A 288,358-nucleotide genomic window follows, 5' to 3' on the forward strand; every position below is an offset into this window, starting at 1 on the left:
CGCAGAACGCAGTGGTGCTTACTTATGAGTAGACATTTTTAGAATTGCACTATATGCTCTTTGTTCTACGCCCCCAAGAAAGTGCCCGTGGCAAACATTTCCCCCGTGTGTGGCACATTTTTAATGTCTCTCCTTTCCACGTGGAACTCAGACAGTTAATTGCAAGTGACTTACAACAGCTCCCTCGGGAGTGCATTTCCACAAGGGTGCGATGCTGTCGCAAGGACAAGAAAGGCACGCGATATGGACTATCGCGAGCAGGGCGATGCAAAGCTCCAGAGTCGCCTGCGCTTTAGCCCTCTCGGACCACAAACGGCAGTTCTTTTCCAGGTTGCTGTCCCGATTTTACGTCTAACTGAGCGTCTCTGAATCGTGATTGGTTTGTTTATCTTTGTGCATGTATTTCTAAATTTTGCAAAAAATAAAATCAATTGAAAAAGGACGACCCGACGCTCCTTCCTCCATTTCACGAGGAAAGCGCCAACTCCGGCTCTCCAAAAGCGCGCGCGACCCAGCCCTAGAAAGTTTGCATCAGCCTCGTCCGTCCCCAGGGCGCTGCAATCCTGTTGCCTGTATCCTCCGATGGGAGTCGCAGCTGGAACGATCCTCTTCCCTCTTCCCCCTCTCGGTGCGCCAAGCCAGCCACGCTCCGCCTTCCCGATTGTGCCTCGGCATGTGAGCGGAGGATCCCATTTCAGCGCCGCGCTCTTGCCCTCCGGCTGATGCTCAGGTGGCTCTCGGTGACCTCTTCCCCCCGCCCCTCCCCACGCGATCTGATCTCTCCCTCCCTCTCCCCAGAAACTCCTCCCCTCCCCTCTCCGGCTTCCTCCTCCCCGGACTTTCCAATGAGGTCACCAGCTGCTCGGTGGCTCCTCCCCTCCGCCTCCCCGGGCTGTCGCGGCCCGTGGCTCCGCCTCCGCTGTCGAGAGTCCGCTCCTCGCGTTCATTTCATTCCTCTTCTCATTCCGAACATTCTTAGCATCGCTCGCGCCGCACAAGCCCGTTTCGAAAGCCCAGCCCGCCCTGCCCGCCACCGGTCTGGGGGCAGTCACGAAGCACTGGCAAGGGCTTGCAATAATCCCGCAAGCCAACAAGCTTGTAGAGCCCAAACACACACACACACGCACACACATTAAGAGATTTCTCTCTCTTTTTCCAAATAACCACCACAACAATAATAATAGCAACAACAAGCAAAAAAAAAATTTTTTTAAAAATCACCTCCCCCCCAAAATTACCAAACAACACCAAGGCTTGGAAATTAAGCAAGCCAAGTCCCCAGGGGAAAGCTGGAAGAAGTTTGCAATTGAATTGCAAAAGGCTGGTGGTGTTTGCAAAGGTGGGGAGTGGAGTGGAGGTAAGTTTTGTGCGGGTCTGTGTCTGGCTGTTTGTTGGGGCGCGTGGGGGCTGGAGGGAGCTGGCTGCTTCCCTGCAGATTTCGCGTTGCTTTGTGTGGCAAGGAGAGGAGCGGGGGGGGGGGCTTGTCCTCTGTTATTTACTTGGGAGAATCATGCCGATCGTCCCTCTTTCGTTCCTTCACGACCCCCTCCTCCTCCTCCTCTCTTCTCAATCTCTGCAGGTGATCTGGGAAATGTGAGGGGGGGGGGGCAAAATAAAACGAAATCCGGAAAGTCGCCTTGGGAGGTGGAGGGAGTTGTTTCTGAGTGGAGTTTTGGCTGCTTTGGGGGGTTTTCAGGCAGAGCTGCAACAGGCGGCCGTTCCTCTCTCCCTCTCTCGCTCTGCTCCTTCTTGCTGTTGCTGCTTTCATTTAGTTGCCTGAGTCACTGCTTTGCAGCCTGGGGCGCGCGCGCGCGCTCGCGCCCTCAAACACACACACTCACTCTTTCGCGCGCGCACACACAGACAAATCTTTGGCATTTTTCACATTTTTCGCCAAGAAGGAATAAGTTGGGAGCAGATCAGGCCTTGCAAAGTAAATTGATCCTACCCCTCGAGTTTCTCTCCCTAGTGCCGAGCTTTGGAAAAGTGGCTGGATCTGAGATTTGGCTGGCTTTTTAGAGCTTTGAGTTTTTGCTTTTTGCTTTTCTCTCTCCCGCCCCTTCTTCCCTTTTTAATTTCTTTTCCCTCTTAAAGATGAAAGAAGGAATGTTCTCTTTTGCTGCTTCTTTGCTTTCTCCAGAGCTGCTGCTGCTGCTGCTGCCACTGCTGGTTAATTGCACATTCAAGTGGAAAATTTTCCGGAGTCAGCAGAAACATTGTATCCAAAAAAGACAAAGTCGCAGTTCCAACAAAACGCGGATATTGTCCCTGGAAAACTTCCTTTCGGTAGGAACCCTAGGATTATTTATTTCCCCTTAACCTTTTAAAGGGATCTTGCACATCCCCTCTTTACACATTAATGGAGCTGCTTCCCAGAGGGCAGAAAGTAGTCTTTGTTCACAGAATTCACACTTTCAAAGAAAGGAAGTCCACTTAGTCTTGGTGGGAAATTAGTTTATCACAATCCAAAACAAAACACAAGAAGGCACAGAGAGAGAGAGAGAGAGATACTGTGTTACTCCAACAGTAAAACTCAGATTCGAAGGGGTGTTGGGGTGGAAGGAAGCACACACAACCCTGGACTTGATTTAATAGATTTATTTAATGCTCATTGGTGTCACTGTATAAAAATATTTATGAAACAATGAAATACCAGCCACCTGTGTTTCTCAGGAGAGTCGTTAAACGATTAGAAGCAAGTATCTGTTTTTGATTTGGGGAAATGAAAAGTGACCTCAATAAATGTTTCAAAAGTTAGCGAGCAGGTATGTTCTTTATTTTCTCATTGTAAATGGCTGCTAGTGATGTAAAATATGGAAATCTTCTAAAACATTTCCTAGATCACACTTCATTTGCACGGGGTGGCTTTAAAATATTATACATGTAAATTCTGATTTAAGGTGGCCAATAAAAAAAAAAAGTAGCTCTGCTAAAACTCCTTATCAGGAGCACTTAGCATTTTATTCCCTTTGCTGATAAAAAAGGAAAGATAGCACCCTTAGCTGTAGTTTTCTGAGATACATACATATAAGTATCAAGCGTGGTTTTTTAAAAAAAATTAATGACTGCATTTTCTGAATTTAATATAGATTTTATATTGATGTGTAAATCTTATGGTAGCTTGAATTTGCTTAAAGGGAAGGATAATTATGTACAATGCAATGGGAACACAAATAGTAACTGGAGACATGCTCTTATATCATGCAACTTTTTTTGTTTTTTAATAAATCCTAAATTTGGAATGGCTGCCCTTGGGTACATAGTGTTTTGCCATCTCTATAAATAGTTGGGAAATACCACTGCAAGGACATTAGACTGTATTGATGGTGCATGCTAAGGAGATTTCAGATAATTCAGAGGGCAATGTTACATTGCCTTATTCCAGAGGCTGCCTCTATATATGCATGCGCCACATATTTTTCAAATGGAATGTTGGGAATTCATAACACTTCAAAAGGTGAACAGAAAGCTCTTCAGGCCTATCTGAATTTTAGAGCTGATTCAAGGGTATTATCTTTTTTTTATTTTAAGGAAATTCTGTTGGCAGTTAGACAAGCTTTCACAATTCTTTTTCTGTGCTGATTTGTTGACAATATAATTTATAGCTTGGAGGCACTAATTGCATTAAATATTTTAGATGCATCCAGGAAGATCAAATATCTGGTGTATTGATTAGCACCCTATTTTGACCATTGTAATGGCTTTTATGTTTTTCTTTATGCGGAATGACATTAAAGTATTAATGAGACAGTAGTGTACCTCATTGTTAAATTTGCCTAGTGTTCGCAAATAGTTTTAGATGCCTAGTGCTGCTGAAAATATGAAAAGTATGTTTGATACATGTTTGATATGCCTTCGTTTTGTATGCAGTACCAAAACCTGGAATGCGTCCACTAAACTTATCACAAGGAGGAGACTCGAGTGAAATGTTGGTTTTATGTGGGCTTTTTAGTTGAATCGTATCTGCTTTTAGGGAAGTTTAGTAAACAGTGGAAAAGAACAGTCCTAGCACAAGCGAGATCTGGGTCCTTAGTGAATTCCAGCTGGAAGGGTTTTGGTGTTTGAAGAATGTATGTGTGACTGGAAACCTACTTTAATACTTTGAAAGTCGACTTCTTTCTCTCTCTTGTTTGGATGATGATCTAGGTCTAGGAAGCAATCTAGGCTTTTTGTGGTGCTTTCCCTTGATAATGAAAGTTAAGCTCAGCTATTTTGAAGGCAGAAAGTCCCAAACTGTAGAAGATGTAATTCCAGAGATCAGCAACCCTACTTTAAAAATTCTCAGGCTTCAACACAGCAAAAGGGTACAATCGATATCCCAGTTATTCAATAACAATGAAGTGTTAAATGTGACTGCTTAAGTGTATAGGAGGGCCAGAATGCAAAGACCTCTTATGATGAGATCCTTGAAGGGTAAAAGTACCCTTTTTGTTTTGTAGCAAAATGTAGTTGTGAATCCATACCCTTTAGCAGTAAGATGGCTGTGTAGTCTGTACTTACTGTGAAAAAACCTGATTTGGGGCTCATTTCCATAATTCAGAGTTTTGCTTGGATTGTGTGTGACAGTAAGGAATAATCTCTTAAACTGTGTATTTCCCCCCCCCTCCCCAAAACACATACAAGATGCAGCATATGTGCTCACACTTTAAACCAGTGATCTTTCTAATATAATAATGCATTTTTTATTGCACTTGAAATAGTAGAACTTGCTGCCTAGTTTCCTAAATCTACTTCATTAGTTCAGGATTTAAAGATTTGTTGCATCAGGGCGCTCGTGCATGCGTAGTCATGTGATCAAAACTTTGCTGATTTAATACTTAATATGTTTATGTACATGAGATTGTTTTATACTGTGGTTTGTCGGGAAATGATATAACAGAAGAACGTAATTTACATCGTTGTTTTAACTAAAATATTTCCCTAAATATGTAATTGAAGTGTAAGCAATGCTTATATATTATCACCTGGTTATGCAACTTGGAAAACATTACACTGTCCATAAAGTACTACAGGGCACAAATTTGAACAGAAATTATTTCCTAGATTTTGTAGGTCCATTGATTTATAAAGAGATTTATGGCACTGTTACAGGAACAGCAAAGGGGGGGGGGGATGTTTCTTAAAGGGACACACACAGCAGATAAAGTCTCTTGGGCTTTTATTGGCATGTGTGTGTTGTTACAGATACAGTACTCAGTTATGCATTGAAACTGAATTATTGCTATTTACTATTTTGGAATGAAACCTTCTATGTGAGAGAGAATCTGAAAGTTTGGGTCTTGTATTGCTAGACTTGAAAACTCTTACTGGACTTGATACTTGGGAGTAGGTTGCATTCCAAACTCCACTTACCTGAGAGTAAGCCCCATCGAATTCAATAGGACTTACTTGTGAGTAGACATGGCTAGCATTGGGCAGTAAATGAGGTAACTAGGGAGAGGCATTAGCAGTGCCTTGTATGTTGATTTCAGTTTAAACTAACACTGTATACTGTGAAAATCACTAGCTGTGTTATGTTTAGAAATGTGACAATTGCACTACCGACAAAAGCATTAATGGTGCTAGTCCTTACTGAATCCTCATCTTTAGATATCAAGATCTCAATCCTGCTCTGGATCTGCAGGTCCTCCCATCCACTTAAAAAGTCTCATCTTGCCTGTTCACTGTGGTCCAGAGAGCATCACAACTCAAATGGAGCTATGTATTCAGATGTATGTGTGCATTAAGGAAATGTGCTTCTGTATGTGGAATCTCTATTTGATAGTGGGCAAAAGTATTAATAAATACTTTTAACAGCACCTTTTTTCATGAAGCTCCCTTGAGAGTCTTTCTTTTCTATTTTCTCCTGCCAATGCTTGGGGCAGACAAGGCGGAAGAGCAGTAAAATAACAACCAACTACCACTACTATTATTATTAGATTGTTGTATAACATGTCGTATGACGTGCAGAGTGGCATCAGTTTCCAGAGTAGTCTCATTCTTGTGCTTTTATGATTGTGGAGTTCATAATCTGGGATTATAATGAGTGCAACTTCCTGTGTTTTCGTGGCCCATACACACTCTGAGGCACTTGCGCTTCTGTAGCTGTGTATAATATCCCTACATGGATTGTGTAACATCCATAGCTTGTGATGCTGGACTGATGTAACCATTTGTGAAGCCTCATCCTGACACTGATTTGCAAATGCTGCAGGATTTAGGATAGGGCTACTAGAAACTCTTTTTTTTATTTTTAAACTTATTTCCCACCTACTTCGGGTGAACCCAAGGTCAGAAAGCAAACACAGTATTTAAAATATAAAACAAGCCAAACATTAAATCTCTCAATAAAATTTTATAATGCTGTTTGGAGTCTGAAGACTTAAAAGAGAGGAATATCTGGCCGTAGTGGTGTCATTAAATCCTCTTAATTTTCGTGGGAGAATTTAAGATTTCAGTTCTATATATAAAAATAGTAATCCTAGGGGTTAGAACAGGTCTACTCTTGAAGGTTACTGTCCCAAAGCTTAATGGCAAAAAAAGGCTTTAGGATCACAGACATACTTTATGGTGCATTTTATTTGTTGTTGTACCTTTTTCTTTGGAATTTTTTGCATGCTGAGAGGATTTTTTTTAAAAAAAAGCACCCTCCATATTGTAAGAGGGTACTTCCCTACTTTATAGCTTGAGATGATTGAGCAGAAAGTTATTTGTTTAAATAGTTTCATTAAACACATGGTGTGTTACACGGTTTAGCACAAGTAAAAAAAAGCCAGACCTCTGCTCCCAGGCACTTACAGTTGTGGGGGATACCACAGAGAGAAGGACAAAAATAATAACAAGGGATAAATATGGTCAACTGCAGCTATGTGTACTTAAGGTATTTTTAAAAATCAACAGAGGAAGGGGCCTAAGTGGCAAGGAAAAAACTTTTTGGAGAAGGTGGGTTTGAGGAACAATTTCAAACGGGGAGGGAAGAGAAGTGACTTGTGACAAACCAAATCTTCAGCATTCCCTTAAAATGATGGCAATATTTGCTTAAAGGCGGCCAAATGAAATCTGTAACATCTGTTACTATTCTTTTATTTCCTTGCCTTTTTCTTCTTTGCTTCTTTTGACAATGTGAGTGTTGTTTCTACGCCCTGTTTTACTGATCCAAGTTGCCTCCATAGAGTTCTAGCTTTCCCCATGTCTTTGATTTGTTCTAGCCATTGATACACAACTGCCTGATGGGTTTCCAAACTGATGCATAATTTTTGAGAGGAAAAAGCTGGTATCTCAAAAGTGCTATCGGGAGCAAAAGTTAAACATGGTTTTTAAAGCAATTACAATGCCACTGCTTGGGAATCTAAAACGATAATGGATGCTATTACTTTTATTGGGACATAAACTGAAAACTGCTGCTAATTATGGGAAATGTTAATTATGTGAGAACATATTGAACTTATATTCTGTGCAGCAAGATTTTTTTCTTCCAAAGTATGCATCAATTGCACTGCCTTTTTTATGTACACAGTCTTCTAATTATCATAATTCAGTGCAGTACTGTTTTTTTGGAAGGAGTTCAAGGTGCATTCTCAACTTAACATGAAAGGAATCCTAAAAGATAACCCAAAAATGTTATATATATTCAGTTCTATAGGAAAATACATTTTCAGATTTTATGTTTTTGACTTTTCATATTGCTACAGAGAGATCTATTAATTTATCTGTATTTGACTGTGTTGGGGTGTACTTCTCTCTTTCACGCCCCCCCCCCGGTACATTGCACTTAGTTTATTAGATTTCATTGTGAAAAAAATAACACAAAATCCAGATAATAACATTCAGTTAAACACCACAGGCCACTATTCTGGATATTAATATGTGTTTTGTCAATGTTTTTGAGATGCTTTTAGGAAAAACATAAGGGAACAGAAATAATTGCAGCATGAAAAAGGATCTGTATGATTCTGCAATGTAAACCAGATGTGAATCTGTCAGTTTTATAAAAGCCCAACTGTAAATCATTCTTATCTATCACTATTCACACCTTGCCTTTATGGCATTAGACAGGGTTGTAAATTCCAATTCAGCCTAGTGTTCAAAAGTTCTTGCACAAGAGGATAATAACTTCCATTTTGTTTAAACTTAAACGAACTGTTCACAGGATTTGTCTGTATTGTACAGAATCAAAGCATTAAGTTGGTTAATGTATTGGATTTCATGCTTAAAAGTGAAAAGTCATTTAAAAAAAATAAAAATCATGCATTTTCATTCTTCGCTACAGTGCACACTCACATTGCTGAAATGCAAAGAAACCCCCAGTGAAACAAAATGACTTCATTTGAGCCAGCACTTAAGAGCAGAATTCACTTCCACAGTGCTGAAATAAAAGAAGCCAAGTGTTTTAAATAGCCACTCCCCTAGGCCAGAGTGTTTTGAGAGAAGCTCATTGTCTAGCTTTGAGCTCTAGCAGTTTGTCTGCCTCTGTTAACTCTCCTAAACCAGACAGCTCGATTTCTAAAGTTGACATCTGGTTTACTCTTTGTTCACCTGTTTTTTTTTTATTAATGCAAATAGACATGCACGCCATTGCCCCAGAGCTCTTGGGGGGAGGGAATGCTGTTGACAGTTTGTCAAATAGTGCTTCCAGTAGAAGTCTGCAGTAGCCTATTGTTATGCTAGCAACAGGCAACAGAAGTTGTGGCACCATATGGCTAGTATATGCTTCAGATAAGCTATCTGCTAGTTTAGCTTATCAAGAGCATTTTGATATGCTTCGTGTTTGAATCACCAGCAGCTACAGGCTCCGCTCATTCAGGTGTCCAATATTCCTTTATCCAGTTATCCTTTCAGTGGAATCTCTCTCCCCCAACCCCCTTTTTTGCATGTTGCATATTACAAATATCTTGCAGCATAACTGTTTGCAAACTTTCTAGCCCTTTAGTTTTTATCGCAGATTCTCGCTGGTATTCCCGTCTACAGGCAAGTGGTCATGAAAATAAGAAATGGAAACTGTGGATTAGTTGTAGAGCTCAAAGAACACAGGGCATGGTCCAAAGCATTCTGGAATTCTTTCTGAATTTTTTGCAGTCCTTGAATTCTTTTGACTCTCATGACAGTGATGTGGTTTGTCTCAAGCCTTCATCCTTCTGGTGTTAGTGAGTGGATCGTATTCTTCAAAAACAATTCTGAGGTAAACATTTTGAAGGGTGCATCAATGTATCAAAGAGCAGGGTTTCGCACCAATGGTCCATCAGCTTCATTAAGGCAGCCTGCGAAATGTCTGTGGATTTGTAGCTGAAGTTGGGTGATGAATGGCAACATTCATATTGATTTTTAATTGTATATTTATTGATTCCTTTATTTCTTTTATTGTATTGCAATTTGAATTATATGGGATACAATAAAATACAAGATGTAAGAAATAAAAGAACCAATAAAATACAAGATGTAAGAAATAAAAGAACCAATAAAATACAATTAAATGTCATGCAGCCTCTAGCATAGGATATTCCAGTTCCTGCAACAGGTAGGAAAGTCATAAGTGGTCAGCCAAGACTCTCAGCAGTTTTCAGGTGGTTCATGGAAAAAGAAACAGTTTGGGTACCACTATTCTAGAGGGTAGCTTAGGTGCTAAACTGTCATATGGCTACCTACCAAACTTGGGAGTCGGATTTAAAACTTGTGATGCTTTCCCTAGGTCTAGCTTCATAATTTCTAAATGTTTGGTCATGATTTGCATTTGTAGTTTACTTTGCGTCTGTGGAAAGCATAATTTTTAAAAGCCCCTTTCACCTGAAAGTATGAAGATGCTGAGAGAGGTTTGCATCTGAGATATGTTGTGGCATCAGCTTCAGTGGTTTGCTTAGAGGCGGCCAGACGAGGAGTGTCTTTTCAGTGGCACTGTCTCCCCTCAGAACTGAGGCAGCTTCCTACATTTATGTATGCTGAAAATACATGGCTCTGAGGCCTTTTTGGCAGTGGCGCCCTTCCTGTGGAACTCCTCCCTCCAGATGTCAAGGAAACAAACAACTATCTGATTTTTAGAAGACATCAGAAGGCAGCTCTGTTTAGGGAGGTTTTTAAAAATTGTTCTTTTTATTATGCTTTTAGATATCTTGTAAGCTGCCCAGAGTAGCTGGGGAAACCCAGCCAGATGGGCAGGATCATCATCATCTTCATCATCATTATTTCTGGCCTTTATTTCCAGTTGGTTTCTTTTAACTATTTGCCTTTGACCCTAGTGGCTATTATTTTATTCTGAATTGGTTATGTTGTTGTGCTTCTGTTTTTTGCAGAGCACCTTGTTGTGTATGAAAGGTGGTATAGAAATATCTCAGTAAATAAAATATTTATTTAGGGCTGGAAAAGGAAGTTGCCCACTGCATAGGTCTGCAGCCTAAACAAACAGGCTAAATCAAATCAATGGGATGAATGTGATCTTCAAAAAATTCTTGAAAAAGAATATTTGCGTCATCTTATTTATTGATTTAGGGTTCAAATATGATTAATGCACTGTAAGAAAATCTAATACATCTTATCCTTAATTTTACCTTAATCTTATTTGATTTGGGTCTTTCAAAGAATACAGTAAATTCTCAGCAGACCCAGAATGTGGTAGAAGCTCCATCATTGCCTATTCTGTATTGTGTAGCAGAAAATATCAGTTGTAATAGTCTTTCATTCACATTCATTAAATGGCCTTGGGATAGAATCCTTCTATGTTGCCCTCTGACCCTGCGGAACATTCATTGCCTCAGGGGGCCTTTCCCTTGGCCCCTTCATCCTAACACTATTCTTGTTTAAAGTTATATACCCTCTTCTGTTTTCTTTGCTTAGCTTGTCTTATTCTACATGCTTTAGGGCATCTCTCTAAGAAGTGCCCTTGTTTAGTGCCACCATATTCTTTCTTTTCAGACCACCTTAACCACTGATTTCAAGTCCCGACATTTCTTCAGTATGCTTCACAGTGTTGATGATGACCAGGGCAGATTGGCAGTATTTTTGTTTAAGGATATGCACTAGGTCTCTGCCAGCTTAGGTCTCATTTTCTGAATAGTTTTAGCATATCTTGTGTATTCAATGAATTGGAGGAAACTGGGTCAGCTGCAGGCATGGTGTGTGCATGTGGCCATGGAAGAGTCTTATCTTCCTGAAAAAGCAACAAGCATTTTAAAACTAATTTTGGACTGTTATTTTAACTGAGAATAATTTGGGACTGGCAATGTCAGAAAGCATTTTAGAATGTTGGTGAGAAATATATTTTGTTTGGTCGTGATCGCTTTTAGGAATGCTCTTTGCTTTTGTTTTTCCATCCTGAAAGTAATTGGAAGGATAATTTCTATGTACCACTTGTATATTGACACCTCTTACTTTGCTGTTTTTGATCAGGTGGAGCTAAGGGGTTTCAGCATGGATTAGATGGTGGTATCAGGAGCAAGAGTTTGGATTTAGGTACTAGGGATGTTTTGGGACAAGGGATAGGCTCCACTTGAACAAGAAATGGAAACATGCTGCTGGTACTTACTGTCGAAAAGGTGACAGAACAGTTCAACTGGGAACACTAGCTGGAGTTGTGTGTGTGTGTGTGTGCACGCACGTGCGTGAGAGAGATGCAGATGTATAATGTGTAATGTGGAGAAAGTGGCTAGAGACTGTTTTCATTTTCTCATACTGGAACCTAAGGTCATCTAGTGAAGCCGAAGGGTGAGAGATTGAGGATAGACAAAACAAAACTTTATTGAACTCAAATTTGCTCTACATTGCTTCTTGATGTAGCAATGGCCGCCAACCAGGATGACTTTAAAAATGGGATTAGACAGATCCATAGAGGATAAGGATCCCAGTGACTACTAGTCATAATGATTGTATAGTATTTCCATGTCCCGAGTCAACATTCTCAAAGATAAGTCACCTGAAAGCAACAGAGGATGATGGTTTTTAGCCCTGTGTCCTGATTTTAAGCTTCTGATGATCATCTGCCCATCCTGGGAAACAGCATGCAAAATAACCTAAGCATTTGGTCCCATAAAGCAGGACACTTCTTATAGTCCTAAACATACTTGGATTATTTTCAGTAACTTTGCCCCTCCTTCAGCTACTGATCCTTTTCATACTTTCAGAATATACGGAAACAGTCCAGCCCTAGTCTCTTTGATTTCAGTGAGCCTTCCTTCCTAGCCTGTGTGTAGCATATAGACTTCTGCATAGCAAAAACATAACTAATACTATCTAGCACTGAAAGGACCTTACCTGGGGATAGAAGTGTGCCTGGTCATAAAGACTGGGAGTGTCACAGTTGCTTCATGCTGGGATGTGTGCAGGTTGTCCAGTTGAGAGATTGTGGCAGGCAAAGAACGGAATTGAGGTTTTGTATAGCCTGGGGGAATTGCAATGCTGGATCTCGCAGACCTTGGCTTCCCAATTAAGAGGTAGCCTGCAGTCGCCATTCCTTCTCCAGAGCAATTTTTCACTTCCTTGTTGTCAGGGAACTGCCATCAGTGTCCGAGGGAGAGAGCAAGCTCCGAAGGGATCCCAGAGAGCGTCCCGGGAGTGGGAGGGGCAGCCCATCTTCTGGGGGAGAGAATCAGCGTAGCTCCAGTGGAGAAGGGGGGGAGATGGGGGAATCGGCGAGGCGATCCCATGACTCCTTGCCGGGGACCAGCGGGGAGAGAAGGGGTCCTCCGCTGCCCACGCCCTCCTTGCGCAGAAGGCTTCTGTGCAGGGAGAGTAGGCAGAGACTGGGCGTCAAAGAACTTCTTTGCTGGAATAAGTTTAAGAAACGCCCACTGACAGATTCTGCCAGCGATTGAGATGGTCACGGGCGAGTGGCTGCCCGGACAGGAAAGGTTCACTCAGGCAACCCAGCCAGACGTTGGGACAAGCTTACGCACGAGCAACCCCTAGAACCATTACACTTGTCAACCTTGGCGCTGCAGAATATGCGATGCTTGTGAGCCACACCTCCAAATACTGGTGTGCCCAACCCCACCAGCCACATTTTCAGCAGAAGTATGTAGGGGCTTTACACACGCGCATCTGTATGTGTGTAGAAGACCAAACATGCTTCTGCTGAACATGTGGCAATTCAATGTTGAACATTGGGTGTTCAGGGGAAGTGGAAAATGGGATCAATCCAGTGGTAGCATCTCACATTAATGGAGCTCATGAAAGTGTTATTTTAGACAGCCCCATTTGCATCAGTGCCTCCAGGTTCTGGAAGATCCTTGGGCAAGACAACCTCTGCAGGCTCCTTTCCCTCAAAGAGTCGATCTACTTATTGCATAAGGTCCAGGGGGCTCTTGTCAGTTTGCCCCAGTGAGATGTGGGTCTTTGACAGATGCATGGCAATATTGTATTATCAACCACATTTCTTGCTAACTGGGGTTTCCATCTTCTGAATTTGAAACTTTAAATTTGAAGTAGGTTTGAAGCCCTGGTTCAGAGGTAATCAGTTAGCATGACCATAGTTAACATCAGTGCAGGGGTAACTAAATCACCATTATGGTCAACAAGAAATGAGGATAGTAATATCTACCGTGGAAGAGAATGAAGGAGTACATATTCTGGGGGAAGCCTATCAATTTTTGAACAAGGTTTGTAAGAAAGCAGCATTCCATCTTGCCCTTGGGCTGGCAAATCCCAGCAGCCATGCAGAGGGTCTAACTCAAACTGCCCTCCTACTGAAAGGAACTGACTACCACAGTATCTACCACTGTTTGGCAGATGTTTTAGAACTGTATGTATGGAAAACCTTCCATAAAGTACAAGCATTTCCCATTCCAAATGAGGCCCTAATAGCCTGCAAAGTATTATCATGATATGTGATAGGTCTGGAATATCAAGTAATACTCTGGCCTGTGAGATTTTTGGAGCAGACCAAAAGAAAAAGGGGAAAAAAACCTTTAAAAAAGGTATCAGCCTGCTTTTAATGGTTCTTCTGTACTGAGGCAAAGTACAGTATTGTAGGCTATTTATTTCTAGGCATGAAGTGCAGGGTGAAGAGCCTTCAATTCAGCTAGCTAGGCCTGTGTGCCCTGAGGTAAACTCTATTTCACAAAGGGAATTTTGATTATGGTCTGCTGCTCTGTAGCACAGTGGAGGCTTCAAGAGGCAAGTGGTAAATGCTACCAAAGAAAAAGCTGGATTGGAGCCACTGACGTCATCTAAGTAAATCTGCTGTAGGACTAAAGCCATAAAATGACTGCCAGCCACAGAGTGCACTTTGGCCTTTTCTTGTCAACTGTTTTACTTTTTTTTTTTTTTAAAGCATGCTACACTTTCTTTGTTTCTTTTTAAACACGCTGGTAAAACACGCATCCTAAAATCACGGGGCCTCCCACAACGGTTTTCCTTTTCCAGAGTTACTGTACTGTGGCATCTGAGCCTCCTTTTCAGAAATGGGAGGTGGTGGTGGGGGGGCTAGCCAGTATTTTTCCACAGATGAAAACTCACTTTTCCTTCTCAAACGTCGGCTTAGGTAGGCAGCCTGCAGTTTAGGTTACTATATATACCCTTCCCCCCACAACCAAAACATTTCAGACCTACAAAGTGGTGGCTAGTTATGAATTCCGTATTTGAGCTTGGAAACGTCTCTGCTTTCAAGAGTACAAGTTCCTGTACTCAGGCAGGTACTGTGTGTGCCAGCTTCTGCTTTCATGCTGATCAGCCGTGGAAATGGAACTTCTCCTAGTTGGTTTCCACTAGCTCAACCCCCATTAGTTACATGAATTCAACCCCCATTAGTTACATTAGTTACAATACACTAGTGGATTTTGTTGATTAAAATATGGATATCTGTTTCTAAGAGCCACAATAGCATATCCCACCTGTCATTTGTTTCTTGTAAGTCAGGATCGGTCTTGTCTTAGAAGCTTTCCCCCCCTCTCCTTTTTATGCTTTAAAAGCCTTTTATAATACAAAGGGAAATAAAACATTTTAAAAAGAAGTTGAAAGTGATGATGAGTTGTAATGTTTGGGGTCTCTTCCTCCCCCAGCCATAATACAGATTTGTTCTGCTTTAAGCCAGAAATTAAACCTCATCTAGGCTGGTTGTCAAGTTTTTTTAGTCTTGTGATTAGGCACATATTAAAATCAGTATCTTATCCATGAATCATTAGATGACTCAGTTCCTGAAACCACTACAAGCTTCTCAGTTCTTGGCTACATCCATAAGCAGGAAATCCAGACTTGAATAACTTCCTTTCCTAGTGCTGGCTATAACAGCGTTAGTGGTTAGTGTATGGTGCTTTTGTAAGCAATAGGAAGATGTACATCAGAGGAACAAAGGCACTTGACTCAATTTGCTGAAGCTGTTTATAATCTGTGGTCTTGATTTTGGATGTCTGGATACCTTGGCATATGCAAGAGTGAATCAGAGCTGCTATCTGGATTTTTCAACCGTAAACATTCAGGATGTAAAAATGAGTGACATGACATTCATGAACTCATGAACATACTTGCAGCTTTCCCCCAAACTGCTACATTCAGCCCCCCGCTTTGGTTTTTTCTTTTAATTAAAAAAAATTGGCAGCAAAGATACAGAAGTCAAGAATAGTGGCTGGAGAGAAGAGAGAAACCTTGGAAGAAGTAAAACAAAAGAAGTCATATTCTGCTTCCTCATCAACCTTCCTGGCTTGTCCCTTGCAATGAAAGCTGGTTGGTTCTACATAACCAAGGCCATTCTGACTACATAACCTGTTTCTGAATGTGAACCACAGTGTAGCGTATAGTGTTCAGTTTTAATTTTTACTGTTTAAATGGATGTTATTCAGCTGTGTTCATTATGTAAAGTCAAAATTAGCCCTAATTTTAATCCCTTGCACTGTCTGCAAAACGTACTTCTCTGATAGTATTGACTTAAACAGAAACAACAACCAAAAAAGCAATTAGCTTTCCCATTCTTTTTGCTGCTATTCCTATCCAACCTGAACATTTCTGTGCCAAAACAAATATGGCAGTATAATGGCTTTGAGATTGATTAGGGACCACACTTTGGCACCGTGCTTTGTGTATCGGCCTGATAGTTACCATAGAGAAATCTTAAAACAATGCACTGATTTGGAAATAGTTAAACTGCTGAAAATATATGGTGCTCTAAAGCAGAGCTGGCTAACCTGTGGCTGTCCAGATGCTTCTGGACTCAATCTCCATCACTCCCAGCCAGTCCAGTGATGGAGGAGGATGGAAAGAGGTGCTCTGAAACAGGTAAGAGGTAATAATAGCAAAGACTGGAAGTAGAGGCAAAATATGGCCACCTGTGGGTGGTAAAGCTGCAAGGTACATCTGCTAGGCATCATATTGGCTACTCCTGGTCTAAAGGCAGCAGGCTATTTTTAATAATATTATTTCCTTATTGGAGAAGTTACCGGTATGCCCCACCTTTCAAATTTTGAAATGGAAACTCTCACTGTGGATGTAGACTTATTTCTTTGGGGTAGTGGTGGTTTTTGTAGCTACTTGAGCGAAGCATTCTTCCAACGTTAATTCAGAGAAAAATGCGCATGCTAACCTATGGCATACAGGCAGGCCCCAAAGTCAAATGTTGCATTAGAGCTTGAAGGAGCAGCCACTGTTTTGTCACAGTTCTAATGAGACTTGTGTTGAACAATAAAATGTATAATCAAATAATATACAAATAACTCTGTTTCAGGTGCCATAAAGGATCATGTTATCCTGAAGATGCTTAATGAAAGATACTTAAAGTTAAAAAATTCAGAACTGTATTGTTGTTGAACCGAACCTATCTCCAGTTCTTAGTTTGCTGTAATTTGAGTCCTGTGCAATTTTGAATTGATAAATCTGGGACTTGGGTTTCCTAGCTGATTGAACAAAATATCCTAAATCTGACTTAAAAGCAGCTCAGTTCAGTGTTAGACCAAGAAGCAACTTATCACTATAATGTGGATTTTCAGGTAGGAATTAGAGGTCTGCGGCAGCAAATTATTCACTCCAGTCAGTGGCTAGTGATTGATTCATTAATTAGAATCAATTTAAATGGATTTGCAAGGCTCCTATAACAGCTTTTCTTATTAACAGCATCAAAGCAGTAAGGTGTTCAAATACGTTACCTTAAACAAAATATAACCAATCTATAAGACTTGTTTACTTACATTTGCATAAGCAGATCCTTCCTGTTGCACGCACATTTTATTTTTAGTGAGTCTTCCCCACCACCAAATATAGTCCTTTAATTTCTGTATGAATACATGCGTTTCACTCATGGAATTTTTTGAGATATTCTGAACCTACAGGAATTCAGTTTTAAGCCCTGTTCCTTGCCCAATGAGCATGGGACATCTTTTCCCGGTGGCACTGTGCACCATAGATTACAGCAAAATCCTGGGCAAGGCTTTGCCCAATATCTTCTCTGTGTGATGGGCTCACAGGAAAAAGCTGTTCCATGAGCCCTTGCTGAAGAGGGGAGGGGAAAGCCTACATAAGGCTGCTTCCCCTGGAACTCACAGCCATTTTGCTCTGAGAGGTTAGAGCCTTCACTGAGCAATTTTGGCTCTCTGGTTGACAGGGCTGGAAAGGAATTTTTCTCTCTCAACCCGATTGTCCCTTGGTTGGGGTTTTTCCGCCTTTCTCTCAGTGAAATTATGGCTTTCCTTTGTTACGCGGAAGAACATTGTATGAGGGCAGTAATGGCACTGGTCAGAATCAACATAGCATATGGGGGGCTCCATAAGGGGCCTGTGAGGAGAATTGACCACGGCAAACCCAAGTGTGGGTTCGGTATCTGCCTGGTTGGAATCTGTACCCTGGTCTCCCTCTGAGACCTTGCTTGCTTGGCTTTGCACCACAGCAAGGTTCAGCACTGGCCGACTCCCATGGAGCAGGTTTGGAGTGATCCAAACTCAACTGATCCTGGGACCCAATGTTTTGCCAACCCTTGCCAACCCTACTGCTGTCCTGATTTTATCCCATCACCGCTGTGCAGTCTGGTTATATTGCTGCTCTCATGGGTCACATAATGCGCCTGCCTGGGCAAAAATTACATGCACTCTCTTGAAAGGTGGTCTCAGTAGGGTTGGGCTGACATATACCCTCACCGAAGTTATACAGTAGTGTTGAGACTGTACCGCTCCAAAGTAGGGAGTAGCTCTCATTTTTTTACTACTGTTTCCTCTTCTCCAAAACACTCTTAACATCTCCTTAGTTATTCTGGGCTGTGTTTCCTCTGAATCATTTGCTCCAAATTCTTCAGGTCGGGCATTGTTTTCTTTATCGGAGAAGACTGAGGCAAAGAAGGCATTGAGGAGTTCAGCCCTTTCTGTGTCCCCTGTTTGCATTTCACCATCTTCTCCTCTGAGTGACAAGGATTCTATATTTTCTTCTTAACATGCTTGGTTTTTTTGTGAGATCAAAGCACTCACAATAGCTTACTCCAGCCTGAATTCTGAAGTGGTAACGTCCTAGGATAGCCATACCTGTAGCTACTGTAACTATGCAGATAAGCTCTAATGCCCAGTGATAGCAGCGAGTGGATTTTAGATGCAGGCATTTAGTGCTACTTAAATAAATATATTGAAAAAACTGTCTATCACAGAATTAGATGCACATCAACTTTAGTGAGCACAGAGGTTATGGCTTTAATATTAAATACCCATAATAATAGTCATGAATGGAGGAGGAAAGATTAAAAACTGAAAGTGGAATAGATTGATTATAATGGCTCTTCTGTGATTTTTGATAAGTAGAAACTGAGATGCGTTACTTCTTTCTTCTTTCTTTGGCGATCACTCTTAGCCGAGTAAGACTGTCTTCCATAAACACGGTTTTAACAATGACTTAAGAATGATTTAACAATGACATAAGTGACTGTGGAGGTCAATTCTGGATCCACACATCCTTCCACAGTGAGAACATTGGTTCCTGGGTGGGAGTTGATCATGGTGTGGATTTGCCAAGCATGCCTTCCTCTTATCACGTTTCTCCCTTGCGTTCTGAGTTCAAGTGTCTTCAAAGTCCATGACACCTTTGGTAAAGACTGTTCTCCAACTGGAACACTTGCAGGCCAGTGTTTCCCAGCTGTCGGTGTTTATACTACATTTTTTTAGATTTGCCTTGAGACAATCTTTAAACCTCTTTTGTTGACCACCAGCATTACGCTTTCCATTTTTAAGTTCGGCTTTGGAAGACGATCATCAGGCATCCGCACAACATGACCAGTTGATGTTGAAAAATCATTGCTTCAACACTGGTGATCTTTGCTTCATCCAGTACACTGATATTAGTTCGCCTGTCTTCCCAAGTGATGTGTAAAATTTTTCAGAGATACCCTTGATGGAATCTTTCGAGAAGTTGGAGATGGCGTTTGTAATGTCAAGTCCTTCTTTCTGGATCTCTGCGGTTTTACTACTGCCTCCTTCAAGCAGGCAGGGACCATCTCTGCTTGCATGGAGGCATTAATCACCTCCCTGGCCCAACTAGCTGTCCCCTTCCTCCTAGTTTTCATCAGCCAGGAGGGGCAAGGATCCGGTGCCCAGGTGGTCACCTTCACAAATCCAAGCACCTTGTTTACATCCTTGAGCCTTACTAAACTCATCCAACATAACAGGACCAGACAGTGCTCTGGGAACCTCTCAAGATTCGTCGGCAGTAATAGTGGAGTCAAGGTCCCAGTGGATGCAAATAATTTTCTCTGAATTTCAGTGTACAATAAACCATTTTTGTGTGAGCTGGATTGATCTTCTCAGCCAAAACGACAAAGAAATATGCCACAGTTTGTTTAGATGTCTTCTTTTGACTATTTGTTTTTTTTAAAATGTGACTGGCATAGCAGTTTTGCAACCTAAAAAATTAGCTATTACTAAATTACTTTATCTGAAACTCTAAAGCTATGTTGAGTTATTAATATATACATTTAATTGGCCTAGGGTTATTTGACCTTGTTCCTAGCTTTAAATTCCTTCTCTGTTTAACTAAAAGAGAAAACGAGGAGTCAATGCTATGAAGGTCCATTAATCCATTGGCTATTTTCTTGCAGAAAAGTCTTTAAAAAATAATGCCTCATCTTTTATATCATGTTTACAGGGTTTATTTTAATGTGTAAGATGCTATGTGGGTGTTTGTTCTATAAAACTTAGAACATTATCTTTAAATGATATAGAACATGGAAATGATATATTTAAAATGTGTCTACAGGTTGACATTTTAATAGCATTGCCCTGTTACTAATGAATTCCACCCCACAGTTTTAGGACACTATTTTAGGCTCCGTTCAGATGCTTTCCTAAGACGATTGTCCAGTTCCTACAGTCAAAGCATGGGCAGACATTTTCTCTTCCTGTATGCATGAAATACTAGGTTGTTTACTCTTTCACCTTTCCCTGAGGGGAAAGAATTGCACAAATTGGGTTTATGCAGAGATGAATGTCCACATGGACTGTCTGCACGACACATTAAGTTATGAGAGTAGTGGAGGGCATTGAAAACCCGAGGATGCTCCTTTACCACAAGAACAAGATGAGCAGCCAAGGTAAGCATTTGAACTGGGCCTTATTGTTGTTTATCTCAGGATGCAGCAGATCAGAAATGTGAATCAGCTAATTAAGTAAAACAGACTCTTGTTCACTATGGTCAATTCTGATGCTTACCTTGGCTGGAGATTCAGTTCCTGTGTTGGAGGAGCAGGCTTTCACACACTGCTCCCCCAAGCTCATAATGGATATCCACATGCGCAGCAGCCTGAATTATGCACATTTCCCTCTTTCAAACAGTACTGTGGATAAAAAGGAAATTGTGTCTGTGGTTGGAGCTGATTTCCACTGTAAGTCCACATCTGACATGTTCTTGAACTGCATAAAAAGTATATGTAAATGCATGAAGCGATAAGAATTTGCTTTTTTAAGATGGATACGAGGGCTTGTGCTGTTCAAGGTGTGGCAGAGAACTCTTTTGCATCCTTATTTCCTATTCTCACACCACAGTACCCTTGTCCTCCCACCCGACTCATTGCATGCTGTTTTATGATTTGACTGGGGTAGCCCATACAGACTTTTGGCCGACACTTTAACTGACATTAGAAAGTTGAGGTAATTTTACAGTGGTACCTTGGATTAAGAATTTAATTCCTTCTGGAGGTCCGTTCTTAACCTGAAACTGTTCTTAACCTGAGGTACCACTTTAGCTAATGGGGCCTTCCCATTGCTGCCACTCCGCTGCTGCACAATTTCTGTTCTCATCCTGAAGCAAAGTTCTTAACCCGAGGTACCATTTCTGGATTAGTGGAGTCTGAAGCGTCTGTAACCCGAATTACCACTGTATTCTGTTTAATATTTCAACTTCTGCATGTTTTAAAGTATGGTTGTGATTTTTTTCTTGATTTTACTGCTTTATCTTTTGTAGACCGCTTTGACGTTAGTTTACAATCAAGTGGTGTATAAGTTTTATGAGTAAAATGAATAGATAAATTAACATTTTTCAGGAAAGCAACAGCTTTATAATATTTCATACAATAATTACTTATAAACTGACGCTATACATCAGGTGTAGAGAATCTGACGTTGCGGACTACAACTCCCATCATCCATAGTCATTGGCTTCCTGGGCCTGATGGACGTTAATAGTTCAGCAACATCTGGAGGGCCAAAGGTTCTCCATGCTTTTTATGCATGTTTTCCCCTTGGAAAACCAGGAGATGCAGTCTTGTCTGATAAGTAAATATGGCTGCAAACATGCTTACAGTGGAGTTAGTTCAGTTGATCTTGGGATGTGTGTCTGGTGGTAGAAAATAGTATGTGTATATATGTACTTATTACATATAACTAGTGCAAAATTTAACTAGTGTTTGTCTATTCTGTCTTTATTGACTACTAATTCTTGACTTTGTAAGAGTGCTTTGGGTGGAGGGAACCATGTGTTTGTGTGTCAGAGGAGAAAGAAAAGAATATTTGTAAGAGTTATATAGGCATGGCGCAAGCCACTGAAACAGTAAGCATACCTAATGAGTCATATTTAGACATAGTGAAGCTGGCATTGGGAAGAACTGCAGCTGCTGGACTCAAGCAGGTGCAGTTGGGGGTGTTATAGGGAAATCTGAGACGGGAGATTGCTTGCTTTTTAGCATAGAGCTGAAAAAGCCTGGAAGCTGGCTTTTAAATGTTGGTTCTCTTCCCTCCACCGCCCTGCTTGCCTCTACATAAATTTAAGTCCCGCTCCCTCAACTCCCACCATCTGTAAAAAAGAAGATGATATCTATTAATCTGCTGTAGAGACCTGTGCAAATTCATGGGGTGATATACGAACCTCAGATACTTGGAGCAGTGTATTTCTTGGTATCTGTGTTGAAGGCAAAAAGCGCTGCTATGCTGAAACGCTGCAAATTTCACTCACTAAAGCCGTACAGTTAGCTAAAAGTTCACAGGGCTTGACATAACTGCTAGACTCAACTGGAACTGATTTTTAGTTCTAGGGTCATGTCCCCATGTGCCTTAAATATTAAAATCCCCTCTTATCAAAGGATGCTTACTTCTGGGATTCACAGACAGATAGGGAGTTGCAATAGTTGAGATCACCAGCCTTTTGGGGCCTGAGGGTATACTGGAAATTTAAAAACTGTCATGGTCTTCTCAAAACACCCATTCTTGAGTGGGCACTATTGAGTCGCTATTCAGACACCCCCCCCCCCGGCAAAATGCACAACATCTACATACACCCCAAAGCCGATAAAACACAGGCAAAAAAGTAGGCTACCACCTCAACCAAACAGCTCCTCTAACCTCAATCAGCCGGGGTGAGGGTTCCATGGGGCCCACAGATGTTGGAGTCATGGCCAGTAAGATTTCTGTGCTGCCTCTAGACTTGACTGAAAATTGTCCTCAAAGGCGTTTGGAGCAGGAAATAGCATTGTAGGCGCCTTTTGTTGAAACATGCTAACAGGACTGGTGGGAAGTGCACAACCTCCTGAATAACCCCAGCTAAAGAACTTTGTTGCCTTCATTTTTATGTTTTTGTGGATGCAGCTTTGATTAAGTAACAGAGTCAGAGCTAAGGCATATGGCTAGTCTAACCTGCACGAAGGTTGATCTTTCTACTGCCATCCTTACGGCTACCTTTTTTTGAGGGTAGGTGATGATGTCTGGAAGCAGATACTTTAAAAATCCTTGCATAATACGCTTCCCTTGAAGTACTTTTATATATTGAAGTTAGACGCACTTGTCGCAAAAGCTGGCACCAGGAGTCTGTTCAGCTCAGATGACCAGTATTCAATAATAATGTTTCCAGTGTTTGAGCCACCAATACAAAAACTGCTTGGGTAACTTTGTTTTGCTGGCAAAAATATTTTGTGCTTGTGTGTGTGAGAGAGAGACAGAGATCCAGGCAGCCCTTGTGTTCTTTGAACTGCCTCTCCTGTACTTTGCAGGAATTTAGCTATGACCACTATTGTCACAGAAGGGTCAGATGCTATCATATTTCTTTATTTATTTATCCACTGCATTTTTAAAAAATGGCCCTTCCTCTAAATTGAGTTCAGAGTGGTATACAACAAAAATAAAAAGAACAACAGATAGCTACCCTCAAAAACACACACACATTAGTAACTTTTTTAAAAAATAAAAAATACCCTCAGCAAATTAACAATTCTGTTATCGATGCTGCTTGTGGAAGTAATCTTCTGCTTCTAGATGAGTGGGTGATCAAATGCTGCCTGAATATCAGAAAGGAAGAGGATAAGCACACTTTCAAGATGAGGGGATTCCACAGTTTGGGTGCCCCTAGTTAGCCCCTGTGTCTTCACAAACTGGCGATGGATGCAGAGAGCAATGCTCAGGAGCTATATTGCCAGGCTATCTCCTTCCACTTGTGCACAGTTGCTTAGAAAGCTTTCCTCCTGTTGCTCACATTATTTATAGCAGTCAAAAATCAAGTACTCTGATTTATATATACACAAAATGTCTGTCATTATATTGCAAGTTCCCTGCATCTAGATATCCAGAAACATACAGTTGTACCTTGGATCCTGAATGCCTTGGTATTTGGACATTTGGCTCCGGTTTGTGAACGTTCTTTGGAAGCTGAACGTCCGATAGGGCTTCCACGGCTTCCGATTGGCTGCAGGAGCTTTCTGCAGTCAACCAGAAGCCACGCCTTGGTTTCTGAACGTTCTGGAAGTCGAACGGACTTCTGGAACGGATTCCATTCGACTTCCAAGGTACTACTGTAATGTGTGTTTATGTCTGAGCAGACGGTTGTTCCTCATTCAGCTGCATTTTATTCCATTACATTATTCCATTGCATTTCTAGCCCCCCTTTTTCTCTGAGGAGCTCAAGGCGGTGCACACTGTTTTCTTCCTCCCCATTTGACCCTCACAGCAACCCTGCAAGGTAGATTAGGCTGAGAGGTTGTGACTGGCCCAAAGTCACCCAGTGAGAACCAGTGTGGTGTAGTGGTTAAGAGCGGTAGTCTCGTAATCTGGTGAACCGGGTTCACGTCTCCACTCCTCCACATGCAGCTGCTGGGTGAACTTGGGCCAGTCACACTTCTCTGAAGTCTCTCAGCCCCACTCACCTCACAGAGTGTTTGTTGTGGGGGAGGAAGGGAAAGGAGAATGTTAGCCGCTTTGAGACTCCTTAAAGGGAGTGAAAGGCGGGATATCAAATCCAAACTCTTCTTCATCATCATCATCATCATCATCATCATAGTCAAGTAGTTGTGGTGGGATGTTGGGATGATGCCTGATGGTCCCAGCTCTTTGTTGCAACACCTGCACCAGGAACCTGTGGGTACTTGTACACATGTAGGCCCCTCTGCAAATATCCATTCCAATGTGGCGTGGGCCAAGTGCAATCCCATCCCTGTGTCTGTGTACATCTATACCTGGCTGGGGCAAAGGAACGAAAGAAGTCACCAGTGCAGGAGCAGGAGACCAGAGGTCCTCTAAGGTGCGCAGAAATATAATTTATTGAACCCCAGTGCATTTTGAATGTTCTTCATCAGGCTGCTTTCCGGTGTGCTCTGTTCAGAGTGATCCCACTATAAAAGGCACACACAATCACAGGGGAGGTTATGTTTTACTGATGGAGGTGGTATGTTCCTCAGTACCTGCTGCTGTGAATTGCTGTTGTACTCCAGCCTTGCTTGTCTACTGAGAGACCAGGACTCTGAACTCATTGGGCCTTTTGTCCTGAACAAGCAGAGCTGCTCTTCTTGTGAAGATGCCAACTTCCTTTCACCTTGCTTCAGAGGCTCTCCCCGCCCCGCTGCCTGAGTTACAGTGGGTGCTCTAGTCCAGTTTTTAGATTCTCTCCCCCCACGCCGGCACCCCATGGCTTGGAAATGCGTCGCCGGATTCTTGGGCTCCATGCCCTGTGTCAATGTAGGAGTGCCTGCGGGTGGACGCTTTATGTCAGGAACACTTTTTTTGCACCTTTAAAAATAGCATGTGTGCACGACAGCTGTAGGACTTTGTCGCTCAACTTGAAATAGTAATCTTAAACAGAGATATTACCATGCCCTCAATGAAAGCGATTGGCAGAAACTATTATTATCTTGTGTGCTGCTCCCTTGTAGGGAACAAATGCTTTGCAGCCTCATTCTCGTACAAATCCTTCTTTTTCTATCCAGATATTTCATAAAATACCTTGCGGAAGTTCTGTTTGTAAAGGTGGATATAGATTTAAGACACATAGCTGTAATTACCTATAACTTCTGTACAGTGGTACCTCAGGTTACATACGCTTCAGGTTACATACGCTTCAGGTTACAGACTCCGCTAACCCAGAAACAGTACCTCGGGTTAAGAATTTTGCTTCAGGATGAGAACAGAAATTGCATGGCGGCAGCAGGAAGCCCAATTAGGTAAAGTGGTGCTTCAGGTTAAGAACAGTTTCAGGTTAAGAACAGACTCCGGAACGAATTAAGTACGTAACCAGAGGTACTACTGTACTGTGAATTAGTGTTCCTGTAGTCATCACATTTGTTGATTTGATTTAATTTCTTTATGGATCTCCTTTCCACAACAAGCTGTGCTCAGACTACCTTACAACAAACATTCACTTTGCAAAATGAGAAGCGTTAGGGTGGGGTAAAGAAGCAAGTTTACAAAATGTATCAATCAATTCAGATAGCTGAATATGCATGCATTGTAAGGGGTTGGACTAGATGATCCTCAGGGTCCTTTCCAGCATTCTATGATTCTGTGAGATAGGTTGAAAATCAGTAATACAGCATACAGAATAAACACACAGGTAAAAAAAGCCAAGGAGCAAGGTAGTTATACCCATTTTACAGAGCGATGACTGAGGCTGAGAAGGATTGACTTGCCAAGGGCACCTGGAGAGTTTGTAGCTGGGCTGGGATTTGAATCTAACACTTCTTCAGTTGAAGACTGGCCTGCTGAAGTGCTTGCTAGCACCTGCAGAGTAAGAAATAAGGTTGAGGGGAAAAATCCTTGCCTTAGGCCACCCAGTGAGTTCAGGGGTGGGTTCTCAGTTCAGGTTATGGCTGGGCATCCTCTCTGCTGGATCTGTACAGTCGCTCAACCATTATCCTGCTGCAACTATTACCAGTAAATAGCACACAATTTCAATTAATTGACTTTTCTCCCCCAGTTCAATTTGTACAGTAGGATTCGGGGCTAAAAGGGAAAAGGGCATTGTTAGTGAATAGCTTTTAAATGACATCCTGCATAACCCCACCATTAAGACTTCAGGGAATATTTTCAGTTCTGTATCCATCTGTGTGTATACCTTGAACTACACTTTGAGATGGCGGAAACTTTATGTACATGGCGAGATTTGGAAAATTATTGTTAGTTCAATTAGTTCAGCTCCTCCCTCGGATAAGCACGTATTTTTTAACGGGGGGGGGGGGGGGAGAGAGAAATCACGGTAGTTACAGTTCAGTGTTTGTATGAAAGGCAATTTAGTTTTCTAGTAACAACATTTCCATGATGCTTTTATATAAAGGTCAGTGGTATGTAATTATGTGGTGGACCAGGGGCAGGTGCTGTGTAACAGCAATTGCTGCCTTACATGTTAAATGTAATAATTATGCTAAGGAGCTACTTTGAAAAATGTAGGAGAATATAATGCTTGTACAAAAAAATTTAATGTTGCACTTGTCATAACATCTAATTTAGTAATACGCATTAAGAGTAAACCAGTGTTTTAATTTTGCATTGGAATTTTTATGCCGTGGCTATTCAAGGAAAAGGCATTTTGTTGCAATGCTTTTGCATTAGTATGAATGCAACATTTTGCTGCGGCGTAATGGCCTGTATATTTATTGTACAGGCAGAGCTTGGGCATCATTTTTTGCTTATATGAAAAGATCCCCACTACTTGCTTCTAAAGAAGCATTTAACAGCTACTGTATCAGCAAAATAACAAATAAACAAATGGAGGACATTGTAAATTTGAGTCATTGAAGGGTTTCTTTTTTAAAGGAAAGTATGTAATGCAAAGTCGCTTGAGATTTCCCATTTATCAGATTTTGTATTATTTTTAAATAAATAAAAGCGGGTGGTGCTGTGGGTTAAACCACAGAGCCTAGGGCTTGCCAATCAGAAGATCGGCGGTTCGAATCCCTGCAGTGGGGTGAGCTCCCGTTGCTCGGTCCCTGCTCCTGCCAACCTAGCAGTTCGAAAGCATGTCAAAGTGCAAGTAGATAAATAGGTACCGCTCCGGCAGGAAGGTAAGCGGCGTTTCCGTGTGCTCTTCTGGTTCGCCAGAAGCAGCTTAGTCCTGCTGGCCACATGACCCTGAAGCTGTACGCCGGCTCCCTTGGCCAATAAAGTGAGATGAGCGCAACCCCAGAGTCGGCCACGACTGGACTTAATGGTCAACGGTCCCTTTACCTTTACCTTTATGTGATGCAAAGTCACTTGAGATTTCCCATTTATCAGATTTTGTATTATTTTTAAATAAATAAAAGCTGTGAGTGAAATCCAATCCAGTCGATGGATGTGATGGGAGTTGGTTTCTCTCCCCTCTTTTTGCAGCCCTCATGCCCCAGTCTGCTTAAGAGGGTTCCCCGCCCCGCAGAACTGGTTTCAGAGATGCAGGATGGAGGAGAGGAAAGGTTTGCTTGCGCAATCAGAAGTCTGTATTGCGCACTCAGGACACCACAACTAGATAGCGCCCTGTGAGGTGAAGGCTTTTTGAAAAGCAAACAAATGCTTTAATAACATGAGACAGTCATAATACAGACCCGACTCTTTTCATCTGCCGTTTTGCTGTGCTGCATTAAACCTGACCGCCCCCCCGCCCGCAAAAAAAACCTAATCAGGGAAAAATTGAAACAGACGTATTAATCTGTGAACAGGTTATAGCAAGAGGTATGGAATTTTCTCTTTTCACCCAGTTCACGTTTACTTGAGAGCTAAGTCCTCCTCATTGAGGTTTACTTCTGTGAACACACATAGGGTGGCAATGCCAGTGTGGCTGGGTAGGAGAGAACGTGTGAGAGTCTAGGATTTGTAAAATGTGGCGCAGGAACTCGAGATGGTTCTAAGAAGGAGCACAACACTGGCTCAAGGGGTGGCTTGCAACGCACATGCTTGCATCACGGGAAGTGTAACTGTTTACATCTCCTCTTTTCCGCAGCTGGAATGATACAATGTAGGATGGATGGCAATGAGGGGAGGGTATGTTTAAGCAGTCAGGTAAGAGATGGTAGTGACCTCAAGTCTGGAAATGAAATTCTGCACCTGGCTCACGTTATCTAATAAATTGTTAGTCTCTATTTCACTTTTTATATTGTAAACTGACTTGTCATCTTCACATGAAGGGCAGTATAGAAATGTAATGGATAACAACAACTATGGTCGCTACAAGCATCAAGGTCTGGTGCAAGGTGAGAGGAGCATTACTGCCAGGTATCTGGTAAAAGATTAAGAAATGGGTCCCCAAATGCCTCGGTGGGTTTTGGTTCTGTGAAGGCTGAAGTTACCTGCTCTAGGCAATTTGCATTTGTAGAAATACGTTGAGGGGAACACTCCTGGCAGCTCACATGGAGCTTAATGTTCAGTTTATTAAAACAATATATCTAAACCACCCTTCTTCCAGTGGATTCCAGAGAAGTGAACAATAGAGAAAACTTACTCGAAACAGCACGCGGATACAATGCACTAACATCCTTCACTGTACAGTGGTACCTCGGGTTACATACATTTCAGGTTACATACGCTACAGGTTACATACGCTTCAGGTTACAGACTCTGCTAACGTAGAAATATTACCTCGGGTTAGGAACTTTGCTTCAGGATGAGAACAGAAATCGTGCAGTGGTGGCACAACAGCAGCGGGAGGCCCCATTAGCTAAAGTGGTGCTTCAGGTTAAGAACAGTTTCAGGTTAAGAACGGACCTCTGGAATGAATTAAGTAATTAACCCGAGGTACCACTGTAATTTACAAGCTGAGGCTATAAAGGACAATGCAAACTAACAAAACAGGCTGATGCAACAGAAACCCTTTAAAATTCCAGGGCAAATGAAAAGGTCTTGACGAAAGAATCAGCTTCTCTAAATGCGAAACGAGGGTTCAACTGAGTTGGTGGGAGTGGCAAGCAGTCAGAAATGAGAAACCTGCCAGGTGATGGGCACTGTGACAGCGTGGCAGATGGTTCTCCCAAGTTACAGATGAAGTCAGGGTGCGATGGTGAAGAAGGAGAAAATGCAGGAGCCAAGTGGTGCGAGTGGAAGAGTAGCTGGGGAGTGGATCGGACAAATGGTAACTTGGAAAGATTTTATTTACTTAAAGAATTTATGCCACCCAGTAAAAAAAAAAAAAAAGCACTGGGCAAGTTTCAAACTTGACAGAGCTGGAAGCATTGTTGGAGGCCCGAAATGAAGGCAACAGACACAGGTTCAGCGAAAGAAAGCAATATCTCTGTCACCACCACCTCTTCATCTTCTGCTAATTTGGTGTAAATGGGATTCTTGTTATATTCAGCGCATCTTTGAATGTCACATGGGGTGGAGGAGGTTAGAGTCACTCAGAGGTTGCTGTGAGTGCAGAATGAGGATTTGTAGATCTCTCTTGCAGAAGGATAGTTTGCAGAGTGCACCCATCTTACCGCAGTGGAGGTATGTCTGCAATTCCACTTGGCTGCAGTACAGGAAATAAAAAAAGAAAAGGGAACTTTCTTCTCTTCCCCACAGCCTCATAGAGTGTCTGAAGTTGCTCGAAGAACACAGCATCTTATCTTTAAAAACTACACGAGATTCGGAGACGTAAGTGTGAGAGAGTGGATGTTTTTCAATTTACATGTGATCATCTATATTTTAGTTAACAGCCTTAATTCCATGCTGCCCTTTTAGCATATACCAGCTGAAAAATAAATAGAAATACATGCCCTATAACTTTTGTAAGAGTCAGTCTAAAAAGTTTTCTAAGTTTAAAATACATAAGTTTGCTTATTCAGCCATCTAAAAATTGTGCAAATATTTACGCAACATGAACTAGTAATAAAATTGTGATTTTTGGCTATTCAGCTATGGTTGAGTTAGGACTCTCACCTCAAACTGAGGATGTTTCCAAGAAATGCAGGACAGTAATGAACAGGATGGGAGATGGGGAGAAAGGAGTAGGGTTGTGACCAGGAAAGATTTAGGAGAGAGGACATTAGGGCTTAAATTGATATCTTATTACATATTCATATGTATATGGAATTATATTGAATCAGATGATAGTATATTCCGTAGAGCATAAAATCTAAATATTAAAATGCATTATTTAATTGAGATAAATTGGTATAGGTAATCAATTTGGGTAGTGAAATCAAAACTAAGAGTTACAAACTTGATCATTGTTTGGAATCTTTAGATAACTTGGCAGGAATTATTGATAAAAGAAGTTTAAATGTCTGTTGCTCAATTGTACCTGCTAATCAAAGAATTTGGGAGTCTGGGTTACAGTTTGCTCACAAATGTCATTCCAAAATCATCTTAATGGCTGCTACAGAAAGTTTTCAAAGGATCATAGTGCAGGCCGGTCAGAGGTAACAAAAATCTTGAGTTCCACCGTAGTATGACTTAAAAAAGAAGGAGGGCGTGTTAATCTGTGCTTGCAATTCTCAGATTTGATGGTATATTGACACTGAAAGTAAAGCGAAGGTTTTTCCTGCATAGATAGCTTGACAAAACAAAACACTCAATTTCACTCTGCGGCCTGGTGAACTGGACTTTCCACAGAAGAGAAGTGTTTACACTGCTATACATTTTCTTATCTGTGCATCTGAACTTTTTCTCATTTCTCCCGAAGAGAAACGAAAGAACTGACATGCTTCAATTTTCCTGTTAAGAGTGCCAGCCAATTCAGTTTAACTCAGGCACGTTTGTTAGAAACCGATGCTGCATTCCCTTTAAGGAGAAAATTGTGTCGATAGATCTAAACTATTATAACAAAAGGGTAATAAATACAATATTATTTTTTGAGAATGTGTAAAATCAAACTAAAGATTTGGTTTGGGGGGAAGAGAAAAAGATTGTAATTGTTACGCGAATCTTTTGCTTGGCATTTGGGCCACACCATTTATTTATTTTTCTTAAAATCAGAGCCTGTTGGTATATTTACATTTTAATAACAATTCAGTTTATGGGCATGGTATACATCAGGCAGAGTGCAGATGTGCTACACATAAGAAAAGCTTGCCTGATGGCACTTGTCCAAGATGACTTCAGTGCTTTGTTATCGGAAGCCATGCGTTTCTCTGGCAGACAACTCCTTTTAAAATGGGATTGCCTAGGTTGTGAAGCATGTTCATTGAAGAAAAAGCTCTACCAAAAGATTAACTAGGATCTGCTTCACACTTTGTGCAGCAATCATGTTTACTGTGGCAGTGCTGCTATTTCCCAAAGTAAACACACCCAGTGTGAAAGGCAGATGTGAATCTGCAAACATGTCGTGCAAGTGTAGTCAGGAGCCCTGTTTGACTCTGCCTCCTTCCACCACATGCACACTGACCTGCGGTGTGCAGCTTCTTTCATGCTTTTTGCCTTTACTGTGGGAAATGCTAGTTTGGCTGTGACAAACATGATTGCAGTGCGAAATGAATATCCTAGACTTAACACTTCTTACTATGTGAAGTCTCACTACATTTGGTAGTGCCTTCTCAGCAGTGGCTCCCCAGTTACAGAACTCAGTTTTAAAAGATTCAGATTACTCTAATTTGCCAGGAAAAAATCCCAGTTCACTGTTACGCCCCACCTCCAAATTCACTTTTAAAACTCTATAGGGACTTTGCAGTTTATTGAGGTGGCTCCTTTAACTTAGAATATAAATTTTGTTACGTTGCTGATTGCATGTATTGTTGTGCTTGATTGTTGATTTATTTTTCTGTGACATGATGCCTGCTGCTTTTATTGTGTTTCAGTATGGTATTTGTTGCTCGGGGCTCACGCATGAGGAGCAGCAGGGTGCAAATTAGAATTAATAATAATAATTGATTAATAATAAACAGATTTGTATATTTTTATAGATTTTGAGAAAAGATCTTATGTGACTTGAAATACATTGTACCTCTCAGGATTTTTTTTTATTAAAGATACTTCCAAACGCCTTTTGGGGTATTTCCTTTGGTTGATTTTTGTGTCACAATGAGTGTTTATAAATCAGACCAAATCAACTGACATCTAACTCTGTAATGAAGTGCCTTTTGGAAGACACCGTAAAAAAAAACCTGAGGGGAGAAAATTCCTCAAACTGTGGAGAAATGAGAAGATTGCGAAAATCATCTTAAGCCTGAGATGTACCAGCTTTTAAAAGTTTACTGAGAATTTTCTGCTGCACATCTTAGAAATGAGAGAAGGGAGATTATATCTTAACCAACTTGTTCCCTTGAAGTAGGGCATAGGTCTCCTTTCCCTTCAGTGCTTAAAAACTTAACAGAATTGCTGGATATTTTTGCTGTTAAATGATTGTACCTGTGTTATAACTGAAATACAGACGAGCCTTTGGCCTCCCGCCACCTCCCTTTTGCTTAAACTATGAAGCCACTAATTATCAGGAGTTCTGTTTTTCATCTAAACAAGGGAACTCTGGTTCCTAACTTTGAAACCAGCCAGGATGTCAAATTTTAAGTGTAGTTTAAACTTAGATTATTTATCTTAAACTTTGTTTTGACTTGTTCTGAAGCTGATAACCATAGTTTGGTGGTTTGGGCTAAACAGGAAACTGTGGTTAATTAGAAGCTTCTGGTTTAATCATGAAGTAAGAGGTTCCTGCTTACCTGAATGCTTAAGGCGAATCGTACAGATCCCTAGCTAGATAGAATTCACTTCTCAGGGCAGTTATTACAATGACACTAGTGCTAAAGGGATTGGCTGTGGCTCCTCATTGTGGAAACCTCAGGTAATGTGTGAAACAGCATATGCTTCCACCATAAAAAAAAAAAAAAGGAAACCAGATGAAAACATAACTGCCTGACCTCCTACTTTTGCAGGATTCATTGTGAATGAATGGTTTTCTTTGCCCAGCATGAATAACAGGTTTGCTTTCCTTATCGTTTGTTAATAGACTTTGATAACATTCCTGTTTCCTTTTCCTCCTTTGTCGTTGGAAGCTATCAACTGGGCAATAGGAATTTCATTGTAAATTGTGAGATTAGTTTCTGCTCATTTGTTACAGTGCTTCGTTTGTGGGGCATCTTGTGTGATGATGATTGGCTTCCAAATTTTTGAAGTTTGCAGAAGCCTTGCGTGGAACAGTATGGGGAATGTGACAACCATTTCCGAATGGGAGGGGGGAGCCAGTGCAGAAATACTGACCCATACATGTAACATTTGGGGGGTCCTCTAGATGGAAGGGTCTTACTAAATACTTCAAACATCTGGAACTTTTTGGGTAGCACAGCACTTCTCAGACTTTAGGACCTAATGTGGTCCAGATTGGTTGCACAATGAGGAACTGTCCACCGCTGGGTCTTTTTTCTTTCTTTCACTAGCCTGGCTTCACTACTGATGGTGCACTTTTAAAGAAACAGGCTCCCTTTATATAAATGTATGTGTCATGTTTAAATTTTATTGAAATACTCTCTCACATACACCAATATTAGTAATTAAAATGAAAAATAAAATGCAAAGTTATTCAGTATTGCAGATTTGGGGAAAGCAATTTGAACTTCACACATACACTAATAGGGTGCGGACTGGACATCTTGGAGCTGTGATGGGTAGGTCAATGAAAAGGTTGACGCAATGTGTGACAGGTGCAAAAGAGCCAAATTTGATTTTACGGATCCCATTAGAAAAGGAATTGAAGATAAAACTGCTAGTGTCATAATTTATTTATCTTTCTCCCCCCCCATGAGTACAGGCAGTGGTCATTTTGTGTGTCCAGTTGACACACGACCACTGAAATGCAGGTCATTTTGGACCCAGAAGAGGGCAGAATGGGGGAGGAACAGACCTACGCACGCTCTGCCAACGTGTGGGGGACAGGAACAGAACCCCCACACAAAATGGTTGCCGCCTCTCCCCTCTCCCTATACAAATTCGTGGTACGACCATTTGGCATGTAGATTTCTGGTCACCACACATCAAAAAGTCTATTTTAGAATGGAAAAAGTTGAGTTAAGTTAACAGATAAATTCTGTTTCAAGTACCGGGCTAGCATTTTGATTGGACGTCTTGTGGTTCTCTGTAGCTGAGAAACGGCATGGTTTCATTGGAACAAATTCCTTGGGCAACAGTTTTGCCTAGATTATATAAGGCCAGATTTGCTCTAAGTGAATTTCGATGAGCCAACTGTAAAGTGCCAATTCCATCCACATTTTGCTGGGAGTAATCTCACCAGGGCTTTCTTCTGAATAGGGGTGTGTAGAATCGCAGAGTGTGTAGGCAATTGTAAAGTAGGTTCTGCCTTAAAATTACAACATTTTGGTTGGAGGTTGTTAGCTGCAGCAGTACGGTTTTAGGGAAGCCTCTGAGGTTCGTAGATATCTTCTTAGGTTCCAATTATCTTGCTGGGTTCCAAAGCGTTGGCATGTAATTTATTGGTGGGACAAAATGACTGGCTTCTACATGCAACCATGGTAGCTAAACACTTAATGCTCCAGTACCAGAAAGAATGACCATCTCCTCTGTGCACTCCTTGGAGGACATGATTATGCTAGCTGCATGTCAAGAGCTTTTCAAAATGGAAGCAGGATGTGCCAGGCATATAGACCTCTTACCCTGATGTGTTTGCATAAAGTTGCCCCCCCCCCCGAAGGTGCTATGTAAATTGGGATAGCCAACTAAGAATTTTCCTTCTGCCCTTCTAAGCTCTTCCACGCCTGCCCACCCATGCACAATGATGGTTTGCTGTTGTTTTTCACCCCGTTTTTTCTGTGTAAGTGGTAAACAAACAAACAAAATGAATATAAAACCCAATCTGGTTTACTTTTTACCTTCAGAATGCGGGTACAAAGTATACCAAAGCTGAAGATGGAAGTGGCACCCCCAGTTATGAATGGCAATTGTTCATTTAAATTGGTGCTTTTTCATTAACAAACCAAAAGCTGGGCCAAATCATAGATTGCCACTTCCATTTCAGAAAAGCTAATCACTAAGATATGTGTCCTCATTCACATTTTGTAGCAGAGGTACAAACCATGTCCATTGATTCCGGGGAGTCTACTCTAAATCTGACTTAGTTGAGTTCAACCTGTTGTTTTAAATATGTAAATGTGCTCTTAAGTATACAATACATTATCGTGTGTGGAAACCTCATTTGTTTTATCTGATTTCTAGTTGATGTCATGAAACCTGTGATCCTTTGGGGGATGATATAGGTTGAAAATCTGAATGAATATTTAATAAAATAGAAGGTTAATTTTTACTTTGACTTTGGCAAGCTCAGTATAAACATGGTTTGGGAATGTTTGCTCTGTATGCCTCACAATAACTTTTTAACCAGCTTTTCTTCCTTATAAAGTAATTCATGATTGAAAGTTATTTTATCTGGGCATGCGGCTGCATTGATTCTCCAGTACTTATCTCTGTCATAATATTCATTTCCCTGTCCATGCAAAACACGGAGTTCCAAGAAAGAGCTTTGCTGAGGTGCATGACGTTGTTTGGCTGAATAACTCCATAAGTGGATTTCATACAAAACACACTTCCAAAATTTATAAAACCTTCTTAAATTAAGAAATTGAAGGGTTATGCTGTTGGTTTTGTGAACAGTTCATAGGCAGGCAAGCAGTAGATGTGAATAAACGCTTTCTCTTGCCAGATGGCATACAATATCCAACCTGAGTAGGCACTCCTTTAAAAAAAAAAAAAAAGGCCAACAGAAAAATCAGATTAGCTTTTGACTTTGGCTCCAGATGGTATACAGTATGGAACAGAATTGCGGATTATGTGACATAACTTTCACTCCTAGGTAACCTGGTTGACAAAGGCCATGTACTTTATAGCAATGAGGCCCTCTGGGATTCAGTGGATAGAGGAATTGCTCTTTCTATAGTGTGCATTTCTCCTTGACCCAGGAAATAGGTTTATGCTTCCAGCCAGCAGTGGCAGAAGAAATTGTTTCACTACTAAATTAAGCCTGGTTATGACTAACTGCAGCTTTGCAGCCTCAGAAAGACAAGGAACACATTTCTTCATATCAGCAAAAAACAATAAAATGTTTTGTTTTTGTTCAACTAAGCAGATTGTTGTTTTTAAAAAATATATGTGCAGCAGTAGCACAGCTTGAAGTAAGTGTACAACAGGGGAGGCCAGACTTCAGGTGTATGGGATTACTTTGATCTTTACTAGAATCCCAAGATGCCCTGGAGTCAGATATAAAAGAAATGCACTTATAATTAAAGAATTCTGCACAATAATTTGTTTTGAGTACCAGAACTGAACTGAGCTCATATGCTTTTCACTCAAAAAACAACTTCTTAGTAATCCCCCCAAGTGTGACACCCACAAACATTTTGTTGCTAAACAAATGGGAGTCAAAAATCTCTGTTGTCTACATTAAATCATTGAGAACCTATGTTACTACATAATCATTTGGAAAAAGGGGAGGTATTACAACATAGCATCGTGGACATCCTGTCTACTATACCACTTTATGGATTGTTATACAGAAACAGTTCCTTTGTCTATGGCAGGTATAAAAATGTGTATACAGTAATATATATGTTACTGTATATGTTACTAATGGATGCCTCGTCTAGTGTCCATTCTGGCGACCGTCCGCGGCAAACCCGGAAGTACTGGAATGGGTTACTTCCGGGTTTGGTGCATGCGCTGAAGTGCAAACTGCTCCACGCATGTGTGTGGTGCTTTGCCCTGCGTCCTTTTTGGTTAGCGGCCGGGGCTCCAGAGCGGATCCCAGCCGTAAAACAAGGTATGACTGTAGAGGATAAGCCCTTTCCCTGAATATTGGGCAGTGAACTGAGGTCCATTTTCATCTGTCCCTCTACAAAAAAAGAGATGCTACTAGAGAATTAACTGCTTTTGAATGATTGGTTAAAGATACACCGCACTTATGTGAAGGGACTCTATATTGTACAAAATTCTGATCAATGTCCTCCTTTGGGGCCCAGAGCCAAAAGTCATGGTGGGAAACTAATTGGGACATGTAGACGGATGACAATCAGCAACATGGTCTGAAGGCCAAGCCTCCATAGAGGTCTTTGTCAGCTCAAACTCACCTCATTTTGCAACAGCTTTCCCTAGTACAGCTTCACTGTGTTGGTGGGGCTACAGCATGTTTGGTACATATAGACAAATGTGGTGGGACTGCACAGAGATGGCTGAATTTTGGCATAAGGTTTCTGCTGAGCTCTTTATTACTTCATCTTTCCACCTAGCACTTTTGAAATCTGTATATGGAAACAGAATACAAATTGAGAAGCAAAGAACTCATTTCTTACAGGACTATCCCTATTAAATCCAAATGAGTTTCTTGTCACTAGTGTTGGTTCATCAAATCAAAGTTGCTCACAGGTGTTATCCACACAGGAGTTACCATATATTTCCATCTATAAGAAGCCCCCATGTATAAAATGCCCCCTATTTTGGGGGACTCTGATTTAAGAAAATGGGGGGGGGGGAGATGGCCCCCATGTATAAGACACCCCTAAATTTTGAACATTATTTTTTAGGAAAAAAACCTAGTCTTATACACAGAAAAATACGGTACGTGTTTTTTTCTGGGATTGTTGCCAGAATTTACCTGCAAAATGGCTTCCATCCCAAAGCGTCTCATCCTTTGCAAGCAGTTATCCCAAATGCGTGAAGATTACCCATCATATGAATGAAGGTAGAGATGCATCGAGGAGGAGGCATTTATGCTTAAATGCTTGGGCATGCATTTGTAGTAAAGAGCTTCAGGATCATAGGTATTTATTTATTTGGTGATTTATTCAGTTTCAGAGCTCATGGTGGGTTAATGATGTGTTAATCACAAAACAATATGGCCACTTTCTTGAGCCCCTGCTGCTGTTTATGGTCACGCAAATCTGCTGTGCACACCTCTCTTCTCTGAGCTAGTTCCAGAATGGTGGGAGCAGAAGGCAGGTTGCATGTATAACAAAATACAGCTAGATTTTTGTTCTGCATGTTTCTCTCTCTTTTAACTACTGCAGTCACATTACAGAATACACATTTAAATTATGCAGAGGCAAATTATTAGAGGCATATGTGGGTTTTTGCTGCTGAATCTTCCTTTTAACAGTAATCACTCAACAAAAGTATTGCACAGTCATCCCCTGGGGCAAGTGTTAACCCCATGAAAGAAAGGAGAGCTATGCTTACATATCAGACATTACATGCCTCATCTTAATGGGTTGTGGTTGGGTCACGTTGAAGATGGGAGTCATGTTGCTGTTGCCTCTTGTTTCTTTTTGTCAGGAAAGATAATTCGTGCCATTTTAAACTTCTATATGAATAGCTGGAGTGAGTATCTATATATTAACAACCAAACATAGAAGGGGTCGGCAGCAGGGAGGGGGTGAGCAGTTGGGTCAGTGGGGTGGGGATGCTGGTGGGGATGCCCTGAATTGCCTTCCCAAAATGTTGGAGGGTATGGATTGGGCTGCAAAGAGAACCAATGTAGTCAGCACTTCCTTACAGAGGACTAGTGGATATAACTGAGGATCGTTTGCAAAGGCAAACTTGGGTTTGTCACAATGGGTTGCATCCAACTAAGTTCTACTTAAAGTAGACCTACTGGATTGACTGGAACTAAGTTAGTAATGTCCATTATTTTCAACTGGTCTGCTCTGAGAAGAATTAACACTGGATAAAACCATGGCTGTAGTTCTATACTGTACACTCAACCACAGGTTTGCCAACAAGTATTTATTTTATTTTCAAAGCCTGGATGGTTGATTTCACATTTTATAGCTCTCCTTGTGTTCTTAAAAATACAAAAAATATGGTACTTCTTGGTCTTCAGTTGCATGCCGTAAAGCAGCTGTTCTGGACTACTGAAGAGTATATATGTAAAAATAACTTGGTAATAGTTATCAGTGTTCCAGGTTCAGGATAGCTTATTGCAGTAGTATCTAGTGCCATATTGCAGAAAACACATGACACACAGAGAGACTGGAAGTTCTGGTCCAACCTTCTGTCCTGCTGGTACACTTCTGGCCCTGCTTCTGTCATTCCTGCACAGTAGCTGCCGTTCACAGTGAAAAGCAAAGAGACACGTGCAAAGCACTTATTTTATCAATGCCTTTAAAATTAGTTTTTGAACCTTCCTTCTTCAATAAGTGATCCTGAGTTGGGAGTATAATAAAAAAAACAGCTCCATCAGTATTAAATAACAGGGCAGATAAAGCCCTTTGATGCACACATGCACAGCTAAGTCCCTGGATCAGGATCCGTGCCCAAATAATGTAATGTTGTTTTTCGATGCCACTCTGCGGCCGATGTACGACGAGCCAGGTCATCAATTACCCATTCCAGAGAATTTGTTTTATGGGCGCAATTTTATTATTGGCTTTGCGCTGTTCACAGTCTTAATTTTGGTAGCAACGGCTCTATTTCTGTTTGCTCGCAACCCCCTCCCCCAACCCTCTTATCATCCCTGACCACTGATTATGGAATTGGAATCCAGCTACACCTTGAGGTCCCCTCCCCCATCCCTGATTCAGGCAGCCAGTGCACACACCAATGCAGATGTGTAGGTAAGCTAACAAAAGTCTTATGTGGTAATAACTTTTGTGGATGTATATGCTTGAAGGACTTTCATACCCTGTTCATCAGCCAAAATAGACCCTGGAGTGGTTTGTACGGATCAGTCATAAGCCTCCTGCCCTGAGGCTTACCATGCAAAAGAAAGAACACGAAAGGAAAGAGGAGGAGGAATGCAAACTTGGGTGCTGGTTCTTCCTTCCTTCTTATAATTGCCAGCTGGAAATGAAAGCTGTTCAAGGAAATGAGAAGCTGAAAGATGCAGGTCTCTCAGCTGCACCAATGTAATGGCTCTGCTTCCCTTCCCTTCCTCCCTTTGCTACAGTCTGATGTAATAAATGCTGCTAGGGGATAGCTGATGGAAGGAGAGGGGAACTTGCATTCAATTGCTCTGCTATAGCAAGGGCAGCCTTATGCCTCAGGACATATATGGATATTTGTATATTAGAATATATAAGTATACCCATACCCACACATGCTATTTATCACATTGTGCTGTGTTTCTTGGAAATGAAACAACAAAAGGATCAGAACTGCTTTTTATTTAGCAGTGGTGGCTGAAATCTTAGTTGCGCTGAAGTGAAAGGCAAATATCTCATTGGCTTTAAAAAATAAATAAATCAGGATGCTAATCTCTGTGGTGATTGAAATTTTCCACAATTTATCTTTATTCACCCATAAGGGGGAATAAAGGAAAATTAATTCAATATGATGGAACACTTATTATCATTTTATGGCGATCTCTTTTGATTTTTAAATGAAAATTTATATTTTTTTAAAAAAATTGTGTGGCATATGAAGAGAGTACTTGGCATTTAGTTAAGTAATTGCCTGGGACTGGATTGCACAAGTTGTCTGCACAAAAGAAATCTTAGAAAGGTGCGTTGGAGGGTGTAAAATTAGCTTGTGGGCTAGTTGAGTCGAACTTGTTTTTCAGGTTGGTCCTGCATAGCTTTCTCATGCTAAAGACCTAGGAACATTCCAGAAGGAACATGCTGGATTGCAGTGTGCTCAGTTGTAAAGCAACCCCCCAGATCCAGGAATATTAGTGTAGATCTAAAATCTATTTTGCCATCACGAATGATGCGTACTTTGTTAGCTTTGAGAACCCCTTTTTCCCCTTTTTAAAAAAAATCAGTTTATGTATTCTTATCACTTAAAATCTCTTTACACCTAGTACATATGATTTGTTAAACTTTCAGAATTGTTCAGTGGTAGGTTTGGCATTTCTTTCAGTACCGTACTTGAAAAGTATTTTAATTGCAATTAACATGGTACATTTCATTGCTATAAGATGTAGGTACCAGAGGATTCACCTTGTATTTCTATCATTTGTAGTTGCCAAACAATGTTTATGTTCATAACAGGAGTGTTGATACTCTATTACAGTTTAATTTGTTAATGAAACAAGATGTTCCTGCTACACTTTGGCTGTTAGAGGCCAGGTGCAATTAATTTATTTGTCCTGACTGTGTGTAGGCGTATTCCAGCTAATGCCATTTAAGAGCTTTTATCTTTTATGTTCCTAATGAAGAGGGGCAGGTTTTCGGCAAGTAGAAAAGGATTTACTAATGAGTCATCTTCCCAGGACTGCACAGTTTTTTTTCTTGTAAGACAGAGAGAGCAAAAGTGCTGCAGTTTTGAGCTGGGCAAAAACTATTTTGGAATAACAACTTAATAGTGGAAGAGAGCTTGAAAAACTTGCTCAGCCTCTTGATTTCCTCCCTCAGGTTCCAATGATGATACACTTCGGCTGCTATGTCTAAACCCCGAATGGGTGGGGAAGTTAACTGTTTGTGGAGGGGAAAGTGCATTTGGCGCTAATATATTTCAAACAGCATAATGAAGTTGACACAGCTTATGGAGGCAAGCTTTCATCTGGTATCGTTTGTTACTTCTGTGAAGTCTTGGCAGTTCAGTTAATCCCCAGTCATGTTCCCAGGATTAGAGGAACTCATGTAACATCTTCTTTTTTCCACCCTTAATTTTTTTAACTTTTCTGCCACAGTTGTACAAATACACAGTAATTTTTAACTTTTTTTAAAAAAAAGAACATGTAGCACTTCTGTGCTACAGTTGTTTAAATAAACAGTGAAATCAATATAGAAAACTACAATAAATGCATTAAACTCACGTAGAGTGAAGTGAACTTGCTTCAGAGAAGCTGCTCATCCTCCAATCCCACGACCCTCCCACCACGATTCTTTAAACTTGGAAAGGGCTGTGTGCCTTCCTCATTTTTAAGGACTCATTGGGTAAAGCAGATGTGCACCTACATGGCATGCACCTCTGAATGTATAACCCCCATCAAGTTTGCAACATGTATTTAGATGGGAAGATGGGAAGCTAACTGCACATGAAAGCAGTGATTTGCAGCGAGGCAACCTCTTTAGTCAGATGCTTATTTGAATGTGCATCCTATTTACTCTGCTTGCAGTCTTTCTGAACCGTGAAGGAGCATAAGGTAAAGGTAAAAGTATCCCTGACTGTTAAGTCCAGTCGCGGACGACTCTGGGGTTGCGCGCTCATCTTGCTCTATAAGCCGAGGGAGCCGGCGTTTGTCCGCAGACAGTTTTTCCGGGTCACATGGCCAGCATGACTAAGCCGCTTCTGGCGAAACCAGAGCAGTGCACGGAAACACCGTTTACATTCCCGCCAGAGCGGTACCTATTTATCTACTTGCACTATGACATGCATTCGAACTGCTACGTGGGCAGGAGCAGGGACCGAACAACAGAACCGCCTACCTTCTGAGCCCTAGGCTCAGTGGTTTAGACCACAGCGCCACCCACGTCCCAGTGAAGGAGCATATCTTTTGGCAAATTTAGAGGCTCCTTGGGGATGATATTGGGCTTGGAGAATCCATGCTGATCCTCTAAGCAGTTTTCGCTTGCTGCCTGCCCAGGTTTGAAGAGAATGTCACTGTAGAAACATAGAATTGTAGAGTTGGAAGGGACCACCAGGGTCATCTCATCCCACCCCCTGCAATGCAGGAATCTTTTGCCCAGCCTGGGGCTCGAACCCACAACCCTGAGATCAAGAGTCTCATGCTCTACTGACTGAGCTATCCAATCATTGTTGCCAGTTGTCTGCATGCTCATGTTGTTTATACTTCAGATTATCCTAAAGTGATATGTGGGACATAAGAGGACAGACGCTTCCTTATGCTGTCCCACCATTGGTCCACTTAGCTGATTGACAGTGATGCTCTAAGACAAACTCGGCCCTCCAGATGTTTTGGGACTACAACTCCCATCATCCCTGACCACTGGTCCTGTTAGCTAGGGATGATGGGAGTTGTAGTCCCAAAACATCTGGAGGGCCGAGACTGCCTATGCCTGCTCTAAGAAATAAGGCAGAAGTGTCTCCCAGTACTGCTATACAGTATGAGTAACTGGAGATACCAGAGACTCAATCTTGGGACTTTCTGTATTCAAAAGTATGTGCTTTCCTACCGAAGTATTTCTGCCCACCTCTAACTAAATGGTGTGTAGCATATTCTACCTCTACAAGTGCTTACTTTTTGGTAGGGAACTTTTGCTAGCCTCCACCCCTTCCAGTATCGACACCATTCACCCACTCATTTACTCCCAAAGAATCCAGACATTTTTCTCTCTCAAACTGTTACATTTCCAGGGCCTACCCATTGTGCTCATCTCTTTTTCTTGTGGCCTTATGGAAGCTCCCTTTGGCTCAATATTGAATGCCCCCTGACTGTTTTTAGTTTGCTGTAATTATACACTGGTCAATGTACAGAGCAAGGCGACAAATATCCTTGACTACTCCAGAGTAAATAAAATATGTAGGGGAGAAAAAGGCCTTCGAAACATTTTGAGATAAAGACCATATTATGCATAAAATATTAATGCAACGCTGAACAGGTAATTCATATCCTGCCGGTTGCCATTTTGCAGCATATTTTGAAATGGTCAACAACAATGCAAAAAACCAACTGTGATTGATAATCACGTTTAGACTACCCCAACTGTAGATCTGGGATTAATCTTGTTGAAAATTGAAGGTCAGCAGTAAAGTCTGTGTAGTGCGTGCTTCAAAGGGAGCATTCAAGTGCTGTCTACTGTTATTATCCTTAAGAGGAATTTCAAAGTCTCCAGTCTAGGGTAGAGAACCGGGGGATTACATTTACAAGAACAAAGACATATGGCCAAGGCAGCAGCTTGTTTACGTTAAACAAAACTTACTTTAATTGGCTTTTCCACTGAATTGTCCTTTGGTAGAGATTACTAAATGTTGAGTCATGTTTATGTATGCTAAGTTTGATTTCTCACTTAGTAAAGATTTAATTGTATGACTTCTTTTTTTGGTGGGGGTGGGGAAGTCCCCAATAGCCTGAATCTATTTTGTCCAATATGATTAATATAGATGGATTTCTCCTATTTTGTTTAATATGGGTGCTTGAGCCTATTGCATGCACAGTGTGCCTCTGCGGAAGGATCCTCAGCAATCTGTGTTTGCCTTTCTCTCCCTTTGTCCCTTGCTTTTGGGTACCATGCCAGGCTCTTATGAGAAATGGGAGCTTGCGTTGCTTGACTGAGAGTAGGGGGGTGGGTAGGATTTGGTGGAAATGGGAGGTGTGCCCAGGCCTCTTCATAATGGCTTAGTGTGTGCTCACATAGCCCATGAGTCCATCATGGGCAGGCTCATGTTGGGCCATATGCCGATATCTGTTTGTAGGCACTATGTTTTTGTATCCTGGTCCCCACAATACTTTCTCCAAGAAGTTCAGAGTGCTGCTGTTTGCCCTGTGAGATGACATACTGTACCTAAGGTCACCAGTGATCTGAGCTGGATTTGTACTTGGATTTCTGATTTGTAACCTCAAATGTTTTAAAAAAGGTAAAAGGTAAACGACCACTGGGTGGTGAAGTCCAGTCAAAGGCGACTATGGGGGTTGCGGTGCTCATCTCGCTTTCAGGCCGAGGGAGCTGGCATTTGTCCACAGACAGCTTTCCAGCTCATGCGGCCAACATGACTAAACTGCTTCTGAAGCAACAGAGCACCGTGACGGAAACGCCGTTTACCTTCCCGCCGCAGTGGTACCTATTTATCTACTTGGACTGGTGTGCTTTTGAACTGCTAGGATGGCAGGAGCTAAGACAGAGCAACGGGAGTTCACCCCGTCCTGGGGATTTGAATCGCTGACCTTCTGATCAGCAAGCCCAAGAGGCTCAGTTGTTTAGACCACAGTTCCACCCGTATCCCTCAAATGTTATACAACGTGTGTGTGTGTGTGTGTGAGTGAGTGAGAGCATGCAAAAAGACCCCCTCCCTTAAAAACACCCAAAACCTCTGGAGCACATGTGGATGGCAGGGGGAGGAAAGGAAGTGGAAGTTCCATGGCTCAAGTTGAAGTCCTTGTCCTAATGGGTTGGTGTTACTGGATATAACCCTATATTGCTTTACAGTAAACTCTTCTGGGATTTTACTCAATGAACAGCAGTTTTAAAACAAAACAAAATACATGAAAAATAAACTTGGCATACATAGGCATGACTCAATTTTTGGACGGTGATGATATATATTTAAAAGTAAGGATATTTGCTATGCTCTCAACATTTTTACATTTTCTTTGGATGCGCAATCTTCCTGAGAGTGTTTTTCTGAAGAACAGCATTCTGTTGATGTTTTATGAGACAAAAAAAGAATTTCTGGAATTCAACACTTTGATAAAATCTCCAATAAACATGCCCCAAACCAGCTTTTTGTTGTACTATGCAATGTTTTGCAAAAAAAAATGTGAACCAGTGACACCTGTTAATCATTTTTTACAATATTGCTCAGTACTGAATACTTTACTGTGTGAGAATGCATTTTGTAGCAATTATTCACACACGTTATGAAGAAATAGAAAGTACAAGTTGGTTAATTAACATACCAGTCGTGAGACTTATTTCTGTGAGAGAGGGGACTTTCTCAGTGGTGGCACCCCAGTTGTGAGATGTTCTCCTATGGAAAATGCACCTGCTACCAACCTTGCTGTATCTTAAGGCCAGGCATTCATATAAAGTTTTTACTATGACTTTTAATTACACTTTTATCTGCTGGCTGTTTGTCATGTGTGTGTTTGATTGTTTAACTTTTTGTAAAACAGATTGAAATCCTTAATAAAAAAGAGTATATAAATGCTTTAAATAAATAAGTGATACTAGCCCCAGCTGTGCATGTGCAAGTATTTATTTGGTACACCATATTTGGCCACAGGTTCTGAGCACATATGAAGGCAGCAAAAGGCTCATATGTATGTGATCATCACAGCAATGACCTACACAAAGTGGTCAATAAATTTTGCTTTTGCTTATTATCCAAGACTTGTTCTTTGTTTCCTCCATGGAGAATAAAGTGGTTGCTGTCCATTCCTGTTGGGTGTTTGAAGAAATTATCAGTGAGAAGCTGCTAGTGCTTTTTACAGATAATTTTACAAAAGCTTGACTTGCAGAAGGGAAAGCATATTTTAGCTGGAGTTGCACACTAGAAGGGAAATGGGCACTCGCCTATAGCAAAGAAGCAAGCAGATTTATTGAACCTGCCTACGTATCACTTACAGATTACATGGAATGTGTGATACAGTTCTCAGATAGAGAAAGAGAGATAAGACATATTAGATCAACTTCTGTTAGCATAAGAGTAGGCAAACTAACAAAGTTATAAATTACTTCATCAGACAAAATGGAAAGACAACTATTGGCAGTAGTCTATAGAGGAGAGTGAGTTGTAAACATTATTTAGGCAGTAACCCAAGCTACACTTACCTGGGAGGAAGCCCACTTGAATTAAATAGGACTTATTGTGGAGTACAGATGGTTAGGATTGCACTGTTAGTAACTTCAGACAACTAGCCTGATATTGCAATTTTGTATTTTGTCAGCATAGGGTCGCAGCATGTTAAAATACCTTGTGTGCTTCAGGTTTCTGTTTGGCTTGCTGCTTGTAAAGTTTCCAAGCCCATATTTGAAAGGAGTTGGAAAGGTTATCTGTAGATAAATGCCTTATTATTATTATTATTATTATTATTATTATTATTATTATTATACCACCCTTCATCCTAGGATAACAGGGTGCTTTACAGTATGAAAACACAAGAATACATAACATAATAACCAACAAAACTATAAAATCCCCCACAGTTTAAATAATTACTTGCGTGTTTGAGTGGGCTATTACAAATATAACATCACAGATAATTTTCATGTTTCCTTACATCACCTCAAATCCATCAATTTTAAATGGCATTGTTTCCTGTCACAAAGCATAGAAAAATTAAAAGAATGTACATGCATATTTGAACCAGACCTAAGGCCCGGCAGGTTAGAGATGATGGCTTGGCTTACTATGCAAAATATTACTCCTAGGTAAGAGTACCATATTTTAATTTGAAACCACAGGAAAATCTCAGTTGTTGTTGTTTTTATAAAAAACCAGTATTATGAGTAGTAACTACAGCGTGAAAAACTGTGTGTGCATTTCCCTGTGCCCAGATAACAGCTGGCTCCAGTCCTCCACGCTTTGACATTCAGAGTGAGCTTACATTGTTCACAAGTTCAGGATTGGCAAATTTTGGCCACCTCAGCAGTAATGCCACCAGAAGTAAAAGAACAACAACAACAAAAACTGCCCGGTTCATTTTATTAGAGAGGCTAATCATTGGGCTAAATCATGTGTAAAATGATCAGGCAGCAGAGGCTATTTAGCACCTGCAAAGTTCCATGGTAAAGAATAGGGAATGAGAGGAGGTGGGTCTGCTGCCTAAGTGCCTCTTACTTCCCTCTCAAAAAAGCGTAGTCCCCTAAGCCATATGTTTTGTTTAGCATTGGCCTCTCTTCCCCAACACTGCTTGACTGCCAGCTTCCTGAAAGGCTCTGCACCAAATATATATATAGAGAGAAAGATGAGTATTCTTTCCTAGGGGGGAAAAAGGTTGTTTGTTGGAACTGACGTCGTTGGGTAAGACTCCCTCTAATGGGAGCAGTTCAGGGCTAGTTCCAAACGGCTTCACACATTATTCTTTCAGTGGAGTTTCTGCCAGGAGCCCAAACAATGTCAGCATCTCTCTGTGCAATTAGGCACCTGCTTCAAGCAGCGCCTGTCTTCATCCAGGTTGACTTTAACAACACCCAGGAAAGCCGCTGAAAATGAGACGGAGATTAAAATTTATTTATTTTTATACTGCCATATATCTGGGTGGTGTACACTGTTGAAACATAAAATGCCATTTAAAAAATAATTAAAATGTGGGTAATCATTGTGGCGATTGGCTAACGAGAAGTTGACGCAAGAGACTTCGTCAAGAGATGTCTGAAGGTCAAAAGCAAGGAGGCTTGTTGAGTCTCCACTGGAAGAGCATAGATAGGAGCAGTAGCGCTAAGTGTCTGACTTGGACTTGAGGCCAGTTGGGCCACTATAACAGTGGAATTAGAGGCCCAAGTGTCCTCTGGGGCTAGGAGTGTCTCATCTGATTCGCCAGCTATGGCTGTTCTTGGGCAGGGTTATCTTGCTCACTATGGTCCTTGCATTGGTAACCTTGAGGCTGGATTACTGTAATGCACTCTGTGTGGTACTGCCTTTGGGTCTGGTTTGAAAGCTCCAGTTGGCGCAGAATGTGGCAGCCGGACTGTGGGTGGGGGCATCTGGTTGAGAACATGTGACACTGTTGTTAAAGCAGTGCACTGGCTGCCCATCTACTACCGAGCAGGTTCAAGGTTCAAGCTTTGTAGCCCAGCTTGATCCCTGAAATTATTTACTGAGGAATATGGTTACTCCCCAAGTTGGTGAGGCTCATTTTACAACAATAAGAAACCCAGCCTTTTGCTTACAATGAGAGACCAAGTCTTTGGTGCCATCAGCCCAGTCCTGTGGAAAACTCTGCCAGTAGAGATTCAAAAAGCACTTTCTGTGTCAACTTTTTAGCTCCTGCTGAAAACTTTCCTATTCTGCCAGTCCTACACAGGCAATTAATACATATTTCCACAATGATTAATTACTGCCTGTTTTAAACTTTCCAATATAGTATTTATTGTATTTTAGATATTATTGCTGTAAACCACTTTGATTTTTTTAAAACAATACAGCAGTATAGAAATATTTTTTTATAAATAAATAAATAAGATGGTACAAGGCACTCCTTGGCAGCTAAAAAAGCCAATGCAATTCTGGGCTGCATCAATAGGAGTATAGCATCTAGATCAAGGGAAGTTATAGTGCCACTGTATTCTGCTCTGGTCAGACCTCACCTGGAGTACTGTGTCCAGTTCTGGGCACCACAGTTCAAGAAGGACACTGACAAACTAGAACGTGTACAGAGGAGGGCAACCAAAATGGTCAAAGGCCTGGAAACAATGCCTTATGAGGATCGGCTAAGGGAGCTGGGCATGTTTAGCCTGGAGAAGAGGAGGTTAAGGGGTGATATGATAGCCATGTTCAAATATATAAAAGGATGTCACATAGAGGAGGGAGAAAGGTTGTTTTCTGCTGCTCCAGAGAAGCGGACACGGAGCAATGGATACAAACTACAAGAAAGAAGATTCCACCTAAACATTAGGAAGAGCTTCCTGACAGTAAGAGCTGTTCGACAGTGGAATTTGCTGCCAAGGAGTGTGGTGGAGTCTCCTTCTTTGGAGGTCTTTAAGCAGAGGCTTGACAACCATATGTCAGGAGTGCTCTGATGGTGTTTCCTGCTTGGCAGGGGGTTGGACTCGATGACCCTTGTGGTCTCTTCCAACTCTATGATTCTATGATTCCTCACCATAGAGGTTTGAGGCACCAATGACAAAGTTGTATCCAGGAATACCTAATAACTGTGTACTTGCTTTTTTAGAGGGAGTGGTACTCCATCTACATCAGGCAACTAGTCTGTCTTTCAGACATGGGAACCACCTACCCACAGGGTCTCCATCCTCCTAGGGTTCAGACTCAGTTGGCTCTCATCCAGTCCGCCATTGCGTTAAGACCCTGGGGCGGAGCTTGCAGAGCCTCTCCTGATTCAGGTGTTATGGAGAAAAAGAGCTGTGCATGTTTAGCCTACTAATGACACTGTGCTACAAAACTCCTAAGGAATAGACCACAAACTTCAACAAGTGTGCCGTGATATCCACTACTTCAAAGATAGTTTATGTTATTGACTCCAGATATATTCTTTTCTGGGTAAAATGTGTAGTTATTTTTGTGGCATTCTTGGATCCTTAAAAAAACCAACCAATTTTATGTTTCTGTTAGACAATATTGAATTGAATTGAATTGACTTTATAAGGACATGCCTTATGGAACATTATCTTTCTTTTTTTTTACTTCCTATAGTAAATCAGGAGGATTTGATAGTGTCTCTGGGGATTTCATGCTCAAATAGTAAGAATAATCAATTCAGTAAGAATAGCATCTTCTTGGATAAAGATTTAATAAAGATCCTGCTTTAGTCTGCCATTGCAGGGGTCTACTAATGAGGTTTCTTAGAAACATCTGTTGATATGCAGTTATTCATATTTTAGACTGTGGAGATGAGAATAGTGAAAACAACTCAATTTGACTAGCCAACGTGTTGCTTAACACAATAAATTTAGGAAAGGTTTGCTGCATCTGCAAAGCTGGTAGAAGTTCCCTGCTGGCCCGGTTTGCACAATATTGCAAACCAAATTATGCCAGGACCACATGAATGTGGGGGCTTCTGGAGAGGCACAGCCATTTTGCTCCTTACCAGTCATTTTTGCCTTAGTGCCACACCTAGCAAAGCCATGGTTTGACTTAGTGTGTGGCTGTAACCCAGGTTCATTGGCATCAGCCGACGTTTGTTCTTGGCCACAGCTCATGGCCACTGAGGAGAGAGCTGAATCACAAGCCCGTGTTTAGATGGCCATCCTAAGCAAAACCTTGGCATAGCTCACTGTGGTGCAGGAGCAGAAATGACCTGGGGGAATACCAAAGCGACTGTGAGCACCTTTCTTTGAAACATCGCATTCATGCAGTCCCAGTAAGCCACTGGTGGGGAAATTCTGGCCGACAGACCTAATTAGGCCGGCCAGGTTCCCTGCCCCATGTTTGGCTTGCGAAGCCTTTAAGGCCCAGAAACTCCCACTTGCCCTGCAAGTGTAGTAAGCCATAATTCAAAGCCCTTTGTCGTGAGAACCAGGCCACTGTAATAAAACATATATATTCCACAAATAGAAGCAAGTATTCATCCTCTTTCTTTTCCTCAGTGGAATCCAGCAGTTGTTTGTGAATTAATTCCCCGTGTCCCAATTTTGTCAAGACTTGGTGGTAGTGAGGGAATGGCACTATCTCACTGCCATTCTCTATTACTGTTATTGTACATGTACGTGTCAGAGGAACAGAGAGATCTGTGTACTCTGGAAACTATGGGAGATGCATCGCTTTTCTATTGCATCACTTTTCTGTATTGCTCTCTGGACACTTGCCCACCCAATGTCTGATATGGAAGAAGGGACAAGTTTTGTCCCTATTGCAATGGTGTCCCCAAACATAGTGTTTTACTTAGAGTTAGGGTGGAAAGCTAAAGGTGCTTCCTGTTTCTTGGAGAGAGCAGGTTTCTCCACCCCAATGGTATTGCTGATTGAAGCCATTTCTTTTGTTCCACAAAAGTTAATGTGACTGAGCCTGTTCCATCTGGATAGGAGGACCTTCTGTTCCAATCATTGATAATGCTAGAGCGTGACAAAGAGTTGGAACCCAAGAAGGGTCTGTCTGTGTCTCTAGGTTTGTACTCTGGCAAGATCTGACTAACAATAAATGCACACTTGTTTGGGGCACCTTAACATCCTTGACAGTATACATTTCCAGAAGAATGCCAGGGCTTAAACTGGTTACTTTACTAAGTATGTTAATATTTTATCATACAATTAGTGCCTAAGTTGGAAAAGTCTAGACAGGTATAATATATTCACCAGATGGTTTCCTCTGTGTAAGGAAAAAAATTAAACTCCGCCACTATTTTTTTAAAAATCCAAATGCACCTATATGCAGACTTATACAGCTGCATTGGCCATGACTGATGAGAGTTGTAGTCCAGAACATCTGGATGATGCCAGATTGGCGAGGAGTGCAATATGCTTTTATAATTATTAACTATTGGCCTGAAAAGTTCAAGGAAGTCAAACTTCTGTATTGATTTATGAGCCAGGGTAATATATATTTTGGTGGGTTTATGTGTGTAGTTGGGACTTGATGGATGCATTTGAACACTAGTCAAGTTTGAATCTGCAACTCCTCAGAAACCCTATAATTAAGTTTAAAAGAACAGCTCCAGTGTGTTAGACTTCGTTTTCCACCCACCCCAATACTTGGTTCCTTTTACCTTATCCAGATTTATAGGCTTAAGGAAAGTGTGTTATGGTACCAATTTGCTGCAGATCTTTCCAATTTCCTGATAGATCAAAGAAAGTTTGTCAATAATTATTCTGCAGTCACTTGGTCCACAATACCCCTTCATAATATTTCTCTTCTTCTGCTTAGTTGTTTCTCTGCCACAAAAAGTGAACCTTCCTTGGTTACCCATTCTGATCCAGCTGCCTGGGAACTGAGATAGCTCTGCAGCATTCTTTCTGTGACAATAGTGCCGTAGGGAACACAAGAACCCAATTGGATCAGCCCTAGGGCCTTTGTAGGTCCAGCATTCTGTTTCCTTTGGTAGCCAATCAGATGCTTCTGGGAAGTCCACAAGCAGGACATGAGAGCAATAGCCCTCTCCTGCTGTTGTTCCTCAGTGGCCAGTATTCAGAGACATGCTGCTTCACCACTGTCATTATTTATATCCCATCTTTTTCCCTGACAGGGACTCAAGAAACAGCTTAAAACACCGTTTTTAATACTGGATTTTAAATTGTTTTAGTCTAACCTGGGCCTGATGGTGAAGGGCAGATAATAAAGTGAAATAATAACAATGATGATGATGATGATAAAAAGCCTTTCTTTTTGTGTGTGTGACCAGTCCATAATGATTTCACATATGGACTAAGTCTCATTGAAACCAAGTTGGACCTATTCCCATGTAAGCATGCATGAGACCAGACAATGTTTTATGACTTGGCATCGGATGCTAGTCACATGTGCAGTTCCTTGGGGCCACATCCCACATGATGTTTTTAGGTATACACTAAATGACGGTTCTTAAGAGCTCCTTAGAGAAGACCCAGAAATTAAATGGGTCTTAAGTGTGAAGGCTTGCAGTAGCCTCAGAGAATCCCATTAACTTGCCTTAGCCCTTATAGGAAATGTTTAGAGGCAGAAAATAATCTGCAGTTTGAACTTGCTTTAAAAGGTTTGCCTTTCCATAAGAATCTTGGGGATTTGAACCTGGAAGGCTTCAATTATTCTGAATGCACCAAGGCTCTCTGAAGACTCCCCCCCCCCCCAGCTGTACTCAATCATGATTTCTTTTTTGCCCTGCAGTAACGTGAAAGTTAGTTGGACTTGAGTGGATAGCATTGTCTTGCTGGATATATAGAAAGAAAGATATTGTGTGTTAAATAATAAAAAGCAGAGGCCTGGGATGTTTTTCAAAGCTTCCAAAAATAGTTTCAAATCCTGTGCCAAAGTTGCTTCAGCCAAAAACTCCATGAAAAAACACAACCAACTAATGGAGTTTGGATCTGCGTTTGCCTGTGAATGTTTGCATGCCTATTCAATCAGCAGAAGATGTAGGAGTTTGTTTCTTTTAAAGAGAAGATTGTTTGAAAAGGACAACGTCAGATGTTCCCAAGAGTCCATTAATAATCATTTATGTCACTAGCCCCACAGTGCTGCTGGGATTGGGTTTAGGTTGGCAGGTTCTGATGGGGGAAGAAAACCTGGGCTGGAGGAGGTGGGAATCTCCCCTTAACCCCTCCATGTCAGTCGCTTTGGAAGGGGGATCAAGGATGCTGGCTTCCTCCTCTGACCTTCCTGTGGCGCAAGAAGCCTCAGTGGAGGCTGGAGAAGGTTTTACTCTGGTGCCTGGGCAGAAGGTTGCAGTCTTGTCACCTAGAACCAGGCTTGATGGGAGCAGATGCACCCGCCCCTGCACCTCAATTTCCCCACAAGGCAGAAGAGTCTCATGAGTGAGCGCAGCTTAGTGGGAAGGGCAGGAAAGGTTGTTGGGACATAGAACCATAGAATTGTAGAGTTGGAAGGGACCCCAAGGGACAACCAGTCCAACCCCCTGCAATGCAGGAATCTCAACTGAAGCATCCATGGCAGATGGCCATCCAACCTCTGCTTAAAAACCTCCAAGGAAGGAGAGACTGCATCTTTGACATTTCCCTGAATTCTGTCTCCGGCTAACTGTGTCTGCTGCCGAACCTATTCTGTCACTTCCTGGAATAAACACCTCTATCATATTTCCAAGCAAAAGCCTCTGTCTCACTTTGTTAGACAGGAGCCAGGATGGTTATGTTGTAAAACTAGTTCACTTTACTGATTATTCCTCATTTTTACCAGCCCTGTCACCCACATCAACCTGCTTCTTAGGTGCAAGCATGTCAAGTGGGGTTCTTTTCTGATGGTTTATCTCATGGCATGCCTACAACGCAACCACATGAAAATAGCCTATTGCCTGAGGGCAAGACGGTCAGTTGCCCTGTGGTTGTGGGTCTTGTTACAAGAATGCTATGAGGCGATCCCTCAGGAAATAAGAAGAGCTGTGCTTGAACTAACCAAAGGGTCCATCTTGTTTCCCACAGTGGCCAACCAGGCACCATTTCCCACAAGCAGGCTGTGAAGGCGATAGTCCTCACCCACCGTTGCATCCTATCAGCTAGAACTCAGAGGCGTAATGGAGGCTGTGTTAAACGTAGCTACACTTAGCCTGTTTTATCTTGGCTGGTCTCTGAATGTAAGATTGTAGGTACACAGTGACCTTAGTCAGAAACAGTATTAGCATGTGGTTTAGTGCTACATGATGAGCTATAGGGTCATGCACTTTCGCTTCCCTCAATTTTTAATGGCAGTCCACCAACTCAGTTTGCTCTCTGTGTGTAGATAGATAGATATAGATATAGAGGACCCACACTATTATTTTGTTTATGATTTGTTTTAAACTGTTTCAATGTTTTATTTTAAATTGTAACCTGCCCTGGAATATTAGGGTGAAGGGAGGGTAATAAATCATCATCAGAGTCTTAGCTATGGTTTAAGAAAACCAACCAACTTCAAAACATGGTTTATGGTTCTGGTGTGTTTCCCTGAACCATAGCTAAGTTTAAATACAGTTTTGGGCCCTGAGGCAAAATCATAATGGATTGATAGCAGAAACAAAAGCCACACCAGAGGAGGGGAGCGTGGAATGCACAAACTTGAAGGGTCATGCATGCTAGATTAAAGTATAGTTTAATATTTTGGCTGAACCAGATCAGTATGCCATCATTTAAAAATTCCTTGTCATTATTAACGTCACATTTATTCTGATATCTAATTTTAAAAGCAGGCGAATAAAATGTTATTTTGTACAGTGTTTGTATTTTATCTGAAGAATTATTATATTTTATCTTATTTTATTACCCAGCCAAAGGTCCCAGAGAGGGTTACGACAATTTAAAATACATTTTAAAAACCCTACAATTTCAATTAAGGTACTCCTAGCACCTTAAAGATACAGTAGAAAACACTGAAATAATAATATACCTAGATGCGGCAAAGCCCATGGAATTGAAGGAACAGATCATCAATTCTAAATGGTAATTTATACAGTAGAAATAAGCTGGATTTTTAAAAATGTTTCATTTTTATGCAAGAAGCACCTGGTGTGGAAAATCAATTGAAACTCCCAATGGGGTCATAGACCAGGATATGAAGGCAAAATGGCTGGAAATAGCATTTCCTAACTTTTCTCTCTCTCCCCTGCCCAGTTTATATTAATAGTAGTTGATTGTAGAACTTGTGTTTCTAAGGTTAGGTTTGTGTGCCTGAGTTCATGGGTGAACTGATGAAAAATTCAGTTCAGTGTAATTCATTCAATTTTTGAATCACTTCACACATAAGGAGTCTAATACAAAATATATAAACAACAAAACAAATTAAAAGTGTTAATCTGCAAAAATCCCCCAACCGCGTAAAAAAGGCACTTCACCCACATAAGGGTGGACACCAAAAGGAAACGGCCAAAAGCCAGATTATTTGAGCTATTCAAATGCCAAAATGCCCATATTATTTCATATTGAAACCTAAGATTATAGTGAGTATACTGGATACTGGATATTATAGAACTAGTTCTATGAGAGTTACAAGAATTAATTGTGACAAATTCATAATATGTTGATAGTAAAGGGGCTGTATCAAGATACTTAGTTAGAAATCTCATGAGAGACAGAAAAGACCAGCAGAATTTTAGGGGCCTTGCAAAGTCTTTAAAGCAGGCCTGGGAAACTTCGTGATACAAATCACTCTCATCGTAACCATACTGAGCCAACTGTAAAAGCCTAAACTCCTTAAAAATCAAAAGGCAGCTTTCTGGGAGGAGGATGCTGAGATTAAGCATTTACTGGTCCATAGTGGATGCCAAATCATCAAGGTATAAAAAAAGGTTTTATTTTTTTAAAAATCACACACTTGAGTTTGTAAAATCAAATCCCTTTTCCCAGTAGTATGCTTGTACATATAACACATGTTTCCATTAAGAGTTCCAGTGCAGTATAGTGCTGTGGATTGGCACAGTAACTGCACAATCTCAAATAATAAGGAAGAGAGTACTGAATGGAAATAACTGATCATTGTATTGTAAAATTGGGTTTAAGCAAGGGTTGCAGTTTGCCTCCAATGTGGGAATAATTTTGGATATCAGTTTGATCTTAGGCCAGGTTTTTCATTGTCTGCTACTTTCAGTGGTAGCTGCAGATGTGCAAGAACGTGTTTTTTTTAAAAAAGGCCTACTTTTAAAGTGTGTGGGAGTGTGAAGTCTTAAACAGCGAACAAAAGATGTGTTCATAAAATAACATTCTAGCATCTGCTTAAGCAGCTGAGCAGTAGTAGTTGAGGGCCATTGAATATCATGGTTTTTCAATACACGCATGTGCATTTTGGGATAAAAATGAAGTGACTGAATGTAAGTTATGTATAAGACAACCAAAAGTATTTAAAAGGTCTCTCCACAAGACATATGATGGTATGGGCTTACAATATATCTGTTTCTCACAAAAATAATGGGAGGTAGAGCAATAGCAATATAGGAGTCCGCTTACTGGGTCATACCAATAATTGGACAGGGGGGTTGTTAAATTGTCCAGTATTCTCTGAGGCAGGGGCACTAATTACATACCCTGTCCTAGCCACATAGAAGGCATATTTAATGTTACAAACCTCATAAAGCAGATTCCCTTGGAAATCATGAAAAATATTAGAAATATATAATTTGAGATTTCTGACAACTGGATCCTGAAACATTAGGAAGAAAAAAAGAGGCTCTAAAAAGGTCATACAACTCATTTCTGTGTGCTGTGAGAGAAGATTCCTCTTACTTAGAAGCATCCATAGCGCTAAGAAAGAACATTCCGGAAATTTCTAGACTGTTTTGACTCACTCTCATTATACATAGGCAGTTCTTCTAAAGAGTCCTTGTAGTTTCTTGAGTGAAGGTCTCAGAACGATACTGCTCTGTGTCATGCCTTTGATTTACATTTGTTGCGGGATTACATTTAAATCTCCACAGTGCTAAACCATGGGTTAAACATGGGCATCACCAGTATGCAGGTGACATATAGCTCCCCATTTTGCATTCGTAGTTCAGTTGAAGGGAGCTAGTAGAAGTTCTGAACCTGTGCCTGGGAAGCTCATGTGACTCTTCCACTCCTCATGTGACTCCTCCACTCAGTCCAGCACAATAATGTAGACTCAGGTCATATCTTGCCTATCAGACTGATCTAATGAGAAGGATAAGGAGTGATGTTGAGCCATATCACACACCCCTTTAAGATCTGGAGACTGGAGCTTCCCTTTCCCCCTTGATCATCAGAAAATAATCTGTGGAGATCAAGAGATACTTCTCCTCTCACTCCCCATAGCAGAGATGTAATGTGGGACTGGATACACTGCCTCTTTAGGGATAGTTCTACTCCTCACTTCTACAGTGATACCGTGGGGAGGCGTGCTTGTGTATGAGAGAGTGAGCAAGAGAATGGGAACATGCCCCGTATGGTGCTTGTGGTCTGTATGTTTGCACACATTCATGGGTGTAGGTGGTCTTGTGCTGGCATGTGGCCCTTGGAGAGGTGGCTAATCATCAATGTGGCCCTCAAGCCACAAATGGTTAGCTATGACTGCTCTAGCCAGTGCAGGTGTATTGGGCAATATCTACTGCCCAAGAACAGATGATGATTTCACATGCAACTCCAAGGTACTGTATTTTTTGCTCTATAAGACTCACTTTTTCCCTACTAAAAAGTAAGGGGAAATGTGTGTGCGTCTTATGGAGCGAATGCAGGCTGCGCAGCTATCCCAGAAGCCAGAACAGCAAGAGGGATTGCTACTTTCACTGCGCAGCAATCCCTCTTGCTGTTCTGGCTTCTGAGATTCAGAATATTTTTTTTCTTGTTTTCCTCCTCCCAAAACTAGGTGCGTCTTGTGGTCTGGTGCATTTTATAGAGCGAAAAATACGGTACTTGGATGCCTGGAAGCTGGCCCACTTAAATGCTTGTGCATATTCCTCCATCAGAGTGATCATTCGGCAACTATTGATGGCCGTCATTGTGAACTCACTCAAGGCTCTTTTCCTCTATAATTCTCATTCAGTCACAAAAACAGGTGCCACTTTCTCTAGTGCTATCGCACATCGTGTGCCTGTAGTATATGCCTGAATACAGCAACCAAAGGGGCAGGATGAGAATCACCAGTGCAGTTGCTTGCAGGATTCACGTTCACGGCACAGCCATGAGGAGAAGCTCTGTGGGGAAGAAGCTTCCATAAAATTCAGGCCTCAGTTGGATGTAATTCAAGATTCTCATAGGAATGAATGGCATGCATTACATTGCAACCCAGAATATTTAGAATAGGATGACATAAATAAAAGGAAATAAAAAACAAAATTATTATTAGCAGAAATTTGTTTTGGGCACCTATTGGCTGTTTTCTGTTGCAACCATATTTTGTATGCTTTGTGTTGTCTCCTCTATCTCAGTCTCCAAGGTTTCACAATCCTGGTGAATGCCAGCAGAGTTATTTTTATAGTAAACTGATACCTTAAAAACAGGACTAAACTACATAAGCAATGAGGAGATGAAACAAGGCTGCCCACATAAATCTGAACTGGTGACAGAGGGTGCTTCACTGACAAGCGATAACTGCAAGGGAAATGTAGGCTGAATACATAACCTATGATATTGGTTTTGGTAAATGTCATTGTTGGTCATAGAGTAGGATGTGTTTTAAAATGGATAGCAATTAAAGATCACCACAATGCGGGGTTTTTAAGATGTCTCTGCAAGGCAGGGGTTTGTGCAGATCTGTGTTTATAATTCGTAACTGAATTAATTTATGAAACAGCTTTGATATATGTCTCAAGGCAGGTTATAAGCATGCTGCTAAAACAGTTAAAATATTTTTAAAGCAGTACAACAACAAATGGAACCTGAGGGATAGCTTAGTTGGTAGAGCATGAAACTCTTAATCTCGGGGTTGTGGGTTCGAGCCCCATGTTGAGTGAAAGATTGAGTGCACTGCAGGGGGGTCAGACTAGATGATCATCGTGGTCCCTTCCAACTCTACAGTTCTTTGATTTTGTGATTCAAGTGGTAGGAGCTAACAGTCTGAGGGCATTTTCATGTAGGGTTGCCGGAATCTACAGTGTCCTGTCATTGTTATCACTGTGGAAGTATGTCTGAAAATGGGTTCCATGATGTTCTGTAGATATGGGAGCACATTCTTGTAAAGGCGGGGGGAGGGGAAGAAACATGAGGGGCAATATAAATAAGTGAGGGAAGTAGCTGATTAAATTATAAATACATAGATAATAAATACACAGACCCAGCTATGAAGATGATATCCCTAACCTCTGCAGGATGCCAACATCCTACTTTTCTGCCTGCTGGTGGAAAGTGACTTTATCTCTTCGCCTAACAATCTGTGCGTCTTCCTAGAAGGGAAACAAAGGTTGAGAGAAAAAGAGTGAGAGAAGAACGAAATGGCAAATCGATTGCCAGCAATGATACCCAAGCTCACATCCAGGAGCGGACTGTGTGTGAGCAAGGTGTTTCCTGTGAGACGGTATTTCTCTCTAGTTTTCTGGGAGGGGGAAATTTGACCTTCTGCGCATGTTGAAAAACTCACCTCTTTGCCATCCTTATAAAGGATTTTTGAGGATGTGGGTCGAGCCTGTTCTTTTTTTCTCCAACTGCACTTTTTAATGAGGGTGTCTAGAGGTCTGCCTTGGTTATCCATTGTTGTGGAAATAAATAACTAGCCAAAGGGCTGTTGTAGCAACCTGTTTTTGAAATATTGAATACAGCTGGCAGGTTCAAAGGATGGCTGACCCACATGGTTGGCAGGCTGCCAGAAGGCTTATATAGCTATCAAGTGCAAGGCTGGGCTCTCGCACCTCTTTGCACCTGCTGCCGGAAGGCTTTTCCCACCCATGTGCAAAACGTAGAGTGGGATTTGTAGACAGCTGCTTCCAGCACAGTCTGGTTTGCCTGTTTTGCTAGGGAGATGTAGCTCGGAGTGCCTTGGTTCAGGTTCAGTTCAGACATCATGCCAAACCAGTTTGCGGTCACCATCATTTGGAACCTAAATCACAGCTTGAACTTTCAGGTTTATTGGTTGCCACATGAAGCCCTTTCTTCACATTGCCCTTTGCCTTTCCTGCATTTTACCAGAATCTAGGATGTTGTCCTGAAGTGCTTTGCCTTATCCAGGTGCTGGGAAAGTGGTACCTTTGTTTGCCTAGAGTGTTATCGCTGGCTGTCTACTTATGTTCTTTCCTGCTCAAAAAGCAGCCTTTTGTTTCATGCAAAATGTTTCTTGTGGCCCTCAGGAACTACAGCGGTACCTTGGGTTAAGAACTTAATTTATTCTGGAGGTCCGTTCTTAACCTGAAACTGTTCTTTTTTTTTAATAAAGTTTTTTATTGATACAACAAGAAAAAAGAAAAAAACACAAATACCAAATTACACACAAGAATAACCATAGACACATAATTTTCTTAGCAAACAATAAAACATCTATTGGTCTTAACACTAAAGACCCAACCTCCCGTCTATTCCATATTTCAAATTCATATTACTTATTGCTAATACACACTTTTATCATAATTAAACTTATTCTTAATAAATCTAATTTCTTATATCTACCTTGCAACTATTACTGAAGTTCCTCGAATGCTGCAACAGAATTTAAACTACTATATTTATTTTTCAGATATTTTTCAGATATTCTTTGAAAACCTCCCATTTTGAAACAAATTCCTGTTATTCTTTATTTTTTCTGATAAACCATCTAATTCGGCATATTCTGTCAGCTTTTGGATCCAATCTTGTATAGAGGGAATTTCATTACTCTTCCATTTTGCTGCGATCAAAACTCTTGCTGCCGCCATTGCATATAAAAAGATACCCTTCCTCTTTTGTAGAATATCCAAATATGTTATTCCCAGGAGGTAGGCCTCTGTTTTTTTATTGAAAGGGATCTTTAACATTTTTTGCAGTTCTGCATGGATACTCTCCCAGAATACCTGTATTTTCCTACATATCCACCACATATGATAGAATGTTCCTGAGTCTCCGCATCTCCAACAATTACTTGACACATTTTTATACATTTTTGAAAGTTTCAAGTTTTCACCCGGTCACGGGGATTTGAACTGCCAACCTTCTGATTGGCAAGCCCTAGGCTCTGTGGTTTAACCCACAGCGCCACCCGTGTCCCTAGTATAGATGTAGGCCACCTCTAATTGCAATGTTGGAGGTGAGAGTTAATGCAAGAGCTGCAAGTCTTATTTGAGCTAGGACCTTCCAAAACTACACAATCATTTCACTGTGCTTTTGTAGTTGTCTTTTTTTAAAAAACAAACAAACCAGTATATCAAGTTTTAGCACTGAGCAACAACAGAAGGGCACTTTTCATTAGCCCCCTTTGCTCCCTTTGAAAAACACTCTTGAGTTTGCCTGCCCAGAAAGGCATGCTGGCCTGATGGCCTTGACAGTCACTATGTATTCCCTCCTTCCCTTTCAGACTCTGGGCAATTTGAGGACTTTGTCCTCACTTATGTAATCTAGGTGTCTACATGGCATTGAGGTATCGTCACATTCATTGCATGATCCCTGTTGGCTGGTATTACATAGCAAAGAAAGAAGCCCCAAAATAGAATTTGGGCTGAAATCCCAACTCCACTTACCTGGGAATGGGCTCCATTGAATTCAGTTGGATTTACTTATGAGTCGATGTGGTTACAATTGTGCTGTAATGCAGCAGTATGTCAAAGCTACACAAAAAGGCACGGAAAAGCACAAGTCTACTGAGAGTTTTCTTCAAAGGACTTTTCACACTCATTGAGAGCCCCATTTTTTGCCGTGTAGATGAATGTGAAAATTTAGCACAGCTCTGAAACTGTTTCTCATGAACTAGGTAATTATGCTGCACATGAAATGATCATGTGATGGGATACTTTTTGAAAGACTTGTTTTCTTTGCAAAACTTAGCACACAACTATTCCAGAAGAAGAGTTCTGCTGTACTTTTGCTTGTGTCATGCCTTGCAATTTGCCCAAGTTTTTACAGTCAAGTAGAAAATATGCCTTAAATGCAGAACTAGCTCCCCCCCCCCCATTTAAAAGCAAGTAAGTGGGCAGTGAACCAGATATGCTGGAATTAGGCAAACAGGACTAAAAAACCCGAGGCCTTAGGTTGTATCTCTGATAGCACTGTGGTGGGGAGGCTGAGTGTGTCTGTAAGGAACAGGTTAGCAAGAACACTGTTGTCTAGTACAGGCTAATATGGAAACCAAACTTTGCAGTGGCACTAGTTCAAATGCCAGGGCAACATCTAGAAATCAGAGCTCTTTTTAATTTCATATTATTTTAATTAATAACCTGACATTAAGCCACATTTACTTCTGGTAATCATGGTCCTTGCTGTTTCAGATTATTTTAATGAATAAGGTGATGAATTAAAAAGTAATTGTGTGAAATCATATGCAATTATAAAAGTTACGGCTTTAAAAAATAAGATCAGATTGTGTTAGCACAATCGGTAGAGCATGAGGCTCTTAATCTCTGGGGTTGTGGGTTCAAGCCCCACATTGGGCAGAAGATTCCTGCATTGCAGGGGGCATAGGAGCCAACTCTGGGGTGTGGGTGTGGGTGCTTGGGCACCCACAATAATATAATTGTGGGGCACCCACAAAGTCAATGAGAAAAGCCAGCAGGTGGCAGCTGTGCTGCTTCTGACAGAGAAGCAGCTAGCTAGCGAGGCACACTTTTCCTCAGGGAGGAGCTCAGAAATGGAGGCAGACAGACTCTGCCTCCGCCTCCAACTACCCCAGAAAACAGTGCCTCACTGGCTATGGAGAGGAGGAGGAGGAGAAGCAGCCGCCGGCCACCTCAACAGGCGTGTGCGTGTGATGTCACACATCCGAATTGCGTCAGCAGGCACCCACAGTCCTAAGGGATAGATGGCACCCCTGGCGAGGGGTTAGACTAGAATGACCCTCATGGTCCCTTCCAACTCTACAGTCTATGAGCCTATGAGTAGTAAAGGAGACTTTTTATTTTTTTGGACAGGGTGGACATGCACTCAAGCCAAAGTCTATGGGAAGATGGTTGAGAACACTATAAAAGGAAATTTCCGAGTAGAATTTATTGTTGGATCCTTTATTTTCACGCCTTAACTTTGCTAAAGAAGAAATTGCCAAAGAGAGTGCAGTGTTGGTATTGGACATGATTTAATAGAGTTGGCTAGGATCAGACTTGGAAGTGGTCAGCTAAACTGTGGGAACAAGACTTCACTTTAGCATTGGGGAATGCTAAGAATACAAGGCAAGAGTAGCTCTGCTGGATCAGATCAAAGGTCTGTCTAATCCTGCATTCTGTTCTCACAGTGGCCAGATAGATGTCTACAAGTACGGTATGAACTTGATAGCACTCTTGTGCTCCAGCCACCAGTATCCAGAGGCAGACTGCCCAAATTACACCTGGGGGACTCGAGTGAAATTTGAACTAAGGGTATACAAATTTGCTCATGCTCTGTTTTACTACACTACACCATTGCTTAGATTTGTGGTTTTTCCAGCGGCATCATTCTTTCAGCAAGTAGTAGGGATTAAGACAGAAAGAGGAAATCTTCTCAGTTAATTAGATTCATTATTTTTTACTTCTCCTTTTCTAACTCTGCAAAAAGGAAGTAAATGGTGTGGAGGGTTTTTTTGTTTTTGATTTTTTTTTGGAACGTTTTTTACATTCCAAAACGTTTTTGGAATGTTTTTACTAGGCACCCTTTTTAAACAGATACGTAGTGCAACTCTACTGCAATTGCAAGTTCTCAAAAGGCAACCACAAGCTATTTATTGAGATTTCTTTCATGGTAAAACCATATACTAGGGTGATTCTGTTGTTGTAGAATCTCTTGCTCGCAACCTGACTTTCTTTATCCAGTTGACAGGGAGGAAAAATGCATCTGCTGTAGTAGGCTCCATCCATTGGGGTCTTCCTGACCAGGGTTGCTACCTTGCATATTTCAAAAGTCAGTGGGTTGAACTGCCTGAGGAATCTTAACAAAATCACAGACTTGAAATGTAAATGATAAATTGCTCCACATGTACTATATTGGTTTTTTTTTATAAAAAAAATAGAAGATTCAGTGCTACCTTTTTATAATGCATTCTTGTATTTTCTTTCTCAAATACAGATGCGAAATAATTTTATATCACTAATTGGGCTCAGTTGGATAATTACATACTGATTTTCTGAATTTGTTAAAAGGCTGGCCATTCTTGTTTGCCGTGGTTATTTGCAAACAGGTTTTGCATGTGTGCAGAGTGTTATTAATGAGAGTGCATTTGTAGAAATAGGCTTCTGTGTTGGATATTGAATGCATCATTTAGTGATAAGGTCAGACAATAAAACATGTTGATTTGTGTATATTGAAGCTGTATATCAACTGAACCAAATGCTTTCTCCACTGAGAAATCTGAGAACATAAAGCAACCAGGTGTAAATTGCTTGACTTACATCTCTGCATTTATTTTAAAAAAAGGTTAAATAAGCAATATTTACAATTAGACACACCATGTATTTTTGATGACCCAACTCACATACAATTTCTAATATATTTGTACTTGAGGATTATTATTTTTAACAAAAAATTGTTTTTCTTCATGAATGAGTCTGATCGTGAATGATGCCCCAAATTTGACAGTGATCTATAGGAAAAGAACCTAAAGAAGCTGAGAAATATAAGCAACATTGTGGCTCTTGGAAGCTGCTTTGCCTTACTTTATTGGATTTTCAAAGAATTAATCCAGATTATTAAAATGATTTTCATTTCCCCAAATGTACTGAAGACAAAACAAAGATGATGCATATGGCAAAGTCATCTCCTGTTCTTGTTGAAGGGAGGATTGTAAAAAATGCAAAGACCTTGCAAAAAATTGGGAATTGCTCAATCACAGATCGTTATCAACAAATAACAGCCACTGTAGTTAACAGTTACTATGGTGGCAGGTGGAAGTGAGAGCACCATATTCTCTGTAAAGAAAGGGGTGCAGGTATATCTGTCTGTTCTAAAGTAGGCATGTCTCTGCTTGCAATCTCTTGTGCCTGCGGAAAAGGCCAAGGCAATACAAGGCAGAGACTGGAGATGTTAGCTGCCCTGGAAATGTTGATTTTGAACAGTGATATATTTGACAGATTTATATCAGTTTTTAAAACTTTCAGCAATCTGCTACCAGTTCAAAGCAGATCTTGTCCATAACCAGTGGAAGCCATCCAGCTAGATGTATGTTTGAGTGTGGTGTTTGCTCAAGTTTACTTGAGTGCAGCACATACACATGCATGCCTGTGTGTGTGTACACACGTCAGTGTTCGGTATATCAATATACCTGTGTGTGCACTTGGCATAGCTGTCAACTTACAGATTTGAAAATAAGGGACCAGCAGCCTTGAAAATAAGGGACCAGCAGCCAAAATAAGGGATCTGCAGCCTCGCCTGTTCCAGGCACTCCAGTCTTCCTGTCCTCCTGCAGTCTGGTCAAACTCATGCTGGTAGCTTCGAGAACACTGTCCAACCAACTTTGTAACCAGAGGTTCAACTGAATAGAATCTGAATCACATGCACCACAAGGCCTATGCAGCCTCAACTTAAGATGGCTCCCCGGCCTGGCTTTGCACTGCAAAGTTTGCAGCAGCACGTGCAACAAAATGGCGTCCAGCATTCAAAAAACCCCTCAGCTTGCATTAACTAGCCACACACAAGGCATGCAAGCTCCACCCCCCAGTCGTTCTTAGACTTCTTATTGGGTGAGCAACACAGCCAAGCAACACAGTTGGAGCCTCCCTCCTCCCTGACCGGCAGGGAGGGAGGGAGAGGAGCTGCTTCCTTTGAAATTTAAGGGGCATCATTTAAGGGACATTTAAGGGACATCCATCAATAAGGGACAGCAGCGGGACATGGCGCTGGAATAAGGGACTGTCCCTTCAAATAAGGGACACTTGACAGCTATGGCACTTGGGATTTGTATTGGGATGGTCAAGTAAATATTTTAGATACCCTTTTTTCCATAAAAAAATTTGAACCTAGAAAGTTTGCCAGTATGTGTAGCAAAAGTAATATAATTAAAAAATTCTGCTTTCCCAAAGAGTTTCTTCATACTCAAGCTTGCACAGTACAAGGCTTAGGTCTCAGAATTCCTTCAATAAAAACAAACAAACAAATAACAACAAAACCCATACAGAAATTAAAAACAGCTGAAAACAATTTTAAACAGTATTCAGTCAGTATTCACAGACAAGTGGAATTTCTGTGTGGAATTTGTTAAATGTTCATGAGAATGGATTTCCATGTGGTGGCCCAGAAGTATACAGTTCATCTGTGCAGGGGTGTTTGTACATGTGATCCCTGTGACTTGTGTAGATGCAGTGGCTCAAAGAACCCTAACAGCTTGTTCCATACTAACATAGTAAGTTCTCGCCTCCTTTGTATAATATCCATCTGAGAAAGTACAATCCTGGAAACAAATATTTCAATATCTGATTTTTGCTTACGGTCTGTCAGGACTGGTCCTTATGCCTGATGAGTCTCTTGAGTTCATAGAATGCAAAGATTCTAAAAGAAATTAGTTTCTTCAACCAGAACTTTCATTCTCTCATAGGTAAATTATTATTTTGAAAAAAGAAGAAACGTCTTAGTACTGACATCTGGATTAATTATTTTTTTTTAAAGGAAGCTTAAATTGAAGCAAATGTTTTTGGGAGGTTGGTTTTTCTTTTAACCCAGTCTTTGTCCACTAGTGTACATTTTGTCCTTAATGATATTCAGCTATGCTTTGACAGGTTGAGGCAAATTAATTCCTGATGCTTTCTTCACCATCCTTAGTGGGCTTACCACTGTGAAAAACTCAGCCTGATACCACAGTCTTTTGCCTAGAGCACACCTTCATATCAGCAGTACATCTCCTACAAATATAAGAGAAACATTGATGTTCTCTGTGAGTGGAATGGAGTTAGCAGGTGCTGTCATATTAGATTATTTCTTATTACTTTGATTCCACATCTGGAAGTGAGATTTTAAAAAACCCAAAAAAACTTTGTTCTATATCCAACACTTTTCTGAAACAGGTGTAAAATCTAGCCTGGTTACCCTTTCCTTTAGGTGTCATTTATTTTTAAACTCTTGGCCACCTTTTCTTCTTCGGGCACGAACTGTGCCATTCATATAGGTCAAGTAAGGGAAGTGTGCTGATTTTCCATCTGTGCCAGAACTCCTGAGGTGAATTAAAATAGCATAATGGCCATTTTTAAATAGAACAGTTTACTTAGATGTAGTCTTTAGCTTCTAGAAACCCTTATAGTTATTGTTCAGATGAAGTCAGTGGAACCAACATATTTGTTCCAAACTTCCAGTCTTGTAATAAATATATTACACTTGCTGTGAGATTAGATACACCATGAAATATTCTAACCCATTTATTTGTTAGATACAGACAAAGGTAAACTGGCCAATTTCAGTCTGGTTCCACAGAGAAATAGAACCTGAGGCTTATTTTCCATTAGTTCTCGGTCTTTAAATTCTGTAATAACATTTTGTGGTTCTGTTGTACTGGTTACTAAAACTAGTCAAGGAAAATTAACCTAAGACTCTTGTCTTTTCTGTTTCCCCCTTTTTAGATTTATTCTCTTAAAGCTTCCAGGCTAAGGCTTGGAGAACCCAGCCATCACCATTGAGCCCAGCAGCTGGAGCGGCAGCGAGAGCCCTGCCGAGGACATTGAAAGAATGAGTGATTCTGCAGATAAACCAATTGACAATGATGCAGAAGGTGTCTGGAGCCCAGATATTGAGCAGAGCTTTCAGGAGGCACTAGCTATATATCCCCCTTGTGGGAGGAGGAAAATCATATTGTCTGATGAAGGCAAAATGTATGGTAAGTCATACAGATCCAGCCATTTTGAAAACATTTCAATAAATATTATGTAAAGTTGTTCATGTGTACAAATTAAAGGGGCCACTTTCTTAAGAAATAAGCAAGTGCTAGCCATCATTATTGAGCGAGCTAATGAAATTAGAGGCATTTCGTTGCTGCTTTATATCAGGACGTAACAGAAGGGAGAATGACCACACTGACCAATAATTTTAAAAAGGAGAAGAAACTCCTGTTGTGGTAGTTTGATCTGTTGTAAAAGCGTGGCAAAATCGTTTTGCTTTTTCTCCTTTTTCCTGATGGAGCTGAGAATTCTATGGAAGTGTCTATTACAGGATTTTTAGAACTGATAAATTGCTTCTTTATATTAATCTTGAAGGTTTCATCAAAAGCTTTAAATACCTTCAGATAGTTTTGTGTGTTTAAAAGAAACATGAAATATTAATTCATAAGGTGGTGTCCTTGTTTGTATTGAAAATACATACATCACATTAAAAAATGTGATCCAACTTGAACTTGTATTTGGCAATGCATTTGTAAGAGCTCAAGGGTAGATAAAGCACTTTTATTGTCTACAGTTTATTGTAAGTTCACTAACTTCCACCATTGTTTCAGTTAAGGCACCATAGAGTCTTTTCTTCCAAGTTGGGCTGCCATAGATTATCAGTTGTGCTGACAGTATTTCGTACATATATTTGATGTTTATCCCAGCTAGGGGATAAGTTGTTTTTACTTTTTGTTCTTTCCGAGTTGCTCCAGCTAATCTCTTGACTTTGGAGACTTAAGCTTCTTTTCCCTTTCCTTCAGTCCCTTCCCTTTCAGAAAATATTGCTGACTGCAGAGTCCCGCCCCCCCCCCCCCGTTCTGGCTTCTCGCATTGTGGAAAGCAGATGGCAGGTTGTTGCTGCGCTCTTTATTCTCCCCTAATCACTGAGTGTTTAGCGATTTCTGTCTTTTGTGCAGCTGGGCTTTCCAAGCGATGCGGAATCCTTACCTGATGAATCTTTCTGTGAGCATTAGAGAGCAACTTATTCCTCCACAATTGCAAATATGTTTCGCACAATGGGGTGTTTTGTCTTGAAACGCAGGCTCTTCCCCAGAAAGGATCAGTAGGAATCTGCAGAGCAAACTAGCATGCACTGTAAGTGGAAAGCAGATGGTATTGCAGCTGCCACCAGCTGTGTACCCCCCTCCCTCTCCCCCCCCCCAGTACTGGTTGGATGATGTAATGGAAACAAGGGGGAAAAATTCTTTCTGTGGTGTTGGAGTCTCTCACAGCCTGTCAGTGTCACAGAGAGGGAGAAACAGACCTTAAGGCGTTAGTTTGCAGCTGTCATGTGACCCTTGAAGCCAAATGAAACATAATGTCTGGAAAAATAGGCTTCTGATGAAGCATCTCAGCTGCTGTTGGCAGAAACTTTCGAGGCCTCCTTCCTCCGGCTGCTGGATTCCCCCCTCCCCTTCTTTCAATTCGTATCAGACACCACAGTTTTCCTTCTTTCCTTGGCTTCCCCTCCCGACACTGGTATACTTCCGTCATTTTTGTTATGTTTTAGTGATCCATGTGGTGATGGTAGTTTCTTATCACGAAATGAGGAGAAATTTGTTTTATGTGGTGGTTACATTCCCTGAAGAAGAATACCGAGAGGTTTTCTACAAAGGAGGCTTCATATGATTAGGATGTTATAGCCCAGTACCTGAAATTCCTTCCCTCCCTCCTGGAACTAATTGTATTATAAATTAATTTTTGAAACAGGTCTTTTACATGTGGTGCATTTGGATCTGTTATTATTATCATTATTCATTAAATTCGTATACTGCTCTTCATCCAACAATCTCAGGTTCACAGCCTAAAAATACAAGACGAAAACATAAAATACATAATAGAAACAAGAATGAAAGCAAAACAAACCAATACCCCCCCAGTAGCATTATTTTTCTGTAGTTGCCTGACAAGAGAGCACATATGCATGTATGAGCATATCTCTGTACACCCGTTTCCACTAGAACTTGAACCAGGTAAGATTTGTCCAATAGCAAATCCAAAATAATTGTAAAACTTGAGAAAAAGATCTGGGTAGGGGAGCCATTGAGGGTACTGTAAATATAGCAGTGAATTCATTATTATATTTTATTAAAAATATATATTTATTTATATTTATTTAATATTTATGCTGCTTTCAATGTCCTTTCAAGGTGGCTCACAGTTTCAACCATAACACAACACAGTAAATCAGCGCTATCAATGTAGGCATGATGAAATAACACATTTTTGTAAAACAGGTTCCCTTATTATGTGTGCTCCCTGATTGTCTTGAATGTGCTTCACCTATGAAGTTGGTCTGAAAATCACAGAAAGCCCTAGGCCCGATTTAAAAAGGTGTGTCTTCACATCTTCCCTAAGACTCGATAAGAAGGGAGCTAGTTGTACCTCAGTTCTACAGAAGAGTTCCACAGAAGGGGCACCTTCCCCATCCCACTGACCCTTCTGCTACACTTAGCAGCTGGAATCCAAGAAGGTCTCCCCAGCAGTTCTTCAGGCCTTTTAGCATATTGGCATCCATGGGGGTGGTGCTACAGGATCCCAATTGAAAGCAATTCTCACCACTCCTGGAGGCTGTGTTCTGCATTATATCTGCAGTTTTCAGACCAACTTCAGAGGTGGCCCCACACAGAGTGCATTTAAGTTATCGGCATTCCTTACTGCTGACGCCACCTGGTTTTCTTGTGACAGTGTACAATAAGGGAGTACCCACAAGCAATGAACCTGTTCTTTAAGAGAAAGTGCAACCTCAAATCCCAGGCATAAGAAACACCCACCAACAATGCCTGTATCTGGCTGGATTTCAGCTTCAGTATGTTAAACTTCATCCAGCCCACTACTAGCCCCAGACACTGGTCCAAAACTTGTACACCTTCACATGATTCAGATGGTATGAAAAGAGGAGAAACCTGGTGGTATATTGGTGACATTGTGCCCTCAGTCCTCAGAATGACAGTCCCCAGTGCCTTAATGTAGATGTTAAAGAGCACAGGGGCTAAGGTAGAACAGATCTGAGTATGTTTAGAGGAGATTGAGAGGAGATATGATAGCTGTATTCAAATATCTAAATGGCTATCACATGGAAGATGGAGCAAGCTTGTCTTCTCTTACGCCCAAGGGAGTAGGACCTTGAAATAATGGATTCAAGTGACAAGGAAGGAGATTCCAACTAAACACCAGGAAGAACTTCTGATAGTAAGAGCTGTGGAGCGCACTCTTTCAGAAGGTGGTGGACTCTCCTTCCTTGGAGGTTTTTAAGCAGAAGTTGGATGGCCATCTGTCAAGGATGCTTTAGTTGAAATTTCGGGGGGCTGGACTAAATGACCCTTCCACTCTACAATTCTATGATTCATTGGACTCCCACAGCATACTTGCAAAAGGGCTGATCAGCATTTTAGCGAATATATCAAACATGGATTTTTATTTAATTGCTATTACAAAACTGCTATACACAGTTAGATTTTTTTAAAAAAAAAACACATTAAAATTCAGTTGGTATTTTTATATTGTGGCAATTCAGTGTTCAGATTGTAGCTGAGCTTTGATTTACGGGACTGCCATAATTCTGGAAAAAAAGAGAAGTACTCTGGGGAAATGCAGATGACTGCGTTAGTAGAATTTATATCCTGACTCTTTCTCATTGGATGAACTCATGTTTTCATTCTTCAAGCTGAGCAACTGCTTTGTAGTGTTTGAGGATTTATTGAAACCATGCTATGTTTTTGAGGACTTTATAATAGAGTCTTATGGCCCTAATAGCATAATTGTTCTCCAAGGATTTTGAAATCAAAACACTGTAAGTGTTTTTAGATACCGTGTGGAATAATAATAATAATAAAAGAATACCTTCTGGTGGCATTCTAAGCTTATTTATAGCGGAGATATTGCTGTATTTCAAAGCTTTGACAGAGTTTGGAGTATACGGTAATTTGACAGCCACCCATGAACCATTCAAGACAGAAGTTCAAAGTTAGTACCAGTTTATTTTCTGGTTGAAATTGTCTTTAAAGTGATAACCATCAGAGCAAAGAAAGTGGGATGGCAGTAGCTATTTTTTGATGGTAGAGGTAGGGAGAAGAAGTGGAGAAAATGTGACCAAACTAATTAAGAGGTTGCTGTAGATCCTCTTAAATCTAATGGATGCTTTTTAGTCCATCGAATGTTTTGCTCCTTCCAAAATTTTCACTTCTGGAGACTCAGGGCTAAAGCGTTCTGACTGTTTCAGACTTTTATCCTACCCTGTGAGTTGTAGGTGTGCCACCCAGGGCTAATTGACTCTGAATCATTAGCAGTTCATATGTTGTTAAATAATAAAATCAATCTCTTGAAAAGAAAAGCAACTCTTAACTCAAGCAGTCAACATTTCCTTTGTGAATTTTTTGTTGTGTGGTGGCTACTTCTGTTGATATTTGTACCATGACAGATGCAATTAAAAATACAGAACATTTCCTTTGATTGTAATCTTGACTCTGGTATTATTCTCATTCATTAAATCCAGTAGTCGTGGCCTTTTGATTGAAAGTTAGTTGGCTGATCTGTATTTGTGGTTAGCTCAAAGTGTTGGCCTTTTTTGTTAGTTTTTTTCTGGTGATCCCTATGCACTTTATTTTCAGGATACTTGCCCGTATGTGTCTCTCCTTCAGAAGGACTATATCCAGAAAAGGCACTAATTTTCTCTGAGCACTCTTTTGATTTGTAACCTGCATTTGTCAAGGAATTATGGGTTATGGTTGCTTTGGGCTTTATATGGAAAACATAAATTGAAGGAGTGGGGAGAGAAAGAAAGGTTAATGGAGGATTAGACTGGCACAGGTGTGAGACGTGTTCTAAGACAACACCTAGAGTTTGGGTAATGATGATTCTCTGGTGGTGAGGCAAGTTTGTCATGAATTTACTGCTCTGCCAATGAAGTTCTAATTGGCCTCAATTTACCCTTCGGAAGAGTGTAACATTCAAATACTTTGAATGCTCAAGGTGCACCAGTAGGGTCTCTGTGTGTTTTAATTTGAAGATCTGCTACAGAGAGGTGCTGACTGAAAATGAACAGACACCTAAAGGGGGGGAAATGCATTCCCAAATTAGCGGTAATCTGAGTTTGTATTGTACCTGATTATTGGCATCAATGATACAGTGGTGCCTCGCAAGACGAAATTAATTCGTTCTGCGAGTTTTTTCGTCTTGTGAATTTTTTCGTCTTGCGAAGCACCACTGTGTATTGACGGTTTCCCATAGGAATGCATTGGCAGTTTTTTAAAAAAGGCGCAAGACGTTTTCGTCTTGCGAAGCAAGCCCATAGGGAAATCCGTCTTGCGAAGCAACTCAGAAAACGAAAAACTCTTTCGTCTTGCGAGTTTTTCGTCTTGCGAGGCATTCGTCTTGCAAGGTACCACTGTATATTTCCATGCCTCAGGTTAAAATGCTACTCTTGGAGGAGTCAAATTTTAAATCCCTGGTATGAGGCAGTGTTATTTTAAAAGCTTCATTCATATGTAGAATTATTGCTAAAATGTTTTGTAGGTGTCCCTTTTTTAAAATAGGAGAAGCAAAATGTTTTAAGTTGTCATAATTGTCTGATTCACCGCTAAGTGTATGGGATTTCCCCCCCCCTTGTTCGTTTTAACTTAAAGAAGTTCCATTTTCATTACTACTGCTATAAAAGTGTAAGTCATAAAGTTTGCACAGCATTAAGGACAAGTATATCTGAATCCAGAAGTAGCATTGGAAGAGATGAAATGCCAGATGTGAAGTATTGGGTTGCATGTTTATTCAACTGTTACTGTAATCATTGTACAAAGATGTAGCCTTGCAATTTCTGTCTCACAGCAACATACACAAAATATACCCCAGTGATGAGGCCTCTCGGATGGTAGCTGGTGGATAAGTTACAGTACACAAACCCGTCCACACGTATTTTTGCAAACTAAATGGTTGTTATGCAGACATTATATTCGTTTGTTCAGTTGTTTATTTGTCACACTTGCATTCTGTCCCTTTGTTAAGCAGATCAGTAGTGAACATTTCTTCCCCCATGTTATTCTCACAACAACCTTGTGAGACATCTTTGGCTGGGGGAGAGGGAGGGAGTCATGACTAAGCAGGGATTTGAACGTAGGTCCTTATGGCTCCAACATGCACTTCACATTTGTTATGACACACTGTTTCAGCTCATACCAGCTACACTATGTGAAATCAAAGGTTTGATCAATGCACAAAAACGTTCATGAAATGAAATGCAATTTCCAACAAGCTTATCCACTAACAGCAGCAACAACAAGAATAATATCCATCTGGCTGGGTTTCCCTAGCCACTCTGGACTGGGGTACCAATAATAAAATTATCTTTGCTTTGTATGAACAGAAGAATAGACTGCATTACTATATACCAGGCATGTCCAACAGGTCAATCACGATCTACCGGTTGATCATGTGGTGTCCATGGTAGATCAGGGTTGATTGCGTGACCCTGAGCAGTTTGTGGAATGCTCTTCTCAGGGAGGTTCATCTGGCACCTTCATTATTATAGGTGCCAGGCAAAAACGTTCCTCTTCGGGCCTTGGGCCCCTGACAGTCTATGTCGGGTCAGCAAACTTACCGCGCCTCAGGTTGGTGTCTCCAGTGCTGATTGCGTGGTGGGCTGGAGGGCGGGGGAGCGCATGCCCATACGCGTGCGCACACGCTATTTCCAGTGCACTTCTGGGTCGGAGGAGCACCGGAATTAGCTTGTGCGCATGTGCAGGGGCCTCCTCCGACCCGGATGTGCACTGGAAATAATGCTTGCGCATGTGCAAATAACGCTTGTGCGTGCTCACAAGCTATTTCTGGTCTCCTCCAACCCAGAAGTGGGCAGCCGCACAGCACCGGTAAGAGCGGACAGCGGTGGCGGGGGGCGCCACGGACCGGATAAATGAATCCCTCAGGCCTTATCCAGCCCACGGGCCTTAGTTTGGGGATCCCTGTTCTATGTCCTCTTAAATGTCTTTGTGGGAAGTGGGGCATTATTGTTTGTTTCGTTCTTGTTCTTGTTTTTATTATGTTTTTATTCTGTCTTTTTATGTTGTGAACTGCTCCAAGATCTTTGGATGAAGGGTGGCACGGAGACTTAATAAATGATAATAATAATAATAATATCTGTTAGCTGTCTGAAGGGATTAAATCTGTCTTGTCTTTTCTGCGATGCTGAACGTGATATTTCAGGAGGAAAGCTGGCCAGACGTTCACATGCTAACGCTACTACAATGGCACTGTTTGTGTAGACAAAACAAAAGAAGTTTACCTTCTAGTGTTCATGTAAGGATGAAATTGGATCCAAAGATTTGATTGTCTTCAAGAGACCTGAAAAAATCCACTTAAGACATGTTGTCAACTTGCTTTGATTGGCGTAGTTGCAGGTAGAGATTTTGTCCATTGAAAGAAAAAGCCCTGCAAATGGAAGACTTTCTTTTAAAATATTTGAATCGTACATGGAATCTTTTGCTTGTTTCCACACAATCTGTTCATTCCAGTGCAATTTCCCTTACCTTTCCTTCATTCGGAAAGGAAGAGTGTGCAACAGGAATTTGCTTGTACCTGATTGTAGCCTACCTGCAACGCAACTACAATCTAGAGGTGGCCTTTCGGTAGCTGAAACAGGGGTAATAATAATAATAATAATAATAAATTTATTTATAAAGTGAAATGCGTTTTCCCCATAAGATACATGATGCCCTTGGGGAATGATATAATTAGTATATGCTTTTTGACACTTAGGACATCTGGTTTTGAGGCCCTGTTGTGTCCTTGTTTTGTTTGTTTGTTTGTTTGTTTAACTGCTTTAAAAAATTGCTTTCAGGGGCAAGGCAGTATTTTTGACCTCCTAACTCCCATCAGCCCTGGCCAACGTGGCAAATTGCAAGAAATTATGGGAGTTGTAGTTCAAACACTACACGGGAGGGCCATAGGTCCTCCCATCCTACTTTAAGGTGTTGACAACTCAACCCAATACAGGGTTTATCTGATTCAAATACAATATTTGATGAATTATTGTATTTTAATATTTTGCCTTTCGAAAGTTGTTCTATAGTGGCACCTGCTAGAAAGATTGCCTCTGCACAGGTATTTAAGCAGCCTGACAGCTAACTAGTGACAGGTGGTCACATGCTCTTCCCCTTTTGCCTGCTGCTGTTGGTTCCTACTTTGGACCTAGAAGCCCCTGGGCAGCTGTGCCTGAAATTACCATTGCACCATCATATTGAAATGGGTGTAAAGGCTGTTTGTTATCCTGCCTTGATCAGTTGAAGGTAAGGAGGAGGATGAAGCCATACATGAGGTTTCCATAAAGAGCTAAAATCTGTTTTAGTTCCTGCAAGAGGATCATCCAGCCCTGCCCCAACGGAAAGGTGAAGCCCCCTTACTTTATAAATGTCCCCGTATAGCACAGTGGTGCAGGAGGAAGGTTTTTTGTTGTTGTTGTTCAGAGGAAAGCTTACAGCATTTGGGGCTTTCTAGCTTTGTGAGAGGAGAAGTAAGATGTGTTTAAGACATAATAAGGTGTGGAGAAAGTGGATCGGGGCAAAATCTCTTTTACAACACCAGAACTCATGGGCATCCAATGACGCCGAACATTGGAAGGTCCTGGACAGACAAAGAAAAAAGGTACTTCTTTACACAACCCATAATCAAATTATGAAATTTGCTCCCACAAGGTGTAATGATGGTCACCAACCTGGATAGCAGTGGCTTCTAGCCTTGATGGCTTTCCCCCCCTTCACTGTCAGAGGCAGTATGAATAACAGTTGCTAGGGATCACAAGCAGGGAGAGTCCTGTTGCCCTCCTGTCCAGCTTGCTGGCTTCCCATAGGTCCCTGGTTGGCCACTATGAGAACAGTCTGTTGGACTAGATGGTGCCTTTGGCCTGATGCAGCAGGGCTCTTCTTAGCTTGTGTTCAGCAATGGCTGCTTTAGTGTCAGATCCAGTTCTGACACCTGTGTGAGGGTACCACCTGTGACCTTATCTAAGGACTAGGATGCTTAAATATACTTCCCCTTCAGAATGGTAGCTCATGTGACCATAAGCCACGAGCAGATGTACTGAATCTTGAAGGTTTACTCGCATGTAACTAGGTTTCGGTGCTGGTTAGGCAACTCCATAGTGCACTTCCTGAAACACCAGGAAACTTCTGTAGTCCAACGCAATGTTTGGCAGGCAAGATTGGATGTCACAAAGAAGCAGACAGCAAGTGAAAATGAGAGAGAAAATGAATACAACATTTATTTAACTGGAGGCATATGAAGCCCCTATTCCAAAGGGAGCACGGAAGTGTAAATAAATTCAAGAAATGCAGGTGTATTCTCTCAATATATATTTTTTGGTCAGTATCATTTTGTTTCAGTCTTTTCAGAAAGTTTTATCTGTCTCCACTACAAAACAAAGGCATTGTGTGATAGAAATGAGCTTCCTACTATTGATTCCTTATGCCAAAAATATTATGCCTTACGGCTGGGATTAAAAGTTGTTTTGAAAAGGGACTTCACTGCTGGAACTTCACACTGATTTCTACAAATTTCCCGACTTGGACTGCTCTGCTGTGATAAACCCTGCTGGACATCAAGAAAGAAAGACTGACTGGACATATTGGAAGGGGTGCAGACAAAACCCTGACCTCATTGTACATGTCCCAAAGGCACCACCATAGTATGATTCAGCCCAAGGATATAGGGATATATTTCAGCCTACTAGAATAATCTGTGTGCATAGCATGCAGTACTGCCAACTTGAGCGCAAAAACACAGGAAAAATATATGCCTCTTGTCTTCTTCACAGGATTTGCTCCCTGAAATGTGGCTGCAGACAGTGTTGGATGGGCACCTGTGCTGCTATCTATGGAGGGATGAGTAGGGCTGGAGGCAACGTGACTCATCAGCCTGTTGTCTACCCGATTGGACAGCCAGTGCTCCCCCTGGATTTATTTTAAATTGCTCACATTGTTTTGTCTGAGTTCATTCTCTTTGGTGGAAGAGTAAATTAGTTTTGGTGACCCCTGGGCATGAAGTTGATGGCTTTCATCATTTGTACCCAGAGTCCTTTGTTTTTCAAAGTATCCTTCTTCTCCCACTTTGCCCTTCGGCTGATAGGAGGAGTTTTGACTGTGTACAGCCCAGTGGCTTCGCAGTTGAGCAGGACTTCTATGACACCACTTTTGTCAGCTTCTTCTGAAGAACATAAGGAGCCCTGCTGGGCTAAATCCACCTAGTGCAGGTTTCCCAAACGTGTTGTTCTACCAGCATGTTGCCAGGGGCAGATGGTAGCTGTACTACAATATATGTAGAGCTCCACTTGAGAAAGGCAGATCTAGTGGGTCTACCTAGCTTGGCTTCAGAAAATTTACAAGCAACTACTCAGGATTCTTCTCCACCACAAGTATTTGTAAAGGATCGTAATATTTTCTTTATGTACTTTATTGTTGTTTGGAGACCAAAGGCAATTTGATGAAAATGAAGTATTGATCACCTGCACCAGTAATGACTTTTATTATTTCTGTCTTGCTTAAAACTTTGTATTGTACAAAAATATTAAATGCACATATGGAGAAAGAATTGGGTAGGGCAACATTTTCATCTCAAGGAGTTAAAGGATGAAACATTCTCTATTGCTGATTGGGGGGGGGGAAACCCACAAAACACAAAATGCTGTAGTTCAGTACAACCTGCCCATGTGTTCTGAGCATGTGAGGGGTTAGCAGGAATGTGTCATTGGATATGCCATCCCATGAGTGTTTTGCACATGGCATTAAAGTGAGAATGGGCCCATATATCCTTACTGTTTTCTCACTATATACAGTCAGCTTTTCAAGCATGAAACTGAAGTGGCCAGTTTTAACAAATGCCTGTTACAGATACACATTTTCTCCCAATGTTGTCAAATGTCCTCTTAACTGCAGTGGTACCTTGGTACTCGAATGGCTTGGCTACCGAACAAATCGGATCTCGAACACCGCAAACCCGAAAGTAAGTGTTCCAGGTTGTGAACGTTTTTCGGAAGCCGAACGTCTGATGCGGCTTCCGCTTGAGAGCAGGAAGCTCCAGTAGCCAATCAGAAGCCACACCTTGCTTTTTGAACGGTTTTGGGAGTCAAATGGACTCCTGGAATGGATTAAGTTTGCGAACCAAGGTACTGCTGTATTTATTTTGATTCGCTTTTGCTGTGGTAACATAATCCTTGTGTTTTATGGTTCTGTGAACATTTTGTTTATTTTTGGCATACCACCCTAATATCTAATGGAAGAGGAGTGGTTTTAGAATCTTTATTTCTGCTTTATTGGAAGATCAGTATTAGGGCGTTAATTGTCTGTCAGACTTGATAAAAAAACAAAACAAAACAACATCAGTTTTCTGCATTTTTTATGCCTTACTCCAAATAGCTTATGGTTCCATAATGGAGGCTTGACATTTGACAGCAGCTCTGTGAGGTAGGATAGCCCTATCAAAGAAGACCTTTGTGGCAGCCTTCTTGCTGGCTGAGGCTGATAGGAGTTTGTAGTCCAAAACATCTGGAGGGCACCAGGTTAAGGAAAATGGGCATACAAAACTGTCAAACAAAAGTCTTATTGAGTGCTGACAGTATATGGAAGCAATAGTGTTTTGACTGGATATTTTCCTACTGAATATTCTGGGCTATGTGAGTATGGAATGAAAATAAAGCCCTGGCATTTTAAATCTATCTACCTTTGCACACAGATAGGATTCAGAAACTATTGGTTCCAAAGGCAACTTCTAATTTACTTTCAGCGTGAGAAGGCGTTGCTTCTGAATGGATCTGAATAATGTCTCAAACACTCCTGACCCAAATTCATTTTTGCTCACAGTTTATAATATTTTGATTGGTAATTGCTGATGATGAGCCAGTTGCAGTTAAATTTTAAGGAAGTGCTTGGTGTTTCTTAAGGTATTTTGCCGCTGAAGCAAAGGCTCAGGTATTTCAGATATGGGAGATGTGCAGATTGCATAAGATGTTATACATTGCTCACTCTAAGATACCGAGTCCTGTCTGCCCTTAAAACCCTTTGTTCTCTTGGCTGAATGCAGTTAATTAGCAACTGTCTCCATAGCAACTGCCTCGTAGTCCAAAAACATTGTCTAGTTTTTGCAGTTTAGCTTATCACACTGTTTACCTGAAGGGCTTTTCACCGCGCTGGGTCTCATTTGAGTTGGCTGCATGCCTGTTCACGGAAGTGAATTGTCAAGGCAGAAAAACGCCATGGCAGCGAGATGCTGAACAGGGTCTGCTGTGTGAAACTAGAAACATTTTTTGAAAAGTTCTTCGGAAACAGAAGTTGAAGTTTTGCAGTGATTTACATTAAGCCTTAAATTATTGGGCTTGCCAAGATTACGTTGCAGTTTAATAGAAAGAGCCTTATTCATCCCTTCCTGTGTGCAGGCTGTAGTCTGACCTATTGAAAGTTCCCTTGTTTTTAAAAGCATGGAATAATTAGTAATCTCTCAACCCTGGTTCTCTATAATTAGAGCACCTTCCACACATTGAACAAAAAAACTTCCTTTAAGAGAGCTGCCATTTGAAAAGCCAATCTCTTGTGCATTAAGGAGGTTTGATTGTGTAGTAGTTATTCATTGTTTTGTTTCTGCATAATTCATTAAGAATAAATCTGGTGGCTAGTGTGATATACTTCTTTGTAGAAGGCTGTGTCTGAAACATATGGAATTGTATTTTTTAAATAAAACAATTTGATAATTCATTTGCTTCTCTCTCACTCACTCCTTAGGCAGGAGGAGAGAATCTATATAGACTGACCTGAATTTATCAAGTCAGCATCACTAATTAAATTAGTAAAGAGCTCGTTCTCTGTGCATCTGAAATATAAAACACTTAATTGAAAAGAGGAAAGTTGTATTATTTAGTGGCTAGTTTAAAGGAGAGCTGGTTTAATTTTACATTTTAATCTGCAAATAGCCTCAAACTGCTGCTTTGTACGAAGGTTGCTTTGATTCTTGCTTCCCCCTACACTCTTTCATTTTCAAAATATGCCGAGATTATGAAGATGGGGTTGATGTACATCACCCATTGATACATAAAGCATGCAAACTAAGCTATCTTGAACTTGCCAAGTACCCCAATATAGCTTTAGTTGACAGAAAACAAGTGGCTTTTTGGGTGCCTATTCTGTTTAATAAAACAACCTGGTTTTGGAATAGTGTTTTCTTACAACACAGATAACAAAACGTGTTTTTCAGATTCGTTGCCATATATTCTCTTGAGGCTGTGATGGGCTTGTATTGGGGATAATAAGCTAAAATTTAATCCAGGCAAGAAGGAGGTGCTTTGGGTCGTGCAGAAAAACCAATCTGAGAATGTGTATATAGCCAGCTCTGTGTGGAGTAACACTTATTCTGAAAGACTAGGTTCATCTTCTAGATCAGGTGTTGCTCCTGGAGGGACAGGTTGTTGCTGTTGCCAGGAGAGCTTTTGCACAATTTTGGTTGGCGTACCATCTGCACTTTTTCCTGAGAAAGAGTCAGGGTCTGGTCAGTGTCACATAACCTCATGTAGAGGTTGAAGAGCATAGAGAACGAGAAATGCATAAAATCTGTTAAGGGTTTTTTAAAATCTGCTGTCAAGCTGTTTGTTCAACAAGAGGGTGTGGAGTAATAATTCAAACGGAAATATTGCGAGGCAAAACTAAAGTTTAAATAAAACTTAGTGTCTCTATTCTGAAAATTGATAGTCATCATACTTTTCAGGGTTAGAAATAATGTGTCCCTCTGCCTGTGTCCGTTTATACACACACAAAGTGAGAGAGGGAGCAGACAGATGCACCCACACACCCGTTCAACACATTACCTTCATGTCAAGTGGTGGAATGTGTTTGAATTCCTATGACATGTTCCTAGGGAGGATTATGCAGTGACATTGGGGAGACGAAAGTTCAACCTACTTCTGTCGCGTACTAGCTATTTGACCCTGGGCAAATCACATAGGCTTTGTTTGAATTGGCTTGTGCCACTAAGCAGATTGCTCAAAAACGAAGTCCCGTTGCTTCATAATAAGGAAGTGTGTGAGTGTATTGCCCTGGTGCAATATTAATTCATTTGGAATTTATTTCCTCCTATACCCAAGGGCAGATTACAGAGTAATCTCATTCTATCCTCATATGCCCCTAGTGAAATAGGCTAAAATAATATACAATGACCCATCAAAGCCTCCCTTCCCCCAAACGTCCAAAGGGCTTGAACTAAGCTCTTCTGTGCCTAAACCTAATATTCAGTGTCACAGAGGGCAAGCCTGCGCTGTTCCCTTTGAGGATGCCATTTAACGGCTTTCCGATTCGCCCTAAATCCAAGATTGCTTCCTCCACTTGAGAGGGTTAACTAGAAACCTGCTCTTTCAATCTGAAATTAGTGGTGGGGGTGATTGCTTAGTCATAAATGAAAGCTGCTCAGACTCACGCTCATAAGCATCTCCACCAGTAATTTCAGACAGACCTAAATACAAGTTTGCATGGGCTCCACTTTATGTTTGAATTTTTAAAGCAGGTATCACGGTTGAAAATACATAGCATCTATGTGAGAACAAACTGCTGGTTGAGAATAGTTTTGTCTTTGCCATTTCTAGGGCTCTGTTTTCACAGTGTTTGGTACATGAGGTATTTTGTCTTGTTCCTGGGTCTAGCATTGGAATTAAACTACTATGGTTATTTTCAGAGAAAAATGTGAGCTTTACCTCCCTTGTCGTGCTCTGTATGTGTTTAGAACACAGGGATATGTTTTCCCAGTACCCTTAAACATTAAGAAACTGTTTGTTTCACATTTTTGTCACTAATATATTTACTTAATTTAGCATGGGAGTAATGAAGATTTAAGTAGTACAGAGTCAAGAGAAGCCAGGCTTTGATATATCCTGATTTAAGAAGCCCTTTCCCCCTTTTTTGCTCTACCCAGTCCATGCTCTGTGATGAATAACACTCGTTTTTGAAAAGGATAAAAAAAGAATTTTAACATAATGAGAAAACAATTAAGGTGGAGGCAGTTGGCTTTTTGCAAGGGCAAGAAATTGAAGATTAAGGTCCAATTAGAAAAGATTTCTAAAGAATATGTTTACTTCATGAATACAAAATTGTAGTACAAAGCAAGAATAAACACATTGCAGGTCACACAAACCATATCCTGTCTGGAAAATGCAATGTTTTTGATAAAGAAAAATGCATGAAAAAATTATCAGGAACAATTAAAAGCTCAGGTGAAATTAAATTATCAGGTGAAATTAAAACCTTTGCATGTTTGCACCAAACATAAATTTCAGCCACAATGTACCTCTGTGGTTATCCATTGCCTTGATTTTTCTGCTTGTGTGCCAATGCACATGTGTGCATGAAAATGTATCTGACACATGTGATCACACACACAAAAACCAACAAATTGGGAAACCTAGCTATAGCAGATCCACCCCTTAATACCATGAATTAATAATGCAGTGGATCCACTCCTGCTGACTGCCCCCTGTTAAATATAGTGCACCCACCTCACGGTACACCAATAAATTTCTACAATTTACCACAGATTATCCAGTGAGGGACTTGTGTGAGGAAAATTTTAATGGTTTAAAGTTTCAGGCAAGAGTTGATCAAACAAGCAAAGTTTTATTAAATAAAAAGAAGTTTATGAAACAAAGCAAGTAAGGAAATGTGTTCTTTCAGATAAAAGTTAACTTATTTAATTTAACTATAAGATGTCTCAGGCTTAAACAAAATATTAAAGTCGCGACACTTCTTAAACCTCAGTTACTAAAAATCAGTTGGTACACTTCAAGTAGATAAATATTCAAGTGTCCAGAATACATGGTAAAATGCTCAACTCACTTTCTGTCACTTTGATATTACAGTTAAATTCCTTCAACACCATCCTGCTTCCTTCACAGGAACAGCTCCTCAGTTACCTCTTAACCATCCCACACCTGAGGTCTTCTAAATGGTATAACAGACCCAGGGGATCACCTCACCCCTTGTCACTGGTTTGGGAGTCTTCAGTACCTAGAAGAACTCTTCCCTCCCAGCTATATTGAGTACAGTCAAACCTCGGTTGTCGAACGTAATCCGTTTCAGAAGACCGTTCGACTTCTGAAACGTTTGACAACAGAGGATCAAAGGGTGGTTGGCAAAGTCAATGGAGAAAAAAGAAAAAACTCCCTGGAAGCCATTCGGCTTCCGAAAATCGTTCAAAAACCGGAGCAGTTACTTCCAGGTTTTTGGCATTTAGGACTGAAATGTACAATGACGGAGGCGTTTGGGAGCTGAGGTTTGACTGTATTCCCACAAGATCTACCTTTCCCGATTGAGTCACAGCCCTCTGAGGACACGTCTGTCTGCATACCTTTCCCAGACCCTCAACCCGGTCTCCCTATCCAAGCTGCAAGGCTCTGTCCTCTCGCTTTGGATAGTCTCTTCAGTGTGCATGTTTAACTTAACTCAGAACCAGTTCTCCCTATCTCATTCCCTATCTCCCAACCTGAAACCTGTCTTAACATCTCAGCTCAAATCCTATCCTATCTCTCTTCTCAAATCCAGCCCTATATCTCATCTTAAATCCAGCCCTATCTTACTCTCTCCCTCAGAAGTAGCTTCTTTTACTCTTCCCCCCAAAGTGCTGTTCCTCCCATCTCTGTGGCTAGCTGACTCTGTAGCCAATCAGAGAGAGAGGCTCCAGCCACTCTGGTGGAATTTCAGGGGAGCTGCATCACCAGACTTTGGTCTGGCTCTGCTGTCCGTCGCACTAGCCAAACTACTCTTGGGTTTATCACGGGACACAATTGTATGCCACAGACAGGATTGCATTGGCTGAGATTATCTTGCTTTACTTTGTGACCAAGTCCCTCCATCCCCATGACCCCCAAGATCCACCAAGCATAGCTTGGTGCAAAAGGAATGAAAGTATGATGAGCAAAGGAATTTGTTTTGAGTATTAGAACAGGCCTGACTTGACTGCACTGGGCTTATTAAGTGTTTTTCAAGTAGATATAGAAGTTCTTGGACGCTCGTGGTTACTTGGTTTCCCTAGCTGCAACAGCCTTCTTAATTCCAGCACTGTAATTTTGTTGTTGTTGAACAATTCTGTTAAAAAAACCACCTTGCTGATCTAATGGAAATCACCCAGAAATCTACCAGTAGATCCCAGACTGCTTTCTGTCCACTCCCAGTTTAGAGGTAGAAGAGAGATAATACCAGAGTGAACTTGAATCTGGGCTTCAACATTCGCAATCAAATCTTCCCTCAATGCACTTAAGCTGTAAGTTTTTAACATCAGAACTGCCAAGCTAACAATGGCAGTCAGGGCTTGGCTACCCTTGAGCATGTGCCCAGAAGCATCTAAGCCTTCAACCTTAGGCATCCTGCTGCTATTATACAATTCCATACTGGTTTGGGAAAAGTAAGGCTTGAAGGGGTTAGTTAATGTGCTGGGTCAAGTGTCTTCTGAAGAGAGCCCAATCTTTGTTTGTATGAGATGTCGTGATTGAGAAGAGAAGACTGGAGAGGAGGATCCTTCAATTCACCTTTCCAAACCACCTATATTCATAGATTTAGCACTATGGTAAATTAGTGCCATTAGCACAATTGTAATTCAACAAGTGGAATCTTGACAGAACATTTGAGAACTCTGCAGCCACAGTCATTTGGAAATTAGAGAAGAATCTTGGTCCTCTGATACTTTGTCAAAATGTGTGGCTGGCTTTAAAGTGAGTGATGATACATTGCATCATTTTTAGAGCAACAGAGTGTATTTGGTTTACTTTAATGTTTACTGAAGAAAGCTGTATGTACATTGTGTACGTGCAAACAAATAACATGTAGAACAATTTTAATACACTGGAAGGCCACCTCTGGTTATAGTACTCTTACATTCATTCAGTTATGCTTCAACTTTCTCCTTAGACTATTTTCCCCCCTGAAGCATGAATACAAACTACAATATATGCAGTCAGCAGGAGTTCCTGAAGTTAATCACATTTAGTTATAGAATTGTGGGTACCTCAGTATGACCACTGTCCTATTTATCAAACACAAATTTCAGCTATTTCAATTGAGGGTGTCCATGATTACAGGGGTGTAGTTGTGCCTGAGGGGAAGGCCATCTTTTCACAAACCAAAGACCCAAGAGCCCACTTGTATGAAAATCAGAATGTTCCTAGGACCATATAACCAAAGAGAATCACAGTCTGGCCTCTGCCACCAGCCAGGGCATCAAATGTCTCTGAGAGAATATAATTTAACTTTGAACTTAATTAATACTCCTAAGGAGTACATAGGGACAGTCCTAAAAGCAGGAAGGAAAGGCATATTCAAGAAGAGAATGAGTGAAGAAATGCAGTCTATTTTATGTATTTTTTTGTTTCACCCTCTGACAATTTTTATCATCTTTTGGTGGATCCTGTTAAAGAAAGACTCAACATGCACCTCAATTCTGGGACATTTGAAAACATGTTATACTGTTCACAAGACAAGCTTTCATATTTGCTATGATATGATTTATAGTAAATCTTTCCTAGGGAAAATAGTCCTGTAAATCCACTCTCAGAAATTCAAGGGAAGCCAGCCGTTTGTGGTAATACCTTGTCATAGCGGACTTCCCCATCTGCACTTCTATCATTTACTAAACTGCAGAATAACCTGCAGAATAACCTGCGGAAGTTATTCTTTCATCTGAAGCTTTTTGGGTGTTGAGTCATTTCACATCCTTGTACGAAGCAGTACTTTGAAAGCTAGCATAATTGGAAGCCTTGATTTAGCTTTGAATAAATACTTAAAAAAACAAACCACAACAACCATGTTTTGCACCCTTAGAACTGAAGCAATTATAATGGCATACTTTTCAACTACCATTAATTTTAGGTTGTTTTTCATAAAATCTGAAACACAGAAGGGTTTTCTCTCTGTAGAACAGAGCTTGTGGCTGTTTTGTTATCAGTGTTGACTGTGGGAGGCAGATAAAAACAGGAGACCTTGAATTATGAATTTCATACCTATTAACTGACACTAGTGAAGTTGCTAAAGTTCATAATTTATCTAGTTTGGAACATAAATGTAACCAACTCACAATTCTCAAGAGATATTAGGGATCAAGCACCATTTCCCAAAGAAGTTCAGCTACGGCTTAGTATGTATTACTGGGTCTGTGACTGTATAATAAAATGTGTATTGTATTGTTTAGTACAGTAGTAGCTCCGGTTACGTTACCCTCTGGTTACGTAAACTTCAGGATGCGAAAGTGGCAAACCTGGAAGTATTTGACCAGGTTTTTCCATGCACGCATGTGCAGAACCGGTCTTCCGCTGTGCACGCATGTGCAGAAGTGGTCCTCCGGTTGCAGAAACCTCGGGATCTGACCGGACCTCCGGAACGGATCCCATCCGCAACCGGAGGTACCGCTGTATGTTGAAAACAACAAACCTAGGTTTTAATCCTTCCTTAAAAAACTTTCTAGTTAATGTGGCTGTTTTGTAGGTGCGTGTGCAAAATAAGGAGAAACCTTTCATGGAACAGCCTAGCAAATTGTAAATGAAATGAAATATGAAAATGACTTTTAAACCTCAAAGAAACCCTTGGCAAGCCCAAATAGGTTTGGGAGCAAGGGAGCTGTCCAATAAACAAGCTCATCTAATCCAAGTACTGGGAAGCTATATCAGCCTTTGATTTTCTGATTAATTATTTTAACTTCTGGTGGGGACAAAAGCTGTGTGTTGATCATATTTCAAGTTCCCCGGATGATCTCCAACATTAGCTGGGCAGAAAAAAGACTCTGAAAACAATGGAATATGACTAATGTTGAATATCACCCTTAGTGAAGCAAGCAAAGAAACTTGGAGTGATCGCCAAAGAAGAAGTCATGTTGCAGACAGTTAGTGACTGTGCTGTGTGCCAGTTCCTCATCCAACCTGGGGAATTGTGGTTGTCCTATCAGCCAGCCCTAGGGTCAGCTTCTGCTGAATCCCAGGTCAACTTGGAGTAAGACCACCCTCATCCATGATCTGATTGTGGATGAGGAGGCTAATCTGGTCTGTATCTCCCAGACCTGGGTAAGTGAGCAGGGTAGAATACTCAGTTCAGCATCAGGGCAGACTTGTGGGTCAGGGAGCGGGAGTTGCTATACTAGATGGAGATTCCATCTGTTTCTCAAGGCTCTCCATCCAGTTTGTATGTTCCTGGCATTGGGAAATCACGACAGATTAGGAATTCTGCTGGTTTACTGCCTGCCTTGCTTCCCAGCAGTCTCCCTACCTGAGCTGACAGAGCTGGTCCCAGAGGCATTGTTAAGGACTTCCAGACTGCTGCTTCTGGGAGACTTCAACATCCATGCCAAGGCAACTGGCTCTGGGTTGGCTCAGGACTTCATGGCTGCCATGACAACCATGAGGTTGGCTACATTCTGGACCTTGTTTTCTCAACTGGGCAGGAAGAGGGCAATATGAAAGTAACATCAGTTCTGTGTAATGGTCAGATCACTTCCTGTTAAGGTCAAGGTTTTCAACACCTTTCCCCCTTTGCAGAGGTGAGGCATCTATTAGGATAGTCCTTCCCTTGGAGGCTGATGGATCCAATGGGTTTCCAGGTGGCTCTGGGGGATTTTCTGGCTGATATGACTGGCGCTTCTGTCAAAGTCCTGGCCAACCTCTGGAACATCCAAATGGCTCTGGCCATTGACACGATTGCTCCTGAGCACCCTCCTCCTGCTTTGTGGAGGCTGCTCATCTCCCTGCTATATGTCAAAGCAGTGGCTTTCAGCCTTTTTGAGTCTACAGCTCCCTTGATCAGCCCCATCCTTTCAGTGGCTGTCCTGTGGAAGCCAGTTACACTGGGGTTCCACTACAGGACGTGCGTAAGTGGGGATTTCCTCGTTCCACCTCCCCCCTTTGCAGCACCATTTTTGGCACGTGCGTAAGTGGGAACACATGTGTCTACGGAAACCCAAGCAATGCCACTGCTCTGCAGAGTCTGAGCTGACTTGCTCCACATGACATTCTTAAACTGTGAATTTGTATCCAGATTTTATACACAAATGAATCTTATACAGGAGATCTGGTTCCCAGATATTTTGACTAGTAAAGCAATTGCATGGGATAAATGGCCGTGCTAAGCCATCTTCTGTGAAAGAGGTAAGGGGGTGCTGCGTTCCCTTTCATTCTGCTGCATTCTGGGAAGCCTTCTGAGAGCCACATGCCCTCTTTTCACGCCAGCTTTCTAGAAATGTAGACTAGCAGTGCAAAGATCTCATAGTAGTGTTAAGGTGACTGTAGTAAGACGGAAAAAATCATCTATGTTTACTCACTGAAAATAAGCAACTGGGTTATCTTATTTTGCAAGGCATGGTATTTAACAAACATTCAGTATTTACTAAAATGAGAATTCAGTACCATTCTATAGTCAGCTTGCAAGGCTTGAAGTAATCCTAGTTTGCTTGGAGTCATTCCATGTGTTTGAAAAGACCTGCCCTCATTTCCCTTGCAGGGAAACAGCTATTGCATGACAACACTGTCTAATTTCACGTTGCAATAATTGTTTAATGTTCACAATGAAGCTTTGTCCCCAGGGGTTTTTGTGTGTGTCGCTGTTTCTTACCCACTCAGTGTAGTTATTAACAGCCAACAATGCTTTCATTTGTTGCAGTGACATAATGTATACCTGTCATCTTAATGAAAACGTCAAAGGTAGAAAAGGGGCATTAGGTGGTAAAATGCAGCAACTATAAAAAATTCAGGAATCTATTTTACACATACTCCTGATGTTTTAATGTAGATTGTAAACTGCTTTGAGATTTTTTCCTTAAAAGTATAAAGTGGTATAGAAAGAAAATTAAAAATATTATTAATAATAAAATAATAATACTCTAGTGCTGTTTGCACGTTATGATTTCCACATGTAAAGATGTTAGTGGAATGACCGTATACATGCTGAATGTATTATTTTTATTCTTTTAATCATTTCTATACCACTGAACAGTACCAAGGGAATCTTAAGGAATTTACAACTCGTCTTAAATGATCAGATGGAACATTGCAAAATATATAGTATTACAAATGAGAGTCATACAATTTAAAAAATCATTTCAAAAGTTAACATGTAAAGCAAATTTTAAAATGTGGAGTACAGATTGGGTATTCTGCCCCGTTCATATTAAATATACCTGTGTATGATATGTTTTGGTATTCTTCTCTCTGTTCACCTCTCTTATGACAAAACACTGAAGAATACTTTGGACATTTGATGCAATATTTTATTTATTTAACAAAAGTTATATACCATTTACTGGAACTCTGAGTGGTTCTAAGCAATTTTCTGGTTCTAAGTGATCTAACTTCCAAGCAGTTTAGAATGCAGCCTAAAATATTTGTGTTAAATGCCTATAAATAACGAATATTGATACATAAAAAATTAAAATAGAGAAGAAAACCCAGTAATTTTAAAACACTTGTACCTACTAAAATCGTGTGCCAAAATGACATGCCTGGCTAGGCTTGTTGGAACAAAAAGAGTTTTTAGTAGGTGCTGAAAGCAAAGTAGTGAAGGTGCTTGCCTTAGATCAATGGATAATGTAACTCTTTTCATACTGGCATGTTTAAGGAGTGGGAAATGAAGTTGTATGTCATACATTAGAATGTTCAACGTTTGTCTTTAGCCTTCCTAATTCTTTTTATGCCTATAATATCATTTTAGATTATTCCAAGCAGCTTAATCTTGATTCTAATTAAACTACTGAATATAGCCTTTGTCTAATTAAGCTCATGCGGCTATTTATTTAATTTGAATTAAACTTGCACGCTGCTTTTTGCAAGCTGCAACGTATCTAGAGGTTGTATGATTCCAGAGGGATGTACCTGATTTGAGGATCTGCTTGTTTTACCAGGCATTGCAAGATTAGATTGCGTTGACTTTGTTTCTCTGATAAAGTTTTTAAAGTAATGTTTTGTAAGTTGCTTTCAGTGGTAACTTTTAAGATTTAGAGTCTGCCACAATCAAATAAATCCAGAAGCTCTAAAGGCAAAATCATTGTATAACACTAGCACTATAGATATTTGCTACATTTGTCTGATACTTACAATTCCCTTATGAAAGCTTGTTTTGGACCCTTGCATGTTTCTGTCAACATGTTTGTGATATTGTGGTATTATTATTATTATTATTATTATTATTATTATTATTATTATTAATACCCGGCTCATCTGACTGGATTTCCCCAGCCACTCTGGAAGGCTTCCAACAGAATATTTAAAACATGATAAAAGATTAAAAACTTCCCTAAACAGGACTGCCTTCAGATGTCTTCTAAAAGTCAGATAGTTGCTTATTTCCTTGACATCTGATGGGAGGGTGTTCCACAGGGTGGGCACCACTACTGAGAAGGCCCTCTGCCTGGTTCCCTGTAACTTCGCTTCTCACAGTGAGGGAACCACCAGAAGGCCCTCTGCGCTGGACCTCAGTGTCTGGGCTGAATGATGCGGGTGCAGGCGCTCCTTCAGGTATACTAAAATGCCCAAGTACATGAATCATCAGTGTGCATCCTCCACCAGACTCCCAATATACCTCTTTTGAGCTACATGGCTTATGTATGTGTGCTACCATAGTGTCTGTTGTGCACCGACCCCTCTCGCTCTCCAGGCTTCAGCGAAAGCCTGCATTCGCCCCATAGGACGCACACACATTTCCCCTTCATTTTTGGAGGGAAAAAGGGCGCCCTATAGGGCGAAAAATACATTTCCGTGTGCTGCTCTGGTTTCGCCACAAGCGGCTTAGTAATGCTGGCCACATGACCCGCCCAGAAAAACTGTCTGCGAACAAACATCAGCTCTCTCAGCCAGTATAGCGAGATGAGCGCTGCAACCCCAGAGTCGTTCGTGACTGGACTTAACTGTCAGGGGTCCTTTACCTTTTAATATATAAATACTTCAATAAATGAATAATTAAGATGCAGCTACATCCATGTCTTTCATTTTAGTTTTGCACTTGTGAAATTTATATACCCACCCATCAATAAACATGGCTTGCACCAAAACAATACTGAAAATACAATACTGTATATAGAAATTAAATACAATAAAAGACAGTGTGGGGGAGAAGTTTATAAACCAGCTGCTTGTTCACTATACATCAGCCAGGATGGTCAGGAGCTAGGTTATGGTGAGGCAGATTATTAGTTTAGTTTTACTAAATTTCTTAAATGCTTGTTTCTTTTTAAAAAGAAAACACTCAAGATGACTTACAACAGTTTAAAATATACAACCCCCCCACACACAATTGCATTACAAAATAGTTTTAAGAGTACTGAAATATCATCACACGATACCAGTGGACAAAAGATCAGGGATAATCAAGTATGGAAAGATGTGGAATTAACCAACCATTAAATGCCTGTGAGTAGAGGAATATCAGAGCTGAATGTCTGGTCTCTGTCATCAGAGAGATACTGCAGTGAACTATCCTAGAGGTTACCGGAGCACAGACTGCAACGAGTTCAACTAGCAGCGGATAGAAGTCGCTCTGCACCACTAAGGCTGCTTACTGAAAACAATGACTCTAGGAGGAGCCTGAAGCTATGGACCTGCTCCATCATTGAGTCTATTATTGCAGCCAGGCACTGATGAGAGTCTGCAAACCTGCAGACTTAGCCTGATGGCTTATGAGCCTTGGAGAAGTCATGCCAAAGAGGAGGCAGAAGAGAAGGCCTAGAGAAGGCAGAAGCTGACACTCGAGGGAGGGAAATGGACATTGTGGGTTGTGAAAGGCTGGGGCTGAGTTATCTGTTTCCCCCATGATGAGCAGGGTTCCTCAGTGTTCTTACCAAGGAGCAACTGCCCTAAGCTCCAAGTAAGGTGTAGGACCCTAGTAACTGCAGCAACAGAAATATAAGAGAGGTAGGTTTGCAGGCTCATATCTAACTCTCACTTGCTAGGAGTTCCTTTGGTACCATGAGAACCAACCTGTCCTGCTTCAACGTCCATACCTACATTCATGAAAACTCTATATTCATAGGTTATCTTCTCCAAATTCGTGGAGGCTTCACTGTGGAGAGCTAAGCTATGGTTTAACACAGGGTTTCCCAAACTTGGGCCTCCAGCTGTTTTTGGACTACAGTTCCCATCATCCCTGACCACTGGTCCTGATATCTAGAAATGATGGAAGTTACAGTTCAAGAACAGCTGGAGACCCGAGTTTCGGTTGACATTACATGCAGCATTGGCAATTATTTTGCCACTCGCATCTTGTTTCCCATCGATAGTGGCATGGGCTCTTCTTTGGCATAGAGACAGAGGAGCATGAGGACCTGGAGAGGAAACCATCAGCACCTCTCAATGCTGCTCACATGGGACAATGCTAAGTGGGTCAGGTTTCCAGAGGTTAGCTCACTCAGTGCTTAGCAACACCCCTGGTAGGGCCCCTTAAATCCTGGAGTACTTCCAGTGCCCGCGACCTCACAGAGTGTTTTGCGTGGAATAAAACTAGGGCTTAATATGAGATTTGTGCTGGAGGATATGCCAGCACATAAGGCTTGCACTCAGGGAAGCACACCCTAAGGGAACATTGTCTGGAGTTGCCAACTGCCGAAAGTGCTCACCCGTGGCCTTCGGTGCCAGAGCCCTTTACACATTGTGCGTTCGCCAAAGCACATGTTTAAAAAGATGTAAGTATGAGTAACCCTATGTTTTAGAGGGCACAGATAAACATGCAATTATTGCATGAGGCCATTTAATTTATGCCGTTTACAAATATGTTTGTGAAAGCCTCAGAGCATACAGTGATTATGTGCTGTGCTAACTGCATAGATATTATACTTCGGAGGGTGGTGGCTTTTTGTGTGTGTTAGTGCTGAGCAATCTGGAAGGGTTGTTTTTTTAATAAAAAAAAGGAAAAGAAAGAAAATGATGTTTGCAATGCGTAGTACTACAGCCCAGATAATTACTGTTTATGCTAATTTGTATTGACATGTACACACATTGCAGCCGAGGCAGATAGAGAGCGTTGTGCCAGTTAGAAATAAAATATTTGGAGTCTAATTATTGTCTTGTGGCTCCTTGAGACCCCTCGCACCCCCACCCCATGCATCGGCTGCAGCCAGAAGTGGGGTTTCAGTCAGTTCATCAAACTGCATCCTTAGAGTACAAGAATAGGCTTGCAATAAATGCTCGTGTGATTTGATGTTGGACACAAAAGTAGTACCTTTGGGTGCAAGACAACATTTTCATTGGAAAATGCAAATTATTATTATTTTGCACCTATTCACTGTCTTTCATTCATTCATTCATTCATTTATTTATTTAAAATCATATCTCTCTCTATCTCTCTCCCTGGTCATGCAGTGAGTGTGATAACAGCATGATGTCATGAAGCCATTTGGTCACATGACACCGCTAAGGCCCAATGAAAATAACTCTGAATAAGTGGCTGGAGTATCTGCACTGCAAATATTTACTTGTCCTCCAGTTACCTTCCCTGCAAATGGCTGAACATTTTCACCCTCTTTTTGCAGCCCTCTGTGGGGAAAAAAGAAGAATGAAGGGAAGATGCTTTCTCTGGTTGTTAAAGTGTTTGCAAAATGTACCCTTTACCCCTTTCAGCTCAGCCTTAGTGGAAACATTTGCTTTTGAAACCTCTGAATGCAGAGACTGTAACATTAAAAGTTCTGTTGTCAGATAAAAAATGCTAAATGATGAGAGTCATCATGATAGAGTTATGAGCCATGAGTTCGAATGCCTTATTTCCTAAGCACTTGATGCTTCAGTCCTTTCCTAGTGTCTGAGCTTGGTGTTGTATGTACACATTCAGGCTTTTATCTTCAACAATGAGGGACGGCAACTCTTTATTCCAACATGAAAGCTGAAATTTTCAGCAGTATTAGTCATCAAGCACAACAGCTTTTGAGCTGGCTCCTATCTACATATATACTTTTTCTATTGACGTCATACGTTTGTCACAGTGACGGCTTGCCCTTAGTACAAGTTGGTCATTTGGCACCCATACTGCAGCAACACCAGCCTTCCTGTCGTGCTGCTGTGGTCGTGACCCGAGTGATCTGCTTTTTCTTTTTTTTTACTGGAGCGCATGTGTCAGGGACTGGGCAGAGGAGGAGGAGCAGTGGTTGAGACTGCCTCCCCATTCTGACCCTTTCAGGGAGGAGGAGGAAGAAGAAGACAGTATAGATTCACAATAGTGGTTTGCAGGCGGGTCACAGCTCAGAGGCAGATGAGGGGAAAAGTTGGGAAATAATGGGAGAGGAGGAGCAGGCAGAGCCAGAACAGCAGCCGGCTGGCACGTTGTCAATAGAAAGCATTCCAGACCCACCATCTCCCAGAACCTTAAAAGCAGGAGAGAAAAGAGCTCTAAGACAGAGGGTGCTTAGCGGCACCCATAGAGGAGGTGATGATGATGATGAATGAGGAAGTGGGAGAGACAAGGGGTGGGGGTGGAGATTCACTCGGGACAACGCCATTATCCAAGAAGCTGGGTTCTATAGCCTCCCTCTGTAAAGTTTGAAATAAAAAAAAGGGCTATAAGAAACTTTTCCTTGTCTTCATACTTTCCTGGGCAATGAGCCGGGAGCGGCTGACAGCATGGAATCGATTTACAGTGGTACCTCGTGTTACATACGCTTCAGGTTACAGACGCTTCAGGTTACAGACTCCGCTAACCCAGAAATAGTACCTTGGGTTAAGAACTTTGCTTCAGGATGAGAACAGAAATCACGTGGCGGCGGAGCGGCAGCAGCAGGAGGCCCCATTAGCTAAAGTGGTGCTTCAGGTTAAGAACAGTTTCAGGTTAAGAACGAACCTCCAGAACAAATTAAGTTCTTAACCCGAGGTACCACTGTACTCAAGTGCATGATGAGTGCCACAATAGCAGTCATCACATCATGCCTGTAACATACATATTGTACATCAGCTTCAAGGTCCGGCTTCTACCCCTGGCATCGTCATTAGCAATGCTATGTAGGCTTCCTCTTGAGATACATTTACAAATCCACAAGTATCTTTGTCCTTCTCCAAACACATCTAGTCTGACTACACGTGAAACGGAAACGGATGCAGAAAGCAGACTCCAACTAGTGCGCTGAGCATTTTATCGCCTTGCAAAATGTCGAAGGTGTTCAAACATGACAGTTCAGGAAGGAAAGTTGCTTCCTTTTATTCTAATTATATGATGCTTTCTCTTGACAGTCTGTCAAGTGGTTCAATAGATCAAGTTCTAGGAACTTACTTTGTTCGTGACTGCTATTCATGGTGAAGGTTGCACCTTGAAAGTCTAGACAATTTACTGTAGCATGAACACCTGTAGGTCAGTACCCATTTCATCAAAGAGGTTAGAAGAAAACCTTGAGCTTATCAGCTACTTCTTTGTTACTGATAGTTAAAAATATGTTTATGGCTTTGATCCTGTATTTTCTTACTTAGAAGTGAGTTTAACTGAAATCAGTAGCGTTCACAACCATATAACTTTCAGGATTGGGGTTTTAATCTTTTATACATTTACAAGTTTCTTTGGAAAGGTTTTTATGACAGCTCTGTGGAAGAAATAATGGAAGTGTATTTCAGCAGATTAGCCAAAAATAAGAGCAGTGATGATAAATACATTTAGCCCCTAAGATATCCGAACAATGTACATTGAAAACAAGATTTTAAAAATGGAATCTTTCTCTGAGTTCAGTGGGATTTATAGTCTTATTATTATATATTTATTTATACCCACCTTTTCCCCTGATGGGATTCAAAGCAGCATACAGATAAAAACTGGAACCACTAAAAACGCAGAAAAATCAATTATTACAATGCAATTAAACATTGATAGAATTAAAACTATAGGCATATATAAAATCTGTTTAAAACATACCAGTAACTACAATAAAAGCAGCATGGCACCAGCCCTTTAATTAAAAGCAGTCAATTCCCCAAAGCCTATTGGAAGAAGAAAGATTTCGGCTGCCCGCCGAAGGACAGCAAGGAGGGTATCAGGCTAGCTTCTCTAGGGAGGGCATGTCAAAGTCTGAGAGCAGCCACTGAGAAGGCCTTCTTCTGTGTCCCCACCAAGTGAGCCTGTGGGTATTTAGTAAGAGTGCAATTTTAAGACTGCAGTTTTACACAGTAATCCCATGCATTCCTCCTTGGAATAAGTCCTGAACACAGTGAGGCTAAATTTCAAGTGAAGGTCCATAGGATAGGATTATGCTAGTAATTATGAGATTCCTGCATTTCAGAGGGTTGGACTAGATGATCATTGGGTCCCTTCCAACTCTTAAGATTCTACGATTCTGTGATTCTATGCTACAAACTTTAATTATGGTAGATAGACTCATCTGTATGGTACATTCATTTATATGCTGGTGCTCAAATGCATATATTTTTACTTAGTACCACACTTTAGATGTGAGAAGTGAGGATCTGTATTTTGTTTTCATGAATTAATTTCAAGATGGCCTTGAAATCAAAGCTCCTTCAGACTTGGTAGGCAGAATAGCTGCCCTGTTCTGAAAAGGATCTGGCTCTTTGGAATGGTAGGTGTCTTTCACTAGAAAATCTATGTGATAAAACCACCTTTAACAAATCAAAAGTCCACAGGGGGTTTCTCTGCAAAATGCAAGCAGAAAAATTCGATGGTGTACAGAGTACGAAAAAACCTTGCCTGGCTTCTCTTATTTTCCTGAAGGTGACTTGCACCACTGCTGAGAGGTGGCAAAATTTCATCTGTCTTGATAATTAGAATATGCTTTGCTAGTGGGCTGCAATTGATCCGATTAGCTAAGTATACATGCTGTACATTTAAGGCTTCTAATTAAATTTCCTTGAGTTACTTTCTCTCCATGGCGTATATGCCTTCCCTGAGGGTAATCCTCATAGAAATCTTACACAGAAACATTGATTTCCAGTTTAAATGAATCACACATGAACTTCAAAGCAAGACATGTTGAAAAGTGGCCAGAAGGTGCTCATCTTTGTAACTTTATGAATTGTCAGGCTCGCATCTAACTCGCTGCCTATGGAATCTACTGTTTTGATGTTAAATAGATATGACTGACAATAGGGAAGATAACTGAGTCAGCTCTGAGTTGGATATATATCACACACACATACATTTTGATATGGCGGTGGCGGTCAGAGTCAATCACGCTTTTAACTTGACGTTCTGTTTAGGTTATTTTGTACCGATTTCCCAAACCATTGAACATATATTTGCATTCCCCATAACGTCACTGCTGTTGAACTTGTCTTTTTTATGACTTTTTTTAAAATCACTTCCACAGAACAAATAAGCAGGGAACTAAGATGTTATTATTGCCTTAAAGGGAGAAAAAAAGGATATTCCTCAGTGTTCTTATAGTCATCTTATGTATGTTGGAGCATTTCGTAATTACTAGAAAGCAACAGTGTTTTAAATCTCTTCAGCTCCAAGTTCCTGGCCAGATGTTTGTTACGTAGATGGTTTTCAGAATGCAGTTAGCTGAAATATAGCACATTCCTAGAAATGATATATAGCTGTTTGTGTATATTTTATTTCATGCAGTTAGTTTTGGAATACTAGATGAGCATGTCAAATAGTGCTGATAACAAATAGGCAGTTTAGCACTATGCCCAAAATTTCTCTCACATTTTTTCCACCACTCTTTGGCAATTAATGTTATAAGAATCTGCATTTGAAAACTTTCAAAGGGAAGAGGAAATTTCAGGAAAAAATTGAAGGCTACGTACTGACATATTTTTGCCATTTCTTTTCCAGCTAAGTGGGCTCTGGTCCCCTGCTCACGTTGCATGCTAACCCCCCACCCCTACTCACCACCCCACACCCCTTTCTCGCCTTTCCTTTCTTAATGCTTCGTGTCATGTGGTGTTTTACACATATTAATAATGTCTCCATTACATGCCAGTAGCCGCAGTGGGAGCAAGACTTCTGTTGCCAGTGTCAAGAGCCTGCCGTGAAGGCATGGTAGAGGCACTTAGAGCAGCTCCATGAGGCTTCCCCTTCTCTTCTTTCTTCATGAGGCTGAGCAAGCTCGTGAGTTTGACTCTACCGTTGACTGGTAGAGGCTTTCCTGAGTTTCATTCTGGTGATTGAATTTGGGACCTTCTGCATTCAAAGCATGCACTCTGTCCTTGAGCTATAGCCCTTCCTAATCTGTGGCCCATCCAGGCTGATTGATGTGTGGGCTACTTGTGAGCAAGCAGCCAGTCTAGCAGATTCTTTGTCTCATCTTCCTTTTCTCTTAGGTGTTATAGATAGAATCTTAGTTGGAACTGCTCCCCCACACACCGTTCCTTAATTTTATATATTTTGTATATTTTTAGTCTGCCTTGTATTTTCTTTTGTTTAATATTGTGTTTATGGGCATTTTCAGTTAGTTTTTACTCACAGGAGACCTGGTGAAATTAATGGACCTAACTTCGTTATGTTCACTGATTCCCATAAGTCTATTCTGAGTAAAATGAAGTTGAATACTACCCATCACATTGTCTGAATTGTTTTTCACTGATAAAAATCCTCTGATGAAGAGCACTTAATAAATATTTAAATGAACAAAGTAATTTGTTCAGTACTAGTGTTTTCTATTGAAAAAGTCAGATTAGGTGGACACGGGTGGCGCTGTGGTCTAAACCACAGAGCCTAGGGCTTGCCAATCAGAAGGTCGGCGGTTCGAATCCCCTTGACGGGGTAAGCTCCCATTGTTCGGTCCCAGCTCCTGCCCACCTAGCATTCGAAAGTACATCAAAGTGCAAGTAGATAAATAGGTACCGCTCCAGCGGGAAGGTAAACAGCGTTTCCGTGTGCTGCTCTGGTTCGCCAGAAGCGGCTTAGTCATGCTGGCCACATGACCCGGAAGCTGTCTGCGGACAAACACCGGCTTCCACGGCCTATAGAGCGAGATGAGCGTGCAACCCCAGAGTCGTCTGCAACTGGACCTAATGGTCAGGGGTCCCTTTACCTTTACCTTAAGTAAAGCAAAGGAAGATATTTGCAAGTAGGTTCCAATGAAATCAGTTGTACGGCCTTGCTGTTGAACTTACAACAGCTACAAATGGTGTTTCCACAAAGAAATGAGGATTGCTGATGTAGCAGACTCCAAAGAATTATATAGAGTTGATCTTTCATGTGTATCTTTAGCGAGTGTGTTCATAAGTGCTGAATATAAAACCAGTTTACTATACCACAGAAGATGCATTTTATGACTAGACATACAGTTCTCAATTAAATTATGCATTCTTCATATTATGTGGCAACTGCATGAAACAATTCCTCCATTTGTTCCCTAATCAGTGCCATTGTTAAACAGTAAACTCTTGTAATGCCATTAAAAGAGCTGTATGTTCCTATTGTTCTCTCTGTCTTTGTTTTATTGCTTTCTTATACAGTAGACAATTGAGTCAATTAGCTTCTTGGCTTATAAACAGAATATGTGCTTTTCTAGAATAGAAACTGGGGTGTGTCTGAGCTGAGTGGGAGACACAGGCTTTTGATTTTTCTTGAACGATGTGTGGGCTGGTTTCAGATTTCACCATTTTTTTCTTCTGTTGACTTCTTTTTCTTTTTCTGAACCTTGATTTGAAAAAGTTGAGCCTCATCGTAATTCAACTTTAAAGGACAAGAGAGTCTGTTGTATGGGGGCCCATGTTAAGGAAATATTGAAATATAATCTTTGACATTCTTTATGGATTTAAAGATTGCTAGCATGTTGTCGTGCCTGAGAATGTAGAAAATAAAAAATATATTTAACACGATTAGGTATAGTGCTATAAAATTATAGCCATTTATATGGTGAAGCAACAGTTTTCTGTGTGAGGCCAAACTACACATGGCATTAGTCACTTAGCTCTGCAGGCTCCTCCTACCCTCCTTTAACAAAGAGGCAGTGCAGGTCTCCCAAACCAGACTGGAAACCTAGCTTGAGTCTTGAACTCTTTGCCTTCCATTGTAGGCCTGATTCGGATCAGCCCATCCCCATTCAAGTTCTGCAACTTGTATCACCAAAAAGGTCCATGCTGAAATGAGTTAAACCAACTGGGGCAAATCATGAAAATAGTAACGTCAGTTACTAAAAGTTCCAACAAGCACTCAAGTCCAGTTTGTATGTTTCCCTAAGGATATAGTTGAGAGAGATTAAGTGCAGTGTCCAGTGAAGTAGTTCCACTAGAGCAAGGATTTCTGTTTGTGCAACTTGCTACTCTTTCCCTGCCGATGACCTTTTCAAATCTGCTCTGGAGGACTGGAAAACCCCATAACAGATTTAGGGGCACAGAAGGAGAGGAGAGGAGAGGAGAGGAGAGGAGAGGAGAGAGGAAGTTATGTTGTACAGCCAGAAATCCATGCACTAGTGGAACTGCTTTGCTGAATTCTGCCCCAAGGTTGAAATCCTGTACAGTGGTACCTCGGGTTACATATGCTTCAGGTTACAAACCCTTCAGGTTACAGACTCCGCTCACCCAGAAAGAGTACCTCAGGTTAAGAACTTTGCTTCAGGATGAGAACAGAAATCGTGCTCCGGCGGCGCAGCAGCAGCAGGAGGCCCCATTAGCTAAAGTGGTGCTTCAGGTTAAGAACAGTTTCAGGTTAAGTATGGACCTCCGGAACGAATTACTGTATTTTTCGCTCTATAAGTTGCACCAGACCACAAGACGCACCTAGTTTTTGGAGGAGGAAAACAAGAAAAAAAATATTCTGAATCTCACAAGCCAGAACAGCAAGAGGGATCACTGCGCAGTGAAAGCAGCAATCCCTATTGCTGTTGTGGCTTCTGTGATAGCTGCACAGCCTGCATTCGCTCCATAAGAGGCACACACATTTCCCCTTACTTTTTAGGAGGGGAAAAGTGAGTCTTATAGAGCAAAAAAATACGGTAAGTACTTAACCCAAGGCACAGTGTACTTGCTTACCTTGAAATAACCACCACCACCACCACAATTTATTATTTATACCCTGTCCATCTGTGAGGGTTTCTCCAGCCACTCTGGGTGGCTCCCAACAGAATATTAAAAACACAATAAAACATCAAACATTACAAACTTACCTAAACAGGGCTGCCTTAAGATGTCTTCTAAAAGTCAGATAGTTGTTAATTTCCTTAACATCTGAAGGGAGGGTGTTCCATAGAGTGGGTGCCACTACCAAGAAGGCCCTCTGCCTGGTTCCCTGTAACTTCGCTTCTCGCAGTGAGGGAACCAGCAGAAGACCCAAGGAGAAGGACCTCAGTGTCTGGGCTGAATGATGGAGGTGGAAACGCTCCTTCAGGTATACAGGACCGAGGCCGTTTAGGGCTTTAAAGGTCAGCACCAACACTTTGAATTGTGCTCGGAAACATAGACATACATTCACACTACACAGGATTCTACTGTTTATTTAAACTCACCAGACTATGATAATACGTTGTACACCTGTAGTCAATGCAGAAGAGTATCTTCTGATGGCAAAATTAGTTTTCCATGCATGTTAATTTCCTCTTAAGAAACATGACTATGTAAATGCTGCAGCATTTAATAGAGTCATTTACAGGTCATGTGAATAGAAGAGGTTTGCCTGTGATGTTGAATGGTTAGAGAGATAAACTTTAAAGCCACCCCAGTTCTATTTCCACGTGTAAAAGAATAAATGTGTCAGATATTAAGGTACATTCTTGGTAGGACTCTTTCTCTCAAGCAGTCAACTATTTCTTTTTCTTGCTGGTTCTTGCACTAATCATTAATAACTGTACTGTTGTCACACCTCAAAAACATTCCTATTGACACTTCAATCATTTTTAAAGCTCTTGAATTGTCAACGTGTATACAACTAACCTTTTGCACTCTATTAAAATTTAAGAACTGCTTGATTCTCAGCGAATGCCCAAGCAACTGGATCATGAAAGCGCTACTTTGTGCCAAGGGCATGATGCAGTGCACCCGTTCCCTTTTAACAAATAATAAGAAGTTTGACTTTTCATTTACACATTCTGCCAATTGCTAACAAGTTTCCATCTCGTTCAAACACTGAATTGATCCAAAGAAATTGAAAATATTGATTTAACCCTCTTCCTGATTTGTGCTGTGGGCACCTGCTAGCGCAGTCTTAGCACATTACAATTGCTTGGCCGTAATTCCTCAGGGGACCACTAATAACTACCACATTTGTCTTTTCATCTTCTGAAATTATGCTAGCAGTTGTCCAAGTCAATTGTGATTCATTTGATACTGCTCTCCTTCAAGACATATTGCAACCAAATAGACTTGCTCACCAGTAATATATCTGATGACATAGTTAGTTCTAGTTAATTGACAGAATGATTCAGGCTTTTATGGATGGCATTAATTGGTCCCCAGCGTCCATGCCATAATTGACCAGACAGTGTAGACTACATTAGACTCTCATCCAGTCAGAATAGTGGTAAGATGAGGTAAATGTGGTACAAATGATAAAATGGCTATATTTTAAATCAAACATTTATAAACTATGAAAGTAGCTGCATTAAAAGGGTTTAAATAATGGAAATACATAAATGTCCACCTTCAAGTATTTCCCCCGGCCTCCCAGTTAACACATGTTGCAAATGATTCTGAGATGCCTTAATGGAGCTCACTGATGATAGTCTAATGTGTAAAGTGCAAATGCTCAAAGACGGTTGGAGGTTTTAGATTTGATGCAATTTATTGATAATTTACATGCATACTTATCACAATAGAGAAGCGATCCATATTCATGCCAGTTCAGAGTTTGAATAAGCCTCCCCTATTGGTATATATGCTGTATCTCGAGTCAGAAAATGTGCCATAATGACTTGTTGAGCATTCGGAAGAACTTTACAGTTAGATTTTTAATATTTTATATACCAAGGACAGAAAAGGAATTCGTGAGCTTATCCTTACAACAAAATGCACTGTGCTCATGCCTTACTGAACAGGTGAAAAAAGAACTGGGAAATAATTACAGTTTTACTGTGCTCCCATTTTCCTTTGAGCAACTTATCAGCTTGACAGGGCAAGAATATGGGGCCAAAAAAAATATTGAAGAAGGATGGTAGGTCTAGAGGGATCTTGACTGCATGCAAACTTGCCATCACTCCATGCCAAGTGTCATTTACTACCATATATCAGGCAAGTGCACATGCAAGCTGAGAATATTAGTAACATCAATTTTTTTTATCCAATCACACTGTTAATATCCTGTGTCTAGTAATAGTAATGCACCTGAACTGAAAAAAGTGTATAGATTCAAAAGCATTTGGGTGGATAGCTGATCATTATTTTGCCACCTTCTTTTCATCCTAAACATTAATCTGTCATCAATATCTGTGCAACACTACTTGTCTTGGAGCACTTGTGTAGCAGTTGATATATGCCTTCCCTTTTTTATTTAACCACCCTTAAGGATTTTGGATCACCAGCAAAACTTGGCTCGCATCCTCCATAATGCCTCCTTCAAGCCATAGGCTCTTTTACTCTTGTTCTCATTCCATGGAATCAGTGCGGACTCTAATGTGCAGATCAACATTTCGAGTCATTATTTTAGTCAATAAGTTTGAATATTTTTATATAAGAGTAGAACAAGTATGTTCTCCACAAGCAGCTCACATTTTCACTGGGCAAGAGCAGGAAGAGACGATGGAGCTTTGCTATTTAGGAATACTAAAGCTCGAAAATTCTGGAATCCCCCCCATGAGAAACGGTGACTCTTTTGAAGTTAAGGAAACTCGGCCACACATGTTCACATGATAAATATATACTAAAAGCTTGCTTGTATTAGGGTGATAATGTACTTTAGTCTAGTTGAGGAAATGAAAAACCTGACACATGGCACCTGGAAATCTTTGTGACTCACTCCTGCTCTTGACAGAGGGCTATAAATTTCCCTGACAGAAAACACATCGCTGCTGTAAGCTTCACCAGAAACAACCTTTCATTTTGTTCCTAACAAATATGTATTCAGCCCCTTGCCTTTTAATGCCTTTATATAAACCTTTAACAACCCTGTAGGGGTAACTACGCTTCATTTCATTCCTTGTGACTTGTGCCCCGTGAGCAACCCTCAACTGAGGGTGACTGGGCGGGGCAGGTGTTGCTACAATATAATGCACAATAAAAAACGTGTTAAAAGACGTTTACAGCTGCAAAGCTAACTGCTCAAGGTGTAGGAAATGATGGAAATAAGGTAAGCCTCTATATTGAGGGGACTGCCTGCGGAGCGATTGGAGTTGTACAAGAGGAGAGCCTTTGGACTGGAGGGGATCCGTGCTGGTGGTAGCACTGAAGCGGTTGCTGCTAGAGTGAGGGCAGCCAAGGAGGGGGACCATGGCTGTTTAATGAGGCCTCCCAGCCAGGGAAATGTAGGGCAATGCAGAAGAGCAGCATTAAAAGCTACTGCATGCAGCCTACCTTTTGTCGTGGCATTTGGTACAATTCATAGCACCTGTCAATAATCAAATAATACTGTAATTATTGTAACATCCCTCTCTTATGAGTTTCATCATGCTTTGTATTTTAAAGCAGTTATGACCAAACTACACTGTCCCTTGCTGGCTGCGTTGTACTCTAGTTGTTGTTCTTGTTGCTGTTGTTAATGTTTTCTGCCTGTTTTTCGGCATGCTGCCTGCCCTGAGCTTTTGGGCTAATGCAATATTTATGTTTAAGTAAAGCAGTGAAGCAGAATTTCCAAGGCCCTTTTAATCAATACTTTTATCTCTTGGTTAGACAGTTAGTATTTGGCCTAGTAAGTATAGAGTTGCTTTCCTACAGAGATGTGTCTCTTGCCACACACCCTTGAATATTGGGGTGGGTGTTCAAGGATCTCTGTGTGTGGGGAACACCCCCAGTAATCCATTTCAGTCTCTTCTGTATTAAATGAGCAGAAGAAATAAACTGATAGTGTCCACAAGAAAAGTGTTAAAATGCACATATGCATGTACCCCTGTATATTGCCAAAGGCACAATACAGATGAGAATGTAATATAGAAGTGTTGGCACAAAGATCTGCACACAGTACTTGCATAATATGATACAGGATACACCTTACACAAATTTAGGTCAATGGTCGCTCTAGGCCAGAGGAATTTTCTGCCCATATTACATGAGAAGGTTCAATTGGAGATGCCATAAATTAAGGGGGTGGGATTCAACCAATGAGTCCTGTCAGCAGAAGTTCTGCGCAATAACTTCTGCTTGGGCAGCTGGGCTTCACCCCCACCTGTGTGCCCTCCTTGCACCTCTGAAATTGACCTGGGGGGTAGGAAAACCCCTGGAACAGCACTTAGGGGGAAGAAGAATTTGGACTGTTCCATCCGGTAAGCCAGAATGCTTGGCCAGAACAATCACCTTAGTACAATGCTGAATACATTTCAACACGAATGGCAAATGCCAATCATGTCTTTCACCACACAGGTATGTCCCCAGCCAAGTTAAGTACATGTTGCACTGGGATACAATATCTTGCCTAAGTGCTTCTGCTGTAAAATAGATAAAGCAGTACTATATCTACTAATATTGTGTGTGTGCGCTGTAGACGTGGTCATGGTGTGTGGGATGAAAGGGGCATGGAATACAGGGAATTCTATTCCATGAGCAGAATTAAACATACAGTCATACCTTGGTTCTCAAATGCCTTGTGACTCGAACATTTTGGCTCCCGAACACCGCAAACTTGGAAGTGAGTATTCTGGTTTGCGAACATTTTTTTGAAGCCGAATGTCCTGAAGCCAATCGGAAGCCACGCCTTGTTTATCAAATGAGAAAGGATTCCGTTCGAGAACCAAGGTACGACTGTATTGCAGCAGAAGCTGCTGGGAAGGCACTAGGGATTGTATCCAATGCTGTTTCCCCCCCACTTGCGGAGTAGACTTCTGCTTGCACAATGAAACTTGCTCCCCTCTCCCCTGTAGACCCCTGAGCACCCTCCAAATCTTCTCCAGAGGATTGGGGAACCTGCAGTAGCAGAATTTGGGGGTGCACAGGGGGCTACAGGGAAGAAGAAGGATAATTCCCTACTGTTTGAGTGGAACTTCACTTGCACTGACAGCATTGGACACAGTCCCTAATCAGGAATTTTAGTAACAATTGGTCAATTTACGAAGTAAAGAGGGCTTGGAATAAGTTACGATTTGGGGTATGGCTTTGACCCCTTGATTATCTAAAGCAGCTGCATTCTCTGTGGATGAAGGTAGGGCTAGAGTTGAAAATGAAGCGACTGGTTGAGAAATTTGTTCTACAGGAGGATCAGACACAAATTGAATGTGTCCACTTTTTGGAGCATGTCTCCATCTCTTTTAGCATTACAAACTGTGTGAGTTTAATGTTGATGTTTAGCATCTTGACATGACAAACTAATCTGGATTAAAATAACATAATGCCACCTTGGTTGTTAGCAGACAGGTAAAGCACACAGTTTTAAGAAGATAAAATCGCACCTCTGCTTTTAGTTAATATTATTGAGATCAGTCTTGCAACCAAAGAATGAGGCTTGCATCTTGCAGCGGTTATATGGGGAGCTATTTTGACCTAAAAGGCAAAGGCTTTTGAAAGTCATTGTCTTCGAGGATTATAAAGAAAGCTAAAATTATAAAAGTGAGAGGCCCTAAAATAGCTATTGTGTTCATAAATACTGGGTTTTAATATAGAACGTGTGCACATTTCCCTAATGATCTGCTTGCATTTGATTCCGGTTTAACTTCTAGAGTTGTGACAGCCTTAGCAACTGTGATGGAATTTGAGCATTCCCTTGTTTACTCCTGGTCCATCCAAGGACTGCTCCCCAAATCAGTATCACACTTCTAAACTCTGAAATGGAATCCTCTGGTCATCTTGAAATACAAGTTGCTGCTGTCAAGATTCTAAGTTACTGTCAGCTAAAGCCATTCAGTATGATAGCTATGCTGAAGAGAATGTGAATGGAAGGGAGAGATGCCATGCGGATGGTAGCATTAAGCTCTCCTCACTCAGTCTGCTGGGGAAATGTTGCTAGCTGCTGGCCTCGGCCTCTGCACAAATGTGAATATTTGAAAGTTTTTCTGTGGTTGCTCACCAATCGCCTCTTCTTTCCAGAGGTCAAAGAACATTCACTTCCATGCTTAAGCTCATGCCAGTCTCTTTATCTGACATTCTGTTGAAACTAAACACCATCATGTGCAAAAGGAGCAGCACACGATTTCTGGGGAGTGGGATTGTGATCCTGGTCCCAGAGTCAGGTGGCCTGCCTGGCATAGCATCCCAATAGTGTGCTTGACTGGAAGCAGGGTCAGTCTAGGACCGGAGTCCCATTTTCTAGTAATTGCATGATGCCCTGTTTAAAATGTGAATGCGACTATATATGATCAAGCAAAAGGAGTTGCTAAGCATGGATTTCTGTGCTACTGTTTTTGAGGCTGAAGAGTCCTTTGTTGTTGTTGTTGTTTAGTCGTTTAGTCATGTGTGACTCTTTGTGACCCCATGGACCAGAGCACGCCAGGCGCTTCTGTCTTCCACTGCCTCCCGCAGTTTGGTCAAACTCATGCTGGTAGCTTCGAGAACACTATCCAACCATCTCGTCCTCTGTCGTCCCCTTCTCCTTGTGCCCTCCATCTTTCCCAACATCAGGGTCTTTTCCAGTGAGTCTTCTCTTCTCATGAGGTGGCCAAAGTATTGGAGCCTCAGCTTCACGATCTGTCCTTCCAGTGAGCACTCAGGGCTGATATCCTTAAGAATGGCTGCGTTTGATCTTCTTGCAGTCCATGGGACTCTCAAGAGTCTCCTCCAGCACCAGAATTCAAAAGCGTCAATTCTTTGGCGACCAGCCTTCTTTATGGTCCAGCTCTCACTTCCACACATCACTACTGGGAAAACCATAGCTTTTACTATACGGACCTTTGTTGGCAAGGTGATGTCTCTACTTTTTAAGATGCTGTCTAGGTTTGTCATTGCTTTTCTCCCAAGAAGCAGGTGTCTTTTAATTTCATGGCTGCTTGAAGAGTCCTTACTCCTCCATATTAATGTGATTAAAGCCTCTTTCTCTCCACCCCAGCTGATTTCCATGCTATGGCATACGTATTGAAGTCTTCTATTGTGGGGCACTTTTACCATGTGAAAATTTCAGCTGAAAAGATGGTCTTGATTTGCACTTACCCTGTACTTGCACGATAGGCCACAAGGATGCTTCAAGTATATAAGCTCATTGGAGGATAAACAAGCTATAAGTAATTTTGCTTTCTAATATATCTAAAAAGACAGTCACTTTTAGAGAGGGTTAGAGAGCACTGTCACACGCTGTTCTCCTGGCTGCATTTTTTTTACGTTTTAAAGGAACTTCACCTGAGTGCTGTTAACTCAGGGGAGTTACAGCGAAGTATCTTCCATTTCCCAGTCAGTATTTCAGTTCTTTGTGGATGAAAGTGAAGCTTGGTGGAGAGGTAGCTGCTGGTCTTCCAAGTGAGACAGAAATCTTCTATGCCTGACCTTCTTCCTGCCTGGCACCTTGCGGTTCAACCCCACTCTGTCATCCGCATTATAGATCTCTTTACATAAGTGGCAAAGGATCAAGCTTATCCTGTTAATTCAGAATTGTCCTTCCAAACTGCTCAGATTAACACCCCCCCCCCCCCCGATCATAAGGTGGATCATGAATAGGTGGCGGCAGTTTCCTTTCAAAACTACTCCTGCATTTGAAAACGAAGGGCGCCGGTTGTGCGCGTGCACAAATAGGTCTTTAATGAAAATGTATGTTTGGAGGCCTGAGGGTTCATTAATAAGAGCAAATATATTTGCCCTCACTTCTGGAAAAATATCTCTACAAATTCTGCTCTGACCAAATAAGCAGTGTCTCACTCAGCACTTAAGAAAGCAAAGCTAGGGGTTGGATACATTTAAAATCCTTCATATATTGGTTAAATACTTTCCACTTGGCCCTTGTTGGCCATCTGAACTTGTGGTACTGTGTAACCTGATTCCAGATCTTCTTGATTAACACTGTGTGAGTTTAAAAACATCTCTAGACCTGCTACAAATGCAAAATTTATTTTCCACACTGGACATACCGTATTTTTCCGTGTATAAGATGCCCCCATGTATAAGACAACCCCTATTTTTTTAACCTAAAATTAAGAAATTAAGTTGTTTAGCTTTGTTGGGTGGGGGAGGTCATTCCTGCCAATCGCTCACCCACCTGCCTGCCACTGCTGAACACTTGCCACAGCCACTGCCAATCGCACACCTCACCGCAGCCGCCAATTGCCTGCCTGCTCGCCACCACCAACAGCCCACCCACCCACTTGCTGCATCTGCCAATCGCCTGCCCAGTTGCCACAGCTACCAATCACCTGCCCAATCGCCGCTGCCAATCTCCTGCTTGCTGCTGCCATTAATCGCATGTCCCCCCTCTGCATTCACTATCCTTGTATAAGACACCCAATTTTTGCCTATTTTTTGTTTCAGCAAAAAGTAACGTCCCACACACAGAAAAATACAGTTAATGCTAAACTGTGTCAGATAAACCACATAAGTCTCTTTGGCATAGAAACGAATTGTCACTTGATGGTTGTAGCATTTGATTTTTGTGTGTGTACTATTAATAGGAGGGGTGTGCAAACTTAGGGGCCAGGCTCTTTCACAAAATGATCATTGGCTTAATGAAAACATGATTTCTTTTTCTGTTTTTAAAGCTTACCCTGCAAGAAGCTTTTGTTATTAAGTCACTAGCTTCTGAACTAATGATAGTGTAGCTAGAGATAACACTTTTGAGGCAGCATTCCTTCCTGTATCAAAAGCAGAAAACCTTAAAATATAGTATCAGAGGAGGATGTTGAAATGATGACTTATTTATTAACTGTAACTAAAATAGTGATGTGTCAAAACTGGAAATCCCCTACTCTGCCTTCTGGTGATTCCTGGCTAGTTAACTTTTGAGATATGGCTTATACGGTTGAAATTGACTAATCTAATTAGTGTAAGTGAGGGCGGATAGAAATATATTAAACTGATTGAAAAATTGAGTTTGTTTATACTATACTGGAATGATAGAACTCCATACTTAGGAGACCCATATTCTTTATTATGGGGTATTTAATAATGCACATTTATGTGGTACCCTGATATTAATAAAGTAATGCTATGTGTCCACACAATATATACCCGTGTCATTTATATATGTTTTTCTTTTTGATCATGTAAATAGATTCGGAATTTATTAAAAAATTTCTATTCACTGTGTTTTGTATTCAACTTTTGATGCTTCTGTTGAATGATTTTTTAAAAATGATGTCACTGTGGTCAGTTACACTGAGTGGGTCCTAAATTTCACCATCCACAAATGGAAGGACTCCCTTTTGTCCACAGGAAGCTTCTGGTCCAGTGGAGGAATCCTTCTAGCAGAAGCAGGAGGTTATTTTTGCCAGTTTTTCTCTCCCCTTGCACATACATACCACCCCCACCCCACCCTGGTTCCAGAGGGATCTCCAGTCCTTTGGAGCAGATTTTTGAAAGGCATCAGTGGTTGTTATGGGAGGGCAGGACCAAAGCAATGTATTCCTCTTCAGCTAGTAGGAGCTTCCCTGAGCTGGAGCAAAGCCATTACCTAAACCTTCATTGTGAAGCTGGAAGACCTACCTGCACAGGTGTGCTTTCGAACTGCTAGGTTGGCAGGAGCTGGGACAGAGCAACGGGAGCTCACTCCGTCACAGGGATTTGAACCGCCGACCTTCTGATCAACAAGCCCAAAAGGCTCAGTGGTTTAGACCACAGCGCCACCCGCGTCTCGCAGTTCAAAAGCACACCAGTGCAAGTAGATAAATAGGTACCACTGCAGCGGGAAGGTAAACAGTGTTTACATGTGCTCTGGTGTCCGTCATGGTGTTCTGTTACACCAGAAGCGGTTTAGTCATGCTGGCCACATGATCCGGAAAGCTGTCTGTGGACAAACGGCAGCTCCCTCAGCCTGAAAGCGAGATGAGCGCCGCAACCCCATAGTCGCCTTTGACTAAACGTAACTGTCCAGGGGTCCTTTACCTTACCTTTTGCTAAATTATACATTTGACAGTGTACGTGAATACATTTGCATTAAAGAGTGGAATCCAACGTAGCACTAAATGGGGTATGTGCATAGGGAACAAGGTCTGCTTGTGCAATAGGACTTCCCCTCTTCCCTCCATACGCCCTCTAAACATGTTTTGGGGATACCCCAAGCCTCCAGAACAGTTTTACAGTTGTCTGGATGCATGGGGTGGGGGGAGAAGGGGGGAGCCCCATTGCGTGACCTGACCATGTTATTTGCAGGCAACAACTTAATTGAGTCCTGCCTGTTTCTTCCATTTATTCTTAGGCCTCACTGGTTAATCCCTGTGAAAGGTGCACATGTTGTAGTGTGACATTAGCATAACATAAGCAGAGTATTTTGGCAACTCTCTAAATTCAATGAGTCTTCAAAGTGGTGTTATGAGCAATGTCATTAACAGACTTGGCCTTATTCTCACAGAGAATATCTTTCCAATCTTGCAAGAAAATAATTTTCCTTTCATATTAAATTACTCCTTTCCCCATAAATTTTCCTTTATGCTATAATGTAATGTGAACAGTGAAAAACTCTACATTTCCTGGACACATATATACAGTTAAGAACTGAGCTTAAAAATAAGACTGTATGAGAATCTGAAACTTATCCAAGCTAACCGTTCTTCATTCTTTATTGAGAAAGTTAATCAGCATTTAGAATAAAGCCTCTTCAAATGAAGACTGCAAGCCAACTGTAATTCTTCTGAAAAAGGGACCTCCTTTTTCCTTGGCAAAACTGAAGCCACCAACTGAGAAATTCTATTTTGCTAATTTTTATCTATTATGATGCAAATCCTGATTTTAATCCCCCTAACTCATCCATCATGCATGACAGATGAGCCAACCCATTGTCTACATATCTGAAGGATTTCTGTCCAAGTTGGACTTTTCACTATGAATTCTTGGCAGAAGAATACTTGTTTTAATTTGTTTGGTGCACTGTATAAATCAGCACTTTCTAAAAGTCAAATACAACCTCAGCATATAAAGTTCATATTTGATTAGTTTGTTGGCCTGTTACCCCAGCAAGAAAAATAGTGGTAATGATCTTTCTACAAACTGTTGTTCTATTTCATCTTCCTTCGTCAGAACTGCAGATTCTGGTTTCTTAAGGTTGTGTGATGTTTTGAGAAATCACTAAGTAGACATTAATTTTGGACAAATTTCTCAGTGAAACAAGATGCACTTAATATTGCATAGCAAAGTATATAAATGCAAATTCACCCGATGTATTCTGTTGCTGAGGCTCACAGCACTGTGGGGGCAGGGATCTGAATCATTAATTGTATAAACTGAGGTGCCTAAGACCATTAAACATTGTATGCTTACTACTAGGAGTAGCTATGTTTTAACGGCAAGATGGGTTTTCAAAAGCCAAAATCCAAGACAGAACAAGAAGTGCTTTGCACTGTTCCAACCAATGGGCTTAATCACATCTAATGTTGGGCTGGGTTGTGGTCTCTGAGATCAGAATTCCCAAAACTATAGATTTGTCATGAATGGCTAGGATACTTCAGGACAAATATATTAAAGGCAATGGAATGGGATAAGAAGGAGGTTACAGCCAGGTCATTGGAAGGTTCCTTTTGTAAAGAAGATGATGAAAAAGAAAAAAAATGCAAGGGAGAGAGAAGCCATTCTGCTTTGGGGAGTTCATAGCAAAGGATTTGAAAGTAGTGGGCATGCAATGAATTATTTTAGTGTCCTTATTTGGCACCCTAGTTTATATTTCATGCAGGAATGAATGAATGGGCTATATGGTCAGAGCACAATGTCTAGAGGAATTGACATGAATTTTCTCATGGGCACATGGCAAATGATATTTTGAAGAAGATATTAAGGAATAACATATATACATATGGTGTGTGTTTTGTATTTGTCATAATTACACTAGCCTACAGTTTATTTACATCTGTTACATATAGCTTATGAAAGCATCCTAATATTATTGTACTTACTATTGTATATAAGCATAACAGATACATAAATATACACACACAAATAAAATCACTGTCAGCACAATGCTGGGGAAATCCAACAGAGAAAGCAAAACAATATGGCAGAAGAATATTGCTGGCTTAACCATGAAGGATCAACACCCAATTTTTTTTTCCAGGGATGCTAAACCTCTTGTAGCTGCTAAATTGGATTTGCAGCTGAATGAAGTATCAGCTGCTGTTGGACAAGCCCATAAAAGCATGATGGCTGGCCTTTTGTAGGCAGGGCTTAGAGGACGATTGATATGTTTTAGCACTTTTAGGATTATTGTGATTAAGAGGAAACCACTCTGAATGATAGGGAAAAGGGTGTAAAAATGCAGAGCCCACAGCTGGTAAGCAGCATGTGTTTGCTATGAGGGGAGGTCATGACTAGTTGATCCTGCTGGTTGTAGTGTTGATTGGCAGATAAGAAAACTTGATATTATGAAGCCCAGGATTTCCTTAAAAGAATGTGGCTTTGGAGGGCCAGCAAAACAGATCTATCAGAATATAATATAAATACATTTAGAACTGTCTTGCAGTTAAAATTCTAGCTGCACGGTTTTTAAAATGATGTAAGGCAATAATAATAATAATAATAATAATAATAATAATAATAATGCTGCAGCATTTTAATTATAATTTCCCCATCCTTTAGGCAAGTATGGTCTTTATAGAGAGCAAAGTTTTTAAGGCAGTGTATAGTTGGGAGGGAATCTGGATATGTTGAAATTAAATTTTCTGCAATTGTAAAACTGTTAAGCATCTGGCAGGGCAGAAATACTTTTGTCTATCTGCTTATTGGAAGAGAGAACCCGTCGAAAGCTGCTCCTCCCCACCCCCACATGAAACACCTGCCTCCAAAAGCACGAGAGCGTTTTGTGTGTCTGCCTGCACTCTCTAGCCTTCTTTCTTTCCCTCATTTGGAACCGAAGCTCATTTAGCTGACTGCTTTTTAATTTTTATTTTTTTAAAAACACACACGCACCATTTGAATCCTTGCAAATGTGCATTTAAATGGTTGAATCTCTAGCTCCCTTCTTATTCTTTCCCCCCCTTTCCCCCTTTTTTTAAGTGGGGCTGTGCCTCTTTCAAAATTTGAGTTTAGCATACCACACAGGAAAGAACACAAGCTTGCCAAGTCCTGCTGAGCGTTTTTTCAAGCCTGTGAAAAGAATGAATTATTCAGCAGTAAGCATGCTTACAGCTGGCCATTTGGGAGCTTTGATGTGCGAATCAGGCGGTTGCATGAATGCCCTTATTGTCATGTTATGTGTACACAGTGTGTGAATTATTGAAAATAGTGAGGCCTGAGCCTCATCTGGTAGAGATTACAGTGCAGGCATGCTGGGTGAAGGTCTGTAATTGAAAATCCCCAGATGCTGTTTATTTGGCCTATGTCACATGACCTTCTGCAGTAAGCTTGTCTGAACAAAACGCTGCCTGCATAGGAAAGCGTTGCCCAATCTCCCACCCCACCCCTTTCCTGTAAGCCTTCTCAAAACTGACTAAGAGGAACACTCTAAACACTCGCTATGGGGATGACTTAACACCTGCCTATAATATTTTTTAAAGGCTTAAGAAAGATTTTGCTCATGGCTTTAAAATAGCGGGTGTCTTAAAATCTGTTTAATCAGTTGTTGACTTTTATCTACAAGAGAGGTTTCTTGTTAACTAATTTGGATTTAAAATTTCTCTCCCCTGGCCGCAAATGCTACACAAGGTGGATTTTTCTTTCTTTTTTCTTTTTTGCTCGCATACACACACACATGCACACACGCCTTTAACACAGGCGCTTTCATGGGTAGGCACGCAGAATTTTATTGTGGCGTAAGATGCTAAAATCCTGGAAGGCCTGAGAGCATTCAGACATTCCTCGTGCTGGCTTAAAGTTTCTTTAGGAATGCTGCTAATGAATAATTCTCAGACGTCACCGATCCAAATGGCACAAAAATCTCTATTAAAAGTTAGTGAGACAAAATTTGGTTGGATCTAGGATTTCAAACAAAAACTTGCATGTTCTACTCACCTGAGTAAATTTGGTGTTAGAATTTGTGCCAAGTACCTTAAGGTTACCATATATTTTTTCAATGAATCCAAGGACCTTTTCAGCTTCAATGGATTTTGTATGGGAACTGATTTGTAAATCCGGGGACTGTCCCTGGGAAATGGGGACGTCTGGTAATCTTAGAGTACCTTCCATAGGAAATGCAAGTTCTTCCCTCTTTGCTCAGGCATATATGAACAGAGATAAGGATGTATTTTATTTGATTTTTTAAAATCAGGTCTGTACTTGGGTGGGGAGGAAGAGTGCCTAAGACTGCAATCCAATACCCTTTTGCCTGCAAATAAGCACCATGGAATTTAATAGGAGCTATTTCTGTATAGGATTGTTCTGCTTAACTTCTTAGGAATTTTCCCATTTTCCCAGCAAGGGCTTGACATTATTTTTCCAACCCTGATTTAAATAATTGGGGGTTAAAAAAAAGTTTTGTTTTTTAACAAAGAGATTTTTGACAGGATTGTATATTACTCACCAAGCAAAGTAAGGTTTTGGTTTAACTGCCCCATTTGGCCTTCTGTTTGTGTGTCTGTTTCTTTGCAATGTGATAATGCAGTTGTAGCTGAAGACAGAAGAATGAAAATTTGTACACACATCCAAGGCACAATTCAACATTTCTGATTCTCAAAGTTCAGACCTGAGTTTGATTCCCTCATGTGCCTTGAAGAATTCCTGGAGGCTTCTCCAAACACTGTATTTCACAACTATTTTTATATTGTAATATCCCTTTGGCTTTGCTTACTTTTCTTATTATATTACTTTTCATTTTTATCATTTGTATCTTCCCTCTTAGACAGAGTTATCAAAATTTCCATTGACAACCATAATTCTTTTAAAAAATAAAACTATGGAAGGAATGGATCCATGAGGAGACGTATTGGTGAGGTAGGGGGAGAGAAAGACGAGAACAGATTGAAGAACAGATTTTCAAAACACCGAAATTAGATAAATAGGCTAAAACAAACAAAAACAAAAGCACAACCTCTTACACCAAGAGAATATTTTGTTCCTCAGGATGTGAACCAGGGGAGCAGCAGAAGGACCTCATCAAGACCACTGTGTGGTACAGTGGTACACCCAGTTACAAATGGGATCCATTCCGGAGGCCCGGCCACATCCGGAAAATTTCATAACTGGAGGTGCCCTTCTGCGCACATGTGCGGGGCAAAACCTGGAAGTATACACTTCTGGGTTTGCTGCGTTCGCAACCCGAAATTTACATATCCAGAGGGATATATAAGCAGAGGTACGACTGTAGGGATTTTTTAGCCTCTCTCATACCAACCAGTTGGTCTTACATGAGGAATGGGCAGAAGGTATATGATCTAGTTCAGGCATGGCCAAACCTGGCCCTCCAGCTGTCTTGGGACTACAGTTCCCATCATCCCTGACCACTGGTCCTGTTAGCTAGGGATGATGGGAGTTGTAGTCCCAAGACAGCTGGGGGGGGGGGCAAGTTTGGCCATGCCTGATCTAGTTATAGACTTCTAGATAGAATCATAGAATTGGAAGGGACCACAAGGTTTTGAAGTGGATCAGCAAGGATGTCTGGCTCCCAGCAACAAAAAGACCATCCAACCTGCCAAAGAAATTACTGTTGAAATCAAGATGGGGAGGGTAACCCAAAGTGGACTTTATGTGGAAAGACTTTTAGTTCAATTTAATTCTGGGACTCTAATCACACCCCCAGGCGATTTTTTTTTTAAAAAAATTCTGCATACACATCTTTTGCACTTGGCTCCAGTTGCTATATCTTCAGGTTCTCAGGGATCCTGAAAACCAGATGTCTGCTGCCGTTTCATAACATGACCACTGTGCTGAGAGAGAATGGGATAGTCCTGCTTACCGAAGAACAGGCATGTGTTGGTGATAAAGGATGTGGAACATATAATGAACTTTACTCAGCTGAGCTTTTAAATAAAGCTAGCATATAGTCTGATGATCTGCAGCACCTGACACAACTAGGTCTGTTGAGTTTTTAAAGAAAATGTCTTGAAATCAAGAGGCTGAAATAATAACTAGAAATCTTGGACAGGATGGATTTCTGTAGCAGAATAGTCACAAACAAGCATACCTTCATAATCTCCGGCTGTAGCACAGAGCTAGATCATATTGAGGATCCAAACTGATTGAAGGCGGTACTGGAAAGCTGGGGTTGTTTCAATCTTAAATCACCTCTATGGACTAATAATATCACCCTGTTAGGAAGGAGAAAATGGAGAGGTGGAGCCAAAAGCACACAGAAACATATGGTGTTATATATTGAAACAGCACAGTTGTCACCAGTGTCGCCAACAAGTTCACACAAGTTATTTGCTCAGCCACTAGCCTGTCCGCCCACACAAAGTCATTTGAAGCCTACTGATGGACTAAGAGACTCTCTTCCAGTTCACAAAAGGTTTCTTGTTTGCTGTGGATGATCCAGTGAGCAGTTTATAAGTCCTGTAGTCACTCTTCCAACATTTGATTACAAGAATTCTGACTCTGGTATTTTGCAAAGATCCAAACACAGAATACATTGGTGGTTTTCAAATAGAAACATTTTGGGCAAACAGTAGCCAGACCTTTGCTATTGGAAAACGCAATGATATTTCACATTGTGCCATAAATTTGCCAAGGAGAAAAGTAAATTGATTGAATGAACTGGGGAGAGTCCATATTTATTTGAATGTCCTCATGTCATTTAACTCTTCTGTTGTGGAGAGGAGGGGCTTGAGATGACCTCTGTGGTCCTCTGCCAGTCTCCTGGGTACAACCCCACACAAGTGTGATGCTTTCTTTACTTTTCTCAAGACATATCTAGTATTATATGATGTTTTTGACTCGGGGGAGGGATGGAAGAAGAAAGCACAGGTTGTTTCCCCTACTTATTTTGACTTAGCTCATGTTAGCCATTAAAAGAATTGTAGTTTAAAATTCTAAAAGTATTGCAGTTTCTATTATCAGATTGTCATGGCCTCCCAGAATGTTGCTGAATTTTGCAACTGCTTTTGCAGGAGAATTCTCTTGTGGCTCAGTCACTGAGCTACTGTTTAAAATATATTTTTCTCAGTCTCTTCATTCCACATGCCGGCTTGCTTGTGCTATTTCTTTTGAAAATACAATTTTTGGGCACAGGACCTGATCCATTTGTAAAATGCACATAATACTTGTTGCTGATCTGTATTTTTAAATAGTGCAGCTCTTCGCATTTATACCTTCAAGCTGAATTTCTGTTTTTGTTCTTCATTGTAAATCTGTATTTGTTTCAGGTAGGAATGAACTGATAGCCAGATACATCAAACTTAGAACGGGAAAGACACGGACCAGGAAACAGGTAAGGAAATCCTGCAGGATAAAAACTGTGCATGTCAATGAATGACAGAATGTAGCGGTCTTGGCTGCATTGGCTGCCTTTGCTTCAGCTCTGGTTAGTTCCTGCCTTGCTTTTTCAGTGTATTGAGTTTGTGTTCAGAAATAAAATACTGCTGTTTGTGCCATTCATCACTTCAGTGACAACTTCCTTAAGCACACCGTATGCTTGCAGTCATAAGTACCTATCTTTAAAAAACAACAACTATTGGATGCATTAATCAATTAATTTCAGAATTACTGAGTTGCTATGATGGGACATAGTTGTGTTTTCTTCAGCTGCTCTTGTCCTCCCAGCCCATTCATTTGGCTTGCAAAGGGCAAGAACCTCATCTGGACTGCCAAAATCAAATCCTTCCTTTTGACGCAAACACGTTATTAAATTGCTCTTATGAAAAGAATCCTAATAATATTTGGGGAGCAAAAGTGGTAACAGGGATCTTGTGGTGACTTCGGGAGGCAATGGCTGACAAATTTCAAGGTGCATTATTCTATTTATTTTTATTTATGTTCATTATTAAATCTGTATACTGCCCTTCATCCATAGCTCTCCGGGCGGTTCACAACATAAAAATCCAATATAAAAACACGTCGTTTTAAACTCATCCAAATATATTTAAGGAAATCCTTTAGTAAAAGGAACAGAGCAGAGAAAGGGTAGCAAATTGCATGTTTTCTTGGGTAAAGTCATCCACGCAGTTTGTAGGCCATGCAAGATCCAAACTTAAGACGGTTCCCCAAAGTCCTTTGTTCAAGCCATTTCAAACAGGGACAGCCTCATGTTGTCTCAGGACAAAGGAGCAAGAAAAAGCAGGAAGTTTACACCATGATTAGCAAGTTACAACTGGAATTTCTCCAGACAAAGAAGAATGTCCCCAGAACCTGCTAAGAGACGCTTAATTGTATCTCATATGTCTCTTCCTTGGTATTGAAAGTGTATCCAAGCAGGATTAGCAGAAAGGGCTTTTTTTTTTTAACCAATGGGACAGAGAATTGAAAACTAGCTAATAATGAAAGAGTAGGCAAATAGAGGTTTTCATGGAAGATCTAGAGGAGGATATGTCCTTCTGTCAATGTAATAGAGAATCCACATCTGTCTATTTGCATGAGATGGGATTTGGGATTCTTTTTATTTATTTATTTATTTATTTAAGCTACTTACATTGCTGTGCAAGCCATTCAAGCCTGTTGAATTATTAGAGTTATAGCTGCTCCCTCACATTTTTATGACACAGGAAAGTAACACAAAGTACATTTATGTGCTGAGGTGACAAAGCTTGGTGTGCCTTACAACTTCCGAGAGAGACGCAGAAACTATGAGGGTTGTCTGTGCTTCATCTGAAGCTAGTAATTTTGTATTCCCGTGTAATATTTTTCATCAGAGATTATGGAACATTCTTCATTTACATATGTAAATCAACATATGCCACTACGCATGTCCTTTGTGAGTTTTGCATCCATTTCATTTTCAAGTAGGGATCACCCTCGCCTTATGATGTTTATTATCTCACTTAGCCTTGTTTTTATCACAACCCCACCTGCAAGATTTCCTAAAACATTCTTAAAAATAAAAACATGGGGTTTGTAAAAGGATTTTGATCACCCAAGACACACAGACATTTCAAGCCTATTTGCGCAACTATGATTAGTTGACCCACTTTTTAAAATAGGAAATTTAATCTGTTGCACTTACGGTTCCTGCAATTTGGAGCTGTTGAAAATTCCCTGTGCTCAGAATAATAATAATAATAATAAAGTTCGTACCTCTTAAGAAGAGGGCTGTACAAATGTGTTCCCAGAGGTCATTTATTTGGACATTAGTAAGGTTGCTACATAGGTCAGATATATCAGATTTTGGCACTGCAGGATATACATTCTTGTTGGGACTGGTTGGTACAGGAATGTAGGCAAGAGATTTTGGTAGATTACTTTTCTGCAATGACTCTAATACAAATGAATGCACACAAGGTTCTCTTCCAGGGGTTGCTATGTGATTCTGCTGATCCAGGTCAGGGCCAGAGTTATGGGTGGTGGAGAAAACATTTCCAAACCTGACAAGCCTTTTTGAAGGCTCTAAGCCAGTGTTTCTCAATCTTGCGTCCCCAGCTGTTGACCACTGGTCCTGCTAACTAGGGTTGATGGGAGTTGTAGTCCAACAAGAGTTGGGGACCCAAGTTTGAGAAGCACTGCTTTAAGCCTTCCTCCAAAGTCAATGGAGGCCTCTGGGTCTAGGAGCTGGGTGTTGCATTTGCTCATGAACCCCGTGATTCTCCAAAACAATGAGGCAGTAGAGTTTTGATTCTTGCCTTGCTGCATTGCATACCTTCTGCCCTGGAATTCAGGGAGTGCATACCAGGATTGACCTAGGATGCTCACAGCAGGTGCCAGGCCATCTCCTCCTTTCTCAGAGGACTATTGACCTTGTGAAGAGAGGTCTATCTATCTAAAAAGAATCACAAACTTTTATGGAGGCCCAGAATGAGTTATGCAGCCCCCTCCAGCTTCCACAATCTACTCCAGAATTGCAGCAGACTGGAATTTGATGTAGCTTCCCACCAAAGCTTTTCTGCCATTTAGCTCTGCTCAACTCTACATTCTTTTTATTTTTAAAAAAGACACCACCCTCCTTTTGCATTCTGAACGCCATCTTACTCATCTAGAATTCTCAGGGGCTTAATATTGGTGTGTGTGAAGGGAAGGGTTGAAGTTCCTACATAGGCATGCTGTGCCTGTTTTGAGGCATGGTGAAAGGCAATGCCAACTGAGGGGAAAAGGGAAGGAAATGGCCAAGTGCAAGTTGTATATGCAGCTACTTATTTATAGTGAAATAATGGTATTTTTGCTGGTGAAATCTAAGTACAGTGAAATTTAGGCAAGCAGCAACAAAAATGAGGGGCAAGCAACCATAAAAAAGACGAGTAACCCAACCTATAATGTTATTTGTGTTTCTTGGATAAGCTGTTAACCTGCAGGTAATTTGCAGGCTTAAAAAACCCCCACAACTGTCTGCTTTCCTTACAGAACTGGATGTGGTATTTTGTGTATTATTATTTTTTAAAGCCTTAGGTAGTTTTCACAAGTAACATTTTAATTTCCTATCAGACATGACTTCCAAAATCAGGCAAGAGATGGACATGGCTTTGAAGAATTTGCATCAGAGTTCACAAGAGACTAAAAGGCAGCATTAGCACCACTCAGCCCTTAGGCTTTTCCCTGGATAAGTAGCAGTTGTGTTCCATTTGTCTTAGTTACGGTCAGTTCAGATACCGTGCCAACCATGGTTGAGAAAGTTTAATTATGGCTTAGTTAAATAAGCCATCCACTGGCAGAGGAAGAGGAGTGCGGGGGGAGCACACCCTGGCAGCGTGATCCTGGTAGGGTGCCATTGCAGCTGCCCCCCCTGCTCTGGGCGCCCCCCCCCCCCCCCCGCGGACGGCGCACCCCGCCCCCGCCTGCTCTCTGCCCCCCGGTGCCAGACCATGAAGCTTCGCCACTGAAGCCATCATTTGTGAACCAGCAGGCACAATGCAAATGTGGAAATCATGATTTTTGCTAACTATAGTTTGGAGTGGTAGCTCCATTTATAAACCATCGTTGCTGTAACTAAAGACTGCGCAGAGCAGAAGGAAAATGAAATTACACAAATAGCTGCGAACTATAGTTTACCTATATATTTGGAAGCTCAGCCTCTGGTTTGTGTGGGTGTAATGTCTGAATGGAGCCAGTCTTTGCACCAGTTGTATGTAAACTTAGTTTTCCTATTCAGAATACAAGAAGCTGCTTCACAGCAAGTCAGATCATTCATTCAGCTAGTGCAGTATTGTCTGCATTGACTGGTGGTGCCTTTCCCCAGTCCTATTTGGAGAGAAATTGACCGTGGAATCTTTTCCATGCAAAAAGCATATGCTCTGCCACTGCGCTGCCACCAATTCGCAAAGGTTACTAAACAGGGCTTTTAACTGAAGTGGAGAGAGAAGAGAATTTAGGAATTATAATGGAGACATTTTACTTATGAAGACATCCTTTTTTTTAACGTTCTTTGATCTCCACCTTACCTGTTCGTATAGCTAGAAAAGTGCCAAGTCCCTGCATTTTCATTTAGAAAACACATTTAAGTCAAATTGGTGTGGTACAGAACTGAGCCAGATTCCATGGACTCCTCCAGTTTACAGGAATACACATTCTCTCTCTCTCTCTCTCCCCCCCCCCCCCCGCCCCTCTCTCTCTCTCTCACACACACAGGATTTTCTCAGCTGATTTTGTCAGGTGCCACACATTCCTCCCATTGATTCTGTGTGTTAACCCCTCAAACTGAATTCAGCAGGAAAGCCTGCTTGTGTGGAAATTCCGCAAGTGAACATTAAAGGGCTCCTGAAGTTTTAAAAGTAAAAATATATCAATAAATAATCCAATAATACAGATTGTCTATAAAGGGTAAGAATTGTGTCCCGGGACTAGATTGTGCTGTGACTGTGGGTCTGCCTGATGCAAACCTACAGCTACTCTGTATAATTGCACCGGTAATACAAAATATCCCTCTAATGAATAGATGTGGGATATAATAACTTCCATTAGTATCTTTTATGTGTGATTCTGAGGAAGTATTTATAAAGGTAGTGACTTTCATGTCATTCCAGCCAATTATCTGACTGCCTTTTGGGTGAAGGTTCTGAAAGTTTCTTTTGGTGATAGACAGCTTGTCCCCTGGGAAGATGTTTTATAGGAGCATTGAGGTGGGGAGAGGGGCAATCATTAGATTTTTAATGTTTCTTGGTTTCATTGCATTTGGAACCATGTGATACTTAATTGCTGAAGTGGATTAAGGATTCTTCTATCTACATAGAATATTCTGTTATGGAGTTTGCCAGAGAGCTGTGTGGACATTGCTATTCCTACCGATTTGATTTTTTTAAAAAAGTGATATATGCATTTGTGATTGATAAAATTCTCTGCATTATGGACGCTCATGATTAACAGAGAAACAGATGGCTATTGAAACAGTTTATTAAACTTGTTATGTCAAGAGGAAGGATTTGTGATTGGACTTCACCAGTAAACACTGTGTGGATTTCTTACGCTGCTGGTCAATTGTAATTTTCATCATACAGGACACAATACAGAAGTTTAATGCTTCCTGCACATTTTTGTTACACCAGTCTTTTCTATCCTCAGTATAATAATAGAGCTGTCTTACAGATGTCTAGCATGTAGTACTATTAGTGTGTAGGACATGGAGCGAGGAAGCCAGAGTTCAATCTGCACTCAACAATGAAGAACACGGGATGATCTTAACTTTTTGGTTCATTGCCTCAAAAGGCTGTTGTAGTGATATTGAGATAGTACCTATGCTAACTTGAGCACCTTTGAAAGGGGATAGGATATGAATGTGATACAGCCAGTAGTCAGCAACATGATGGTTATACAGGGCGGGTCTTTTAAGAGGCCCCGTGGAACATGTGTACTCTGTACACCCTGTATTTGGTTCATTCATTCAGTTTAAAGCGTTGTAAATTTAAACAGGGAAAACAGATAGAGAAAAACGGGACTCCACCTCACCATCTGGTGGTGCAATGTTACATTGCACATACAGCGCATATAAATTGCTTTTCCTTTACCAGTCTAGCTGAGTCCAGTGTTCTGTTTTTGACATAATATTCCCCTCCTCCTCCGTTGGTTTAGTGCAAAATAATGACATGAAACTGACCATGAGATAAATTGCTTACAAAGTTTGTCATGCTTCTGTTGTAGCCATAGTCTAGCAAAGATAATTTTGCTCCACAATTATGACTGCAGTATTTGTATATGCAATATTCATTCATGTTCCATTTGAAACTGGGTGTTCCTTAATTAATTGCAACGAAACTTAAGAGCTATTGAATACATCAAAATACAACTTTCTTGGCACTCTGCTTCTCCTTAAATTTGATATAGTCTTATCAGATATTAAGCAAACATTTGTTCTGAAAAATATCTGCAAATATTTATCCATAAGGCATGCCTTTACTACAAAGACTGTAGCTGAAAAGGTTTTAAGAAAAGAGCATGCAGTCTTTAACGGTAGGCAACGTCCTAGTTTCTCTGTCAGAAAAATAAATCGAGAAGTCTAAAATGTTTTCTTCTTAATCATGTCACTGCAGTGATGATCAGTAAACTCTGCTAAAAGTGTGGTGTGTGGCTGGGAATGTCTTCTCTTAACAGCAAAGCTTACTGAAGATGCAAATAACTTCCCCAAATAAACTTTTATTTTTTTATTTTTTAAAAAAAGAAAAACAGATGTTTGATTTTTTGTGTTTCTTTTGTGTTTTCTTTTTTATTCTTTTTTCCCCCTTTTCTTTTATAACTCTGAACAATGTAGGTGTCTAGTCACATACAGGTCTTAGCAAGGAAGAAAGTTCGAGAAATTCAAGCCGCCATTAAGGTACGTTTGGCTTGCCCAGTTGTAGGGGGCTTTTCATCTCCATGGTTACAGGCTTTTCCTTTGTTTCCCTCCCTTCCCCTACCCTGCAGGTGTCTAGTCACATTCAGGTTCTTGCCAGAAGGAAATCTCGTGATTTTCATTCCAAGCTGAAGGTATGCGCTTTTCTGCTTTTGGGCTTGTGGTTGCTATGCCTTTCACTTCCTGTTTTCCCTGGTGATCGGTGAATGCCTGGTGCTGTGATTCTTGTAACCTAGTTTCCTTGCATGTGGTGGCTGTTTACATTTCTTTGTGTTTAATCTCTTCCCTTCGCTGATTTCTGCACTGGCCTCTCTCTCTCTCTATTTTTTTTTTAACAACCTTCAAAAATGTTACTTGCTGTGTGCATGTGTACTCCTTTTTTAAAGGTTCTTTTTTTAAACAAACAAAAAAAAAGCATTAACTTAGTGTTTGTACTAAAAGCACTGCAGTTAAATAGGAGTTTTGTATGTGCACACACTTGCAGCTGCAGTTTGATAACTGAGATGGTACATTTCCCACTCCCACCCCCTTGTTATCTGGATTTTAAAAATACTTGCAGGGATGTTAAAAGAAATAAATAGATAGATAAAAGAAAACACGTTTTCTGATCAGCATTAGATTCCTATCCTACCTCAGGCTATTTTACATTTGTCTGTGATTTCCGGAGAGTCTAATTTGCCACATCCACCTTTAAATCCCTTGTTACCCAAAGTAAAATGTTGACTCCAGCTATGATCCCCTCAAAGTGAAGCACTTTCATTGGCTTCAGCGGGAGAGTTAGGCATCTGCTCTCGGCTTGAAATCAGTGTGACTTAGAAGTGATTAACTTTGAGTTACGCCCTTTGGGTGAGATCCAGTCTCAGGCCTCCCCATCTGTTTCAAAGAGGAGAGGAAAATAAAGGGGAAGTCCCATTTGTGTAAATCTGACTGCTATCCTAAACTCACATATTGGAGAGTAAACTCCACTAAGCACAGTGGGACTTAATTTTGAGTAAACAACTGTAGGATTGGGCTTTTTGAATAGTTTTATCTTTGTAGTTTCCTAAATTGAATAACCTAGGGAAAGATATTAATTGCTTCCCTTAAACTTTAAGAGTGATGACCCCACCCCCCATTTTCTGATTTCTGAGAGGAATGATGAAGTGATAAAAATGCTTCCGTTTCCAGATTTTTACATAAAAGAATCCCTGAATGTTCAGTTGTTAGGTTTGGGGTGATTTTTTTTTTTTTTTTTTGCTTTGTTTTAATTTTTCAGCAAACTATAGCATCTTCTTGACTATCATCTGAGATCCTACTAATGTTTGTCTGTCTTTTTGCTGAGCTTTTTTTTTTTTTTGGTTTTTTTTTGTTTAAAGTCACTTGAAAGCAAAAAGCATTTCAGAAAGTGATTATGCTGCCCTAAGTGGTAAACACTGTGGATGTTGCTTGCCGCAATCCTGGAACTGCAATATGTAAATAACAGGCCTGGCTTTGTAACTGTCCTACTTGTCAGGAGCTTTGGGTTTTCAATATGCTGTGGGCAGCATGCTGGCAAGCTTGTATGGCTGTTGGTGGCTGGCTTGTGAGCTGGGCTGGCTGAGCAGTCGCGGTTGGTGAAGAACTAAGGGAACTCTGAAAGTACTGCTTCTTAACCCAAGGTGCAACGATACAGAAGGCTGTAGCATTTTCAGACTAAAACTGTCAAACTTAATGGCTAAAACTAGGCATCTTAGCTCCTGTTTAGAAAATTAAGCAGTGTACTGACACCATGTACTAAATTAATAGTGGGCACCTGCGGATTCCTTTGTGGAACTGAAGTCAGACGTTTGTTAGCATGGGCTACCTGCTTCGATTTCTACCAAAGAGCCTATTCTTAGGATTAAAAGGTTGCAATTCTGCCATGCAGGAAAACCACTCAGATGTGTTTCTTACCCACACCTAAAATATTTGAAAATGCACCACTTTTAAATTTGAACTTATTTCTTGTTGCTGCACCGCCTGTATGATGATGAAGCTTCTGCAGAGCAAGGCAGCAAAGTAAACACCAATGATACCTGCAAGTCCTTTTTCCTGGTGGGCTCTCGCTCTCTCTCTCTCTCTCTCCGCTGAATTTAGTTTAGTGATGTTTTCTGTTGAATGCACTGGTTCCATGGAATTTGCTGAAAGAATCTGCTGATACATCTGTTGAGTAATAATTTCTGCCACTCCCACAATGTCAGCATGTACTTCAGCGTAAAGAGACAAGTTACGGCAGTAAAATGTGCTTTGGGCGACCAGGCACTGATGAAAATTAACCACTGATTATCACAAGTCTTGCTCTCGGGTTTCCTTGTTGCTACAGTGAAGAAATAACTACGAGATGTTTCTATGGAAAAGGATTGATAATAAAATAATAATAATAATAATAATAACCATCTATGAAGTGGCAGTGACTCCACCCATGCAAAATATATTATTTTATGTGAAGTAGAAATTATGTATATGGTCCTTAAGAAAGAAACAGACAAGAGTCAGATGGGTCGCCAGAACTGAATCCATGATGATTTTGGGAGTTGGTATGAGGTTTGTACTTTCTCTCCCTGTCATCCTCCTCAGTACTATCATAATTATAACAATGGAACTGGGCTATCCTGCATTTCCTTGAATATAGGATGTCTTTGACTTTGTGGAGTAGAACTTGCTTTATGAGATTCTCTTGCAGGGGACCTGCAAGCATGGGTTCTCTTTTATATTATGTCACCACAGTGTATGCAAAGACAACAGAAGAATGTGGTAGGGGCAGGAGAGGGAAAGTGTGAGACCATCTCCCAAATTCACACAGACAGTTCTGGTGACTGAGTAGGTCTTACTCAGCCCAGGTTGTCATATGCCTGCTTGTTTCTAGCTCCTGTGGGTTGAGTGGAAAGAAGTAGTGACTAATGATGTGCCAAAAAATTAACTTGCATTTTTACCAAAGGGGAGATAAATTTTCAGTGAAATTCTATAGGTGGGGTGTGAAATTTTTCACAAAGGACCACTTGTGAGTGCCATTTATTTCATTCTACAAATAATCTCTCTACTGTTCTGCACTCTGCAGCCTTCTTGGGTTCTGCTGGCTTCAATTAAAGTCCAGGGAAGATGTCATGAGGTTAACTCTTCCCAAGGGGCTTTTTGAGATCAGGAAGTGCAGGCAGCTAGGGAGGCTGCAAACTACTGGGGACTAGACACTACACCAGTGTGGTGTAGTGGTTAAGAGCGGTAGACTCGTAATCTGGTGAACCGGGTTCGCGTCTCCACTCCTCTGCATGCAGCTGCTGGGTGACCTTGGGCTAGTCACACTTCATTGAAGTCTCTCAGCCCCACTCACCTCACAGAGTGTTTGTTGTGAGGGAGGAAGGGAAAGGAGGTTGTAAGCCCCTTTGAAACTTCTTAGGGTAGTGATAAAGTGGGATATCAAATCCAAACTACTACTTCTTCTTCTTTATTGTAAAGAAGAGACCTCTGCCACCTTGCAGGGAACCAGGCAGGGGGCCTTCTCAGTAGTGGCACCTACCCTGTGGGACGCCCTCCCACCAGACGTCAAAGAGAAAAATAACTACCAAACTTTTAGAAGACATCTGAAGGCAGCCCTGTTTAGGGAAGCTTTTAATGTTTAATAGTTTATTGTATTTTAGTGTTTTGCTGGAAGCTGCCCAGAGTGGTTGGGGAAACCCAGCCAGATGGGCGGGGTATAAATAAATTATTATTATTATTATTATTATTATTATTATTATTATTATTATTGCTGAATGATAACTCAAGATCAGATCCTTGCACATACAGGAATTCAAAAATGCATTGAGAATAGGGTGGGGGGAGGGGAATGGAAGCTTCATTCTTAGGGAAAGAAAACTTTTGAGAAATTGAATGACAGTTCCAGCACAGTACTAGAAATGGCACACAGCTAATTGTACCAAGCCTTTTCCCGAGTTGGTGCAGATTAGGTGGGAGACTGAGGCAGCAGTGCCTACTCTCAGTCTGCCTGCAGCACCAGGTGGAGCACTGAGTACATTTACTCTTGCTCTACCAGTCCTTCTAAGGAGTAGTGTCCCCTTGCAGTTCTTTTGGGACACATCAGCCAAGATATTATCAAACCTATTCAATTACTTTGTAAAATCAGAGAAGATAGAGACTTTGGCTTTCTGTGAAGATGCAAAGTCTCATACAAGTTTTGACTTCCTCTGTAAGCCTCTGTATGAAGCAGAGGCCACCATGACTAGGGATGAAAATAGACTTTTGCTAAAAGCTTATTCTGCACATGTGCAGAACTTCAGTTTGCATTCTGAGCTGTAGTATGTCTTCAGGGAAATACAATTTGAGTCATACAGCAAAATGTTAAAAACTGGGCAAATCTGTATTCTGAATTTGATAATTTTGAATTTCAGCAGTGTCCCCATTTCTGACAGATGACGACTGTTCAACTAGTGCATTGTTCACTTGGCGTCATGCAATCAGACAGAATAATGCATGAGGGCAGTGGGATCAAGTCTCTCTCTCCAATTTATGACATTTTATGTCCCGCAGAAGATCTGAATAGAATGTATTCACAATAATGGCCCATATTCAGACTTTATTTGTATCTGTGTGGGCTTTTTCAGATCTGCTGAATATCTCAATGTTGCTAGTGACGTGATCCTGCAGCATACTGTTCCCTGTAAGTGCCATGTTATAGGAGCAGGGCAATGTGCAGCTTCAACATCCTTGCTTCAGGGGATCTAGGAAATCTAGAAATGCCACTGAAGCAGATATGGAAAACTAGCCCTTACCTTAGGTGTGGAGATAAGCAGAATCAAGAAGGGAAACAGCAAGCCCATCCTCTCTAGTTATGATACCCAAGGGAGAAACACCATGTAAACAGAAGTGGCCAATCCAACAGTTGCCATCTCAGTTAACACACGCCCAGACATACGATGCTTGATAGGCCATAAGGTCCAATCCACATGTACACGGAAACAAGCTTGTCTTGCAGGGGGTCAGGGAAGATTTCATCTCTTACACCAGCAAGCTGTTAAAAGTGCTTTTCTCTGGGCAGCTGCTGGGTTCTGTGGGAGCTGCAACCCAGTATTGAAAGGCAAATGAAGAAATGATGAGAACCATTGGGGGTACTAAGTGGTGCCTCTCATCATCACAAGGATTTCTACTTGCACGATGGGACTTCCCCTTCTTTCCTCCCTCACAACTCCTAAATTTGTTCCAGGATCCAGGGCGTGTGTGAGGGAAGCAGAGGGAGGCAAGTCCTGTTGCACAAGCAGAAATTCTAGGATATTTTGCCCAAGCATCATAATGTATTAGGGTCAAGTCCCAGAATATAAAAACCAAAGGCCAAATGATAAATGGCTTAAATACAAACTTAGCTGCCCACAAATGGAACGACTCCATTTGCCCACAAAAGACCGTGGGATAACAGGGTTAAAATCAGAGTGTGGCCTGACTACATATTTTGCCTTAATAATCAAGAAGAATACAGCCAGTTTGAATACATTTTTAATAAATATGCATTCAAACAAGCAATTTCTAAAAGCGTTTTAACATGGCAGCAGCTGTACCTTTAGGCACATACTGAAGAGGATGGTTTCTAGGTACATGAACCTGAGTCTTAAGGAACACATGGTTGTCCTTGCCCTATCTTGCTGTGGGAAACGCCTCTGGAATCCCCCATGTATAGTCTGGAGAAGTCTACACATTCTAACCCAAGTTTGAAAATCCATAGGTGATGGAAATTTCCTCAGTGTTAGTTATGGCAATTTTGATAGTTCAGGAAGAGAATACCACTAAAACTAGGAAATGTCACAACTCCACCTTTTGCATTGGTGTGCCATAATGTGCTACTTCTGTAAACACTGGAACAGTTTCATACTTGGGGGGGAAATAGATGTGGATATCTCTCCCCAAAAGATCTGAGCAGGTGTATGGATATTAAAAGGGTATTTTGTCCTAGAGATAACAAGATATTTGGCTTTGATTTCCAGTATTCATTAGCATGTAAGCTTAAAATTCATTAAAGGAAGCCAAAAAAATTTTTTTTAAATGCCTACAGTTTGCATGTATGTGGTGCTTTAAAATCCATTAGTGTACATTCCGTGCTGCCTGCATGTAAAAAGAAAATACTGTTGACAGTTAGGATGCTAAAGATAGCTCTATAGAGCCTTTTTCTTTTTCTTGTTTTTAATAAATGAACAATGATAAAAGCCTTGGAAAATTCCCTTTGATGTGAATGAAGTCTTCTGCATTTTGAGATACAATAAGATGGATTAATTGCTCCTCATTAGGCAGCAAGTTGGAATAGCTTTGAATGTGGGTTCTCTTTTAGCATTAGCTATTGCCTGGCTGAAATAGCCGGCTTTTGTATTTACTACTGTCTTCTCTAATAATAAGCAAATTGGAGATCATGGCTACAATTATTCAACTGTCTTTTGCCCAGTACAATTGTATACTTCCATGGTTTGTTTTTTTTAGCTCCAGCAAATAATTTCAGAGGTTATTCTAATCAATACAGTCTAAATGCAGAACTAAGATTTGTAAAATTACTTATTAGAAAACTGTTTTATGCTAGTATTTCATGCTTTACTGTAAAATTCATTTTAAGAGCAAATTGCAGCTTCTTTGCCTGAACATTTTTTAAAGTAATGTTTTGTTAGATGTCTATGTGGGTTTTAATGAAAATATGTAATACCACATAATTTATGCTGTTGATTTTTTAAAATGCACATTATCCCTTCTTTTAATTATACCAAGAATATATTTTGAAAAGTTATATTGCATATCTCTTTCATTTCCCTGGGATACGAAAGCATTTTGAGTAGGTTGCTTAGGCTCAATGAATTATTTCGAAGTGTACATTAGTTTTAGAACAGATGATAAACAAATGTTGCTAATTTCTTGCCTTTAAAAAATCCATTCCAGCCTGTTTTATCACAGGTTTTAAAAAAATGGAATGACCACATTTGGACATCATGCTTTTCTGTAGTTTAGTTTAGTTTAGTTTTTTAAAGCTGTAATTAATATTAAGCACATTTGTCAGTTTAGATGATATAACAAACTATGGCTAAGCAAAAATGGAAGCAGCAGTTTCCAAACCCTTCTGAACCAGAAAATGAGAAGGGAGGAAGGGTGCTAGTCAGAGGCTTGCAGAAGTTTGTATACAGCAAACTAAACTATGGTGGGTGTAACATGGCCAGCATGTTAATCTTTTATGGCATTTACTTCAAAACCAGTTGGCACTCAAGGATACACAGGGCTCTGATTCGTTAAAAGATATAATAGCATTGTAGAGTTGGGAGGGAACAAATGTAAATGTTGGTTTACATTTAATTTTAATATATCCCATATCTGTTAATGTTCTCTAATGGCTTGCAACTTGAAAACAAGTAGTAAACAAAGTAGTAAACAATTAAATTATTGATCATGAACCTACTACACTCAGCTTCATAACAGATGCAGCCTCAAGAGTTTTGTCAAATGCATAGGATGACCATCAGCACCTTGTGCTCTGTACAAGCACTTTGATTTCTGTTTTCCTCCGCTCCAAAGCTCTTTTTGTGTTTTACACACATGCCCCCCATCTCCCCTCTCCTTTTATCATGTACAGTTACTTTGTCTGACCCCGCAATAGCAACCAAAATTCTCAATAAGGTGGATTGCCTTCCCTATAGCCTTTGCTCAGTGTTTTGTAGCTCAGAATAAAAACAGATGAAAGGGGGACCCATAAGGAAGTTTTTATAAAATTCCATAATAATGAGAAGAGATGGATCGAGAGGCATTTTACTTACACTCCTTCACAACCTTAGAATCACCCAGTGAAAACTATTGTTAGAGTATGTGTGGCAGACAGAGCAATTACTCACAAAGTGCATAAATTGCTTATGGGATTCATTGCCACGCAGTGTGGCAATAGCTTTATAAGGGAATGAGATAAATTTGTGGAGTGCAAGTCTTATCTGTGGCTATCCACCATAATCACTAAATGACACTTTCTGTTACAGAGAAACAGAAAAATAGAACTCTGAATATAAGATACTGGAGATACACAGTGGGGAGAGGGCTGTTGTGTTTAGTCCAGGCATAGGCAAACACTGGCCCGCCAAATGTTTGGGACTACAACTCCCATCATCCCTGACCACTGGTCCTGTTAGCTAGGGATGATGGGAACTGTAGTCCCAAATGTCTGGAGGGTCGGAGTTTACCTATGCCTGGTTTAGTCACTCCTTATGAACTGGTCACAACTGGTACATCTCAATGAGCAGGAAACCCTCTCTCTGAACCAAAGATCACCCCTCTCTTCCAAGAACCTGCTTTATAGCCCCTACTTGCCCAGCATCCTCCTTTCTTTCTGTCCACATGCAACAATTGTTCCTGCTGTTCTGCCTACTCCCATCTGCAATGCTCATTACCACTCTATTTTTCATGCAGTTGGCCACACATAACCATTCATTTTCAAATAAATCTTTCTTCACATGCTCTTTCTTACGTTTGGCTTCACACGTAGAGGAAACATGTGGGAAAGAGAGCAGGATAGTGGCAGAAGACCCCCATCACCTGACTTTTGTGCATCGGGCAAATGGTAGCAATGGGGTTTCTCTGTAGACCCTTTCAGGAACTCTGCATGATTAGGCTTCCAGAAAAATTCCTGTGTGTACCACTTTGTGCACATAGAAACCACACATCACAAATCTGGAGAGCACAAGGAGTGGAGTGGAGTGGAGTGAAGTGAAGTGAGCTCTTGGGATGGTCTCTCTCCTCCACATGTTTATAGGTGGAGCCAAACCAGGGGCAACAGCTTGGACAGAAAGGCAATGCCATTGGGTTTACAGTCGTACCTTGGATCTCAAACGCCTTGGCTCCCAACAAATCGGCTCCCAAACGACGGAAACCCAGAAGTGAGTGTTCCGGTTTTCAAACGATTTTCAAAAGCTGAACATCTTCCGCGGCTTCCGATTGGCTGTAGCCTTGGTTTTTGAATGGTTCTGGGAGTCAAACAGACTCCTGGAACGCGTTCCGTTCAAGAACCAAGGTACGACTGTACCCGCTTTCTTTCTTTTTAACCAACTTCACCCAGCCTAGGCACCCATCCCATCTCTTCTGGCCATTTATGTGAGAACATAGCCCACTTTCTCTATCCACATATTTTATTGTGAGTCCATGCCTCACATGTGATACCCTCAAAATTCTCTCCCAGAAGTAGAAGGGACATTTTAGGGAACAAGGATATGTAGATAATTACTTGGGTGGCGATCATTTTTCTTGGGAAACAGTATTGCAATGGTCCCTGTATGGATCAAAAATGACAAAATACAGAAGCATATTAAGGCCCGCCCCTTTTTGGAAAATAACGTATTGCAAGAGACATTCAAGGACTATTTCAGGGTCACCTTGGAGGAATGCTTGCCTGTTCCAAGGTTTCAAAGATCAATACTAGATGAGAGTCAGCCAAGGAACACTTTACTGTAAACGACAGGAAAATAATGTTAGCATTACTAGCACCAGAAGCCAATCATGGCACTTGAAGGCAAACTATTCTAAACAAATTCTGCTTCACATTTGCCTAGTGACTGCATAATTTTGCATGACTACAATTAAGCCATTTTGTATTTACTGCAGCATAACTGACAGTGGAAACACACACCCGTTTTCTTAGGAAGTCAAGGTCTTGATCGCTTGTGTTCATTAAAGATCCCAGTGCACTCAGAGGTGGAGAATACGGGTGTTAAGTCATGTATCTTGGCCAAATTCCAGTTTCAGTAATTACTACTAATCTGCCTGCCTAAATTCCCCATCCAGTTTTAATTGGATGTAGTCTTCTTCACTAGCTGCTCAGACTGTCATGTAGCATTTTAATGTGTGATTAATCAGTTGTTATGAGTTACCTCAGAAATAGCTGCATATGAGTGAGGAAGGTAAAGCTTCCTTTTCATTATGTAGGGTTGATAATAAAATCAGAGGATTTGAAGAGACCCTGAATGCTACCTAGTCCTATCCATGCCCTGTAATATGCTGTAATATGCCTTTTTTATACGTCGTATTTTATTTTACAAATTAGCCATTTAATCCAGATAATAGTGGGTCATGAGTTATTCTGGAACAAACAAACCACACCTTGCCTGGGGTTCAAACAAGTAAGAAATTTTCCCACCCCGATTTTTCATTCTACTGAATAGAAAATTTCTTTCCAAAAGGACACACTTTTTATGTACATTCTGCAGTTATGTTAGCTGTTCTGCCCTACTCACACCCCACATGCACAGATACATATAAAATGTATATGCACATATCTATTTGTTAAATTTTGACCAAATGGAATGCAAATACAATGGCATGTAATTAAAAGAAATGATAAAACAGCTGTTATAAATTTCTTGAATAATATAATCCTTCACTTGACCTCAGTTTCATTGATCCACAAATGAATTATCTAGCCCCTCGGGGTCTGTACATGCTTGTGCAGCAAAAGCTCTCTTTGGGAATGAAAAAGGAATATGGACATGTGACATTGCTCCTCCAATTGGCAGGCAATCTGAAGCTTCTGGGTTGGTCAGGAGCTTGGCCCTCTCTTGCCCTGCCTGGTTACGGAGTGGAAGCTCCAAGCTTCATTCCTGGCATGAGTGCCACTGGCCCAGTCATGACACTAACAGATGTACAGTCACCGCATCCTGCCTGTGATACAAGAAAACAAAGCCGAGTCCCTCTTTTATCATTATAAATCTGCACGAAAGAGGCAGTTTCATTTCGTTTTTCACTCTGAAGAGTTCCTTGCTAACTATTTGGAATAATAATGCAAGACCCAAAAACCTCAGGAGTCGAAAAATAGGTCAAGCAGTTGGCATAATTGTTTGAATAAGTTGATTTCTCACTCTACGGCATCCCCGCTGCTGCTAAAAGCCGGGTTTCTTCAGCAGCCATATTGCTCTCAGCCAGTTCCCCTGTGACTCTGGAAGAGCAGGCTACAGATGGGTCCACAGGTGTTAATGTCGCTTCTCGAAGCATTAACACCTGATCAGGTTTCCGCTTGAATTCTGCTCAGGATTTTTTTTGGGGGGGGGGGAGATACCTCTGAGAGCAGCTGCTCCCCCTGCCGCCCATACCCCCAGCAAACCAGCATAAAATAGGCAACCTGTAATAGTTTTATTACAGCAGTTTCCACAGCTTTTTAAATGGGGACCTAACAGCTGCCAAGCTGGTCATTTAATTTTATCAGCGTGGTAGGCATTAATACAATTAGTCCTTTTCTTCTTCTGATGAATCAGTTCCTTGGTGAAAATTAATAATAACTGTTAAACTCTGTGTACGAAATGACTAGGAACACCTTCCAATTTTAATTGTGCTAGAGCATATTTTGCTAAGAAACTGCACTTGTACAGAAGCATTTTAACAAACTTTTTGTTGTTGCATCCAGGTAACAAGCATGGTAAGTATTTTTTTCAGTAAAGCAAGTATTACATACTTCAGCTGTGCTTGGCAGGCTCCCCCCCCCCCTTTTCTTTCTTTTTTATTTCTTTTAGCTAGCTTTAACTGTACTGTTAGCCTCTGCTGTTTCTAAAGGAGCTGTTGAAATGAAGAAGCTGCTCGACTTCTCATTACGGGCTTTGGGGGGAATTATGTGTGCGGATTCGTATACCATATTGGATGGCATGCTTTCCTGGCTAGCATGCTTGCGATTTTGCTTGTAACAATGAATCTGCCTCTTAGCGCTTGTGTTCCTTTATCGTTCAGTCTTATACCCAAAGTTTAGCTTTCGCCCAAAACATTTTTTTCCTTCAAAGCAAGAGGAACTTGTGGCGTGGAATATATAAATAAGGCTGCTACAGAATTCTGCTGAAGCCAGATTTATTTGTAACAAGGGAATGGTTCCCTAGAAAGACCTGGTACGGTTTCCCATGACTTGCCAGTATCTTCTTACCCAATGGGATCCCAAATCCAGGGCTTACAGGCCGCTTCACAGAGAGCCGCCCACAGGAGCCACCTCCCTGCGCTGTGGTCCCATATGGTGATGGTGGAGGTGAGGGATCTCAGTGTGTGAATGCTGGGAAATGCCAAGGAAAGTGAGGCCAGGGAAATGCATCTTCCTTGCCCAGTTGACTTCACACGCTTGGTTCTGTTATTCACAAGCAGCCACCAAGTGACATGTAGGCCCTGTGCAGTTGTGCAGCCAAGTATTCAAATCTAAGACTAGACGTACTGTGGAAGGCCTGTGTAGGATTTGAGTACCTTCCTACAAGGGCTTCATTGTGTTTGGGTTGTGTCTAGCTTCCTTAGCATGAGCCTTTGGAATAGGGTGAGAGAGAAATATAAAACTGCTGCCTGGTTAACTCCCAAAGGTCATTTACTTCAGGGCTGGGATCTGAACTTGATTGTTTCAGGCTGGGACCTGAGCTTCTATGGACTGTACACTTTCAAGCCTCAGAGCCCTCTTCAGTCTTTTACTCGGCATAAGCACCAGGAGCTTAGCAAGCTGCCCTTGCTTCTCAAGACAGCAGTGCCTGCTGTACTTTAGACTCCAGTACCTCCCAGCTCCAGCCACCTACTTCAGGGATCCTGCTCTGCACATCACACATCTAAACCATGGTGCACCTGCCCATGGTTCTGGCTTGACCCTGGCATGGCTGATAATTGGGATTGGGGATAACCAGGGTTACCTTTAGACCAAGCTCTTTTTAGACTACAGTTCCCATAATCCCTGACCACTGGTCCTGCTAGCTAGGGATGATGGGGGTTGTAGTCCAGAAACAGTCAGAGACCTAAGTTGGAGAAACTGCATTAGAGCAAGTCCACCGCTGATTTTGAACAGTATCATTTATAGATTGAGGGTTGTTATAAAATAAACCTATTTAGCATTTAGTATCATAAATATTATATGTAGTAACATATATGGAATCAAGTATTTCCCAAGTATTTCTGGGGTTCCTACTTCACCGAGTGTGGGTGTGGAGCCTTTAAGGGTACAGTCAGACCTAAGGAAAGCTTGGTTTCAACAGAAGCCTTAAGTACAGGTTTAAATCTCTGCTGCTGAAAGCAATAGGCTTTAAAAGTCTTTAACTTTGGCTGGATTAAATCCTCCAGTTCAGTTTTCCACAACTTTAATAGGCACCAGCAGTAGCTTAGCACTACAGCATGTGTGAAATATTGTGCAGTGCATGCTTTGCCTTGCCCTGCCTTCCTATTCTTCTTCCAGCCTCTTAGAGTGAAGTGTGGGTTTTAAAGCAACAGGCTTCCTTCTCCTGAGCTCTTGAAGAGAGGGCTGTTAAAGAGAAGCCAGGTGGATTCCAGAAATACCTAAATATCCTTATAGATGTTAGTTTCAGGGTCTCAGGTTCCCATCTGGTTGCAATCAGTGACATCATTCGTTTCCTACATTAATAACCCACCTTTCTTCTGTCATGGGGCCCAAGGCTGCTTACATGCAATTCCCAGGTAGTCTCACCTGCAGGCAGTGACCAGAGCCAAACCTGCTTAGCTTCAGCAAGACAGTAGCCTCAGCTGCCTTCAGATCATTACCCCTATCAGGGCTGTTGTGTATTTAGGCAAATCTCTATTATGAACTAGTCACCTGATTTTGTTGCTGCTGTTGTGTTCCTGTTTGGGCTCAACAAAGACTTTCAAATGATGGTTCAGACTCTGTTCTGGTTTGTGGGGAGGGGGGAATAAAATTCAGTCCTGGGTTAAATTCTAGCTGACTTCCTACCGATTTGCAGTAGGGAATTGTATTCCTACTTAAACCGAGTCATGATAATATGGAGCAGAGCATTTTACCCTGAGGAAATCCAAATGTATTTTACCCCTTGTGCTACATTCCCACCCCCCTGCATGGTATGCTTTTATTTTTCACATTTCCTGTGCCTTAAAAAAAATAAAATTTATTTTAGCATATGTGCTTCCTAGCTGTGCTTGCTTGGTGTGATTTGTTGTGTCCAGTCTATTAATGAATGCCTGTAATTGTCATGTTGAAGGATCAGACTGCAAAGGACAAAGCACTCCAGCACATGGCCGCTATGTCATCAGCTCAAATAGTATCTGCAACAGCGATTCACAATAAGTTGGGCCTGCCAGGAATTCCCCGTCCGACGTTTCCTGGAGCACCTGGAGTAAGTTAATTGGCTGCAGTAAAAAAGTACATTTCAGAACAATGATTGGTAGGAAATGAAGGATGGATCAATTAATTTCTCTATAAAATGTACTTCCCCCTTCCCTTATAAAATTCTTTAGTGGAAAATATATATAGGAAATGTGCCCTGAAAGAGAGCAATTGAAAAAAGTTGTGTGTGTTAAAATAAAATTATTTTTTTTACTCCCATGCAGTTTTGGCCAGGGATGATACAAACAGGACAGCCTGGATCTTCACAAGAGTAAGTGATGGGAAAAGAGACTGAGCGCCACTGTTTTCACTTGTTTGTATGTATATGTTGCAATACACATTGGTAGGTATGTGTTCATTTGAATGCATGTGTATATCCAAAAATGATGTGTACCTAGCCAGAGGAATTCAATCCCAGAGGCTATAACTAAAGAACGTAATGAGTGTGGCAGTGGTGGCATGGGAAATAGATGAAGCATTTGTGTGACCAGAATGCTTTCTATACTTAATACTAGTTTTCCAGCACATTTACCCAGCCACCACAGTGCCTGTTAATGAGGATTAAAACAAAGGCTGTTTCAATTAGGGTCAATGGTGGGATACTCAAGCTGTACAGAAATTAGTTCCAGCCTCCAGTGGCGTAGCGTGGGTTGTCAGCACCCGGGGCAAGGCAAGTAATTTGCACCCCCTAACCCGGGGCAAGGCAAGTAATTTGCGCCCCCCGCTGCACTGTCCCTCCCCCAGATAGTCCCTCGCTCTCTGTCCGCACCGCACCGCACGCCTGGCACCCCCCCCCTCCACAGTGGGCGGCGACCCGGCGGCTCGGATCGGATTCGCACAGCCAGCACTGCAGTGAGAGAGAGTGAGTGAGCCAAGTAGGGGCAGAGAGCTGCGAGTGCGAGCGCCGCCTCCCCAGATGTTGCGCTCGGTGCGGCCGGCCCCCCCTGCACCCCCCACGCTACGCCACTGCCAGCCTCACCTTACGAGCAGATTTTAGGATTTCAGGAAGGGATGTGTTTCTATTTGGACCACAACCCTGGGGAGTGGGGCTAGGTTAACCCCTCACATATCATGGTCAGGATACTTTTCTGCCCCCTCTCCCCACCCCAGCTGCTAACTAAAGAACAAAAGTCAGGTATGGTAAATGCTTGCATCCATTTAATATTACGTCTGGTTTGGTCCTGGAAAACCCCATGGCTCATTGATAGATGGAGCTGTAATTCTGTGAGGGGTAATGTACAGTTCCCAGGTTCCTTTGGTGGTTCTTTTAATGTGTGGTGTTTACACAGCCTGGGGCAGCATTTGGTATCCTATGGTCCTCCAAATGTTTTGGTCTACAGATCCCATGAGCCCCGGCCAGCACAACTGTGCTATCCATCTGCACTGACTGGAGTTGTAGTCCTAAACATCTGAGGGGCACCAGGTTGGCAAAGGCTGACCTGTCCCTCGGTTTAGGCACTAATTTGTGCATATTGTGGGCGGGAGTCCCATCAGCAGAAGCCCTGTATAAGGACTTCCACTTGCACAACAGGGCTTTCTTTCCCCCGTCCCCCAGGGGGAAAAAGGTGTGTGTGTGTGTGTGTAAGAAACCCCCCTGGAACAGTGTGTGGGGTGAGGAGTGGGGGGATTCTTCCAACTGGCAAGTCGAAATGCTTCCCCTGACTGAATGCTTTCCTCATTAGAACAATGAATTACCGTATTGGCCCGAATATAAGACTCACCCGCAAATAAGCCACACTTTTAAAATTGAAGGAGGGAAGAGAAAAAAAGACAATCCCGGGCTGCTTCCTGGGGGGGGGGGAGGAGGGAGAGCCGCACTGCTTTGTCACCGGCCTTCCCCCCTTCTTTCTGGCAGCTCGTGGTAGGCTTGGGAGTGGCGAGCGGGCAGCACACCACTGCCCCGCGCAGCCCACCTGCTGCTCCCAAGCCTCACCAGAGCTGTTGGGGGAAAGGGAAAGTCACAAATATAAACCGCACTTTAACTTTTCGCTGTCAGAATTTGGAGGAAAAGTGTGGCTTATATTTGGACCAATATGGTACTCCCATTGTACATTTACATGCCTCTTCTTGGCCACTTCAAGCGCTTTGGCTGAACAGCGGCTAATAAAATTTAAACAAACAAATGGATGTGCACAGTCTTGAGGTCCACTTCCAATCACACTCTTTGTGGAGGTGTTGGCAGAGAGTCATGTCCCAAACATCCTGAAGGCCAGTCGCTAGGAAGGGCTTCCACACTTCCCCAGCCCAGCTTTGTGTATTTCTTGATTTGACCAATGAACCAAAATATTAGCAGCAAGCAGCTATGGAGCCAAAAAAGGGAGCAGGGAATGGATTTGGTGGCTCTAAGGTGGGCCACTGGCTCATACACATTGAGGTGCCAATCTGAAGTTGCTGAGCAAGGAGAGAGGATTCCTCCATTTTAAATCTGTGTTTGTTCCTCAGGACTGCAACTCTTTAATCTCTACATTACACTCGTCCCAGGATGGACTAGCTTTAGATGAGGCTTCCTCAACCTCGGCCCTCCAGATGTTTTGAGACTACAGTTCCCATCATCCCTGACCACTGGTCCTGCTAGCTAGGGATCATGGGAGTTGTAGGCCAAAAACATCTGGAGGGCTGAGGTTGAGGAAGCCTGCTTTAGGCCATTAATTCAGACTAAGAAAAACTGCTCTAAAAGGAGGTTTACACTGTTGTCTTTACTGGAAACAAAATGTGCTTTCTTGTTACTGTTATTAAATACTTCAGTTAATATCTGACTTCATTGTCCAATGGTTTATTTCAGCATAAAGCCATTTGTCCAGCAAGCCTACCCTATACAGCCAACTGTCGCAACTCCCATTTCAGGTAACAATTACAGATTTATCCATTTGTTTAGATTTTTTTGGACCCACTCCGTATTTAGTGCCTGGCACAGGTTGCAGCCTTTAATTACATCTACACAAGGGAGTTCAGTAGTCTCATTGGTCATCTAGCTCGGATGAATGTATTTGTGAGTTTGTGTATGCAATATTTATCTATGCAGAGATGATGGAATATGCATTCAAATCATCTAATCCACATCTACTTTTAGAGCCATAGTTTCATTACCTTTTCCAGAATTCCTCACTGTAGGAACATCTGTGAAGAAATGGCACATTTCTTTGTCCTTTCTAAATCAAAACCATACCCTTTGGCCTCATATGCAATAAACTAAAGGAATATAAAATCATTCAATTAATTGACTTTATTTTAAAATGATTATTGACTTCATTAAGATTGGTCTCCTTGGCTCTTATGGATACAAACATTCCCAGTAATGAATCTTTTAGAGTTGCATCTGTCTTGGACTATTTCATTTATACTTACTTTACTGAGGTTTCAGTGATTATTTTAATGTTTTCTTGTAAAGTGTTGTCTAATTACCGTATTTACTTGAGTCTAATGCACCATCAAATTTAACGCACACCTCAATTTTCAGATCCTTGAAACAAAACAAAAAAAGTATTTGCTGGCAAATGTAAATGTGCCATTGAATCTAATGCCCACCTTAATTTTTGCAATGTAATTTGGCCAAAAAAGGTGAGCATTAGATTTGAGTAAATACGGTATTATAGAAGGAATTGCACAGTCCTGATACATCAAATACAATATATTGGATAGGCTTTTCTTTTGTTTACAAAGAAGAATGTAATACTTGAGGGAGGAAACAGCAATATAATTTTAACAACAAGTAAAACACAAATGTTATGAATGTAAAATAACCATATTTCCAAGCAATTGAGAACGAGCTTAAAAGTAGTTGAATTTTAACAGTTATAATAAAATAGGCTGGCGTCAAGTTTTCTTCATCCACAATAATAAATAATACAATGCAATCGTAATCTAAAACTAGCAAAGACGTTGCTGATCATTTATATTTCAGGGTTTGAACCTGCATCGGCTCCAGCCCCCTCAGTTCCTGCTTGGCAAGGTCGATCTATTGGAACAACTAAACTCAGATTGGTGGAATTTTCAGCTTTTCTTGAACAACAAAGAGATCCAGATTCTGTAAGTATTACCCTGAATTACGTAAATATCCTTTATAGTAGTCGTTGTGCCTCTTTACTCTTGCAGTTTTGTATCACATCTTTTCACAAATGCAATGCAAACATCTGCCTGTACCATGGAAACTTCTAAATCACCTGTTCTGTTTGTGTGATCAACAGGGATGGTTCATGGTGCCCCTCACAAGTCCTAGAATATACTCTAGCTGCTTTCAAGGAATAGAGCGTATGAATTTATGATGTTTGTTCTTGTAATCAGCTTTAAGGCATTGAGAAGACTTCAGCTATCTATATCTATCTATCTGTCTATCTATAATAGCAGAGAGATTCGGTGAACTTAGAAGGCTAAGGGTGATAATATTTTCAGTGTCAATTGTCATCTTGGTTTCATTTGGGGGGGGCATGTTAAACCTGCTGCTTTATGCAGATTTTATTTCTTTATGAAAAGTGAATTCACTTATGAAAAACCTGGAAAACGAAACCTTACTTTGCTTCAAATACCTTGCAAAATACAATAGTCTGTAGAGTGGAGCCTCATCTTATGCTTTCTATAACTCTTTTCTGGGAACAATTGAATGTATGTATCCTTGCAAGTAGGCATTATCAATAAAGTGTTTTCCTACAATAATGATCAGAGACATACTGTGGCAACCTAACATCAGAGTACTCTTCATAGCAATAAGGCTGTGAGCGGAAAATAGCACAACAGTACAGAAATTAAGATGCACAATATGGTTGCTTTTTCAATACTGCTGTTCAACATGTTGAATGAAGTTTAGCTTTCAATGTAGGCATGCCTTTCCCCTTAGAAGACAACATACAACTATTGAAACAGAGCCTTTTGGAGACAGATGTTTACACTGATTGTCTATGTGCTGAAAAGGCTTTTGATTTAGGTCTTGCATTTCACACCTGAAAGCTCAAGCCTCTCCAGCTGTATAGATGTACTTGATTGGCTGAAATAGGAGGGTGACTTGGTTTTACCTGATCATCACATCCTAATCGGGTCTCAGCATTCTCTTGAACGTGAAATTTACTGAGTTCTTGCCATCCGCAGTTGCGGTGATTTGGCCAAAAAGTCACATAAGGAAAACATAGGGTGGGGGTGGTTTGTGAAACAGAGTAGAAGTTTCTCTGTTGTTCTCCAGCTGAAATACAAGGCCAAGGATAGAGGAGAAAGATTCCCCTTTTCCACAGCAAGCAGTGTTTATTTCCTTTTTCATGTCATTGAAAAGAGATTGCATGCCAGCTGGAGGGTTTAGAGCAGCTATGTCAAACATCTGGTTCTCCAATTGCTGAACTACAACTCCCATCAGCCCCAGCAAACATTGCCAGGGATGGGGATGAAGGGAGCTTTACTTCAGTAGCATTTGGAAGGCCAAAGGTTCAGCACACCTGGTTTAGAGGTGTAGGTCATCCATGACCAAACCGCACACTTACCCTCCTCCTAGTGGTGCAGCATTAAAATTGTCATCATGTTTGCAAAGCTAAACAGGGTCTGTTATGGTTTCAGATTGGGTGGGGGACTGCGTGTTGAGATTCCTGCATTGCGGGGGGGGGGGGGGTTGGACTAGATGACCCTAGGGGTCCCTTCCAACTCTACCATTCTAAGTATATTTCCAGAGGTGATGTCATTGAGCCAAATCTAACGGTGTGCTTACATAATCCATGAAGCTGGAGAAGCTGCCTACCCCTCACATGAGCAGGCATGGATCATTCACATCCTTGTTCCATATGGGGGAACTGCTGGTCGCAGCCACAGCTCAGTGGCAGAGCATCTGCCTTGTATGCTGAAGGTATCAGGTTCAATTCCTAGTATCTCCCACATAGGGCTGTGTATGCCTCATGTCCTGTAGCGGTTCTGCCAGTCACTGTAGAGGATACTGGTAATGTTACGAACAAGGAACAGGGACGGTGAACTTAATGGGTCCTCATCAAAGCAACAGGATTATAGCCATTACTTTCTCCAGGATTATGTGCCTGGCATATTAGCCAAAAATGTAGAGAGAGCAAAGCGGGGTTGCCCCTTGCTAATGTTAACCTGCTTTAAGATTAGGGAGCATAAGGTTGGTGTGGATTTTCCATTGTTGCTAAGATGTGTTTGATAAAGCAGCTACTACTTTGGAATAAAGGCAGCAATCTGATGCGGACACTGATGTGGGAACAAGTCCCTTGGAACTCAGTGCAACCTACTTCTGAGTAAGCGTGTACAAGATTACACCATGAATAAAGTTTGCAGTTTTAGCTCCCTCTGCTGGTTCTGCTTCAGCAGGTCGTTAGAAGACCTTGTTTCCATATTTTCATTTTCTAAGGAGGAAAATGTTATGTGCAGTCCTAAGAGCCATAATGATCGGTGAGGGCAGTGGTGCTGACATGGCATCCCGTCCCTGGCATTGCTGTGGCTTACCAGAAGGACAGGTCACAATATACAGCACATGGTCCTGCTAGTTTGGGCCTTCAACTGTCTCCTAAAACCAAATGGTAGAAGGTGGCAGGAAAACTGCAATCTGAACACCAGACTCTTCTTTTTGGAAAATGGAGGCAGGGAATAATCTGGATTAGGGCTATGGCTTTATCGGAGTGGTGCTTTTAACTCTCTTCCTTGCAGCTTTTTCTCAGTCTGAATCCCTCTCCCAATTCCAGTGGGCTTGTATGTATGCCTGGAATTGTATTAACAGCATGGAAAGAAAGGGTTAAAACTCCCTCTGCACCACAGTCTCCATCCCAATTGCTCTCCATGGCTGCATTTGCCCTTGCAGAGGCACACAGAATCTCTGAAATGCATTTGGACTAGCAATAAAATGCAGTTGAAATACAGCTGGAACAGGAAACGTACTGTACCTTACATTTTGTCACAAGGTTTCTTATCATTATGTTGTGGTGACAGGGTAGTTCTTGTTATTGTTTTTATTGACTTTCCATGCACGAGAGGGCTCAAACAACGTATATATAATGAAACACTCGCACTGTTTGAAGTTTTCCACCCTGCTTGTTGAGTTTTGAATGGGATGGCAGTTTTAAATAAAACACATTATTATGATATGCTTAATTGTATGTTAGCAAGTAAAACAAATGCAGGTGATTTGTCTTTGTTTTGCCACAGCTTGTATGTTAGCATCCCCTGACACCAGCAATTTGTCTTGGTTCCTTTGAATTCCTAAATGGATTATAATTTCTTTTTCTCCTGGTATTATTTGACAAGAGCCATTTTTCATGGCCTTACAGGCAGCATTCTTCAAATACGAGAGAGTTCAGTAAGAGGCAGCCATCTCAAAGCTACAGAGGTTACTTTAGATAGTACGGCTGAAACAGTCTGTGAATGTATGTTCTCAAGTTCTTAAAAACAAGCACAAGGGCCATAACATCAAAATGTTAAAGGAATCTCAGTCCTGAACCCTTAAGTACTGGGGTGGGCAATTTTCTCCTTAGAAATGACCTTCTGCAAACCTAGCATATAACAGGCAGAAAGGATAATGATGTAAATGAAAGGTATTTGTTGTATTTTCTGAGCTTCTACTGAAAACTGAGTTGTGCGAGGTGTTCTTACTGAAGCTTTCAAGTGCAATCCTGGAAGTGAGGAAGAAGGGAGTCACGCCCCACCTGAGTGTACATCAATGCTCCAGGCTTCAGCCCACCACACTGAAGGGATCCTCCACTTGTCTGGCTGTGGCGTTCAGCCACCCATGTGCCATGTTCTCTGTCGGAAGTAAGAGAAATGGCCCTGAGCTCTTCACTGCACCGAGAGGAGGAAGAGAGGCCAGGAAGTGGGGTCTGCAGCAGTCAGAAAGGGGGTGGACAGGGTGGAAAGGGGTAGCCTGGACTGGCTTTTCCTCTCCCCTCAGTTGCCCCTTTATGACACAGCCTTTTGTGAAGGGCCTTGACCCTCACTCGCCATCTGTCACTGATCAGCATGCAAGTTGAGAAGTCTGCTCCCTGCTTATTTCTGCTCCTTTGCCCATTCAGAGCCTCCCTGCTCCTCTTCTCCAGGGTGTGGAGGAGATTAAGACTGCGCTCTTTTAAGTGTGAGTGATCTCATAAGTGGCGTACAGTTGTCTCTAAACCAACATGAGTTCTTTTTTAAAAAAAGAAAGAAAAGAAAATCTATTCATTTAATGCCTACTACATTGTCATTGTCGTTCATTAGAAACATGCCGTGACTGAAGGGATTAGTCATCATTCTGTTTAGTGTAGGAATTACAGTAACATAAGGAGAAAATAATCACACATGCAATGTCAAAATAAACATTTATGTCCTTCGAATATTGTGAGATGATGCCATACCATCTGTCCCTCTGAAACATGTTGGAATTTTTTGCTGTTGCTGCAGCAGCATCTGGTACATTTGGCAAGATCAGCAAACAACTGTAGTAGCTCCACAGCTGCCTTTAACTTTGCTTTGGATTTGAAAAGCACACTGTCTTTTGCAATGTGGCTCTTAGGTTTCTAAGTCAGAAGTTTAACAACGCAATCATTTTGTGACTTTCAGTCTCTTTCTCCATTGCCCCACTAAACTCGATATGCAGGACTTGTGTGTAGGTCTGCACTGTGTATAAGGAATTCTGTGCCCACAAAAATGAAACGTGAGTTTTTGAGAACTTTCCTCCCACTCCCTGAATTGGCCTTCATAGAAAATCTTACTAAATAAAGCAGAAGGGAAGTACATTCCGAGTTGGTGAGGTTGCTAAGAGCATACACTGTGAGCCAGGATGGACTGGGTTTATATCTCACATGTATGTATCTTGTCATTCTCAGCAAACTATATATAATAGTGGGATAGGATTCATTATGGCTGAAGATACAGAATGCAGCAATCTTGCTTTGAAGCTAAGCTCATCCTATGTATGCTGTCTTAAGTTTCATGGAAGGAAAGTAAGATATAAATGTAGTAAATAAGACAGACCCACTTCACAGGATTGCAGGAAAGATTCCTGTGATAATGCTGGTTGGTTAGCATCTGTCTGTTTCAGGAGACAATGGAGGAGTGCACCTTTGAGGGTGAAGTCAAACTGTTGCATAGGTACCGTGGGGAGGATAGCACCCCCCAATATTTCCAATGAAAGGGCCGGTCTCTCCCAAGTTCCATGGTGGCTGCGCATGCATGCCATAGGATGTACTTGTGTCACACACACGAATGATGTCAGCTTGCAATCACAATGCGCTGACATTGCATAGCCCTGGGCCCCCTCAATCTCAGTGGCAGCCCTGAACTGCTGGAAGGTTACAGCTTCTGCTGTGATAATACGTGTGAAATACTTTCTGCACTCTAAAGCATTGCATAAATGTTGTTACCAGCGCCACCTTATTCCTAGAGAATATTCTGCAATGACAAGTCAAAAGGAAAAGCTCCTAGAAACCAAGGTGATTTTCAGAAGGAAGCTGTAAGAATTATTTAGGCAGTATATCCCTAATTTGTGGTTCTTCCAACTTCTGACCGGCTTGAGGTCCTTAGATGGTGCAACATTCTACCATTTCCCACATTCTTAACTTCAGAGGTCTAAGGTATTGTTGAGAAGAAGTCCAGTAAGCATCCCTACAGCTATTTCAATATGGTTTTAGGAGAGCAATTTGAAGCCTGAAAGTCTAATTTAAATTGTGGTGTTACAGAGGTACAGTTTGGTGTATACATAAAAACTTTTACATACATAGTTTTAGACGTGAGTTTTAAAGAGGATAACAAGCTTGTTGCTTTTGTAGTTGGCATCTCGAGCAAGATGGTAAAGCTAGCAATTGTGCAGATGCTGTATGGTAATTACTTATTGTTACAGAATAGGACGATAATTACTGTAATTCTTGTGTAACTGATCGGTATGCAAGTTAAGCCTGCCCTTTCAAAGGCTTTTACTCATAAGCATTCATTCATTTATTCATTCATTCATGTGTTTGCTCATTCATGCATTCACTCCCTCCATTCATTTGTTTATGAACTCTACTCTTTAAAGAAGAAACACCCTTTTTGGCTGATGCTACCCCTCTGGTCTGTAAGCAAAGACTGGATAGGTTTTCCACTTGTATTTGGAGGTAACATAATTCAGGTTATTATGAAAGGGGAGTTTGGACAAAAATATTCCTAATTGATTGAAAAGCTGTGGGACTAGCTCATAACTGAACAAATTGAATTTAGATCTGATATAGTATTAAATCCTGACTTGGAAGGGAAGCTACTGAAATATGACAATGCTGGCTGCAGGTACAGATAAATATGTTTTCTCTGTTTTTACTCTGCCTTTTATCATGGGAGGTTATTTTAAGTAGTTAACTGGTAGACAGATTCCTAAGGATGTAACAAGGGCCCTGTTGGATCAGACCAAAGGACCATCTTGTTCAGCATTCTGTTCCTTCAGAGCTCAACCAGATGCCTATGGGAAGTCCACAAGCAAGACGTTGGGTCGCTTGTGGGTGTGTTTGCAAACCAAAGAAGCTGTTGTAGACAACACACACAAGCCACAGTCAAGCACAAGTTATTACTGTGCATTTCATGTATGAATATAATTTTAAAAATGTATTAAACTGTGTGTGGTACCTCGGGTTACATACACTTCAGGTTACATACACTTCAGGTTACATACGCTTCAGGTTACAGACTCCGCTAACCCAGAAATAGTACCTCAGATTAAGAACTTTGCTTCAGGATGAGGACAGAAATTGTGCTTCAGCAGCGCAGCGGCAGCAGGAGGCCCCATTAGCTAAAGTGGTGCTTCAGGTCAAGAACAGTTTCAGGTTAAGAACAGACCTCCGGAACAAATTAAGTACGTAACCAGAGGTACCACTGTATAAATAAATGCAGGCTTTTGAAGAGAGACTTCACAAATCAGTGTCCAGGCATTTCAGTTTTATATCCAATTAAAAACTGCTAACTGTTGTCTACCTCCTGTTTTTCTTAGCAGCTGTTGTACAGAAATCAGACTTAACTTCATCACCTTCAAAGCAAGTTAGTGAAGAATTTTCCTGCTGTGCTTCCTTTCAGCTGTGCTGTGACTTTGCCTCCAGCCTACCAAGCTGGTGAGGCAGGCAGAAGTCAGACTCTGCTGTCTCAGTCCAGAGGTGCCCAACGCTCCTAAAGCCTGTGCCACTTCTGCTGGTCACCTGTAGTTCATCCATTCTGTTTTTAATCCTCATTTTTCTGCACAAAAACCCAAGATTTAGAACAGGCATAGGTGGATTCCCTCACACCAAGTTTCATGACTGATTGCACTGCATTCCATTTCAGGACACCAAATCACCTATTTTCCTGTTTTTCTTCTGATTTTAGCATGCACGTTTATTTATTACATGGAATAATAAATAAATCCTCTAGGTATTGTGCAAACAGAAAGAGCATAAAGCCCCAACAAATGCAAAGAAATGTTATTTGCATTTGAAATGCAAAGTTCTTATGACATCAGTAATAACACTTTTTATTTCTTTACTTCCACAGTATAACAAACACCTCTTTGTGCACATTGGGCATGCCAATCATTCTTACAGCGATCCATTGCTGGAATCAGTAGACATTCGCCAGATTTATGACAAATTCCCTGAAAAGAAGGGCGGCTTGAAGGAGCTGTTTGGAAAAGGACCTCAGAATGCCTTCTTCCTCGTAAAATTTTGGGTGAGATATTCAAAATACTCTGCTGTTGTTGTTTTCCTAAATGTTCTACTATCTTTTTCATGGTATGAAGAAGGCGGATAGAGAAAAGTTCCCCTTCCTCTCTCATCGTGCTAGAACAGGCATAGGCAAACTCGGTCCTCCAGATGTTTTGGAACTACAACTCCCATCATCCCTGACCATTGGCCCTGTTAACTAGGGATGATGGGAGCTGTAGTCCCTAAACATCTGGAGGGCCAAGTTTGCCTATGCCTTCACTAGAACTTGGGGACATCCTACGAAGCTGAATATTGAAAGATGACAGACACACAAAAGAAAGCACATAGTTAAACTATGGAATTCAGGAGGCCTTGGATGATTTTAAAAGAGGAGTATGCAAATTCATGGAGGGCAGGGCTATCATTGGCTGCTAACCTTAATGACTATGTTCTACATCTGTTCTTGAAGGCAGCATGCTTCTGAATACCACTTTCTAGAGACCCCAGAAAGGGGGGGTGCTGTGGTGCTGAGGTCCTGCTTGCTGGTTCCCTATAGGCATCTGGATGGCCACTGTGAGAACAGGATGCTGGACTAGATGGGCCTGATCCAGCCATGCTCTTCTTATGTTCTAATGTACTTTCTTGGCTGGTGTAGGAAAAGTGGGTGGAGGGACACTTTTCTCTCAAAACGATAGAACTTTGGGTCATCCAATATAATTGACAGAATTTGATTCAGAACAGACAGAGGGAAAAATATATTCACACAGCATAAAAATAATGTATTTTTCTGCCCCAATATGTGCTGAGGGGCCCTAACTAAGATGGCTGTAATGGAAAATTAGACAAATGCATGGAGGTCCATCAACGGTTATTAGCCCATGATGGCTACAAAGAACTGCCTTTGATCTCAGCCAGTCGGGGTTGTCTTAAAGCTATTTCTTACCAAATACAATTCCAATAATGGCAAAGGTCAGCAGTTATCCCACCAGATTTACAAACCTATGCTCCCATTCATTTATCCGTTTTGATCAACCTTCATCCCATAGGAACCTCAGGTGGTGAACCCAGTACAGCAGAATAAAGTAAAGTGAAAACAAAGTTAAAACTTAACATTGCTTCAATAAAACAGTTCAGCAGTGTGCCAAAATAGTATTATACAAATACAGTGTCTCTGTACTTTAACCAGTCATCACAGTCAAAACTATTTGAAGTATTCAGTGCTGCCACTAATTTTGAACAGCCGCTTGATTTAATAAATTTATTTTCAATCCTGACAGTTCTTACAGCAAAACAGATAACTGTTGTCGTAGTAGTGTCATGGTTCTGATCAGCCACTGAGTAATCTAGTTTGTCTTTTTAAGTAATGCCAAAATCATATTCAAAAACCAAGGCAGAATATTTATTCAGAACTGTAGCGTGACAGGTTTTCAATCTTGCCAGCCCTGCAAAGGCATGAGTAATTTACAGCTAATTTTAGCATGTTAGCACAACATTTTTAAAACTGATCCAGTTTACCAAGAGCAGGCTTCCTTTACTGCTTGTCGACATTATGCTCACTCTACAACTGGTACTGAAACAATCTGCAAACTGTCACCTGCCATCTAGTGGAACAGGTTAGCAATTCTGACTGCACCATCAAGACATCCCTGCATGTAAGAATCCCTGATGTCACCAAAATGCTGCTATTAATGACTGTTTTGTAGCCAGTGCTTTTTGTAAAGTCAAACTGAGGGCTGCCATCAACCCTACATTTAGGTGGGCTGCATGCTGTGTGCCCCATTGCCCTGGAAGATAACATTTCTAAGGGGAGGAAGTGATTTTTTAAAAAAAGCCTCATAAATATACATTTGCCTGACGTGAGATTTTTGAGAGCTCCCACCAAAGAATGCCTGATCCAAAAACAGATAATGGATGGTCATAAAAGGACTGTTGACACATGCAGCAAGTTAGGACCTTGAAGGTATGGTGAAAGGACACAGTTTAGGTCTGTCTGCCCAGACTCTTCTCCCGTGGTATGCATTTGCTAGAGCCATTCCATATGCTATAATTACCATGTGAAAAGGAACCCCATTCTTGCTGTTTAGAACTATGAAGGGTCCCTTCCTATAGCCCCTAAGGTGAAGGGGCTTTAAATACTTCTTCATCTTCTGCCTTTCTCTGTTCTGAGTCATAATTACAGGGGTGGAGGAACTGCTGTCTGGGCTTTTTCCATTGGTTCTCTCCCTCCTAATTTTTCCCAGTGGTTGGGAGTAGAAAGCAGGGAATATTAGCTGCCACCAAGTGCTTCAAGCCTCTCAAATGTTCCTTGCCGGTAGAGAGTGAGCCTCCCGAGATCTGAAGAGGCAAAACTAAGTGCAACATGTAGTAAAGTTTGCAACCCAGAAAAATATGCAAGAAGACATCGTTTCCCCTTCTTCCCTATATTTGGTCCATGCAGCAGTACTCCTGTTCTGCTGCAGTTCAACTTCCACCAAAAACTGTTGTCCTTCTCACCGTCTGCTATTGTGGAACTTACATAATTTACGTAAATTACGTCGCAGTACCTTGTTCCAGCCCATTCATTTCATTGTAAAGGAAATTCAATGCATAACCTCCTTTTGAAAGGATTGATTACTTTTATAAACACATTTGCATGTCAATCCGTGACTAAGTCCCAATGAAGACAATGAGCCTTGTTTTCTGAATAAACATGTTTAGAATTGTGCTGTTGCAATATTAGACGATTGCAATATTGCTTTGTAATGAAAACCTATTTGTGTGTCTGAGCACCATTGCAAAATGGAGAGCAAGACTCTCATTCTAAGAAGTGTGGGTGATATTAATAAGTGCATTTTAATGAATACCTACCATTTTAGAAATCTGCAATGCAAACAAGCAGTTCTAGAAAATAATGTGTATTGTAATTAGTGCACTTTTTTAAAAAAAATAATGCTTTGAAGTCCAAAGCATTTTTGAAATTCAAATGTGGAATGGAAATAAAGGAATCTGCACAATAAAAGGGCATTAAATCATGTCCAAAAATCTCTCTCATTTTATAGATGTAAATGCATGCCATAATTAGTGGCAAAGTAACATGAGTTGGATGGTTAGGTTTGTTCCTATTCTTATCATGTAAAATAGCTGTGACCTGAAAAATATAATGCTGTTCCTTTGTCAGGCACTGTTAACAAATAATGAATTCAGTGTGGTTAGTGTTCAGAAAGAGCTCAGCCACATGGTCTCCTCCCACGTCCCTCATGTGTGTCTGCTGCCGTCTTTAGAGGCATGTTGATTCTTTGTCTCCTTCATTCACAAAAAAGCTATTGTAATGTGTGTCGTCGTCCCCCCCCTTCCTTAGATGTGCTTTTTATTGCATAACGGAATGAGACTTGGCAAGCCAGTTGCCGTAGAGAGATGAGGTCAGCTGTGTGGACTGACCATCTTTAGCCAGCGTTTCAGACACATCTGAAACAAAACTGAGATGGAAGAAACCACTCCCGCTGCTTCTGCCCCCTCTGTTGCCTCAGAGAGGACCGTTGCTGCACGGCGAGCTTTATGGCACTTGTGCAAAGCTCTTCACAAGCCATTGCCCGCCCGCCTGCAACTTGGTGCAAGTGTGCTGGTTCCCCTGAATGAGTCAGAGAGCAGCTGGGAAGTAGAGTAGCTTGGCCTGGTCATCAAAAGCCCAGCCATGTGGCAGACCTGGAAGCGCTTCCAAAGCTGCAGCACACAACTGGCAGCAAAGTGTGCCAAAGATCCAGATGATGCAGTTGTGTGTGTGTGTGAATTGCTTCACAATTTGGAAGCTCTGCTCTTTGAGCCCTGTTCATTGAGAAGGAGGGGAAGTCTAATACGCTCATATGACTGACGCCTCACGGCATTTCCACTGTAATTGAAGCCTCTGTGCTGTTTAACAAGTGACCTCTCCGTGTTCAATTTTAACTACTGAATATTTGTGTTTTAATTATGCTGCTCCCTTGGGAAACCCCCTCTTTTTGTGGAAAAGGGCTTTGTAATCTTTCTGCATTTGCTGCTTTTCTGTTGTTTTGAAGACTCTATTTAGGCAAGACTATTGTGGCACATGCAGACTGCCTCCTCGTTTCCCCGAAGACCGAGAACACTTTCCCATATGGAGTGTTTTTCTTGTCTGCAGCCAGCTCAGTTTTGGTGCATGTTGTGGGGTTCTTTTTGTTGCATCGTGTCCAATAGTTGAGGGTCTTGATATGCAAAACTTGCAGCGCTCCATGCTGACAAGTTATAGTATATTGATAGATGAATGCGTTATATACTGCAATCAACAGACAGTAATAATAATAATTTATAACAATTTATTATTTGTACCCCGCCCATCTGACTGAGTTGCCCCAGCCTTTCTGGGTGGCTTCCAACATATATAAAAACATGATAAAACCTTAAACCTTAAAAGGCTCCCTATATAGCCTTCAGATGTCTTCTAAAGGTTATATAGTTACTCATCTCCTTGATATCTGATGGGAGAGTGTTCAACAAGGAGGGCGCTACTACTAAGAAGGCCCTCTGCCTGGTTCCCTATAGCTTCACTTCTCGCAGTGAGAAAACGGCCAGAAGGCCCTCAGTGCTGGATCTCAGTGACCGGGCTGGATGATGGAGGTTGCAAATTTTAGGCACAGAGAATAATTTTTGCACCTGCTTTTTAGTCTCAGTATGCAAAGGCACCATTCAGACATGTATTACAGAAGCATTCATCCTTCACTTGAAGAGCATATTTCCAGCCAAATATGGGGCTGAAGAATATATGTCGCTAATTGTTTTGGGTTGTAGTGGTGGGTTATTTTTATGGACCTCGGTTATTTGACTATGTGGCTGGGTTAGCTATCCAAATCCAATTCCAGTCTGATCTTCAAGGTCTAAGCTGAGAAATCCTTATTCTTTCCATGGAACTGCTGTATCCTTATATTTTTAATTCCTTGGGTTAGTCCATGGGCTGTCAAAAGCTTTTACGATTTGGAAGCGCAGAACCCAAGCCTAAGAGAAATAGCGCAGCTGTTGTCCTTGGCAATGAGAATTGTTTCAGGGCACTCCCTTGAAATTTGCCTGGGGCTGCAGGTGTGTTATCTGCATCCCAGTCCCATCTTGCAAAGCTGCTGTGCAAAATCTGCTGGCAACTCTTTTGCAGCTGCAGGAAATATCAATGCAATTTGCTCTTTTGTGCTCTGAAGTCTGTTTTTGATGGGGATTGCTAAAGCAGATCAATTTTTATTTCAAATGACATTCATAATAAATACTTTCTCTTTTTTTGCAATAATGTCGGTAGTTGAGGAAGCATCTGTTGCTTTTTTTCCTGCAGGCGGACTTAAACTGCAACATCCAAGATGATACAGGAGCATTCTATGGTGTAACTAGTCAGTATGAGAGCTCAGAAAACATGACAATCACCTGTTCCACCAAAGTCTGCTCGTTCGGGAAGCAAGTGGTAGAAAAAGTAGAGGTATGATTTTTCAAACTTGCTGCTTGCCTGATTGCTGCCAGGTCACTGTTTTCTCTAGAAGTGTTTTTTCCCCTCCAAGCTGTGCTTGGTTTAAATCACTGAGCTTAGAGCAGAGTAAGCCAATTTGGGGGACACTCAGATGTTGTCGCACTACATCTCTCCTCATCTCCGAGCATTGGCCATGCCGCCTGGGGCTGAATGATGGGAGTTGTAAACCAACAAGCTCTGGAGAACTCTGCATAGGCTGCCCCTGGTTTGCAGTTAATACTAATGCAGGATCCTGGTGGATCTCTACGTAATTTTGTACTATGGGCTGAATAGAATAGACTCCTTACAACCCATTTTTGATTTGCTTATCCATTTGGAAGAGGGGAAAGAGACTCCTCTAGGAGGGCACATGCAAAGCCACGAATCTCTGTGGTAGCTCTGATAATATGAAGGGCATCCTGCATACCGTACAGTAGCACCCTATATTTACCCTTATACGTGTATATTGTGCATGTGTGTATGTGTATACTTGCATACATGCATGTGCACACATGTTTCCCTGTAGTGGGATTTTAGTGCAGGGGTTACATTTCACTTGGAAAGATCCACCATTCTTCTGTTCCTGTTCACAAATGATCCATAATGAATCAGTGCACACATTCACACAAAACTTGAATTAAGTGGTGGCCCTGACCAAAAGTTCCTGGAGTTCCATGTGAGATTTTTTCTGTGAGCCTGAGAATGCTCAACACATTGAATAGAGAATATTAATAGTATATTCAAAACATTTCCCAACTCAACAGATAAAACAGGAAAGCCCCTGTAACATGGATTTTAATTGTTCTTTCAAACCCTAGTTTATATCAGACCCACAATATCAAGGCAGCATTTAAGATTATTTTATAAGCAATACATTATTTCCTCATTTTCCTTTTATGAGAAACCGATATTTTAGCTACATGGTATGTTTAATTTAGTTGAAATAAATTTTCATTTTAATATCCTAAGGTGTCTTTATTTTACACAGTGGCTCACATTTAAAAATAAAAAAGAGCTTTTCATTCATTGACAGTTCTGTTCTGTTCTCTTTTGCCTTTTGTCCTTAGACTGAATACGCACGGTTTGAGAATGGCCGGTTTGTGTTTAGAATAAACCGCTCTCCAATGTGTGAATATATGATCAATTTCATCCACAAGCTCAAGCATTTACCAGAAAAATATATGATGAACAGCGTGTTGGAAAACTTTACAATTTTATTGGTAACGTTTCTCTCTTTCACTTTTTCTGGCGGTTTTCTGCAGTTCTTTGGGAGCAGGCAGATTTTTATTTGGTTCCTTTTGCAAGGATTAGAAATTCCATGCCCTTGAGTCAAGTAGCATGTTACTGCCAAAGGTAGGTTCTGTGCTTTAATCTTGGCTTGCAGAACCTCCAGTCTTGCTACTAAATCTACACAGCGGTCCAAGCACCCAGTGCTAGGCAGCTTTATGAATTACTGATCCGATATAGGAGGCAGCCATGGAGATGTGGCTTTTCTGTGGCAAATCCACCAGAGACAATTTATAAACTGGACCTCTGTGGTGGAGAATTGGATGCATTTATATATCTAGTTGGCCACTCATTAGCCTCTTTGCCTTGACCCTGGACCTAGAACCCAGCGGGGAAAGGAGGATGAAATCCAGCTGTAGTAAATAATATTTCTACTTCTAGAATTCACCCACTGCTCATTTAGCAATAGAGTTTGCAGTAACAGGGGGGCAGTAATCTTTTCCTTGGCCTGGGTGAGTTTTGGGCCTGGTGTCCGCATTGGCTGTCCCGCCATAGCTGTGATTGGAGACATGGAAGTCGTGGTAAATTCACTTCCTAGTTGGTTCAGAACGCCAAGAAAATAGTTCTTCTCTTGGACACCTGGTAGTTTACTTTGTGAAACAATTCGTTTCAAGCTATGTTCAATGTTAATCACCTGTTTTGAATGGATCTATCACAGTAGCTTTTGAATACCCTAAGAACATTTTGGACTCTGGAAAACTGACCTGCATGGGATCCCTCTTTGTTGTTTGCCCCACCTTTATATTTCCTTCTTTTCATCCTCCCTCCCCTCTCCTAGCTTCTGATTTCCTACCCACTACCCTTCTTCTAAGCCCTTAAAGATTGGGTTACGCAGCTCCGATTACAGAGCTCCATCGTAGCCTTGTGTTCTTTTTCTTGCTTGGCCTTAAATTCAGGGATAAGTGGAACAGAACATTTTGGCTCATGGTGGCTTTTTGCTTCTAGATCGGTTCTGCTCTCATCAATGTACTGCTGTGCAGTTTTGCACATTCTCAAAGAGGAGAAAGGAGATTCCTGCAAACTGTTCCTTTAAAATCTTAGCAGCTTGGTTTTCCCGGGAAGTATTCCAAAAATATGCCTCTGGAAGCTTCCCAAAAAGCAGATCCTGCCTTGCCAGATTCTTTTCTAGAAACTGTGTCAGAAATATGGAACTGCAGAACCTAGGTCAGAATCCAGTTGAGATGGTTTCCAATAGAAGTCCTACTCAATATGTTGTAGACTACATAGTGCTGGAGATAAGGGAGATAGGATTGTGCACTCTAGCAAAATATGGTTTCTTAATAATTATAATAATAATAAGTCTATCTCTCATACCCGCAGAGTACTATTAAATGTCTATATGCATTGAGTCAAAAGTCAGCATTAGAGAGGCATTAACCAAGAAACCTTGACAGATGAGAGGTGTATGTCTCTTCATATATGAGAGTGAAATTGTGTGTGTGTGTGTGTGTGTGTGTGTGTGTGTATTTCCAGTGATTACAATTACATATTTTGCTTTTGTTCCTGTGTTAGCAAATGACCCAGTTTCTAATGTCTTGTCTTTTTTCCTTTTCTTTATATGTATAAAAACACAAACAGGTTGTAACGAACAGGGACACGCAAGAAACCCTACTTTGCATGGCTTGTGTATTTGAAGTTTCAAACAGCGAACATGGTGCACAGCATCACATCTACAGGCTTGTAAAGGACTGAACAGTTATTTATAGACATGTTTTGTTTAACTCCTTATCAAAACACAGACTGTCAACCTCAACACTAAGTGGCAGTTCCTCTGGCTGAGCTTTCCCCTACATTTTTCTAAACCTCATTTTAGTGTGTCAATATATATTGTAGCTGTGAAATTCTGGTACAGTTGTACAAATTCTTTCTAAAACAAAGTGTTCTTCAAATTTATATATTAAAAAAACCACCGTTCCTTGGGAAGACTATATTTAAGAATTTCAAGGCCTTTGTGGAAGTTTTAATTTTTTGTTGTTGTTGTGTTAGAAAAATATAAGACAGAGCGTTTGCCATGGGAAAACTTAACAGCAATTATAAGAGTTTATGAGGTGTTTTGTCTAAATTAATTTTTAAAAACCCTGTTTTTAAGATGCTAGTGAAATTGAAATGAATTTTAACTATAAGCATAAATTAGCACACAAATTCTTCTTAGAATTATCTTCATAACTGATTACTGTGGACGATACAAACGAATGTAATTCACTAAATTATTTTATAACTGCAACTCAATTTCTGTTTGAAGCCAAATGACAAACATAGCCTTAAAAATGCCTGATGGGAGCAGACAGGTCCTAAAAGTAGGCAAAAAATATTATTTTTCTTCCCTCTATTAAAACTAACCTTCTAACCCATTTAACTTTTCAAGCAGGTATTGCAAAGCGAGAAGACTTCCTCCCTTTTACTAATTATATCTAGTGCATTAAAAAGGTATAAAGTATTGTACTAATAAGGACATTTGTTTATTTAAAAGATGACTCGTTTTGCAATAACTAGGTAAATACTGAAAAATTAGACTTATTGTGTACGTAATCTTTTGTGTGTGGTTATATATTATATGAACAATTTGTTTTCGTTTTTGTTTTTCCTAATGAGTCTATAAATTGCAACACCAAAATTAGTGATAAGCAAATGTAAAGGGGGGGGGTGGAATTAAAGTGACTGTTGAATTACAATTAAACTGTCAGCTGAAAACCACAAAAAGCACTGTGGTTGAGATGATAATAGATATACAATCAAAAGGTTCATCTGTTTTTAATGTCTTTAAAACGCTAGAAAATCACAGGCTTCGCCAAACAAAAAAGACACAATTATTACTTTATGGGCCCCATTGAAATCTCCTTCTCTTTCAGCTTGCCTGAAAATGCAGAAACAGGAGGGTTGTCAAGCACTTGACAGACCACAATGTGCAGTACTTTGGGGGGTTAGAAGAGAGGTGACAATCCTCACATATTGATAAACATGGCATGGGAGCCTGTACAAAATGGTTCCCATGAACAACAACAAGAAGAGGTGACTCTATACCCATGCACTTCATACCAGTGAGTACTGTCACCCAAAAAAGGCCTGATAATGTATGTGGCTTGTAGATCACAAGTTGTATAGGCCCATCTTAACAGGATATGTTCACTCAATAAGGTGAAAAAACTGATAGTTAATGGCCTCAAACCATGAAGCGTATGAATTTACACTGGATCTTATTATCAATTCCTACAACCCATTTTCAGACTTCCTAGACATGGTGTATCCCACATCCCCTCCATCACTGTAAAAACATTTGGTGCTCCTAAGAACAAGTGAGGAAGAGCTTTTTTCAAAGAGGTATAAATCTATTATCACTACACAAGGTTTGATTCCCCTTCAGAGGCAGCTTTTGTAAATATATATTCTTGCCCGACATGATGAAAGTCTTGGAACTGGTTTATGTTATTAGTAAATGTTAACCTATAATACAGGGCAGGCAAACATCAGACTTGTTGGGTCTGCTTTTTTACCACAACCCCAAAATCTATCAGTCAGAGCCTAGTAAAAAATAAATCAATAAATCATAGTCAGAATGAAGGAACATGGTGCATCTGAGCACATTCTGAGTTTGGAGATTTGGCTTCAGTTGTAGAACTAGACTGAACATACAGTTCTTTCACACAAAAGTCTACTTTTAGTTAGCTGCCTTCATTTCAGCAGCCGAATTTAGATAGAAGAAAGTTGTGTTTGGTAGTGAGAAACTGCAAATCACCCAGAAATCTATCACTATATGAGGTTTGTAGGGTTTGATGAGCTAGGAACACAACGACTTTGCTACAGTTTCCATTCAAGGATTTGCCTCTCTCCACCTACTGCCTACAGCAGGGGTCAGCAACCTTTTTCAGCTGTGGGCCGGTCCACCGTCCATCAGACCATGTGGTGGGCCAGACTATATTTTTTGGGGGGGTGCGAATGAACGAATTCCTATGCCCCGCAAATAACCCAGAGATGCATTTTAAATAAAAGGACACATTCTCCTCATGTAAAAACACGCTGATTCCAGGACCGCCCACGGGCCGGATTGAGAAGGCGATTGGGCCGCATCCGGCCTCCGGGCCTTAGGTTGCCTACCCCTGGCCTACAGCCACTGTATAGCCCACAGGATGATGAAATGAACTATGGAGACTGTCTTTCTTTACATTGAGGCACTAGGTCAGTAGCTATTGCACTTTGAAATGCAGCTTTGTGCATACTTAAGAAACATATTCCGTGTGCTGCTTAGAATAATTGTTACTTCAGAAAGCAAACTTCTTTATGCCTGCATAAAACCTTTCACACTGTTAGAATCCAACATGGGGGCAGGAAATGCTCAAGGTATAAATAGCTTGGAGATTTGCCCTATTCAATTGTCAGAGGAGCTACTCAACTTCTGGAACACTGCAAAACTGAAACACGTTGCATGCAGTCTTCCATTCATGACTCCTATTCAGCCCTTCTCCTGGCATGCTGCAGTCAGTCCAGTACTGTATAGCCTCTAGGCTCTGCAAGCTGCACGCCTTTTGTCCTACAGACATTAAAGCAGATGAACCTCTCAGTCATTTTAACTCTGTGAACTGTAAAACCAGATGCTTATATGGCTGTAACTCTTCATCAGTTTTTAACACTAACGGAGAATTAGCACTGCATCTTACTCATCTAAATTAGCCCTTTATTTTGAAGCACTTGGTGTTACAAATCTAAAACTACTTTTTTAAAAAAAAAATGTTACCTTTTATGAGGCTTTTGGTTTTGATGGATTTGTTTTTTAAAAGAAGTTGGACATTTTTAGAATAAACTTGCATCTCAAAGCAACCCCTTGAGGTGTGTGGAAGAGCAGTCAGTTTGCAAACCAGGTACACTTCTCTCTTTTGTGTTAATGCAGTCTGGGACACGATGTATGTAATAACTCTGCTGTCTGAAGAGTCACAATGTTTCTTGCATCTCCACTTTTGCAAAACCTTCCCGGGAGCTGTTTGCCTTGCCTTTACCTTTACGTTGGGTGTAAACCCCCTGTGCATGTTTCTTCTGGAAAGCCTTAAGTCTGTCAGATGTTTATGTGGGTTGTGTAGTCCAAAAGGCTGCCTGTAAACTGTGAGCTCTTTTGTAAGCTGGAAGCATCTCCCTTGTTAACTGTTACTTTGTCGTAGGAACTTCTTAATTCCGAGCTGCCAAAGCATTACAATATGCAGTGCCTTAGTGCTATAGTAGAAGTACCTTTTAGCTTATCATGCCAATCTTATGTAGTAAATTAATTGGTTTACTTAAATAAAGGAAAAAGGAAAAAAATATCTCCCGAAGAGAAGCCTTTTGGCTACTTGGCCCTAAAACACCGTCCTATATAAGTCACCCCATCACTACATAGTTGGAATATCGATACCAAAATGAAACCTTTTAACAGCGCTAGAATTTTCTGCAAAAAGTGAATTGTATGAATAATAATGCTGCCTTCTTAAATTCTCATGACCAAATACTTAAACCTTTGTGACTCTCTGCACTCTCGCATGCAAGTGCCTTTGGTTTTGAAATTCCAGCTTAGAAAAGTGCTGCCATAATAAATGACAATTTGTAGAGACCAAAAATATTTAGAGATCACCATAATGCCTTTGGTTTATTGGAAACAGTCAAAACTAACAGGCCTCCATTCTCAAAAGAGTACTTTTTATAGTAGCGTGCTTTTTGCAAATCACAAGAGTGCATCATGCTGGAAAAACTCTTCTCTATGTTATTCAACCGTTTGTGATTGTTTATGCAGCATTGCTGGCTGGCAAGGATAGGAAAGCGGTCAGTATTTCACCCTTTGCCATGTCCCTCTCCATCCAGTCTTGCATCTGAGTAACACGAGCCCATATAAATAGCAGAGGTTCAGGCAAAGGACAAATTTGACTTTATCATCATCATCACCACCATCATCATTATAGTAGTTCTAAATCTGTGAAGATGGTTTTCTTCTTTAAATTTGCACTTGTTTTGTTTACAAAGTTGAGCAGTTGGATGCCTAAAATTGAAAATGAAAGTGTAGAAGAAAATGAAACAGTCCATTTGACCTGTGCTTTTTAGCACCAAATTGTTAGGAATAAATGTCCTCGGGGAGACCCTTAAACAGCACCATTTCCTGTTTCATTGTAGGAAAGAGTGTTGTTTTAATACCACCCATGCATTTGGGCAATACCATGTTTTTCGAGAGACATCAACAGCACTGACATTGGTTCAGAGGGATACAACGTAATTAATAATCACTGAGAACTAATAGCAGTAAAACCAAAAGCTTGGCAGAGGAGATTTGTAGCTGTGAATACACTTTTGTTTTTAATAGACAAAAAAAAAAAATCAAATAATTTTTATTTAAAATTAGTATGTGGCACACAAAGTGGTAAATATATGTAGTTATGCCCCTCCCTTTTTCTTAAATTTGTATTTGTTCACTTTCTTCTGACATCTTCATCTAGTAAGGATTGCTTGGCTTCAGAAGTACACGGGCCCCAGTCACACTTAGCACTAAGCCGAACTTGGTTTTGGCATGAATGAGCAAGTGTCCTGGAGCACAGTACGAAAATCACAGCCACTTCACTCTCCTTCACTTCTGCTGCTGCAACGGTACCAGGAACTAAGCCATAGTTTGGCTTAGCACAACATGTGAACCCAAGCTTGTGGTTTGTCTCCCCGCAAACAACCCAGGAGTGGCACACCAAGAACAAACCTTGGTTACAGTTTGTGTTTTCCTTGAAGCAAGATAATTCATGAGCCCAGGTTCATAGATAAACTTTGGCTTAGCTACTGGTAATGTGGCAGCTGCGTGGCTAGGGAGGAATAAAGCAGCCGTGGTTTTCTTACTGTGCACCCGCATGCTTGCTCATTCATGCCAAGACGTATTTTGGCTTTGCATTATGTGTAAATGGTGCCAAAATAGATCTACAGCGATTGAATATATCTGCCGCAACAGATATAGGTAAGCAAGTGGCTGGAGTATATTTTATTGCAAATGAATGAATTTATTTATTGTTTGATGTACAAAATTGGGGGGGAATAATGGTACAATTTGTGGCAGTTGAAACATAGCTTACTTTACAAATGTAATGTTGTTCTTACTTGAATTCTAGAATGATTTTATTTAGGTACCGTACCACTATACTGAATAATTTGCAACTTTGGTAACTGTTTTCCCCACTTCCCACCCATGCTAGAGTCCGTTCAGGTTGGCAACTGCATTGAATTCAACTTTCCTGTTTTGTCACTTTCAAGTAACAGAGTGAACTATTACACTGAATGGAAGTTGGCTTGCAGAACTTGAAAAGTTGAAATCTTTATACTTTATTTCCTTGATCTAATTCCTAGGGCATTCTTCCTTCTCTATGGCTCAGTTTGGACATCAAGCCAAACCATGATTAAAGAAGCTTAACTATGGTTTAGTGTAGTGTCTACAAGGTATGGCTATGTTAATTCAATCTAGTAGTAAAGCATCATCTGAAACTCTGGTTCTGAGGAGGTTTGTGATTCATATTCTCCACTACCTATGGTTCGGATGTCTGAATTAACAGACCACCATAGGTTGGGCATTGCTCAGCTTCCGGAAGCTGTCACATTCTGGCAATGGGCGTGAACTTATGAAGCTGAATGCGCAGAGGTGGGAAATGAAAGCAGACAAGTAGCTCAGAACCATGGTTTGCCTGCCGTACTCTAAATCATAATAAGCACAAACCATCACTTGGGATGTCTTTGAGAATTTAGTAGAAGTCAGTTACAGAGCAATGCACTAACATTGGCCCACATCATCAACACAGGTCATGCAACATATGGTTCTTTAGGGACCAATATACGTTCACTGTCTGTGGCTGCTGTTGAGAAGCTCTTCTGTTTGCTTGGCAGTCCATGCAACAGAGACTAACACTCCCTTGCATCTGCCATGTCTAAATGCACACCAGGGCAGCACACCCTTGACACTCTCCCCGAGCCCTGTCTACTGTGGGCCTCTACAGTGCATGGTCAAACATTCATTGGGGGCTCTTCAACGGAGCTTGGGTAGCCACCTGCCAGGGAATTTTTTAGCTGTGACTCCAGCATTGTGGGAAGTTAGACTGGGTGACCCTTCAGGCTCTTTCCAACTCTGCAATTTTAGGATTTAAATATCGCTCCTTGCCCCGGTATGGAGAAGGGTTTGAGTGCAGCCACCATGGGCAGCAAGTAACATGTAAAGTGGTCCTCATTTCAGTCCTTACTCAGGTTGATTTCTTTCTCTCTAAATCTGTTCCTTTTCTTCCTTCTGGCCAGCACCCTGAAAAGAAAGACAGGATAATTTGAAAGATAAAAGAAGTTTGGAAGTCTTGATCTCTAGCTTAGGAAGTTGGTCTGGCAACGAGATACTTTATATATATATATAAAACAAACTAAATACATTTTGTCAGTGAACTCTTTAAGTGCACTCAGTTCACAGAGAGGATATGCCCCAGTTACCTCCTTTCACACAAGTTCTATTTTTTGTTCAGCATTTTGTTTCTGTTCTCTTTATTTCAAATGGGCCTCTGCTTCAGGCTCATGACTGCGGATAAAAAAACAACGATATGTGCCTGAAAAAAGACAAAAGAATTTTATAACAGTTTTTAAAGCCTGAATAGCCTTTAATTCTTTAATATCAGTATGTTTTATGTAAAACCGTTTTCTTTTTGATTTTTTTTTTATTTGCCACATGCATTTGTTCACATTTGTAAATGACTTAATGGAATTCTCACTTTGTTTATTTGTGTAATGTGTATAAACTGGGTTTGTGACTTAAGCATATTCATATATGGTCAGTGGTTACTTTAATATTGTACTGCTGCTGGTTATTTTTTTTTTGGGTGGGGGGGTTGTAGAATCTGCCTTTGGATGACAAAGTACCTCCTGCTTAGACATGGAGGGAAAGCTCTTTTTTAAAAAATAAAAATATATATGAAACTTTTCAAATCTTGTCTTAACATATTTTGAAGTTTTCAAAATGAGTTTCAATCAAACCTTTTGGCAGTACAGTATTCTTGTATTTGTTGTTGTCTGTGTGTAGGTACTGGTACCTTCTTTGTTTTTTAAAAAAATGTTTTAAGTGTTGGCTTTAAAGTGAATTTATCTTTAGTATGATAGTAATATGAAAATTATAGGGTTTGTGTGCAGAGAATTTTTTTATAAAAGTGCTTTGTAAAAAATATGTATTCTAGCTTTCGCGGTACATATGTGTGATAACTTTAATATCCATGACAGTTAAGTGCAATTATTTCATCACTCTAAAAATGCTATTTTTGTGTCGGTTACTGCAGGTGTTCCATGTCTTTGCAAAGTGACACATTTTGATGCCTTCTTGATAAAGTGGTAGATTTTTTTGTAGCTTTCTAGAAACTTTGTATTCATACAGTATCGATTGAAAATAAAGAAAATAAAGTCATTGTTGCATCTGTTTTAATTTGACTAGAAACCGTCAGTTGTGGAAACATTGCCTGGGAACTGAAGGAAAGGACGGTGTCACTTGACAAGACTGAAGTTCTATACTATACCATGTTCCACCACACTGGTGCCACCACATTTCCAGGCAGTCCTATAGCCGCAGGGGCTTCAGTAGTTGGGGTGGAAAATCAAATTACTCTTGAGATGCTGAAACTCTTAAAAGAGTTGCCCCTCCTTGAAAGAAGATGTCCAATGGAGACCAACAATGCTTCCATTAATACTCTACATCTTACAAATTACATTGCCCAGGTGTGCAATTTTTAGCGTATCTCCTTTGAGAGAGAATGCTGGGATGTCATTATGACAGGTTTTCTGAAGGGGTTGCCTGCTTATTGCAGCAAAAGGAACAAAGAGTCTTGTGGCATTCGGTTATATAATAATAATAATAATAATAATAATAATAATAATAATAATAATACCCCGACCATCTGGCTGGGTTTCCCCAGCCACTCTGGGCGACTTTCAACAGAATATAGAAATACAATAGTCTATTAAACATTAAAAGCTTCCCTAAACAGGGCTGCCTTCAGATGTCTTCTAAAAGTCTGGTAGTTGTTTATCGCTTTGACATCTGATGGGATGGCGTTCCAGGGCGGGTGCCACTACCGAGAAAGCCCTCTGCCTGGTTCCCTGTAACCTCACTTCTCGCAGCGAGGGAACCACCAGAAGGCCCTCGGCACTGGACCTCAGAGTCCGGGCAAAACGATGGGGGTTATGTTTTGTGTAGTCCACAAAATTTGATGCCACAATAAATTTGTTAGCTTTTAAGGTGTCACAAGTCCTTTTGTTATTATAGTTCGACAATGGAACGGTCTCCTCCGGAAGGTGGTGGGTTCTCCTTCCTTAGGGTTTTTGAAGCAGAGGTTGGATGGCCATCTGTCATCGATGCTTTAGCTGAGATTCCTGCATTGCAGGGAGTTGGACTAGATGGTCCCAAATCTACGATTCTATGATTGAATTGACTCCACTTAAATCATGCTGAGGTGATGTTTTGGCTCCATCACTTTGTATCTCTCCCTAGGAGCAAGACTCATCAAACATGGTGAAACTTACTTCTGAGAAAGTATGCATAGGATCCTCTCGTGCTATAAGTCTTTTACACTAAACCACAAGTCAGCTACCGAGGAAGGGGAGGGGACTAAAAAATGAAGTAATGTGAGATTCATTTAGTAAGAGTATTGCATCATTTGAAGTAAGATCATAAGGGGGGTGGGAATACCTGTTCCCTCATTACATGGCATTATCTCAACTCTCTTTAAAGCCATGGAATCAAGTAGTGCTATTTTGATAGAATAATGGAACTGATAGATGCATTGAGAGATGAGGGGGAATATATATATATATATATATTTGCTTTCGTAGATTTTCACGGGTACAGGAATGCAGGTTTTGGTGTCCTCGGGTGTCTTCCCGTGTAAAAGTTGGGGTGTCTAGGCGACGTTTCGACGAGGTCTCACTCGTCATCTTCAGGCTGGTGCTTTCGGCTTCTTGTTACTGGAACAGAGCAGGATCTCAGTGTTTGAGTTCCTATAAATACTGTTGAGGAGGTGTGGTGTATAGCCTCCAATGTTCTGGGCAGAGAGGAGGTTCCCAGGCTAGTGTGCCTTTTCTTCTTTTGTTCCTTAATTACTTGAGGGATATCTTGAGTGATTTCTTGAGTGATTTCCTGAATCACTCAAGAAATCACTCAAGATATCCCTCAAGTAATTAAGGAACAAAAGAAGAAAAGGCACACTAGCCTGGGAACCTCCTCTCTGCCCAGAACATTGGAGGCTATACACCACACCTCCTCAACAGTATTTATAGGAACTCAAACACTGAGATCCTGCTCTGTTCCAGTAACAAGAAGCCGAAAGCACCAGCCTGAAGATGACGAGTGAGACCTCGTCGAAACGTCGCCTAGACACCCCAACTTTTACACGGGAAGACACCCGAGGACACCAAAACCTGCATATATATATATATATATATAATCTTTAATATGTTTCCACAACACTCATAGAGGCTGTATAAATAGCAGCCCAGGCAATGAATGGAAAAGCAACTTGCACCAGCCATACTAGATAGGTTGAGCACATTAGTAACTATTTCATTTACACGGTGAAATGTCATGGCAATGATGTACGGCAGGCAGGCTTGAAGATGTGGGAAATATTCATGGAGGCAGACGGAAGGTCAGAGGTGAAGCTGGAGAGAGGGAGTCTGCTGCTTTCATCAGAATGATCAAGAACTTTTGAACTGTTCTGTCATCCTCAAGCAACTGTTTAATATGCAGACTACTGAGCTGTGATGTTAAAATTCCTTCAGAACAAAGTATGAGGGATATGCATGTTTTTCAAAAATCAGTAGAATTATATACTATAACCACTTACCTGGGAATAGGTGCCATTTAATCCAACTGGGTTTACTCCCAAGTACATCTATATAGCGGTTATGGTGAGAGAGAAATTAATTTGCATGACATGGGTTGTGTGTGCAACACAGATCAGTCAACATTTATATAGATATTTCTGCCTTTCCATCTTTCCTGTGAAATTCTCTCTCCATTCCGTACTTTATGCTGTTCATGTTGCCTTCCTGATTCTCTCAGTATACACTCCTGCTGAGGGATATTTGTTCTACATAACCTATTCACCAACACACTTTCCTGAGGTGGAAGTCTTTCCCGCTTTTTGTTCCCAGATCACCACAGAGTTGACTGTATAGCTCTGCAGATCTTCCATGATCAGTGTTTCTCTTCACAGTTGCTTCTCTGGCAGTCATGGTAAAGCTGCTACAGTTGAATGATTTAAATTCCACAGGGAGCAATGCTGTCTCAGGACATCAGAGATCATTCAAATATTTCAGAAATGTGGACATTTCCCTTAAATAGCTATGCACGTTAGAAACTGAAGTAAAGTTGCTGTGGTTTGTTTCTGCTTTTTAGATTTTCACTAAGTAACTGGATCTCAGCAGTGCTTTAAAGATTTGTTTGAACCAACATGTTTTGATAAATAATTGGCAGCTGACTTATGCACTGTTCATGTGTGGGTGAAGTGTTTTCTTTTAGTTCTTCTCTCTGTAGCCTTGGTGCACCTTGATGTCAACAAAGCTGCTAAGGGGAAGAGGGCATTGGGACAAAAAGATGGCTCCTGGCTTGCCTAACCATGTTGTACTACTGTCCCCATCCGTGCATTAAAACCAGAAAGGCAGGCAACCTAAAATTTGCCTTGGGGCTCACAAATCCACTTAGCAGACCTGCATTTCAAAATACGTGTTTAGTGAAATACCAAAGTCTTGAAAGAGATTGAGAGTTAACAGTCTGATTTTAACACACACACACACACACACACACACACACACACACTGAAAAAGGGGCAGTGTTTACCTTTACGGTACATTGTCTTGGGAACTTAAGGTCTATGTGGTAGTTGTGCAAGGACAGGAGTAAATCTGAGATCTCCCTGCCTTGAATGGCATACTGTTTGGCTCATGAACTGAGGGATGGGGGAAGTAGGGATAGAGAAGTCTGAGGGAGATACAGTGGGTTGCCCGACCTCCACACCCTCTTAATGTGGCTCTTGCATCTTCTGACATGCCCCTTATGGCTTTTCTCAACCATGGCTCCCCAGGTGATGTTAGACTACAACTCACATCATCCCTGACCACTGCTCTAGCTAGCTAGGAATGATGGGAGCTGTAGTCCAACATCATCTCGGGAGCCAAGGTTAAGAAAGGCTGCCTTACGGTTTCTCTAACCATGGTGGAATCTACGCGCATATAAAAAACTCTGAATTATTTTTTTTACAAACATTCTGAAAAATACTTTGAATTTTGCATAGCTCACTGTCGCCATATAGTGTCACATTTGTATATTGCACTTTACAACACATTTAAATCATTTTACTTGCAGCTGTGTAGATGAGCCCTATGTGTGATTTAATGCAGGGCCGGCTGGCCCATGAGGCAAGGTGAGGCAGTTACCTCAGGATGGGAGGCTTTGGATAGCTGGGAGAGGAGGCAGATCTGCCTCCTGCACTTTTGGCCACTTCCTCTGCTGTGCACCTGCGGCTCACACATCGCCTGGGCATCCACTGCCGCTGGGGAAGTGAAGAGTGCACAGGGGAAGAGAGGCATTTTCTGATTGCCCCTAGCGACAAAACACCCAGGACTGGCTTCATGTAACTTAGTTCTGAAAGACAACAAAAGCCATCTGGGATTTGAGCCCATTGATCCTTCCTGGGTCACAGCTCTGGGGAGGAACAATTAAGCCCAGTTAACGGGAGCCCTAGCAGAACTGAAGTGGAACAGCTACACCTCAGGAAAGTGGAGAGATTTTTGATTGTTTTCTTTGCAGCAAAACCAGCACTGCACCACATCAAACCTTGTTTTTTTTAAATTCATTACATGGAAGCCTCCGTGCATTCAAAGGACAGGGAGAGGGGCTGTGTACTCAGGCTCCACATGCAAGATTCTCACTGGATCCAGCCCTACATTGAGCTGGAAGATCTGAAGGGAAGATTTTCACACATTTGGCAGTGACCTCTCTCTGGCTCCAGGCAAGGACCTTTTTGTTCACCCTTAAAAATATTTTACTACCCTTAATATCTTAAAAGCTAACATTGATCATTATTTAACCAGTCCCTACTTTGATAGCATTTGAGCATTTAATTTTCACTTCTGTGTGATTATTGCAACCCTTTGGTTGTATCTTTATTTCTTTGTGTGCTGATGTTGTTTTATCTGATTTGATACTTTATTGCACTACAGTGGTACCTCGGGTTAAGTACTTAATTCATTCCGGAGGTCCGTACTTAACCTGAATCTGTTCTTAACCTGAAGGACCACTTTAGCTAATGAGGCCTCCTGCTGCTGCTGCGCCGCTGGAGCATGATTTCTGTTCTCATCCTAAAGCAAAGTTCTTAACCTGAAGCACTATTTCTGGGCTAGTGGAGTCTGTAACCTGAAGCATATGTAACCTGAAGCGTATGTAACCCAAGGCACCACTGTATTTGTTTTGCGCTGTGTTATTCCTAGGCAGATAACTAATCAATCGTACAATAATAAACACAGAATCTTCCATGCAGACAGGGCTTCCAATTGCATGGAATATTCTTAAGTGCATTGCACTGATCACAGATGACGCTTCCCCATTCAGACCTGTGGAGGTCGAGGTGGAGCCAGTGAAGATGGAGACATGAAGAGGGCAGTGTGCATCAAGCAGGTGGGGCATGACCCACACATTCTCGCTTGTCCCTTCACACATTCAAAGTGAGCACAAGAAGAGAGCTAAAGCGAGGTGCCTAGGTAAGCCGTTCTGGACATGTTATTGAAAGACAGGCAAAAAATTAAAAGGGGTGTAGAACAGATGAGGGATCATTTCTGAATGGTGCCCCATATTAAAAGGTCCCTGCATGTAGTAACCAAGAATATAATAGAGGAAGTTACACTAGACCTTCCATGACATGCTAGTTTTCTACATGGGGGGAGGTTTGTCTGGTGTTTTAATAATAATAATAATATAATTAATAATAATAGTAATAATTTATTATTTATACCCCGCCCATCTGGCTGAGTTTCCCCAGCCACTCTGAGCAGCTTCCAATCAAGTGTTAAAAACAATACCGCATTAAATATTAAAAACTTCCCTGAACAGGGCTGCCTTCAGATGTCTTTTAAAGAGAAGATAGTTGCTTATTTCCTTCACATCTGATGGCAGGGCGTTCCACAGGGCGGGTGCCACTACAGAGAAGGCCCTCTGTCTGGTTCTCTGTAACCTCACTTCTCGCAATGAGGGAACCGCCAGAAGGCGCTAGATTTCAGTGTCCGGGCTGAACGATGCATTCTCCTACCTACCATATGCAGTATCCTACCTACAATCCAAAAACTGTACCAGTTCAACTATGCGACATTGTTCTGCTTATCTTGTAGGCCCATTAATTTTTTTCAATAGACCTGTACAAGATGCACTGTATTCTATGGACCTCTAGTAACAGAATAACAGAGTTTGCACAGTGATAAGAACTTTGTAGAAGCAACAGTACCTGCTCCTGAGGCATCCATACACACAGACCTAGATACCAATGCCTTTTTAAATACAATAACTTCAAAGCATTGTGTCTATAATAATTCATTTTGCACCTATTTATTCGGCATAAAAGCTGGTGATTTATTCGTGTTGTTGGAATTTATTAGTGTGTCTGGATTTTGTTTTTCCAGCAAAAACTTAAAGGCTACACACTGCTGTCAGAAGTTCTACAGCAAATACTAGGGTGAGGTCGCAGAATTCATTAGCAAGCATAAGCCAACTGAGCAGCTCATCTACACTGAAAAAAATCCAAACATTGCTGAAACACTCTTCTGAATGGCAGGGGTAAGGCCACAGTGGTCCTGTTTAAAAGCACATTTGAAAGTGGTAGGCTGAAGTCTGACTGTAGAACACAGAGCCTTTTTCTTTTCTAGGTCAGTAGTGTACTTTAAAATGCCTTTTATGCAGTCTGTACTTGTCTTAGCAAGAAAGAAAAAATCTGCAGTGGTTTTTATGGCAAAGCACAGTTCATTCTATAGCTCACAGTAGTGTTGATTTCTTCTTTTAATATAGAAAAAAAAGTGAAACTTAGGGCAGCTGCTTGAGGGGAGGGACACGACATGTCAAAACTAGCAGCACCCTCTGAATGTTAGAGTTTGGTGGAATGTGGGGGCATCTCTTCAGCTTCCATTTTGTTTATCCTTCAGTACCTTAAACTAGCCTTTCTTCTATACTTGTTTGTTTCCCAGTCCTTTTTCAGACTCATCCTCATTCATTTGTTCAGCTTGTCTTCTGTCTATCCTTCTGTTCAACTGCTGGATCTACCTGTCTGAAATATGGCAAGGTTAACCCCCTCTTGAGGAACTACCATCTCTCAAAATTTCATGTACCTATATGGGGTGTGGTGGGGGAGGTTTGGGCTATTTTGGTCTCCCAGTGGAAGTAAATAAATGAGAGGAACAAAGATTTAGATTTTGAAATTTTGATTCAGATTTGAGAATCTAAATTGATCTAAACTGAGTTGGGGCGTGATCCAAATTGCCAAATCAGTGTGTGTGTGTGGCTTGCACAGCCCTACTCTACATGCAGATATAAAACAAGAAAGATACCAGATGTATCTTTCCATAGGATGTAAAATATTGATTATGGTCATTATTTATCACAGATATCCCAGGATTGCTGATTTTCCTCATAACTATATAGCCCATCTCAAGAAGCACAGGGATAAGATGGGTGTTCTCCTGAATGCCTTGCATTCAGTCACTCTCTTTGCTTTCTCCCCATGGCTTTCTCTGCCACCTTCAAAATCCCATTGTGTCACTGCTTGCGAAGCCAGCTACCCCAAACTGCAAACACAGATGAGGATTAGCTCCCTGCAGTCTCACACTAACTCGTTGCTTCTGTGAAACAAATCCGAGTTTAAACTGAGATGATTTGGTAAGACTTCCAGGAACGTAAATAATCTTAATTGAGTAATCATAGCTTTTCAGCCCTGTCTTGATACGCAAGATAGGCACATTAATTGGCAATCCTTCCCCACTGTTACAGATGTATCATTAGAATACAGATTCTGTTATTACAGTGGTTGTAAAGCCTTCATCTTTTAAGATGTTTTAACTTTGTTTTCTTTGCAGTCTAATGTGTTGAATTATCTATGATCATTTTATAGGTGTCAATATAGATGTCTTTGAGATGCCGAGGGACATGTGTGAAAACTTGATAAATTTATCAAAAGTTACCACTACATGTTTACTATTTTCTTTTTCATTCCTTATCACAAGTATCAGAGCAAATTCACCAAAATAAATGTCTGCCCTTAGCAATCAGACCTAGTAATTAAAATCAGTGGTCCACACTGATTAATCACTTTGTTGATTCATTAGTTGACTAGTGATCAATCAGGAAAAGGAATGAAAGCTTCAAACCCTGAAGTTGTTCATCTTACACCAGGCACTTATTTCCCTAACAAATTGCCACTCTGGGATAAAGAGTACTTTATTCCTGAATCACCCCCTGTAGATTTGTTTATGGCAACAGACACCCAAATTCTACTGCCACCGAACAGCTTGTTGACTGTAAAAGTCACAGCACAGTAACTACATACAGCCATCTGAGACCAATAAAACTGTGTCAGAATCTGCGGCATGGCTGTAATATTGAATTGAATGTAGCTGAAATGCGGTTTGAAAAAGCTGGGTGGCGATCGCATAAAAGGAACCAGCTTGTTTTGATACAACAGTCGGAGTCACTGGCATGTCGTCTGTTTAAAACGGAGATTCTGAGACAGCTGCTTTCGGGGAAGAACCACAAAGCAGAATACCTAACATGGAGAACAATGAGGTTGCCTCCTTTGTGGCCCAACAGGCTGCGTCAATTGTGACAGCAGAGCTTCCCCTCTTCAAGAGCAACAGATTGCAAGGCATCCGGCAAGTTACCCTTATGTGGCAAAATGCGCTGCGCCGAGCAGAGCAGGGCTACGTGCTGCAATATGGCAAAACAGATTGCATAGCATTAGCACTGCTGACAATGGGGCATTCATTAAGTGGGACAACAGGGTCATGGAAGAGTTTGTAGGAACTCCATTGGCCAGGCCTGTGTTAGCATATGCATATCGGAGCGACATATGGCAGCTGGTAACTTTCCTGTCACAGATGTGGAAGCTTTTGTTTTGATAGAGTGTTTCATGATGATCCAGTACATTTCCCTCCCTCCCCTGTTTCATGGGTGAGCAAAATGAATAAGATTAAAGTTTCTGATCGGTTGTCTGGTTTTGATTGCAGAAAATCTCCCTCGCTTGTTTCATGCTCTGTAGTGCAATCTATCCATTGGCTACGGAAGTGCTGCTTACTGCTGCATATCTAACAGAAAACTGATTTGCAAAAACATGGAAACTTAGTTTCTTTTTGAAAACTGTGTGCTGTTTTAATTTTCTGCTCAAACGTGTCTGAGCTGCTGCTGGTTTTGATGTTTGGTTTTGCTGGGAGACCTTTTTTGTCTTGCTGCCTAAAATATTCAATCAACGCATTAATTTAGTAAATTATTCCCACCAAGGTGATCCACTCACTAATGGTTCTTTGTTAATATGTGGGTTTTTTTTTAAATCTAAAGTTGAGCAACGTGTTCCTCTGTGGGAAAGATTTCAGTGCTGAGAAGATCGTTATTTTTATATCGTAAGGTCATGATCCAGCGCACATGTTCCCAATTCACAAGTCCTGTTGAGCCAATGTGAATTTGGTGCCAATAACTTTGTGCTAAATCAGTCTCTGAGGGTAACTGTTACTAAACTGGTTATTCTAAAAACCTACCATGTTTTAAATGCTGTGATATTTCTGTTTTTAAATCTGCAGATGGACTATTTCAGTGGTTGATTTCCTGAGTTCTGAATTAATTCTGCCACCAGTGCTATTTGTTGTCAACACTAAAACTTGTTTACTTGTAAATCAGGTTTTTACTTTAATTCAGACAAACTTTTAGCCGAATGTTTGTTTCCGTTTAAATAACTACTTTAATTGATTTTAACTGCTAACTCAGAATCAGTTCTATACAGGACTATAGGACACAACATTAGTTACATTTATTGAAACTGCAGAAACTTTTATGTGTGAACAAAAGCAAGCAAAGTTATATTCAGTTACTGAAGAAAGCTGAGGTCATAAAAATCCTTAAGTGCACCTGCCAACTATATTACTCTATTCTGCAGAGGCCATCTGTAAGCATGACGAGATAATTTGTTCCTCTAGGCTTCCTCCTCCCTTGGGAATGCTGACAAAAGTGCCTATTGTTACAGGTTATATTGTAATGGATGTTTTTTTAAAAACTGCCTGGATTTTTTTATAATTATTACTTTAATTGTGACAACACACACACACACACACACACACACACACACACACACACATCAAGGAATCTAGATGGAAAATGCCAGCCTTTATCAAACATACAATTTGGAATGGACTGAGATGATACAGAACAACATTGTTTACTTTTTGCCTCTGTGGTTAATGTTTAATGATTGATGTTTAATGGTTTTAGTCATATGTTCTGTTGCTCCTTGTGCCACAGAGAACTGGTTGAGTGTACAGTGGTAACTCTGGTTACAAACTTAATTCATTCCAGAGGTCCGTTCTTAACCTGAAACTGTTCTTAACCTGAAGCTCCACTTTAGCTAATGGGGCCTTCCGCTGCTGCCGTGCCACCGCCGCGCAATTTCTGTTCTCATCCTGAGCAAAGTTCTTAACACGAGGTACTATTTCTGGGTTAGTGGAGTCTGTAACCTGAAGCATTTGTAACCCGAGGTACCACTGTACTGGTAAAAGACAGGGTTGCAACCACCAGGAAGTTCCTGGTTTGGATCTTGCATCAGGGGAGTCGCTCCATCTCAGCCAATGGCAATAGGAGAATAACAACACTGGCATACCTCACAGCTTTACTGTTAAGGGTTACAGCTGGAGAAATAACCAGTGGCCTTCCAGTTATTGCTGGATTACAGCTCACATCGTCTCTGACTGGTGGCTATGCTGACTGGGACTGATGTTGCACTCCAACATCCGAGGAATCACAAATTATAGAATCACAGAATTGTAGAGCTGGAAAGGGGCCACAAGAGTCATCTAGTCCAACCCCCCGCAATGCAGGAATCTTTTGGCCGACGTAGGGCTCAAATCCATGACCCTGAAATTACCACTCTAGCAACTCTACCAACGGAGCTATCAGCCACCTTGGCATTTGCTGTCACAGAACAATAAGGTCAGGGCCTTGCCTTCCATCATCAAGAAAGGGTAAATGGTCTCGTTCTCTGCACTGTAGCAGCAGCAGTCTCCATCACAACAGCACCTTCAGTATAAGGGAAAGCAGTGATGTAGACGGTCTGCACAAGGGGTGAAAGAGTCTTGCACATGTTTTTAAAGTCAGCACAATTCATGAGGAATAAATATTATCTGTGGCTGTGAGTTGTGACAACTAGATAGTGCCTCCATAGTAAGGGCCTGTATGCATGACCAAGATCAAGTTTGGAATCCAGTTTTGGAAAAGTGCATGACTTGGCCCAAAACACTTTGGAGGCTGCCCAAACTAGCAAAGAGCACCGAACAGGCAACAACAAGGCAATACATTACTTCAATGTCCTTCCCCCATAGCACTTTGATTGGCGAGTCTAGGTGAAATCATTCCCTCTGAATAGATGCTGGGCACGTAAGTCACAAAAGAGCTCACCCTCTCCCCACTTTGGCATAAGGCTGGTCTTCCATCCACTCTAGACCCGTTCCAGTTTGCATACAGAAGAAATAGATCTACTGATGATGCTATTTCCATCGTTGTCCACACTGTACTGAGTCATTTAGAACGACAGGGAACCTATGCAAGGCTGTTGTTTGTGGACTACAGTTCTGCCTTCAATACAATTTTGCCAGACAGGTTATTTCTTAAAATGATCAATTTGGGTATACATCAGAAGATCTGTCTGTGGGTAAGGAATTTCCTGACTGACAGGCCGCAGACAGTGAGAATGGGACCTTACTATTCTTCTACTCTAGTATTAGGCACAGGAGCTCCTCAGGGATGTGTGCTAAGTCCCTTTCTCTATTCCCTGTACACATCTGATTGTACCCCACTGTATAAGTCCAACACAATCATCAAATTTGCGGATGATACAACAGTGGTGGGGCTCATTAGTGAGAACGATGAGACTGCTTACAGGAAAGAAGTACAGGGGTTAATTCAATGGTGTAAAGAAAACAATCTTATGCTTAACACCAAAAAAACCAAAGAACTCATAGTTGATTTTAGGAGAAAGAAAAGTGTATTTTTACCATTGCACATAAATGGCGAGGAGGTGGAGAGGGTTGGTAGTTTTAAATACCTGGGCATTTATATCTCTGAGGACCTCTCATGGACTGCAAATATTAACATGGTTGTGAGGAAGGTGCAGGGGAGGTTGTATTTCCTGAGAATGCTCAGGGGACTGAATCTATCTCAGCACCTACTCCTGTCCTATTATCACAGTACCATCGAGAGTATCTTAACCTATAGTATATTATCGTGGTATGGAAGCAGCTCTGAAACGGATAAAAAAGCTTTACTGAGAATAACAAAAATTGCCCAGAATGTTATAGGGCTCCAGCTACCAACCCTGGATGAGATCTTCACGTCTCGCACTTTGAAGAAGTCACACAATATCCTGAGAGATCCCACCCATCCTGCTCACAACTTCTTTGAACTGTTGCCTTCGGGCAGAAGATATAGGACAATGAAAACACGAACCACACGCCTTCTGAATAGTTTCTATCCAAGAGCTCTGATTGCACTAAATAATGATCTCAGGGCCAGTTGTAAGAAATAGCAAGTAGGGAGTAGGAAGAAATGAGATAGGGTTTAGGTCATGTTATGCTTTTAATAGGTCATGTTATATTCTGGATTATGTATGTTTTATAGATTATGTCTGAATGGGATGAGAGTGTTGGAGGTACGTGCAAATGTGTATGTGAAGCCGGTCTTTGGGTGGGTGTTTGATTTTCGTTGTTGTGTATACTGTGTATATACGGACAATGACAAATAAATTTCTATTCTATTCTATTCTATTCATTGTAAGGCAAGTGTGGAGAAGTAGCTTGCTCACACCGTAGGTGACCAGGTGAATGCACAGAATTTCAGGCAGGCAATTGACTGAATTGGACCTCTCCATTCCTCCGCCTGTCAACTTCATTTCTGTACTCACTAGGGAGGAATGGAAGCCCATCCCTGAGCACCTCCTTCCTTTGCCAACTTCTTTGGTAGTAAGCTTAAAAAAAAACCCCAAACTGGGCTGCTGAGAGTTTGGTATCCTGTGTCGTCATGCTGTGGCCAGCATGGGAACACAGCCTACAAGTCTCTGAGCTGGCTAGTCAAAGGAAATGGCAGGCTAGTAACTTTTTTGGGCTATTTACAAGGCTGAATTATGTACGGCCTATATGTTTTCTCTATACAATGAGGTTGTGGCTCAGAGACAATAATGCCTCATTGTGATTCACAGTATGATAATTGTCCCCGTATGCATAAACCAGTATCACATCTGCTGGAAAGCCCATCTGACCAGCAGCAGGTGGGTTTTCTGCATTTGTGGAAAGAATACAGTTGCCGTGTAAATGGAGCCACCTAGTGGTTAATATTGATCAGTAACATCATAAATCATCCAGAAAAAGAAAAGTATTTATGCAGGCCCATTAAAAAAGACAAACATAGTAGGGCAACACCTTTATTAGGCCTACCATAATATCAAAAGTTAGTAAGAAAGACTTTGAGTACTCCAAGTGGAAGATTACAGCTAGAGAGAAATATAGAAGACTACAGGGTTTTGTATTTTCAAAAATGGGGGATTTTATCTTCAGGTCTACTGTCTTTTCTGATACCCCATCTGGAAGCTAATGCAGACTTGCCAGCATGAACACCACACCACTTTCTCTCTCTCCCCCACCCCCTGCTCTGCCTCCCACCAGACCCTGAGCTGGTGAAGAGTTCTGGAGAAAGTTACTCACTATTTTGTGTGGCCAAAAATAACAATAAAAATAATTCAACTAAGTTTTAGAATTATCAAACATGTTTGGCTATGATAGCCGCACACTTCAAGCAACGCAGGTCTTTCAAATGATGCGAATCTGATAGCCCAAAGCATGAAAATCTCTGAATGTCTCATGCAGGTGGGTCTGCCTGAAACAAGAAACATGAACCCAAGAGAACAGTTGGACCTATTCCTCCAGAACATATTTTTAAGGCAAAGTCAGGGTGCATCCAGATGGGTGTTAATTATGGGACTGGTGCTCATTATGCAGGTTGGGTTGTTTTTTTTAAAAAAGTCCATATTATTTTTATCCACTTAATCTAGCTTTATCTATACCTGTATGTATGTATGCATGCATGCATGCCTTACACTACAAATGAGTCCTTAGTATGTGTGTGTACACACACACACACACACACACACACACATACCAAGGACGCATTTGCCGTGTGAGGCCTTCATCTTGGAAGCATCTGTAAAGAAAATGTTGCTGTAAGGAAGCAATGTTTCATACCAGCCAAACTGTATCTGCAAGATTCCAAGAAGTAACTTGCAAAAGCCTTGGCTTTCTTGTAGAGAGCAGAGACAGTGCTCATTTCCATATTAATTGCTTCCAGGAAAAAAACCAACCTTTTGCAACTCCATCAACTCAGAAAATTGCAGGAATCGAAGGACAACATTTCGGCCAGTGTACCAGCATGCAGTTCATTTCCTGCTGTTTTCATGGGGGAATCGTGGAGGGACAGAAACATGCATGTGCTGAAAGAGTGGGGGGCTAGTGACCTTGTCCAGTGACTTTTGTTGTTGTGCCACACCATGGTCAGTGATGTGAATGAAATTTAGTGCAACATGCCGGTATATCAGTCAAAAGGCCAGAGAACCATAATGCAACAGGTACTGCAGTGTGAAAGGAACGTTAGGAAACAGGACAGAAGAATGAGCATTATTATCAGGAAAACTAAAGTGATTTTCCCCACATCTGAATCCACCCTCATTCTACCCAGCATTCCATTCAAGGCTCCCCTCCACTTAGACTTCTCTGAAGACAGATTTGTATTGAGCATGTTGGGAGAACACCCTTCTTAAATTCCATTGCCTAACACTGACCGCAAAAAATCCTTTTCAGTATAAACTACAAGCACACCACACTGCTTTTAGACGAAATCACATGCGAGATATTCTCTTTGACCCAGCACAACAAATGCCTTTCCCAAAATATGCTCAAACCGCGAAATCTTTCCAGAAAAATCACCCAAGCACAGTGTATGGAAGAAAAAGGCACAGCACCTGTCAACATGCCAGTCTCGTCAAGCATTCAAAACAAGCCGTTTCCTAGCCTTTTTACCACAAAAGCGGCAAAGGCCGTCTTCAAGCTGACACAGGTTTCAGATCAGATCATTGGACCATTTTCTAACTGTAATCCACAGAATCTATTCCCTCACCCTCATTTCTCATTATAATGGTGGGATAGGATTCAGCCCCAGACTCACCCTGCCAGGCCTATAACAGTGCTTCCATCTGATGAGGTGAACTGTAATCCCTCAAAAAGTTAGGGTGTAAGAAAATCTGGTAATCTCTTAAGGCCCACAGGCCTCTCTTTTCTTTCATCTGAAAAAGCTGCTGCCTATGAAGTTCACCTTACAATTTGTTGATTTTGTAGCATGGAGTGCAACACAGCCCTCTGGAAGGCTAAATATTTTAATTCAACCAAGTTGATAAGGAAGACACTCCTGGAATAGGGAAGGGGGCAGGGACAGAAATAAGTGCTATTATAAAGAATTCTGTGGCTTCATATAGGAGAGGGAATTGGCTTCCTGTTGCAGATGGGAGGAATGAAAGTGCCAAAAAATCTTGATGCCCTTTTGACTGGAATCCCAGGTTCCCAAACACTGAATGTTGTTTATAAGCACAGAATTGCTGAGTGGCATCACTCCTATTGTGTGTTATGTTGCCGCCTAACTCCCAAGGCAATAGAGCAAGCTGCGGAAGCCGCAGCAGGGGTCCCTTTTAAACATTAAATCAATGTGCTGCATCTGTCGAAATCCTTGAAAGCTACAGGCAGTGAAGCCAAATTCCAGATTGTCGACTCAGCAGGGGTGTTGGGCTAGACCTGTGCATTCAGCATCTGAGTTTGGCTTATTAGCTGTCATCGGCTGGCAACTGCTTACAAGCTCTTTAGTTGGAACCTGAGGAATTGGAGATGTCCTCTTACACACACACACACACACACACACACACACTTATTTTTCGGATACCAGAAGGGGCAACACAAAACATCCTTATTAGGCTTGATTTACTGACTTGGCATTTGGGTGAAGTGGAAAGGCCTCACTGGAGACTTGTTAGCACAAATGACCTTTGGCGCTGATGGACATACACAGATTAACTTTTTAAAAAAATGTTTAAAATGTTTCCAGGAACAAGTCTTATGTCCACAGTCTGCATGTTACAGGGATGGAGACTTGCTGTGGGAAGAGTGTTGTGAGTGAAAAGGGTAGGTTTGTGGTCCTCCTTTTTAGAGGTCCTTTACCTGGCAACATACAACTGGTAAGGCTTAAGTGCTGTTTCCTCTTCACATATCGAGGATTACAAGTGTACGTGTGTCTGCAGGTGTACACGAAACTCACTGTCGGAGCTGAAGTGACTGTATTGTACACATACAAGGTAGCAACAGCCAATCGTGATAAGCTGGGGGCCCTGTGGGTGAGTGGCTCTCATGTCCAAGAAATTGTCCAATTGCTTATCTGCGAACAGACCTTGTTCCATGCCTGCAACCACTTGGTTGAATCCCACCAACAGTTGAATACAAGCACTTTCACATACTTGTCAACTGCCCTGGAAAAACCAGGACATCTCTTTTTTCTGTGGGAGCATGGTGGCCATTTAGGGCACGTTGCTCTCATGTGATTTGGGGCCAAATCATTCAGGGAAAAAAACATTTTTTTCTGGGTCTGTGATCTCACATGGCACCCCAAAATGCATGCTTTTGGGCACCTTGCCCCAAAAAGCATTTTTCCGGGTCCTTGATCTCACCTGGGTCACACGATTCACATGGAATTTTGGACCAAGAAGATGGTGTCCCACGTTTGGGCTGCAGAGCGTTGGAAGGTAAGCTTTCAGCCTTCACTATTATGTGCATATTGTGACAGGAATGTGGAACCTTTTTCAGACCAAGAGACACATTTGTTCCTGAGGAGCCTTCCTGGGCTGCCTGCCAGTGGTAGGTGGGACTAGAGGCAAAATTGGGCAGAGGAACAGATGAAACTCTTTTCATCATACAGCAATTGGCTCTCTCTCTCTCTCTCTCTCTCTCTCTCTCTCTCTCTCTCTCTCCTCACACCTCCATCCAGGTAAGGAAGAGTCTTTGCCAGAGCTCAGAGACAGAGCCCTGCCGGAGTCAGTGAGGGCTGTGGCCTGGGGAGACTCTGAAGGGCTGGCATTTGTTCCCTGGACCTGCAGTTATTCACCCCTGTATGGGGGGATGCCCATAGTTCAATAGAAGGCCCCGTGCTTTGCACGATACTGCAGAAATAGGAGTTCTAGAAGTGTGTGAGGGAAATAACGTTCCTGTTTAAAAAACAACTGAAATGTAGAAAATATTTGGACAACAGGTATCTCATATAGGTCAAAGATAAATTCATATGAGCTACCTTATCACGTGGTGTTGAGGTACACCAGTCAATCCAACGGCAGTGGTGGGAGAGGATCTTAGGAGAAGGTTCTAGTTCTATTGATCGGCTGACAGGTTCTGTAGCAGTTGGAGGCTTCTGGGAAGAGAGAGAAGGAATTGCAGTTGGGCCCCACCAGACCAGACCATGAAGGATCCCACTGACCCAAAGCTTCATAAGGAGGAGAACAATTGTTTTACACCCTCTCTGTTCCTGCACAGTCGTTGCTGCACAAGTACTTAGTGAGCTGAGTCACTTGGTAAGCCCTGTTGTGTTTCCTTAAAAGGACGAACATACTTTACTGTATAAAAAACATTAAGGGGAATTGTAGTCAGGGTGGGGGGAAGAGGCACCAGCATGCGTGGGGGTAGCTGGCTAGTAGAGACTACTTCAGTTATTCTCTGGTCTTCATAAAACCCAAGCCAGAAAAGAGCTCAGAGGGTTTTAATGCTCATCTTATATTTAAAGTAAGCAGGGTGAGTCACCGAGGTTCATATTCCAAGGCAAGGGATTAAGGAACTCAGCAACATCTCTATGCAAACCTGTTGACAGGAGTTCCTTTTGCTCCTCTGTAACCAATGTGGATGTTCTTTCCAGCAATCTGCAGCAACCCCAATGCAACGTTCTTACATAAGGTCTAAATTTGGCCTAAAATCCTGAGTAGACTTGCACTCCACACCCAAGGGAGAAGCTGATTTTGCAATGTTTCTAAACGATTAGCATTTTTGTGATCATAATATCACTGTATACCCAGATTTAACAAAAAGGAATTTTGTATCATTTTGCTTCTAAAAGATTTGCTCAGTGCGAACACCCATTTTTTTTAAAAAAAGTGCATATATTAAAACAACATAATTTTCATTTTCATTTCAGAACCTTTTCTTGCCGTAGCAAGAGTATTAAGACTGGCCGTTTCCATTTAAACAGGCTCTTGGTGGGGAATGGCAATGGTTCACAGGAGCCTGAAGAAGTCGCTAGCCTGCTACTCGGGGAACTTTTCTAGGTTATGCTTTTTCTTAGGACTCTCCATTGTATTGTCTGCTATTATTTGGAAACAAAGCAAGGAAACATGCAATTGTCCCAAATGGGAAGAATCTGGATTAAAGGTAGGTGACAAAGAGTTGTTGGTAGGATTTCCCCATGAGGTTATTTGCACTTCACACAACATTTATGCGATGATGCATCTCCAGAGGAGGTGAGGAAAAAGCCCCAAACAGATTCAGCTGGATACTTATGGAAGCACCTTTCCCTGTACAGTGGTACCTCGGGTTACAGACGCTTCAGGTTACAGACGCTTCAGGTTACAGACTCCGCTAACCCAGAAATATTACCTCGGGTTAAGAACTTTGCTTCAGGATGAGAACAGAAATCGCATGGCGGCCGCGCAGCAGCAGCAGGGAGCCCCATTAGCTAAAGTTGTACCTCAGGTTAAGAACAGTTTCAGGTTAAGAACGGACCTCCAGAACGAATTAAGTTCTTAACCTGAGGTACCAGTGTATTTTCTTGATTGAGAATTGAAATTTATTGAAAGTATATTCAGTGCTCCATCAGTGGAAGTGGTGAATTATGTGGAGCTGGGTAAGAAAGTCTTTCCCACAGTGACACCTGGTTATGGAACTCTGTGGACTCCTCCCCTCTTGCTGAGTGCTTGACCTCAGCTGATATGTCAGGTTCAATGTGATATTATTGATTATCAAAGTCCTTGCATGCCGCACATACTGGTTACCTGACAGTCTATTCCTTCCCAAGTCCTTGGACAATGAGCTAAGTCCTGTGGAAAGCTAATAGCTGTGTCTGCAATGTGTGTGTACATCAAATTATGGGATGCATTACTAGTTCTTCTGCATGCGCATCTATGGATTCAGCCCATTGTTCAGAACAATACCATTTATTTCTATATTTTATTATAGTGGTACCAGAGTGCATGGAACTTTGTAATTTGCAAGAGTAACATAGGATTCACACAGTGATGGAGTTATGAGAAAGGAAGCCTCACAGCTGATATAAAAAACAGTCTACTGTTGTTATATTTAAGGATACAGATACAATGGAGACAATCAACTCAGAAAATATTATATTGAAGAAGAATCCAGATTTCAGTGTAATGGAAAGTGCTACAGGTCTCTTACCTATTCAGTATAAATATCTCTTGGGATCACCTCCTTCAATAAAGAGTAAGTAACTATGAGGGGAAATGAAACCTTAATGGTTTGTGGAGGGAAATAATGTAAAAATAAATAACTCTACCATCATCCACCTGGTAAAAAGGTAAAGGGACCCCTGACCATTAGGTCCAGTCGTGGACGACTCTGGGGTTGCAGCACTCATCTCGCTTTACTGGCCGAGGGAGCCGGTGTACAGCTTCCGGGTCATGTGGCCAGCATGACAAAGCCGCTTCTGGCGAACCAGACCAGTGCACGGAAACACTGTTTACCTTCCCGCCGGAGCAGTACCTATTTATCTACTTGCACTTTGAGGTGCTTTTGAACTGCTAGGTTGGCAGGAGCAGGGACCAAGCAATGGGAGCTCACCCTGTTGTGGGAATTCGAACCACCGACCTTCTGATCAGCAAGCCCTAGGCTCTGTGGTTTAGACCACAGCGCCACCCGCATCCCTGCCTGGTAAGCCATCTAAATACATGATTTGCCTCATTATGATTTTCCTCGAGATCATTTTCTATGTCAATTTTTAACAAATGCATTTTAGAACAGCTGTTAGCCCTGAACACACCGTATATCAGGGGTGGCTAACCAGCGGTTCTCCAGATGCTGTTGGACTCCAACTCCCTTCAACCGCAGCCAGTGGTCAGGGATCTAAATGGTCAACAGGCCTTTAAGACATAGCTTGTGGTTACTGAAGTATGTTCTAGCAAAGTCAGCAGAAATAAGCCAATCACGCCCATGATCTGCCACACTGAGTTTTCACCCCAGAACACCACCTGTTTGCTTTGGAAAGAGGTAATCATGAGAAAGGCATGTGTTAATTGGTCAGGAGAGGATGAAACGCAGGATCTTGGCATGCATCTTATGGACAGGAGGGCTGGTCTTGCACAGTTGCCAGAAGGCTGTGTCGTGAAGGAGTCTCTGCCATGAACTCCAAGGACACTACTGCTCATTTGCAGCAGCCCCAACTACACCCTCAGGATCAGCTTTTTGGGGAGGGGCAGTGGGGAAAAAGACAGCCAGGAAAGGAGTGTTGCACAAACAGAATTCTACTCATGCTGATGTAGATCCAGCTTACACTCTCACCCCCATATTCAGTGCTATTTTTCTAGAAAAAGAGGTGCTGGAACTCACAGTCAATGCCTCCCTTGTTCTCTTAGAATGGCAATGGTGCCCACCTAAGAGGTGCCGGAACTGAGTTCCAGTGAGTTCTAGCTGGGAAAAAAGCCCTGCCCATATTGCAGATGGGGAGCTGACATAGCATAGCACAGCATAACATAGCACTGTAGAGTTGGAAGGGACCCTGAGGATCATCTAGTCCAACCCCCTGCAATGCAGGAATATGCAGCTGGCCCATACAGGGATCGAACCTGCAACCTTATCAGCACCATGGTCTAACCAACTGAGGTAATAAAGCCACAAGATTGTGGTGATATTCAAATAACGCACCCGGTGCTCTGAACATACAAAATGCCGTATAAATGCTCAATATTCTTATAGTCTTTACTTGTTCTAGGATTCTTGACCATTGGAATCTCTTCTTTCCACAAAAAGAAGGAACACCTTTTGCTGAAGACAATTGATTCCATTTTCAGTCACTGCCGCCAAGCAGAATTAAATCTGATCACCGTCGTTATATACCTAGCCAATAATGATTCTAAGCTGAACGAGGAAAACGCCGAGGAGATGAAGGCTCAGTTTAGTGCACATGTGAAAGCAGGAAGGCTGCTTGTCATACAAAGCTCTGTAGAAAGTTACCCTCCTGTGCACAATCTGAAAGTAGATCTTTGGGGCAAAAACATCAAATATAAATCCAAACAGAATGTAGATTATGCTTATTTAGTTAACTTTTGTGCCGATCTCTCTCAGTATTATTTGATGCTAGAGGATGACACTGCCTGTGCCACTGGTTTTGTGTCCATTATACAAAGCTATTTAAGGACGATGGAGGAATCCTGGACCACAATAGCATTTTCAAGGCTAGGCTACATAGGGAAGCTCTATCATAGCTCTGATCTCACCAGACTAGCTCGGTTTCTCTTGATGTTTTATGATGTTATTCCCGCGGACTGGCTCATGACATATTTTCATAAAACCAAAATGCAAGGAGAAACTATTTTCTATTGGCCTTCTCTCTTCCAGCACGTAGGGAGAATTTCTTCATTTCACGAGCTGGAAGTACAACACACAGATTCAGAGTTTTATGAAGACATTGGAAGTTTGGGCGATGCCCTTACTGCTTCCTGTTTCACAAACATGCAAATATATGGAAATTACATACCGGCCAATGTGTGTCCCCCTGGAAGGGGCGTCTTTTGGGGTATGAATGTGACAGCAAAAAGCTACTTCACCATTGTTTTTGACAACCCAATTATTCCCCAGAAGATTCAGATTTACACAGGGTCAGCCGAACATAGCACAGACATTCTTCATAATGGTTTTGTAGAAAAGGGCAGGCTCAAAGTCCACTTAAATGAACGTCAAACATGCCTATCCTTCATACCAATTGGGGATTTTAAGTCTGGATTTTTTGAAATGGAAGATCAGACTAATAAAGGTGACATTGAATGCCTTCGAATAAAAGCTACAGCTCCACAAAAGCACTGGCTGAGGATAAGGAGAATTAGTATTTGGGTGAAGAAGAGTTAATTTCACATTCTGTTATTTAGTGTTCACCACTGCAGAAAGGTATAATGAATCTTGCTAACGATAATTATATAAATCAACATTTCACCTTCTGTAATGGATGGCCCCTTTGTTTCTCTTTAAAATAAAACAAAACAAAATGGTTGAATAGAAAGCAAAAAGCAACACCTTACATAATAAATTAACATTTTCCCACCAAGCACTTATGTCTGTGAGTGCTTTTTTACATACGTGGCTTCTTTGTGAAATTCCTTGTCTATGATGTATGCACATCATAGAAATTATCCAAAGACAAGAAACTGGACCAAATGATTAAAGGACTTTTATAAGATCAGTTTCACTGAAGCTCTGAATTAAAAATGTATGGGAAATTCTCAGGATTTGCTTTTGCTTTTTAATAACTATAGTGGGAGTTCTGAACATGCATTACTGGCAAAGACTAAGGCTGCCTTCATAGTGCAGCAGAGTGTGGAACATGTGACTCTACAGGTGTTGGATTATGACTTCCAGCATCCCTCACTACTGCCCTTGCTGACTGGGGCCTGACAGAGTTGGAGTCCTACACCCCTGCAATACACACTTATCTGTGAGAAAGTCTCACAGAGCTCAATGGGCCTTACTTCTGACTAGACATGGGCAGGATTGCACTTGTATTCCCTGAAGAAGGCTGCAGCGAAAGATTCTTACGATTTCAGGGGTTGTTGTTTTTTGGCTACAGATCTCTGTCTTAACCCTTCTTTAAGAGCATACTGTTGGGGTTCCACAATTTCTGTGTGCAGATTTTGTTTGTGAAGAGCAAGCAGGAAATCCTTACACACAGAGCAAAACTATGTGATCTGCAGCCACCCTCCAAGCTCCAGTGGTGCAGAGCGGAAGGTCAGAACGTTAAGAACTGCACTGGCCCATCTTGTCTAGTTTTCAGTTCCCAGCAGCAACCAGCCACATGTTTCTGTGTCGATCACAACTGGTGCCATGGCTAGGTCCAAACTACGAGGCTGAGATCCAGAGCCCCTGCAATCTGCCCCACCACCACCACCTCAAACAACCCCCAGAGAGGCAGCAGTAGCAGTAACAATGGCAGAAGTTTGTGTGCTCAGAACCAAAGGAGGAAAAAACCCATGTCCCTCAATACCAGAATATAGTTCTAACAGGAAGTCCACAGCTGTCTTGGTGTGCAGGAAAGTCCTTGGAGTCAGAGTCAGAAAGACAAACCAGTTCACCCTCAAATACCAGTGTCTTTCTGGTGCCCCATTCCTCCTCAACCTCTCCCTCTCAAAATCTCCCCCCCCCTTCCCCAGGTTTTCTCCCCACAATAAATAAATCCCACCGGCTTTGCTCAGTGCCTTAGTGACTCTGGTCTGCATGGAACTCAGGGCTTCCTTCTGTGGCTATGGAAGGGGGTTAGTTACATCACCATCGCAATGGTGGTACCAAGCTAGAGAACAGCAGCAACAAGCTGGTGATGGTAGCAGCCGTAGTCCCTTGCTCAGAAGGCTCTCAGTTGTGGCATCCCCTCTGAGCATGGTACCCAGCCATGCTCATGACAGTGTGGGTGAGCATGTAATATGCAGAAACCACAGAATGAAAGATGCCTTGTACTCAACCTTAGTTTGCCCATTCTCCAATTTTGGATTTTCCTCTTAACACACACGCACTCATTTTTCCCCTCCACTATGAGCCACTAGAGGGCAGCAAGTCTACATCGGTTGCCTTTCCCCAATTGACCTCTTCCCCCCACCCTTTTACTGTAAGAGTTGCATCCTGGGATAACTTAATTTTTTATGTGGCATTCAAAACTATTAACAATAATACAAAGTTGACAAAAATGGGGGGCAAGGGGATGAATTATACTCAATATGCTTGGTAGAACGAACTTGTTCACTCTCAAGTGTCATATTTTGGATGATAACATGCCAGACAAATCCCTGATAGGATATTTATTAGCAGTCCTAGGAAGAATATTAGAGGAACTAACCTAACAGCCTGGTATGAAAGGATTGGCAGATCCCCTAGTGGAGACAATTTGCAGGTAAACCAAGAATATGTAGGGGGGGTGAGGGGGACCACAAAGATCCATTTGTGTGAGATTGATGGAGTTTTATTTTTAATATAAATATTTCAGAGAACAAAAGGGGAGCCCCTCTTTTTTAAAATTCAGCTATTGACTACCCTGAATTTGTTGGAAAGATTTTTGCAAGGTCTGCACATGGGTACCTCTTAGTTTCTTCTGTTTTATGGGTTATGTACTGCTGTTCTGAATTGATGCTTTTGAATTCTGGTGCTGGAGGAGACTCTTGAGAGTCCCATGGACTGCAAGAAGATCAAACCTATCCATTCTGAAGGAAATCAGCCCTGAGTGCTCACTGGAAGGACAGATCCTGAAGCTGAGGCTCCAACACTTTGGCCACCTCATGAGAAGAGAAGACTCCCTGGAAAAGACCCTGATGTTGGGAAAGATGGAGGGCACAAGGAGAAGGGGATGACAGAGGACGAGATGGTTGGATAGTATTCTCGAAGCTACCAGCATGAGTTTGACCAAACTGCAGGAGGCAGTGGAGGACAGGAGTGCCTGGCGTGCTCTGGTCCATGGGGTCACAAAGAGTCGGACACGACTAAACGACTAAACAACAACTGCTGTTCTCTTTTTTTAATGTCCTGAGTGGAAATGCTCTCATGTAACCTATGAAAATAAAAAGGGTTGGTTATTTTTAACAAACAAACAAAACAAAACTAGTATATTATTGAAGCTTCTAAGATACTAAAACACAAAACACATGGTAATAGATGGATTTTTGACAATGCAGATAGTAAGGGAAATTTGGAATCCACAGAACTGCCAAGCCAGCAGCTTCTTGAATCAAATTTGCCGAACTAGTAGCTTTTAAAAGAGCATGACTTTGTGGCAACCAGCCTGTTCCTCAACTTCCCCTTTAGCACTGAGCTCTGGCTCCTACTTTCCAGCCTTCAAGCTGCTCCTTTGATGTTCCTGGTAAAGAGCTCTAATGAAGGGAAGCGCATGGCGCACGTATCATCATCATCGTCACCATCATCATCATCATCATCATTAATTTGCCAATGGCCTTCTAAACCACTGTCTCTAGGCGATTTACATATGAGATAATTAAAAACAGCTAGAAACACTGCAACAACTTTAAAACAAGAGAAAAGCCTCTCATCTACTCTCAAGCTCAGTAAGTGCTGCAAACCTACTCTTTATATTTGCTGCAGCAGCCTGAACCCCAGCCTTTGTCAGGGTTCACTCTGACCCATTTTCTCCTTGTATAAGAACAAGCACAAAGGAGGTTCCCAGCCCGCTCACAGATGCTTATAATATTAGTGGAAACAGTTGGTGACCGCCTTCAACTTTAACCTGAAGATTGCCATTTGTCCAGTTTTAATTTTAATTTGTTTGAATTAATTTTGGGATGTATCTTAATTTATTGATCACTTGTTTTTATGCATTGTCTTACTTGTATAATGTTAGCCACTCTGAGGCCGGCTTTGGCCGGGGAGGGCGGGATATAAATAAAATTTATTATTATTATTATTATTATTATTATTATTATTATTATTCCTTACTAAAAGAAAAGGGCAAGGGGCACCTGCAACAGTGGGGCAATGCGGACTCCTCCCTCCAACACTCAGTCAACATTCAGTGGCCACCGACGTGACTTGGTCCTCACTGGTCTGCTTTAATGAGATTCCCCCTCAGACCATGCGGGCCTATGATCCCTGAGAAGTCATCCCAGAGGTCATTGAGAGCCTCTCCGTTTCCAAAGTCGGGGGTCCAGCCTTAGAGAGGGTGGGTGTGTTTGGCATAGGCTTGGGGAAGGCATCAATTCAAAGGATCCATCCCCTTCCCAGTAGTACCACTAGGAGAAAACTATGCCAGCCCAGGAGCTGGCATAATTTGTTTTTCATTTGTAAAAGAAAAATGAATGGGAAAGGATGGAGGTGTGCAAGAGAGTTGCTCCACCCTTCTGATTGTTGTCACGAGGCTGTTTGACCGCCTTCAGGTCCCCCTTCCCCACCTTAGAATTGCAAACTTGAAAGGTGGGATTGCTAAAGTTGTTTTGTACCTTTTCAAACTTGGGGCTTCCCTGAGCCTGTTGATATCCTGTGCCAGAAAGGGCTGTTTTAATTACGGAAGGACTGGCGCTGAGAGAATTGAGATCCCTGTTCGTCCAGGTGTGCTAAAGATTGGTACAATTCACAAATGATGGGGTGAGATGCCTTGGAAGGATTGGGGGCCTTTGCAAGATCTCTACAAGGCAGGAACAAGTCAAAGCAGAACCCCCTGAGCACCCTGTGGCCTCTGACTCAGGCATTAAAAAGAGATAGAAATGATAAAGGTCTCTGAAAAGTGAAATGATGTCTCGAAGCTTAACCTTTAAGACTGTGGTGTGGAGAAAGTGGGACAGGCAGCAGCTTCACAAAATCAAAACATCTAGAAAAAGGCCCAGATCAGGAGGGTGGAGGCAACTGATAGGTCTAATTTGCTATCAAAGGGAGCTGCACCAGTGCTCACCAATCCCATGGCTTGGGATGCAGATGCTATTCCGCAAGGGCAAAGCATTTGTCTTCTCAAAGTTCAAGGGAAATGGCAGAGTGGGGAAGGTGATTTCAGTGGGGCAGCTCCTTTGTGACTAACACATCAAGCTTGTAGGAAGCTAGCAGAACAGCTCATGGACCTTTTTGTCTGCAGTTTAGCTGGTTTATTACCTAAGGGTATTTCTCTTGTGTGTGTGGTGCTCTCCTACAAAGTATCCACAAAATAACAGGAAAGATTAAGTGATTTTATTTTTAGCCACTCCAGAAATGTAAAGCCTGTTCTTGCAAGAAAACCACCTTCTGAAATTTGACAAAACTTATTTTATCAGAAGGGGCAATTTTACCTGCAAATTCTACAAAAAAGAGTTAGCGATGGTTCCTTTCAGGTGTATGTGCACGCACAGGTAGACCTATATCTCTGTATTTGGCAGGCTTTATCCAATCATGAGTGGCTATCATGCCTGCAAATTTCATCAACTTCTTTCAAAAAGTGTGGGGTCTTTTGTTTAAAATTTTACAATAGTGAATGTGGAGATGTTAAACGAAGCCGATTCAGTCAGATGTGTCAAGCTGGGCGACCTACAAAGAAGCTTGGATGGAGGTGAGCTATTTTACAAAGCACCTATTCTGGATCCAAGCCAAATATTGCGGTCGGTGTTACCTATTAATTTAAAATCTTTGTCAGCTGGAACCTCCAAATTTATTAAGAACTGGTTCCCACACTATATATTGGCATGCATTATTTCTTTAGGGAAATAAAACATTTCATTGATGAAGCACACCAATGAGCCATCTAGTCCAATATCCAGCCTCCAACAGTGGTCAGCCATATTTTTGGGGCGTCTCACTGGCACACTATAACATAACAGCCATATTTTTCTCCCTGTCCCCTTCTCCCTAGCTCATCTTCCTCAAAAGATCTGAATACAACCAACTGATCATTCTACTAATACTAATTCCAAATAAATGGGATAGTGAGATTTATTCTAGGTGGTACAGGAATGGTCAGGTGTACAGTGGTATCTCAGGTTACATACGCTTCAGGTTACATACACTTCAGGTTACAGACTCCGCTAACCCAGAAATAGTACCTTGGGTTAATTTGCTTCAGGATGAGAACAGAAATTGTGCTCCAGCGGCATGGCAGCAGCAGGAGGCCCCATTAGCTAAAGTGGTGCTTCAGGTTAAGAACAGTTTCAGGTTAAGAACGGACCTCCGGAACGAATTAAGTACTTAACCTGAGGTATATGTGTATATATGCTTAAGTATTTATGTGAGGTATATACCATATATATATATATGAGGTATATGAGGTATATACCACTGTATATGTGTAGGGTTTCGTTGATACTGAATAGCCATCTTTGACAACAGTAGCTGACACAACTCATTTCACGGCAGTAGCTGTCAATCACAAACAGTGGGGCATTTAGGAGAGTCAGAGAGGGCTTGTTACCTCAGTGCTCTATATCAACCAACCCAGAGGTACATGACTATGTGCATGGCGCAAGAGCAATTTGTCAGAAACGTAGCTTGCCTCAACCCAGCAGCAGAACAACGGCTGAACTTTGACTCAAGAAGTGCATTTCCGTTTTATTGTCATATCATTTGGAGTCAGGGAGAAACACTTGTTCTCCAGCCCCTGGGTGGGTGGGGATTGAACTTTCAAAGCATCTACATTTATGTTACATCCTACATGCTCTTTATCTGTGAGGAGGATATGTTTATACCAGTACTGTGCCCCCATTGCTTTGAAAATGTATCCTTTTAATACAGGAACAGAAGGTCTAAATTAAAAGCAATGTGTCTCTTGCTGAATGCCAGAGGCTCTGGAAAATGTGCATTCAGCAATTTATAAAATTATCTCCCTTCAAAAGAAATTTCCAGCCCTGGCTGAAAAGGAAGAGACAGCCAAGTAATGCTAATGGGAGTCTGCTTAAGTGCTTGCCACTCCTGCATGCATAAATGTGCAGTTCAGCTTCCTCACTCAGGCGTTGTCTTCCTTCCTTAGTTTTCTCACAGGGATCCAAAGCCTTGTTTCAAATACACCAGGCTTCCTGTCAACCAGATCAGGCATACAGCCCTAATGGTTTGATCCCATGAACCTCTGCTTAGACATTGACTCACAGGTTCAACACTGTCCCAGTGTAAGAGAGCAACTGGCATCCCCATTTCGGCCCAGGGCCCAGATATAGGCCAAATATTGGCATGGCAGCACTCCCCCCCCCCCCCCCACAGCTAAGGGTAAGAGTTGGGCACAGGGAATAGATGGATGCAGGCCATAGCTTTGGCGCTGAGGACATCTTCGCATGACCCATTCCCTAGACGTAAAGGAATGTTAAAGTGAAACAAAGCAGACTAGGTAAAGGGACCCCTGACCATTAGGTCCAGTTGTGATCGACTCTGGGGTTGTGGTGCTCAACTCACTTTATTGGCCGAGGGAACCGGCGTACAGCTTCCGGGTCATGTGGCCAGAATGACTAAGCCGCTTCTGGCGAACCAGAGCAGTGCATGGAAACGCTCTTCACCTTCCCGCCGGACGGTACCTATTTATCTACTTGCACTTTGACGTGCTTTCGAACTGCTAGGTTAGCAGGAGCAGGGACCGAGCAACGGGAGCTCACCCCCTTGCGGGGATTCGAACTGCCGACCTTCTGATCGGCAAGTCCTAGGCTCTGTGGTTTAACCCACAGCACCACCCGCGTCCCTAGATGGATACAGGCCATAGCCTTGGCGCTGAGGACATCTTCGCATGGCCCATTCCCTAGATGTAAAGGAATGTTAAAGTGAAACAAAGCAGACTACCTCAACCCTATTAGCAAACCGGGATACAGGGTTCAGAAGACCATTGTTTGCACTGGTGCAACAAAAAAACAAGTCAAATGATTAGATTTTCCCCTTCAAATGCACCAGGAAATACATGGTGAACTTGCTGTGGAAAGACATGCATTGATCCTTTCTATAACATGTAAGGATGCTAGGCAGATGCTGTTGGACATCATCTCCCATCATCCATGACCACTGAGAGAAGGTGTCCAGCAACATCTGAATAGCCACAGGCTGCCCATCTCTGCCTTAGACATTCTGTCCACCTTTTTCACACCCAGTGCACACTTAAAATTTCCCTTGCTTTGACATGGAAATATGTATTTCTCTTTCCCCACCCTTGGTGGGAAATCCAATTAATGTATCCTCTTTTTCCAAGCAATTAAAACACAGCGATCATCCTTCCGTAAATATTTCTATTAATTACTAGGCAGAGAAAAGGTCTGAGGAACCTAAGCTGGTTCTGCTTCTTTGATCAGAGGTTCTCTGCCTTTCCATGATTCACTAAGCCTTCTGGCAAACAGTTCGCAAGAGTGTGTAGCTCTTCTCGCTGCTACAATTTTGCGCTCTCATTCTTTGCGGCTACCTCTGTCGTCATCCAGTCTGCCGGTCCTGGAGCTTGAGTTCCAAGTCTGCTTGGAAAGCAGAGAAGCAACTCTCCCCCATGGCGGACTCTGTGACGCAAATCCAAGGCAACAGAAGAACAGGCCTTTTCTGCGGTGGCTCCTCATTTTTGGAATGCTCTCCTCAAGGAGGCTCGCCTGGTGCCTTCATTACATATATTTAGGCATCAGGTGAAAAGATTTCTCTACATGCAGGCCTTTGGCTGATCAAACCTTTTAAATGTCTTTGTGGGACTGGGTTATTGGTGTGCCTTTGCTTTCGTCTGCATTTTGTGTTCATATTTTGTATTTTTGTTGTGAACTTCCCTGTAATCTTTGGCTGAAGGGCAGTATGCAGATTTTAACAACAACAAACCATGGAAAAGTCAAGCAGGTGGAGGCCTTGTTGAATGCTCACCAGGGGAAAGGTGTGCAAGGATGGAGATATTTCACAGGTGCTCTAGAGATGTTAACACAGGAGTATGGTGGCACCAAGAGTAGGGACCAGGAGGATGCAGAAATCAAGAAGTTAAGGGATGAAAGAGGAAGGCCAGGAGGGGACAAAAATAAAGAAGCTAAATGGTGGAAAATATAGGGTTTTATTCCTTGGTATTGGGCACAGAATTATAGCCTGAGAGAGTCAATGACTGCTATCACACCAAACCACTTAACACAGATGCATAGGTGAAGCTTTTTTGAATATTACAAGATATAGCCTCTTATTGTCATGAAATATTGTTAACAATCAGAATCTCAATTTCCTTCCAACTCCTCACCAGAAGGCATACACATATATATAGTACATAGCTAATAACGGAAGAATAAGTCTTGTGAATATATTATTAGATGTGAATTCCTCCAAGGGGAGAGAGCCTTGAAAACTGTGCCATATAGCTCAAAGCAACAGCAGCCCCAGCTGAACCCTATGGCAAGGGCCCAAAAATCTATGCAATTGAAACCTTTAGTCATGAAAGAGCAATTGTTTATGAAATTTTCAATAAAGCCTTTGTTGCAAATGCTGGCTGTGATAAATTAATGATCCCCAGCACCCCTTCCAGCTAGATTCAGACTTCCCTCCTCATGTTTTCCTCTCTTGTTTGATTTGTTTTGTTTTGTATAGCTAGCAGAAGGGAAACCGAATTTTCACCTTTTGAAACTTTTCACATTCATTCATGTTCCAATTTGGAATAATGTGATGAAGGTTGCAGTGTGTTGTCTAATAATATATAATTATTCATTCACAGTAACACACACTGTGATGCTGTGTGCTGCACAACGGACCATGGCCTTGCTTAATTTGACAGAGAAACCAGATTTGCCTCACCCATCATGAAATCCATCTGTAAAACTGCAACAGAAAACTGGCCTGATACTCCTGACCTGACCTGTGTTCCATCCTGATGAGACAAGTCCAGCAGCAGCAGCAGCAGTTGCTCACAGAATGAGGGGCAAATGATTCTTGCCAATTCCCCTTGCACAAATTTTCAGGATGTCCCAGAACAGCCTCCAACTCTTTACAGTAGATTTTTAGGGCACTGCAGAAACAGATTTGGGGAACTCTGTCCACAGAATCTCATCATCCAATCTTCCCAGTCTCATTTTCCGGTGTATATTCAATTCACAAAATATGAGTGATTATGATGTACAGTTGCTGAAAGCCCAGCAAAAGTCTGGTCAGTTCAACCATATTCATATGTATGTCAGTTGCAATCATGTTCACAAACATCAATATATTTTCTATCATGGATAAATTTCTTTTTATAGCCACAAAGAACGTAGATTTCTAGGAAACCCAATTCTGTTCACAAATGGGAACTGAACTGTATTGTACTGGTGTAGCATACATCCTGTGATTTTCAAGCTTTAGCAAACATTCAAGAAATTACACCGATCTTGCATGCAGTTGTTATCTCAGCAAACACCCACCCACCTGCCACACACCTGCATTTCAGTCTTTCTCTAGTTTCTGGATGCAGCAGAACATCAACTGGATATTTGGATAACCATGTCACCCTGCAGGCCTGAAACACCTTGTAAGTTATCTTACAACAAGTATCTGTGAACTTACAACCAATTTCAGGATTGCTCTCCTTCCTGCTGCCTTGGATTTGGACAATTAGGCTTTTTATTCTCTGTCTTTCAGAGCTGTACTAGCCCTTCCCCCACCCCCCAAAATAAGCTACAGTCTGTAAGCTTGTGATCCCGTGCAAGTTGGAGGTGTGTGCCATAAGCTATGCCAAGGTTGATATTGAGCCTCAGTTGCTGAAGCAATTATACCTGGGATATGAAGTTGCTGTATTATGTTGCCTGCCTGAAAAGAACCTTTGGATTTTTAGCTTCCAACAATTGAGCCTTTGGGCTGCATCCAAGCCCAGCTGAGGTCAACAAGGAGGATGCAGACAATAAGAGAACATATGCAGATGTACATATATGAGAAATCAGTATTAACACTTCACAACTGTTGCATTCTCCTATGCTTGAAACTTGGAGGGGCAGGAAGGTACCACCTGCAGGAATTTAATATAGAAAATGCTGACAGCACATTAGGCTGCAAGAGTATCATGCCATGTGGAAGCAACCTCTGGCAACATGCCCTCCGAGGCTGAGAATATTAGCTTTCCTTTTCTTTCTTCGCTCTTCCTAATTCTTCTAGCTTTGGCTGGTATCCAAGAGTGTTGTGGCCTGTCCTGAATTCTACACGCAATATACCTGTTCAATGAATGAGCACTATTAATGGTGGGTGATGGCCTTAGAAACCCCAATTCTGGGTTGCTTTACTTTGAAATCTAGGAACTGCGGGCAGTAAAAAGTATAATGAACTGAATTTTTTTGAAATGGTCCATTATTGAACCAAAAACTTACTTTATGCATAATGTGGATGTGCATTTCTTTTGGAGTCAATGAAAAAATTGAACTGAATTGGACCCAACCAATTCAATTTTCATTGGTCCTGAAACACATGCAGAGATGGAATGTATGGGCCAGTCACAGGGCTCTCATTCATACTTACCTGTTCCTCGTTTCATTCAAGAGTAGGAGGAGCTCACTTTACTCCACTGGTGGTCTGTGGCATAACCATTATTATTCTTGTGTTTCTATTGCTTCTTGATTTCTTATATTGTGTTTCATCATATTACAATTTTAATTTCATAGAATTTCAAGTTGTAATTACAATAAAACACAATGTAATGAAAGCAGCAATAAATTACAATGAAAAACCATACAGCATCTAGCACGGTGGATTCCAATTGTTATTAGAGGCAGAAAAATCATTGCATGCTCCACCAGGACCCTGAGAGACCAAGTGGTTTGTGGGGCAGGGGAGTTTGGGAACCATTGCCCTATACTCAACATCTTCCGGAGCTATGGATTGGTGTTTGGCTTTTTTCAGTAGGTTTCCCTCGCAACTCCTTGCTAGTTTTGTTTTCAAGTTACGAAAAGCAGCAGTATATTCATATCGCATGCACCTCAAAGGCAGCATGAAAATATCCTTAGCTGTAGAAGCCACATTGCTCCCAGTAAACAAGAAACGCAAATCAAGTGAGACTAACAATGTCTTAATTTATACCAAATAGTACTGAAAATCCAGACTCTAGGCTTTCCAAGCATACACAAACCTTCCTCGGGCAAATTGTTCTGGCAAAGGGGCAAGAAGAAACACAAACCTGCTGCTTCCATTCAGAGATAAGGTATCACCTGGTGAATCATGTCCACAGATGTTCTCAGTCCCAAGATGGAGGGCAGGTTTTCTTTAATGACTTAGTTATTAATTCATGGAAACGTCAGAGGAGACGCTGAAGCAGTTGCAAACCAACCAAATGTCCTCTGACGCTAAAAAGACAGGGAAGAATGTGTGCTCTGTTTAGCTTTTTATTTATTTAGAAAAAGCCGTCTATCTCTCCTATATCAGTCAGGAAATGGCCATTGTAAAAGTTAACCTGTAAACTTCAGGTCATAAACACAGCATAACCTTTCAAAATAGACTTGCAGTTCACCTCTTAATCCACACATTCCTGTTCCATCCATGGCAGAAAACACTGTCCGAGGATGGAGGGACCAATTTGGGCCAGAGGGCTGGATCTGAAAAGAGTGAACCTTCTGCGGGCCACCTTGACAGTTAGGCAGGCTCCCCCACCTGCTAATCATCAGATACCATATGATGTCAAGTGCAGGAAAGGTAAAGCTGTGGTTGCAAAGAAGCAATGGGGGAACACACCCCAGATTGTCCCTTTCCAGCTGTGGCTTTACCTTCAACACTTGTTGGAATCTGGTGCCTTGTCCTGCTGCACTCAGCATGGATCAGATACATTTGGGAGATCAGATACATATGGGAGATCAGATGTATTTGGGAGTTCTCAGGAGCTGCTAAATGTATCCAATCCTTCTATTATTTGATTATTGATGTAAACCTCCAAAATGTATTTGGTATAGTTAAGTTTTTACCTCTACCTTCAGTATATTTTATTTTATTGCTATGACTAGTGGCTGATGCAAATAAAGATTCTTTTGATCTATCTGATCCTTGGCAAAAAGTAGGGTGGCTGGGGAAACCCAGCCAAATGGGAGAGGTATAAATAATAAATTGTTGTTGTTGTTTTAGGAATTTCCAGCCTATGGAAAATATTTTCAGCCTATGGCAATATTTTCCCCATTCTTTTTGAAATTTTTCTTTGGATTGGTCTCTAATTGCCTGCGTCAGTTTAGCCAATTCTAAATAATCAAATAACTTATCTTGCCATTCTTTTTTCACTGGGATTGTTTCAGTTTTCCAATTTTTGGCAATTAGAATTCTTACTGTCACATAAAGAAAAATTCTCCTATTTTCCTTTGCAATATCTAGCTCTAATATACCCAGTAAAAAGGCTTCTTCTTTTGTGAATTTGGGCCAAACTAAAAATAAACTAAGAAAACTAAGAAAAAGCTCAACAACTTTTCTGTCCGGATTTTCACAGTTTGAAATATGGCAAAGGAGCACGACAAAGCAAGGTGACAAATTTGAAGAATGACCGATTCAAACCAGGACTGCAAAAGGTGGCTTTAATTCAGTGTTGTTTGCCGTCTCACCTTTACCTGTCGTAAAGGTGACATTTTTTGACAGTATGTGATGGAACAGGTGGCCATGGCTTGGCTGAAACAACCTTGTGAGCCAAATGTGGAGGGAGGCCTGGTGGTCAATGAGGTTTGTGGGACCAAGACTTCTACACTATTCAAAATAGGGCTCTCCACTTGTTTGGTTATCTGGGTTTGCCCTCCAGATAAGTCATTCAAACAAAACTGGTTTGCATCACATGGTGCATGTGTGTGTGAAGCAATTATTTTAAAAAGTGAAAGTGAATTGCAAAAGCTAGCATCTGCAAAAAATTATGACATAATGCTAGTGCGACTTCTCCAGTTTGCCAGAGCAGCCAATAGTTATCAACCTGATTAGCTAAACTTGTACCTTCCAGCTCTTTGAAAAGAAACTCTTTCCCAGTTGCAAAGTATAGGACAAAGCCCAAGTGGGGGAAATGTCTCATTGTGCTTTTCCACACAGCTATGGACTGAGAACTTAGTGCTTCATGATTTGCATCCCAACGAAGAGTAGCAGATTTCCCGAGGCAACCTGGGTTGGTCGTTCTCTTTTATGCTTTCAGGAACAAATAGGTGCGAGAGAAACGAAACATCTGCGAGAGAATATGGATGGTCAAGTAGCCTCTTCCCTATTCATGCCTCTCAAATCCCAGGCAGGTTCTTGAAGAGCCTGTTGCGGATCCTGATTAATGGCCTTATTGTGCCTTCAGCTGCACCGCTGCTTGTCTCGCCATAAGGAAAACAACAAGTGCAAAGCGTCCACGGCAAAGCCTCGTAAAATAAGATTAACAGGAGCCCAGGGAGGGACGCAGAACAAATGGCGCTGCTGTTCAGGAAAGGAACAAAGAGCAGCTTCATTTCAAAGGGGTGGATTGAAGCTCAGCTGCAGCTCACCTTGGCTCAGCTGCCATCGGCAGCATTCTATTTCCTGCAAACAAACTGGATATTAATAAGAAAACTGCACACTTAAAAACCTTTACTTGTTTGCTTGCAGGTGATCATATTCAGCACTGAAAGGAGGGTTTTTAATAACCTTTAAGAAACCAGGCCACAGACTGGTAATAAGGTATGGACTCACTGATTTCAGTGGGACTCAGCAGCAGAATCCTATGCACATCTACACAGAAGTAAGTCCTACAGAGTTAGGTAAGACTTGCTTCCAGGCCGGTGTGTATTCCTATGCAGCAGGTGGGGAGGAGAATGCCCTGTCCTCCATGGACCACCTATCTGTCAATCACCTGACATCACTATGAGTCATCACCATGACTTAAAAGGAAAGAATCAGCAAACCCCACTTACAGCAGGTGTGCCACACCACGGGGGGGACGGGTACAGCACTTACCACACCTGAGCCACGGATCTCTCCTGGGAGTGACGCAGTGGCTTGGGCGTCTGCAGGCTCCGTGCCGCCTGAAACTCCACTGGGCAGTTCCACATGGAAGCTCTGGTTGGGAGCTCCTGAGTAGAGCCAACCCCTGTACATCCAGCACAGCCAACGGAGATAGGCTAGAGCATGGGTAGGCAAACTAAGGCCACGGGGGCCAGATGCGGCCCAATCACCTTCTCAATCTGGCCCGCGGACGGTCTGGGAGTCAGCGTGTTTTTACATGAGTAGAATGTGTCCTTTTATTTAAAATGCATCTCTGGGTTATTTGTGGGGCATAAGAATTCATTCATATTTTTTTTCAAAATATAGTCCGGCCCCCCACAAAGTCTGAGGGACAGTGGACCGGCCCCCTGCTGAAAAAGGTTGCTGACCCCTGGGCTAGAGGTTCCCCATGCCTGCTATACAGCATTAGGTGTGCATATCTATGCCCTGGACTTACTTATTTTTTATTTACTTATAAGCATTGGTCAACCATTTAATCTTTTTTAAATCTCTAAGCAGTGTGCAACAGAGAGCTAATGAAGTATGCAAACCCGCTGTAAGAGTAAGTGTGCTTTACAAAAGTTAAATTTGTACAAGAGTTGGATAATAATTAAGTGGTGTATCGTCATCCCCCCCCCCACAAACCTTGTGATATATAGCACAATCTGCATGTTTCCTGAGATGTTCATCCCACTATGTTCAATGGAGCTTATTCCAATAATCTGGAAGTTAAGTCCCAGAGAGATTGACTTCTAATGATACATGCTTAGAACTGTGCAGTACATGCCACTGAAAGCCACATATTATTTGCTCTTTCAGTAAAGTATCTATGTTAGAGTCTATAGTTCCTTTTTAAATGGAAGCTAAGCTAAAGCCACAAAACAGTACACTTTCATTTCCAGGGAAGACTTTTAAATGTATTTTTAATCTTTTGTTGCAAGCTGCCCTGAGTGGGTGGGGTATAAATAACAATTATTATTATTATTATTATTATTATTATTATTATTATTATTATTATTTCATTTCCACAGCCTTTTCAGAGTATATGGTAGAAGAGATGTACATGGAAGATTATTGTTTGCTGTTCAGAATACTGTGGTTGTGAGTCTTTGGACATCAGACGAACAGGAAAAAAGATCATTTTGAACAATACTTACCTGGTCTTCGATGACTGTTGATTAGAATCAAAGAGCTGGAAGGGTCAGCCAATCCCCTCAAGTAATGTATCCATGACAGATGACCATCCAACCTCTGCTTAAAAACCTCCAAGGAAGGAGAGTCCACCACCTTCTGAAGCAGTCCACTGTCAAACAGCTCTTATCGTCATAAAGTTCTTCCTGACGTTTAGTCGGAATCTTCTGTCTTCTGACTTGAATCAAGGAATGTTATGAATTTTTTGATGTGGTGGATCCAGTAATTGTATCTCAAAGTGAACGTCACCTTCTGGAAAAAATGTCTTCGTATGAAATGAAAAATTGTTATTATTATTTAGCATTTCATTCAGGATACCATAATTCAGGCATGCAAGTGTAACTTTTCTTCCTACTCTGTTTCTTTTAAACATGCAAGTGCTTCAGCACAAAACTGAACACCCATGATGGTGTTCAACTTGGAAGGAAGAGCAGTCCTCTCCTACTGAGGAAGCGACAGCTGTTCCACATATTAGTCGGTGTGCCACTGCCCCCTACTGGAAGAGAGGACTCCTACTTCTTCACACAGCACATAGTCAAACTATGGAACTTGCTCCTCCAGGTGGCAGTGATGGCCACCGACTTGAAAGGCTTTAAGAGGATGGGACAAATTAATGGAGGAGAGGGCTATCAATGGCTACTAGCCATGGGGGCTGTGCTCTACTTCCACAGCTGGAAGCAGCAACGCTTCCAAATACCAGTTTCTGGAAACCATGGGAGTGCAGAATGCTCTTGTGCTCCTGTCTTGCTCACTGGTTTCCCACAAGTATCTGGTTGGATACTGTGGGAACAGGAGGCTGGACTAGATGGGCCACTGGCCTGATTCAACAGACTATCATTATGTTCTTAACTCCCTAACAGAAGCTTATAAATTTTGGCAAGGCTCCTGTTTTTCGGAAACTCTTCTTGTGAGTAACACTGCTTTTTCTTGGAGGGAAAAGATGACAGTGAGAAGAGAAGGGGGGAGATAAAGAATAACGGCTACCAAGCCTAAATGAGCAAAGAAGATGACCTGTCAGGCTTGGACACAGTGCCTCCTTGTGTTAAGCTACTAGGAACCTTTCTGATCCAATTGTACTCTGTATTTTCCTGTCTGGCTGCAACACTGCTAATTTTGATCTTTGTTCTGCATTCCAACCGCTCAGACTCTGGTTTGAGCTTCTCTTGGGGTATTTACACACTGTGTGGCTGGTGTTGGTAGCTAACCAAAAATGTGTGGTCACAAGGACTCTGCCTCTTATAAGGAATGGGGCCTTGCCCCTGACCTCTCATCAAGCCTCTGACCTCAGAATGCAAGCTCAGAGGCATGGAGAGGGTTGGGAGAATGTTTCTGCAGTCTCTGGGCAATAAGGAATAGCTCTTGCTCTCCTCTTGAGCTTGGAGCTGGGATGGGAGAATCTTCTATGTGGGGCTACCCTCGAAGGTGACCTGGAAGCTACAACTAATCCAGAATGCGGCAGCTAGACTGATGAGTGGGAGTGACCGCCGAGACCACATAACACCGATCCTGAAAGACCTACATTGGCTCCCAGGACGTTTCCGAGCACAATTCCAAGTGTTGGTGCTGACCTTTAGAGCCCTAAACAGCCTTGGCCCAGTACACCCAAAGGAGTGTCTCCACCCCCATCGTTCTGCCCAGCATTTCGAGGTAGGGTTGGAAGTGACTCAGTTTCTGAAATCTTGGAGAACAGCACCCACAGCCAGTGTAGACAGTACTAAGCTGGATAGAGCAAAGGTCTGACTCAGTATGAGGCAGCTTCCTTTTCCTGTATTCATGGTGCCTTGGGAGTGCCCCAAGTTCCTCAGCAGCATAGTGTAAAAATGGCAACCTCAGTTCTCCTCTCAAGCTTGGAATCGAGGACACACACACACACACACACACACACACCATAGAGCACAGAACTCCTGGAACAATCCATCATGGGCCCCAGCTGCAGAAGCACATCTTAACCACTGGGAGGACATCCTGCCCCCTCCCCATAATTTTTTTTTAAAAAATATCTCAGTACATTCCTGCTCAACGCCTTTAATCCTGAGCATACATATTCATCTCAAGGTCATCTCGTTTCCCTCAGCACTCTGTGCTCCTGCATTACACCTGGAATTTTCTCCCTGTCAGATATCTGTCCCAGACCTACTTCATTAAAGTTGTCTTGAGGACTTCTGTGAACTGACCAGAGCCAGCTGCAGCCTGACCTGCACAGCAGCAGCCCTACATAAAGAATTTGGGAGCGTCTGCTGCAGGCCTAACTCTGCACATCACCTTCTTCCTCTTGCTCCTCCTTCAACATTTGCTAAGTTTTGGATTTGGTGCCACAGCTTGCTTCTTCCATGAGCTACTGTAGCCGCTATATATTATCTTCACAAATTATGGAGTCTGTTTACGCATAAAGGCAATTCACTATTTCCTAAGCGAGACAGCTGAAACACTGAACCTGAGCAATCCCTGTGGCAACGTTTTGTCGCCAGTTCCAGACGTGTTGTATAAAACCAATTACAGAGTGGCAGATTAATAGAGGTTCTCCAATGTGATGTAACTGGGATCTTAGCAGCTGTCACCAAGTTAAACACCAGTCCTAAATCAACACCTCCATATGAATTGCTCAAGGGGGGGGGGGACAGGAAAAAAATACTCTCAGATCTTATAAAATGGGGATGGGGGACCATTTTCAGCAGAATGGCCAAGTTCCGCTTTCGGCAAACTTCCAGGGGCCATGTGGCAGTGGAGGGCGGGGCCAGAGGCAAAAGTGGGCAGGGAAACAAAATGTGAATCTTACCTTTGAAAAGTAGGCCAGTTTCCACACCCTTGCACACCCCTCTCTAGCCTCCATCCCGACAAGCAAGAAACAAGGATGTATTCCAGCCAGGCAAAAACACTCAGGGAGGGCAGTTCAGGGTCTTATCTGGGGAGATGGTGTGATGCCTGGGTTGGAGAGCCAAATTTGACCCTCAGCTCTCGAGTTGACCATTCCTGTTATGAACCATACTTGGTTCTACATTTCTTTATTGCATTTATATCCCGCCTTTTCCTCCAAGGATCTCAAGGTGGCACACACTCTTCTCCCACTCTTGATTTCCCCCCACAACAACCCTGTGAGGTAGGTTAGGCTATGAGAGGCAGTGATGGGCCCATGATCACCCAGTGAGCTTCATGGCTGAGTAGGGATTTGAACCCTGGTCTCCCAGGTCCTAGTCTGGCATGCTAACCACTATGCTACACTGGATGAGATGCCGAAACTATCGAACTTCCCTTCCAGAAAACAGTAAGCAGAGAACTATCTAACTTCCCTTCCAGAAAATAGTAGGCAGAGAACATTCCCAGACCTACCTGGAGATTCCAGGGATTGAACCTTCTGGGACCTTCTGCCTGAAAAGCAAGAGTTCCACCACTGAGCTAAAGACCTTCCCCACCTCTCACTTACCACGTCCTTCCTTGAATGTGTCCCTGCTTCACAATGTCATAGCTAAACTCAGTGCAATGCAGTTTACATTACTTTAAGAGTCTCTCTCCCCAGATCACAAGCTACTTGGACTTACTCTAGCTTCCACAAGCATTCCTGAATCCCCAGTTTCTTTAATGAGTTTGATCAGTAGTCCCAAGTTTCACAACACTGAAAACTAGGAGTCAAAATCTCATTGCTCAGAAGCCATGTTTTGTTTTGGGTTATTGTTTATTTTATTTTTTAAAAAACTGCTTTATAACCATCAGTTACAGCCAGGCTACATGTTGCAGAAACTGTGTGGTTAGCAACTGTGTGGTCTGCTGTTCTTTTTTTAAATATAAAACTAGGTGCAAGGGCCCCTGGTTTTCAACATTGGCTGGGAATGGGAGGTTTAACCTTTGTCTCCCCCGTCACAATCCCAATGGAAATCCCTTACTCCTGGCAGGGATTGTAATTCTCATTGGGATGGTGGCTGGGCAGGGAAGGGATAAACCTCTGCCAAACAGGAGTGTGGAACTTTAAACAGAGCCCCATGGTTCTAGAGGAGGAGGATTTGCCAAGAGGTCATTACCATTGTACTATATATACACGTATGCATATATATATATGCATATGCAGAGGTATTATGCTTTTGAAGAAACCCTTCCAAGTGAAAACCTAGCATGACCAAACCAATAAAATATGCCTAAGCTTGCACACAGCCTACAGCGATCACGGTGGAGTCGTAATGAAGCAACTCGTACGTCACGGACGAGCACTTAATTAACCCACTTAATGTGCTTCCCTTGCAAACTCCAACTGCCCCAACACTTTAACAAGCTTCCAAATGCTAGTTCTTTGCCGTCAGGCCATGGAGGTGTTCAGCCCTCCTCCCTTGGCACACAAAGTGCAGTCTATCCAACGGATGCCATGCTACAGCTCAGTGCCGCACAGCGGGCAGAGCGATGCTTTATAGTTGAGCAAAGCTCGCCCAAACATGCTGGGTTTGCACGTGGGACGGTATCCTCATGGGGGAACCACCACCTCAGAATGCACTCTCTCCCTGCGGCTTCTTCTTCCCACACTGCTCTGCTAGCAGGTCCGATCTAAAGGATAGCCTAAGGCAGCCTTCCCAACCTGGTGCCCTCCAGCAGTTGCTGGACTACAACTCCCATCATGCCTAACCATTAGCCCTGCTGTCTGGGGCTGGTGGCTGTTGTAGTTCAATGTACCTGGAAGCCACTAGGGTTGGAGAAGGCTGTCCTAATGGCTCCCGATGCAGCTTCTGGTTAAAGCTAAGAAGTGCCCAAGGTTCAGGGGCTGCCTGGTTACTCCCTCTGACTTTCTTCTAGTTAAAAAAAGGGGGATATAAATGTAATTAATAATGTGCATGAAGGGAAGACATTGCTGCGGTGATGCAGAATGCACCTGGGAGAGTATTTAACTGACAATGCTCCAATATCAAAAGTGATCTGTACATGGAGAGCCAAGTCATCAGAAGTGCTTTTTTTCTGGGAAAAGGGTGGGGGAATTCACCACAAAGTTATTTTTTTCTTTGTTTGTTTATTGAGGGGCCCAGTCGCAGTGCCACCTGCCCACCCACCCTCACCCCGGGCAATGGCTAAATGTAAGATGTGAATAATAAACTCAAGCAGTTAAGAAATAAGGATAAGAAATGGCCACAACTTTATTGATTACAGTTATAGGTGGATTTTTTGATCGGGCATTGGGTGTATATCTGTTCCAGCCCTCACAGACAAAAAATATTATTATTATTATTATTATTATTATTATTATTATTATTATTATTATTTTAAAGGTAAGGGAACTCAGCTCCCTTAAGTTTCTGCTCAACCTTCCCCCCCCCCCAAAAAAAAAACACCATGCCCACCAGGAAGATGGACTGCAGCCTAGCCATTCCTTAGGCTTGCAAGTGTGCCAGGAATGCTGCATAGTCCCTACAAAGAGGTCTGTACACAATGTGAGAAATGAAAAAAAATAACAGGGTAAACCACAGGTAGCCCACCCATCATTTCGGAAATCGTGTTCATCTGTCCTAAGGCAAATGTGAACTGGGGGGGGGGGGAGGGAAACGCACACATACATTTTTACCAATTTCATCCTTCTTCAGTTTAGGGCAGTTTTATAGGTGCCCACAAATCAAGCAGGAACCATGGACACTGACAACACTCTCCAAGGTGGCAACCATTCAAACTCTGTTTATTCCGATCTGTGCGTCTACAAGGAATTTCTCGAGTTGAAATTAATAAGAGTAGTGAAACAAGCACACAGATGCTCACTTGCACAGCTCCCCATTCATTTCAATGGAACTAGGAGAAAGTTCCCTGTGATTGCGTGCTTTGTGGCTTTTAATGATGGGAAAACTTAAGGTACTTTAAATGTCATGGGATTGATCATCATCATCATCATTTTGCTATTTTCTCCTTTATGGGAAAATCAATGTTTTATTATTATACAACACAATTATTATTATTTTTAAATAGAACACCCACATGCCCATTTTATTTGGTGCTCCAAATCTATGCTTACAGCACAACGTTTCCTTGGGAAGTAAGTCCTACTATGCTCTCTGTGGGGCTGAGTTTCCTCTTAGTATGCCTAGCAGGACTGCAGCCTTATAGCCTAATTCTTCTCTTCTTCAAGCCCTGGCAGCAAGGAAGGATTTTAATAACACTTAGCTTGTGCATTTTAATCTGCAAAGTGCTTTGGCACCCATGAACTCCTTTTAATTACAGGGCTGGGGACTTTACTGAAACGGAAGAAATGTGGTCTCATTTTGGCCTTTTGCTTTGAAGTTTTGTTTCCCACCTTCTTTCTTTTGGAGGCTGTAGGATGTCAGGATAGCAGCATTTCCATCTCTCCCTCCCGCAACCCCCCACATTAACATCTGGCAAGCCATTTGATCCAATTGCTTAGGTGGGCGCCTTTCTGTTTTCCAGGGAGGAGAGTGAATTTGCCTGAAAGGGGTAAAATCAATGAGGGAGATAGTCTTGGATCAAACAGTACAGCTGCTCAGACAGACACAGAGAAAAGTGTGTGAGTGTGAGAGGGGTGGGGGGGGGGAGGAGAGAACCACGTGATAGGAAAGGAAAAAGGCGGCAGCAAAGGAAGGGCAGTGTCAGACTCGCAGCCAGAGCCGATTGTGACACACACAGAGGCGCTGCTGGAAGCAGCAACAGAAGCAGCAAGCAGGAGGAGCTGCAATTCTGGAAGTTGGCAGTTTCCCGGGACTCCCCGGGCTGAGCGTACGCGCCGTGTGTGTCTGAGGAAGAGAGAGAGAGTGACGGGAAAGGGAAAGATTGCAAAGCTTCAAAAGGAGGCGAGCCTGTGTCTTACGCGGCCAGCGGAGGACTTGGATCATGGAGAGCCCCAGAGTGGAATCCATTTAGCCAAGAGGAGGAGGAGGAGGAGACGGCGTCGGGCAGGGAGAGAAGAGCCGAGAGGCTGGAGCCATGGCTCGGCTGGGCTCGCGGGCCGTCCGACTTGGCCCGCCGCGGCTCCCTTGAGCGCTTCTATGGGGGATCCCCCGCTGGGCGGGAGTAGCCGCGGGCCCCAGCAGCTCCAAGCCCCCAGCGCAGGAGCGCCCTGATGGAGCCGGAGGGAAGGAAGATCTCGGTGTGGATCTGCCAGGAGGAGAAGCTGATCTCGGGGCTTTCCAAGCGCACCACTTGCTCGGATGTGGTGCGGGTGCTACTGGAGGACAGCAAGCAGAGCCGACGGCGGAGGCAGCAGCAGCAGCAGTTGGCGTCGCTGCAGGAGTGCGGCGGGGGGATGCTGTCGGGGGTCCCGCAGTCTTACTGCATCGTGGAGAAGTGGCGCGGCTTCGAGCGGATCCTGCCCAACAAGACCAAGATCCTGCGGCTCTGGGCCGCCTGGGGGGACGAGCAGGAGAACGTGCGCTTCGTGCTGGTGCGCAGCGAGGCGTCGCTGCCCAACACGGGCCCGCGCAGCGCCGAGGCCCGCGTGGTGCCCAGCAAGGAGAGCCCCTGCCAGCATGGCTTGGCCACGGCGGCGGCGCGGGCCAGCCTGGCGCTGACCCAGGAGCGGCAGCGGCGCGTGGTGCGCAAGGCCTTCCGCAAGCTGGCCAAGATCAACAAGCGCAAGGGGCAGCCGTCGGGGCAGCCCGACGAGCCGCCGGCCAAGGAGGCGCCGAGCGCCGAGAGGATGGAGACGCTGGTGCACCTCGTGCTGTCGCAGGACCACACCATCCGCCAGCAGGTGAAGCGCCTCCGCGAGCTGGATCGCGAGATCGACCGCTTCGAGGCCAAGATCCACTTCGACCGCATGAAGCGCCACGGCGTCAATTACGTGCAGGACACTTACCTGGTGGGCGGCGGCGGCGGCGGCGACGCGGAGGTCCCCGAGGGCGGGGAGGAAAAGGAAGGGGACGCGCAGGGGGGACTGGAGGCGGCGACCCTCGACGGCGACTTGGAGGAGTACGCGCGGAAGTGCGAGGAGGTGGCGCTGCTGCAGGAACAGTGGCGCCGCCAGGAGGATCTGCTGGAGCACTTGGCCGGCGAGATCCAGGAGGAGCTGAACGAGCGCTGGATGAAGCGGCGGCGGGAGGAGCTGGCGGCCGCCAAGGGCTCCAGCGCCAGCCTCTCCGAGACGGACTGCAACACCACCGAGCTGGTGGGCGGCGGCGGCGGGGAGCTGCACGTCGAGCAGGAGCGCGTCAAGACGCAGCTGAGCACCAGCCTCTACATCGGGCTGCGCCTCAGCACCGACCTGGAGGCCGTCAAGGCCGACCTGGACTCGACGCAGCGCGCCTGGGCCGACAAGGAGAGCGAGCTGCAGCGCCTCCTCGACACCATCCGCTCCCTCGACGTCCAGGAGGAGGCGGGCGGCCAGCTGGAGCAGGAGGCGGCCCCGTCTCTCCAGCTCCCCGTCGAAGACGACGACGACGACGGGGGCCAGCTCCCCCCCGACCCGGCCCCGATCACCGCGGAGGTGTGGGGGGAGCAGGCTGCGCGCGGCTTGCGCAAAGACTGCGACGACAACGACGAGGATTCCGACACGGGCTTGAGCTCCATGCACAGCCAGGACTCGGACTCGCTGCCCGTTTGCGAATCCCTGGTATAGCGGCGGCCTCCCCGCTCCCCCCACACGTCATCTCAGGGACCGCAGAGTTGGGCTTTCCCTCGGGTTTTTATTATTATTATTATTGTTTGTTTGTTTTGTCTTTTGCAAGATGCTCAGACGGGGAGTTCCTGGATCTCTCCGCTCACCCCGCCCCCAACAAAGATCTATTTTTCAAAACGACTCAACGAGGCACATGCTTTCATTCTGATAAAATATAATAATAAAATTCATGTTTGTAGTTAATTTGTGGTCACCGGGAATCATAACATACATTTGCGCACCTAAAAACATCGGCTTCTCTTTTTTTCTGAATTAAAAAGGATCTCACCCTATAGGTATTTGTTTTTCAAACAAAAAGTTTGAAGGAAAGATATCAGCTGCGTTTTGATGCCCACTAACTGCAGAGGATGTGCTGGGTTCTCTGAAGGAATGGGGAAAGGGAGATTATATTGTATCATAGCCGTTTGATTGCATCTTAATTGTGGCTTTGACATTGAAACGTGTTAAAGCGAGTCCCTGGCAGGCAGATTTCAGGCTGACTCCTTCCTACTTTTATCTTTTAAAGAAGAAGCAAGAGAGGGGTATTTGCATTTCATTTAATATTGGAATAACCTGTTTCCTTCAGATTCATACCTTTTTATTTCACATCAAAGATTGTTGAATGGGAAGTTCTACTCCTTCAGTTCTGCAATGTAAACATGGGACAGTGTGCATTTCTTTATAGAATTCATTTGATTTATGTTTTCCAGTTGAAACAGAACACTTAGCACCTTGATCTTTTTTTCCTCTCTTCAAAGGCAGCTGTGTAACTTGCCATGAAATAATTAGTTTGCTCCTTTGATGATGATGATTAATAATAATAAGGATGGACACAGCAGCAACACTAGGTGATTAATAACTCACAAGTATGTATTCTGTAGAGTGTTTTGGAATAGATTCCAGTTGATGTCCTGATGCCCTTAACAGCAATTGATATCATTTGCATGTGCACATGGGGTCATGCGGGTGTGGGGGTGGGTAATTTAAATGCTAATAATGAACCACTGAAGGCAAACGAAACTAAACCACACCACAAAAAAATGTAGCATCTGTTTCTCTCAGAAATGGATGATGGATGCAGAAGACCTAACATAATTTGTTCAAAACCAACAGAAGACTTTTGGAAACACCAATATGTCTAGCAAGCCCATTTCCCCATAAGCAACCCCCAAACAATAGCAGAATAATTGTATATTTTAAATAAAATTGACTTAAATTAGGTCTTAGCCTAAGCCAAAGTAATCCATCAGTGCTGATTAAGTCAATGCTGCATAAGAACCTTCCCATCACACATGCCAGTGCCTTAATTGAGCTATTGCCCTGCTACCTTGAATAACGTTTCAGTAACAATGGAACAATATCTTGCTACTCCTTCTGTAATATCCACAACTGAGCAATGTTACTTCACATTTATTTCATTCCTTTAAAACACCCTTCATGCTCTTTCAGTTTCAAGGCACTTATATCATAAATGCAAATCAACCACAATGAAATTAATCTTTAAAAAACATTCAGCACCCTTCCCCCCCCCATCAAGACTAAGCCTTAACCAGTTAAAATGCCCAGGAGAGCTTAAATGTTTTAGCCAAAAAGAATAGAGATTGCAGTGAAAATGCGAGGTGTACCTCTTTTGGGATGATGTTCCATATCATGGTGCCATATCTTTTTTTTAAAAAAAACCCTCTTATATGTAACCGAACAGTATAACTCTGAAAAAGATGGTACTCGGAGAAGAGTCTTAGTAGAAGATCTGAAAGCCCTAGCAGGTTCCTAAAGAAAAAGACTCTACCTCAGATATTTGGACCCCCTAACCATTTCAGGCTTTAAAGGTAAGTACCAACACTCTGAATTGGACCGAAATGTAGCTTGTCCTTTAAGACAGTCAGCTGCCCTTCAGTACCAATCGAAATTTCTGAGTCATCTTCTGGGGCAGCCCCATTTATAATGCATTATGGTTGTCCAATTGGGTAAACCAGTTAGGGGTGTACTCTTGGTTAAGAGTCTGAAAAGGGGGAATGGAAACCCTTCAAATAATTTTTCAAAGTTTCAGAATTGGGGAACCAACGGTGCTAATTCCATTGGTGTCAAAGGATGTTTTCCACCTGTGGCGAAGTGCAGCTTGCTTGGGAGTGACTGGTTGGGAACAGGGAGGAGAAGGAAAGAGCAGACCTGATTGGGCCTCTGTGGTTGCTATTTAAAACCAGATACCCTTTGCAGACTGGCACTATTGGGAAGTCATGGCATGCAGGTGCAAAGTTGCTAACCTCACTGTTGGCCTCACAGACTGTGACCATGACCCAAAGACCAACCTCAGGCATGCATGCCCATCAACTTTGCCCTCTTCGAACCCTATTATATGCAGCATTTGGAATTCCACTCAGTTTCAAAAGACCTTTGAGTAGCTACTTTTTGATAAATGTAAGTTCAAAGCACCTTTGGTCCTATGGAGCCAGGTCGACGTCCAGTAAGTGTCTTGTCACATTTGTGCAACCGTGGTCCACCTACCAATTTTGCAACAAATGTGCTGTCTGGAAAGTAAATGAGATATCCCTGAGATGGTAAACCTTCAAGTATATTCCTTTCTCAATATCATTAACATTACATGGAGGAAGATGTTGGGACAAGCCTTTCTCCTCTCATCCCTGCCGTCACCCCACTGTTGCCAGTGGCAGACCTGGGTAGTATGGCACCCTGTGTGAGACCAAAATTTGGCACCCCCCCCCCAGCCCTTACACTGCCTTCCAAAAGGCCAGTAAGGAGGCATCAGCTTTGAAAAGGAGGTGTGAGGGCTCTAGCAGGGTCCTAGAGCCCTCCTACCTCCTTTTCAAAGCTTTGAAAGCACTAACTGGGTTTTAGGAAGGAGGACTTTAGGACCCTGTCAGAGCCTCGCACTTCCTTCCCAAAGCCCAGCATCTTTGAGACAACGCCCCCTTGGCTCAGCCCCCAGTGCATGTGCACCACTCTCACAGTCCTAAATCTCTCCCTGCCATGGCCCTCCACAAGTTGCGGAGGACTGCAGCTGGGGTCTGCTCCAAACCAGTAAGGTAGGCTGCACACGGCAGACAACCAGTGGAGAGCAATGGAGGGGGTGGGAGTGACCACGCCCCCACTTTGTCTTGCATGGAGTGTTAACTTTCTTGGAGGAAGGAACACCCAAAGAAGTGTTTGGTGCTCCCTCAAACGAATATTAGTAGGTGGGAGCTATAAGGTGGCGGGGAAGTGTGTTCATTATTTAGCTCAAACAAATATGGGCCAAAAAAAGGGAGAAAGAAACATGGCTTGCAGTGTCTTTTTGACATTTAGTTCAAAACAGGAGCACAGACCAGAAGCAATTAATATGGTCACCATTAGAAGGAGCATATCTGTCAGTTGTAGCTCCTCTCAGTTTCTTATTTTCCACCCTTTAATTCTAGTTATCCACATTTCAGCATCCATTTGCATAAAAGCTCATCAGCATCTTAATGTGAATATCTCCTCATATGCATTTTATATCCAATTTTGCCTGATATATACATCTTTGCAAAGCAAAATATTCCCTTAATATAATGTATTTTTGAATGCTATTTTCACACACACATGCGTTTTTATGCACACTTTACCCTAGTTGTAAACTGCTTTGAGGGGTTTTTTTACAATCAAGTGATGTATAATTTTTATGAAATAAATGAATAAAATAAAGAATAGCATATGTATTTTTGAACACATTGGTTGGCTTGAGAACTGCATTGCAAAAGTCAGACAATTGCGAATTTTGAAGGATGGCATCTTTAATTGTGAACTGAATTGATTTGCTTGCCCATCTCTAGCTGACAAAGAGGACATTTAAGAACGCAGCTGAATGCAGTATTTTCAGCTGTTTCGGTAACACTTTTTTGTATTATCTGTATCTGGTGTTTTCAGCTAAATAGTCATCCTCTGCTGCTGAACATTTCCTAAAAGGATAGTCTGTATTTACTATACTGATGTTTATGTAGTAAACCATAATTAGACACTTTAAAACATATCATTCCTTTGTATCAGTATCAGTATCAAACTTTATTTCAGTCACAGACCAGCATAAGTCCTTTCTAGAAATTGGTAGGTATCCACAGTCAGTAACATCTATGTTCAAGGGTAAAAACTAAGGATTTCATCCTTTACAACAGTAGAAATATAACTGAACTCCAGGTACAATTGTGCAGCTTTCAACTAACAAATTTCAAGGCAAGCTATTAATAACACATTGGATATTGTTTTTATCCATTTGCAGTTTTGCAAAATATTTACTTACTATATTATTAAGAAAAGCAATGAAATTACAGGGGGAAATGGTGTCTTTAGAATGCTAACATTCTGATTTGAACAGCACAATCCTATGCAATGGGGCTTACTCCCACGTAGGACTTCTGAGCTATACAGTACATACCTTCTTAGGAGTTAGTCCGATTGATGTCTGTGTGATTTATATCTCCAAGTAAATATTAACAAGATCGGCCTGCAAGATTGCAAATTGTGAACTTGGTTACTAGGAAGTTGGTTTCAATGAAACTTACTTCTGAATAAACATGGTTAGTATTGGGCCATTCATTACTTAGCGAAGGAAGGAAGGAAATAAAAGATCAAAAGCCCTCTCACTTGCTTTGGCTGGTAGCGTATCAGATTCAGTTTACACAGCTGACTATGCAAAAGAGGAGAACAGCAGAGAAGCATGTCAGTTGTATCTGGGGAAATAGCACATGTGAATTTAGCTTTAAGAATATGACACGGAATGCACAGAGTTGAACAATGCCATAGGGAGACCTATGCAGTGGCAATTCTGTTTGTAGCAGGCACAGAGCTGGAATCACTCTAGAGTTGAAATCCTGCTGTTCCTCAGTAGCCCTGGGCAAATCGTGAGCCATTCCCTGCAGTTGAGGCATGAGGCATGTCAAGGTGAGCTCATGGCATATGGCCAATCAAAGACTGAACCAAACTAACATGGTCATGGAAGGCATTGTGGAATATATGATGAGCATCATCCTCATAAATAATTAAGGGCAAAGGAGAGAAATACTCACTTGACCAGATTAGGCCCACAGCCTTTATGGAACCATGTGTGTATGTGTGTTTAAAAAAGTGGTTATGGAGAACTCAGTTGGAGGGTGGAGGCCATTTTGGTTTGTTGCATGCTTATAACTATTTATAAACATAATGGGCAGGTAAGGAAAGCGGTTGTGGATAGCGTCTATTTTTCACCAAGCTTTCGTAAACTCTCCTCTTGGCTGCACTACCAAGCACATAAAAAACCCACATGACAGAAACAAGAATCAGCTACCACAGAATGTGCCATACTGTGCTGTTGATACACATCTTTGGTGTATTGTGAAATGTGAGACAAAACGTACCAATGCTAAGGAACTAATAGTTGGGAAGCCAGAAGCTCGGATTGCATGTGAAAGCACTTGAGTAGCCGTGGCTCTGTCTGCAGGTACAAAACGTCTGTATTTGAGACAGGGTAGCCTTTTGCATTGTATTATGGCATAGCCCGCACTTGAAATAGGAGAGGAGAGCAGTATGTCAAGAAATAATCTGAGCGGTAACGCAGGTTTGAAGTTTCAATTGTTTCCGTTTCACTTAGCTGCTGTGCCTGTATGCTGCATTTATTATCTCCTCTCCCCCACACTCCAATAGCCATTTCCATTTGCTTGAGAAGTGTAATCCCTTATGTAAGTGTCTTTGTGCTTATTTCAGCACAATGGTTTTGCCAGATGTCTGCTGCCCTAAACCCTGACTCAGATCTTTAGGCAATTTGGAGATGGATAAGCATACAGAACTGAAGGGAGGCTGGGAGGGAACAATCTGAGGGGGGTCTTTTTGTTTGTTTTTTGTCCCTGGATAATTCCGGACTATTGTGGTATTTATGTTTCCTTAAACAGTAGTTTCCAAACATTCTGAATATCCTTTTCATATTACCCTATCTACTGAGTAACTTGTGAGCCATTTCAGGGAACCCTTGCATGCTGAAGAGCTGTCACATGAAAGATGGAGCAAGTTTGCTTTCTGCTGCTCCAGAGGGTAAGGCCTGGACCAGTGGATTCAAATCGCAGTAAAGAAGATTCAGCTTAAACATTAGGAAGAGCTTTCTGGTGGTTAAATCTGACAGTGGAATGGAGTACCTTGGAAGATGGCAGACTCTCCTTTATTTGAAGTTTCCCAGCAGAAATTGGATGGTCATCTGTCAGGGAATCTTTAGCTGTTATTCCTGCATTGCAGGGACTTGGGCTAGTTGACCCTTTGGGTCCCTTCCACCAATAATAATAATAATAATAATAATAATTTTTTATTTATATCCCGCCCTCCCCAGCCGAAGCCGGGCTCAGGGCGGCTAACAACAATAAAATAATACAACTGAAAAAAATATGATGGAAAAACAGGATCCTGTCTTTCTGCTTATTCTTTCTATGGTTCTAAAGCAGGCTTGGGGAACCAGTTGCTGGACTACAACTTCCATCATCCCTGAGCATCGGCCATGCTGGCTGAGGATGATGGAAGTCAGAGTACAGCAACAACCAGAAGACCTCATTCATACTGTAGAAGATTCTGAAGCCTATTCTAGAGGACGCACTGCATACCTGTTGCAGCTGATCAAGCACTTTCATGCAGCTCTGGATGGAAAGGAAAGATCACAAAGAGTTGTAGTGTCTTCTGAGGAAACTTGTTTGGTTTCATAAACCTTCTTATAAATAACTCTCCTTGATACGTGCCCATGATTTCGCAGAGCACAGTTTGAAAACCACTGTACTAAAGAAATGAGATGGAGAAGGGAAAGAGACAACTGTTGAATACCAGCTGTTGGTGAGCAACAGTGAGAGAGGGCTATTGCTTGTGGGCTTCCTGGAGGCATCCAACTGACCACAGTGGGAAGCAGGATGCTAGACTAGAGACATTATTTTTTTAATCTGATCTAGCAAGACTCATTTTATGTTCTTATGTCTTGCATGGTTGTTATGAGAATGAAAGTGGGTTATGCCATGTCTGGTATCCTGAGGTCTTTTTGGAGGAAGGGCAGGGCAGGGCAGAGTTAAGAAACACATTAAAGAACCAGCTCCCTCTTATCAGCTTAGAAAGGGAGCACGGCTTCAGGTGGGTGCAATCAATCGCAAAGGGTTGCTCCATGGCAGCTGGAAAGAAAGGCCAGCTAGGGTTGAGTCAAGACAGCACCCTGGGCAGGTGTCCCTCTTGCCCAGTTGGCAGTCTAAGCCTAATTCTAGGGGTCTGACTCGCGCATCTGGCATTTTAAAGCCACAGTTTATATGCAGGCATACTTGTCTCACAATGCTATAAAAAGGAGGTAGGAAAGATCAAAGAGCTTTTTGTGCTAGACCATGATTATTACCTTTCCCAGCTTCTTGTCTCATTTATTCTTCCTTTATTAGGTACCAAAGCCAAGCTAAAAAGGAGTGGAAGGTTTCACTTGAGGACAGAAGTTGGTAAAGTGTTGTTCTGTCCCAGATTAACTGAGTGCCACACTGAAAAAATATGATGGAAAAACAGGATCCTGTCTTTCTGCTTATTCTTTCGCTGCTTGTTAACACATGAAAAAATAGACCAAAGCTGTGGAAAAGGAACAAAATGAGCCTTGTTGCCTTAGACTTATGCATATTGATGGAGAACATGCACTGATCTAGCTGCTTTCAACACAGAAAACTCAAGTTTCAGAATCCTGGTATCTCAGTAAGTCCTATAAGTATTCTATGCGATTTCTAATTTCTCATGCTCTATTAAACTGCAATGCAAACACTGCAGGCAAGAGAAGCAGCTGTAGGTAACACACAATGTGTAAAATCAAACCTATCAGTTCTTAAGAAATTCAGCCCTGAGTGCTCACTGGAAGGACAGATCCTGAAGCTGAGGCTCCAATACTTTGGCCACCTCATGAGAAGAGAAGACTCCCTGGAAAAGACCCTGATGTTGGGAAAGACTGAGGGCACAAGGAGAAGGGGATGACAGAGGATGAGATGGTTGGACCGTGTTCTCAAAACTATCAAAAGGAGTTTGACCAAACTGCGGGAGGCAGTGGAAGACAGAAGCGCCTGAAGTGCTCTGGTCCATGGGGTCACGAAGAGTTGGACACGACTAAACAACAACACACGTGAGATCAGGTCAATGTTTTAGTCAGCATCCTCCTTAAAATGGTACTGTATTCCAAACCTGTGGGACAGGAAATGTGTGATGATGCATCAATAACTCTATGACTACTCTAGTTTAATTTTAAAAGAGGAAGAAAATGCTCTTCTGGCTTTAGAAGAACAAGTGGAGACAAAACAGAATTTATACATGGGAGTCCCATTGAGAAATACCTTTTGAACCAAGCTCTACATTTTTTAAAAATTAATTTTGAAGATATATTAGGATTTGATAGAAGTTGCTGCTTTGTTGAATTTACAACAAAGCTTATTTACAAGCTTATACAATGCTTGAACATGAGTGAGGTGCTTTGGTTTTTTTATTGATAACATCCACCTCATTCAAAAAGCACATCTTCACCTACAAAACGTGCTCATTTATTATTATTTTTTATTACATATATATCCCACCTTTCCTCCAAGGTGCTGAAGTGGCATACATGGTTTTGTTCCTCCCCATTTTGCCCTCACAACAATCCTGCAAGGCAGTCAGCCTGTGATGGGCCCAAGGTCACCCAGTGAGTTTCATGGCTGAGCAGGGCTTTGAACCCTAATACAACACACTAACCACTACACCAAACTGGTTCGTGGCGATGCATGCCAAACATAATAATGCTGATAGCACAGGTAGATAAGGGCTGGTTATGAATAGTTTAGAATGGTGACATATGCTGCATTTCTTGGGCTACTCACTGAAACCCATTTGGGCCTTCCATTTGGACTAGGTGGGCGTGGCCTGGCTGAAATGGCCTCGCAGGCCATACGAGGAGGCCAGGTTTAGACCCACAGGATGGAGGCTCCCCACTGCAACAAGGCTCTTTGCTGGGACTGAATTAAACTACTCAGTTTAATTAGCAGAAGCCCGTTGCAAGGACTCTTGTCAGTACAACAGGGCTTCCTTACCTCTCCTAATCCCATGCCTATTTGCAAATCTGTTGTGGGGGGTTGGAGCAACCATCAGAATGGGGTGGGGGGGACTATTTCACTGGGCAAGCAGAAATGGAACAATCTCCTTAAGGTTACAATTTCACTCCTCTATATCTGAAGCTGCATAGGAGAGGTCCATCCTGCAGCTCCCTCCCACACGAGTCTTTCTCCAGCCACACAATTATTCTGCTCCTGGCAGCATTCCTAAAAGTGACCACCAGCTGACTGAAAACAACAACTGCCACAGCTAGCGGTGTAAATAGGCTTTAAATATTTGTGCTATAAGCCAATACATGGATATGACATCACATTAAAAGTAATATGCTTTCTCTACATGCTGCCATCGCAAATGATTACCACGTCGCCATGCGGCACAGAGCACCCAAATGCGACAGACCATCCAATGTAGGGGCTTTACAGTTTTGCTTTGAAGCAAGGATCTTCAGAAAGAGCATTTTTGTATCTCTGGGAATGTGCACAGATGTTACTGTTTGCCAACAGGTCATTTTAATATGAACTTTGGCTAAATGAACTTAGAAGCTTAGTCCTAGGGCGGGAAATTAAACTTTCAGCAAAAAAAATGAGGTCAATATGGAGCATAACTGAAATAACATCTAGTGGGAACTATGGGGAATGACTTTAGAAATGCCCATTACATAATACTTTGTGATGTTTATCTGAAAGCTTTACATATAGCCTTTATTTTTGTAAGGACCGGTTAGGGAAGCAGTCAGACCAACAGATTTCACACATGCCACTTAGAGGGCTCTTGAATGTCTCTGGATGTGCTCGTACAAAAGGAAGAGATGCAGATTTATTATAAGCATCCTTGCCAGGTTTTTTAAATGAATGGGTGGCCATGCAGGAACATGGATTTGCAACTGCATTTCAACATGCTGGGGGTGGGGTGGGAGGACATCTTCAGTTAACACAGATACTTTGCATTTAGTCTTTTGTCCACTAGTTATTTTTCTGTAAAGTTGTGCACATTTAGGAACAGCTTTTTCACATTTTAACCTTTCTCTGCTGGGCAGTTTCTCTTTCATCAATTATCTGTCTGTCTGTCTTGATCTATCATCTATCTATCCATCTAGTCAAATTTAACAAAGAAGAAAGCAAAAACAAATACAGTGGTACCTCAGGTTACATACGCTTCAGGTTACATATGCTTCAGGTTACAGATTCTGCTAACCCAGAAATAGTGCTTCAGGTTAAGAACTTTGCTTCAGAATGAGAACAGAAATCGTGCTCTGGTGGCGCGGCGGCAGCAGGAGGTCCCATTAGCTAAAGTGGTGCTTCAGGTTAAGAATAGTTTCAGGTTAAGAACGGACCTCCAGAACAAATTAAGTACTTAACCCGAGGTACCACTGTATAGCTTTTTTAAAAAGGAAAAGAAAAATACAATAACAGCACACACTGTTCCCTCCAAAACTAAACATACAAAGTCAATATAAAACCCCCAGATGTTCAAATCAATATCCACACAAAAATGACATTTATAAAAATTATGTTCAAATACAGCAAGCTGTTAGGCACAATAACCCTGCTTTCCCCCAGTGCTAACCCTAAGCCAAATCCTAGATTGCAACCCTGTGCCAGCATACCTGTGAGTAAGCCCCCTTAAACACAAATGGATGAAAACTTCTGGGTAGACATGTATGCCATTGGTCTACAAGTTAACCATCATCTGGCTTGGATACTACCCTGTTGTTCTCTTGACCTTTGCACACTCCTCTTTCCACATACAGCACTCTCTCCTTTCCTTAACATCCTTTCCAAGTCATGTCAAATCTCCAGGACCTTTCTCCAGTTTAGTTAAAACTAATTCTCCTTGAAGGCACCTGATCAAGACATGACCTTCATATGCCATCCTTCTCTACAGGTATATTCTTATCAGCTGCATGTGTAAGCTTAAAACTTCACCAAGATTCAGAGCAAAAGCTTGACTAGGCCTTCAGTCCTTCTTCTAGTGAACCAAGTTCCATAGCCTGCTTAAAAAGAAGAAGTAAAGAGACCCCAAAATGTTATATAAATACTGTGTTCTATATGCAGCATAATATTTTTGCACCTTATTTATAGCGATAGAAATGTCACCATTGGAGTCTGCAGAAATAAGCCTCTTTCCTGACAGATGTTCTGGAATAAGCTATGTTTTGCCCAAGATAATGAGCTCTTTTCTGAAGAGAATTGGCAGGCAATTTTCTGCCCTGCACTTTGGTGATACTGCTGGCTTTTGACTTTGAGTGTTAATAATGGGCCTTTGATTGGCTCTCTGCACAGGAGGAATTCTTGGGAAGTGAGACATTTCTTGAGAACCAGACTGACCTACTGCATACAGGTCTAGGCTAGGAATCATGAGGCTGGAATTCTTATTTCCTGCTCTGCCACTGACCTGCAATTTGACCTTGGGCATATCCCTTAATCTATTTTAGGAGCACGGGGATTCCCATCAATTCATTTAGCTACACAATGAGAATAATAGTAATCTTCTTTCCAATCGATATCACCAGATGTGGAAATCTGTACTTAAGCAGTATTGCCACATGACCTGTAGATGATAGATGTGGAACCATTCCCTAATGAATCTGGGAGAGGTAGATAGCTTACTAATGATAGCATTTCTGTAACTGTGAGTCACAGGAAGAGCTTTTTCGTATCACTGAAACATAGAATCACGATTTTAAACAGCTGCAGAGTAGGCATGGCATAATTATTTGGTTACTTTGTTGTTGTTGTTGTTTAGTCGTTTAGTCGTGTCCGACTCTTCGTGACCCCATGGACCAGAGCACTTCAGGCACTTCTGTCTTCCACTGCCTCCTGCAGTTTGGTCAGACTCACGCTGGTAGCTTCGAGAACACTGTCCAACCATCTCGTCCTCTGTCGTCCCCTTCTCCTTGTGCCCTCCATTTTTCCCAACATCAGGGTCTTTTCCAGGGAGTCTTCTCTTCTCATGAGGTGGCCAAAGTATTGGAGCCTCAGCTTCACGATCTGTCCTTCCAGTGAGCACACAGGACTGATTTCCTTAAGAATGGATGCGTTTGATTTGGTTACTTAGTTTATCTATAAAATAAGTACTTTTCATCAGTAGAATTGTGGTTCAAAGCAGCTTTAGGTTAGTAGCTGTAAGGAAGTGATCTAATCTGTCATCCAATTCAGATAAGATATAGTACCTTTGTTTTAATATCTAAATGCACAATTGTGTTCATGAAAGCAGGCAACCTGGTATGTATTTAATAACTGCAATTCCAGATTTTATTTTTAAAGTCAAACATTTTAAATATCTACTGACCTCAATAGCTCTAATTCAGCAAGAAGGTTACATAAACAGAAGATGGCTTCTGTGCATATAGTAGGGGAGTGCATGCCCCCTCATTCACTTTGTATCTGTACTTTTTTTCCTGTGTTCTGTTGTACTGATCTGCGATTTGGATTCTGTGCCACTCTGTGTAACATTAAATTGTACGTTCCCCATTAATATTTATGGGGAATCTAAAAATTGCCATACTTTTCCAGTGTTATTTTTCTAGAAAACGAAATGCTGGAACTCACCATGAAAGCTTCCGTTGTTCTCTTATAATGGCAATGGTGTCCACCTGAGAGGTACAGGAACTGAGTTCTAGTGAGTTCTGGCTGAAAAAAAGCTTTGCTTTTCCCCTTCTTTTGGCAGAAGCGGATGAAATTTGCAGGCACGGGAGCCCTGAAAAACAGACTAAGCCTACTCTTAAAACATTAAGAGTAAAACACGAGCATCTTCACACTGCCTAGATTCACTTTCTGGCACTTGTTTGTGTTGGGAGAGGATGTTCTCCAACAGGCATCACAAAATCAGGCTACCCTTCCTGGAGCCTATGGAGTGCTGTAGAGCTGTGAGCAATTCCTTACCCTCCTGAAAGCAGAGGAGCAGACAATTTTTTAAAAAGTTATTTTAACCTTGGTTAGTTTTAAAAGAACAACAAACACCTGTCTGCTACTCTGCTTTAACAAAAAAATTTCACCCAGAGCTCTTCAGTGCTATACAGAAACATAGCGAAACACATAAAACATAGAGATAATGTACAGAAAAAAACCTGGCTTTTGGGGGCCCATGATCTGACTTAGAGTGCTTTGTTGACATAATGGTTCTACTTCGGAAGAGGAAAAATCACCCCCAAATTTGCCTTGCTATTTAGCCAGAGCACACTCGAGGATATAGATGGTACAGATGTAAATGCACATCTGCTGGTATAACCACATTGTAGTACTTATTAGGTCATTGAACTGGCTGGATGCATTTTTTTATACAGATTCAGATGTATGCACTTGACTAAAGCTAGACTGGGGGCAGTTAATGTCTAGGAAATGAGAAGGTGCTACTCCAGTTCAAATATATCTTATACTTGGAGTTACCTACCCAGAATTTAGAGGAAAATCTTTTCTTTCCTTCCTTTACCACCCCATCAACTCGCTGCTTTTGTTAACCATTGCTTCCTGTCTGAACAGATGGGCATTCTGGCTTGCAACCTTGTTGACTTGAGAAGCACAATACTATAGAACACATTACAGTCATACCTCGGGTTAAAGTTGCTTCAGGTTGAGCGTTTTCAGGTTGCATACCACGGCGACCTGGAAGTAATGGAACGGGTTACTTCTGGGTTTCGCCGCTCGCACATGTGCAGATGCTCAAAATGACATCATGTGCATGCACAGAAGCGGCGAATCGCGACCCACGCAAATGCAGACACAGGTTGCGTTCTGCTCAGGATGCGAACAGGGCTCCAGTATGTATCCAGTTCACATCCAGAGATACCACTGTATTGGCTAGCACCTGAACTGCACTAGAAATGTGGTCTCATCCTTGAGAAGAGTGGTGACTTCCAGGAAGCTACAAAGCTATCCTTTCATGCTGTCACCAGGTCCCTATGCCCTGTGAGACCATTATCACATGGTCTTTATCCACAAGAACTACCAGCTTTTGACAGTTTTTTTTTGCATACGAAGAATAAGAAGAAAGGTCAGAATGATCCCCTCTTCCTTCCCACCTCTGGCCATTTTTATTCAAAACAATGAAAGAGTTTGTAGACGGGAAAGGATGGGGAAATGGCTTCTCTCCTGACACCTTCTGCCTGAAGCAGCGACTTTGCATTGCATCTTAGTAAAGCTGGTCCTCTTTGCAATGTGGGAGAGGTTCAACACACCCTACCAATAAAAACTTGGTGATACTGAAAGAAGAATGGAGATACTATTAACACTGCATTTCTACACCCACTAACTAGGAGTAAACCTTATTGAATTAAATGGGACTTCCTTCTGAGTAAACTTGTATAGGCTTGAAACACAATATATTGGGGATGTGGTGAATTGTGGGGGCAGTTGAGAGGGTGAGAATAAGTCATTGACTGATAAGGCAATGGGAACCAACAATTATGGGACAACAACAACACGAGGGGAAAATGGGGGAAGAGATGTTGATAAGAGTAAAGTGAACCTGAGTAGAAAGAGATAAGGAAAAAAGAAAGACAGTTTAGGACAGACAAAAGAAAGCTGTTCATGTTTCACATATAAAGCAAGTGACAGCTGCTTAATGACAAAGGCTGAGATCCAGCAGCCATCCCATTATTGCAAGGATTTCCATGGGCACAATGGGACCTCCCCACCCTTACTATGGCAAAAAGACTGATATTGATGAACTGGAAATATAAAAATGTGGGTCTCTTCAATGAATGGATAGAAGATATGTTCAATCTTGCAACACATGAACAAGTCATGTACAAACTTGCCACGGACAAACTTGCCATGGACACTACATTAGGTTAAGTTTAGAATAAGTAAAATAATAACCTTGTAAATTTATAACTTTCATTTTCTTTTGTCTTTTTTTTTATTACAAGAGTGTATCTTAACAATTGTCATTCTTTTCATGTCTTATTTTACCTTGTGCGCTTATAATTTTATAATGGGTATAATCCCCCCCCTATTTTTCAATAAATAACACACACACATACAAACAAACAATGGGACTTCCTCACTTTTCTCCTCTTGTGCCTGCCCTGCACTCTCCCCAGATCTGTTCCAGAGGTAGAGGGAAATCACAAAACAGATTTAAAGGGGTGTCGGGGAGGGGGAAGAGGGGAAGTCCCACTTGTGCTGACGGGATGGTTACTTTGTTCTGCATCAGATACAAGGCACTGGTTTGTATCCAGGGATGTGCACCAGGTGTGCAGTTTTCAAAATTACTAACAAAGCATGTAATTCATTGTTTCATCCCACCTTTGAAGCAAGCATACACTGAAGCAGATGCTGCAAGTGTCCATGGTATTATGGCGCCCTGCCCCTTCCTTTCCTGAAATTTACAAAAATATTTAGCTTCACTTGATGCCAGTCATCTTTCCATCATAAAAGGTTCCTGCTGCATTAGCTTCACTTCATGCAAGAGATCTCCTTTCCAAAGCTGGCTAGCTGCACTGAACTGAGGGGTCTACACCACTTCCAACAGCAGTAACAAGTGTTCTCTTGAACACAAAGAACCAGACACCCACATACCCATTACTCAAAATAACCCTTGAAAAGTGCTATGGTTGGTTTTTATCCCCCCTCTCTCTCCCGCACTACAGGTTGTGGGGGAAGGGTAAGTAAGGTCAGATAACTAAGGTTAGGTAACCCAATTGATCTTGTAAGTGAACACCTTGTTATTGATTCAAATGTTTTGAAATGGTTTACAAAATCCACTGCAGATGAAGCATGGCAAATCGAAAGAACACCAACATTGTGAAACTGAAACTGTAGTGAACCAGAAGAGGCCTGAGGATCACATGAAAGCTGAACAAAGATGCATGCTATATTGAATTACATCCCTAGTTGTTTATAATGTTGGCATAAGGCAAGTGGGAACATTTCCGCTCATGCAATATTGGGTACCCAGTTTTTACTGATTCTCCCCTCTTGACACTAAGCTTCAACATTTCCCATCCACAATATTGACATAGATGCTATCAATCTTCTCTAAGTCCAAAGGAAATCACTCAAGGCACATCTGTCTTCTCATGGGTGCCTTCCACCCATTATATGAAACATTTAATAGAGCACATTAATTCACTCTACTTTATAGAGATTATTTTGAATTAGAACACGCATGATGAAATATCTGCATGCGCTTTGGAAAATGCCACCAAACCAACCTGATGGCATTTCAAGGTATCAGTTGATTTTAGTGTCATGTGTCACCCAAGTAATTCACTTTTAAAGTACTTAATTTAGTTTATGAACACAATTACCTTGTTTTGAATGTGTTAATTATATGCATACTTAATCCCACCTCTGCAGTTTACTGTGATAACAACCACCTCCTATAATTATGAATGCCTACAGCCTATGGAAAACCTTGGAGGGGAATCTCACTCATTATAATTTATTTACTCCTCTTACTGTATTTTTTTTTGCACATTTGTTTACCTTTACAATTTTGCAATGACTGTAATTTCTCTAAGTGCTTTCCTGTCCGATGTGATAATAAGGAATAAGGACAAGAGCTTTCCACCCCGGTATGGAAATCACAGTCAGTCTTTCCCTTTATTTGGTGGCTTATTGTTTCCTCTTTGCAATTCTTCTGTTAGTAATTTGAGCCTTCTTTTACATACAGAAGTGTTATTGCCACTATGGGTAAACATTTTAATATCACTTGCCACTATATGGAGTTCACCATATTACTTATATATACCACAATAACCCTTGTGAGAGAAGTGTGATTAAAATGGAATAAATTGGCTTTGGCTAGATGCATAACACGTGGTCAACTTAACTGGACCAGCTCCAGTTAATATGTGCTAATATATGTTACCAGTTCTGAAAATTCTCATATAGTGAATTTTGAACTTAACATGGAGGGGAGTTGCTGAAGGGTAACACAAAATTGCTTCCCCTGGGCTAAGTCTTCCCTTTCCCTTTTGTTTACTGCTTGCTCCTGTTCCACCGTGGCAGTGGTGCTTCTCCAAGCAGCTGGTGGCCACCATTTCCACCCAGAAATCCCATCAGAAGAGACTTCTTGTTATGATAAGCAATAGCCTTTAATTAATACTCATTGTACTGAGGGAAAAAAGGCACTAAAGTGTCACTGTATCTAGAAACAGAAAGTAGCCTTCCTCAGTTGTGAGTTTAGTTTTCTCGTTTTGCTTTCCCTCCTTCTGCTATAACCGGCAATGGCTGATGCTGTTAAGAAAAGGGCCAGTCTAAACTTTATAGCTGTGTCCTTGGAATGAGACAAAGAAACTACTCTACAACAGTGGCAGAGGAAGCCGCTCGGGTGCCTGGCGCAGCACGCCCAGGGGCGGGGCACACCATGGGGCCTCCGGAGTCTGCCTGCCTCTTCCCACTTAGCCGCCCTATAGTTGGGGGGGGGGGAGGCAGCGGGTGGACCATTTGGACAGCGTGGCCCCTGCGCACACCCAAGCCACTGTGTCTCTTCCATGAGAGACGCGTGGTCTGGCGCACTGCAGGCCCCTCGTTGACTGCCGCCCGGCATTTTGTCACCCCCCCCCCAGTGGTGACATCCAGGGCGGCCCGCACCCACCACACACCCCTTCCTCCGCCCATGCGCTACAATGCTTCTGAGATGAAAGTGAGGGGGTCTTCCGGGAAGCTGACAACAGCCATCCCCCCCCCCCTCACCAGAAGTCACTCACAACAATGCTACTGTTAGTATTGTAATGTCTCATTCTCACATTGCATAATGTTGCAGGTTACCTTTAATTACTTAATTGATGTATGAGTATGGGAACTATTTAAATGTCTCCTCCCTCTCTCGACTCCTCTGCTGAAGAAGATGGCTGTGAGAGTCGTCTTGTTGTTTTGTTATTTGTTTTATAAATAAAACCTTTGATGTTGCTCTTCCAACCACAGTTGTTTCTGCTGCATTCTGCTGTAAAGGACTGAGTTTACTATCTGCAGAGAGACGTTTAATGCTCAAAGCTACATGGTGATATGAGGGTGTTCTGAGGAAATTTGTCATGGCTAGTACAGCATCTCTGCTTAGAAAAGGCATTGCAGCTAGAGGATAGAACAAAATGACTACTAAGCCAAGATATGATGTAGTTAGGGTTCACTTTTTCGTTCTTATCACAGATATACCAGCACAATGCAGCTCCCAAAGTACAGAGAGAGTCATGTTCATTTGTTTTTGCCTCATTTACAACGAACTGGATACTTTATGTCAACAGTTGTGAATTACAGTATTTATTTACTGAATTTATATCCTTCCCTTCTTCTCCAAGGAGCCCAGGGCGGCAAACAGATACACAATTTGAAAACAAAATCATTCTAAAATAGATCAAAACATTCCAAAAGTTAAACACATACTTCCGCCCAATGATCTAGGTTGCCTGGAACAGAATTCTTCAGTCACCAAGTGACTGAATAAACAGGAAGGTTTTCAAATTCCTGCTGGAAGTTAATAATGATGGAGACAGGCACACCTCACTAGGGAGGGCATTCCACTGTAGAAGTATATACATGTGTAAATTAATTTAATGATTTAAGTTTGGCTTTTAGCATTGAAAAAAATCCATACGGTACACATTTAATATACACCCCCAAAATGTCTGCAGAGCACCATAATGTCAAATCCAAGGCAAACTTATCAGGAAGTTAGGCTGAGTTCAATGGGCTTGCTCTCTGGTAAGCCCTGAAGTGTGAATGGTGCCTTTTGACACCCAAACCAAAGCACAATCTCCATATTTTCTCAGTTGCCTTCCTCCAGAATAAAACATGATATTTCAGAGAGTCAGGCTTGGTATTAGCTTATACAAATATTGCATGTATCTTAAGCTTAGACCCTAGGCAGGGGTGGGGGCCTGAGGACCCAAGGGCCTCAGCTATGTAACTCAATCAACAGAGAACATGAAATCCATGACTTTTGAAAAGTAGTGCAGGAGATGGGTCCCATATTCTCACTTAGTCCCCTTTCTACTTTATGCTAAACCACACTGCCTCTTCCCTCCTAATAAAGCCTTAGCTGATGCATAGTGATAATTCTGGATGGTGGGCATATTCTTAGCCTTTTATTGGACCCACGGCAAGCAAACCTTTGATAAGCTGATAGAGCCAAGTTGCAGCCTCTCTGAGGCAAAGTTCTAGGCTTGCCAACTGTCTGTCTTGTAAGCCCACCAGATGGAATCTGATAACTATGTGGCTTTATGCCCGAGCAGCTGCTCTGCATATTTCATTCATGGATATGCTTCAAAGGCAAGCCACAGAGGCTGCCTTGGCACTAACAGAGCGAGTCGATGCCCTCAGGATGATTTCCCCCTGCCAGCAGAAACATTCTGTTCTGCCGGATGCCTATTACGCTGTAGTCGTATATAGCAAATGCCCTTGTGGTCCTCTGCTGGGTGCATTCCTCTTCAACCTTGTGTAGTCCTCTCACCAGTGTTCTGGGTCCTTGTTTACCTCTCAAACCCAGATCTGGAACTCTGTGTTTCAGGAGGAACTTTCAGGAGGAAAGAAGGTGCCACCAGAACTCCTTTAACATAACTGCTGTGTACCGTGCAGTTTGCCCCTAAATCAAAGTGGTATACAATAATATAAAGAGATCCCTATCTAATTTGATATTCCTTCTTCTCTGATGGACTGAACTGCCTGATAGTGGAGAAGATGAAGGGTCCAGAAAAACAAACACAGAGTTCAGGTCTTCAAAAAATGTGGCAGTGGATGTGCTGGACTGTCGTCTTGCCCCAGTAATGGACTAGATGAGAGCCAATAAACTGAAACTCAATCCAGATAAAACTGAGGAACTGTTAGTGGGCAGTTCCTTAAACTGGATGAATGGGAGGTGGCCTTAACTTGATTGGCTTACACTCTCTGAAGGAGCAGGTATGTAGCTTGGGGGTACTTCTGGAGCCATTGCTGTCACTTGAGGCTCTGGTGACCCCGGTGGTGCAGAGTGCCTTCCACCAGCTTCAGCTAACTGGACAGGGATAGGCTAACTTCTGTTGTCTGTGTTCTGGTAACCTCTAGATTAGATTACTTCAACATATTATACATAGGGCTTCCTCTGAAGACAGTTCAGAAACATCAGTTGGTATAGAATTTGGTGGCCAGTTGCTCACCGAGGCAAGGCAGTTTGAGCATATTACACCGATTCTGGCCCAACTCAAAGTGCTGATTTTTGACCTATAACACCTTAAACAATTCAGGACTGCAATATCTGAAGGACCACCTCTCTCCATATGAACCAATCCAGTCCCTGAGATCATCATCTGAGACTCTTCTTCCTGTGCCTCCTCCACTAGAACAAACCTTTTCTGTGGTGGCTCCCCACTTGTGGAATGCTCTCTCGTTTGGTGCCTTCGATACATACCTTTTGGTGCCAGGCAAGACCATTCCTCTTCTCCATGTCATTTGGTGAATTAAACAATTTATAGCCTTTTAAACTGTGTGTTGTTGGGGGTATTGTTTGTTTATTACTATGCTATGTATTTTTGTGGTTTTATATTGTAAGCCACCTTGTGACACCTGGATGAAGTGCAGTATAGAAATTTAATAGATGATGATAATGATGATGATGATGATGATGATAGCCTTTACTTTAATGACACCAGTGTTCATTTCCTGACAGCTAGGTGACACTCCTCACATCTTCAAAATATTCAGGAAATTCCTCTCCTCACAGAATCCTAGGAGTTGTAGCTCTATGCAGAGAAATGTAACAAAGAATTCCCAGACCATCACCAATTTACAGTTCCCAGGATACTTTGAAGGTAATTACTGTAATTAAAAGGGTATAAATCCAGCATACGCTTGTAGCATAAATATAATATTCCTTTGTTTTTTACGAGCAGATTCTTAAAGGAATGCAGTGCTAGATGATATGATATTTGCTACGAACTAAATTGCAAGGGCAATCTCAACCACTACAAAATATTAGTTTGGTCATTTAGTTGTATGATAAATGTCAGCACGCTTAAGATAAGAAGGAGGCATTTTAAATAAATGCATCTTTTATGCTCTTTGGAACCCCAGGGAATTTTTGTACCTGCACCACCAACTATCATTTTAAGTGCAGATATTCTTGTGGAGAAGCTGTTAAAATATACATGTGCAGAAACATCTTTTCCCTGCTGCCCCTGGAAAGGGAGGACACTGATCTGGTGAGAGATGAGAAGCTGAGGAGAACATTAACTGGAAAGACAGTGAGCATCTTTTTACTTCCTGGAACAATAAGGCAAAAAACACAAGTTGCCTTTCCCACCTAACGGCCTGTGGAGGGAAAGGAGTGGAGAAGCAGACTTTATTAAATATCTGTGATCTTTCTGCTCCCTCTCCTCTTCAGTGCTCCATGCAAGGCAAATACAGCACTGCAGGGAGATTTGAGCTAGCCAGACCAGGGGTTTTGGTCTATATGAATTAGTGCTGTGCTGAAAACTGCACTCCAATTTCTCAAACGTTTCCTTCCTCCACAAAACAGACTCCAATTTTTATGCCTCACTTTCAGGGCACTTCAGAATTCTAGTGGGCGTGGGGTTTTGATCTCACTTCATAATTGTGACATGGCTGGAAGTAGTTCCTATTTTGTCGTCTCCAGCATGCCACAGTCTCCCTATGCTTCCTGATCTGAAAAGGCCCCATGGGAAAATTTATTTCATTATGGCTTTTCACTGAAGCCTAGCAGCACCTGGGAAGGCTGCAGAGTGTTGGAGAACGTGAATTTTATTTTTATTTTTTTGAATGAAATATATGACACTCACAAACACCCCTAAGCCACTACAAAATTAAGGTAAGTGCAACAAAAACGAAACAAAACCCTGCACCGCACATGGAAGAATTTCACTGAAATCTTCTGTCCCCTTTGATAATTTTGTCATACAATTTATTTTTCTAATTAATTGGTGGAGGAGGTAAAACACGCAGTAGAAATCTTTGGCACAGCACCGTTACCTATTCTGTTCATGGAACAAAATAAAGAAAACCCTGATCAGAATTGTAAGTGGAAGAGCAACAAGGCCTCATTTGAAATCCTGTAGCTAGTCCAGGGCCCTCTTAAAAACCCCGAAAGATTCCGTTGGCATGTTAATGCACATTACTCATTGATGAAAGAGGCTGAAAAACGCTTCGCATTATTCAACAAATTATACTAACAGTGCAGTCAACACAATAAATCCAAAAGCAATTTGAATCACAAGCATCTCAAAAAAATAACAGGGGAGTAACACAGAGAGATTAAGTTGTCTTTCTTGACCTGGTTTTTTGAAGGGCAAAACTTACTTAAACATCATCAGGAGATTTAAAAAGTATGTCAATGAATGATGAACACAAATTAAAATTACTGGGGGGGGAGAAATTAAGTTAATTTCAACTGGGAATGTTTATATGTAAAAATGTAATCAGAATCTTCTGTTGTAATGACTGTTAATTAAAACATCTATTATGTTTTGTTGGTGTATCTAGTCCAAACATGTGTAGATGCTAAATCTGACAGAATCCAACTCCCTTCAGCATTAAGAATAAAAGAAGCTTTTAAATTTGTTATCACTGGCAAAACATACATCCATAGTTTTCTTTACCCTTTAGAAGTCATGTGCCATGGAACAGCCTATGAAGCAATGCAGTGAAAGGAGACACATTCTTGTTCATTTGATAAATTAGAACAGAAACAATTTTTTGCACAAATCTGAAATACAGAAAGTTTTCATAATTCAAATTTGACAGTTTTGAAATTTAATTCAAAGGATACTTTTAAAAAAGGTAGTGCATGATTCAAGCCTGTGCTTTTTTTCTGGGGGTACGCATACCCCTAAATGTTTTGTGAACCTTTGTACTTTTGTCCATTTACTGTATTAATTTTTGAAATTTGAACTATAAAATGGTGATTTTCTTGAGTCAAAAAGAGAGTACCCTTAAACATTTTTTTTTTGAAAAAAAGCTCTGGAACTGAATTGTTTGCTCGATTAATTGTAGATTATTAGATTCCCAGTTTAAGCCACTGAGCCTTTAACAGATTAATTTAGCTCAAGATTTTTACGTAGAAAAGAGTCTAGGAAAGTACAATATTAGGAACTGTGTTCTGTGAAACAGTATTCTTTTTCTGGATTGGCTGGGATAGGGACAAATTCTAGGAATATTGCCTTCTACCCTTGCTTGTCTGACAGAGCAGAATCAATTGTCTTTGCTTTCCAGATCCCACCTCTAGGCTACAGGCCTCTTGGATTAGAAAACACCAATACCAGATCTGTTCCACATATGACTACCCAATACTAGGGGTGGGCAGAAATTCAGTTCAGTCCATAATAACATTGAACCTACCAAATTAGAACTTCCTCAAAGCAACACAGGAACCAAAGCACAGCCATCCTTCAAAATATAAACTGTCTGAATTTTGCAATGCAGTTCTCCAGTCATGTAATATATAGAAAAATACATCTACTAGGGCAAAGTGTGACTAAGAATGCATACATTGGTGAAAGTAACACACACAAGTACATTATTTTATGGAAAATTTATTTGCAAACATCTTAGGCAGAAAGGTATTGGGAGAGGTTAGCACTAAAATGCTGATGAATTTTCATGCAGACTTTCTAAAAAATACTGCAAATTGATTTGAAAATGTGTAGAACATAGAAAAAAGAGAAACACTAGCTGCCCTGCTTATCTTGGGTTCCTTTCTTCCTTCATGTTCCCTTTGCACTTCTGGCTAGCAGGACGTTTGACAAACAGAAGATGCAGTTTTGCAAACCAACATTAAATCCCCATTGAGAAAGTTTCTAGGGAAATGCAAGATTGCAGTTTCTGCTCATGGCCATAGCTGTCAACTTTTCCCTTTTCTTGCAAGGAATCCTATTCGGAATAAGGGAATTTCCCTTAAAAGAAAGGAAACGTTGACAGCTATGCTCATGGCTAACAAGTCAGAACCACAAGCAGGGAGCAGCTATGATCACGGAATATTTGTTGGTTGTAGGGATTTGGCTTTGCTGAGATTTATGTTCCTCAAAAAATAACTAGGAGGCTGCAAGGATGGAATTCAAAATCAGACTCGGATTCCTCCCTGCTTCCCCCCGAAGATAATGATATAACATGCCTCATTAAATCCAAGGTTGTTCTCTTATTTAATATGGGATAAAAGAGCATTACACATGTTAGATGGTCTCTCTAGGTTACAATTAGCCAGCTAGGTTCAGCTGAGCTGAATAGGGGGAAGGTAGGTTGCATCTGGCACAAACAGAGGGGTTATTTCTCCTATCTGTAAAGCCCCATCTGTTGATCTGCATCACAAGTTGCTTTTTATTTTTGCTCATATTTGAGCATGACAGAATGCTGGCAACTTGCTATTATACAGAGATATATTTCTATATACTGGTATTTTAAAATTGCACACGTGCTCGTGGGCTTACTATAGGGCTGTTGTTGTTTTAAAAAGAAAACTAGTAAAGAATACATTTGAAAGCAAACAAAAGGTATGTGTTCCTTTTGGACTGTAGTGTATTCCAGATGTCTTGGAGAGTGTCCAAAGTAATTAAGGGTTCTTCCCATTCCAATCGAACAACATGGGAGTGTTCGTGCAAGTCACATCTGTGTCTGAAAGAATAGGATAGGTAATATGAGATCGCTTAATTATAGTCAGGGAAATGCTTTGTGTTAAGTTGTGGGTGAACATATCAGACGACACAGCGATTCTTCAGACAGCTCTTGTTTATTCACAGGCCAGAACAGAATGGTTCAGCCAGCCTGCTTATATAGAGCTCCTCTAGAATGCAACAGTAACCATTTTCTGTAACTATCCAATCACTGAACGTCACTTTCAATCCCTTATTAGCATACGTGGACCTGAGTGAAAAGTATCTACAGTATCCCCCTGCTGGCCCAGGGTGAGAACTTCAGTACATAACACCTTGGCCTTGCAGGAATCATGACAACTTTCTTTGATGTCGTTGTCCCTCTCCTAGTCCCTTTGTGGGGGTAGTGGGGATGACTTGCATTCTCATGATCAGGAGATGGCAACTGTTTCCTAAGGCAGTCACAGAAAGTCACTTAGTGCTTACTTTGTACTGAGAAAAGTGGTGTATATGGCCCTCATACCAAAATCATACAATGTTTAGTGCTGCTTCAAAGCTTGTGGGATTGCAATCACTTTGAGTCAAATGGAAGAGGGTAAGGAAACATTTCAAAAAATGCAAGGAATCCGTAGAGCCCGGTCTATATGTCAGAGGATATTTGGAAGACACCTGGGGCAGACCCGTCTTTTAAACCAAGCAGGTTTGAGCCTACCAAATACTCAAATGGGAGACCACCAGGGAATCCATTTTATGCTAGCCTGAGCGCCTCAGGGGGAAGGATTGAATGTAAATGTAACACCTTCCTAAATACAAATGAAGAACTTCATCAGCACTAACGTGCATTCTATACAATATTTGCAGACTCACCCTCTGAGTGTGAATCCTTATGAAATTAAAACAGCAGCACCCACACACAAAAGGGAGGGTTCTGCAGACATGGGGTGCCTCCTGAATGCCAGAGATTTCAAGTGTGCATTTGAAATTCAGATTTGTGCAATTTAAGTGGATTAAAAAGGGCTCTGTCACCCTAGGGCAAAGAATCTACTTTGAAAAATAATTGGGGATTTGCGGTTTGGAAAGTGATGGGAGATGCATTGGAAAGTGTGGTTATCTATGAATAACTAAGAAGCATGTAAGCACACTGCAAGCAAATCAGGGTGAATGTTCATGAATGTTCAACAACCACATTATCGATAATTTTAATGTTTCTTGTAAACTGATCAGGGTTTTTACTACAATCAAACAATATATAAACTCTTTTAAAGAAAATTAAGAAATAAAGTAAAAAAAATCACAAAAGTTATCTCCTGAGGAAACAACACAGGAAACTGTTTCATGCAGAATCAGGCCACTGACACATCTGTCTCAGTATTGGACACAGTGATTGGCAGCAAGTCTCCAGGATTTCAGAGAAAGGTGTATTCTGACCCTGCCAGGAGATGTGGAATTTGTACCCGGGACCCTGAAAATGCAAAACACGAGCTCTACTACTGAGCTACAGCTGCTCTCTGTAGTCAGTCCTTAAGAAAGTTTCATAGAACTCTCAGGGGAAAATACGGAAGAAATTTTTTAACCTATACTGTATTTTATTAAGGGAAATGTACAGTTTCAATGTACAATTTCACTGAGGCCTTAAATAGCCTTAATGTAGCACACTCAATAATGAATATTTTTTGGTAAAGGCATGTTAGTAACATTCCATTTCACTTCCGGACTGTTTTTCATATTTTGTCGAGACATCTTCCAGAAGAAAATGAATTCCATCCAACATTGTCTGGGTTTTTCAAGGTCATTGCAGTAGCCTGTGTTTTCATGCAGTTTGCTAATTATGTGATTAATGCTTCAGGATATATATTCGGCGTGGCATTTCTTCTTACGCGAAGGCAAGGCCAAGTGCACCCATTACATAAACAAACAAAAAGCATTAATCTTTCAATTCATAAATCATCCTCTACATCACAAGCGATCTGGATATTTTTTGGGAATCGTGGGAATTACTGCAAGATACAATCTGTCCTGAGCAGCCCAGCTCAATGTATTCAGCCCAATGCGTATGTCAGAAGAGATCATGTCGGCAGCATTCATTTAGCTGCTTTTCCATGCACAGCTATTATTCAGTCTCCCAGCACTTCTCATGACTCCAAGACGTTCCCTTTTTGTTTGTTATTTCTCCATTAAAACACAAACACACACACCTCTTTTCAACTTCCTCCATCTTCTTACTTCCCCGTTGTCTTTTGACCTGTGAACACAGAGGGGAAAACTACACATTACATGCAATTACATGTGAAGAATATCCAGCATATTAAAAAATAATAATGAAAAGCAGGTTTGGGAGGGTATGATTTGGAGTAAAGAAATGTAGAAGGGGAGGGAATGCATAACCCTATCCTTGTGTGCTATTTCCACCCCCCCCCCAGCATCAAATCACCCCCTCAGCAGTTTCTCTCCCTGAGGAAAGTTCATATGCTTGTTTATATAAACACATATGTAAAATCTGGCTGGGGTGGGGAGCTGGCGGATTATTTGGAGAGGTAAAATGGATGCTTCTTTCACTCATTTGTCTGCAATGGGTAGTTTGTCCCCAAGACCCAGAGATTTACCCAGCTGACCTGCCCTTTGTTGCGGTGGAGCGAGAGATGTCTCTTCCCTCCTGCCATATCACAAACTGTTATGCAAGTTCTCCTCAGTTCCATGGGATGGTTGCTGTTTGAGAGAGCAGGCCCCAGTCTCCCTAGGGCATGTTCTTTCAATCTTGCCTCAGAACCAGTCAATTGAATGAAATCCCTAGTTTGGAAAAGAGTCAGGATGTTGGTCATGATTCCTAATAAAAGAATTCACACAATACACAATATGTGAGAGAGAGAGAGAGAGAGAGAGAGAGAGAGAGAGAGAGAGAGAGAGATGCGTTAGTGGTAGTGGTGAATGGAGACTGACTTTTTTATTTTATTTTGGTTCTCTGACGTTATTTAAATTGACTGAGCCATTGCACTGTTGTCTAGTATCAGAAGTCATCCATTCATGGATCTTAAAGTAGTATAGTAGCTGTCCTTGTAGTTCATAGTGGATGTTAGTTGCTTCACAACAGTAGCTTTGGGTTTCTAAAGTGCCCACAATCAACATATAATAATGATAATAATAATAATAATAATAATAATAATAATAATAATAATAATAATAATAGTAATAATTTATACCCCTGCCTATCTGGCTTGGTTTCCCTAGCCCCCCCCCCCAAAAAAAACCCACTGCATCCTCCTCTTGAGACTGAGGTGAATGTTAGAAGCTACCACTTACTGAATCATTTTTTAATCCAAATAATAATAATAATAATAATAATAATAATAATAATAATATATGAAGATATATATGCCATTTACTGAGGTATATCACTGGTCCACTTAGCCAGATATTGCCAACTTTTAACTGACAGCACCTTGCCAGCAGTTGAGGCTTTTCTACCACCTGCTACCTGTTCCTTTTCACTGGAGGTGTCAGCTACTGAGCTTTTCGGCTACTGACTGTGCTGTATCTTTGGTTTTTAGTACACCTTTCTTTCTTTCTTTCTTTCTTTCTTTCTTTCTTTCTTTCTTTCTTTCTTTTTTACACTGCTGGGATATGTTCACATGACAGGCAGCATATAAAATATTTTCAAAATATAACCCTACGAGCAAAGCATGCACTCTGTCGTCAAGCAGCGAGTGGCTCCACCTTCGCAACCGGTTGATGCTAATCTATTGCTGAATGTCACATAAATATTGTATGGAAATTTGAGCCAGAAGCACACTGGAAAGAAAATGATAGATAGAAAGGCTAGGATGGGGGGCATTCAGTGATAATGACCCAGGCAACATGAGGACATGTCACTACTTTTTAATGAAGGTTATTCACTTTCATGTGAAGAAATCCAAAAGCGTTGACTCAGGGCGAGCTGCAAACTGCAACAGCTATTTCTTCGAGGGTAAAATAATAGTACCAGGAGGCAACAGTTCTCATAGTCCTAGCCCAATGGTGCTGATTGTTTCATGGGGGATAATTTTGGGCTTCTTCAGTCATTTCCTGTAGCACTGAATCCCACAGGTTATTGTTTTTATGAGCACTGGTGCCCTCAGCGTACATGGCGCTAGGATGTAAGATGACAAAGAGCAAATCAGCAAGGGTGTAAATGTAATTATATGCAAACGTAATACAGATTCATAATGTTACAACATGTGATCCCATAAAATTATAGCCTGCCAAAAGCACAGAACGGGAGCGGCCAGGGAACACTAACCACAGAAGCTATAAGTAAATTACTATAAGTAAATTTAGAAAAGATCCTCCTGCTGATGCAAGCGAAAAAAATATAGCGAGGTCACATGTTGCACAAATCCCTCAAAGTCATCATTCCGTGTTCCCTGGGGAGTTTTCATATGTTAGAGCTGACCAACCCTTTTCCTGTTGTTAGGCTCAAGCTGACTGACATGGACAGTGACTGAAAGAAGTGTGAGAATGACCAGATAAATCTTTTATTTAACTCTTTGGATACAATGAGCATCCAAATGGGTTTGGATATCAAGGGCTATTAGTATAAATCCACACCATAAATCCCCTGTCATTCTATTGCTCTAATTATGATAAAAGATCCACAAGGACTAAACTTCGTATACGCCATAAGGCTAACAGATTTAAATCCATGGAAGTGATAATAATAACCAAGCAGATGATAAGGTTTGTTTCAGTCTCTTGTTCTGTCCCACATTTCTGGTTGGGGGGAAGGAGACTGATTTTGAGAGATAGTAGGTCAGAGATATCTTATAAGTTGCCAGGATGTGAAATGAAATAAGAACTACAGTGGTACCTCGGGTTAAGTACTTAATTCGTTCCGGAGGTCCGTTCTTAACCTGAAACTGTTCTTAACCTGAAGCACCACTTTAGCTAATGGGGCCGCCAGAGCACGATTTCTGTTCTCATCCTGAAGCAAAGTTCTTAACCTGAGGTACTACTTCTGGGTTAGTGGAGTCTGTAACCTGAAGCATATGTAACCTGAAGCGTATGTAACCCGAGGTACTACTGTAATTTAATCGCATCGTAATCAATTTTACTTGCTGAGAGATGGCTCTGGAGGAATTTTATCTACACTTTTTTATCAGGCCAGTGGCCTATCTAGTACAGTATCCTGTGTTCACAGTGGCCAGCTAGATAAACCATGTGAAGCCGCCAAGCAGAACATGAGCTCAAAAGCTTTCTCTGGCTCCTGAGGTTTCCAGCAAGTGGCATTCAGAGGTATAGTACTTCCGACCACAGAGGCAAAGTGTAGCCATTTCAGTAGCTGCTGAAAGTCTTCTCCTCTAGGAATAAGGCTATGAGGCCACAGAGACTGAAGTGCCGATTGCATGCCCAAAATATCTGAAGCACTCATTTTACATGAAATACATCACAGCATAATGATTTTGCTTTCCACTCCTTTTTATACACTAAGCCAAGAAGCAAAAATAAATAATTAATAAATAAAACACAGTGTTTTGGAAAGAACCAACTTCTGGAGCAGATGTGATTGTTTCAAGCATGTCTTAATTTCACAGTTATTTGAGAAAGGGCTCAGTTCTCACAGACAGTAAATTGTTTCTTTTAGAAAATCTACAATTTAAATTGCTTTAATTACTACAAATCTCTAAAAGAATCCTAATGAGAAATATTTCATTCGATCGGTTTCTCAAAAGAATGGCAGTAATTGGCTCTATAGCAACAATAGATTGCTTTCTAAATTATCCATTTTCCAAGTCTTCTTTTTCTAATCCAATTTCCAGACCCAAAGTGATGATGATGAGGTGGCTACTTTTTTCTGGTTTAATATATCTCACTGACAAGAAATAATAGGCGATAGCCCCAATTTTCTCCCTATTTTAAATATTTCATTGTTTTCTTAATTTCTGTCGTCTTCATGATTTTCTCTCATTCACTGGCAGTCAGATGTATCTACTATTATTTCTGCAGTCTCCATGGTTATCATTTAACTAGTTTATACGCCTCATTTTTAAAAGAAGAAAAACACTAGATTCACCACCAGTACTTTATTCGCATGTCTTAAAATGTGATTATTATTTTTTTAAAAAAGGTTCGCAAAAGTCACCTCTGAATGCAATCCAGGAAGTTAAAGTAATATTTTACTCTGACATGTTTCATGTTCTTTAAAACTGACATTTTCAGACCATAATGGGAAGGGACTAGAATCCAGGATGTATTCTCAGTGCAGCTTACAACAATAAACAACGAAATACAATGCTGTTGACAACTGTTATATCTTGGACACAGAACACAGGAAAAAGAATACAAACACCTAGCTTAAAACATCAGGGGAAATAAAATTAAAAGTTTTTGCCCTATGATCAAGAGGTGTAGGGATTAAAGGTCAATACCAGCACTTTAACTGAGCCAAAAACAGAACAAGTTCCAATGAAGTTGTTTAAAAACAGGTATGATGCACATGGATCTTGCCACCTGGTCCTTGTTAAAAAAAAATAGCTCAGCCCCCAACATCCCTTAGTGTGAGGGCTCCTCTTTGATATTTGTGTGTTGATCAGGAAGATCTGAAGGGAGTGCCAATGTCCATTTGACTTAACGTGGCTGGAAGTCTCAGGCTGCGTACACACTAAACCATTTGTAGCCCTCAAAATGTAGTTTTTGTGAATAAAGAATTATTCATGACCATCCTCTTCATGCTGCTTTCAATCTAGGTTGGATCTAGGAACGTCTAAGATGCGATTCAGTTAAATGTGTTGTAAACTCATTCAGGGAAATCCGGTAGGGAAAGAAGGGACTCCACAGAGCTATCTGGTGTCACAGTGTTATATCACATATACAACACATATAAAAGGAATATCTTTACCAATCTAGCTGAGCACCTAGATTGATTCTAGATCCTGCCATCCACAAGGGTGGTTGGGGTTATTTGATGCATATTTGAAAACCCGCCTGTGGAGTAGGCTCCCCATGCTTTTTCCTCCCTGCACATACCCCAGAGAAATGAAGGAAGTGGTGATTGCAGTCTTGGTATACACCCATTCACACTGTCATTGGGCAGGTGTGTATAAACCCCTACCTCCAGTTGTCAGAACCACCCACATCTGCTTTCATCTGTTTCTGAAAGGACACACTGTGAGGAGTAATGCAGAATCAATGTACAATGAGACTTTTATATTCAGAATGAAACCAGTTTCTCAAGAAGTGCTTTTTGGGGAGGGGAGAATATCCAATAGATGTAGGTTGTGTGTGGACTGTGTAGACAGAAGATAGAAGTACTCTTTCTCCATTGATTCCAGAATAAAATGTTGTGTGTACTGCCTCATTTGGGACTCTGCCTTATCGGGATTCATAATTGTGTGGAAGCTTCCAAGTGTGCTTGATCTAGTTCTTTAGGATCAGTTTATTTACCCTTGATTTAAAATTAAATGAATTTGTTCAGTTTGTTCATTTCTCTCACATTATAAATTTCAGTCATTGAAATAAGCGAGTCTGACTGCTCATTTTGCAGAAAAGCAATATGCACTTTCTCGCAAACATGCCAGCAGGAAACATATCTGAATATTTGTGCAGATTTCTGAAGACAGTGATAAATGTCAGGAAATAAAACCTGTCATGTTGTATTTGAGGTAGCAAAGGACAACACACATTAAGCCACCAAATTTGGGCCTATATATCTACAGAGTCTTTTGTGTTGTTGTTGTTTAAAGTAGGACATCAAAAGGCAAAGTTTTTGAGATGTGTTCTAAGCAAGCAACACCGTGGTGGGTGGTAGCGACCATTTTTGCTGTTTCTCAGGACAAATATTTCAGAGATTTTACTCTCTCCCCCCCCCCCACCCTGCCTCGACTTTCAGGGCTCCAAAACCTTTTGCAGTGCAGTAGGTCCTGTGGTTTCTTCCCCACAGGTCTTTGTCACAATAGTAGGAGGGGTTGCTTTTGTCTTCCTGTCTTCATAATACGGCGAAGATTAGAAAGGTCACCGCAGATACACTGCGAAAGCCTTCAGTCATCTCTATCGCCTTTGTCCTCTTAAAAATCGTGTAATAAGATAACAAAACCAGCACACTCAAAGGGGCAGTAGCCTACTGACACTCATTCTTAAGCAGGCGCCTACAGCTGGTCCAGAGGGCACAGAGCAAACGCACGCTGAGCCGCTGCCTGCAGAGCTTTTGTCCTCTGCTTTGCTAGGGATGGGAGATGCATCTTCCACTCGAGTTTTCAACAAGTTGCAAGTGCTGATTGGCAAATCTACTTGTCTTATTACCAGCGCTGTCCACTGTTAACAGGCCTTTAGCTATCCATTTTCCATTTTCAAAGACTCACCTCTGTATCACCAGAGAACATATAATGTGTTCAGGACTGTTGACAGTCACAAGGCAATGGTGCTAACCCTACGTACTGCTGAAAAAGTCCAAAAGTAGGAAGTTGTCATTATTTTCATATTCCTAAACCCTGTGCAAAGTTTACTGAGAATAGTCTTACATTCTACAAAGATTAAAACAACAACAGCACGCCATGTAGTGTTGATTTAATGCCCTTGAACTTTAGCTCATGCAAGCTATTACAAGGGTGGCCATTGTGGTAAGATGTTGTGGACTACAACTTCCAGCAGCTGCATTCATGCAGTGGGCAGTCAGGGATGATGGGACTTGTAGTTGCCAACTTCTGGACATTAGGTACCCCAGAGTTATTCCTTATGAATAACACAAAATTTGCAAAAGAACAGCATTTTCCTGCAGCCGCTTTTGCATTGCTAGCAGTGAGCAATCAATTTGTAGTTCAGAAAATAAGAGATTAATTTTTCGATGAACTTCATTTTTTTTCTAGACATTTGATACTTGGAGGCTATAGTCATGAAAAATGAGAATGTCAATGATAGGACTGCGATATGATCGTGTGGTGGTGATGATAATAATAGTAAACAGTTCATTATAGCATACATCAAAGAAATGCGAGAACTTGTTATGCAAGAATTGCTTTAAGAGAGCCAGATATTCCCGTCCCTCCAGTGCTCAACCCTAGGTTGCCCTGCCAGCTAATCTATTTGCCTGTGGCAGACACTGGAGCTTCACATGCTGCCTTAACTATGGTCCTTCCAGAGGCATTGGCTTCTCTAGCAGATTGGGGACCCCCAACCCCAATGCAATGTCATGCGCACAACATCGCAAGGTGCCAGGGGGCAGAGGCAAACACCCTCTGAAAATTGAGGGGGCCCGTTCCTCTAAAAAAACACTTTTTTGGGGAGAGAGAGACTGCCTCGGCCCCTAGGAGTTGCCGCCTATGGGTCCTTCTGTGTGGGGTACCCATAGGGCTCACTCAGGGCCGAATTTAGGGTTGATGAGACCCTAAGCTACTGAAGGTAATGGGGCCCTTTATATGTGATATTTTAGGGAGAAGGCTAGCAGGTGGGGCCCATTACTTACATCATAGGAGCCTACACAATACAAAACACTGTTGCTGTATGTAAGTTTTATTTTATTTGTTTTTTTATCTTATATTTTGGAAATGTACATCCAGTTTAATTGGGGGGGGGGGGAGGGAGTGGGGCCCTAAGCTATAGCATGTTTAGCTTATACGTAAATCCAGCACTGGGCTCACTCCAATTGATCATTTTAGGGTTTCTGTGGATTGGCTTTACACAAGCAAAATGCCACTCTGGGTTTTTATTTGGTAATGATTACATTCTAGTGTGATTCATGTCTCTAGCCCATAGAGCAGGGACGGCCCTTCCATGCCCCTTTGAATGTTGCTGAATGGGAGCTCCCGTCTTCCCTGCTCTTGGGCCCTGCTGCCTGGGGCTGGTGGGATTTGGAGCACAGTGGCATATGGAAGGCCCAGGTTAGCCACCCCTGCCATAGAGGTACATGTCTACTTCAAAACATATTTACCCTCATGTACCTTTCAGATAAAATCAGCTCTGTTATAATCAGCAGGCATTTTCATCAGTGTCCATCAAGGGAAATATGTTTCTCCTCCTGTAATGGTGTTGCAATGCTCATGCAGGCCTTGTTAAACTGGCTAGATTCATAGTTCAGTGTGGACAGGATGAATGTGTATCTCCATCCAATGGACATTTTTATTGTGTGTGGTTACTTAAGCAGGATTTGAGCCAGACAGGGCCTTTGCCACCTGTTTGAGAGAAAATTGTACTTAGGCATGATTAAGGCTTGAAGTCAGAAAATGCTAGCCTCATATGGTCTGTCTGTCCGTCTTTCTCTGTGTGTTTCCTCCTCTATGAAACCTGAGTATTTATTTTCTCTCCTCTTTTATTATGTAGGCTTGATATAGTTTACAACTAATTGCATGCATTAAATAGGAAGTATATATAAAAAAATCAGATGAGGGGTTGCAGATAGGAAGCCTGCTGCTTCTATATACATCTCCCTGGATTCCCCCTCTGTCTAGGAAAATGTAAGGACTGTAGTTCTTTGACAGCGAACAGGTCTTTAATATATATATATATATTAATTTATTTAATCAAGAACACATAATTCAATGGCATATGAGAATGAAGAAATTAAGGGGGGAAAGCTCTAAAAACAATGCTCGGCACTCTCACTAAACAACCAAAATAAAGATAGGGGGAACATAGCAGGAGGCGGGGAATAAAACCAATATAATTTACTATACAATAAGTGGTTGCATTTGGGGAAGTAGTTGACCTTCAATTCATAGATCCTCATGAACAGTGACAGGACTGCATATGTGCTTTAGCCCTGTGAATAAGGGCTTGGATCTAAACCTCCATTTGTGAATGGCATGTGTGAGAAACACATGCTTCTTCCTTTGTGCTGCAGAAGTTAACATGAATGGCTATTTTTCATCATTGCTATCTGTAAAAAAAAAAAAAAAAGGATGACACTAGTGTTAAGTTGTGGGTGAACATATCAGACGACACAGCGATTCTTCAGACAGCTCTTGTTTATTCACAGGCCAGAACAGAATGGTTCAGCCAGCCTGCTTATATAGAGCTCCACTACAACACAACAGTAACCACTTTCTGTAACTATCCAATCACTGAATGTCACTTTCAATCTCTTATTTGCATATGTGGACCTGAGTGAAAACTATCTACAGTATCCCCCTGCTGGCACAGGGTGAGAACTTCAGTACTTAACAACTAGCACTATTGACTGTCCTTGCCAGTAGTTGTATATATGGAAAACACTGTTTCTGCATTTCCATATTTTCAAACCCTGTTCTGGGCCTTATGAAAACTTTTAATTCTAAAAATGTGTCCTAGCTAGATGCAGAAGGGCTGGTTGCATTTGCAAACAGTGATAAGAACACTTCTTGTGTTCGAGGCAGGCAGGAATATGCCTCATAGTTCCCCAAGCTTTTAGAATGCCCTTACTTCCTGTAGCACTGCTCTGACCTGCCCATACCTTCTATCTCCATACCTTGTATCTTTGCTGTCTTCTGGTTTCATGCGCTACCACGTGGCTGCATCTGGCCATACAGAGCTCCATTTTCTGGGTGAGTCAGAGGAGCAGTCCAGGGAACTAGAGAACTTCTGTGAAGACCTGGCAGATGCAATAGGAGTCCACAGAGGAGCTGTCCAGCAGCACCAGCCAAGTCCATGCCCAAAGTCAGAAGGCCAAGCACTGAATTACAGGGAAGCTGCCCAAGAGGCAGCCAGATCAAGGAGCAGGTGTGACTGTTCTGCTGTGACCTGATGGTTTTTATGGCCGGCTTAGCTGCTCTCACCCTTTCTGGGGAAATAGTAAGACCTTGATGCTGACAAGACCATGGTTCTTTCTCCTCAGCATTGCAATGAGGTGCCTAGCATGGCCAAGAAATATTGAGCGGTAATCACGGGATCCAGAGCTGGGGTGTGTGTGCACCCAGTTTGTTTCATTTGATTCCTTACTTCTGTAAGTTTTCTGGATCACGATGTTTCCCTGGAGTAGGAGCTCCTTCATGGTGCTCTAATTCCAGCTGCTTCGTGGTAAAATGTGTACTGAGGTCAACTTCTGATGAGGAGGTCTCACCTGATTTTGGTTTTGGGAGCTGACAGGTCTTAACATTGGCCAGTGTGTAGCAATTCATAGGATTACTAGCCTTTGGTCAACAACCTTTTGTGTTGTTGAAATATGATCAGTCAATCAATACTTGTATTTCAAGAAGCTTGACTTTGTCATTTCATTGCTCGGTTTGTACATCCAGTTTGCATATTTTTGTCAATTTTATCTGACACCGTCTCAAGAGAACCTTAAATTATTTGCACACAGCAACTGATCTAAACTGAGCAGCACGTGATACAAAGCAAAAAATCAAAGATCGATGTAGAGTGGGCTTTCTGGATCCCTGTGTGTATGCCTGAAACGGGATGCTTTCCCCCCCCCTTAGATGGTCTGTGTCTGCCTGTTCCCTGGTATATCTCAGAGACACTGTGTAAGTGAAAAGTGCCTTACTTTGTGCCTTCTGTGCCCGTCCCTGGCACGGAAAGATCCCTAAGCTTAGCTGATGTCATGACCCCCTAATCTAACTACAGATCGATATATTTCTGTAAACAGGAGCAAAATATGGGCTTCTGAGCATTTCTTAATCTTCCTGTCTTAAGCATTGCATATTAAAGTATACATGACACTAATCTTGATTTCTCACCTAGTTAATCATAGCGTGAAACCAAACAAATAGGACCTATTCATATTAAACAAATGAAGAAAGGAGAGGCCCATATAAAAATGCTTCAGCGCTCCCCTCCTTTTTCTACCCGTTTATTAAAGCATTATTTTGTGTGTGTCTGATGTTCTGCTGCTAATCTCAGTTTTGGTGATCTTCATTACCACTCCCATATTCACACTTAGAAAAATCTAAAGGAGTATAAAAGCAAAATTGTTCACCAGTGCATTTGCTTATCGCTTCTTATTTTATTACTCCATTGTTTTCTACCCCAACGTCCTGAGGCAGGTTTCTGCCTTTTGTAGTGCTTACTGATATAGGTGTGTCTTTAGCTGCCTGTGGGAGTCAGTTTGGGGTTACAAGTATGATAATATCTCTAATTAACCGGAGCAATTAACATGGAGAGCAGAGCTTGCCTTGTAACATTTTGTCCTTATTCCAATATACACATAGAGAGGTGTAAACAAAGCTTTCTTTCTTTCTTTCTTTCTTTCTTTCTTTCTTTCTTTCTTTCTTTCACTAAGGGTGCAGATAGGGCCCTTTCCAAAGCACCTAAGTTTATGAGGGGATGATCTCTGAGGAGGGAAAAAAAACAAGAAGACAATTGTAGACCTTGATTTGTAGACAATTAAAATTCATTAACAGCATGTTGCTCCAGAACCAGAACCAAGATCTACTTTAATTTATTTTATTTATAAAAATATTTATATGCAGCTGTTCATAAACTATAGCAGAGCAGTGTACAATAATTACCGGTATGTACAATAGGAAACCATATAAAATGTTAAAATCATAAATCAGCTAGCTATTATGAAAAGATCTACTCCTAATTGCCCGCATAAGCCTGATGGAATAGAAGAGTTTTCAGTAGGCATTTTAAAGTTGAAACAGAAGGCACCTGTTCAAATAATACTAAGGAGACCCTCTGGAAGTCCTTAGTTCTCAGCCTAACCTACATCACATAGTTGTTGAGGGGGTAAAATGGGGAGGGGAAGAACCATGCAGACCGCCTTGAGCTTGTTGGAAGAAATGGATGGTTTCTGCTATGAACTGAGATGTTTTCTGGTGGCCAAAACAGGAAGTCTATCCGTTAAGAAACAATGGAGGGGCTGACCTAGAATACAAGTTTCTCAAAGGCCAGCTGTACCCAGGCACAGCCCTAAGTGGTAAAGAAATTCTTGAATGATGGGGGGGAATGCTGTGGATAAGGGGTTTACAATCCAAAATAGACATAGGAAAACAATAGAGGAGGGGAGTATGGAGCCTACTCTGCCTTCTGTGGAAGTGCTCTACACAAGTACACGTGTGTGTGTAGAGTCCCTTCTGACATGCTCCACCCCTGAGTTGATTCTTGGAACCCATGAGCATTAATACAGAGGTTGCTGGCATTGAAGTGCCTTCAGCATTTGCTGTGTAATCCTCGTTACAAAGGAACAGCACTGATTTATATAGGGGAGTAGGGCTCTGTTGACAGCTCTCAGATTTCCACATGAATGTCAAAAGGAACAGGAGGAAACTGAAAAAAGCCCCTTTATAAAAATATTGACAAAGGGAATACTGTCTGGAATGGCAAAAGAATATCCCTAAAAACTTGTTAGCACTGAAATATTCCTCACCACAGAGATCTTGAGCAATGTAATAAATGTCTCTGAGAATTATTGGGCCAGGGTCTAAAGAGAGTCTGAAACTTAATAAATTTTCATAAATCACTTTAACGCCTCAGATGAAATATGCTACATACATAAAAAGCTTTATTACTATTTCCACAGAGACTTAAATTATAGCAGAACCTCTGGCACAGCTAAGGGGTTGCAAGAAAGTTATTGAATTATTTTACTGAAAGTGGAGATAAGAGTCTTGATTTTTGAAGATATGCCTGGAAGATATGCATAAAGAACAAGATTTGATTTGGGTCCTGCTTCAGGAATTCAGATAGTTGATTGTTTCATTTTAGACCACTTTGACCAGGACCAGGACCCACTTTGCCTGAAGGTCAAATCAAAGTCTTGTTTTCTTGTTTTGCAAGTTGGAAGCATTGACTAACATAGGAAAAGGAACAGATAATGGTAACATTTTAAAGGAATTTGATTAAACGTGCAGGAATACTAGCACCTGCTGAATGGATAAAACTTGCCAAGTGAACTTGACTTTCTCCCTGATATGATAGTGGGGGTTTTTTAATTTGCAGGGAGGTTTTTAGGGTTGCGTGCATGTTTTTAATCTGAGAGCGTATCTACATCTGCAGCTTGAAATGCTATGGCCCTCAGGATTTTACCACCTTTATTTTGCTTAATTTGAGACTGTTGGATGTGATACATAAGTAGCAGTCAAGTACAACATTCCTTGTTTTCCTACAGTGGACATGTGGGGGAATGTTTGGTCCAGCCAGTCAAAAACTTCCTGTTTCCTCCTGGCTGGGACATACTTCCTTTGCATGTGACTAGAGGTGGGCATGACCTTACTTGTCTAGGTAACAAAAGGAACAGGGCATGCACACTCTCTCTCTCTCTCTCTTTGACTTCCTCCATTGTTGGAGCAGTAGATTTTAGCTAGAATTGCTCTGTTGGCTCTCAGCCAAAGAGGACACTGGTACTATCTCCATATGGGATAGATCCACATGTATATACTTTGTGACTAAGTCTGCTTTCAGGGATCCAACTGTAAACTGATGATGTGAGTAAACTTCTTTTATATACTTTACACAAGTTTGTGGCGTGTTTATTCTTTTAAGAGAGATATAAGGGAACTTACCAGGAATCTAATATGGAGAGGTATAAACAAGCCTGCAACCAGCTATCTGCTGTGCGTTTAAAAGGGGAATGTAAAACTCTGCTAAGTTATAGAACTTGCTAGCGCAAGTTAGGAAGGATATTAATAAACAATATATCCTCTCCTGCCTCCCTGAACATTCCCACAGAGACCAAGTTTCAGACTGGATCCACACATTTAGCAGAATGTGGTGGGTGGTAGAATGATGATGTGGCGCAATGCACTGCACTACTGTTAGGGGAGGATACTTCTTCTGCATGCTTCACCACATTAAAAAAAGAAGTTTCCTGAAAAAAATTAAATGCTAAGGAGACTAGCTTCAAGGCAGCCCTGCTTATGCCTGCAATGCTAGTTTTCTACCTCCGAAGACAGTTTTTTAAAACACAAAGGAACCTTAAAAAATCTCACACAAACACAATTCAAAAGGGAACAGTCTGTTTTGCCACTTCAGCATTTTCTTATCTCATTCTGCTGCCGATTGAAGTCACCAAGTGTACACCTCTGAAAGGCTATTCATATATCGGGGGGGGGGGGTGGAGGCTACCTTTTGGGTTTCCATATTCTAAACGGCAAATTCTGGGCAGTTTAGTCATTCAACCCATAAGGGGGGCAAAATGAGGTCACCTGTATGATCATTATAGCCTCTTTCTGTCTTCCAGAATTTATTCATTTTTGTTTTTGTTTCAACTATTCCTGCCTTGCTATACAAGAGGAGTTACATAAACAATTCCAGACAGTTGGATTAAAGGATAAAAGTAAGTAATGCTTAAATCTAGGCTGCGTAAATTTTAAAGAAAAGCGACTAAATGAATTTTCCTGTCTTTTGAATAAACCCGAAGTTACCTTTTGAACTTGGGGAGAAAAACAGGAGAGGCCTGTGCACAGGTGGCTGAGTAACAGGGGAAGGTTTGTACAATCTGCATGCAGCCAGGTCTGCACAGGCTGATGATATCATTTGTTCATTCTGGCACAGGTCTCTAGAAGTGGGGTTCTTGAACTTGGAGGTGCATGAAAATCACTTGAGGCCCACCAGTCACAAAATGGAGACAGAGATTGGCATTATCTACTGGCAATTACTGTCATCACTTTCTGTCATCAGCAGCTATCTGAGTCCCGAGGCAGGAGATGGCAACACTTTGCGATGTTTCCAGTCCTATTTGGATAGTCATTTTCAGAGGGTGATGCTTGGGGGTGTTGTTTGTCCCCATGGAAACTTCCATGTGCGGTTCCACATGGTTTAGTTTTATTCTCCATGTTTAACCATATCTTCCAACACACTGGGATGCCATATTCTAGAATGATGCCATCTTCCCATTTTTTCTCATGAAAGTATGGTGGCCATTTTGGGCACCGTGATCTTGTGACGCCATTCTCTTCCCTGAAAAAGCACGTTTGGGGCACAGTGTCAGAGATTGTGACCCTGAAAAAGCACTTTTTTTGGGGGGGGGGAATTGTGGCGCAAGATCATGGTGCCCAAAATGGCTGCCGTCTTCTATTGAGAAAAAAGGGGATGTTCCTGTTTTTCTGGGACATTTGCAGGGTATGGTTTAACAGCTACACGAAGGTGCTTAGTGGGGTCATCCAGAGTCTTAGAATATGTTAGCAATATACTGATGACACACAGCTCTACTTCTCCTTTACATCTGCAGGTGCAGCAGTGGGTGTCATGTGCCTCAGTAATGAACTGGATAAGAGCCAATAAACTGAAGCTCAATCCAGATAAGACTGAGGCACTGTTAGTGGGTGGTTCCCTAGAATGGATAGATGGAAGGTGGTCAGCTGCAGATGAGCTTACACTCCCTGTGAAGGAGCAGCTATGTAGCTTGAAGGTGCTTCTGAATTGATCACTGTCACTTGAGACTCAGGTGGTCTCAGTGTTGCAGAGTGCCTTCCATTGGCTCAGCTATGTCGTTATCTGGACAGGCATGGCCTAATTTCTGTTGCCAACCCATTCTTTGAGACACAATTCTGGAGGTCACCTTATGGTTAAAATACGTAAGCTCCCTCACCTAAACCACTACTTAGTGGTGATGTGTTTTTTCCTTGTTTCCTATCGCATCCTCATCACTTATATGGTTGTAGAGCTCCACCAGGATAAAACCAGATGGGGCAAAGCAGTTTCTGAGGAGACAGTTTCGGGTGCAGAATGGTTCAGTTCTATGGCTATGGGTTCAGTCAGACACTTTCAGGTCTGCCACTGTAATGTCTCATTTCATCCAAACTACTTAAGAAGAAGAAAAAGTAGCTACAAATCAAAACTAGTTCATGAGACACTACGTTCCTGAGAGAGCCTCCAACAAGAATTTGACCCCACCCACTTTCATAAAAGCCACATATTTTTTTGGCAGGCTTAGTAAGTATCCAAGGAAGCATAGCAATGAACTTGCCGGGAAACACCTACCACACAATGCTTTTGTATACATAGTGCTGACAGAAATGTGAATAGAAAGACAAATGACAACATAACAGAAAAAGGAGAAAAGCAATCCTTTGCCAAAATGCTTTCATTATGCTGGAGAGCCATTAGCTGTAGACCCCAAAGCCCAGAATAACATTGGTCTCCTTTTCAACAATAAAGAATATCCATTCAACACAGTCATTAAAAAAACCTCAGCGGCAGTATAGGACAAATAGTGAGGCTTTCCATGATTTTTGCTTCATTTCCTTCCTTCACACCTTTAGTTTTTTGTGTTTAACAGCAGGTAGACCCACCCCATATAAGACTTTTGCACAATAAAACACAACCAGCAAATATCAGCTTAATTCTCATGTGAAAATCTTGAAAGCAATCACTTTTTTATCTTTTAAAAAAAAATTGTTAAAGGATTTTTTGGAATAGTAATATTAACATTAATTAAAATACATCTTAAAATTAGTTCAGAGCAAATTAAAATCTGGACAGATGGCAGTCCATGGGTAAAATTGAGAGTGGTTAATACTCTCCAGGGCCAACTGTTACCTCTGGTCTTATAAAGGGCCTGTGAGTGGGCTAGGAGGCCTCTTTAATCTTGTTCTTATACAGAAATTAAAGAATCATACTGAACCCTGACCGAAGGCCTGGCGGAACAGCTCGCGTTCCTTCCACACAAAGTTCCACTCCAGGTTACCCCAATCCTTCCTTTCTGCAGTATAGTTTAGGGCTGGAGCATGGAGCGGAGTCATTTTGTTGTTGCTGTCGTAAAATCATTGGAAACCATCCTTGATGATCTACTGCAAATCACCCCAAGAACTACTGCAGGTACAGATCTACCTTCTGCCCACCCCTGATGTAGAATGGATCATTCATTTCTCTTGATAACAGAAATAAATGATTATTTGAAAGTGAAGTTTTCTTAAACGACAGGAATTTCTAGTTCAGAGGTATAGCAAGGTGAAGCACCCGCCTCAAGCGGCAGAAATGCAAGAGGTGGCACTCAGCCCGTCCCACTGCTTCCACCACCGAGAGGGAGGTATTCTGGCATATAGCATTGTCACTTGACTTCCCTGCACCCGGGGCAGAGAAACTGAGCAAGCGGCAATGCTTTGAGGAGCACCCCAGTTCTTACCAAGTTTGGGGAGAGCTGTGGGGCAGCAGAGGAAGTTGGGGTCACATGGCTGGGGAGCCAAGAGTTGGCAATTCCTGTTTCACCTCAGGTGGCGAGAGGGGAGGGCATAGCAAATAAAAAGATCTCTGCTTCTTTTTACACAGCTATACTATAGAGATTTATTTGTACATTTTGAGCACACCTGCTATATAATCTAATCCTTTCAGGTATAGAATACTTTGCCTTTACAAGCGTAACATGCTATTTTCCTAGACCCGTATCTCACCCAATAAAATCCCTGAAGCCTTTCATGACTGGTTTCTCATATATATGAATTGGGCACAGCTCCCAGGAATCTCTCCTCACCCAGCCAATTGACGTGAGAGAAAGTTGTGCAAGACAACAGCTGCTTTTTGTGTGTGACTTCCTTCCATTTCTAGGCCTGCCGGGAAGATACTGAAAATGGATTGTGGCCATCCAATAAATGAGCATAAGCAACAAGTGAGTGAGTAATCTTAGTAGGTTTTAGAGGGCAGCTTTTGTGCTTTTGATCACTGGTAACAGGATCCATTTTAATGAGTTGCAAGGATCTGTTTCTCTATTACCTTGTGTACAAAATAAAGCAGGTCCTCAACTGATTATACTTGAGGTAGGCACAGACAGGAACATTTTCTGAGGACTTGAAGATGGTCATTAAAGTGTATTAACAAATAATCATTTTGTTTGCTTTGAAGGGAGGGGGAGAGAGAGTGAGAGAGGAGGGTATATTATAATGGCATTACTGCAACATTTTGTTGGGATGATAGTTTCCTCCCAGAACTGTTAACTGGCTTCTTGAAGTGCAAAGCTGTTGACATACATCTCAAATAACAGCTTTACAATGATGTGTCTGTGAGCAGCTTTACTTTGTTATATATTCTCAGGCTTTTGGCCCTGGTCTCCAAGATAATCCTGGATCACTCCAAATACTTTTGTTAGCCTGTTCACTGACTAACAAAAGTCCCCTCCTCCCTCCTGAAAGTTCTTGCTACTTTAGGTTCAAATGACAAAAAAAGGGGGAAACTCTCAAAAGAATGACTGTAGAATATCTATGACAATCTGCAGCTGAAAAGCAGCAGTGAAGGTATATTGATTTCTGAATGATGGGGAACAATGAAGTACAGTGTATCTGAAGTCTCATAATGTTAAGTGTATAAGAACAAGGTTGTTTAGATGTAAATGTTATTTTGTCAGGACTGTGTATCGTATGCCTGCATACATTGACTGTTAACAGTACCACTGGGCCTAAAGTAGGAAAACCTCCAGCAATATTCTGTATTTTTTAGACAGCCATATTGAGGTAAACACCACCATCTTGAAAGTAAATTTTTGGACAAGGAGTGGGTTTTATGTGCTTCAGGTTGCCAGGTTTTAATTTTATTTCACAAATACATACGGCTCATAGATTCGGGGTGATTCGGAGAGATTCTTGTCTTTTAACATCTGAGCTGAAGCTACAAGTTTCTTTTTCCCTTTTCACCCATGATGCTTATGACTCTTTCCACCCACAAAGCCTTGGCAGAAACATGATGTTCTTGAAACTATACAGAGGGAAACCACCTGAATAAATTATGAGCAAGAGCACAAAATATTGTTAATAAATAAATAAAATTATTTATTTTACTTATTTGTTTTAAAAATAAATAATGGAATTTGTCTTCAAGACAGCTCACAGCTCAGTTTTTTTCTTTTTAAATTACAAAAATAACACATCAAGACAAGCTTGTAGCAATACAACTTTAAAACACAATGCACATTGGTGGTGAGTAGGTTTAAAGCAGATTTCCCAACTGCACAAATTCCCTATCAAATACCCCACACAGAGAAAAGGGTGGGGAGAGAAGCCAAATGAACATAAAGTGTGTTTTCCTCCTTATTTACACCCTGTATCAGTGGTGTAAATAGGGATTGATTCAGCTTAAGTAGAAGCCTCTCTGTCATCTGAGGTTTGCAGAGACAAGAAACTGCTATGCAAAATGTCTGCTCCCCCTAGCCATGATGTGATCTAACAAGTTCATGCCCAAAGAGTTCAAACTAAAGTTCCTCACCCATGACTCCCCATTTGGTAGACATCAAGAGATCAACAAGCATTAATCACCACCTAAGCCAACATATTTATTCACGCCTTTGGGGTCAGAAATGAGTAAGACTTTTGTATATCTTGCCAGAGAATAGGGAAGGTAAGAGTCAAATATGAGCTCCAACCTTCAATAGACATCTATTAAGATAATAGGACTTTTTAATATACCTCCTTGGGCTGGCAAGAAATACATTAGAAGGTTGTAGTTTTCATGACCAGGTATCTGAAGACAGTAATATTGTCTTCTGCTGAAGCTTCTGCAGTGGCATAATATCCATAAGCCAAACAAGCCCACTGGGAGGTTGTCTCTGAGTTTTGGTTGTACATCTAGACAGTAAGATTAACAACTGTATACTTCATGGGTCACTGTAAAGGTCAATGGGATATACGTCATAGTATACTTTGCCCAGTAGAAATTATATTAATGAAAATGACAGTGCTCCTTTAATTCCTAAAGCAAAACTTCTTTACTACTCTGAGCAAAATTTCAAAGACAATTAAGAATAGAAGAACAATAAGGGATCCTAAAATATCATTACAATAAACTCAGTATAGATACATAACTCAGATATAGGTATTTGCTTCCTCACACTCCAGTTTTGGACACTGTTCAGTAGTGAATTATCTGAGAAAATGATGACTAAGGTTTTAAGAGGGAAAAGATGTTGTCTTGATCCACAGTGATACCCATGACCAAGTGAAGGCAGTGGCCCAAGCAAGCTGGAGCTTAGTAAGCAGGCCAAGCTCCTGGATAAGAATCAAGGTGCTGGTTCAAGGCCACAGTACATGCTCTTCTTCTTCTTTGGTGATCACTTGTAGCTGAGTAAGATTGTCTTCCATAAACACTGTTTTAACAGTTAATCCGTAAGTGACTGTGGAGGCCAATTCTGGATCCACACGTCATTCCACAGTGGGGACATAGGTATCCGGGTGGGAGTTGATCACGGTGTGGATTTGCCAAGTGTGCCTTCCTCTTAGCACATTTCTCCCTTTCATCCTGAATTCAAGCGTCTTCAAAGTCCAGAACACCTTTGGTAAAGGCTGTTCTCCAATTGGAGCCCTTGCAGGCCAGAGTTTACCAAAATAGATATGGCTTCTACGTATCTAGCAGAGGGTGTTCATTAAGGACCAACAAACCTGCTTTAAACTAACAACATTTAATATGCTTTATACATTTTAATCCACTGCTTAGTATTGGATTTCTTGGTTTTCCTCCCACCATTAAGGCTCTAAATATGAATTTTGGCAAGCAGTTTTGTGCTTATCAAAGAACTCTTTGAACAGGCAACTTATTCAAAATGACTTCTCATCTTAGTAAGAGAGAGAGAGAGAGACCTGTTAGGAGATGTTTGGTATGCAGAGCTCACCACAACAAGACCCTTGTGAATAATTTAATTATTTTTTTTACTGTATTCATAGATTTTGATTTTTTTGAAAGAAGAACATCTTCTCAGAGGCCTGGTTCTCATAGCCATGTGCATAATTTAATTTATCTAATTTAATTAACCAGCAACTGAACATGTGAGCCAGCTCTACTGAAAAGCTTCACACATGAGCCAGTATGGAAGTCCCATTGCAGGATTCCATGGATGGTAGCAAAGTAGTAATCATTGCCTTTCCCCCATTCTCATGCCAGATCAGTGCCACTCCTTAATGTTGGTGGACTACACTGAAGTTCAACTGAGAATCTTTCTTAATTTTGCAAGTATTTGATTCCCTGGAATCTGGTCCAGATCTAAACAATTGCTATAGGTCCCTATGACTCTGGTTTTAAAGAATCTATTTTTATCCAGGCTTCTATGTAAGCAGTCTGGGACTGTTTGTGTTTTCAGAAGCGGAATGTTGTTTGTTGTTCTGGCCATGAAAGCTTACCTTAGAGAGGATTAGGTAGCTGTTTTCTTTGTTTAAGGAGGCCTGTTCTGACAAAGCTTCCAGTATCTATAGTTCCAATATCTACGGTAAAACACAGGAAGATAGTATATGTATTGCTACAATGAGACGGATGGTTAATGATCCTGTTTCACATTTTACATCATTCATTGGATAGTAGTTGGGTGTTTAGTTTCAAGGCTCCTCTGGAAGCGTTGTAGAAAGGGGTGCTGAATGCTCCCTCAGATGGGGGTGTTTCCCTCACAATCCTTCCCTGAGAAGCATTTCCCTTGGCCAGATTTCTGTTATCAGGGAGAAAAAACATCGGGGGAAAGAGAAGTGCAAGAGACTTTGTGATAGGAATTTTGAGGTCTTAGATATATGTTAAATGTCTCCGTTAACAGACTGCTCCTTCATTTCAAACCCTCCTTCCACATTACATCTGTGGGGCACAGTCTGGACTTCTAAGATGCAGGCCATTCTGCTTCCACATAAAGCTATGTCTATACACATGAAGTCAGCCTGTCATTCATTAAAAGATGATGCACTAGCCCAAGCTTCAGCAGTAGAACCCAGAGCTAGAAGTTGGCAGCTTTATAATATATTTCACAGAACATACACTAATGGAAAAATAAGTTCAGTTTATTTTCTTTCTTTTGGGAGTGCCTGGGCAAAAATTTCTTTGGCCTATCTCTCAAAGAAACTTGTAGGATGTGTAAAAGGAGTGGGCAGAATATTTGACAGCTGCATAAAGTAGGAACTTGCATTGCATTAACGAAAGCTCTTAGCATTTCCCCCTTAACCAAGAGGCACCACTTCCATTCATCTCAGCAAGGCCTACATGTGAGCAGAGCTTGGTGGATTGAGCACAACAAGGTCCCCGTTGAAGCATACACAATGACCATCTGGATTCACTCGCCTTAGAACAAGTTTGCACAGGCAAGCCTTTCACAAGGTGATTGCAATCTTGGCAAGTCTTGAAAGGAGTGGGAAATCCATTTTGAAACCACTTCTCTAAGAAGGTCTGCTATTGTATCACTTGCGCAACCTCTCCACTCTGTGTGTGTGTGTGCGCGCGCACATACACACACACACACGCACGCACGCATATATGCATGTGTATGCCTCACCTCATTGTCAATAAACGCAATTTCCCCCGTAAAGCAACTCTGGGGCTTTTGCAGTAATCTCTGCTAACCTTTGGTTAAGCCCTTGATTCAAGAGCAAAGCTGCCTGCTGATAAAATCTCTAGCTCAGCACACACTGAATTCTTGAGAGAAAGGAGAGGCCCTGCATCTACACTGCAAAGGATTGTGAAGCAGATGATGCCAAAGTCATGCCTCATAGTTCTCTTCTAACAAACAACGAGCCCAGAGTAACAGGAAATTTCTGCAATATGAAATAAATGTGGGGCATGTTCACATTAGTGGAACAGCCATCTCAAATATGGTTATTGCTCTGGTGTCTATATCCTAGAGTAAGGGTAGGGAAGTGAATTTCACAGACTGGATACAAAAGTTCCCCAACCCCGAGGAGCCACTTTGACAGGTGGAAAGGGCTGCTCACCTGTCAATCATCTGATGTCACATGACATCAAGTGCTTCAACTTCAGGTGAGGAATTCCTCCTGTCTTCCTTGCAGGTGCAAAGGAATCCAGACATGTGTGCAAAGGGTTAGGGTTTTTGAATTCAAGCTGTTGCTGGAAAGGAAAAAGCTGAGAATTTTTCCTTTCCAGCTACAGTTCTGTGCTTTTGAATTGGGTGCCTTTTTTTGTTGCCACGGGGTGCCAAATTTAAAAAGCGCTGGAAGAGAACCATTTGGACAGGAGAGCGGGAACTTGTTGAACACCCTAAAGGGCTATGCAAACATTTGCTTCCAACGTATGCATAGGTTCAACTCCTTTCGCAGTGCACACAGAGGTGCTTGTGCATTCCTCTTTTTATTTAAAATAATTTCAGTGCCAGATTTCATTTAATTATAAATCCAGAGGTGTTTTATAACAACAAAATAACAGCAATGCTAATGAAACATTACGATAAAACAGTAAAAGATCACACAGGACCCAGGTAGTTAAAAACTGGCATCAAGAGCTGGGGAATGCTTGTGGAAAAATGCATGTTTGTAGGGTGCCATCCAAAATAATCTGGCTGGGAACAGCAGAGCTTGATGGAGTGGTACAGCCATTGCTATATCCACAATCCTGATGTCTATGCCAGCCAGAGTGGAAGGCGGAGGTGGGAAGAAAAATCTGATGCAACAAAGATGCCCACTGGCATCATATGATGGCAGCATGGGTTCATGGAAAGTTTGCTATTGGTTTGTTCAGAGAAGAAGAGGCAAACCTTGAAAGAACATGAAAAGCCCAATATTAAAAAGGTGCCGGGTAGTAGTTTTTAAGTAGCATTTAAAAAAAAAAAAGCTTTAATGAAAATTATTAAAATGACTGTAGCAATGTTTACTACTATTGCTTAACACTTATTAAAAATGGCAAATGAAGTTTTGAAACAACATTTGAATGTTTTTAATTAATAGTATTTATCCATGTTAGTATTCAGTGACCATATTGTCGTTAATGTGCGTGTGAGTATAGTTTAAATCTTGGTTTCTTTAAGGGTTGGGCCTATCAAGGCACCATGCCAATTTAGTGGTTCCTCTGTGCTGGCAGCTTCTGAAACTCTGCTTCACGCCCGTCTCTGGCTTGCTGTGACATGTTTATGAGTTTTATACATCACATGGTGCAGTCACAAATGATAGAGCCCAGCTTTAAAAGCCAATTTCCAATATGAGGAGTCAGTTGTTCATAAATTTTGACAAAATGAATGACCCTTATAGTTTACCCTTTTCCCTCCAAAGATTTTAGTCTTCAGGCATGAGACATCTTGCACACCCAGGCGAATAATGTTCACTGAGGACAAATATACCTTGTGAAATGCACAGGAGGAACTCTGCCAGCTTTTGGATTATTGCAATCCCAAACCCTAAAGCTACTAATTTTCTTAAAGAACATGAGAGAATTCTTTTTGCCTAGATAACGGTCAAAAACACTGGGTTGGATCCGGTGTGTCCTGTCTGCAAATGGAAATACAAGGTGTGACTGGAAAGTTCGGTGAATGGTCACAGAAATCGGACTGTGAGGAATATTTGAACATACACACCTTACAGGCCTTCAAAGTAGGCCCCCTCTGATATAATGCACCATTGACAACGTTCATAGAACTGTTGGAAACTTCTGGAGAAGTCCTCTTTTCGTACTGCTTTCAGTTCCCTTGTCATAGCAGCTTGGATGTGTGAAATGTTGGAAAACCTGTGCCCTTTCAGTGCAGATTTCAGTTTTGGATAAACAAAGAAATCAGGTGGGGCCAGATTGGGAGAACGTGGAGGGTGAAACAACTCAGTAACTTCAGTAATGATTTCATGCAGAATATGCAATTCTTCGGCCATCATTCAGACGGACAAACACCGATCCTGCATGAATAACTCATGAACTCTGTCGACATTTGCCTCCTTTTTGCTTGTTGATGGTCTGCCAGACCAAGGGTCATCTTCCGTGGTTTGCCACCCTTCACAGAAACGCTTAAACCACTCATATGCTGTCATTCGAGTTACAGCTTCATCTCCATACACAATTGTGAGCATTTCGTGGGTTTCCGATGCCGATTGTATGTCTGAATGTTTCTCGCTGTCAGATTTCTGTGGCCATTCACCGAACTTTCCGGTCACACCTTGTACTTCACATATTCACCCAGAAGGCTCTGAGTTCTATTGGAGGCTTGCCACTGGAGGGGAGGGTGGAAGACGATTTGGGCTGATTCTCCCTTTTCTCTGCAGTCACTTCTTATGCTGCTCTGCAGGGTCCCTAAATCCTTTGGAGCAGATTTTCATGGGTCACAGGCAGTGGGGGACCTTGCAGATCTCAAATTTCAGTGGCACCCTGTGCAACACCAAAATTTGGCAGGCCCCTGCCTCTCGCCATCTCTTCTACATCATAGTTGCGACACCCGTGAGGCTCTACACCCAGTGTGACCGAACTCCCTAAATCCACCTCTGGACACAGGTGAAGGGTTTTCAGGGACTCTGGGGAAGGAGGATTTGGTGAACATTGTCGCCTCACCCTTTCTCCAGCACAAGGGAACATTGCCACATGCGGTGCTTTTTTTCTAAAAAAAAAAAATGTTATGGGGTACTCTCATTATCCTACTCATATTGAAATACTTCCCCTCAATGAGGCCAAACTTAGAGTCACAAAGTGTTTAGGGGTATGCATACCCCTGCGTCCCCCCAGAAGAAAAGCACTGGTCACATGTAAATCTGGACCCAACTCAATGATATTTGGTGTTATCAGCTTTCTGTAAAACCTCCCCCCCCCCTTCTGTATTAATCTTGGCAGAGTTGATTGATTGGCTTTGATATCCATGGCCACAAGATAGTTGCAAAACCTGACAGGCAGGAAGGATTAGGTGAAGCGAGCAAATTGCTGTTCTCTTCAGAGTGCAAACCAAATGGCTTCTGGTGCACAACTTGTATGTTCGTGACTGCATCCTTTATTGGAATGAATGGAGAAGCTCCCTTGTATGCAGAAATTCAAAGGACTCTTCTACTGCTTATACAGCTGGATGCAAATGAAGATATGTCTGGTGGATACAGTTGGACTTGAGCTGGAGGATGCTGCTGGCTCCAAGTCCCCTTTCAGCCACAAAAACCCTGGGCAGCCTTGGAACAAGTGACACTGTGAATTGAGTTCCAGTCTCTAAGATGGGAATATTCATGACTTCTTTCACAGACTTGCTGCAATAGTTAAAAAATTCTTGCAATGCACTTTGTGCTATAAAATATCCTAACAATTAAAAAGGGCTATACATCAGGGATGGGTTGTTTTCCAATATGTATCAGGGCATTGTTGCAAGCGTCTGCTCAGCTTGTGCCACATGGATAAAGTTGGGGCTGGGATCTGAAGCCCGTGGTGCAAGCAACTAAAGAACAGGTTTCTCCTTGAACCAAATATTTCAGGAATATTTATTCAGGATAATCAGTGTCCAGATGAATGTAAGTCTGCTTTCAGTTGAGATAATAAGAGAAAATGTAACTGCCTTGAATGCTGCATAGATCCCACCTCCCGATCAGCTGATTAATAATCAAAATACAGTAATAAATTCAGCAGAGTAAATGACACTATTGTTAGAATCTCTCAGCTAAATCCAGTTTGGTTCCTACTGCATGGGGCTTTATTTAAGGGTTGTTGTTGTTTAGTCGTTTAGTCGTGTCCGACTTTTCATGACCCCATGGACCAGAGCACGCCAGGCACTTCTATCTTCCACTGCCTCCCGCAGTTTGGTCAAACTCATGCTGGTAGCTTTGAGAACACTGTCCAACCATCTCGTCCTCTGTTGTCCCCTTCTCCTTGTGCCCTCCATCTTTCCCAACATCAGGGTCTTTTCCAGGGAGTCTTCTCTTCTCATGAGGTGGCCAAAGTATTGGAGCCTCAGCTTCACAATCTGTCCTTCCAGTGAGCACTCAGGGCTGATTTCCTTCAGAATGGATAGGTTTGATCTTCTTGCAGTCCATGGGACTCTCAAGAGTCTCCTCCAGCACCATAATTCAAAAGCATCAATTCTTAAGGGTACATTGATGATATTTACTTGTGGTCAGCTCAGCATGGGAGATTGCTGTGTGCATGCATAGTTTCCTGATGAATACATTCAGTTTACACATAAAGAATGTGTTGGGAGGACTATGCTTTTTAGTGATCTTTTTCATTTCAAATGCTAAGCATTTTGACATGCTCTCCATTTATTAAAGTCAACTCCTTGCTGCAGATGCACATGAAGCCCTTTGATTAATAAGGTTTCCTTTCTAACATGCACATCCCTTTGGAGAAGACACAGGAGGAAGAAGAAGAAGAAGAAGAAGAAGAAGAAGAAGAAGAAGAAGAGTTTGATATCCCGCCTTTCACTCCCCTTAAGGAGTCTCAAAGCAGCTAACAATCTCCTTTCCCACAACAAACACTCTGTGAGGTAAGTGGGGCTGAGAGACTTCAGAGAAGTGTGACTAGCCCAAGGTTACCCAGCAGCTGTATGTGGAGGAGCGGGGAAGTGAACCCGGTTCACCAGATTACGAGTCCACTGCTCTTAACTACTACACCACGCTGGTGAGAAACCTCTTTGCTTGGAACCATAAGAAATCATGGAATTTGAGCAAATCTGTTTTGGGTATTTTCCATGCTGCATCCCCTCCTGCTTGATGCTGCTGCTGCCCCTCCCTTGCCCAAAGTCAACTGGAGTGTTTGATATAAGAGAAAGACATATGCAGGGAAGGCATTCAAATTCTCCTCTTCGGAATTCATTTTGTCATCAGTCAGATATGTTAGGAAAGTAATTGTTCCAACTATGCTTGAAAACTTACTAATCTACCCAGACACTTGCTGAGAAGATGGGATGAATAAGTTCTATTTACTGGAGAATACATATAACATGGCTAAGCTCACCAAAGTTTGTTCAACGTTAAATAACAAAACAAAACAATTTTTAAAAAGCTAATTTTAAAAAATCTATTTTGGTGAGCATCCACGAGAACTGCCAAAGTAAATAACTTAGTAAGACTAATTAGCATGAACTAAGACTTTGATATCTGACACATGAAGCATTGCCAAAAATTTGGCCTGGTGGTGTCTGCTGCACCTCAATAAAACTGGGTTCAATTAGGCCTCGAGCTTGAGACAGATAGACAGACAGGCTGCTGGTTATGTATTCTTTCTTTATGGCAGAGACGGTCTTCTTTCATCTTAGCTGCCTTCAATATTCTATGTCTTTATCTTTACAGTCAGGACAGGCAAGGGTAATTAGGCTAAGGCAGACTAATCAGCCATGCAAACTGCATCAGACCTGTAAACGTTGTCCCTGAGCATTTCTTCCTGGATCCTCATATCTGAGATGAGCTTATCTTTCTCTTGGCTTCAACATTTGCATGGTAAGCTAAACACCATGCTGAGGCTTTGCAAATTTCAGGATCCATGTAATTTTTAATGGGAAAAAAATAAATCATTGCTGTTTAGTATGGTGCCCCCTCCGTCATAACTGTCTGTTTTCTGGGAACCCTTTTTATACGTTTGCATGTCCTGCTAAATCATGCATGAACAGGAAGGTGTTGCCATGAGCCTTGGATTTACACACCCCTCCTCCTACACGCCCAGAAGGATGACTTCTGCAGCATTCACTTCATTTTCCCTGACTCTCAGCTTGCTGGAATCATGGTTTTGAAGAAATGCTGGTCCATTTCAGAGCAAGCCAGCTTCAAGCTATGGGTTATATAGCTACGTGTTAAATTCTCCTGTTTGTTATCAATATCTGTCCCTGGTCTAGGCAACACAAGCAGGCAAGGTTCAAGGAAAGCAAAACTAAATGCTGTTGAAATTTTCCTCTTAGTTGAGTGGGAGGAGAGGGAAGTGCTGGAACTGTAGGCATGCTCATAGTCATTCCAGCTCATACCACAGTCACACTAAACCATGGATTAGCATGATGCATCCATTGACTCCTGTGCCAAACACATCCTGTAGATCTTCAAGAGAACCACAATGCATTGCAGGGGATTCTGCAGTATGTCCTGAGTCACCTGTTTAGTTCATGCACTTCATTGTTTTCTTACCTGAATGGAGAGGGTGCTTTAAAATGCACCTAATGTACTCCTATGGTTTCACTTTGTAGGAGCAAGTAAATATCAGGGATGGTCATCAAGCTTTAGAAAACCTTATCTGCCGTTATGCAGCTTCTGTATAGGAATCCCAATAAACTTGCACTGTTCTTTTAAAAAAAAACACTGTAATAGCATAAGCAAACTGGAGCTCATAAACCTGTAACAAAATTGAAAGAGCTTGTACCAATGCATCATATGACTGCTGCATCCCACACACTGCCTTTTGACAACAGCAGTACAGTCGTACCTCAGGTTACATACACTTCAGGTTACATATGCTTCAGGTTACAGACTCCGCTAACCCAGAAATAGTGCTTCAGGTTAAGAACTTTGCTTCAGGATGAGAACAGAAATTGGGCTCCGGCGGCGCGGTGGCAGCAGGAGGCCCCATTAGCTAAAGTGGTGCTTCAGGTTAAGAACAGTTTCAAGTTAAGAACAGACCTCCGGAACGAATTAAGTACTTCACCAGAGTACCACTGTATATGGCTTTTGTAATAAGGAATTCGTTCACATCAAGGTCGCACCAAGTAAAAAGTTAATAAAATGTTTTATTGCTAAACAGATAAAACAGTTTATGTTGGCGCTCCTCTAAGTCTGCTCTTGGTTCTGTCCCCTTTTTCCGGGGATCATCTCTAAATTCCCATATCTCTGGAGCCTAGCTAATGTTTTATGCCATGTTGTGGAAATAAAGTTGTGGCCTGTTTAATCCAAGTAATTGGTGTCTGCCTCTTTCTTCCTCCCACAGCAACCTATCAGCATCAGTAGTGAGGATTGGTCTGAATATCAGCCAAGTACAATTAAAGGTATGAAGAGAAGACATCCTTGATTTTGACAGATCTATAGCATATTTCTTGGGGTGGGGACAGTCTTCTGTTTTAAATCATAAGAATAAGAAATTCTATACCACCCTTCATCCAAGGATTGCAGGGCAGTTTACAATATAAAAACACAAAAATATGTAACATAGTATAACAAACAAAAACAATAACACCAATGAAAGGCCGAGGAGAAGGGGAACATTTTTGCCTGGCACCTAAAGGAGTATAATGACGGTGGCCAGGTAAGCCCCCTAAGAAGAACATTTCACAAATGGGGAGCCACCACAGAAAAGTCCTGTTCTTGTGCTCCCACTCTCCAGACCTCTTGTGGAGGAAGCACATGAAGAAGGACCACATGAAGAAGAAGATGATGATTGCAGGGCCCAGGTCAGTTCATATGGAAAGAGATGGTTCCAAACTGTCTTCAGAGGCAGCCCCATGTATAATCTGTTTCAGTAATCTAACCTAGAGGTTACCTAGAGATAATAGTTAATCTTTCATTATTAATGCTTTGAATTGTTTTCTTTTTCCTCTGTAGGTATGTTCCATTTAATTACCCAGAACCTTTCAATCCCTCTGTTGTGATTTGGTTGGAGTTTTTGACTCTAATGGTAACCTGCAGGTATACATGTTTCATATCATAACATGCCACATTCCACTTGCAACCTTGATTAGAACGCTGCCTTTTGTCTATTCTGTACTACTGTGTTCTAAATCTAACGCAATGAGAACTTTATTACACAAAAGAATACAATGGAGATGAACAGGTGGGACACTGAAGATTCATGTGGATAGTGATTTTGTTATCAGTTTCATTAACCCCAAGTTGTTCAAAATGATGTACACGATTCTCTTTTCTCCCCTCACCCCCTTCTAACTTCACAAAAACCTTGTAAACTAAGCTGATATATATTAACCGGACCAAGGTCGCTCAAAGAGCTTTAGGGCAGACTGAGGATTCTGAACCCAGGTCTCTCATTTCTTAGTCCAAACCTCTCACCCATGTATCATACCACCTCTCAAAAGAGTGGGAGCTTTTGGTGTAGTGGTTTAAGTGCATTGTGGAAATCAGACCACGATAATCATTTTGAAAAATACACCAATGACATCTCTTTAATTTCTGACACATATAACAAGAGAGACGGCTTTTGCCCACCTGTGCCATGGGTGGTCTGAACATTGTACAAAGTGTAAGATATTTTTACAGCAGTTGACACACAACAAGCACGCAAGCCACTTCCTCAAATATCCTGGGAAATAACAAAAGTTGCAAGAAGATTTTGACAAGTTACTAGAATAGCCTTAAAATAGTGGGACACGGGTGGTGCTGTGGGTTAAACCACAGAGCCTAGGACTTGCCAATCAGAAGGTCGGTGGTTCGAATCCCCGTGACAGGGTGAGGTCCCGTTGCTCAGTCCCTGCTCCTGCTAACCTAGCAGTTTGAAAGCACGTCAGAGTGCAAGTAGATAAATAGGTACCGCTCTGGCGGGAAGGTAAACGGTGTTTCTGTGCGCTGCTCTGGTTCCTCAGAAGCGGCTTAGTCATGCTGGCCACATGACCCGGAAGCTGTGCGCCCGCTCCCTCAGCCAGTAAAGTGAGATGAGCGCTGCAACCCCAGAGTCGGCCATGACTGGACCTAATGGTCAGGGGTCCCTTTACCTTTACCTTTACTAAAATAGGTTTGCTCTTTTGAAATCACCTTATCTAGCATTGTGTGCCACTCTGCAGTTACACATGTTGTGATTACGTTTTCTTATGGTTAGAGCAGAATATGAACCAAGCAAATACCACCCTCACCCCCCACATCCCCCAAGTGTTTCATAAACACTTTAACTGTTGACCAGAGCAAAGTTCATTTGTCAATTATCCAGAAGTCTAGGCCTTACAGAGCTGTCTAATAACTGGAGGTCTTCATTTAAGTCCCTTAAAAGCCCTGATCTTATACCATGGCAGGCTGAAGTTATTTGCCCACATATATGGACTAAGTGGATTTTTCGCCGCTGCTGTCCAGCTGCATCTAAACTCCTTTAACCTGCTCCTGCCCCTCCATGTAACTCTATGCCTCTGTTTTGCATAGAGTTGCATTAAACACAATGAGTTGGCTCTGCTCAGAAATAATCTTCTTTGGTCCCCCTCCCCCCCTTTTTTAATGCTGCATAGCTGTGCCCTACTGAGTATTTCACCCTTGTTGCCAGGTACTATTGTTATCCGCTGCAGAAAAATTATCACCAACATTTGAAACTCGATATGCTTGATTGTTCAACAGTACCTAGATGTGCCAGTATTTACCATTAAAAAAAACAGTAATCTCCTGCCAATCATCTACTGAGCTGTTTTCGTTTGTATCTACTGGCTGGAAACAAAACAGACACCTAGAAACCTAGAACTAAGTCCCAGAGCAATTTGCTTTACCTTGTCTAAGATCTCACTTTTCATTTATCTCACAAAAAATTTAAACCACTAAACATCAAAGTATCCTAATAGTGTACAAAAAGAGAGAAATATCATAAAAAAGAAATCAAATACCTTGGGCAACTTTTAGACTAATAAATTCAGTCAATCAAGTGGATAGGTGTTAAGCAAGCATCTAATTACTTGGTGTTATTTATGCTGGCAGGTAAATTCAGTGAGTTTATTTCTACTGACCCCACAAATCAAAACCAATTCCCTATTTATTTACAAGAAGACAAATGTGGCATATAGAGTAGTATAGTGTATAACATACATGCCATCTGGAGAAAGCATCATTCTTTACCATGTGGAAATAATATCTTCTAAAGTCAAACAAGTTGTCCACTTCACCATCAGAGGCTGATAGGAATTGTAGTCCCAAACCTCTGGAGGTTGCCATGTTGGGAAAAGCTATTTTAGAGAGCCAGTGTGGTGTAGTGGTTAAGAGCGGTAGTCTCGTAATCTGGGGAACCGGGTTCGCGTCTCCGCTCCTCCACATGCAGCTGCTGAGTGACCTTGGGCCAGTCACACTTTTTTGAAGTCTCTCAGCCCCACTCACCTCACAGAGTGTTTGTTGTGGGGGAGGAAGGGAAAGGAGAATGTTAGCCGCTTTGAGACTCCTTAAAGGGAGTGAAAGGCAGGATGTCAAATCCAAAACTCTTCTAGAAGAACAGTACAGCAAATGATGGGGGCCAAGTCTTTTAATCCTAATTGCTTAGCAGGCATCCGAATAATTTGCATTTTAGATAAATGGGAGTATTGTCTGCCTTCTGCTGCACTGGCACATCAGATTACATGCACTTGATAACAAGAAGATTCTAGTTAACTGTGGTTTGCATAATGGATGTTCTATTATATTGCTGCTACAAATAAATGCCTTTGTAATAGGATATCTACTGTTCCTAGCAGCACCTAGGATTTGTTGCCCAGAAGAAAGGAAAAATATTAACCAAGGTTTGGACTTTAGTGTGTATGTAGCACCTATCCACACCCCTTGAAGCTGCTGACAGCATTTCTGACATACCAAAACTGCTCAAAGTGATGTCACTTCACTGTTTCCTGGCCTCCAGAGGGTGTTAACTAACAGGTTTTTCTGTATGTCAGAATGAGAGTCCAGTGGCCCATGCTTGATTCTTCAGCCAGTGTTTCCAGTACATGACTACCAACAACAAATGATTATTAGCACGTCATAGTGAGGGGATAAGCCAACTGTCTCACATCTGAGAAAAATGGGGCCAGTGTAGAGAAGCAAAACTTCAATAATAATAAGGTGTTTCAGTGTATTTTTGTTGTTGTTCTGAGTTATATTATTGTATGATTCAGATGGTCCCCTGAAACATGAGTGACTGTTGCCACTTCTAAGCCTCAGGTGAATATGTGGACATTCCCCTCCCCGCAGCAAGATGCTCATTCTCAGGGCTTTTTTTCAGCTGGAACTTGCTGGAACTCAGTTCAGGCACCTCTCAGGTGGGCGCCATTGCTGTCATAAGAGAACAACGGAGGTGTTCACGGTGAGTTCCGGCACCTCTTTTTCTAGAAAAATAGCACTGCTCATTCTCCTTTCCATGGGCAGAACATCTCCCCTACCACCAATTTTGCATGAAACCTGGAAGCAGAGATAGAAAAGTGTGAGTGCCACTTATGTCTGTGTTGTCGCTTCTTTGTCTGTGAGATATTTGAGTACCATCAATATGGATGAGAGGAGGAAAATAACCCAGATCATATGGTCAACTTAATTCCACTTTTTTTAAAAATTGACAATCCAATTCTGGACTTATTCTTAAGTGGACTCATTTCAAACTAGTCTTCGAAACTATGCAATAATTATTTTAGGTGCATATTTGGGTTTGTGAGGTAGAAATCATGTCCCAGTTATTTGTTTCAGGTAATCTAAGATAATAAGCCTCTAGTTGTACCCTGGCCAAATGCCATTTTACTTGAAACACACATTCCAATATAATTTCTTTGCGTAGTTAAAGATACTGGATCACTTCAAAATGCAATTGTACATACACCAAATGTTGGCTCCCTGCAGCCTTTTCGGACCTGCTAGTCACTCCAGTGCACTGTTGCCTCCTAGCAGCCACAATAAATGCTGCAACCTCAGCATTCTGTGTCACTATTTATTAAGATCAGCCAGATTGCAATATCATTATAATTTATACTGCAGATTCTGACTGTTTCACCATTTACTAATAAGCTAACATTTCCTTTTAGCAGGAAAGAGTTCCAGTCATGGCCAAAGTTAAGCATTTTAAAGTTCCACCACTTTCAGTGGAATAATTAGGCCTACAGTGGTACCTTGGGTTACAGACATTTCAGGTTACAGACTCCGCTAACCCAGAAATAGTACCTTGGGTTAAGAACATAGTACCTTCAGGATGAGAACAGTGGGAGGCCCCATTAGCTAAAGTGGTACCTCAGGTTAAGAACAGTTTTAGGTTAAGAACTGACCTCCAGAATGAATTAAGTTCTTAATCTGTGGTACCACTGTATACTCAAAATATCTCTGTTGAAATGAATGGAATTCAAAAAGTATTAGCTTTGGCTGGATTGTTTTCTATATCTTAATAGAGCTGTACATTTAATTGACAATACTAGTCTTTACTACAAATTTGTATCAAATTGCCATCTTTCATCTTTCTGGGCCAAATGATCTCAACAGGCATTATTTAATTGCAGGGAAAAGTTCTCTATTTGGCATGTCACCAGGAAAAGACTGCACATAACTCTGCTTCATAGATTGTATCTTTAAATATTGACACTGGCAAGACGTCTTGATTAAAAATTATTGGGCTGGATTCCAACATAACTGCGTAAAATCTTGAACATTTCCACTGTTTAAATCACACGAGCTGATAAGGAAGAGAGCTGGCCCGAGACATTTTGCTGCCTGGGGCAAAAAGCAAGAGAGCAACCTCTCTGTTTCATATTTAGAAGTTGGCCAGCCTAACAGCTGGATGTTACTTCAACACAGGTGAGGCAACAGGGTCCTCCAGTGCACCAGAGGGCAGCAGGCTAGCTTGTATGGTATGTATGTGTGCAGGCCATGTGGCACATATCTCTGAAGTGGTGGCTGGTGCCCATTGGGATGGGTAGGGTGGAATACTGGAAGCCCAGACAGACAGACAGACAGACAGAGCCAGACAATTTTGTTCCCATTCTCCTCCCTGCTCACTTCTACAAGCTCAACACTGAGACAAGTGAGGAAGAAGCTGATAGGCAGAGCCACCCTGTGGACTGGTGGTCAGTGAGATGGCAGGCTGGCAGGGGCTGGCTGAGGGTAGACTGAGGTTGGTGAGGTAGTGCCTCATTTGCCCTAATGGACCAGCCACCATCCCACCACTGTCCTTCAGCACCTCGCAGCCACTCACCATGGCCCAGCACCCGCTGCCTGAGGTGGCCACCTCACTCTGCCTAATGGCAGGTATAGCCCTGATAAAGGACACCTGCTGGTCTTTTTCAGCTGTTTCTCAGCCTGATTACACTCAAACACTCCACACAGTGTGCCAATTTTTTTGACGAAATGATCATTTGCTATCACTCCAGCTAAACAAATTGCAAATATTTTCACTCATTGGAATCTGCCGACATAGCGACGACTTGCAAAAAGAATTTTATGCAGTATTTTTGTTCTTGTGAGCCTAGAGCAGTTGAATTTGTTCCAAGAATCTGCTTCAGCTTCATTTTGAGGCTCCTGATTTTATTATTTAAGTGAAGGGGGAATTTTCGTCTTGCCTTTGGGGCCTTTCAGATTACATTTTCAAAATTAGTAGATGAAACACTATTTAACTCAGCCCACCACCGAACAGCATCTTCAATGAATCCATTCATCCTATCGAGTTATAAACTCTGAAATGTCAAGTTAACCCCTCTACATTTTAGGATTGCTCTTTATTTAATGTGTGTGCAAACAATCCCATGAATACTTACTTGAAAGTAAGGCCTACTTTGTTTAATTGGATTTACTTCCAAGTAAATGTGCAGAGGGCAGCCTTCTTCTATATTAAATCAGGCAAGATTCTGATTATTTTTTTCAGAGACGCAACCAAAGGGTATAATGGGCTGGATACATAGATCTGACTTCCCATGAGTAAAGTTTATTGGTTCTAACCCAATGGCTCAATTTTTACAATTCTGAATATGCTCTAATCCTTCAATTATGAAATCAAGAGAAATGGTTTTTAAATACATTTTATTCCTATTTCTGTCCTCATTCATACCTACATAGTAATGGTTTACAATGCTTAGCCACCGGCTGTTACAACGATAATATTTGATACAATACACAAGTCATCGGAAGTGGGGAGGGGGTAACCAAATGAGCACAATTAAATTGTTTCTCCAAGGTGGCGCATAAGACCACCCTTTATAAAGGTATTGGTAAGTTTGGTGGCAATATTGCTGTCCTATTGGTAATTATTTTGTCTTGATTGCTTGAAAGGATCAGTGATTTGTGAAATTACTCACATTTGTTGGCCAAACAACAGTCTAGCCAGACAGCTGGCCCACCCCATCACCAAATGGCAACCTCTGCAACCACCACCTTAGTCAAGGTACACAGCTGAGTTGTTCTGATGCCCAACACAGAAAATTCCACAAGTATCTCTCCCCAACTTTGGACAGTAAAAATACAACAATGCAATAATGTGTTATGTGACTAGTGGTTTGCTCATCAAAAGCAGCTCATCTGAGACAGCCACTTCATGCTGTCCAATGGCAGGGCTGGCCCTGGCAGAATGATATGAATGATATAGGTTGACCTGGGAGTCAATTTCATTGACTTTAGAGGGACTTCTGAGGACACATGAACAGGATTGTGCTGCATATTATGAGACTGTAGCGTAATGGAACAGTTTAGGACAGGCATCCCCAAACTCAGCCCTCCAGCTGTTTTGGGACTACAACTCCCATCATCCCTAGCTAACAGGACCAGAGGTCAGGGATGATGGGAACTGTAGTCCCAAAACAGCTGGAGGGCTGAGTTTGGGGAGGATGCAGATAGCTAGATCTGAAACATAGCCAGCAATTACCGGTAGTTATAATTGGTTTATATCCAATTGCTGGTACTGCATCATATGTGTTCATTTAAGGCTCTGGGTTCCAGCACCTACTGCAGTATTATGCCTGGACATTTGGTTTACCAGTTATATTCATCCTTATTTGGAGGCACTTTTCCCAAAGACTAGAATCCTCTGTGCACAGGCTTTCAAACCGTACATGCCCATCAGCAAATTAGAAGAAGAAGAGTTTGGATTTGATATCCCGCCTTTCACTCCCCTTCAGGAGTCTCAAAGCGGCTAACATTCTCCTTTCCCTTCCTCCCCCACAACAAACACTCTGTGAGGTGAGTGGGGCTGAGAGACTTCAGAGAAGTGTGACTGGCCCAAGGTCACCCAGCAGCTGCATGTGGAGGAGCGAAGACGCGAACCCGGTTCCCCAGATTACGAGACTACCGCTCTTAACCACTACACCACACTGGCTCTCTTACTCCTGAGGGTATAATCCTCAGTTCTCACATACATGGCAGGATCACCATCTACTCTTGCACTGAATCTTCTATCTGCACTTAGTTTATTGCTACTTTTGCCTTGTAACAGGAAGGCGATCATAAAACCAGATTTCGAAAAGGATTAATGAGGCAGCAGTGGAACATGTTTCAGTTCTGCTCACTTCTCTGTTCATGAAGCATTGATATGGCTGATAACTCATTCCAAATCTGACCGGACACAGGATAGAGCTCAACGTCGAGCCTACCAAGTGGCGATAGCGACGGCGAAGACGACTTTCTTCGCCGCCTCTATTGCATCTGCAGAAAACAGCAGCAGGAGACTTTTTCAGGTGGTTCACAATTTAGCGGAACCACCTGCGACATCTGGCCCCAGTACGGGCCATATGATCTCCTGCAATGATTTTGCAAAGTTTTTTGCAGATAAAATCACTCAGATTCAGGAAGAAGTAGACTCCACCGTGGGAGCAGGGCCGGGGCGGGAGAGTGTTAGAGTTTTGTCTAGTCAAGTTGAGTGGGATCAATTCCAATCTGTTACCTCCGAGGATGTGGACAGGCTGCTTGAACGAGTGAAACCAACCACCTGTCTCCTGGATCCTTGCCCATCCTGGCTTATAAAAGCTAGCTGGGAAGGACTGGGTGATGGGCTTCGTGGGGTGGTGAATGCTTCCCTCCATGAGGGAGCTTTCCCAGACCCACTGAAAGAGGCAGCTATTAAACTGCTTCTTAAAAAACCATCTTTATATGCGGCCACGATGGCCAACTATCACCCAGTCTCAAATCTTCCATTCTTGGGCAAGGTGATTGAACGAGCGGTTGCTGAACAACTCCAGGCACGCCTGGAAGAAGCGGACCATTTGGATCCCTTCCAGTCGGGATTCAGGCCTCATGATGGGACTGAAACTGCCTTGGTCGCACTGGCTGATGATCTCCGGCAGGCTAGGGACAAGGGTGAGAGCTGTTTACTAGTTCTGCTGGATCTCTCAGCGGCATTTGATACCATCAACCATAACATCCTTCTGGACCGTCTTGAGGGGCTGGGAGCTGGGGGCACTGTCATACAGTGGTTCCGCTCCTTCCTCCTGGGCCGTGTTCAGAAAGTGGTGGGGGGGGATGAGTGTTCAGACCCCTGGGCTCTCACTTGTGGGGTGCCTCAGGGTTCTGTCCTCTCCCCCATGCTTTTCAACATTTACATGCAGCCGCTGGGAGAGATCATCAGGAGGTTTGGGCTGGGTGTTCATCAGTATGCGGATGATACCCAGCTCTACCTCTCTTTTAAATCAGAACCAGTGAAGGCGGTGAAGGTCCTGTGTGAGTGTCTGGAGGCGGTTGGAGGATGGATGGCGGCTAACAGATTGAGGTTGAATCCTGACAAGACAGAAGTACTGTTTTTGGGGGACAGGAGGCGGGCAGGTGTGGAGGATTCCCTGGTCCTGAATGGGGTAACTGTGCCCCTGAAGGACCAGGTGCGCAGCCTGGGAGTCATTTTGGACTCACAGCTGTCCATGGAGGCACAGGTCAAATCTGTGTCCAAGGCAGCTGTTTACCAGCTCCATCTGGTACGTAGGCTGAGACTCTATCTGCCTGCGGACTGTCTCGCAAGAGTGGTGCATGCTCTGGTTATCTCCCGCTTGGACTACTGCAATGCACTCTATATGGGGCTAATTTGAAGGTGACTCGGAAACTACAACTAATCCAGAATGCGGCAGCTAGACTGGTGACTGGGGGCGGCCGCCGAGACCATATAACACCGGTCTTGAAAGACCTACATTGGCTCCCAGTACATTTCCGAGCACAATTCAAAGTGTTGGTGCTGACCTTTAAAGCCCTAAACAGCCTCGGTCCAGTATACCTGAAGGAGCGTCTCCACCCCCATCGTTCTGCCCGGACGCTGAGGTCCAGCGCCGAGGGCCTTCTGGCGGTTCCCTCATTGTGAGAAGCAAAGCTACAGGGAACCAGGCAGAGGGCCTTCTCGGTAGTGGCGCCCACCCTGTGGAACGCCCTTCCAGCAGATGTCAAAGCGATAAACAACTACCTGACATTCAGAAGACATCTTAAGGCAGCCCTGTTCAGGGAAGTTTTTAACGTGTGATATTTTACTGTATTTTTGGTTTCTATGGAAGCCGCCCAGAGTGGCTGGGGCGGCCCGGCCAGATGGGCGGGGTATAAATAATAAATTATTATTATTATTATTATTATTATTATTATTATTATTCTCTTTGAAATGTAATTCTCATTAAGTAGGCTTAATTTAATTGTCAGAAATTAGATAACCCCCCTCCTGAATGCATCAATGAGCCACTCAACCTATGTTGATATCAAGAATGACCTGGATCCATGTATTTGTTCCCAAATTATTTCTTTGGGTCGTTGGTTTTTTTGTTCCCCCACCATCTCAGCGATGTCTTGAGTATTAAAGGTTTTCAACCATAAAAACATCAAAAGGTTTACAACCACCAACTTGAGAGTGGTCAATTAAACAGACATAGAAAGATCTCACCATACAAACTCTTCACTGGCCTTGGTAATATTTGTAGAAAATTCTTGCTTCTACCTTGCACATTACAGGAAGTGCTCTTATGGTTCCTTGGAAGATGTTTCGGTGGTTTTGCAGTTCTTGTAGATGGATGTGTAGGCTGCAGCTTGTTGCTGCTGTGGAAGCCTATTCCTCCTCTGCCATTGGTGTCCAAATAGTTGAGAGGATAAAAAGGAGACATTTATGGGAGAGGTAAATCAGAAAAGTTCTCTGTGGTGAATATTGGCATAGTCTTCCCTGGAGCTGAGCCACTTCAGTGAATGGAAGGGAACCTTTCATGGGCAGCACCTTTGAATCCAATACCATGTAGATTTACATGTTCCATATTGCCCTCATATCTTCCCATGTCTTTTAATGTGGTTCTCCCAACACTTGTCGATTATACTTTGGTCACACAGTTAAGGGTTCTGGAGATTGTAGCTCTGTGAACGGCCTCTAGCATCTGTCAGTACCCTTAACAAACTACAGTTTCCATGATTATTTGGGGGAAGCCATGCTTGTTAAAGTGGCAAAAGAGTGCTTTAAATGTATAGTGTGGATGTGGCCCAAGTTGTTGGAGAAAATCCCTGAACATGCAAGATTAACATTTCAGGGATGAGGCCAGGCTAGGACTTTCTCCCTGACATCCAGATACCTTCTTATTTTAGAGAACATTCAACCATATGATTCACCACTAGGGAGGCTACTTATGCACCATTTAAAAGTGTAAAAAGGATAGTGCAGATTTGCATAAAATTTACATGAGCCACTGCAAATGACTAGGTCCACACACTGAAGGTCTTTACTATTTCTTTACACCTTTGTGCAACTTTCTGGAGTAACTTCAGAACAGAAGTTATATAATTCTCCCTTCCACCCCACTCCTCCAAGATTTGCAGTTTCAAAAGAAAGCAGTTTAGCTTAAGGGAATTTAGAGTTAAGTACTTTGCCTGGTTTTTCCCCCTCCTGTGCAATCTTCTACTTAAATATGCTGCAATAATAGACAGGTGGAGAAAATGCTTCTGAAGACTATTTTCTCTAAATTCCTAGTTTGTGTGTGTATCAGGTACTTGTCTAACACCAACATACAGTAATTTTGACTTCAAATCTCCTTCCCCCACCGCCACCCACCTTGCAAAGATGTTTCCTCCCCAAACAGAGAACAGCTCTACCAAAAAACCAGGAATGGCCATCAGCAGTACACCAGGTGGGATTGCCTGATCATTTGGATGTCGCTGAAAATGAATAAAGCTCTAGCAACCAACTAAATGTACAAGCCAAATATTGATGTATTAAACCTCCAAAAATGGGGGGGGGAGGAGCTATCTGCAACTTAAAAAGGTAAAGGTACCCCTGCCCGTACGGGCCAGTCTTGACAGACTCTAGGGTTGTGCGCCCATCTCACTCAAAGAGGCCGGGGGCCAGCGCTGTCCGAAGACACTTCCGGGTCACGTGGCCAGCGTGACATCGCTGCTCTGGCGAGCCAGAGCCGCACACGGAAACGCCGTTTACCTTCCCGCTAGTAAGCGGTCCCTATTTATCTACTTGCACCCGAGAGTGCTTTCGAACTGCTAGGTTGGCAGGCGCTGGGACCGAACAGCGGGAGCGCACCCCGTCACGGGGATTCGAACCGCCGACCTTACGATCGGCAAGCCCTAGGTGCTGAGGCTTTAACCCACAGTGCCACCCGCGTCCCGGGTATATAATTCAAATAAACATCCCCAAAGGCACTGAGACGAGGAGGGGCAAGCATGTGAAGGGGCTCAAGACCTATATGTATAAACTGTCCCATGTCAGGGAATCCTGGGCCAATTAGGATCTTCCCATTGTGCTGACAAGTTCCACACACAAGCGTTGGTATGGTTGGAGGGCCTCTTTTCATGCTTCACAAATGCCGTGCAAAGAAAGTGGTGTGACCCTACCTCCTTCATTCTCACTTGCTAAGTACAGCATACAGATTTATGTTGTGCAATACACCCAATTGTTAGCAAGCTGATTCATAGAAACAAGATGTTTGGTCAAAATGAGAGCAAATTTAGAGAGCTGGCTACTTCAGCAGTTAATCAAGATGAAGAAAGGATTATCTTTGCAGTTAAAAATAGGCTTCTTGCCTGAGGAAGACCAGCCTTAAATACTGGTGAATGAGGTGGATAACTGAGTTATAGGCAGAAAGGCTAATTTTCCGTGCAGGATGTCAACTGCTGCCTGGCTTTCTAATCTGGACTTGTAGATCTCAATCTAATTTTTGTTTCATTTATGCTAGAGTGAGAAAGGCCATAGTAAATTCCACATGGAAAATAATTAAGCAAACAAACTCACCGATCTAATTACCAGCACATTTGTGCATGTGCGCAAGACCTAAAAGTTGCTTTAAATTTCTTTGAAAATTTAATATCATTTATCTAGCCTTAACAGTCCACAAAAAACAAATTCCTCTATTTGCAGTGTGGATTCTACCCTCTCCTCCAAATTATTGTGTTTGCAACTATTTCTGAGTATGATAAATTCATGAGAGATTGTTTAATGGGAAATTGACTTCACTTGCAGACCATTAGTAGAGCTGGCTCAGATAATATTTCTTTCTGAGAATATTTTCTTTCTACCTACATTCATATTTCCAACCAGCTGCTGAGGAAGGGATTACATTATCTACTTCACAGATAAAATCCTGTTTTAAATCAGTTATCTTCCATCTCATCAAAATGAAATAATTTCTCAGGAAAAACAAGACACTAAAAAAAGAGAGGAAAAAATTAACAAAAAGGCCATGCATCTGCACACAAATTGTATGCCAATTTATATGTGTAGCTGTATGTAACTTAAATAGAAATACAGTACCTTGCACAATAATAACAAACAATCTGTTATTCAAACTGGGCTTGGAATGGGAAGCCCCCCCCCACAAACAATATTTATTAAATTTTCCATTTAACAATCCAATAAAAAATCACATTAAAACATTCCAAATTATAATACATCAAAAACGCCAAATATTCAGTGCCAAATTATATATCTTTTGGGTGACTTCCCATGCTCTCGATCCGATCATAATGAAAGCCCTTCTCCAGGTCAAAACCTTGGCACTCTGTAGCTGATTCAGTTAGCTGAATACTTTATACCCCCTAGTTCAGAGCATGCCTGTTAGTTAAGTCCCAATTTCATCTTAAATTACAGGTGTCCTCCGCTCATGGCAACAGCTTTGGAGAGTTGCCAAAACACGCAGTGCTTTGCAGCCAGTGCCCCCTGCCCCCCACTTTAAATCAGGATGGGCGGCAGGTATTGGACAATCAGCGGGTAGAGCAGCCCCCTGGCCCTGGGGGTGGGGGTTGGGGAGGATAATTATTCCCATATTATCCTCAATTAGCCGCACAGAAAGGCTCTGCTGGAATGGGCACCGCTGTTTGCCATGGCAGCCAGACAGGAAGTCTGGGAAGCCCTTGAAAGAGAGGACACTTTTAAGCAGAGGATTGTCCTCTGATAGGGCTTCAAATGGAGAGTTGCTCTGGAATGTAGGGCGCATGGCCACCCTAACAATAAATAATTCAAAATACTCCTGTCCTGAAGTGGAAGGGAGTGTGCACATGGATATATAAAGAACAACTCTCAAGGATCTGAGATTGTGTATATGATGGTGTGCATATGAATCCGTCAGTGTAGATTATCTTTAGAGTGGCATTACTTAATATTAATAACTAAATCACAACTGATGAATAAAATGTAAGCCAGTATATGAACGGGAGACCATGAGGAAACACTATGCATCCCACACAGAACTCATTTGAAGAATGGTGGGGGTGGGACACAAACATAACAAATCAACATAAAGAGATGTATTTCCTCTTTTAAACTGTATAAAGTAGTTTTCATGAAGAGTTTAACAATAAAACATTCGCTGGGATGGGCATGGGAAAGATGCTGACAGATATTTAGGCTCATTAAAATGGAAATCTATCATCACATTAAGAAATAATCTTGGAAGACAGAGTAGCGCCGCTTTAATCTTGCAAAATTGGTGAAGAAGTGAATCCGTCAATTACTGGAGCTGAAGTTACTGACAACATGAAAATGAGCTGAGAATCACAGAATATATGTTAATGGAGAGGGGAGGAAATCGGGACTATAAAACCATCCTAAATTTGTCACTGCAATAAAGCAAATATATTGGAGAAGACAGTCTTCTTTAGAAGTAAAGGGAGATTTTTATTGCTAATTTAGAAGCCACAGATGTTATGGCATTTTGAGGCTGTTTGAAGTTGCAAATGCAGTCTGCAGCTTCCATCCTAAGAGTAAACTACAATAAACTGGAAGTCACCTCAGCACTGGCTCAACTTCAAAAAAAGAAATGGTTGTGGGGGGTTTCTGAAAGACTTGATTAGGTATTAAAGATGGTCTTTTCAGGAGCTGCTTGTCTCAGACACACTTTCAAAAGCTCTGAAAGATGTGCTTGAAATTAAAAAATAATTAAAGATGGCTTGCTTTCAAACTTTGACTTGACAAGTTCAAAAGTGAGCCAAGGAACATCTCCATGATAAAACTGATTAAATAATTCTGTGTGGGTGGCCAGTATCCAGGAACCCTGCAAGCATAACAAGATTGGCATTTTATTGGAGAGCACAAGAGACGATTGAGTAGAAGTGATATTATATCACAGTGGCTCACAATTTGAAAAAGTTCTTTTGTGGTAAAACCAATGCCATTTCTTAAAGCAGGTAGGCTACAGCAGCTTTGGGGATTTTCTGTCGTCTGGTGCCATAATTTTGGCTCTGACCATACAAGCCTCCTCTTCACAAATGTAAGATGAAAACAGATTTCTTCATTCTCCTTGTTCTTTATTTCATAGGATTCTCATTTCTTGACTCTTGTTTAAACTTTTACCTTTTTCTTCTTTAAATGACCACTTTGCCATTTTCTGTCTTTCTTATTTTGCCCTACCTGTATGTTACCTCTTGTTCTTTTCATACTTCAATCCTTCTTCTTATTAACATCTATTCCACCCAAAACTTTACTGCTTGGTCCCTTTTGCTTTTGCCTTCTTCAAACATCCTCCTCTTTCAAATTCACTTCCTCCTTCTTTTCCCACTTCCTGTGTTTCTTGTATTTTAGAGAAGCCTGTGGAGAGAAAACATGACTACCCAGAACGTGTGAAACTGAGACTCTAATTTGAGTAAATAAATTTCTGCAAATTTATTAAACCTAATTCTATTTAATTCAGATAATTCCTTGTTTTAATGGCTCTACCAGACCCCCCCAAAAAAGTGTTAAGGAGTTCTTTTCAGAGGGCACTGGCTAACAAGGAAAGGCATAATGTGAAAGCTAGCAGCTTGCTTTGTCTAGTTGCCTTAGCAACACTAGAGGAGGCTGATGCCTGTGATCTGCATTCAGAACAGCTGCTTCTGTTTGCAGACTACAGAAGAGCAAAGTGGCAATGGAGTTTGTCAAAGGCATGTAGCCTAACAATCACAAGATACTTCAGTTTGGCTTCTGAGCTGAAGAGGTGCCCCAGAGTACTTCAGGAGGTCCTGCTTCAACTAGGGGTGCCTCATGGAGATTTCATCTAAGGCAAGCCAATAATTCCTCTGATTAAGAAGAAGAAGAAGAGTTTGCATTTGATATCCCGCCTTTCACTCCCTTTAAGGAGTCTCAAAGCGGCTAACATTCTCCTTTCCCTTCCTCCCCCACAACAAATACTCTGTGAGGTAAGTGGGGCTGAGAGACTTCAAAGAAGTGTGACTGGCCCAAGGTCAACCAGCAGCTGCATGTGGAGGAGTGGGGAAGTGAACCCGGTTCACCAGATTACGAGTCCACTGCTCTTAACCACTACACTACACTGTCTCTATTCTGTGATAGGCTGTACTTTTCAATAAAAAAGGTATACTATTCATTGTATCAATTTGTAGATTTCAACAGAAGTCACATAAAGTTCAACGAAAAAAGCAAAAGACCCAGTGGATCAGTTCATTCTTTAGTCAGTTCATGCATAAGGTCCATATATGTATAAGTATCTGTTCCATCTGTCTGTTCAAAGAGTCCAGTAATCCACATGAAGGGTTGTTCACAGATGATACAACGGTGGTTGGTTTAATCACGGCTGGAGAGGGGGAGGCGGCCTATAGGAAGGAAGTTGAGCAGTTGGGGGAGTGGTGCAGGAAAAACAACTTACTCCTTAACTTAAAGAAAACAAAAGAGATCATTGTGGACTTTAGGAAATGCAAATTGAATATTCAGCCACTTATTATTGAGGAGAAGTGCGTGGAACAGGTGTCGGTGTTTCGATTTCTGGGAATGGAGTTGAGAGACGACCTAACCTGGGAAGAGAACAGCAAAGACCTGGTGAAGAGAGCACAGCAGAGGTTATATTTTCTGAGAATCCTCCGGAAAAACAATCTCTCAAAGGACCTGTTGATGGCATTTTACCATTGTACTGTGGAGAGTGTATTAACTTATGGTCTGTGTGTGAGGTTTGGGAGCTGCACGGCCAGGGAAAAAACAATGCTATCCAGGGTTGTAAAGACTGCAGAGAGAATAATTGGGTGCACTCTTCCCACCTTAGATCAAATCTATGCTGCCAGGTGCCATAAGAAAGCGGCAGAGATAGCGCAGGATAGTACGCACCCCGGGAATGATCTCTTTCAGCTTCTGCCTTCTGGAAGAAGGTATAGGCTTATAAAGGCCAGGACTAGCCACCTGAAAAACAGTTTCTACGCAAATGCAATTCTGGTTCTAAATGCAGCATAGAGGGTCTCTATAGTATAGTGTATTTTAAAATGGGGTTTCAGAGTTTTTAGGGGTTTTTGAATGTTTTATGTAGTTTTGTAGTAGTTTTATGTAATTTTTATGTAGTTTTATGTAGTTTTTCAATTTCATTGTTCTGCATGGGACAATGACAATAAAGATATCGTATATCGTATATCGTTACAGTTCCACAGAATCCTTTCATAATCTAAGACAAGGATTTCCGGAATATTAGCCTTGTTTCGCCATCCTAGGCTTCATCAGTAGAACAGGCTCTAGGTAATGCAAATAAATACAATATCGTAATCTCACACATTTTTACAGCAAAATTAGTGTAAAAAACCATAAACAACTGTACATACCATATGTAATATTACAGGATAGTGGATCTTATAGCATAGTAGTGGTTGCAGTAAGCAGCGACTGTTACAAAGCAGGATTATATGGACAAACACAATATTGGTTTGAGTAACAGGTGTTGGCAATCCACAGATACAAAATTTCTTTCTTAAAGTGACCCATATGGCACAACAGAAGTAAGGCAATCCATGCTCAGATGTTATACATGTAAACTCGTACATAAATGCAATCAATTTTCAGATCTAAAGTAATAGCAGTCCACAGATACAAAATTTGTATACCTTATTCATTCAAAACTACAGCCG

At 41.7% G+C, this 288,358-nt stretch overlaps 3 protein-coding genes and 1 long non-coding RNA gene across 41 annotated transcripts; 3 read left to right on the top strand and 1 right to left on the bottom strand.

The window, feature by feature from the left end:
* The first annotated feature begins 912 nt into the window (after positions 1–912).
* Positions 913–168,241, top strand: TEAD1 (TEA domain transcription factor 1). Of its 35 annotated transcripts, XM_083422986.1 has the most exons (15): positions 957–1,357; positions 2,141–2,286; positions 68,332–68,585; positions 119,893–119,957; positions 126,348–126,410; positions 126,500–126,562; positions 137,815–137,826; positions 140,366–140,500; positions 140,715–140,761; positions 143,273–143,334; positions 144,392–144,516; positions 151,927–152,100; positions 157,381–157,521; positions 158,616–158,768; positions 160,414–168,241. In XM_083422986.1, the coding sequence occupies exons 3-15, from the start codon at positions 68,438–68,440 to the stop codon at positions 160,525–160,527; spliced, it is 1,302 nt and encodes a 433-aa protein (XP_083279112.1). In that variant the 5' UTR covers positions 957–1,357; positions 2,141–2,286; positions 68,332–68,437; the 3' UTR covers positions 160,528–168,241. The 35 variants fall into 35 exon arrangements, with proteins under 35 accessions (XP_083279143.1, XP_083279112.1, XP_083279142.1 ...); XM_083423016.1 differs by lacking the exon at positions 137,815–137,826 and having other exon boundaries at positions 126,500–126,568; XM_083423020.1 differs by lacking the exon at positions 137,815–137,826.
* A 17,352-nt stretch (positions 168,242–185,593) lies between these two features.
* On the top strand, positions 185,594–190,513 carry LOC310669029 (alpha-1,3-mannosyl-glycoprotein 4-beta-N-acetylglucosaminyltransferase C-like). 2 transcript variants are annotated; one of them, XM_083422509.1, is made up of 4 exons: positions 185,594–185,765; positions 186,380–186,612; positions 187,542–187,680; positions 189,185–190,513. In XM_083422509.1, the coding sequence occupies exons 2-4, from the start codon at positions 186,448–186,450 to the stop codon at positions 190,315–190,317; spliced, it is 1,437 nt and encodes a 478-aa protein (XP_083278635.1). In that variant the 5' UTR covers positions 185,594–185,765; positions 186,380–186,447; the 3' UTR covers positions 190,318–190,513. The 2 variants fall into 2 exon arrangements, with proteins under 2 accessions (XP_083278635.1, XP_083278634.1); XM_083422508.1 differs by having other exon boundaries at positions 185,602–185,765; positions 186,434–186,612.
* Positions 190,514–209,201: 18,688 nt separating this feature from the next.
* On the top strand, positions 209,202–216,152 carry RASSF10 (Ras association domain family member 10). The gene has a single exon (XM_083422375.1). It carries the CDS (start codon positions 212,954–212,956, stop codon positions 214,445–214,447), a length of 1,494 nt encoding a protein of 497 aa, XP_083278501.1. The 5' UTR covers positions 209,202–212,953; the 3' UTR covers positions 214,448–216,152.
* A 43,240-nt stretch (positions 216,153–259,392) lies between these two features.
* LOC310678330 lies at positions 259,393–271,110 on the bottom strand. 3 transcript variants are annotated; one of them, XR_014511735.1, is made up of 4 exons: positions 270,963–271,110; positions 269,621–269,770; positions 261,986–262,066; positions 259,393–259,593 (listed from the first exon to the last, which is right to left on the bottom strand). It is a non-coding gene; the product is annotated as an uncharacterized lncRNA (long non-coding RNA). The 3 variants fall into 3 exon arrangements; XR_014511736.1 differs by having other exon boundaries at positions 269,621–269,775; XR_014511737.1 differs by having other exon boundaries at positions 269,621–269,825.
* Positions 271,111–288,358: the final 17,248 nt, after the last annotated feature.

Source organism: Podarcis tiliguerta (assembly GCF_965153285.1).
Source record: "Podarcis tiliguerta genome assembly, chromosome: 1".
Lineage (NCBI taxonomy): Eukaryota > Metazoa > Chordata > Lepidosauria > Squamata > Lacertidae > Podarcis > Podarcis tiliguerta.

Excerpts from the sequence above, each read along its gene's own strand:
- TEAD1 (XM_083422986.1), top strand. The coding sequence starts at position 68,438 with ATGAGTGATTCTGCAGATAAACCAATTGACAATGATGCAGAAGGTGTC. Across the intron at positions 119,958-126,347 it reads AGACACGGACCAGGAAACAG|GTGTCTAGTCACATACAGGT; the intron begins GTAAGGAAATCC and ends TGAACAATGTAG. Across the intron at positions 140,762-143,272 it reads CAGCCTGGATCTTCACAAGA|CATAAAGCCATTTGTCCAGC; the intron begins GTAAGTGATGGG and ends GGTTTATTTCAG.
- LOC310669029 (XM_083422509.1), top strand. The coding sequence starts at position 186,448 with ATGGCAATGGTTCACAGGAGCCTGAAGAAGTCGCTAGCCTGCTACTCG. Across the intron at positions 186,613-187,541 it reads GGGAAGAATCTGGATTAAAG|GATACAGATACAATGGAGAC; the intron begins GTAGGTGACAAA and ends GTTATATTTAAG. Across the intron at positions 187,681-189,184 it reads ATCACCTCCTTCAATAAAGA|GATTCTTGACCATTGGAATC; the intron begins GTAAGTAACTAT and ends TACTTGTTCTAG.
- RASSF10 (XM_083422375.1), top strand. The coding sequence starts at position 212,954 with ATGGAGCCGGAGGGAAGGAAGATCTCGGTGTGGATCTGCCAGGAGGAG.